Source organism: Microcebus murinus, chromosome 4, assembly GCF_040939455.1.
Source record: "Microcebus murinus isolate Inina chromosome 4, M.murinus_Inina_mat1.0, whole genome shotgun sequence".
Taxonomy (NCBI): domain Eukaryota; kingdom Metazoa; phylum Chordata; class Mammalia; order Primates; family Cheirogaleidae; genus Microcebus; species Microcebus murinus.
This window is the reverse complement of record NC_134107.1, coordinates 63,576,676-63,862,572: the sequence shown is the minus strand read 5'-3', so window position 1 is coordinate 63,862,572 and position 285,897 is coordinate 63,576,676. Positions and strand designations below refer to the sequence as shown.

The window sequence follows — 285,897 nt, the reverse complement described above, 5'->3', positions numbered from 1 at the left end:
TTTTATATCGTGTACAAAGCCCTTTTTCATATGTTACCTCAGGCAAACTCTGGTGACTCTAGTTTAATTGCCACATTGGCTTTCTAGGAGGTAAGGCTTCTTCCTGACCTTGCAAAATAAACAGGTCATACTTTTGAATTAATGTAACCGAACGTCCTGGGAGAACCAGGGTCCTCTAATTAGTCACTCACGTGACACGATTATAGACCCTTTGCAGTTCCTTTTCCACTAATTTCCCCAAATACCATTGCATTAAAAGGTACAAAAATAACATTTTTCATGTATGTCTTGATTGGATCTAGTAATTCCTAGACCACCCCCTGAGGAAGGCACATTCGCTGTGTGTCCAGGTTTTTCCATCTGGAAACCAAGCCTGGTTTGTGTCCCCATGGACATGTTAGTGGCCTGCTCCATGGAGCCCTTGTGGACACCAGACCACATTTTAAAACACCTCCCGACACTTCGGGGTCCAGACCTTTGAAGAGGCACCTGGACGGAGGCCAAGGAGAGCTCGGGAGATCAGCATGACTGACATTTGCGCAGGCCTCTCCTTCCTGAAGCTGCGTCTCCTCCATCACCTCACTGGACCCACGGAGCAGTCAGTCCTGTGAGGTCGGGAGAGGGGAGGACCGTGAGCACTTTGCACGCTTGAGGAAAGGGGCTTGGCATATGTAGAGCTGCCCCTTGGGCTGCACTGCTTCAAACCAGTGTGGGACTTGTGCGTGGATGGCCAGTCCCACCTGGGGAGCCCACGGCCATCATGTAGGCTCAGTTTTCCAGTCACACACCTCATCTGGAGAAGCCTCATCATGGGCACCTGGGGCGGCACAGGCCTGACCCCAGCCCTGCCTCTAACCCTGCAAGAGCTCTGCCCTTTGGTTCTGCAGCTTTCTAGCCAGGCAGTGAGAGAGCTGGACGAAATCAGCATTTCCCAAACCTCCTTCACTTGCGTGTCACCGCCTAGTCTGTACCACAGCAGTGTGCCCACCTACACGGTTATTTATGTTCCTTTACACTGCTGCTGCCTTTTCCAAACTTTTTTTACTTAAGTGAATTTTTTTTTATTTCAAAAGGAAATTGTATATTACTGCTGCAATCTCTTGCCATATGGCAAGTGTATGACTTGCTATAAATAGAAGGTAACTGTAAAAATAAATACTATGAAAGCAGGTTATCCCATTCTGGTGGGAGAATGCCTGCTCAAGGACACCGAGCAGAGATTTGCTTCTCTTTGTTAAACAGGGACATTGGCAAGTGTTAGATGTTAAAAACGCACTAGTGCCAAACTGAGACTTCCTCCTCAACATCATCCAAAGGGCTGAAAGAGTATGGACGCTGTCCTGCATGTGACTCGATGTTATACAATGTCTGTTCTCACGGTATATCATCTAAAATCACGTCCATGGGGTACACAGCTCTGTGGCTTTTTCTAGTTAGTACTCTGTCTAGGATTTTAATGCTACCCCCTATAGCCCGCTTGCTTTGAGAATAAACATCTCTTGCTGCTCCCAGAACCCATCCTTCTTTCTTTTCCTGAGCGTGGTCTTCTCGGAGCCATCTGTTCCCCCTCCCCCTCTCGCAGCCTTCTGCCCTCTGCCCTGTCATCAGGTCTGAGCTGGGTGCTTTGAGCTCAGATGCACCCCCATTACTGGTTGGTGGCTCCCAATCTGGAGAAGGAAACCATGTGGCTTTCTCTTCTCCCTCCCCTCCTCCTTTCCCTCCTCCCTCTCCTTCTCAGCTGCCATTATTTATGTAGATGTTTGAGATTAAACAACTAAAGAAACATTGCCTCTGCTTTACAAGACCTAGAAGGACTGAGGCCAGAAGAAAAACAGAAGCAACACAGTGTGGAGCAATGGTAGAGGAAGAGAGGTTATGGAGGCTTATAGGTCCTTGCCGTGCTGGGTAGTCATGGGCAGTCTGCTTAACCTCTCTGGGCCTCAGTGTCCTCTTCTGTAAAATGAAGAAGCAGGAGCCTCAGACGTCCTTGCTGGTTTTAATAGTATAGTTAGCCCTTGGCATCCTTGGGATATTGGTTCCAGGATACTCCCACAGATACCAAAATCTGAGGATGCTCAAATCCCTGATATAAAATGACACAGAATTTGCATGTAACCTACGCACATCCTCTGTATAATTTAAATCATCTCTAGATGACTTATAATACCTGCCTTACAATACCAGCCATACAATGTCAATGCTATGTAAATAGCTGTTGTATTGGCTTTGTATTATTTTTTATGGTTGTATTGGTGTTTTTTTAATGAATATTTATCTGCCATTGGTTGAAACCACAGTGTGGAAGGCCTACTGTACTTCACAAATTTGTTGTGTAAATGAGAAAATGTGGACAAGGCTCCTAGCACAGTGGTTACTATGTAATAGGTGCCCAGTGAAAGTTAGTTTCCTTATTCCCCTTCTGGAACCCAAAAGTTTTTGGCCAGAAATCCCTGGAAGGAAGACTGATTGCTACACTCTTACCCCTCCTGGCTTGGAGGAGCCCCAGCAATTAACAGCTCTGCCTGGGAGACCTGAGCTTTAGTCCCTCCAGCTCCTGGGTGACTTCCAGAGATTTGGGGTGGGGGAGTCAGCCCAAGGCAGCAGCTAAACAAACATAGCCTGGGGGCTTCGAAAGAGAGCCTCAGATGTCCTCCTTTGCTGGGGCCCCTGAGCTGCCACTCCCTGCAGTTCCAGCAACAGAGCGTTGATGTTTGGTGCTCTGATGTTTTTTCCTTCTGGTCAGCTGGCCTGGAGTTGAAAGGAAAGGAGAAGGACTGGTAATTCATTTATGTTCCACTCCCACTCTCCTGGTGGATTATATTTCTATAAATAACTCTGGGAACCAGCTAACAATAATAGTACATATATTTGTACTTCCAGAAACCTCTCTTGAACTGCCCCTTTGGAGCCTCTGGGGGAATACACACCTGATGTGAACCGAGTTCCCCTCCCCACTACCTGGGTGACCTTGCCTCTCTCACCCAGTTGCCTGTCTGTAAAATGGGAGTAAGAATAGCAGGCTGGGGGAGTTGGGCACAGTGGCTTACACCTGTCATCCCAGCAGCCCAGGAGGCTGATACAGGAGGATTGTTTGAGGCCAGGAGTTCAAGACCAGCCTTGGCAGCATAGTGAGACCCTGTCTTTAAAAAAATAAAAATAAAAATAAATTAGGCAAGTGTAGTGGTGCATACCTGTAGTCCCAGCTACTTAGGAGGCTGAGGCAGGAGGATATCTTGAGCCCAGCAGTTCAAGATTATAGTTAGCTATGATAATGCCACTGTACTCCAACTTGGGCAACAGAGCAAGCCCGTCTCTAAATTTAAAAAAAAAAAAATAGTAATTATACTAGCAATCTGGTGGGTATTTCAACAGGATAACATCTAAGACACTGAGATGAAAAAGGTGCTCAGTGTTCACTGGTCTTCCCTTGGCAAAGAATGGAGAACATTTTCAGGTAGTGAGGAGATTATTTGATCAAAACTGAAGTTGTAATCACCTGTCTGCTGTCATTCTGAGAAGGGAAAGACACGTGGAAGTTACGATGATCCCTTCCTATTGCTAATTTTGCAAAATGCTGCTTCCCTTAGCCGACACATTTCCCACTATGTCTTCTTTCCCCAGACCAGTCAGTAGCATCCTCTCTGGCCTCCCTGCCCCCATCTCTCCCTTTAATCTACCCCTTACGCTGTCCCAGGGTGATCCCTCTCACGGAGCTCCTGCGAGTACCCTCTCTGGGTCTCCTGCTGTTAGCAGCTCAGGTCCTAACTCCTTAGCAGGGCAGCCCAACCCTTCTTCACATGGGCCGTCCCCTCCCTCTAGCTGCTTGCTTTGGTACAGACTCAACACGGTGCCCAGGACAGGGCCTGTGATGAATGTTTGCTGATGTTTGGAGCAAAGTCTTCTGAAGACAACAAAACCTCGTTGATTTAGAGTGAGAACGGAGGAAGGTCTGATTTGCAGTGATATGGTGAAAACATGAGGTTTGTTTACCCTGCAGAACCAATTCAATGCAGCAAATTGCTATTGAGGACCTACTATGTGCCAGGGCCCATGGAGAATAAATAGCAACCAGCAGGCTCCCCCCTTGGCTGTTAGGGAGACACACACCTAAACAACTCTGCTCTAAAGCAGGCATCAGTAAAGGAAACAAGGTGGGGGAATATGCCAGGGTGTGTGGGGCTACAGAGCTTTAATGCAGACTGGGAGGTTCAGGGGACCTTCCTGGAGAAGGGGGCTAACTCCTAAACTTTATATATTCGGGCTCTGCCCAGAAGTGAGCTTCAGTTTTATGGTTCTGTAGGGCTGCTATGAACTGAATCGTGTCCCTCCACAAATTCAGATGTTAAAGCCCTAACCCTCCGTGTGACTGTATTGGAGATAGGGCCTTTAAGGGGGTGATTAATATTAAATGAAGGGTAGAGTCCTGATCTGATAGAACCGGTTGTTCTTATAAAAGAGGAAGAGACACCAGAAACTCTCTCTTTCCTCCAAGTGAGGACACAGCAAGAAAAGGTAGCCGTCTGCAAGCCAGGAAGAGAGCCCTCACCAGAAACCAAACCCTGTCGTAACCTTGACCTTGGACTTTTCAGCCTTCAGAAATGTGAGAAAATAAATTAGTATTATTGAAGCCACCCAGTCTATGGAGTTTTGCTATGGCAGCCTGAGCAAACTAAGACAAAGGCTCCGGTATCAGGATGGAGCCTAGATGTTTGTACCTGGCATATCAGTTTTTTGCATGCAACCAAATGCTCCCAGCCTTACTGTGGAGTCTGGAAATGTTTATTTCCTCCAACATTCATTCATTTGTCCATTCATCCATCCATTCATTTAGCATTCTCCTGGTGTGTGCTCGGTGCGGGGTCCTTTGCTGGAGAGTGAACTGTGGTCAGACCTCATCTGTGCCCTCCATGTGCAGCCATGTGCATAGGGCACGCGTGACGGGAGCACTGAGGTTCACTGCGGGGGTGGGGAGGCAAGGCTCCCTTCCTCTCTGCGAAGGAAGAGCTGGTGGCAGGGGCCCAGCTTCCCAGCCCATCCTCTGCCCCACCCCCTTCCCACTCTCAGGGAGCAGCCCTTTTGCAGTCTCCATTTTCCAGGGTTTGATGTGGGGAGAGCTCAAGCAATGTGGCCCGAGGGCAGGTGTGCTGCTCCATACTCCACTTGCTGCAGAGCTTACTGAGAGGAGGCTTGCTCACACCTGGGATGCTGAACAGAAGCGTGACGCCCCCTTACTGAGCACACGCAGGGCCCAGGTGCTGTGTGCGACACTGCACCTTTCCCACCCATTGCATCTGCACAGCCGGGAGGCTCTAGAGCAGAAGAGTTGAGAATGTGGCTTTGAATTCTGGCTCCATCATTGTTAGCAATTGATGTAACCTCTGAGTTTCAATTTCTTCCTCATGTATAAATGGGGATAATAATACATGCTTCATAGATGCTATTAAAATTCAGTGCGAAATAATGTAATTCAAGTACTTAGCAAAGTACCTGGTTATTGTAAAGTCTTGCTAAGTGGAAATTTCTATAATTATTCTCATTGTCGTTCTGCTTATCATTTTACTGAACTGCAAAGTATAGTAACTTTCCCGAGGCCACACAGATAGTAAGTGACGTTTGGCATCCCAGGTATGCCTGGTGCTTCGATACAGTCTCTTCTTATTCCACCAGGCTGCCTCATTATCAATAGCCATTATGCCCCTTTCTGGACAACCCTCAGGAAGCCTTAGGACCTAGGGAAACCTCCAAAGCAGATCAGAGATTTCTCTTCTCCCCACCCCGCCCTCCACAGAGGATGAGGCTGTGCATGCACATTTTGGTAGCAATCCCCGACCCCTGGCCAGAAGGCCCCTGAATGGAAACTGCTGAGCTGCGCTGTAGCCCTCAGCTCTTTTCAGATTCTCCTATTGGGCCCCGAGTGGGTGACAAGATGATGCATGAGGTCTGGCTAAGCAGCTTATTTGTCTGAGCTGGTGATGGCCTTTGTCCGGAGGTGGGTTAATGGTAAGGGGCAGTGGCCCTTTAAGGCCTGGACAATGGGCAGGCTTCTCAGGTCATCGAACCCTTCGGCAGAATGGCCCTAAACCCCTCAGAGCATGGGAGGCCTCTGCTAACTCAGCCCTTCATCCAGTGATGGGGTCCCCTCCCAGCAAGGAGGAACACTGAAATAATGGGAGAAAGAATCAAAGAGCTTTGGGATGACAAAGGACTTCAGAGGAGGAAACCGCCACAGAGAGAGGGCAGCAATAATTCCTGACTTCCCGCCTAGCCCCTGCACCCCATTCAGCACTGGGCTTTCCTGGCTTGGCTTGTTTCCTTCTCCAAATGCAGCAGGCCCACCCCTAACCAGACCAGCCTACACTTCCCAGCTGCTCCTTTCACGGTTGAAACCTAACGCTGCAGATTACAGCACCAACTCTCTGCCTGCGGTCATGGCCCACCAGAATGTACCCATTTCCCTCCTCCCGGAGCCCCTCCAATCCTTCCCCAAGCCCCCACACTAGTGAGGCACGTCGTTTGGCCTTTACTACCTATTCCAACAGCAGCAGCTCCCTTTTATCAGTTTTTTATGTTTGCTTCTGAATAAAGATCCCATTGAAAGAACACTCCTAACATTAGCATCTTTCAAAGTTTGCAAACCACTGATTTAGATGAACCCTTTCATATTATGTGAAGTGGCAGAGCTGGGATTCAAAGCCAGGCCTTTTGATTCCTAATCCTGACATCCTCTCAGTGTATGTGTTCATGTATTTATCCTGAGAAGATTTCTGGAGCACCTTCTATGTGCCAAATACTGAGCTGGTCTCTAGAGTACCGTCCTCAAGGAATGGCCTGAGCACTAACATTCAGTCCTGCTGAGGATTCAAGGATGCACACGTGAAAATGCCCATTGATTTTTGGCACCTACATGGCAGTTGGTGACCTCAGTAAGGACATTTTCAGGGTGTGCAGGCTAAAACCAGACGAGGGTGGATGGGAGGGGAGAGGGTGGAGGCAGTTTAAATAACTGATTCAAAGAGATTGGACTTTATGTCACAGATTCCTTACCAATTATACAGTGAAAAGAGTTCCTTTGCAGTGGAGAGATCAGGAATCACCACCTGAACCAAGGGACCAAACAGTGCTCCGTTAGTGAGCCATGCTAATATGATGCAATAAGAAGTACACCACATCACACAAGAGAGATGCTTGCCAAAAATGTCTAATCTGAGTCTAATCATTGAAAAAACAGACACATCCAGAATGTAATTGAACATTCTATGGAACAACTGCCTAGACTTTTGCAGAAAAGTTAATACCATAAAAAAAAAAAAGGAATGGGGTTGTTTGGTCGAGTGGGAGGCGCCTGTTGATTAAAAGAGACTAAAAAAAAAAATAACGGCAGCCAAATGCAACACATCTTGATTAGATCCTGAAGTATTAAGGATATAAAAAAAGACATTTGGGAAGAATAGGGGGAAATTTTGAAATATGGTGTGCATTTAGGTGATAAGGAACAATTGTTCATTTTCTTAATTGTGATATGATATTGTGGTTATATGGGAGAATGTCCTTATTCTTAGGAGATGCATGCTGATGTGAAGTGTTTCTGATGTTTGCAACTTTCTTTTCAATGGTTCAGAAAAAGGTTTTAGACATAAAGATAAAGTAATGGGGCAACATATTAACAACTGACAAATTTAGGTAAGGAACATATGGGTGTTTCTGTACTATTCTTTCTACTTTTCTGTATAGTTGAGATTTTTCAAAATAAAAACTGAGGGCAACCACTTGGATTGGAGAGAGATTGAACAATGGCAACTGGATTTGGGGGAAAGGTTTCTTGGGTCGGGTGAGATCAGCGCTGTTTGTGGTGAGAGCTCACCCTCAGGACCACCGCCTCCCCTTGGAACACAGAAACCCTCCGAACCCTCACGGAGAATTGATAGTTGTGATAAAACAGGCCCTTCCTGGGCGTGGAGGGAACGTCAACAAGGCACTGCAGCCGGTAATGGGAACCACATTGGCGGGAGCATGGGGAGCCCCACCCCAGAAATAGCCCTTCTGTGCTGCGGCAGGACAACTGGAACGAATTACGCGCATTCGTACTTGTTAAACTGCCTTGGCACCAGAAGCGGTCCCTGTAACCTGAGCTTTACGGCGGCAGGCACAGCCGTAGTTAAAGCCTGGTCAGCCTCGCCCCCACGCTCTCTCCCTCGGAGGTTTATAGCCAGAGCATAAAACAATTCAACATGAGCTGAAACGTGAAAAACTCCTTCAGATTGTAAAGGTAGACTTTTCAAAGTTTTTGAGGAGGCAGTGTTTGGGAATAAACTCTTGTCTGTCTCTGCTTTTCCAGGCCTTGGCCAGACCCCCAAACGCCGGGTCCCCACCCTCACTCCACTCCCTACCTCAAGCCCAGACCACAATCCAATCAAACACAGAAGCTGCGCATCCTGTGGTTGGAGGGTTTTATCGTGGCCAGGGAGTCCTGGTTTCTGAGACTGAGTCCTGAAGCTGTGTGGCCTTGGGCAAGTTGGGTCCCCTCTCTGGTCTTCAACCTCTGGGTTATTTATTGATGATATTTATTACAGGGCTATGCAGACCACACAGGTATGTGGTCACCGAGCATGTGGAACCTGTGCACAGAGTGGGCATGCTTTAAACATTGTCTTATTAATTACATCAGAGTGTGTCCAATACAGGCATACCTTGGAGACAGTGCAGGCTCAGTTCCATACCACCACAATAAGGGAAATATCACAATAAAGCGAGTCACACAAATGTTTTTGGTTTCCCGTTGCATATAAAAGTTATGTTTGCATTGTAGTCTGTTAAGTGTGCGATGAGAGTATGTCTAAAAAACAATGTACATACATATTGCTAAAAAATGCTAATAATCATCCGAGCCTTCGGCAAGTCAGGATCTTTTTGCCGGTGGAGGGTCTTCTAGCCTGGATGTCGATGGCTGCTGACTGATGAGGGCGGTGGTTGCTTTAGGTTGGGCTGGGGTGGCTGTCGCAAGTTCTTAAAATAAGACAACACTGAAGCTTGCCGCACCAACTGAGTCATCTTTTCACAAAAGATATCTCGGGAGCATGTGATGCTGGTTGGTAGCACTTTGCCCACAGTAAAACTTTTTTCCAAATTGGAGTCGATCCTCTCAAACCCTGCTGCTGCTTCATCAAATGAGTGTACGTAATATTCTAAATTCTTTGTTGTCATTTTAACAATATTCACAGCGTCTTCATCGGGAGTAGATTCCATCTCAAGAAACCACTTTCTTTGTGCTTCCGTAAGAAGCAACTCCTCATCCATTAAAGTTTTCTCATGGGATCGCAGCAATTCAGTCACATCTTCAGGCTCCGTTTCTAATTCTAGTTCTCTTGCTATTTCCAGCACATTTGCAGTTGCTTCTTCCACTGAAACTCTTTAGAGTCATCCATGAGGGTTGGAATCAACTTTTTCCAAACTCCTGGTAATGTTAATATTTTGACCTCCTCCGAATCACAAGTGTTCTTAACGGCATCTATAATGGTGAATCCTTTCAAGAAAATTTTCAACCTACTTTGCCTACATCCATCAGAGGGATTACTACCTAAGGCAGCTGTAGCCTTATGAAATGTATTTCTTAAATAATAAGACCTGAAATTCAAAATTACTCCTTATTCCATGAGCAGCAGAATGGATGTTGTATTAGCAGTATGAAAACAACATTAATCACCTTGTACCTCTCCATCAGAGCTCTCGGGTAGCCAGGTACATTGTCAGTTAGTAGTCGTATTTTGAAAGGAGTCTTTTCTTCTGAGCAGTAGTTCTCAACAGTGGGCTTTAAATATATTCAGTAAACCATGCTGTAAACAGATGTGCTGTCAGTCAGGCTTCGTTGTTCCATTTATAAAGCACAGGCAGTGTAGATTGAGTATAATTCTTAACGGCACTAGGATTTCTGGAATGCTAAATGAGCACTGGCTTCAACTTCAAGTCACCAGCTGCACTACCTCCTAGCAAGAGAGTCAGCCTGTCCCTTGAAGCTTTGAACCCAGGCATTGACTTCTCTCTAGCTATGAAAGTCCTAGATGACATCTTCTTCCAATAGAAGGCTGTTTCACCTACATTAAAAGTTTGTTGTCTGACGTAGCCTCCTTCAGTGATTTTGCAGCTTCTCCCTCAGCACTTGCTGCTTCTCCTTGCACTCTTATGTTCTGGAGGTGGCTCCTTGCCTTAAACCTCCTGAGCCAACCTCTGCTAGCTTCCACCTTTTCTTCTGCAGCTTCCTTGCCTCTCTCTGCCTTCACAGAATTGAAGAGTTAGGGCCTTGCTCTGGATCAGGGTTTAGTTTAAGGGAGTCTTGTGGCTCCCTTAAACTGGGTTGTGGCGGGGTTGGTCTTCTATCCAGGCCACTCAGACTTTTTCCATATCAGCAATAAGGCTGGTTTGCTTTCTTATCATTTGGGTGTTCACTGGAGTAGCACATTTACCTTCCTTCAAGAACTTTTCCTTGGCATTTGTAACTTGGCTAACTGGTGCAAGAGGCCTGGCTTTCAGCCTGTTTCTGTTTCCAACATGCCTTCCTTACTCGGCTTAATCATTTCTAGCTTTCGATTTAAAGTGAAAGATGTGCGACTCTTTCTTCCAATTGAACACTTAGAGGCCATTTTGGGGTTATTAATTGGCTCAATTTCAATATTGTTGTGTCTCAGGGAATGGGAAGGCCCGAGGAGAGGTTAAAAGGGGAATGGCTGGTCAGGGGAGCAGTCAGAACACATTTATCAATTATGTTTGGCATTTTGTAAGGGGTTTGTTGTGCCCCAAAACAATTACCGGAGTATCATCAAAGATCACTGATCAGATCACCATAACAGATACAATAATAATTAAAAAGTTTAGGCCGGGCGCTGTGGCTCACGCCTGTAATCCTAGCTCTTGGGAGGCCGAGGCGGGCGGATTGCTCAAGGTCAGGAGTTCAAAACCAGCCTGAGCAAGAGTGAGACCCCGTCTCTACTATAAATAGAAAGAAACTAATTGGCCAACTGATATATATATAAAAAATTAGCCGGGCATGGTGGCGCATGCCTGTAGTCCCAGCTACCGGGGAGGCTGAGGCAGAAGGATCACTCGAGCCCAGGAGTTTGAGGTTGCTGTGAGCTAGGCTGACGCCACGGCACTCACTCTAGCCTGGGCAACAAAGTGAGACTCTGTCTCAAAAAAATAAATAAATAAATAAAAATAAAAAGTTTGAAATGTTGCAAGAATTACTAAAACATGACACAGAGACATGAAGTGAGCACAGGCTGTTGGAGAAATGGCGCCAATAACACAGGGTTGCCATAAACCTTCAATCTGTTAAAAAATGCAGTATCTTTGAAATGCAGTACAGAAAGGTGTAATAAGATGAAGTATGCCCATATGAAGAGATCTACAGAGAATAGTTACCTTTGTTAATATTTAGTCCTTGTTTATTGAAGATATTAAATTCATTAATTGAAGATAGTATTTTCATTATACTTGAGCCAATTTAAAACGATTCCTCTACCAGAGATAAGTGAAGGGTTTTGACAAAGGAGAACCTTCAGTCTTTCTTAACTGGACTTCAGAGATGACAATTTAGAGTCACAAGAGAGAAAACCTACCAAGCGTTGTCTGTGTCTTACCCCAAAGAGGGAAATCATAGTGAATATGTTGAAAAGAAGGTTTAAAGCAAGTTGAGTCTTCAAAGATTAAAGTCGTTGGCCTCGCAGGAATGTGTGACAATTGCTACAGTGTTGCCAGTGGGAATATGGTGTGTTTCAGATGGTAGAAAGACTAAGAACCCCCCGCCCCCCTGCTCCAGAGCATTTTTTTCATTGCCATTAAAATGCGTTGCTCTGCCTGCTTATTAGTAAGGGTCGCTGAGCATTTGAGCATGTGTATCTCAGTAATATCAGTTATATCACCATTGTAGTTACAAGTTTAGTAAACTGAACTTTAGACATTTTTTCTATTTTTGTGGGACTAGGGGGGTCACAAACTAGTAAAACAATTCTGGAAACTCTATTCCATGACTAACTTCATTTGGTGAATACAGTGATCCCTTGGTATCTGTGAGGGGCTGGTTCCAGGACCCCATGCAGGTACCAAAATCTGGGGAGACTCAAATACCTTGTATAAAATGACACGGTGTTTGCACATAACCTATGCTCATCTTCTTGTGTTCTTTAGAACATCTCTAGATCATCTATAATAACTAATACAATGTGAATGCTATGTAAATAGTTGTTATACTGTCTTGTTTAGGAAATCATAACAAGAAAAAAAGTTTCTGCATTGTTGAGTTTAGATGCAGATTTTTTTTGCCGACTATATCCCATCTGTGGTAGGTTGAATCCATGAATGCAGAACCCGTGCATATCCATGACTGTATTAATTTAAAAGTGAGGATAGTTGGGGTTTTTTGATCATGATGAAAAGATCATCCAAAATTACTTTTGTTTTTATCTGAAAGGCAGCCAAAGTACCGTTCTTAATGGAAGAGAAAATACATGGAAAATCACAGGAAAATAATTTGATTTTATCCTTATATTATCCGTTTTTGGTAAAAGGAAAGGAGAGGCTTTGAAGTCAGATAAGCCGAGGTTCAAATCCCAGCTCTGCCACTTACTGGCAGAGTGACCCAAGCACATTAATAATCCACTCTGAGTCTGGGTGGCTTCCTCTGTATAATAGGGTGTAATAATACCAACCCAGCAGGGTGATGTGAGCAAGCACATACTTTATGAAAAGCTCTTAGCCCAGTACCTAGCAAATAGAAAGCAGTTAATGAACAGAGCTACAATTAGTACTGAATCTGCAAAGAACAGGAGCTCCTGATATCCAGACCTGTCTCTCAAGTATTGTTCTTTGGCACCAGGAATGACAGCCCAAGGGAAGCCAGCTGACATCAAAAACCCTGCCCTGCAGACCTTCAAATGGATGATGAAAATGCACTGTGATTTCTGCCCTTTTGAAGCTGTCTCTTAGCCTCGCCCTTCAAGCTACTAGGGGTTTGACGGGCTGGGGGGACATTGAGGATAAGAAAAAAACTTTAATTTGTTATTTCAAAGCAAGGAAGCTCCTTCAGATAGGGCAAGCTGATTTGTCCAGGGCCTAGGTTCCCAGACATGTGGTCAGGGGAGGGAAATCATCTCCACAGGCCTTTTTCTTTTGGCACACATGCTAGGGATGGGCAGGAAAGTGTGGGCCAGAATCCGGCTCCTTGTTTCTTGATTTTTTTGTTCTTTGGTTTTTGGGTTTTTTGCCTCAGTTAGGACTAAGAACCCCAAACGGCTTCTATACAGGTTAAGCATTTTAATTTGAGTCACCACAGTGTCACCCAGTTCATCCTAGGCAGGTTTCACTTTAAATCCCAGCTCTGCCCCTCACTCACCGATTGGCAGTGGAAAGTCAGTCTGTCTCCTTGGCCCTGCTTTCCTTATCTCTAAAGGAAAAAGAAGACCGGCTGCTCTGCAGGCCTCTCTAGCCTGTCATGTGGCTTCTGTGAGATAAGGCGGGTGAAAAGTATGAGTGCTCACAAAGGCAGGAATAGGAAGGCAGTCCCACCGGCATGCTCTGCAGTGAGGCAGTGGATTATATGCATACACACCTTTGCGCAAAAAGCTATGTGTAAACAGAGTGTGTTGTTACTAAAATACATGGCAAATAGAATATTTAATAAATAGAAGCATTTTAAGTACAGGATAACAGATAGAGCAAACTAATATTTACTTACCATCTGCTACCCTTAATTTATTCTGATTTTGGCATCTAGATTCTTGACTGTGTATCTTTGCACATTAAAGGAGCACACCTGGATTAGCAAGACTTTCAAACAGGTTGTCTATGATATCACTAAAGATCTAGATACATTTCCCAAGGAAAAAAATGGTTTTTAAATATGCCTTGAAAATTGCCATCCCTCTGGACAGATGAGAATTTATGACAGGCGATTAAGTGTGTATTTACTGAATGTGAATTTCTCCTGGTGAAGCAGAGACAGTAATATATAAAGAGAGGCAGATGAGGGTAGGAAGGGACTGGACTTGTTTCCTACTCCTTTGCAGTTTGGGTCAAACACTTCCAATCTCTGCATTCCTTGGGATAAGAGTCTGCTGCCCACACCCACTCCCAACCTCTCATCCCCACACCAGGGTGTTCTTTCTTTTTCTGTCTCACTTCTTCCAGTTGTCAAGATCCTTCTTGGAGCCTACCTCATGCTTCAGAACATACCTCCTCCAGGACTGGAAAATTGCCTAAAGTTGGGATTTGAAATCACCCCCTTCCTTCAGGGCCTCCTTCCCCAGCTTTGAGGGTTGCTGCCTACAGACAGCATTTGTGGTCTGAACAAACTCAATGTTCGTTGCCTGAAAGGTGCACGTTCATTGAGGACATTTAGCTAAGTCCCCTCCTTTGGGGCTAGCATTAGATGCAAATTTCTGGGCTGGGAAGAAAGAGTCTGTCCTAAAGACTGTCGCAGAACCAGGCACTCACTCTTGAGGGGAGAGTTTCATCAGATTTAAAAATCGAGCCCAAACCCCACTGTACTCAGAAGGCCGTGAGCCCTTCCAGCCTTGTAGGGATTCTCTTGGAGAGACACAGTATTGTGGAAGGGCACAGGCTTTGAAGTCAGCCAGAATTGGCTCCAGGTCACCACTTCTCCAATTTTTGGTCACATAGCACTGGACAATTTATCTCCCTCGCTGATGCTTATTTTTTTCTTTTGCAAAATAGGGATAATATTTACCTGGGGAGCTGGGAGGGGGGGTTATTGACAAGATGAATTAGGTAGTATTTGTGGAAAGATGAGCAGGAAGCCTGGCACACACAGAAGGCACATGAACAAGTCAGTCATTTGGCCCGCTGGCTCCTTGAGGACAGATTCCACCTTGTATCGCCCACAAAGCTTGCACTTTTGAACGACTAAAGGTTCAGAGAAGGGGGAGGCAGTCAGCTTTTGCACTAGAGGAATGCCAGCTGGTTAGCCCTGGTCCCCCACAACAGTAATTCAGGCTGTTGTCCAAGTGGCTAACACCATGGTTTGCACATGTTTAAAATACCTCATCTGCCGAGTCTCACTGCTGCCTAGGAGTAGGAATAACTACGACACAAGATTGTCACGGGGCTCCAGTGAGATCGCATGTACAAACGTGTCAGACACAATGCCTGGCACATAGTAGGTGCTCAGAAAATGTTGAATCTTACAAAAGAGGAATCCGGTTAAAAACAGGCCATGCATGCAGTCTGTGTTCTGTCAGAGTCAGCTCCCTGTCCATCTCAGGGACAGCTTTGTGAGGTGAGAGGGAGCCAGGGCAGCATCAGGCTGCAGGGAGAGCCTGCTCTGGATTGTACAACACATTGGGGTGGGCGCCGGGAGCCATGCAGTCTGTGTTCCCATGTCGGCCCTGCCCTGGCACCTGCTTCTAGTGGGATCCCAGCTGGCACCCTGCCAGGGTTGCCTTCCTGCCTCCCAGCCTAGAGGACAGGCTGTTTCTAAGTCACATCTGAATGCGTTGCCCAGACCCTAACAGAACAGCCCTTCCCCCACCCGACCTTGGCAGCCTGGCCAAGTGCTTTACGCAGGTCCCTAGGCCTCAGTGCGTAGACCCACCTGCCAGCCCCCAGTAGGCCACCTTCTGTTCCTCAAACACACCTGGCCCCTTTCACAGCTCTGCGGTTTCCCACAGGAGCACCTTTGCTAGGCACATATGGTGCTGAGTGCTGTCACGTGTCTAGTCTCCTTTCAACCCCACAGCAAGTCTGGGACACCAGCATTGTACCCTTTTCACAGGAGAGGAAACTGAGGCTCAGATCTCATGGCTTGCCTGAGGTCAGGCAGCTAGCAAGTGGCAAGCCCCCTGGGCCGGGTGTCAGAGCTCCCAGTCTCTGCACCACCACACTCGGGGCTCCCAGGAAGAGCTCCAGGGCTCCCGGCTTGGGGGAACAAGCCTGTCTGGGTACTCAAAATGCAGGATGGTTCTTCCCTCTCTCACTTGACAAAGTGAGGCAATTTGTCAGGTTCTTTGGTAACTATTTCAGGCAAAGGGGCTCAGGCGAAGACAGCTCTTAGCTTTAACAGAGAATGGCTTGAGGGTGCTATTTCTGGTAGGCCTAGGACGGAGGGGGGGGAGAGAAAGCAGCTGTAGAGACTGGGGTAAGTGCTTGGCTTGTCAGAAAGATAATCTCCCCACACCTGGGCCCTGGAAACACAATCCAGAGCTCTGAGATGCACTTTCATCTGTCACCATGGCGTCCCCAGGGTGACCTGCCCCAGCATATCCAAGCTGTGGGGCTCAGGTTACAAGGCCCACTCTCAGGGCCAGAGAGTCCCAACAATGCCTGTTTGTCCTTTGGAACTGCAATCTCCCGGGAGGAATGTTAATGGGATGGAGGAGGGAGGGGACATGGGACAGAGAAGAGACTGACTTCAGTGTGATCGCTGTCCTGCCAGCCTCCCGAGTGAGCTCATCCGTGCATATCTGCTAGTCCTTCCAAGAGACACCTAGACCATCCCCGAGGAGAGGAGTTTGTCCTCTGCTCCTCCTACACCAGGCTGTCATTCCTAGAGCCGGGTGAGGGCTCTCTGTTGAATCGGGGACTAAGTCTACCCCTTGGCAGAGCTTGCAATTAAACTCAAGAAATACTTTCAAAAGCAGAAAATCTGAGAATGACTTGGATGTCCAGTAATAGGAAGTTGGTAAAATAACATTACCTTCTTTCCATATGATGTTTTAAGGAATCATTAAAATTCTGTTTTCAGATAATATGTAAAGACATAAGAAAACTCTCATAATGTTAAGTCGAAATTGGATATAAACTATATATGCAATATAAGCCTAACTTGATAAGTATATGTATATGTAAGTATAAGAAAAGACTAGAAGGAAATATATATATATATACCAACGAGTATTAACAGTGGTTACTACTGTGTTTTGTGGCTGTGATTGGTTTTTCTGTTTGTTTTTTCCCTTTGTACTTTTTTTTCTTTATACATTTTCTAGTGAAATATGTTACATAAGAGTCAAAAGAAAATAAGTTTCTTAAAAATGAATTTATTTCACTGCTGCTATATAACTAACATTGTGCTAGGTGCTGGGGATAAGAGATTTAGAAGAATCTGGTCTCTGCCCTCCATGAGCTCATAGCCTACCTAGCATGGCATAAAAATACAGAAGCAGGTAACAAAAATATGTTGCTTTTAGCAGCAACAATGATTAAACTGGCACATTCAGTAAGTGCTATGGATTGTTCTAAATGCTTTATGTGTATTTACATTTAAACTTTACAGCTCCATGAGGCAGGTAGTTTTTAACCCTTTTTATTAATAGTTTGTACAGGCTGCTGTGGACACATAGAATATAGGGAGATTAATTCTCCCTCTGGGGTCAGGAAGGCTGCAGTGAAGAGTTGGTACTTGTGTTGATTCTTACAGGATAAATGTGAGTTCTTCAAACAGACAAAGCAAGAAAAAGTTTTCTGGTCCAGGGAATACCATGAACAATGATACCAAGGGATAAAAGAGCCAGACATTATGAAATTGCTAATTCCATGCTCCTTCCTCCCCAGTGAGCAGCTAGAAAGGCCTTCAGGGCCAGTTTAGGAAAGGCATAGAAGATCATGCTGTACAGTTTGAGCATGATTCCATTAGGCAGCAGTGAGCCATCAAGGAGCTCTGACGTGGTCAGCTCTACATTCAAGAAAGATCATTTTGGGCTTCTGAAACCCTGTGAAAAGCTCAGCCGTACGCGGAGAGAGAAGTATTCCTCCAGAGACTGACTGTTGCAGGAAAATTCATCTCCGTTCCAGCTGAAGTAGCAGAGAAGGAGAAAGGAAACAACCAGAGGCCACAGAAATGTGGGATTTCCGTTACCCTTATCTGCTTTCAGAAAGTCACTCCAGCCATGTGGAATCCAGCCTGGGGATGGGAGATGTCTGCGCACAGAAATGTGTTTACCACCCAGACCACGAGAAGGTGTTACCGGTGGAAGAGAGACTTGGGAATTCCAGATGGACTTTTGGTTTTGAATGCAATTTCTGTGCTTAATGAGTCAAAATCACTTCTGGTTTTGCCATAAGAACAAGGGAAAGTCTTGTGTGGCAATGAAACTTATATTCCAAGCTGGGTTGGAGCTGCGTTTATTACAGAAGTCCCCAAACCCTTCACCATAAACCTGACAAAGTGCTTGAAAGCTGGTGCAGCCCCTCTTGGTTTTGTTTGCTATGCCTTTAGCCTACTGGATGACAGTCTGCTGTGCTTGTCCACAGGGTCCTGCTTGCAACAAATGGGACAATCAGAAAGATGTAGGCAGTTGTTCATCAGCATTGTCTCTTATTCTAATATTGTCCTTTCCATAAACTCTCCCTTTTCCAATGAGGCAATGATGAGTAGAGGGCAAGTTTTCTTTTGTTATTTCATTTTTGACATTTTGGAACCAATGAGCCTATGCCTTATTCATCTGCACTTAGTGCTAAGTTCTGGGAGTGATATGAAGGTGAATGAGACATGAATGTGGCTCTTAAAGACAGGTGATCATGAGTGGTAATCTAAGGTAAGAAATGATGAATACCATCTAGAAAAGGCTGCATGGTATCATTGAGAGAAGCTGGGGGAAAGGTATACAGGAATTATTTATATTTTTTTTTTTTTGCAATTTTAGGTAAATCTAAAATTATTTGAAAATAAAAAGTTAAAAAGGTTGTCACCTAGGGTGAATGGTCAGGGTGCCAAAGGGTATATAGAAAGGAGTAGCCTGCGGTTTTCATTTAAAGCTGCATTAGGGAGAATCTTGACTATCAGGCTGGAGAGTTCATGCTTTATTCCGTAGATGATGTGGAGCCATAGAAAGTTTTTAATTAAGGGTAAAACATAGATTTCCTACTGGAAAGATCACTCAATAATCAGGTGAAGACTGATTATATAGAAGTGAACCTAGGGCCAAATTGAAATAACCCAGGTAGTAAAGCATAATCTTTAGAAGTATCCTTGTGTCAAAAGGCAAAACTACAACATATTTAAAGATTTTAATTGGCTTTTATTTGCGATTCTAGCATCAGGCAATACCTTATTCTATAAAATAGAATGAATGTTCTGATGAGCTGAACTGAGGAGGTTGGCCTTATGGACAGCAAAGGGCCGAGGAAAGCAGAGACAGAGAACAAAAAGTGGATCGGATTGGTTGTTTAGGTTAAAGCAGAGGGGACTTCCTGATCATGCCAGCTAAAACTGGCCGGTTTGGGGATTTGACTGTGACCTCCTTCTCTGCTGATTTCTTAGAAAGTCAGATAAACAACTCAGTTTTGGCTTGGTAGTGGAATTTTAGCGTGAGTGACTCTATCTTAGTATGGTCTGTTGGGAATAGTGCAGGAGCTTGGTCCAAGCCTTCTATAAATTTTGTTTATAGAAGAACCTAACAGAACCATTTCTGCAGGACGTCAACAGTAGCTACTTGAAATAGGAGTTCCATGGACAAATAATTTTGGGAAATGTTAAGGTTAGAGATTCCTTACTGCAGGAGTTCTCAGCAGCATTAACTTGTTATTAATAGATAATGTGCACTGTGATTCTCTAAGCAGGAGAGATGATATGCAGTGTTTCCCAAACATTTTTGACCATGGAACCCTCTTAGGAACTTCCCACAGGACTAGTGTTCAGAAAAACACCCTATGGAAAATACTAGCTGGCATTGAAATAGAGAGGTATTTGTGGCATAGTCCTTCCTTCTATATTCTGCAAAGAGGAAACCACGGCTTAAACATACATGGATCTCTTCACAGGTGCCCACCAGACCCCCTCCTTCCTTCCCCAGCTGTCTGAGCCCTCAAGATTACTGCTCTTCCCATGCACAGAAGGCTCCTGTGTGGGTTTGTTTACAGCAGGGGAACGACAACATCACAGACACCTGGGACACATTTCCAACCCAATTTTTAAAAATTGCAATTATGAGAAGTAATTCAATGTTTTTCTGGGAAGGGAAGCATTTTTGAAGGATTCTCCAAATGTCATTTTTCAATTAAGTTCCTAATTAACCTCTTTTTGCATTTCAATAAAAATGTATGGTAGTTTTTAATCCCCTTCCCCATTATAAATGACCTCCACCTTGATTTTGACCTGTGTGCTATAATTAGTTAAGGTAGCCTCACCACCTTCCCTACACACCTTCTCACTCTGGCACACTACCTTGGCTGTGTGGTTGACAATTGCCCAGAGTGATTATTGAAATGCTCAAGTTATTCAGCATTTTATTTTAGTTTGTTTAAACCCTTTGCTCTTTTCACGTCTACTGGCCTCTACAAATTGTTTGACCTACAGCAAGTTATTTAACCATTCTGAGCATTGCTTTTCTTATATTCAGTATGGGAAAGGCAATCCCTACCTACTCTCGCTAGTGCAGAAAAGTCCTAGGCACGTAGCATATTTAGATACTTGGTAAATATTCTTTCTGGAAGTCTTTTTTCCAATGACTAGTACTGTATTCTGCACTTAACAATTCCTCAAAAACACTTGTTGAGTGAACACACAGGTGCCATTAGTCTAATAAAGATATTAGTTAAAGAGCTAATTGTACCCTTTAAGATCTTTATTATTCTCTTTTGCCTTCCCTGCAGTAAAAACACTTAACTTGACAATAATAATAAGCCATAAACAACCCTGTAGGGTGGGTATTATTGTTCCCATTTTATAAACAAAAAAAAAAAAAAATGAGGGTCAGTGTGACCTATATTAAAATTCACATCTTTCTGATTCTTAAGTCCATGGTCTTTAGCATTGCACCAGGAATGATAAGATCCATTCCTTCTTTCACTCTTCCAGTCAACTCAACTATTATTGACATGTGCTGGGTGCCATAAGATGCATTCCAGCCCTCCAAGAACTCACCTTCGAGTTGAAGGAGATGAAACATGTGCATGAAACTTGCAAGGCAGCCCTGTAACACCTCATTTATCCCTCACTGGGGAACGAGCTGTTATATTAAGTGAATTTTACAGATGGAATCGCAAAACTTTAGCTCAGAGGGGCCTTGTAGATCTCATTGTACAACCCCATTATTTTAAGGGGAAGAAATGCAGTCTCAAGGACACCAGTGAGCTGCTCGAGGTGGCTCTAACTATTGTAGAATGAACACTGGAATCCAGCTCCTTTGCCTGCCTAGGATCTTAAAAATACATTAACCATTTTCCTAAATATCTCTTTGGAATTTGTGTCCAATGGATGGTTCCCATCTTGTGTTTTCCTGCATGTCTTGGTATCATCATTATGATCAGCGTAACAACACTGTGCTAGAACACGGCAATCCCTTTTAACCATCCTAAGCATGTATGGAATAGTTTGTTCCTTACCCTGTGGCCCAGGCAGCTTCCTGTTACCCAGGCTCAGTAAGTCATTTCTAACCTTCAAATCATTTTTCTGGTTTTCCTTTTATACACATACACACATAAAATTGAGTTCCCACAAATAGTAGGAACTATCGAGTTAACTCATTTGTTTGGCTAATTAGCTTTGGTCCAATTACTTTACTTCTCTGAGTCCCTTTCCTCACCTGTAAAATGGACAGAGTACAATAACCTATCTCATGGGTTACTGGCGTAATGTTATAGGAGTCCAAGGAATAAAAGGTGCCTGGAACTTAATAGGTGCTCAGCTTCCTTTTTTCCAAGTGTTTGAGAAACTCTTAAAAGTTGTACACTTCCTCGTTCACAAAATGCACAGAAATAATGAAGTAGAACGAAAATAAGTGTTGGCCATGAAACGCAAACCCCTCCTGCATAATAAATCAAAAGTTCCTGTACTCCAAAAACAAACCAACCCCCCCCCCAAAAAAAACCCTACATATAGTATGTCTATTTTCTTCCTCCCAGAAGGATAAAGAAGGCTTTAACACAAAGCATAATTCATATCATCTCCAGATCTTGGGCCATAGCACCTCATGAAAACTATTAACACATCTCCACCGCCTACTTTATGAACGCATATAAAAGCAGATCAGGTGAGCTCACTCGAGGCAATGGCTGAATCCCCCAAGTATGTGAAATTTGACCTCATGTGAAGCAGTTGTTTTAAATTCGCTCTGGGAAGAGAGGACGCCTTTCTGCGATGTTCATAGGCACTCCGAATAGCCCTGTGGATTTCACAGACTCGAGTGTCAGGATTTTAGCACTGGAAGGAAACATCCAAGTCCTCTAGTCTAAACCGAGGCCGAGAGAATGCCTAAGACTCACAGAGTCTGGGACAGATCCTAGTTGATACCTGTTTTCCTGAGAATTTTCTGCTCATTACATAGCAAAACAGTAACTGAGGTCTTTTTTGCAGATTTTGTTTGTGTCTTTGTTTTAGGGTTTGGTTTCCCCTTCTTGACATGAGCATGTCAGATTCGACTGCCCCTCTGATTCTGTAGGTTTGTGAGAGTAAATGAATATGTGGATGAGCAGAGCCTGGATCAAAGCGTCTGTTTCATGACGATAGTTCCAACCTGTCTTCTTATAGAATCTCTCTTTGCAGCATTTCCTCAGCATCCCCCTTCTTGGCCTTTATATTTGCAGCTGGACCTGTCCTGGGGAGCCACCCCATTCACCATGCTGGGGCTCCCATCCCTGGCAAGAATACTGTCCTGAGTACCTGCCTTAGTGATGGGTATGTTAAATTCCCAACCGTATCTCACACAGACAGAAGTGAGGTGTAATTCCCAGGGTGCCCTTGTACTAGAAGCCTGCTGAGCACATTACCCCTTTGTCCACTTTCCCCAAGAAGGTATTTTTAATCTGTGTCTGCTAGTGGTAGAAATAGCCAAATGTAAGGCCCTGAGCTCTTTACAAAGCACAGAAGGGGAGAGGAGAGCTCACATTTATTGAGCAGGAGGAATATATGTTCTCTCTTCTCCAGAGGCAGCTATTCTTACCTTCCTTCTGCAGAAACTGAGGTCCAAGTATGCTGGGTGAGACCTGGCTGTCTGCCCTCTACAACTACCGTGCCCTGCCTCCCTGGAGTGAACTTCCTTGGCCTCCTTAATGCTTCTGAGAGTTAAACCTAGCAAATCCACAGCAGTGGTCTCTTGGTGTAGATGTTGCAAAGTCTCATTGGCATTTAACCTGGCTGGGTGTTTGAGTGTATTTTTATGTCTTGCCTGGGGCCTGGGTAAAAGTCATAAGCAGCACTGAAGACCAGGAAAGAAAATGTGGGCAGCCAACCTTGTAACCTTAGCTAATCTTTAATTATGCCCTAATTGAGGGCCTATGAAGTAGATCGAGGGAGACTAATAATAATATGTTGAGTTTATGCAGCATTTTAATTTCCCAAACTTTTTCATGTGCATTATAATAATAATTGCTGCCATTTACTGAGCCCCAGCCGGGTGCCAGGTCCGCGTGGAGCTGTTTATATTCTCTTTTATTTCTCTCCTCAACCATTTAAGGCAAGGGTTACCCCCTTGTTCCAAATGAAGAAACCAAGTTCCACTCATCTAGAGAGGCACTGGGTGGCCTTTTGCCCCAGCTGCAGCCGGGAGGCCAGGTAGCAGGAGGAAGCCTATTCCCAGGCCAGCTCTAGCTCCTAATTTATAGATGGTGCTACCTGTGGAGCTTGGGGCCGGACAGCAGGGGCTGAGTTTTTGCCCTGCTCCTAGCCCTCTAAGGCACACCGTTCTTCCCTTCGGAATAGCTCAGTGGCAAAGGTGTTGAATCCCAGCCCAGCAACCCTGTAAAGTATCTCTTACCATCCTCGTTTGTACAGATGAGGGAATTGTGTGGCTGAGAATTTTTGACTTTAGCTTGGTCAAATTCCATTGTTAATACTAGCTTTACAACACTGGCCAGCCCCCCCATCAGCTAAATCCAGAGGGTATATTCTGAGGTCTTCTCAGAGCACTGCCAGGATCCTTCCGACCTTCCCCCATCCCCACCCCATGCTCCCAGAGCCATCTCCCACCAGAGGGCACATCTGCGGTGACAGCATCATCAAACTGAGTGGCCTGTGTCCGCCGTACGCTAGACTGATGTACAGGACTCCTGTCATGATGAATAGCCCATCGTCTCACAGGTCTGGAGCCCCCACAGCCTTGGGGGCAGGTTGGTGTTGCTTTGTTTTCTGGCTTGTTTATTTCATTTTGCAAAGATCTGGGACTTTGACAGATACAGGAAGTTAAGCTGGTGCCTACAGTGAGAGCTCCATCCAGCAAAGACATCTGGTTGGTCTGTACTTCACAGCAATGACAATGGCGGCTAACATTTATTATTTACTATGTGCCAGGCTGTCTACTAGCACTTTACAAGAATTATTCCACTAAATCATCCCATAACCCTGTGAATTATCATTGCCATTTTTAAATGAGGCAATGAAGCACAGCGGTTCTGTTAACCTGCTGAAGGTCCCCTAGCTAGTCAGGAATAGCTTCACATCCAGCCTGGGCTGGGCCCCTGATCCATCTGATTTTAGAACCCCTACTACTCTTTACTGTTCCACACCACGGCCTCACCCCTTAGCAGCTTAGCGACCCTAGGCCAGTCCCTTAACCAGGTGCTCTGTAATGGGAACACCTACTTCACCAGACGTTTTGTCAGGATTAAATGATAGTTTGCCAAAAGCCAGTGGATCCTGGTAAATGTTTCTTTTCTTTATGGGATCTGTGGCCAGTAAATATTTACTGATTTAGCTTTTAGATGCTTTGATGCAAATGTCATATCCACTACCTGTTTTCTACTGCACCTCTTTTTGTATTCAACAACCGAGAAAAACTGTGCTTTAGGCTGTGTGTTTTAGAGTCAGACAAGCCCCTGGCCCCACCTCCCTTTTTACTGTGCCTGTTTTCAAGGCTGTGTATGTCCTTTCTTTGTACTATATATTGGGATTGCTGTTAGGACTCAGAAGTAGCATATCTTTTAAAAATACTGGCTTTGCTGGGGGGCGGCTGGGAGCGATAGGGGGGAGTATGGAGAAAGAGAAACCTTGCAAGCCACATCCAGAAATCGTGGGCAGGGCGCTTCTTGACAACCCATTTTGTAATTTTCCTCATGACTAGTGGGCAGAGAGAATCCATGTAGAGCTGGCACCTTTTTGGCTGCTCAAAAGTGCCCTAATCTCCCTAAAAGCGAGAGTTAACAGGCTGGGGGAGAGTTGCTGGCGGCCATCAAAATGATGAAGTGAAATTTCAAATTACATTAGATGTTTGCTTAAGGAACACCAGATGAGGCCCTGTGGATTCTCAAATCCTCTTGGCAACACTGCAAAATGAAAGCATAACCATTTGGAGCCCTTCCCCCGGACCGTATGAAGTCTGGACCGAAAAGATGACCTTTTAACGATAGCTTCCTGCCTCTGAAGGGCTAGAGTGTGTCACATTTTTCTTTGCTAAACGCCTGGTTTTAATCATTGCTACAGTCAGAAGAAAGGGCTCTTCTCCATACCATTTGCTTTTTAAAATATCTAAGATGTTCTTCGAGTTTACAATCAAGATTTTTTGGATAAGGTTCCTTGTACTTTACCTGGTAATCTCCAGTGTGACCTTGTCACGCTCAAGGAGCTTTCACTGGGAACCGACTATGGCCCAGGCCGGTTCACATGGGTGGGTGAGTTTTATCTTTCCAAGGATCTTGACACTGAGGCTTTGCATTTCTCTCATGTATGGATGAGCAAACTTGAGGCTCGGAGAGGTTAAGTCACTGTCAAAATCACACAGCTAATGGAAGAGTGGTAATACTTAGCTTAGCCCTTTATGTTAGAAAGGAGGGGAAGTGTTTCAGGCTGAAGGACCTGCCTGTGTGTGCACAGACTAACTCCAAATCCATTGCCCTTTTTACTACACTCTTGCACCTCTACCTCTCTAATTAGGGGGAAACTTGACTGTATTCAGCGGGCTGTGGGGAGCCACAGAAGGTTTCTGAGTAGGATGATGGCAAAAACAGAGCTTTGGGAACATCAGTCAGTTAGCTTCTCTTTCTTCCTTCCTAAGTCATTCACATTCCATATTCTCAGTAGTATTCCATCATATTAAAATCATGTAAGGCACCGAGAGCAAGTGTGCACATTGTACTGATGTGCAAATTGAGACCTAGAAAAGTTATATAAGCTGCCCAAGGTCACAAGCAGAGCATTTAAACAGGACATTAAAGGCTCATTGAGAGTCCTAGCACTGTTTTCTCTGGGGACCGCCACCTCAGCAGGCACTTTCCTAGTCCTCAGAAGCCCATCTTCTCTCGTGGTAAATTTAAAATTACTCCAGGACAGAGACACAGAGCTACCCCACCTGGTGTAAATTGTTCAGTCCTTCATGTCCGGGCCCCACAATTGCAATAGGTTCTGTTCTGTTCAGAATCTAAATTTAATTAGTCTTCAGAGAAACCTTTGCTGCTAAAATAGGGCTCCCAGCAAAGAAGGCTTTGTTTTCGATGTTTGCTGGCTAAAAAAGGCACATTTCGCACCAAAATGACAGAGTCTGGGGGTGGTGAACTTTTGACACAAGGAGAATAAATCCTTGAAGAGAAAATCTACAGCCACCTGAAGCTTGGCTTGGCTGTATTTATGCAAATAGGCCGGGCCCCAGCAGGATTTCAGGAACCTTTAGAACCAGGTTCCCTCTTTACCACCTCCCCTAGGGGCTTAAAGTCTTACATTTCCATAATAAAGGCCACCGTCTCCCATTTCTTCACTTACTCCCCAAGAACCATTTAAAGACCTAGGCAGTCCCATTGTGGGAGGATTTCCCTGGATCCCCTTCCTTAGCCCTCTCTCTCTTGTCTCTTCTGAACCTGAGAGCTTTTCTGAGGGAGAGATTAAATCAGTTGCAAGGAGCTGTTTAATTAAACTTCCCCCCACCTCCCACCTCCGAAGTTGCTGGAGACTTCTTTTGACTTCTCCTTGGCGACGCCTAATCACTGTAATTTAGCAGATTCTGTGATTACCTGCCGTACACGGAAGGAGTTTGATTGCTGTTTCTTTGTCCTGCCTCTTTCAGCCTCGACTGACAGCTGTGTTCACCGTCCATGCATGTCTGGAATACCCTGGTGGGAGGCAGGGGGATGTGAATTGACAGGCGACCTTTGAGGGTCCAGATTTATAGGTGAATGGGGCCGAAGGCAGGGGTAGCGAGCATCTGAGAGAGAGGTGGGCTTCCCTTCTCTGTACGGTGGCCCGCCAGGATGCAGGTGCAGGCGGGCGCCTGCCAGAACAGGCAGAGTGGGCTTCGGGTGCCCTGGGCTCTGGCCGTCAGGTGTGCGGTTCACTCTGCTCTCTGTCATCCTGCCAGGACACTTGTTCATTCTGCAAGTCACAGGCACAAAAATGCGGGAAGTGCTTCCTACCACCTTTCCAGAAACTTCACATTCATAAAAGTAGCCATTATTTCCCTTTTACAGGTGAGGAAAGTGAGGCTTTCCAACTAGTAAGTGGACAGACCAGGTCTGTGTCGCTCCAGTCAGCGCTCAGTTGGTGGGCGCCTGTCCTTGTGCTAAGTTGCTTACATTTTATTAAGTCCTTACAATAATTTATTACAATGTTATAGACTAGGTATAATTATTTTCATTAATTGTGAGGAAAATGGGATTCACAAAGTGATGCAGGATGTACAGAGTCACACAGCCGGTGCATGGGAGAGTTTGGAATTTGAACTTATGTGTATCTGCTTCCAAAACCCGCACTCGTAACTTCCACGCTGTGCTCCCTCCCTTATTACACAGTGAGTTCTCATGTATTCCAAGGTAGATTTCAAGGCCATGGAACCCGTTCTGTCAAGCCCTTCCAGATTTTTTAACTATTTTCACATTGTTTTAATTGTTTTAGCTTTGTTATACATTTAAATACTGAAAATTGTTACATCAGGAATTAGTGGCAGGATAATACTTTTCCTCCCAGGCTTTTATTTATAACCTTTAGTGTTAAGACTATTTGTTGGGGAAAGGGAAATCTTTTTTGCTTTTTTTTTTTTTTTTTTTTTTGTTTGAGACAGAGTCTCATTCTGTTGCCCGGGCTAGAGTGCTGTTGTGTCAGCCTGGCTCACAGCAACCTCAAACTCCTGGGCTCAAGCGATCCTCCTGCCTCAGCCTCCCGAGTAGCTGGGACTACAGGAACGCGCCACCATGCCCAGCTAATTTTTGTATGTATTTTTAGTTGGCCAGTAATTTCTTTCTATTTTTAGTAGACACAGAGTCTCGCTCTTGCTGAGGCTAGTGTCAAACTCCTGACCTTGAGCGATCCTGCCACCTCGGCTTCCCAGAGTGCAAGGATTACAGGTGTGAGCCAATGCACCTGGCCTTTTTTTGCTTCTTAAAGTATAATGTTGCCCTTTAAATTCAGCCAGGTGGGTAGACAGCATTGGGCCTCCTAGTCTCCTTCCAGGAAATCACTGTAGGGCACACAACCTCTGGCTCTAGATAGAGCCAGAACCTCTAGTGGCTGCTCTGTTTAGGGGGCTGCAGAGTAGGCTTGCTGGGGCAATATGGGAGCGGGGGCACGAGTGGTGATCACGTGACAGCTTCAGAGACAGTGGTTACCCCACGAGGACTCTGCCTTTAGATGGCAGGGACCAGTAGGCAGGAGGGGTGTGGGTTTGGTGCTCTCAGGAGAGGCTGCAGGGATCTCAGCAAGACACAACACACCCCTATGGGGTGTCAGGAGGTTTGAAGTGGAAGCTCTGGATATCACTGAGGGTTGCTTCGAATTAAGAGTGATTAGGAGAGAACAGGATCTTTTCTTCATCTGGGAGGGACGGGAGAGAGCTGAGGCCGGTTGAGGGCCAACTCTCTGACAGGCTACGCTTGGACATGGTTCCTGAAGGGAAGGACATTGTTAAGGAAGTTGACAGAAAACTTCACACACATCTTCTAAGTCTTCAAAGTGAGGAGCCTTTGCCCTGGCACAGGAGTGCGAAGTGTCAGTCACATGTGTCTGGGTCTCCTGGCTTTGGGACGGAGCCAGCCTGACTCTGAGCAGAAGGGAGACACTGATATCTCCTGTATTGGGGGTAAAAGCTTCTGTAAGAAAACTTCTTGGAACCAAATTAGCCTCTTTTCAAATTAGCCTCCATTCCTTCCCCTAGATATTATTTTTATTATTTTTAATTTGTAACTTTCCCCCATTTACATCCCTTACCTGACCATGTTCTCATGTTTCTGACACCTGCTTAAATATCTTTAATGGAAGAATGAGAAGAGGGGTGATGTAGAGCCAGCTTCTTTCCTTACAAATTTTGTTTGTTCTTATCTAATACAAAAGTAATACATCATTGGTTCTTTTCTTTGAAAATAAACTAGAATGAATTGCCACGCAATCCATGTCGACAAAGCAAATATATCAGTAAAAAAATGGCACATGGCAGCTAGCAAACTACTTTAACATTAAATCAATTCCCATGCTAGTAGCCACAATGCACGCAAGCAAATAATTCATCAGAAACAAGCTTCAAGCACACAGCAAAATAATCCATGTGAAGGAATTCCAACAGCATGCTCACACATGAACTACAAGCAAATAGTTCACTGAATATTAGCGCACAGCAAGCAAACAGAAACATTTTAATGGTTTATACGAAAAACATATTTTGTTGAAGATCAATGCTTTATAACAAGCAGCAACAGTGTACAGTATCCCAAGGATTTCAATCTTTATCTCCCAAACCTACAAAATCATCATCTGCAAAGTCAGGCAAATAAGCATTTCCAAAGCCTTCAAAAGCCCATGCCACTGATGGATTCCAGATGATTCTCCTAATCACTGGTGTTTACCACATTAGAAAGCAAGTTATCTTGATCTATAAAATACCACCCTGCAGCTCTGTTTACTGTGTCCTTTTTCAAAGTGTCTGTAATATTAACATCAAACCTAATGTTAAAGCTATACCTCTATGGCTTTTCAAAAGAAAAAATTTATTTGTAGTTATTTTTAAATGAAAGTGCACAAAATTTTAAAAGTTCAATTTTAATAGAAGGTTTATAATAAAAAATAGCAGTTTCTGGTCCTAGCCTTCCTGACTCCCCAAGAGACAACAACTCTGATCTCTTTTAGCTGTTTCCCCTGCTATTTACCTCTATGTATCTAAATAATGTGTATATACACTAATGTGTATATGCTTCTTTTATTAACTTTATACATTATCTGTTGACTCCGTGCGATAGAAGACTTCCACACTACCTCCTCTCTTGCTGTCCCTTTCCCCACAACTGTAACTTAATTGTTATAATCATTTGTGTTGAATAAGTAGCCCAAGGGTCCTCAAACTTTTTAAACAGGGGGCCAGTTCACTGTCCCTCAGACCGTTGGAGGGCCGGACTATAGTTTTAAAAAATCTATGAATAAATTCCCATGCACACTACACATATCTTATTTTGAAGTAAAAAAACAAACGGGCAAAAACACCTGCATGTGGCCCAAGGGCCGTAGTTTGAGGACGCCTGAAGTGGTCATTGGTTATGTAATTATGATTATATAATATATGGATTTGGGGGAGGTTTTTTCTTTGGTTGGTTTTTGCTTCTGAGTCAAGTAGCGTACTATAACCATTCTTCCTTTTTTATGCATGCCTTCATTTTTCTTGGAGTTGTTAATCACTTTTTTTTTTTTTTTGCCTTATTTGAGAAATTATAAATGGTTGAGTGTGGCTAGGACAGGACACTTAATATAAAAGATGTGGTGACAGATGAGGCTTTAAAAGAGACCAAATCTTAATGGACTTTGAATGCCAGGGTAAGGAACTTGGACTTGAGGGTAGTAGGAAGGCATGGAAGGGCTTTAGGCAGGGAAGTGACCTTCTGGAATATTCCTCTGGTGACTGTGAGAGGTCCATATGGAAACAGTTTTCAAAGTGACACGGAGGAGTGTGTGAAAACGTCAAAATTTTCACGATCTTTCTAACACGTCTAGTGTCATCTTTAGGAAATTCCCACACTTGGATAGGTGTTTGTCAAGTTGCTAGTGGACTCCAGCTCCCTTGTATTTTCCTTTCCCCAAAATGTGGATATAATGTAAGAAGGGTAAAAATTGTCTCACTGGTGTACCCAATTGGAATTTTCCAAGATTCATTTGGAATTACCCAGTCATATACGTGTAAACATGCACGTACACTTTTTAAATAGTAAAAATGGCTAAAATGCTGATGGATAAAGTTTGTGCAACACCTACCACCACCAATGAACTCAAATTTATTCTACACCCCAAATGCAGCTCTTAAGCCTAAATCACACAAATCTCAGCTGATACTTTTTTGCTTTGTTTTGTTTTGTTTTGTTTTGTTGAGAGAAAAAGGAGGAAAGGCTAGAAATTTCCAGAGATCAAGCTTAGAATACAGAATAAGAATTAATATTTGGAAGGTAACTCAAATAAGAATAGAAAGTCTAGGGTGTGTATAAGGGGCAATGGGTATGAAATTACTTTTAATGTTACACAGTCACAGCTCTGCCATCTCAGCCTGTGTAGCAATTAGCAGTGTTGAAGATAAAAGCCCCACTGTGATGGGTGATCAGGGAATATCTAGATTTCTGAGAGGATAACTCACCAACCGTTTCTATAATGTGCAAAATGATTGAAGTTGCTTGTCAAGTTCTTTAAATTCTATTAGTGTAGCTATAAATTGATATTTATGCAAAGATAAGGTGGTTTTTTTTTTTTTTAAGATTTCTGCTTTTTCTTACAGTTGGGAGATTCAGCTCATAACCAACTCATTGCAAGGAAATGCAGTGGCAGAGAGCTGTTAGGTACAAACATTATCACCATAATACTCATTATTGATTGAGCCCTTGCTATGTGCCAGGCACTATCCAAGCATCCTCACTGGCATTACCTCCTTTGATCTTCTTCACTGTAGTCTTAAAAAATGTGATTACCTGCCTTCATTTTCTAGTGGAGGAGAGAAAATGGGATTTGCCTAAAGGCATACTGTTGGTAAGTGGCAGAATCAGGATTTCAAATAAAGTTGGTCTGGCTGTGTCCATTGAGATACTTTTGGCTGTAATTACCAGAAAACTTAACACCAAGTATTAGGACATATATTGTATCACATAAAAGAAAAGTCAAAGGTAGAATGGGCCTCAGGGTTGGCTGATCCAGGGACTAACAGCACCATCCAGGATAAAAGTTCTCTTCCTGGTTTTGCACTGCCATGCTCAGGCTGGTTTCTCCTTATATTGGGTTATTAAGTGTGGATTGTCTTATTTCCTCAAGTACTAAGTTTGACAGTGGATATCTCTGACATTTCACTTTGATACTTCTTGGGTTTGTTTTTTTTGTTTTTGTTTTTTTTTTGTTGTTGTTTTTTTATTGTGAAGGTACATCCTCATTCATTCAAATACACATTTTGACTTGTGATTATCTTTCAAAAAAAATTTTAGAGCAATTTTTGTGAAACCATGGATATGTCAAAAATTCATGTTATTTTTGAATATGAGTTCCATCATGGAACCAGTGCAGCTCAGATAGCTCAAAATGTCAACGAAGTGTTTGGGAAGGATGTGGCTAATGAAAGCACGGTACGTCAATGGTTTGAGAAGTTCCATTCTGGTGATTTTAATCTTGAAAATGAGCCATGTGGATGACCTGAGAGCAAGGTGGATAATGATGAGCTGAAAGCTGTAGTGGAATAGAACCCACGTCAACCTATGTGTAGCAGCAAGTTTTGATGTTACTATTTCAGCCATATTGGACCACTTGAAACAAATGGGCAAGGTAAAGAAGCTGGATAGATGGGTCCCACGTGAATTAAATGAGGGTCAGAAGAGAAATCGTCTCAAAGCTTGCCTTTTTTTGCTGTCTTGACATAAAGGCGAGCCATTTCTACACTGTATTGTTTTACCTGTGATGAAAAAATGGATTCTTTTTGATAATTGCAAGCATTTGGCACAATAGTTGGATAAAGACGAAGTGCTGAAACACAGTCCAAAACCAAATATTTCATCAAAAAAAAAAAAGATAATAATGTCTGTTTGGTGGTCCAGCATTGGTATTATCCACTACAGCTTCATGAAACCTGGTCAGTCAATTACAGTGGATGTCTCCTGCAACCACTTGGATGAAATGATGAGGATGCCTGCTACTAAACAGCAGAGATTGGTCAATAGAGACAGGCCAACCCTCTTGCAAGACAACGCTGGACCACATGTCACAAAAACAGTGCTGCTCAAACTACAAAAGCTGGTCTTGGAAACTCTCTGTCATCCACTGTGTTCACCAGACCTTGCATCAATTGACTACCACTTCTTACAGGCTTTGGACCATTTCTTGCAAGGAAAAATATTCAATTCTCAACAAGTTGTAGAAAATGCCTTTAATGATTTCATTGCCACTCACTCTCCAGGCTTCTTCGCTGCTGGCATAAGCAAGCTACCATTAAGATGGCAAAACTGTGTCAATAGTTTGGACGCTTACCTTGATTAATTGTACTGCTTCTTGTCTGAGATATAAACTGAACTTTTGATTTGAAATTGTACATTTCATATTTAATGACCTAGTAGTTGGTCATTAGGATGGCTGGTAGTAGTAGTTGGTCATTAGGATGGCTGGTAGTAGCAGTGTGGACTGTGTTGCATGCCCATTTAATGGTCAAGAGAGACTGGCTTCCATCACTCAGTATTAAAAACAAAGAAGAATTTTGTCCAGAAACTTCCAGAAAACCTCCCCTGGACAGATTTGAACAGGGGCCCTTGTTCAAAAAATTATAAGCATTCCAAGATAGTAACGGCACAGCAAACCAAGTATAGGGCCCTGTGAGTGTGGGGCCTTGGCTGACCGAAGACAGAGTTCACACACCCATGACCGCAAGCTACCTGCTGCATGTGGTTTTTAATTGTTTACTGCTCTGCCTTCCATTTGAGGGCAGGGACCATCCCTTCTTGTTTGCCATTGTGTCCTCTGTGCTTCATTCAATGCCCTGCATAGGACAGGTGCTCCAGGAAAAACATATTTGAGGAAGGAATGCTTGGCTGAGAGGTGACAGCTCCGATCCAAGGCAACAGGGATAAGGACGATGGTGATGCTGAGGAGTCTGCACATCATGCCTCTCACCGCCTCCCCTGCCCAATTCTGCCACCAATCCTGAGACTCTTCACCTCCGCGCCAAGCCTCCCTGGTGCTGCTGTTTGTGTTTTGTGCTCGAGAAACATTTTTGCTTAACTCACTTTCCTGCTATCTCACAGGTCTTAGTTTTGGGGCTGTGATAGCTGCTGAACTATAATCACACGTTTGACAACATTTGACCTGCATTTTCACACTGTTGCATTCATTCACTCCTAGGCTTTGTATCATCATGCAAAAAATTTTCCTTTTTAATGTTAAAAACTGCCTTTGGATAGGACATTCAGAAATGGCATTTGATTTTTGTATCAGTCCAATCAGTATTCTTTTCTCGTCTAGGAACATAGTCCTTATTTTGTCAGTAAATGGTTGAGTCAGTTTTTGTTGCAAGCTGAGCACTGTGTGGATTCTAGGGAGAACAGAGATTTTAAAAAGTGTTTAGACACATTGGCCTAGTTGGAGACACTGGGCAAAAACACAGGAAGAGCTAAGTAATAAGAACTGTCATCATAAAGACATCATGAGGCTTAATTAAATTAATTGCCTTTTGAATAGCACAGACCACGCTCCTTTGATTTTCCTCTTGCCTGCCTTTGTTCACACTATCCCTGCATATTTTATACATTGTCCCTATCATTTAATTCCTCCCATCCCTCAGGGCCTCCAGAGATCGCCTCTGAGATGTTGAATAGAAATGTTCTGTAGACTGCCTGCTTCATGTTGGGTCTGATAGGCATTTATTGCCTTCTCCTAGGCGCTCTCTCCCAGTTTTGCAAGAGAACAGCAGTCCCTTCTAGCCCCATCACACTCGGTATTCACCCTACATACCAATAGTTCCCATGCTGCGTCGGTTAGGGTTGGTTGTCTCTGAGCCTGTCTCCTTCAGGAGGCGTAATGCCTTGATGGCAGGAATGACATTCATGCTGCTCCCTCTTTCATTCCATGCCTATCACATGGCCTTGTACATAGTAGGTACCAGTAAAAGTTGGTTGACTTGACTCTGTTCTCCAAAGTCAGAGAAGGGAAAGAGTCTGTGGGCTGGAGGACCCCAAGAGAGTTCTCGTGATCCTTCGAAAAAGTCTGAGATCCCAAGTGAAATAGGCAATAGGCGATTTCAGTCTAGTGATGAGCCCAGGACAAGAATTGCCTTGAGCTGTCAATCAGACCACAGGCTCCCCAGGTTGACACCTTCCTCCTCGCCTTGGTCCTAGGTCTTTCATCTCCAGACCTTCCCCGTCAGTCCACTGGGAGAGCAGGATTCTCCGGGGAGCCTGCCTGCAACGCCTGAGTGCGTTGGTTACAGCCCTGCTATGCTGCACAGATGGGCTCAGACAAGGCAAATATGGAGGGTCAGGGAGGAAATGTCTGTAATTATAGCTCAGACCTCAAGTGTGCAAGAAGGAGGCAGGCAGACTGTATCTGCATGGAGGCTTTTGACATTTCGAAATATTCCTAAATGCCACGTTTGAGTTCTAGAGGGGGAGAAATAGAGATGTATTTCTGAAGTCCCTTTGGGCATGGTCCACTTGTCTTTGGACATGGCTGGTGTGCCATGGCATTCCCTGCCCAGGCCCCAGCTCTTGTGATATCCAGGAACACGACAGACGTGGGCATCTCCCCCCATGCCTCTCTAGGCCTCAGTAATGCCAGGCTGTAGGTGGCACCCAACACACTGTGAAAATGCCAGTCGCCCTAGGACTGGCTGTTCCCAGCTTTACCGAATGCCTGTAACATACGACGTCAGTGGGAGACAAAGGGGAGAAGTAGAAAGAGCCTGTCCCTACAGAGTCCAGCTAGTCTTGGGTCTGAATCCACCACCTACTGGACAACCTCAGGCTGCCCCATTCATGTCCCTGAGCCCCAGTTTCCTCATCTGTGAAACCAGGATGGTACTGTTAGAACCTCACCGTGCTGTGGCAGAGATCAGAGGACGCAGATTTAAAGTGCCCAGCACCGCGCCTGGCACACGGAGGCCCCACACATGCTTCTGCGGAAAGACTGGCCGGCACAAGCGTGTGCCCCCCATTGACCCAGCACAAGGAAGGGTCAGGAGAACAGGCACACCCTCAGACAGATTTTTTTTTCCCCATTTGGAATTATTCTCCCTGATTTGCACGGGCAATTAAGAGAATGGAGACATTAAAACTTTTTTTTTAATATCTTGTTTGATGTCTTCCTTTCTGGGATGATGCCTAACGTGTATCAGATGGCTGCTTTTGCCTAATGTCAGTCATTAGATTAAGGAGAGATGAGGTAGTTCATCCTTGGGGAGAAAAAAATCGATGTAAGTGTGATTAGTAACAGTGTCCGTGAGTAATGCAGCGGGAGAACGAGACCGTGAGCAAAGCCGCAGACTTGTGACTGCAGCGGCTCTTCCTAGCCCCGGGCTCAGCGGTACAGCTGCTCCCTTCCCGCACGGGCCATGCTCTGGCCACCTGGAAACGGACCTTCTCATTACAGGACACTTTTCTTATGAGGTAGAAATCGTCATGCTTTATAGTAGTGGAGCTTTTTTTTTCCTGAACCAGAGAAGATGTTTGCGATCATTTGCTTAAATGTCAGCGGTGCCTGAGAAAGTGATCCCTGTTCATTTATTCCCCAGCATTTGTACCTGCTATGTGGCAAGCACTGGACTGGGTGCAAGTGACATGGCAATGAATGAGTCACCTCAAGGGGCTCACAGATCAGTGGGGGACATATGCATGCACACGAGGTGGTGTACCAGCTGGGCAGGTGCAGCCACCTTGCGGTTTCAGGTCCACGGGGCGCAAAGGGGGGTGTCGTCAGGTCTACCTGAAGAGTGATGTGGTGTTTCAGTCTCTGAGTTGAGCTTTCACCTCCTGGATTGAGGAAGGGGCTAGGAAAGGCACTGTAGGCTGAGGAAGCAGGGGGGATGGGTTAGAGAGGACTCCCAGCTAAAAGGGATGGAAAAGAAATGGTAGTGGCTGCTGTAGCCAAACGTCCAGGGACTCATTTTCCCATCAGTGCAGCTAGATCCAGGCATTCAAATAACTTCTTCTTGAATCTGTCTCTGGACTCTGTTTCCCTTTGTTTTGGCCTCATTCTCATGCAGACATTCCCCATGTCATGACAAAGGGATCCCTCCAGGCTTATCCACTACCAGCTTTGTAACCCCAAGGAAAAGAGAGTACCTTTTCCCCATACCTCCAGCAAAATCCAGGGATGGACTCTGATGGGCCTGACCATGGTCACGTGTCTCTGCCTGAATCAGACACCCTAGCCAGAGGGAAAAGGGTGCTCTCATTGGTTACCCAGTTTCATCCCAATTCACAGGCTGAGAGTAGAGTACCCCAAAACAAGAAGATAATCTCTATTATTATAGGAAATAGCAGGCAAGCAAAAGACACATAGATACACTAGAGGGGCAGAGGCAGGGCGGGAGGAAATAGCTGTGTCAAGAGGAATCCTGCGTGTCTTCCAGAGAGGAGGCCAAATGGATATAGCACTTGCCTCATTTCCCTGTCCCTCTCCCGCTCCCCCGCACCCCCCAATAAGGTCTTTGTGGCACAGTCACCAGCAGAGCCAGGCTCTGACAGGACCTCATACTCAATCGCAAACTTTGATTCCTGGGCCTTTACAGATCATGTAAACATAGGGGTACTATAAACAATTGCCATTATTGCAAAATGCCCATCTAAAAAATGTGTTCATCGTCCTGTGACAAGGCTACACTGGCCAACCTTTAGGGCTTCCACTTAGTGAACATGACAGTTACCAAGCAATGCACTGGGCACTTTGCATGACATGCCAAGGCAGTAGAGAGTAAGGGTTAAGAGCACAGACTCTAAAGCCAGACCACTTTGGTTTGAATCCTATCTCCATCGTACAAATCTGTCCTTGGGCAAGTTACACAATACCCTCTTTGTACTTTAGTTTCCCCATCTGTAAAATGGGAATATTAGTAGTAACTACCTATAGGCTTATTATGCAGTTTGAGTTAATATGTGTAAAGCATTTAGAATAGTGCTTGCTATTTAGTATGTATGTGTTGGGTTTATATATGTGTTGGGTGCTATTATTTGTCTTATCATCATTATTATTATTATTCGACTTTAAACAATAATGCAAGATAGATCTTCATAGTTGGGCCTCAGAGAGTATAATTGACCTATACATGATCAAACAGCTTGTAAATGGTAGAGCTGGAATTTGGGTCCAGGTCATTTGGACTCCCTATTTTTCAATGAGCCACAGCATTTCTGCTTAGGATCAAGCATTCATCTATTCCTGTATTCATATACTCCTTCATTTAGTAAACCCAGGGCCTACTTTGTGTCAGCATCGGACCAGGTGCTAGGGCTCCATTCACTGAGCTCTCCTATCAGAAACTAATCGCCAGCTTTACAAGTGCCTGATTAAAAAATGGAAAACAACCAATGATTAGCTAATGGATATAGCTTATGTGAGAAACAAAATATTTTAAGACATAAATAATAGAGGTAGAAGGAGATGTTAATAGGATCCTAGGAGTGAAAAGTTTGCAAACAACTGACAGAAATATTTGCTGAGCAAATGAATCAAGCCCAACACTCTCCATTTACACAGGAAGGACCTGAGGCCCAGAGAGGTGGGTAACTGGACTCTTCCAGTAAAATCATGGCAGGGCAGGGACCAGAGCCTAGGCCTACCACCTGCCACCTTAGGACAGTGGGTAGGGCACAAGCAGCTGAATCAGACTCACCTGTGGGCCTAGGGGGCCACTCCCCCTGCCTCAAGTCATTCAGAGGAGTTAGATTTCTCAATTGATTTTCATCTAGATAGTATAGAAATCTAGAAGGCCGTAACAAGGATAGAAGTATCTCTGTCCAGTAACCAACACAGAGCAAGCCCATTGCACATGTTCAACTGATGTTGCTTGGAAATGAGGATTAAGCCCCTTTGAATAAGTACCCTGATTTCCGAGTTGTCCCTAGGAATTCCAGAATATAGAGTAAAAAGGGGAAAGAAAAGGGTAAATAACATTCCTCGAGAATCTGCTATCCGCTGTGCATGGAGTTTGTGGAAGGAGGGGGCAAGACATAGAAGTAGAGTGACAAGCCTGGGTTTGAATCCTGGCTCTGCCTCTGTGATCTTGGGACCTCCCCCATGGATCCCCCTCTTACTATGTTGTTTTGGACAAGCCTCCAGATTTCTCAGAGCCTCAGTGATTTCAAAGTTGGAAAGGGGATAGTAAAACATGATTTACAGGGTTGTTTTCAGAATAAAGTAAGTTAATGCATGTAAAGAATTTAGCACAATCCCTGGCACATAGTAATCACTCAGCAAACAATAGACATTAGGATTATAGGCATAGTCAGCAAACATTTATACTAGATTTACAATAAAGTAGGTCTTGTGCCAAGCATTGGGAATACAAAGCTCATGGTCTAGTAGGAAACTCACTGTTCTGTCATTTAATCTTTAATCTGTGAGTAGGTACAATCATCTGCATTTTATAGACGATGGTCGGAGAGGTTAGGTAACTTGTCTAGTTCACGCAGCTAGTGAGTGGCAGAGCCAGGATTCCAACCTGTGTCAGCCAGACAGACTCCAAAGCACTTGTCCTCTCTAAGACACTAAGGCAACTTGGCCTTTCTACCTTTCTCCCAGAAAACAAAGGGAGCAACCAGGTAAAAGTTCACTTCTCCCATTTTCTTATTTAAGAAAAAAAGAAAAAGAAAATGTAGTGTGACATTTGGTGGTGGAATTCCTAGGGAACGTGCCTCCAAATCCCAGTCTGCTTCAGATCCATCAGGATGCCAGGCCAGGGGAGCTACACCCCCCTTCAGCAGTGTCAGAGAACTGCTGCTTTGAATTCTTACTGTCAAGAGACATTTTCTTTAGGACACCCTGGGCTGTATAAATTAGGCAGAGCAGTGATCACTGTGGTTATGAATATAACTGATTAAGGTTCTATGCCGGCTGCATTATTTGTTTCAAAAACCTGAGCTGGGCTGATTGGATTTCTCTCTCTCTCTCTCTTCTTTAATATAAGTAGATTCTGAAATTGGAAAAATAAAATATTCTACAGCTGAGAGAAAAGAATTAACTTGGGGAATGAGCCCAGGTGGCGCCCACAGAGTGTATGCTTTTTGCATTGAAATAAAGTTACTGCCGCCAGTTCCCTTGCTGTGGGGCTTACCCTGTAAACAGCACATGATGCCATGGTAAGAGGAAGGGCAGGAGCTGGGAGCTAGTAGTCTTGGGAGGGCATTGACCAGCAGCGTAGCACTTAAGAGAGCATTCCCAGACATTCATACTACTACTACTAATGATAATAATAATACCATTTACAGAGCACCTACTACATGCCAGGTGAAGTATACAGCAAGGTAAAGGGTGGAAGATGTACCATTGCCATTAAGAGGATGGGAGTTGACACTAGACAGACTTGGATTACAATCTTGGCACTCAGTAGCTATGGAGCATGAGCAAATTTTCTCCCTTAGTCTCAGTTTCCCTCTTTGGAAAACAGAGTTGGCAATAGCTAATATTTACTGAGTATTTGCTGCGTGCCGTGCATGCTCTCAGCACTTTACATGAATCCTTCCAGCCTCCCTATGACTAATATCTCCATATTTCAAGCCAGGAAAATAAGCACAAGAAGAGCTTAAGTAGTTTCTGCAAGGCCACACAGCTAGGAAGTGACAGAGCCAGGATTCCAACCCAGGCCACACTGCTAACATGCTCCATTGTGTTCCTCTTACACCTGCCTCAGTAGACTCTTGGGATGATGAAATGGAAAAAAGTTTGTTACAGATGGTTCACAGAGTAACTAGCAGCCCAGTAAACCTTCAACACTTTGAGGCCATTATTGGTATTATTACATTTCTGTTACCTGGGGATTGAGCCAGGCCCTTTGCAGCAGATTTCAGGAGGACAAAATTTCTTTTATCTGTTTGTAGTATGACTTGGTTTATGGACATTGATGGATGGAATGCCTGCCCAAGATCTCCTGAGCTTGATAGAAAAAATACAAAACCATGTGGTCATGTCATAAATGATGAAAAGCATCTCTCTGATCTGTATAATTAGTTGGACATTTTTGCCTTTTCCCCCAAGTGAGGCCTTTTATAGGGCCTGAGGAAGCAGGTAAAGGTCATGTGAGCAGGGGGCCACCTTGCCGCTTAAAACTTGCTGGGGAGGGATGGGTGCTCTTCAGGTGAGGTAGGAGTTTTCATGCAGCTTCTCTAAAGGCGGAGAAAGACTTTGGCCTTTAGTATCTGTGTATGGCCTCTGCCACCTGGGCAAGCCACTTAGCCTTGCAAAGCCTGTTTCCTCATTCATAAAAGGAGGATCCTAACACCTACTTCTTAGGGTTGTTGTTCTGGTGGGTTATTAAAACTTTTTGAGATCCCCAAAACGGGTCATCCATATAACCATTGATGTGATTGTTGTTCAGTCACAACAAAAAATACATGAGAGGTGTTTGCATTTAATAGATTGCTCAATGCATATAGTTTAATTACTTCAGAATTAATTTTTTTCTTCTTCTGCCTCTAGAAGGCATCAAGAGTAAAAAAAGCAGTCTGAGACCTGTGTTGGGATCTTAGCTATTATAATTTCCTGGCAGTGTGACCATGGGCAGGTTTCTTGTTTGTTGTTGGTTGTTAAATCAAGATGTCACATAAAAAGTTGCCCGAGGCCGGGCGCTGTGGCTCACGCCTGTAATCCTAGCTCTTGGGAGGCCGAGGCGGGTGGATTGCTCAAGGTCAGGAGTTCAAAACCAGCCTGAGCAAGAGCGAGACCCCGTCTCTACTATAAATAGAAAGAAATTAATTGGCCAACTGATATATATATAAAAAAAATTAGCCGGGCATGGTGGCACATGCCTGTAGTCCCAGCTACCCGGGAGGCTGAGGCAGAAGGATCACTCGAGCCCAGGAGTTTGAGGTTGCTGTGAGCTAGGCTGACGCCACGGCACTCACTCTAGCCTGGGCAACAAAGCGAGACTCTGTCTCAAAAAAAAAAAAAAAAAAAAAAAAAAAGTTGCCCGAAATGCTAGGGCCTGAAATATCCCATTGTTGAAAAAAAAATTGAAAAGTTTCATAATCAAAGGTGTGAGCAGGTTTCTGAGGCTCAGTTTTCTCATGTGCAAAATGCAGAAATTAGACCTACCTCATAGTGTTGCCCTGAGATGAAAGCCTTCATAAGAGCCCCACTCATAGACCTGTGTCCATAAATATTCTTTCTCTTCCTCCCTGACTGCTCCAGACCTAAAGACTTTGCGTGCATAAAGGCTTAATTTAGTTTCATTCAACAAACATTTATAGACAGCTGAATAGCTAGCCTCTACAGGGAAGTCCGCTGAAGGCAGAGGGAAGGCCAAGCACCAGATAAAAGAAACAGATAAGATCTTTGCTCTTGGAGCCCCTTTAGCCTAAGGGGAAAGTAATTAGAAGTAATTTCAAGGAGCTGTGAGAGTGAATTAATAGTGAACCTCAATTGATCCTTTCTATTTGCCAGTCACTGTGCTATGGACTGACTAAATCCCCAAAACAACACTAAGACGTAGATGGCACTATTATCCCCATTTTACAGATGAAGACATCAAGACTTTCAGAGGTTTAGAAACTCACCCAAAGGCACAAAGCTGAGTGGAGCTTGGTTTCAAAACTTAGTTCCATCTGACCCAACACTCACCCTTCTGGCCTCTGTGCTGTTTGAATGGGGTTTATGCCATGAAACCAGGCTTCAGAAAAGGTGGCCATAGGTTCATAAGGTTCATAAGGTGGCCAGTGTATATACACAAGGGAGGTGAGATTTGAACCCAAGGCAGCTTGAGCCTGAGCCGTGGCACTTACCCACCATGAAATACTGCTCTGTGGGTTCGGGCAACCTTTTAGCCAACCTGTCACTTTCACCTAGGGATCTCACTGTCTTCCAAGAGAAGGCTGTTTCTTCAAAATTACTGATGGATATAATGGAGGGAGGCATGTGAGTGTGATAGATGAGAATTCATCTCGCCATGTGCTGGCATTTAGCTTCCTGCAGGGTCCATGCAGTGGGGGACAGAATTAGGAAAATGATCTGATAGACTGCCCTGACCTTCAATGCTGGCATCAGTTTCAACAAAGTAGACTATTCCCTGCAGGAGACTTGAGATTCATTGCCTTGATTTTCTTTTCATGGCATAGTCAACTGTTGATAAAAATATAAAGAGTTTATGCCCACTTGGATTGTCAGCTGTCTTCAGTGTGCAGCTTGTGTAACGTCAGGTCAAGTTTAATAAAGAGAAAGATCAGGGTGCCCAGAATGCCCAAGTCACCCCAGAACCCCCGAAATCAGTGGTAGTTCCTAAGTAAAAGAGTCCACAGACAGGAGCCCACCATATGCCCCAGAGAGAGGAGTCATCTACTTCTGGCTGCAGAGCTTACGATGTATTAAGATACCATCTCTGCCCTTGGAGCGTACAGTCTGTGGAAGAGACAGACCAGTAAACAAATGGTGATAACTCAGAGTGAGCATTGGGGGCTAGAAGAGCCTCTAACCCAAACCGGGGGTGAGAATGGCCAGAGAAGGCTTCCTGGAGGTAACTTCTAATCTGAGAATTAACCAGGTAGAAAAGTTAAAGAAAAACTTTCCATGCAGAAAATAAAACCAATGTATACAAAGTCACAGACATGAAACAGGCAGTGAGAAGTTTCATGAATGGCTTGTAATGAGCTTGTTAACTTCACCTTTCCTTTTAAAGAGGGAGGTGAGGAGCTGTGGGTGCTGCCCTGGAGTGGTGGGCTAGGGCCAGATGCTGAAGGGTCTTGTCCTGTAGACAGAGGAGGGCCACCTGAAGGCTTTAAGGCAGGGGGGCAGCATGATCCAGTTTCCTTTTAGGGCGCTGGCGCCAGCTGATGGATGGCCAGTGAATCGGAGGGGGTGAGCCTGCGGGCTAGGACACTGACATTGGCTGTGGCCCTGCCCTACCTGTCCTGTCCACTGAGGAGCACCTGTGCTAAGCGGGGTGGGTGGTGGGGAGAGAAGGAAGATGAAAGCTGGAGGGCTTGGTAATCATTGTCAAGTTGTTGAACCTGAAAAAGAGAAAAGAGACAATCATGATTCCCAGAGGTCTGGTTTGATTGACTGGGTGGGTGGTTCTGGCAGCTGCTGGTGGTGTTGAGATCAGGAGCGTTAGGAGGGGGTAGGGATTGGGGGTGGGGAGTACAGAGAGGCGTTAGGTTTCACTGCGTGCATATTGAGTTAGAGTGGTGGAGACTTGAAATTCAAGGAGGAGGTTGAGGCTAGTTATGTCAGCCTCTGCTTCATTGACGAGGAGCCCGCAACCTTGAGAGGCAGCCCGTTCTGTATGGCACAGCTGGCAGGAAGAGGGGTTTCCTTAGGTTGAATTGCTGTCTGCTCCAGGTAACGTGCCAGCCTTGGTCTTGAATCCTCTTCCTACTGCTCCCTCTTCCTCCCTCAGCTGTTTGAAAGCAGCAGTGGTGTTCTCACTGTTGCCCTCTTTCCAGGAAATTCCCTGAGAGGAACAAGGGAAGCCACCAGGAATCAGACTGTCAAAAGCTGGGAGGGACTCAAGAGATTATCTGTAATGTGAAGGCACCTCATTTTTCAGAGAGACAAAGTGAGGCCCAGAGAGAGGGACTCTCTTAAAGTCACAGAGCGAGTTAATGGCAAAGCTGGGAACAGTTCCTCTCTCTAGGATTCTAACACACCATTGCAGTTGGGTGCTTAATGTCCTAGCATATGAATTGTGTGGGCATAAGAGCCATGAGACTTGGAGAGCTAATCATGAGGTGCTTGGTGTGTTTCAACTGAGCTCCTAGACACACTTTCTTTAAGGCCTTCCCCTAACCTCTCTCCTCTCTAGGCTAACCTCATCCGTCCTCTGCCTACTCCCACAGCAACACAGTTCCTGAGCCCTTCGCCACCCAGGGAAGCCAGGGAAAGCATGAGCTAGCTCAGAGACCTCAGGGAAGGGTCACCCTCTCCAGCTCATCAGCACAGGATGCATGTCCCTCCCTCGTCCTTCGTGCTGCCACCCCTGTCAGCACGGCCTGCCCACGTTTCCAGGAGCTGCGTGTCCCTCACCCGCTCTATGGTGCTGCTGACTCCTGCTGAGGCTGAATTCCACCCCCACACGCACACACCCCCTCCCTCACCTATCAACTGTGGTTCCTTGTTGACTTGGGACTTGACCTAACTCTTCATGGATCAGATCCTTTTTGAAAAGGGTAAGAAGGTGACAGTGGAAGGAAGAGAAACGTACTTGACAGCCAGAAACCTTTCCCAGGACAAATTCTGCCTGGAGGTAGACACAGCTTTAAGTTGGGGGAGAGCATGTATCCAGAAAAGATCACCCCCAACCCCGGCTGCAGCTTGCCCTTCGCAGCAAGTCTGTTCAGATTTTATAGGCAGAAACTTTGTCTAATCCATCTCTGTCTCCAGTATCAAGTACAAGACCTGCAGAAAGTGATGTTTATAAAAGGGATGAAAGCAGAGACGCAGGAAAAGAGGGAGGGAGGAAAGGGCCACTGCATATTTCTCTTTCTTCCATTTCACCTCTTTTGCTTTGTTTCGTGCCCAATCACACAACACAATTTAGTATACAACTCACTGCACACATATTTTGCAAGCAGACAACCATTGATAAATAACACAGGCTCATCAGCCAAGAATGACACATTCTTAGATTTAATTAAAAATGTAGCCGGGCGCGGTGGCTCACGCCTGTAATCCTAGCTCTCTGGGAGGCTGAGGCGGGCGGATTGCTCGAGGTCGGGAGTTCGAAACCAGCCTGAGCAAGAGCGAGACCCCGTCTCTATTATAAATACAAAGAAATTAATTGGCCAACTAATATATATAGAAAAAATTAGCCGGGCATGGTGGCGCATGCCTGTAGTCCCAGCTACTTGGGGAGGCTGAGGCAGGAGGATCGCTTGAGCCCAGGAGTTTGAGGTTGCTGTGAGCGAGGCTGACGCCATGGCACTCACTCTAGCCTGGACAACAAAGCGAGACTCTGTCTCAAAAAAAAAAAAAAAAAAAAAAATGTAAACCTCTAACCATCTCCCACTACCTCCTTTTCTGTTTGTCAATTGGGGAAACTAGGGCTCAGATAGGTTAAGTCCCTTGCTCAAGGTCACACAGCAAATTAACTGCTGTTAGGGACAAGCACAAGAAGTGAAGTCTGGGTGAGTATATGTTGGGAGATAGTTAGATTTCTGGGTTCAGATGGTGACCAAGTCAAGTTATTTATGCACCACATTTAGAAAAGATAGGTTCTGATGCTCTTGGCTTAGTTTCTCTGTAAATTACCATGAACCTGGGAATAGAGATCAATGTTGATTACACCTCTCTATGACAGAGACTCTGAAACTCTGCTCTTCCTCAGTTGTCAAGTTAAAGGCGGCAGGGCACTCGCCCCCAGGCCCCCATCCTGGGGAGCATTTTTTTGCTCGATGAGGAACCCCGTGTACATTTTAACGAAGCCTGGGAGTTCTGGTTCACTCCTGTGACTGTTCTTGGCTTTACAAGACTAGAAGTTGGGGTGAGCCCTCTGAACACCCTTAGAACTGAAGGTGTGCTCCAGCCTTGTCTGTCTCTGCGGCCCTCGGCCCTCGCCAGGGCTTCATGCTGCCTCGCTGCCACGTGGGGCTGTGCCTTTCAGCCTGTGGGCCTTTGCTCACGCATGCCAGCCCCTTGCCTGGAACGCCCTCTCCCTCCCCTTTATCCAATTCCGCCCTGCCTCTACTTCAGTGCCAAGTTCATGTCCTCGCTCTTCCTAGAAGCTGCTCTAGACCTCTCCATCTGTAAACTGTCGCAGCCTTGAGGGATGTGGCCTGAGACCAGGAGCTGCAGCAGGTGGCAGTGGGGTGGGGAAGAGGAGTGTGCTGTCCGTTTTCTGTGGCTATAACAGAACACCACAGACTGGGTAATTTCTAAAGAAAATAAATGTATTTCTTACAGTTCCGGAGGCTGGGAAGGCCAGGGGCCACCTCTGATGAGGGCCTTCTTACTGTGTCACAGCATGGCAGAAGGCATCACACGGCGAGAGGGCAAGAGCCTGCCAGCCCAGGTCTCTCTGCCTATTCTTAGAAAGCCACCAGTCCCACAACGGGGACCCCCCCCATGACCTTATTTAATCCTAATGATCTCCCAAAGACCTCTACCTCCAAATGCCATCACCATATGAATTTGGCGGTTAAGTTTCTAACACATGAAATTTGGGGGACACATTCAAATCATAGTCAGGAGGTTACTCCACCCTCTCTCCCCTCCTACCTTTCAGTGTCTTGCTGTGCTCACAGTTGGCCAAACCTAGCTAACAAGCCAGGGGCCAAGGGAGCCCAGGTGATGCAGTCCTTGGGGCCATCCTCCTGTGGCAGAGAATGATCAGATCTGAGGATGGGGGTGGGAGGAGCACAGAGAGAATAAAGTGTTCTGGTGGCATTTACCCATCCTACTGCCACTGGACTGTGTACCCCTGTGACCACGGGGTCCCATTCCTTGAATGCGGCTGGCTTCCCTGCTCCCGCCCTGCCAAATGCCAGCTGTGCTTCCCAGCCATTGTGACAACCAGAAAACAGCCCCTTCCACGTGTCCAGACACCTCTATTTGAAAACCACTGCATGATACGAAGAGGCTTTTCCATATCTCTCATGGGTGGCTTTTCTAAAACGCAAAGCAATTTAACAGTCTGAGTGCTCACCCAAACTTCTGCTCTGACTAAACGAACCAGGAGGCAGAAACAGACATATTGTGACTTCGGGGTACTTTTTTTATTCCCCATCAATCAAATTGGAAGGGGAGCCTCAGGAAGCTCCACTGTGCCGTCCAGCCCGGGTGAGCCTCCCCCTCCATGAGTTCCAAGCCATGTACCATTTGGAACACCTGAGCAGGGGCCATGACACAGAAGGACTTCAGGGAAAATGAACTGAAAGCATCTTTTCCAGAGAGGGAATGAATGAATGGGCAGGGAAAACCTCACAAAAAAGTATGACCCCTAGCCTCATGCTCAGACCGGTAGTTATATTTTGGACTTCACTGTTTTTATCCATTCTGGCTTGATAATAATAACAGTAATCGTTATCTCTAACTCTTGCACAAGACTTTACAGTTTGCATTTGTATACATTTGACAGGTGAAGAAACTAAAACTCAGAGAGGTTCAATAAATGGCCTGAGATTACACAGCTTGAAGGAGGCAGAACTGAGACTGGAAGACAGGCCACCAGAGCCCGCCTGCCAACTGTGGTGACAGAGAGCTTTCTGGCCTCTCTAAATTGGTCGTGGAGGCCAAGGTTCATTAGCTGAGCTCTCAGCACTGCTACATCACCGTCCCATGTCAGTGGTAGTCGATGGCATTTTAATGGAAGCCAAATAACTCTTTCTGTTGGCATTCTCAGGCAGCTGGAGTTTTTGTGTTTTATGATAATTAAATACCATCATCTTTCATATCTGACAATCTTCAGGGCCCGATTAATGACTGCAGTGCACGCTGGGGTCGTCATTAGCTCCGTAGCAAGGAGACCTTCGGGCGCCTGTCTGCCGTTCGCAGGGCTGGATGTGGGCGCCCAGCCTGGCACCCTCGGAGCCGGTGCGGGCCTTGGATCGCAGGGCTGTTGACACGTTTGAGTTCTTTGCCTGAGCCGAAGCTTTGGAAGTTCATGCCTTGTTGTCATGAATGTGATCTTATAAAAGAAGAGGGACGTGCTCCACTGGAACCTTTCTCCCAGCAAGGCACGCTGCAGTGTCTGGACATGCTTGGAGCCTGCCCCCGCCCGGTTCATCCTCCACGAGGCAACCAGGAATTGTCCTCAACTTCTAATATGACCGTGGCATTTCCTCTCACCCTCCGGATAAAGGCCAAGTTCTTTAGCCCAATGCCTCCAGGCGATGACCCCCGGCCCCTCCCCCTCACGGCCATTCCTACACTGTTTATAAAAAGGGTCCCCAGCCGGCCTTGCACACTCAGCTTCTGAACCCTTGCACATGCATCCTCCTCTTCCTAGGATGCCCCTCAAACACAGGTCACGTGTCACTTGTCGGAAACTTCCCCGCGACCCCAACAGTCAGAGTCTGGCAGCAGCCCTCTGTGCCCCATAATCCTCCAGTGGGGCTGCGGGGTAAGCTATGGTCGTTGACGCTTGTAAAGTGCTCACTGTGTTGCAGGCAGTGATGTGAGCACTTCACCTGTATTCACTCCCTTTATGTACATGAGCAGAGTGCTCAACAGCATGCCTGAGTTCCAGTTCTCACTCCATCCCTTAATGGTTTTGTAATCTTGGGCAAATTACTCAGCCTTTCTGTGCCTTGGTTTCCTCTACAAAATGGAGAGTAATAATGGTACCCTCTTTACAGAGGTGTTACAAGGATTAAATGAGTAAAACATTTGCATGTAGTAAGTACTCAATAAATGTTAACTGATGTACATGATGATGTACAATCATGTGTAATTTCATCATAATTACAAATGTGTGTGGTATCTGTTTGCATGTTGTCATCTTTACTAGACCATGAGTATCTCAAAGTCGAGGACCATATTTGTTTATGTGAATCTCTGTGTTTTCAATGTATGGTAGCCCATCTTCCTTCTCTTCTTTTTATAGCTATTACTACTACATGTACGTTTTATAGATGAGTAACCAGAGACTCAGAAAGGTGAATGTAGCTTGTAAGACACAAAGCTAAGGCCTAGTTTGAGACTGAGCTCTACCTTTCTTTGCCACCTGTCACCCCAAACACTGGATACTTGTCAAGGAGGGGGCTTATCCTTGTCTTTTAACCCATCAAGTCCCTCCACACAATAAAGAGCTGTTTAATATTGCTGACTGACGAAATAATATCAGGGGCCTTCTCCTTAGTGCACCTTGAACCCAGGATAAAGAGAGATGGATTTGGGTGGCAGCCCTGCCTGGTTTTTCCCCGAGATGCTTATCTAGTGCAGAAAGGAGACTTCATCCTCGATACATGGAGACTCATGCGTGTGGTGTAGTTAGAGTGTCAGGGCTGCAGCCTCTTTAGCTTCTGAGCTGCATGTTGAGCTACGGGCACCCTCCTGTGACTGAAGCTCCTGGGAGCCAGGGGGTTGTCCAGAGGGAAATGCAGTCATTTATTACTAAAAGAATATCATACTTGTATTAGATATTTTCCTGCTCTTTCTCTCTCAAGGTTTTTGCTTTGGAACCCCTGTGGTAAATGCTAAAGTGGTCGCCATGGTGACGATTTAGTGGTTTATGATTTATTCATTCAGCATTTCTTTATCATAATTGTGGAATTAATAATTATCATTTTTTAGAATGATGGTATTTCAGGCACTGTGCTAAACACCATACATACATGATCTCATTTAATTTTCATAACAACCCTATAATGTGGGCATTATCTCCATTTACTGAAAAGAAAACTAAAGCTCCAGAGAAGTTAAGTGACTTGATCAAGGTCACACAGCTTATAAGTGACAGAGCCAAAACTTGAACTCAGGGCCGTATGACACCAGAGCCTAGCCTTTTTCTGTTACCTACTGTTCTGGCCAGCACTTGAAGGAGCCTCACTATGTTCAGGGAGATGCAGCCAGGAAACTTCAGTGTTCATGAGTTTCGTGCATATAAAATGCAAACTGTCTGAGATTTTAGAGAGCACCAGCAACTGCAAATATATATATGAGAACTTGAAGGGAACAAGAAAATCCTCCTGGAAAACCAGGCTTGCAAAACCTAGATAAGCAAGTGGCCTTTTCCAACAGTGGTGTGCACAAATAACAGTAAAATGACTCACATTTGGGCTTGATTCACAGATACACTTGGAGCTGTATCTGCAAGAAGAGGGTGTAAATTGGAATTTACAGCATAGCTTTGCAAAAGTACCAACGCTTACTCCCAGTAGCAGGAGAGAAGCAACTGCTTGTGCAGGCAAGAAGCCCAGCTACCTGATTTGCTGTTCTTTCCCGGACGTTCTGTAAATATTTACTGAGGGCCTTCCATGCACCAGGCCCAGCTCTGTGCTGCCACTGGGAGTATGGAAATGAATGACACATGGTCCTTCCCTCGGGGCTTAGCAGGAGTCCACATTATACTTGGCACTTGAGCAAAGGCCATGGCTCTTCATCACCCCAAAAGTGGTGAAGTAGGAATGTGTATATACCCTTTCACAGATTCGCTGACCAAGGACAGAGGAGGAGATGTGAGTTGCTGGAGGCTGCCCAAGTAAACAGAAACCAGAACATTCTCTCTTAGGCCACATCCATCTCATTCACTGTTTCATTCCCAACACCTGGTTTACAAGACTTGGCACAGAACAGGCACTCAATAAATGCTGAATGAGTGGATTGGTTTTGATATTCCCTCTGAAGAGGGAGTGTATATTGGGGAGGGATAAGAGAGGGCTCCTCCATAGCCTGTCACCTCCATCTCCCCTCCTGGCCAGAGGAGCAAAAGGGAGAGTCCATTCAGACCAGAGGGAACATCTGCTCCTTGGGAAGGTCACATTTCTTTCTGGGGGTTGTGAGTCAGGCTCCCAAATACAGAGCTTCTCCCTTGGGAACCTGGGAAGTATCAAGGTCCCCTTTCTTAGGCTTCTCAGGCTGGGAGGGGTGGGGGAAGGGAAACAAAGGGCTCAGCTGAAGCATCTGCAACCTGGTACCTGGCCAGTAAGTAAAGGCCTGCGTAGGCCTGTGGTCTTGGGTCCAGGGTGGTCTGCCATTATTTATTGCACACAGATATACCCCACACAGCCTCACTCGCCTGGACAGACTGCCAGGCCACTCACAGAAGCTGTTCACTCAGTGAGCTTGTGCTGAGCATCCGTTCATTTCTGGGACACGTGATCACCCAGCACAGAGGGGATAGGGACTTTCACACCTCCTAGAGGAGGCAAGGTGGGGACATAAGTGTGGATGTTCTGGGGAAGGAGATAAAGGTGAGAGGTCTGGGTTGCCTACTGTCAGCATTTAAGAGCAAAAGAGAACTTTGGGGAGGGTAGATCAAAGGAGCCTTTCTGGGTGGGAGGGGGTTAAGCTGAGCTTTCAAAAAATAGGACTAGACCAGAATTTTTCTTGATCTCATAGAAGAAGTTAGTTTTAGACATTAGTTTTTAGATGTGACTAGTGATCTTATACTTAAAATCTTATCATTTTGAGACTCTGGACAGCCCTTCCAAATAGTCATCAAGCCAGAGCCTGGTGTCAGTCCCCACTTAGTCACCAAGCAAATGTTTGCAGGCTTGCAGACCAGCCGGTCCTGGCCCAGACCTGGACACTACTCTCTTCACTAAGGGTCTATTTACTATCTTTGGCCATGAGCTGGGATAGTCCACTAGGTGTCTGTGTTTTATGAAAAGGCACCATGGTTTAGTAGACAGAATTTAGGCTTTGTGTTTATGAGGACCACTTACTATTAAGAGTTCTGTAAGCCTCAGCTTCCTCATCTGTAAAATGGGAATAATACTAATAGTGCTCTCTGGGAGTTGTCCTGAGCATTAGAAAAGTTAGGGATGTGAAAGCACACATAGTAGGTGCTAAAATACATGGCAGCAACTATTACTATCAATGAAGTAAAATGCCATGAGGAAGCTGACTCCTAGGACAGGGGCAGGAGCAAGGACTAGGTCACACCTCTCTGCTGGCCTCCTAACAACCACTGGACAGTAGTGGCTCAGTCGCTGCCTCTCCCTGCTCTGGTGAACCACAGCCAACAGCCTGAAAGGCCACGGGTAGGGAGGACATTCAGTCAGCCCAGGAGGCTGCTTCTGCTGCTGGCTTCTGTCTCAGGCTGTCTGTCTCCATGAACGTGCTGCCTGAGGACAGCTGGACGAAACAAATGACCAGGTGCTTCTCCCTGGTCCAAGGCTCTCTGTACTCTGAGTGGGACACTCTGCCTGGACAGGTCGTATTGGCTTCCAGGTTCTCTCCCCTCCCAGTAAGGGCGTTCCTGCTAGCTCCCTTCTGGTCCAGGGCCACAGCACTGCACATCTTCAGGAGGTGCCATTCACATTCTGTCACCTTCCTAGGGACCTCCTGTCAGAGTTGAGATTTTAGCTGCTTGAACTGCCTTGGCATATCTCCTGGCCTCTGGGGGAAGGGTGTAGCAGGAGGGAAGGCTACAGAGAAGGAATTGAGGAGAGATGAGGCTGGAAGACAGGAAGATAGTGCATCAGATTCCAGAGGGTTCTATAGGCCCAGTATGGGCTTTATGCTGAATGTAACAGCTTGTAATAGGGAAGTGGTCCCCTCAGCTGGGTTTCTTTCTCCCTTCTACCCCTAGCTCCCCTTCCCTAATCCCCCACCAAGTTTGCTTTATAATTCATTGGCATAAAAGATTGGGTTACCCAAAAAGCTGAAAGTGCTGCATCTCACACTAAAACTATCCATAACACTGATCGTGTCTCACACTTGATTGTGCTTGATGGTTTCCAAAAAGCTGTCTCCTGGTCCAAGGAAGAGCACAGCCTTGGGAATATCGCATCTGCCTTGGTGTGAAGCCTGTTCTCTCTGACTCTCAGGCTCCTCTATAAAATACAGATTCTCATGAGGAACAAATGAAACACAAAACTTTGTAAACCATGAACTTCAGAAATATTTCTTTCCCACTGATTGCCTCATTGATTTCACTATAGCTGTGTAATCCCCCAAATAAACTACTTTCCTCTCCATTTTATGGATGAGAAAACTGAGGCTTGTCCATGATAACATAGTTAATAAGTGGCAGAATCTAGACTAGAATCTAATTTCCTGACTTCTTTACCCCATAATATCATCAGCTTCGAAAGACTGGGATTTCTGTGAATGTAGCTTCGATGGATGGTAAAGATTTACCTCCAGGACTTGCCTCATTTGTGGCATCAGCAGAAATTGTATTTACTTTCTTTCTTTGTAAATTACATCCACTTAGCCACATACCCTTGGGCACTTAACTTACCTGCTCCAAGTCTAAGTTTTTTATCTTTAAATTGGCTATAATAATACCTGTTGCTTCAAGTAATTATAGGCAGTAAATAAAATATTTATTTCAATCTCTTTATCTGTAAAATGGGGATAAAAACAGTCCCTGCTCTGTGGTAGGTTGTGAGGATTAGTTGAATTAACACATGCAGAGGGCTCAAAACAGGGCTGTGGCACATACTGTGTGCTTAAAAAATGTCGGTGGCAGTTTTTCACCACCCAGACACCAGCATGGCTCCCTTTACTCAAAATTATCTTCTCCCTGAGGCCACCGTATCTGAAATTTCACCACTGCCCCTATGTGCACAGGCCACAGTCCTCTTCTGGCTTTTATCACCATTTCAGTAAACTATGTTTTACTTTTTGTAGCTTGCTTCATTTACTATGTGCCATTATATATGATCAGCGCTTCTTGAATTTTAGCGTACATCAGAGTTACCAGGAGGGTTTGTGAAATCAGATTGCTGGGCCCCACCGCAGGGTTCATGATTCAGTCAGTCTGGGGCAGGGCCCCACAGTTTTCATCTCTAACAAATTCCCAGATGATGTTGAAGGTCCCAGACCACACTTCAAACACCATGGTCCTAAAAGCATGAAAGCATTGTTGTGAAGTTGCTGACACTGCAAATAGTCGTTTTTTATGTTGTTTATCGTTTCTCTTCCCTACTACTAGACTTTAAGCCCAACGGGGATAGGAATTTTTGTCTGTTTTGTTCGTTGATGTACCCCCAGCACCTAGAATAGTAGCTGCTCAATAAACACCTGTTGCCTACTTATGTATTGAATGCTTTGCTGTTTGCCGGGGCCTGCCCCTGTGGTCTTGTGGCGCAGTGGCCGGCTGGCCGCCCGCTGACCGCGTGTTCCGTTTGCGCCCTAGATCACCCTGGCGGCCTGCAGAACCACCCACGGCTCCGGACGCCGCCACCGCCCCTGTCGCATGCCCACACCCCCAGCCAGCACCACGCCGCCTCCATTAACTCCCTGAACCGGGGCAACTTCACGCCGAGGAGCAACCCCAGCCCGGCGCCCACCGACCACTCGCTGTCCGGAGAGCCCCCCGCCGGCGGCGCCCCGGAGCCCGCGCACGCCCAGGACAACTGGCTGCTCAACAGCAACATCCCCCTGGAGACCAGGTGCGGCCGGGCGGAGGCTGGGGGCGGCGTGGCAGAGGGGGGCATTGGCCGGGGTGCGGGTTGGCGACGGACACAGCCTGGGCTTCGGAGCCCAGCAGACCCGAGGGCCGGCGCTAGCCAGCCTGCTGCTCGCTCCAGGTATGGCCTCAGTCAAGCCGCTGGACCTCTGTGCCTCACTGCCCTGTCTGCACGGCGGCCAGGGCGCGCGCTGGCCAGGCCCTGGGTAAAGGAGACGAGAGCTGATGTGTGAGGCCCTGGCGCAGGTGCGTGGCAGAGCCCGCTCTCAGTGCAGGTGTGATTCCCACACTCCCTCGGCCTTTCCCTACCTGATCTCATCACCCTGTGCCTAGCACCTGGCACGCCTGGCCTGGGTGGGCACTCCGGTCTTCCCCTCCTCTGCTCCTTTCCTGCTGTTCTATCACTTACACCCGAAGCCCTAATAATCCCTAACATTTATACATCAGCTGCTGGTTACAAGGATTTTCCTGTGTGTGGTATAATGAATGTAATCCTTACAATTTTATGAAGTGGCATTATTATGATGATCCCTATTCGGGAGTTTTGGAAGCTGAGAATCAGAGTGGGCCCATCACTAGCTCAGGAGCATGTAGGCAGTTGATGCACAGCTAAGATTTGAAGCCAGGTACCTGACTCCCTGTCCAGCGGTGATTCCCCTATACCACCACCACCTTCCCCAGGTCTCTACTAAGCGGATCCCTCGGCCCTCTCCCTTCTTCCTTCAGCTCAGGGACTTCAGCCAGCCTGAGTTCAGTAGCTGGTACCCTTCCCTCTGCCTGGCCACTATTTTTCCACAATGGAATGCTTTAAAATCATTATAAAACCATACTAGCTCACTGGAGAAAGTGCAGAAAGATATAAAGATGAAAATTAGATTTACCCATAATCTTACCACTCTGAGATAAGCACTGGTGACTCTGGGGGCACACACAGCCTTTCACTACTTTCTCTACACTGAAAATGAAGCGTCCCGGGCTGGCAAAAGTGGAACCTCTTAATCTTCTACCCTATGTCTTAAAGTAGTAGGAAACATGATTTTATTTTCCCATACTCTTGAGCTTTATCTGTGAAGAAAACCAAGTCATACCAGATTTAAGGATGTAAAATTAATCCATACATAGGGAGGTATAGCCACATGACTTCCAAGTACACAACTATAGTATTGTCACATTGAGTCTGTGGAGTCCAAAGAGAGAAAATCAACATCCTTTTGTACCATTTTATTCCTGTGGAATCATTTCTCCAAAAGCAGATTTCTTAGAGATGCGGCCCAACCGGCTCCTCTCCAGCCCCCAGTCTCTTAGTTAAATATTGTTTCTGTTGGCATGCTTTAAAATCGTGTGACTTTTCCCTTCGTGCCTCTTTTGCTCTCATCAGTAACAGAGTCGCATAATCGTCCATCATCCCACCAGGGTAGCTCAACCAGATCTCCATTGTTTCCAGTGTGCTTATTGAATGACTAAACATGGCTGAAAGAAGCCAGCAACTAATGGGTGGTTCTGATTCTCCGCACGGACCACCGTCACCACTCCCTTTGCTCAGATGTTCATTTCTCTCACTTAGGATCAAATTAGGACTTCCGACTTTGAGTCTCCAGGTTTTTCAAGGGAAAGGAAGATAGAGGACCAGCAGTAGGGAGGTTTTTGCTAATGGTCAATTTGCAATGTGAAGGTGGTCCCATCTCACCCCTCCTGCCCCATCAGCCAGTGCTCACCTGCCTTTCTGACCCTCTATTCTCCCACATCCATTGTGCAAGCCACACGGAACCTTTTCTTTTTCCTTATACTTCATTACTCAAGTAAGCAATGTTCATTGTAGAACAGTTAAAAAATGAAATAAGCACAAAGAAAAGAAAATCACCTATATATATATCACTAAAAGGTAACAACCATTGTTAACACATAGGTATATACTCACATACACCACTTTATATATTCATGCACATATATAACAAATTATATATGATATATTGTACATATATTTAACATTCAGTATATATCTGTGCATGTATAATACATACATGTGTATTTATAAACATTTTCCCAGATGCCAAGCCCTTTCATGCCTCTGTGCCTTTGCACATACTCTTGCACAACTCTGCTGGAGTTGCCCACCTTCTCACTTCTTGGTCTAACCAAGCCCTACTTATTCTTGAAGCCCTAGCCAAAATGTGTCAGGAAGGCTTCCTCTGTGCATCTGAGGACAGCCTAAAACTGAGAGAGGTGCCTAATACACTAGATAGCACAATCAGCATTCTGGATCTCAATACTGACCTTAACTGGTTGATGGCACAGAACTAACAAGGTACAATTTAAGAGGGATCAATGTCAAGTCTGACAGATAGAATCACAAGGTGATCAGGTGGAAAGGATATGGGCTTTAAAGTCCAATGGACCTTCATTCCTACCTTGGCTTTAACATTACTGGCTGGGCAAGTTCCTTAACATCCCTGATCCTTGATTCCCCCATCCATATATTGGGATAAGAATTCATGCATCTCAAAGAGGTAGGGAGGAAATAAATGAGATATGTAAGAAATACACAGCATAGTGCCTGGCAGTTAAAAGCCACACTATAAAAGCTATTGTCCCTTTTTTGTATACATTTGCTTCCTTTATCAATCCTGCCAAGAGAAAAATTACTCAAAAAATATTTATTGAGCTCCCACTCACCGGACGAGTTAAAAAGAACTAGTAGGTTCTACCTTTTCTTTTCTTTGGAAAAGTAAATTTGGTCCTGATATTCTGCAGGTATAAGTGATGGTCCATTCACCATAGCAGATTGTTCAAAGCACAGGTTTTAGGGTCAAACAGACCCTGCACTCAAACCCCTACCCTAGTCTTCACTAGCTGTAGACCTAGACTTTAAATTTCATCTCTAAAATGGAGAAAATAATAGTGCCTTTCTGTTCTGATTATCTATTGCTATATAACAAACAAACCACTCTTAAACTTAGTAGCTTAAATAGCATCCAGTTGATTATATTTCACAATGTGAGTCAAGAGTTCAGGAAGTGCTCAGTTGAGCTATTCTTCTGCTCCACATGGTGTTAACAGGAGTCAGTTGGTGGTACCCAGCTGGCAACTAGACTAGTCTTAAGGCTCCAAGATGGCTTCACTCACATGCCTTGGAGAGGTTATCTGGAAATCTGGGCTCAGTGGTACCTTACTGTAATGTAGTCTCTGGGCCTCTCCAGATGGTCTTCCCAGCAGAGTAGTTGTACTTCATACTTAGTGGCTTAGGGCTCTAAGGCACTGAGACAGAGCCGTTGACCCTTTTAAAGGCTTGCACTGGAAATGGCACAGTGTTACTTCTGCCATATGGTGTTGGCCAAAACAATCATGGGCTGGCCAGCTTCAAGGAGAAGGGAAACAGACCCCATCTCTCATTGAGAGAAGTGTCAAAAAAATTTGTGGCTATCTTTAATCCATTGTGTTACCTCCTAAGGCTATTGCAGCAATTACATTAAGATAATGTCTGAAAATGTCTTAGCATACAGTAAGTGCTCATCTACTTTTCATGTAGTACTTGTTATCCAATAAATAGTCACTGAATGTGCCTAACAGGGCAGACACTCAAGAGAACAGACTCTCTTACAGTAGGATAAGCACTATGACAGAGGTAAGCACAGAGAATGGGCTGCATTTTAATTGGCTTGGGATCCCCAACACTTAACCCAGGGCTTGCCACAACATGGTGGCTGCTTGCTAAATAGTCACACACGGGTAAAATGAATGAATGATGGAACGAATAAATGAATAAACATACTTAACTGAGACTTGAGTGGGGAAAAGGGAGGGCTTCCTAGTAGACCTGGTACAGTGTGACTGAGAGGTGAAGAGCAAGCAGGTGTACCCCAGGTATGTGAGGGGAGGAAGGGAGAGCCTTGGAGAGGCACAGTCTGAGCAAAGGCCTAATAGACCAAGAAAGAAGGGCCTATTTGAGATAGTTGTCCTAAACAGCTTTTGGTAGGTCCCACTAGGAGGGGAGCTTCTCGATGCCAGAGAAACAGTCACTGACCCTTCCCTAATTGTCAGACTGAGTCTATGTTGGAGTCTAAAATAAATAGCTGAGCAAATACTGTAACAGCTGGTAGAATGACCAGGAGGGATTTAGGTTTCATGCTGGCAGGAAAAGAAAGACTAGCAGAAGGACGAAGGAGAGAGAGGGCTTCAGTAAGCCTGCTCCTTTCTCTGTTCTTGCTGTACCTCTGGCAATCTCCAGGGTTGACTGAGCCCCCCAGCAAGCAACGTGAGCCTACCTGTGCTCCCTAGAGCTGGGGTAAGATGGTGCTTTAAACTCCTCACGTGTACCTGTGATCCATTCTGGTGGGAGCCATATATAAGGGTCCCCCAAACCCTGATCCACTTCTTTTGCACTCTGCAGCAGATGCTTAATTGATTTCACAGGGACTATCTGATGAATAACCCGCCAGGCTCCTGTCAGTTGAGGAGAAGCCAGAGCAGGCAGCTGCCAAACCTCAACTCTAGCTCATCTGATCGCAGCCTGGTTTGGGAGCCTAGGGGCCATGTTGTGGTCATACTGAATTTGGGGAACAGCCCTGCTCACCCTCAGGGATGGGAACCACGCTGGCAGTCTCCAGCCCAGCCCTGGTGTGGTTCCCAGAATGGCGCAGTACCTTCCTGTGGGCCAGGCCAACCCCTGAGCATTGCAGAGAGCTGGGTTGGACAGTCTCCCTGTCTTTGTGATTCAGTCGAAGACACGCATAAGACACAGCCCGCTGCCGTGTAAGAAGTGCATGATCCTTTGGGGGAAACAGACCACACCCATAAATGGATGAAGACAGGCACCGCAAATAATGCTCTGATAGAGGGAATACTGTAAGCAGAGAGGAGGGTGTGGCTCCCCCTCCTTTGGCACATTAAATAATAACCATAATAAATATTCAAAAAGCCCTTACTGGGAACAGCCAGGTGCTGTTCTAAGTATTAGCTCTTTATGCCTCACAACTCTTCCATCAGGTAGTATGTTGACCAACCCCAGGTTTAACAATTTGCTAGTAGGACTCACAGGACTCAACATACAGTCATCATATTCATGGCTTATTGCAGTGAAAAGATACAAAGCAAAATCAGCAAAGGGAAAAGGTGCATGGGCTGGAGTCTGGGCAAAACCAGGCATGAGGTTCTGGAGTCCTCTCTCAAAGGAGTCACACAAGATGTGCTTAATTCCCCCAGCAACAAGGTTGTGACAACACATGTGAAATGTTGCTAATCAGGGAAGCTCATTAGAGCCTCAGTACCCAGGCTTTTTACTTGAGGCTTCTCACAGAGGCACCTCTTGCCTAGCAAGTACCCCAGTTCCACACTCCCAGAAGGAAAGCAGGTGTTCAGTATAAATCATTGTGTTCACACACATAGCTTAGGCACAGTGAGTTGGCCACTCTCATCAGTTCATGGTGGGAACCTTCCTGAAACCTAAGCTTCTAGAACCAGTCAAGGACCAACCTTTATAAGCAGGTCTTTGAAAGCACGGCAGTCAGGACTACTGTCGTAACTCTTCTGCAACATGGGTAGTCTTATTATCATCCCCATTTTAGAGGTGAAGACTCTGAAGTACAGAGAAGGAACTTGCCCAAGGTCCAGCAGCCAGTAGTAGCAGGGCCGGGGTCCCTTCTCCAGGCGGGCTCCGGAGCCTATACAACTGAACACTACCTGGTGCCAGCCTCCTGGATGTTACAGCCAGGACTCCATTGAGAGGAGTCTGCAGGGAGAAAGGAATGCGGAGCCCAGGGACTGCTGGGTGTGGGCATAGGGCCAGGAGAGAGCTTGGCCTTTTGGAGAGATGGCAAACAGCTGGGTGAGGTGGGAGCACAGGGAGTCTCCTGAAGATGGGAGCAAATGGAAATCAGCAGAGGAGGGTCTTGAGTTACGTGAAAAGGAGGCTGCACTCTTCCTTGTAGACGTGGAAGCTGGGGGTAGTAGCAGTGGGGGTGAGTAGCTAGCAGCATTTATTAAGTCAGAGGGTGGATTATGGGGTTCGCCTTGTAGAAGTATCACTGTGGCCTGGAAGACCTGGTACCTGGTTCATTTTTTTTCCCATTCATTTCTTCAAATGCCTGCCCGCTCCATAACTAACTCTGTGTGGTCCCGGCTGAGTCACTGACCCACTGCACACCTTGGGGGCTCAGCCGCAGGTGGTGGGGTTTGATCCCTGCCTGTCCTGCCCCTCTAGGTAGTTGTGGGAATCAGATGCAGCAGTGGCTCTCCTAGAGCTTTGTGGGGAGAAATGTGGTCCAGGACAGTGGGCTCACTGGGAGAAGGTGGGCTGTTAAACAGGACAGTCCTGAAGAACTGCTGGCCCCTGCAGCTTCCTGGCCACTTTCTTCCTGAAAGCCATTTGTTCTGCCCTCTCGAGGTGAGCTCAGCCTGCCCTGGTCAGACAGATGGGCCCGGAAGCCCCTACTGCAGGCAGCTCAAGGGCTAGTCCAATCACCCGTCACCCCACCCCATGCTGAAAGGGGAGCCAGTCCCTCCCTGCTCTGAGAATAGCTTTGAGAACAGCTCTCCACTTGGCTGCAGCTACCACCTCAAGTACTACTGACCTTCTTCCTAGGAGGCAGCTTGGGGCTGGGAGGTCAGAGAGATCTGGTGTGGGTCCCATCTCTGCCTTTTCCTTGCTTTATGATCCTGGGCAGTCACTTAACCTGTCTGGACCTTAGTTCCCATACCTGTCAAATGAGGTAATAACACCCACCCGTGTGTGGGTCAAGTGAATCGGGGCCATACCTGAGCTCCCAGCAGCAGTGAGAGGAGACCATGCAGGGCTGCCACCCAAGGTGGGCCCAGCAGCTTAGGGTCCCCCTCAAGAAATCCTTGCAGCTTCTGTTTCTCAGAAGAAGTGGACACTCTGTGTGTTGGCAGGGATGGCAAATTTAAAGGGGAGCCTTGAACTGGGAGACAGGACACCTGGGATGTACTTTCAGCTGTGCCCCCTACTTGCTGTGGGTTTGGGAGCAGGGCACATGTCTCTCTGGGCCTCAGTTTTCTCATCAATCGAATGATGACAAATAATTTGACCTACGACTAAGTTTTAAAAGTACAAAGTAAGGCTTTTCAAGGCAGCGGTAGCATTTTGAATAGCCAGCATTTTCAGCAAGTGCTCACGTCCCCCCAAATTCCCGAGTGATCTAAATGATTAATATCCGAGTTAGCGTGAATGTGGAAGCTCTTTTCAGGAGACCTGGCGCCCTGTTGCTCTAGAAGGCCTTTATTCTGTTGCCTTGCCTCTCCCCTTGTCCTAACAGATCTGTACTTTTAGGAGATAATTATCTGTTCTCTCCCTTTTTAGACATAACTGTTTCCTTTTCAATTATAAAAATCAAAATGAAAACTACTCTTGATCCAGTCACTTGAAAATCCCCACTGTTAACATTTTTATCTTTATCCTTTGTCCTTTTTGTCTGATTTTATTTCTTGGTGTATTTCTGGTGATTTTAAGCTATAGATTTGTCTCTGAGAGCACAGTCCCAGGCTGGTGGTGCCAGCCAGCTCCCAGGCCTTCTAGGGAGTGTGCCATGCTGCCAGCTGCAGGTCCCCAGGAGGCAACAGGAGCTCTTCCCTGGGCCCTCTGGGGAGGGGCCCTTGGTACCTACTCACACTGTAGAGAGAGCAGACAATTCCCTCCTGAAATGCAAGGGATGGAGGAAGTAATGATAAAACACCCCCTGCAGCTGCCTTCAGTTAAGCACCAACTGTGTGCCTGCTATATGCCAGGCATGCTTCCCTTTGTATCCCTGAATTCAGCAGTATTCAGCATATGTTTATAAGGGCCTACTGCTAAATACCAGCCATTCTTCTAGACTCTGGGCAGATAGCAGTGAACAAGATGGATAAGACTCCTGCCTCGTGGAACTTAAATTGCATTAAGAAAAAATACAATAAGCAGGCAAACATATACACACATATACATGTGTGTAAACATATAGATATACATTTATCTCTTCCTAGTCATGCCCTGCCTGGCCCCTTGCACTGGCACAGCTTTATTTTTTCCTTATACGTGGGTAGTGCTGAGTCCTGTGAGGAGTAATCGGTACAAGGGGCAAGGGTGTGATTGAGAAGAGTGGGGTGGGGGCTATAAGGGTGACAAGGTAATAGTTAAGAAGGGAGTTTATATTTCATGCAGATATTTGGGGGAGGAATTTGATCCATAGAGGTATTTGGGGGAGACAGATGAAAGCAAAAGGTTGGCTTATTGGAAAAACAGCAAGGAAGCTCGTGAAGCTGTAGCACAGAAAATGAGCTTGGAGAAGTAGTAGGGGCTGGATCTTCCAAGATTTTGTGGGCCCTGGTAAGGACTATGGTTTTATTCTAAAAGGCTTGTAAAGTCATTGGAGAGTTGAGAGCAGAGAAGTGATAGCCAAATTACACTTTGGTTCTATAAGTGAACATCATCCCCTTCCATGGATGCTCAGATGGGCTCACCTGCCGAGGGCCAGTAAATGATGGGTCTGGGACTCAGGTCCTGTGTGCCTCCCGCTGGGCCACCAGGCCTCCCATCAGCAGAGCCACCTGCCTGGAGGTGGAAATGAAGCCACTCTGAGGGACTTCCATACCCCCGAAGTTCCTCCCAGGCACAGTGGGAGGCCTCAGGGGCCCTGAACACCAGCAGAACAGCCTACCGTCCAGGCTGCTGGGCCCAGACAGCCCTTTATGACTCACTGAACCAGAGGACCCCACCGCCCCTGCAGTACTCAGTGGCCCGGCCACAAAGCAGTGTTGCCTTGGTCTCTCACTGTCCCCCCAGGGATGTTAATGACATGGAACTTTGAAACAGTACTTATAGCCCGTCCTCCTTGTTTTGGTTTTTGAGGCTGGCCAGGGGGCAGTAGTCATGATGCTGTGCGGAGTAAAACAGGGTTATGAAGCAGAGAGGGCCTGAGCTCTGGGGTCTGACAAACCCAGGTTCCAGTTCCAGCCGTGTCACTTGTTTACTGTATGATACGAACTTAGAAGTTGCTTCTGTGAGCCTTGCTTTGCCAGTCTGCAAAAGAGCAATGACAATACTGGCTTTGCAGGGTTGTTTTGAGGAATAAGACTTAAATTAGTTGCAGAGCTCCTAGCAACTATGTGATATGTGGTGTAGGTACAGAGTAGATAGCAGCTATTATATTTGGCTTTAGTCCTCTGTAATATTTGTATGGTCCTTAAAACTTCTCCCAACATTATCTCAGTTGATCCTTATAGCCACCTTGTGAACTTAGTATTATAATCCCTTTTTACATGAAGGAAGTAAAATTAAGAGAGGTTAAGGGTTTACCCAAAGTCACACAGCATACAGAAAGTAGCATAAAAGGGATTTCAATTTGGGTATACTGGTTCTCAAGACCTGGCCAAGGTCAGAAGGAAGGTTCTTGGTAGGGGTGGGCCCAAAAGTTAGCTTTCTGCAGTTAGTCCTTCCTTCAGGCACATGGAATAGGCTGAAGGCACCACTAGTGTGTTAGCAATGACTCACTATCGGGTCTGAGAGTGAGCTGGCAGCAACCCTGAAAAGATCAGAAAACAGGCCCCAGGGCACTCAGGTGTGAATGATGTCACGTAACAAGCCTGGTTGAGACCAAAAAGGGCAAGTGTGTCTATTCATTCCAGGTGAGAAGTAGGCAAAGTCACAAAGTGGTGGCTGCCCTCAGTGCACCTGGGGGACAGAATATTCCCTCTGTTTTCTGTGTGGTGTCATCCTGGCTAACCAATCATCACCCACGTCCCTGCACAGCTAAAGGACCATGAGACTCCAACCATGGGCAGCATCACCCTGGGGACCTAAGAGAAATACAGAGTCTCAGGCCCCACGCACCCGCTGACCCTGACTCTCTAGCGGTGGGCCTCAGTGATGCACTACAGATGGTTTGAGGCTTTCTAAAGTTTGAGAACGATTGCTGTAGAAAATAATAGCCCAAAATGCTTGACTTTCTTTTTTCTTTGGACTAGCAAAATGAGTGTCTCCAGTACTCTTTAAGCAGCTATAGGCAGCATCAAGTAGAAGAGAAAGAATAGGCTTTGGAATCAGACAAACTTGAGCTCAGATTTCTACTTTGGACCTTGCTGGCTGGTGACCTTGGCAAGTCCTGTTACCTCTGCACATCTTAGTTTCCTCGTTTGTAGAATGGGGATAGTGCGCCTTCCTCTCTTAAACTATTTTGAAGACTTGAGAAAATGGTGGTAACATGCGTAGCTCAGTGCTGGACACGTGTCAGGCCTCCTTAGCGAGAGCTGTGATTTGATGCACAAATGGCCAGATGTCTGGGTTTGTATAGAGAATGTTCCCTCTGGATGCTCTGTGCCAGGTGGACCCCTTGCACATGTGGCTTGCACACTGACCCATCGCCTGGAAACCGCGTCCCGCTGGTCTCACGCACAGCTGCACCAAACAGCCACTTTATGTGTTTCTCTACTATCCCCCTCATCGATGCATGACTCATTGCTTCATTCATGTCTCCATGTGTGCGTAGAAACCTAGGCAAGCAGCCATTCCTAGGGACATTGCAGGACAACCTCATTGAGATGGACATTCTCGGCGCCTCCCGCCACGATGGGGCTTACAGTGACGGGTAGGTGACATCCCCATGCTCTTCTGTGTGTGTGCTCTCCCCGTGGCTTGCATGCAGACCTGAGACCTTTCCCTGGGATCTCCTGGGGGAGGTGACCCATGTTGCATGCCCATCCCCAAGTCCATGTGCAACTTGCAACAGTGTATCCTTGGAATACCCTGTCCCCCAGCATATTAACAGTCTTGTTAATATGTAGCTTTCAGCATCTCACTGGCTGCCTTTGCCATTCTGAAAACCATCTCATGTAGCAGTTTTTATGCAGCACAGGCCCTGTATTGTATGTATTCTGAGTGTGTATTCTGTGGCCTGAGGAATCTTGAACCCCAACAGAGGTGGGTTTACCCTAAGACTTGCAGGGGTGTACAGTGCAACTAATGCACCCCACTTCCCCAGCTGTATGCAAGTCCTCCTATGGCCATGGTTAAAGCCAAGCTGTGGAGGATTCCCTGACACCTAGTTTGGCCACAACCATGTGCTTTGACTATGCCCTGCTGCCTTCAAGACTGTAGCTAGGCTGTGGGGTGCAGCTGCCCGTCTGCCTCTCACACAGCTTTTCCCTGGGGATTGGAAGGCAGCAGTCTGGCTTCTGAGCAGAGTGCTTTGCAGGCATTTGCTGCCATTGGCTGTGTAATGGCCACTAGGGGACTCTTGGCCATGGCAGAAGTTAGTGGTGGTTTCTTGGCTTCAACACCAACAAGACCCCCTTTAATAAAAAAGGATACTCTAATCCTCAACCAAGATGCACTGGCAATGTACATACTGGAAGGAGAAGAAAAATTTCAGGCCCTGTTGTCTCCAGGGGATAGAACAGGATTTTAGACACTTTCCAAGCTACTGTAATGATTTTAGAGGACAGGTAGTTTATTCCCCAAGAAACAGAAACTCACTCCCATCCATTCCCAGGAAAAGGATCTCATCGCCAGCCTTCTGTTGAGTTGGTAACACCTGCCTTGCCTTGGGTGGGTTTCCCACGGGCAGGGCTCTCCCATCCGTGTTCCGTAGAAGCGTGTCTTCATGTGCCCTGTTTTGTGGTCTGGTCCGTGTTCTCCTTTTCCCGTCCCTCCCATCGTCTCTGGGTGACTCTCTCTCTCTCCAGGCTCCTCTGCATGCCTCTTCTACTGCTGCCTCTGTCCTGCAGGTTTGCTGGGCGCCCAGGCCGCCAGCAGACCCTGATGCCCCCTGCTCCTCTCCGTCCACAGGCACTTCCTCTTCAAGCCTGGAGGCACCTCCCCGCTCTTCTGCACCACCTCACCAGGGTACCCGCTGACGTCCAGCACGGTGTACTCCCCTCCGCCCCGGCCCCTGCCCCGCAGCACCTTTGCCCGGCCGGCCTTCAACCTCAAGAAGCCCTCCAAGTACTGTAACTGGAAGTGCGCAGCCCTGAGCGCCATCATCATCTCGGCCACGCTGGTCATCCTGCTGGCGTACTTTGTGGGTAAGCGCACCCTCCCCCGCTTCCCTTGGCTCCCCTTTGGCCCAGAGGGCAGTGACCAAGACACCTGTGGGCACTGAAGGCTCCTTACCAGCCTGGCAGTCAAAGCATGCCGTGTGTGCCAAGCAGCAGGACAGCCCGCACCCCCAAACTGTCAGGGTCAGCTCTTCGGGGCCCTCCTCCCCGCTCTGCACTTACAGCAGGAAGGAAGCCGAGCACGTGTCCTTTCAGATGTTGGGCACCTAGCACTCAGTAGGACTAGCCTTTGCGGCGGGGACCTATGGTAATTGAGTGTCATAGACTGGAGTCACTACAGGTGAAATGACAAGTTGGAGAGGCTGGGCAGCAGGCAGCCTCTCCCGTGGGTGCCTCACGGCTGCAGTGAGGTGTGTTGTCCTGGAGCTGGAGGGAAACTGCCAGGAAAGCACGTCTGAAGGCAAAGGGGTGGCAAAGTAGTCAGAGGGCATCATGGTCCAGAGCTAAACCACGGCCAGGACCCAGGGAGGTTCCGACTGAGGAGCAGCACGTCCCCGTGAGCGGACAGAGCTGGCGGAGGGACGCCTGGAGTGTGGAGCCACGCTCACCTGACCCCCAGCATGACGGGCCTGAGGAGCTCCGCTGGCTGCAGCAGGACGGCTGTCCCTCCGCAGACCTCTGAGGTGTTTCTGACAGTCGGTTTCCTACATCTGACCCTGTTCTGTGGTCTTCTCCTGGGAAAGATGTTAACCTGGAAAGATGCGGGCATTGTGTGGTCTGCTGCCTCTGTGTAGGTCAGCCTCTCGGCAAGGCATCGGAGGCAAGGCTGGCTTCCCTGTCCTTCAGATTCTGTAATTCTCAGATTTAAGGTAGGCCAGGCCGGCTTGAGAAGACTTTGAACCTGTGCTTGAGAATGCTGAGATGATTCTCTAAGCAAACAGGACTTTTTCAGCACAAGCCCCACAAATAGAAATAGAACTAATCAGCAGAGGCCAAAAGAAGACAGAGTGCTGCCCAGTGTGACAAAGAACTTTGTAACACGAAAAGCCAGTGTAGCTGGGAAGGGGCTGTCTTGAGAGGCAGTAAGTGCTGCCACTAGGAGCCATTAATAGAGCAGGGGCCACCGCTGTTCAAGGGGTGGAGAAGGGGTTCAGGCATGGATGGAAGTTTAGGTGATGCAAGTTGTGTGCTAGCTTTTCTCTCAAGATGCATGAATTGTATAAAAGCGAGTAATCAGGAGACGACAGTCCTGAAAACAAGGAGGTCTCCTAAGGTATCTTGAGCTACAATAACCCTCCTCTGGTATGTCAGGTCTTTTCCCCTTGTCAGTATTGGCTTTGAGAATTTCATGGCTCCAAGGCCATGATGGCATGCCTGTTTCATCTCTCCTTCTGTCTGATTGATTAGTTCTTGCTGCCTAGATAGCTGTGTTGAGAAGGATTCTGAGGCTATATTTAGACTCAACGTAAAAGAGTCTCTGTGATTGATTAGTGATGTCTGTCATGATGACAGGAATGGAAAATATTGATGACTATCAGTCATTTGCCATCCTTGCTGTTGGTCCTTGGCTAAAAGGAACAGCCAAACTGGGAGAGGTCAGGGCCTACCCAGGCTCTGTGCGAGGTGTGTCATTGATACAGATTGCATTACAGGTGAGGGGTGTGGGGTTCTGTGCACCATTACTTCATATGAAAGTTTCTTCTGGCACCACCAATACTGTGTCTCCACCAGCCATGGCACAGCTCCTGCTTTTGACTTACATCACTGTATTTCCTAAGCAAGTATATTTTTGGACAGACAGTGTCACTGTTCAAAAGGCAAGTAGTTTGCTGCATACAGACATCAATTTGTTTTGCATTGAAGTCTTAAAGTTTCTACCATGTAGTCTAGTTCAATGAGGAAAAGTAAATCTTCACATGATTAATCAAACTCTCTCCTATTTTCTATCCCATGGGTTTCTTCCTCTCCCATTTAATAAGAATATATGGTCAATCTTTAGCTATCTCAAGATAGGGGCTACTGTTAGAAGTAGTGAGCTCCCTGTCAGAAAGGGCACAAATAGAGTTCAGTGACCACTTAGCAAGAAGAAGATTTAAGCACTGACTGAGGGTTTTCATTGGACCACCTTTAATTTTCCTTCCAACATTGAGAGTCTTAGTAGAATCTACTATTTTATGAATTTTATTTTTCATTCAGCAAACCATACAGAGTATCTGCTTTGAGCCAGGCATGATGCTAAGTGCTAGGGTTAATGATACAGTCCCTACCCTTGAGGCATTCATAGCTTTAAAGAGGAGATCGCTATGTTAGCAGGCAAATTTAAAGCAGTGATTGATTCACACAGCAGCTCAGGGGCTGTGGGAATACCCATCCCCAGCAGAGGGGACTAGAGAAGGCTGCCTGGGAAAGGTGATGTTTGAGCTGAATTTTAACGTAGGCATTAGCCAGAAGTAGACATGCAGGAAGGGTATTTCAAAGCAAGGGAACTTACAAAGACTTGAAAAAAGGATGATGTGGTGGCAAATAAATTTTCTGTATGTGAAGTGTTTGAGCTGTGCGGGGTGCGCCATTGGAGCTAATGCAGGAGCGTTTCATCAGATTACGAAGATCAGCTGGGAGGGCAAGTTGAGGGCCTTATTGGATGGGCAGTTGGGAAGCCATTGAACGGTTGTAAGCAGTGGTAGGACATAGTCAGATTTTTATTTTAGAAAGATGAGGGTAGAGGAAGGAAAGAGTAGAAGGCAGACCTGGTGGGAAACTATTGCAGTGAACTAGTCAGGAAAAGCTGATGGCTTCATGAACTGAGGCAGTGCCAGTGTGGGTGGAGAGGAGGGGGTGGATCTAAGGTCACTTCAGGAGGATTTGTGTCTCAAGTCATTGATAGCATGTCCTTGCCAAGCATAAACACATCCTTCTGCTAAAATTCTATCTGTGTGGAAACATTAAGACTGGACTCTAGAGTTCATATCCAAGGGTCAGGAGAGAGACGCCAGCCTGGGGCATTCCTCTTGTCACCTGGAGATTCAGCCCAGTGAAAGCCCACACTGCAGCTGGGCAATTGCTTCTCTTTCTGAGTTCTGATTTCCAGTTCTAGAAAATAGGCACAGCCCACTAGCTCAGAAGGATGTTTGCGAGGTGGAGCAGGCTCGTGCAGGTGAATGCATTGCAGGTGTGAGGAACGTCCCAACCTTGCTTCAAGGCCTGGGGGTAGCAACCTTATTGCTTGGTCTCCTTCGGCTGCTGAGGGCAAAGGATGAACATCTTGTGGCTTGGCCATAATTACAGGCTGTGATGACTAACTTGTAAGGAGCTATCAATTATTAAAAACCAAATTAATTGTCTCAGCCAAGCACAAATATCCTTAACAAAGACTCTCTTCCAACAGACCAAGTGATCTAATCAACAGGCAAAAGCACAGATATTTAATTAGATTTTTGATGAAAAATTGTGTTTAATTTCAAGTATAATCAATTATTAATTACTGTAATGAGTGAGTCTGACTGGATTTACTAATTAACTCATTTAAAAATTATGAATAACCTTTTCATTTCTAATTATTTTCTACATGCTATCAAGTTCCAGATAAGAATTGCATCACCTCACCAGCAGAGGGGGAGGCCGAAACCAAGGGCAGAAAGGATTTTTCTTTTGCTCGTGTCCTCCCAGGGCTGCCATGCCTGGATGGTGATCCCGACAGATCTGTTCCACGTTTGGTTTCTTCGTTGGAAAGTTTCTTGAGAAACTTGTGCAACCAGTGACCTTTCCACCATAGATACATTTGTAGGCATTTTGGTGGGAAAATAGAGAAATCACAGTCAGCACTTACCACCCACAAAGCCTGTAGAGCCTAGGGCCTTGCCCCTGGGTCCTGTCCCCTTCTGTGGGGAGGGTCCCTTGGCTGCTCTGGCCTGGGCCAGAAAAGTTGTCTGTTGTCTCCAAAGAGGCCAATTCAGCAAGGCAGCCTTGGAGGATGAGTTTGCATTTTTCCGTTCACCCATTCTCCCTAGCAAGGGGTCCGGTCCTTGTGGGTCCCCATTTGAATACCCTGCCTTTTCTTTTCTGAAGAAATTTGTTTGCAGAACAAAAGGTGAAGGGAGTGATATGAGGAGAAGGCTAGTTTTATTTAGGTCAAATCATGTAGCTTACACGGCCATGGCAATAATGCCTGATTTTATAGCATTTAATTGTTTTTTAAACCTTTTCACCAAAGGAGGTGTGGTGTGGAGTAGTAACTAACACTGGCTGCTGTTCATCATTAGCAGTAAGAGCAGTTAGCTCTGACCGTGTGCTGTCCACATGCTCCTTTCTGCTCTAAGGGCATTGCTTGTGTTTTCTCATTGAAATCTCCTAACAACCCACAATTTACAGGTGAGGACACTGAGCCCCAGTGAGCTCGAGTGACCGGCCCATTGTCACGTGGCAAATGTTTGCACTGTGATCCACCTGACCACAGGCACTCTAGCTCTCGAACTAGTGCTTTTTAAAATTTTTTCTTTTATGAGCTCACACTCTTAACCCTCATACCGTCACTTTCCCATCCTGGTATTTGGTCCTTTGAATTTTGACTATGTGCCTAGCATTAGACCAAGCCCATGACATATGCCATCTCTCTGGACCCTCACAACCCTTCCGTGGGATGAGTATCATTGTCTGCATTTTCTAGATGAGGAAACTAAAGCTCAAAGAAGTTTGCAACTTGCCGGAGTCCCATAACCCGTAAATGATAGCCGGGGTTCAACCCTGACGTGGGATTCCAAAGGCCACGCTTCTGGTCACCTGCTGCGTAGGTCCTGGGCACACAACGTGGAGTCAAAAGGCCCCAGCTCAGACCCAGGCTCTAGCATTTGCTGACTGTGTAAACTTGGGCAAGTTGCTTAACCTCGATGAACCTCAGTTTCCACTTTGCTCAGGGCTTTTATAACAGTTGGGGTTGGGATGATTAGCACATTTTATAGGAGACGAAACCAAGGGCAGCATCACGGTTGAGAGCATGGGTTCTGAAATGAGGCTGCCTGCTTTCAGCCCTCCACTCTGCTGCTTACAAGCCTGGTGAATCGCTCTCGGCCTCAAAATGAGGGTAATGATAGTGGTTACTTCACATCGTTGTTGCAAAATTCCAGTAAGATAATTTGCACCAAGTACCTAGCCCACTGCCTGGCATAGAGTTAGATACTATTATTATTAATAGTATTATTAGTACCATTAGCATCACAGGTAAAAGAGTATTGGTGACCCCTGAGTGGCACTAAACCCCTGGGTGGACCAGGCCTGTCTCACAGCAGTGACTGCAGGCTTCCCAGCCTGTGTTTGTCACAAGGGTGGCTGACAAAACAAGCAGGGGGACCTGTCAGAAAACATTTATAGGGAAGTCTTGGCATCCCAGGGAAGCAGCCACAAAGCCATGAAGAGTCATCACCTAAAAGGTACCTCACGTCATTTGTGTAACTAGGACAAAAGTTGAATTTCGCTTCACCAACAGTTGCCTCTATCCAGATAAAACTGACAGCTTCCCTTGCATTCTGAATCTCTACGTAAAAAGTAGACACAGAGTGACGCAGAAGAGCCGTGGATTAATATCTTGAGGACTCTGTAAGCACCCATCTTGCCAGATAGACCTCTGTAAATGGAAACGAAAAAGGCTTGTTGTTAATAGCATGAAAACCAGGCCCAGCTTCACGTTTCACTGAGGACCTCAGTGTCCCCTGGCTGCAGTTTGTCCATCCTCAGGCCCAGGTCCACCTTGTAGGGCATCGGCAGCATTTGCCATGGTTTGTCCAAGGCAGCATGGTGTTCTCATCAGGAGAAAAGACAGGATTTGGAGCCTAACCAACTCGGTGGAAATCTCAGCTCTACCACTCTCCAGCTGTGTAACCTTTGGAGCCTTGGTTTTCTCATCTGCAAAGTGGGAAGAATAATAGCACTGCCTTATAAGGCTGCTGTGCAGGTTAAATGAGATGATGTGATACAGGAGATGTCCCTTGCTGGTGGCCTTGGGAGATTGTTGTTACCCCTCCTTGGCCCTCACCCAGACTGCAGTGGGACTAGAGGGTCCAGTAAAGTGCTCCTGGTGTCTAGTTCTCTGCCTGTAGGAAATTTCACCGGAACTTAAAGGGGGGAGGCACCAGTGTTTGCCTCCAGGTAACTATAGTGGAACGTTCCAACATGCACAGTAGCAGTGAGGGATCCTTTTTTAAAATTAGGTCACATTTTTCACCTCTACCAGAAGCTGATTGTAGATTACATAAAAAAAAAAAAAAAAAAATCAGAACTCTTACTTGAAGTGGTGATAGTTTAATTTATAAGTGAGAATGTTGCTAAGCTTAATCTTTAATTGCTGCACTTCAAAAATGCTCTTAGCTTTGCTTGGTGGGATATTATTGCAGTTCTTGGTCTGGAAGAGCCTGGGTTGTCCTATTCTCAAGGCTGTCTGGGAAATGTTGATAGAAGTGAACTTGGTCATTAAGTGTGATTTGCATAGAATTGTGATGCTCTCTCAAGATCTCTGACATTTCACTGTGCAAACTGGACTTCAGCATGGCAGCAATCCAGTTAGAAGAGATATTAGACTTCCCTTCCCGTTAGGGTACTGTTCTCAGTCCTCCATCTCCTAATGCCTTACTCTCTGCTACATACTCAATCCCTAGCACAAAGCCTGGAACAAGGTAGCTGTGCTCAGTAAGACTTGTTTGAATAAAAGACCTTGCAAGATGGTTAAGTCTGCCAAGGGTAGTGTAGGCAGAAAAACAGGATGGGCAAAAGCGTGGTGGCAGAACTGTGCATTTTATGCCCTGGGACTCAGGTATAGGTGAAATGATCATAAGATGAGTAGAAAAAAAAATTACAAATAGAACAACACCCCCAACCCCTGCCAAATTATTTCCATTTGGTTCAGCTCATGCACTATCAGGATCTCAGATGCTATTGGCTTCATAAGCACGGGCCCGTTGCACTTTGGGCCCGGCTGTCATTTGTGCGCAATAAGCCTCATTTTCTCTCCTTTCTCTGTGACTCTACATCGGGCCTTTTGGACAGAAGCCATAGATTTAGCTTTATAGCCCAAAGAATGGGAAATGGAGATGATTGAACATGGTCTTTTAGGAGGAGGAAAAAGTGATAAAGATGCAGGATCCTGCATTAACACCTTTCTCTCCAAGATTGATTCCTTCATGCTGCTCTGTGGGAATTGCTAATAGCAAGATATATATAGATTGTTCTCTTTATAACAGAACCCAGACAGATATCTTCCAGCTCCCCAAAAGGAGGATGTAGGAGACTAGCATGGCTCTCTGCAGTTGTCTGAAATGCTGCTGTAGGGGGAGGGGGCTGCAGAGGGCAGAGCCAGCCCGGGGCTGAAATGATGGGAAGGCCACCGTGGGCTCCGTGGGAGAAGGTTCTTCTAACAGGAGAGCTGCTTGATGGAGCGGGCTGTGCTTGGGGAGCCGTGTCTGAAATGAGAGGAGCAGAAGAAGGTAAAGTCCTCAGACTATAGGCCAGTGGTGTCATCTGCTCCATCCTTCTGTCAGTACCAGGCTGGCCACCTGGGCAAGAACTTATTCTCCTGAAGCTGTAGTTTCCTCATTTGTACAATAGGAATCAAAACAAACAAATGAAACACTGGCTAAAGTCACTCAACATGTTTCAGCTCAACATGAAAGAACGTTTTCCAGTTTGCAGACCTGCCCCATGATAGAACTGTTTGGTAGTGATCTTCCTGACAAAGAAAGTATTCGGGCAATGGGTTGGGGGGTTTGTTTGTTTGATTGTTCATTTGGTTTTAATTTGAAGAGAGTTTAATAAAAAGGGTGATTACAAAAGGGAGGGCAGAGTGTCAAGGAATGTGCCACCCCAGGCTAATGACACCAGGACACTTACTGTTAATGTCCCAGGCACGAAGGGGCAGGGGAGGGAGGTTACCAGGACCAGGGGAGGCAGCCACAGGAGAGGACTGCCCGGCAGGATTTGTGGTCTTCAGTAGAGGAATGGGGGTGAGGGACCCAGGGAATGGACATCTCAACCTCACTCTCTTCCCGCCCTACGCTCTCCTCCCACTGGTGGAACCCAGCCAACTGGAAGCCAGAGCCCACGGGAACCACTGGTCCAGGCCGTGTGGCTCAGCCTCCAGGGCACAGAGAAGGGTGGGGAGTGAGTGTGGAGGGCGAAGGGATGGCATCGGTCGTCCCGCCTGTTGTCATCCCTTTCCTTAGCAACGTGCAGGGCTTTGACTGTACTTCTTAGGGGCCTAACACTAAGATTGAGACCCAGACACTGCTCACGCAAGGCTCCCTTACTTACCTTTGACCCCTTCTGCCACCAGGCCCAGGCCACTTCCTTTAAATCAGATTTATTGAGATATAATTTACATACAGAGAATTAACATGTTTTAGGTGTATCATTTTATGACTTCTGACAGACCAGTAGAGTTATGTGACCACCACCCTAATCGAAACACAGAACATTTCTGTCACCCCAGAAAATTCCCTCATGCCCCCTGGCAGTCAGTCCCCTCTCCTCACTCTTCACCTCTGGCAACCACTCTTCTGTCCTCTGTCTCTGTAGTTTTAGGCATTGTTTTTGAGAAGTGTAGTATACTAAAGAAGTGATTTGTTTACTGGATTCAAAATCGGGCATTATTCAAAATAATTTTCAAACTCTAAGATATGTAGGTGTTGTTGAGAAATTTTTAAGATATAATTGAGAATTTAAGCTATTAGGGCCAGGGACAGAAACATTCTGGGTTTTCTTCGTGTTATACTTGACCTCCTTAAAAGGCAGCAGCCAACACCTTTGCGTGGTCGGTCTGAACACACATGTTCTTCCGCCTTCTTCACAGGCCATTGTTTCATGCAAACAGTTTCAAGGACTGACATAATTCTCACTCTTGTCAAATTTAATAGCTCTATTATATTTGTGCCATTACTATGTCATTGTTTCTGCTGTTTCCAGTTGTTTATTATATTTTCATCATGTTTTTTTTTTTTCTTTCCCTTATTACACTCCTGGTCTTTATTTTAAGTAGCACTTCTGTGAACATCTTGTGCCTCTGCTCTGTTTTCTTCTTTGGATTACCTTAGGAAGGGTGTATTCCTCAGAGTCGGATTCCTGGGGCACAGGTGTGAGCAGTTCAAAGCTCTTGAGGAGAGTTTAATAGAGGATCATGGCTGCATCCTCTTCAGAAGGATGGGACTGAACCCCAGGGCCTCCAGCCAGCTGTCTGATTTCCCCCGCAGTCCCGCCAGCGTGGCACTTTGTGTCTGATCTTGGGTCAGCCAGTTTAATTGGTGGGAGATGGGGGGTCGGGTCACAAGTGGCTCTGCCGCCCAAAGAGGCTGAAGGATCCCTGGAGTGGAGCCACCTGCCACCTCCTACATTCCCTCCCCCTCCCCACAGTCAGTTCTTATTCAAGAGCTTAGCTTGCATCAAATGTCACTTATTCAAGCAAGCCCCTCTGAGCCCCTCACACTAAGCCAGGAGCCCAGTTGTCTGCTTTTATAGCGCCCATGGTGCTCACACAGTTGCCGCTGAATGACATTGATTGTTTAGTGTCTGTCTCTACCTCTAGATTGTGAGCTCCTTGCGGGCAGAAACAATTTCTGTCCTGCTCAGTGTCGTAGCCACTGCTTCTTGTGCCAGGGTCTGGCATGATGTGACATGTGTTCAGCAAAATTTTGCTGAAGGAGAGAGAGGAGGGGAGGATGTCAGGACCAGAACCTAACAGATGCTGCCAGGCATGGAGTGGAGGGAAAGAACGAGTAGAGGCTCCAAGTTCTAGCAGAGATCAAAGGTGGACAGTCTAGATACCATGAGAGAGAAAATGGCTCCTGGGAACTAAAGGGAGGGAAAATTAGAAGAGAGAAAACCAGAGGTAGCTGCTGAAGAGTAGTCAGCACGGGGCACAGACCTGGCTTTGGACCTCATCGTTCCTAACTACCGCACGACTCTAGGCAAGGACTTCACTCTCACGGTGCCTCCGTCTCCCACCCTGCGAACATAGGTACTAGGCTGTTGTGGGGGTGACAGGACTGCCGGGCACCGAGTTCTTACCAGCGAGAGCCACTAGTCAATGAAATCTGTCTTCCCCTTCCCCCTGGCAAATGAGATGTGTTAGGTTTGAGGGCCAAGCAGCTCCTGAGTTTGGAAATGTCTCAAAAAAGAAAGGACCCAAGTTTACCAGAATATTCATTTTATTCATTTTCCTCTGTGCAGTCAGTTTCAAATCCCTTGGGGAGGCAGCACAGCCCTGTCTGTCAGGAGGGCGCCCCAGCTGGGTCTGGGGGTGCTCCTCTGCAACTTCTCCCAGGGAGTGTGGACAAGAATCAATTTTACAGATTATCAGCATCCTTGGAAAGGGTTTTTCCCTAAGTCTTATTTTTATTCCAGACTAATTACTGTGAAAGAACATAATTTAATTGCACTTAAGTGCAGAGAGAAATAGGAAAACATCTCCCTGATGGCTATTCTTTCACTTTGTTAATTCCTGGTCTTGTGCAGGGGAATTTAGGTCCACCAGGGCCTGGGGGAGCGGCAGGAGAGAGTCCAGCTCAGCCTCTGTTCTGGGCAGGGAGGAAGGCAGGGGAGAGGGGGAAGGGGGCAGTGAGAGGAGAGGTGGCTGTAGAAAACAGGATGTTTCTCCTTCAACTCAGTGCCTCCTCCTAGGAGTAAAACAGCACATCCAGAGCAAAACAGCTTCGTCCTTCTGCAGGCAGTAATACGGTCTAGTGGCAAAGGCACAGACTTGGGGCTAGGTAAGACCTGCATTCCAGCCCCAGCTCAGACAAGTTTTATAATCTGAGTCTTGGTTTCCTCATTGGTAAAATGTCAAGCAGGAGAACGTCTGCAAAGGGTCCAGTCCAGTGGGTGGCCCGTAGTGGGTGTTGAGTAAATGCAATTCTCGCCCTTCCCAGTGGCCGGATCACCTAGAGATTTTTGAGCCCTCTCAGGTTTAGCAGCCAGGGGCCATGCTGGGATGCAGGGATTTCAGGTAATCTGGGATTAAGTAGAGGGAGCTTCCCCACGTTCAGGTTAAATGGTGGCGAGCACTCACGGAGCCCGTCTGCCGGGTTGCGTGCCGGGTTGCAAGGAGCAGACAGAGCCCGGTAAGCTGGTGTCACTGCCTTTCAGCCACGCACAGCCTCCTGTAAAGCCACATGTGTAAAGAGCTGGTGTCAATACTAGGCAGATGATAAAAGTATGTCGCTGGAGTTTGAACCTTATCCCCGTGGGATCCCAAAGGAGAAAGCAATTCATTCGAACTGGGAAGATCGAGTGAAATTTCCCCAAGGCACTGAGCTTGTAAATCAAGTAAAATATTGAAAGAGAAAGTGGGAATGGCTCTCTGGAAGATGGAACAGCCTAAACAAAAGCAGAGGACAGCAGATAGAAATGTGGGCTATTTTTGGCATCATTGTCAGAAGACTGCACATTAAAACATCTGTTTGTGTGCCTTACCTATCTACGGGCCTCCGTTTGTGCTTTTATTCTATTGTACTGCAGACTTTGAATGTGGAGCTATAGAAATCACAATGAGTGCTGGTGAACACTGGCCGCCTTCCCTCTAAATGGGAGGTTCTACTAGGCAAATACATAATAAATACCTTGCCCTTGGTGAGAACTTTGAAATCTGTTGATCTTCTCCAGCACTTCATGCACTGTATAGAATTATTAACTGCATTTCCTTGTCCTGCAAGCAAGCCCCAGATGTGGAAACTGAGGCCTGCTGCAGTTAAATAGCTTGTTCAGCTGCAATGGCTGGTAAGTAATAGGGCTAGGCCTAGAAACTAGATTTTCTGACTCTAAATCCTGTATAGACCACGCTGCCTCTAAGAGCCCTCCTCTAATGTCATGGGCCCCACACCCAAGGCTCAGAGAAAACAAGGAGCACTTTGCTGCCCTCTCTGAGGCTTTCCCTGCTCCCCCGCCACCCCCAGCAAGGCCTAAGCTGATGTGCCAGGGACGGCAGCTCACAGGCACTGAGGGCTTACCACGTGCCAGGCGGGCACTGTTCTGAGTGTCAAGTGCATCTCCTCATTCAGTCTTCTCAAAAGTCTTACTTATCCAGTGAATACTTGTCACGTGCTATTGTGACATGTCCTAGGCACCGGGCTATTTTTATTTCCATTTTTAAGGATGAGAAACTGAGGCCCAAGTAGATTCAGGCGTTTGCCCAAAGCTACATCAGCAGGGAGGGAGAGAGCCGGGATTGTCCCCAGAGCCTGCCCTCTTCTCCCTGTGCTCTGTCTTCCCACAGCTGTGGGGTGGGTGGCGCTCACCCCATCTGAACTGCTCCCTGCTAAAGAAAGAAACAAACTTATCTTTTTATGGAAGAAAAATTAATGTCCGCCTGCCCTGTGCCGTGTACTGTGCCAGCATTGCCACGTGCCTGTGCATGGAATGGGGCTGTGGTTTGCACCCACAGTGCTTCAGGGTTGGAGCACATGGGAGGCCTGGGTTATGGACATTAGGAGACCTCGAGACCCATCACTTACTGAGCAACAGCACTCATCATACCTGATTCTGCTCTTCTCCAGGCTTCCTCCAGCATGAGTAGATTGTCATGGGTGCAACATTTCACTTTGGAGAAAGCCCTTCCCGCTGGTGTGTGGCAGGCAGCTAGATTTATCATGCCCTTCAGCCTGGAGTTAGATTTTGCTCACAGCCTCCAGTGAGGAAAGAGAAAAAAAACGCCAGTATCATTAATTGTGCTGTAGGCTCCATTTCATCACATTGTCCCAAATTGGCCACTCAGGCCATCTGTAGAATTCTACAGGAAGACGTATGCCTCGGGCTCCTGTGTGTGTCTCGGTGTATGCGTGTCTCTGTGTATGTGAGCAGACATTTGGATCTATCCAACTCTGTATGCAAAAGGGGAATCTGAGAGGAGACGGGGTAGGAGGGTAGCAAAGCTTTAAATGAAAATATTTTGATGAGTAGCATGTTTCTTTACCTGAAAACTAGAAACTCTTCCAACTCACTGTTTATGCCTCCTAACTTTTCTGTAACACTTTAAGTCTACTAAATAGTAGTGTACATACACTTAATCGCACAGGCCCGAGACTGTGCTGGTAGTTTCACATATAAATCTTTGCGTCAGTCTGTATATTAGGCAGAGACTGTATTAAATTAGAATACATGAGTGTTCCTTCATTCGTTAACTATTAAGCAACATAATAATAATGCTTACACTTTATAACCTATATAGAGCCTTCACTAAATGTAATCCTCATAAGAACCTAGGAGACGGGTTTACTTTATTTCCATGTCCACATGGATGAAAAACCTGAGGGTCACAGTAGGTAAGTGACATACCTGTTGATGCGCAGCTGGTAAGGACCAGAGCTCGCTCTCTGCAGATCTGCTCCCCTAGGTACTCAGCCTGCTGGGGGGACCAGCAAGGACAGGAAGCACAGGTACATACCCCAGGGGGCAGTGCTTGTGGGAGAAGTACAGAAATAATAGTGAGAGCCCAGGGCTGAGGGTAGAGGTCACTTTGGGCTGGGAGTGATGGAGGAAATCCTCACAGAAGAGGCAATATTTGAAGGAGGCCTTGAAAGGCGGGGTAATTTTTTTTTTTTTTGATGGAGAAGGTGGTAGCCTTTCCAGGCAAAGGGCACTGTATCAGCAAAAGTGTGGAGGCTGGAGCTCAAGGGCCAGAGAAGTCCACACGGAGTGAGACTCCTGGGTAGCGAGAAGCAGGGTGGCCCATCAGATGTTGTGTTCCACAAGCATCTAAGATGCTCTGTTAAAGTCATTTCTGTTCTGAAGAGATGGTACCTCAAGTGTCTGTTCTCAGGGAAATATTGCCAAGAAAATTTGAGCAGAATAAGGCAGGTCCATATAACAATGAAATTGGCAATATTTTTTTTCATTTTTGTCATTTACATAGTTTTATACTGAATCAGAAAAGCGATGTAGTATAGTGGTTAAGGACAGGCTCAGTCTAGATTTAAGCCAGATCTGAGTTTATCCTCTACCTCTAATTAAATGGTAGCATTGGACAAGTTGTTGCACTTGTTTGAGCCTCAGTTTCCTCATCTTGCAAATGAGGGTAATAATAAGACTTGCTTCATAGGCCTTTGTGAGGATTAAGCGAGACTGTTGATAAAGCACTTGGCACTGTGCTTGGCACGGTATAGCTTCCAATTAACAAGAGTGGCTGCTGTTCACATTGCCGTCATTGTTATTTTCATTATTGTGATAATTATCACGGTGCCTAGAGTTCCATACTGCCTTAAACATTGTAGTGGAAGGGCTGAACCAAACCAGGAGTCTGTGCATAATCAAAGAGGAAAAACAGGGAACTCACATTTATCGAGCGCCTTGTTCTGTGCACAAAGACAGACAGGAAGAAAATGTGATATGGTCCCAAAGGGCTAGAAAGTGCCCGTGGGGGCAGGAGACTGGGAAGCTGTAGGGAGTCAGGGAGGGACATCAAACACTCTGTTCTGTGAGATTTTAAAGTGCTCTTTCAAAATGCTTCTCATTATAAAGAAATATTATCCCAAGTTACAAATCCGGGTGGCAGGCTCCACGTTAAGCTGTCTGCCCTCATTCCTCTCACTGAAGTGAATGTTCCAGAGGGAAAAGGCCTAGCCTAATAATATATACACAAATTAAAACTCCATTTGAGGTACAGTTGGGACCACCTCCTAATTGACTTTGATCGTGAAAAAAAATCAGTTTCATGGTTGGTTGGTATGCCAAAGGAAATCAGGAAACGAAGGGTCGCTCCACAGAGCCAAGGAACAGTATGTTTTCTAGTAGCTATGGAAATGGAACATAGCAACTGGCATCTTCTCCTTTGGCTAGTTCCCAAGCACTAACCAAGCCCACATTTTTCTTCTGCCTCATTTGATCGTTAGTGCAGGTGAACGAGGGGACGATGTGTCATAATAGTGAGAGGTGGGTCCTTTGTCAGGTCAGGACACCTTTATATAGAGATGCTTTAGGTAGCTTGTGAGTAGCATTTCCACTTGGATACAGCCCTGCAAAGAAAGGAATCTAAGCATGGCAGAACTTTGCGCCAGTACTTCCCCCTCTGGGGAAATGACGGGTACTCTCCCAGACCTGGCGCTGTCTTGTCGTGCTGACCACCTGAACCAGCACAGCAGTTTGAACAGGCAGGCAGTCTTTGGGTTCCTTTGATCCTTGGATCATTAGTGAGGCCTGGAGTGTGAAGGGCAGACAGTGGGCCTTTTAGTAGTTGTAAGCAATTCTTCTATGTGGAGTCACTTCCTTGAATGTTTGCGTTGTTGGCAGCAATTTGATCAGAAACTACACTTTCATTCTGATCGGGACTAAATGGAAGCCTGCCCTGTGCTTCCTTGAGGACAATGTGACAAGAGCTTGGGATTTGGAGTCACCAGCACCGGGTTTGGGATCTTGACACTGCTATGATGAATGGTGCAATTGTAGACAATTCTGGAGCCTTGGTTTTTGAGAGATATAAAATTAAATGAATAACAACTACTTTGTAGCTCTGTTTTGAGTAAGCTAATCTGTAAAACGGGGTTACTGATGGCATCTACCTTAAAGAGTTGTGAGTTTAAGTGACATAATAACCATGAATCTTCCAGCATAATATCATGCACAGTATAAAATTTTAGTAAGCAAGAGCTGTTTTTGTTTTAATAACAATCTTCACTATGTCTGTCTCCTCCTTTTCCTCCCTTTCTTTTTCACTCCTCTGGAGTAGATGCTAAGGGGCAGAAATGGGAGGAACAATCCCTGCCCTGGGGAGGGCCGTGTGATGGCCTGACATGGCCTGTTCTCTGGGTGCGTTCTCCTGATGTCAGACCCCAGGAGATGCCCCCCTCACCCGGGAAGCAGTGCCTGGTGGGAGAACAAGCGACGAGGATCGTGCTCGTGACAGGATTCTCTGCTGTGCCTTAATAACAGGGCCATAGTGGAAAGAGCTCTGAACCAGGGGTCTGAAGACCTGGCCTCAGCTCAGTCCCAGGCCCTGCCACAAATGCACTAGTCGAGCCTGAGCCTCTTCATCTGTGCAGATGTGTGCGCAGAGCCCTGGGACCTGGAAGGTCAGTTGTAGCAACATCCCTCAACACTAGAGCCAAAACTCAGGCTTCTCGACCCCCCGAGTCCTGGTTATGTCCTTACTTCATGTCATCAATGAAAATCTTGGTGCACAATAGGGGTGATGGCCGTGATACCAGCAAAGAAGGCATCTGGTGGTGTACTTCAGCAACTGCCAGGCTCTGTCGTAAGGTCACGAAACACATCACTTCTTTCCATCTCTGCAACTTTTAGAGCTAGGTGATATTATCACCATGTTACAGGGGAGGAAACAGGCTCATGAGAGGTGTCGTAGGCCCGTAGCTGTAAACAGCAGAACTAGAGAAGGAACGCAGGTCTGTCCAGCTGCAGAGGCTGTGCTCATAACCGCTGTGCCATTTCCGTGACTCCGGAACCAGCACAGTGTCAGGAGTCTGCCAGGGGGAGGTCAGATAACTGGGCTGAGGTTGGTCCAAAGGCTGGTGGGACGTGGCCAACTCCTAACTTAGTTACGTACAGAAGAGGTCTTAGTAGGGCCTGGGGGTGAAAGGTGTCCGGGAGAAACAGCTTTCTAATTCTGTTATTGCAATAATAGCAGTTTATTCTGTACAAATTAGGTTTTGGTCCCAGTTCCCTTGCAACCTGCCTTGTCACCAGTTTTCGGTGCCCTCTGGTTAAACTGATACCGTCCTCTGTATTGATGGTAGGCACACCTGTGTCCTGCTTCCATGGCTGACTGCACCCCATCCTCTGGCTCTGCGCCAACTCTCCCTTGATTTGCAGAAACATTGAGCAACTGCTCGTGATTCCTTGCTGAAAGCCGTCCTTCCCCACGACATCGTGTGATACAGAAAAATGATTAACTGTGCCTGAGTCCATTCTCCAGAAAACACTTAATTTGGGAGTGAGAGACAGTAGCCTTGATTGTTGCAGTGAAGTTTATCCAGAGACAGGAGGAAAAGCAATATATTTACTTGATTTAAAATTAGCCCCACGTAGTCACCAGTGGGATCCTGTCAGGCTGTTTTATAGTGATTCTGCTTTTAAAAGCTGTTTCGTCCGTTGGGCAAATATCTCTATTCCCGTGCCCAGAGTCTGTCAGCTAATGGGAGCAGGAGAGGACACTTGGTTTAAAAGCATTTGCAGTTGACGTGGAAAGGAAATTTTGGGGAAAACATAAAAAGAAGAAAAAAGTCTTGCGCCAGAGCTGGTTTAAACAGAGTTTTTTGGGTGGCTGTAGAAAGTAGGGAAGTCAGCATAGCAAAATGACAGTGATGATACTGCTGCCAGTCACTGAGCTCCTGCCATGAGCCAGGCTTAGTTCTAAGCAAATTATGTGCATCATCTCATTTAATCCTTTGAGGTGGTTATTATCACCTTCGTCTTACAGAGGAGGAAACTGATTCAGAGAGGTTGAGTACTTTGCCCAAAGCCACAGAACCAGCAAATGAACAAGCTCTGAGTGTTTTGGATAGACTCAAACTGGCAGACTCTGCCCACAGACAAGCTCCTTACTTGCTCTTACAGGGCTTTGTGGGGATCAGCCATGGGCCAGGCAGTCAGAGGGGAAAGGGTGGGAGCCCCCTCCATGTGCTTTATCCCTGAGAAGAAGAAAGCCCTTAACGACCTTCTCAGAAGAACCAATCCAGGCTATGCTGCCAGCAAAGGCTTTGCCTTAATTTTTTTTTTTTAATTTTAATGTAATTTGAGGCATTATAACTCATCAGCAGCGAGGAAAGCCTGGACTTTGGAACCAGTCAGATCTAGATTCAAATGTGCCTTTATCACTTTCTATCTGTGTGTCTTTGAGCAAGTCTTAGAGCCTCTCTGAGGCTCCAGTTTCTTCATTTGCAAAACCAGTTTCTCAGGTTTATGTAAGGATTGAATGAAGGAGGGTCTGCAGTCCCCTTGTCTAGTGTCTGGCATGAGAGAAAGCACTAAGTTAGGATCCCTCCCCCCATCATCTTTCTCTTCTACCTATGGCTCCTGACACTAAGTTGTAGGGCTTCCTGTTTAATGCTGTTGCACTAAAGTGAGTTTGGAAACTAAAAAGAAATCTTACTGCTGTAATTCAAAGCCTGATGTCAATTTTATTCTTTACAGATTTTTTTTCCAACATGCATACTTGGTTTTACAGAGATGCAGTCAGGAAAAACACGCAATTTTATGTCCTGTTTTTTTTTTTTTTTCCTCCTTAACATTGTATCTTAAGCATTTTTCCCTCATTGCTGGTTGTTATAGTTCTTTTTTATGATGATTGCCTTGTATTCCATCCACTACCTATACTGTAAATTAGCTAAGTTGTTCTCCTATTTTTAGACATCTAGGTTGCTTCTAATGTTTTTCTGGTTACACTGCCATGTACATTGCTGTGTACATAGATAGCTTCTTGGTTTGGAACTTTTCAATATCGTGACTTTGTTATAAAACCAGGAATAGAACCTTAGGAATGAAAGCCTGTCATTTTGTTGTTGTTGTTGTCTTTTTGGTTATTGTTTTCCCCATTAGAGAACCAATAAGTCAAAGAACTCCAGTGACTTCAATTTTATAGAAATGACTCTGTTAAAAACCAAAAAGCTGAGCACTAATATAGAACAGAAAAGTGTGTAGCTGTGTGGCTGGGTTGGTTCCTATGCCTTTTGAAACCAAAAATATCACTTGAATCCACAGCTCCTTGTGGTATAACTGTCTCTAGTCACTCCCTGGAGCTGCTGATGTACAGATGCAAGTGGGTTCCTGTGTTGGATGTTGGGAAGGGAAGTGGGCATCTTGACAGCAGACACCCTCCTGTACTTGTGTTGGTGACTCCTGCATAATGACATTGTTAATTGCCTCCTGCTGGCCGGGCGCTGGGGGGAGCCTTCAATGTCTGAACATCTGTGAAGCATTTCTTAAAAATGTCAAGACAGAGCCTGCACTTTCTGAGCCATCTCTCATGTCTCACTGGGCAGGAAAAGGCGACGGGAAAATGTCAGCCCTGGGATCAGATTGACCAGAGCCAAGGGAATCAGGATGTCCCCCACCCTGGCTCTTGGCTTTTAGAAATCATTAACATTTCAATGTGGGTGATCTCATGAACTCCCTACCTTTCCACAGCCTTTTTCTGAACTCCTTAGCATCTTTTCACCTTTTCATTGAATTACAAACTAGTCTAACAGAAAAGCAGTGCCAAGTTTCTTATCCCGGCCACCTTCAGTGTACTTGAGGAGGGTTTTGCACAATAGTGATAAAAACACAGTGCAGGGTGTGATATAGATGATCATGTCATGTACATTGGTGGTAGGTGTTTACCATTAGTTCTTCAGGGGACGGGGAATATAGTGATGATAATTTATTGTTTTTCGGTGGTCTGATTCATTCTTAGCAGGCTTAGGGAGAACCATTTGTATTTGTTAGTTTTTTATTTTTTATTTTTTGATCCTTAATTATTACTTCTAAATCATTTGGACAACATGCACTTACTACTATACACACCTTTAAATAAGGGTTGCTGTGAGCCAAGAAATGTTTATTTATTATCATTATGAGACTCTCCAACAGTTATTTTAAACTTTATTTGTTGGTGGCTTCATGTTGCCCATTAAAAAAATAAATCAAGTAAATGATGTAAAAGAGGAAGCTTGGTTTGGGAACACAGCCTCCTGAGTTTGAAACTTGCCTCAAACTTCTACTGGCTGTACAGCCTTGCATAACTTACTTTGCCTCTCTGAGTAAATAAAAGTATATCGCTAGAGCTCAATTTCTATTCCAATTCCATTATATACATTCTCCAATGTTTTCCAACCTAACCTTTATATAAGGATGAAATTGAATAATGTTTTAAAAAAGCATTTGGCATGTAGTATGCATTCAGATGAAACCTATTTTGTGTTTTTATTATGATGATGATTATCATAAAGGATAAAGAAGAGTGGTCACTTGATCTTATGTATTTCTCGGGCAGACCCTTGCTGAGCACGTGTTGTGTCCTGTAGAAAGAAGGTAGTAGAGCAAACTCTCTTCCCCTTTCCCATAACTTAGAATTGTAAAAATTAACCACCAGCCAAACAATACAGTCAAAGATTTGAGGGGCCACTAGCATGACTTATATTTAAGACCCTGGATCACAGATTAAACGTCTCCTTTATTTTGGCTTTAAGACGACGTTGCTGGTTGAACTCCACGTGTCGGAATCTGTGCCTCATCCTACTCCTGTGTTTAAATCTTAACGGCCAGCTAGCCATTTCTCATTCCAATCTTGGCGACCCTGGGTTTACTTCCCTACCCACCAGCCTCCAAAGTTACTTCTGGATGGCTACATCTCCTAAGAGAATCAGTCTGGGTCGGAGTCGGACACAGAGTTTTGCTTTCCCAGGTGGTTTTCAGGAGTGCATCTTCTACTGGTCTCAGAAGTGACTGGCCAGCCTCACAGTGGTGTGGCCTCTGTGATTGGAAGGGGTGACAGCCACCTCTACGTGCCACACCCTCACCAGCTGTGGCTGTCTTGCCCTGACTACCCTCCCCTGGGCCCCCAGACCTGTTGATCGTTTTCACCTGCAACACCTTTTTCCCCTGGCTTATTTCTCCCCTCATCATTTTTTTTTTTTTTAAAGCAAGGCCTTGCTTTTGCATCTTGTTAAAAATAAGTGAAAGCTTTGACAATGAAAATGTTTCTCTTCACAAAGCTGTGAGAGCTCTATTCATTCTGGGATTAGTTAATTCTCGTGACCTTTTAACTAGACAGCACTTTTGCACACTTAGATGAGATAATTGATTCTAATGGGGAAAGAAGCACTGCTCATTTAACTGCACACATTGGAGTTGTCTGCAGCTCAATTTCTCCATTACCTTTGGAGTTGCCAATACACACATTAAAACAGTAAGGAGGTAAGCAGAAATGTGAGCTAACTCAGCCTCAGAAGTAGCAGAGTATTCATTCCTTCCAGGCTAGCTAACTGTTCTGTTGTGATTGTCAACTACACAGAGGTAGCAGAGAGCAATGCAGAGAACCTCAGAGAGTATCTGGTGCCTAAAAAGGTACTTAATAAACAGCAGCAGCTATTGTCGTTATCATTATCATCAATGGTACAAATACATAGCATACCATTGACTGTATTATAAAATAACAAAATATATTAAAATAATTATAAAATATGGTCATCACACATATGTAAAAATAAGTGAAAGCTTTGACAATGAAAATGTTTATTTGGCTTTACAAATAAAGTAAAGCAGTAGTAAAATATTAGAAACCAGTTCATCAACAAGGGGCAAGATAATTGACAGCCACACAACAAAACAGTATGCTACAGTTTTGCTACAGTTTACAAAGCATTTTACCACATCTTTCCTTGTTTGATACAACAGTCTTTGGAAATTGCTGAAATTTCTATACCCATTTCTCAGATGAGAGGACTGCAGTTAGGAAGTAGCAGTTAGGATTCAAAACCAGTTTTCTTACTTCTGGTCTCATGCACATTTTCCTGCATCACAGTAACCAAAGAAAAAGCAACCGATCAGATCTCATTGCTATGACCAGAGCGTGGCCCTTGGGCTAAAGCAGACCTGCGTGTCTTCCTGGATGGCTCCTGTGTGGACTAGAAGTCACAAGGGCACCCAGTGCTCCAGTCTCCTCGGCAGTGTGTCGTGTTTTGAAGGCAGTGGCACAGCCCCTCAAAACCGCCATCCCTGACACCTCCCGTAAACTGGGCCAGGCAACACAGCTTCCTCTCCACCTCACAGGACCTGTGTTGCCACCTAAAAGAGACTTAAAAGCACCGGGGACTATTTGATGTCTAAAGGGGATGTCGTTATAGCACCCACCTTGCTGGATACAGCCAGTGAGAGGTGGCCTAGCAAAGCGGGTGGAGCCCCGGTCTTCACACCAGGAAGACTGACCACTGATGGCTTGTGTTTTCAGGGTTTGAACAGTTTGGCATTCGAGTCTAGACGCTGCCACTTGTTAGCAGTTTGACCTTGCATATGTTAATTAATCTTGTTGTGCTTTAGTTTCTTCGTCTGTAAAATGAAGTTATTGTCTTTTAAGACTTGTGAGAGTTGAAGGAAACGTTGCTTTTAATACTCTTAGCACAATGCATGGCACATAGTAAGCATTCAGTAAATGATAGCCTTATAATTATCATAATTTTAATCAACCTTCTGAGCCTTAATGTGCACCTCTGTAAATTGGGTTTGGTGAGGTTGCCGTGAGCATTACATGTAATATATACAAGTCACCCAGCACACTGCCTGTCATACAGTAGGTCCTTAGTAAATACAAGTACTTATGGCCTTCATATCTCTGTAGATCCTTCTCTGTCTTCCAAGCCCTCCTAATGTATCAGTTACCCCCCTAGGCTTTCTAGTTCTTCTGAGTAGACTTTGTTATTTGTCCAGCTTTCCTACTTGACTGTGAGCTTACTGAAGCAGGGATTGTCTGATTCAATGCTGGCTCTCTAGAATCTGTCATAGAGTGGGCTTTCAGAAAACATCCATCAATGGAACAATACAGTGAGTGCTACATGCCACACACCAGATGCTGTGGGAGTCCAGGGGCTCCAGTGCTTGACTCCTTACATGGGGATTTTGGGGTAGGCATCCTGGAAGAGGTCCATCGGGACCATAGACAAGGCCCAAGTCTTGAATGCTAAGATGGGATGTAAGCAGACCTTTTGAACTAGATCACAAAGCTTTTTGGAACAGGCTTCCTAGCCTTATCAGGCATTGTGCGTCTCAAGGGATAACGTTCATTCTTTGGCATCCTCTGGTCTCTTCTAGATTGTTGTACATGACTATTTAGCAGTTGCTGTCTTGGAAAAAAGTTTTTAAAACAGAAATGCATGCACATGGTACAAAATGAAAATATGCAAAAGATGTATAGTGAAAAGCAAGTCTTCCTTCCACCCTTAATGCATACTGTCTCTTTCTTTCATAGGACAAACCCACTGTTACCAGTGTCTTTCTTATATTTCCAGAAATATTGTGTACATATACAGGAATTTTTTTAACACAAAGGTGTAGTATATCAAAAATATTTCTGCATATTGTAGTTTTCCTTCCAGAAAAATACATAAAGAACATCCTCACTTTTTTATGGTGGCATACTGTTTTGTTGTGTGGCTGTCAATTATCTTGCCCCTTGTTGATGAACTGGTTTCTAATATTTTACTACTGCAAACTATGCTGTGGTGAATAACTTTGTACATCATTTAGTACATGTATGAGTATATCTGGAGGATAAATTTCTGGGATGGGGACATTTAAGTCCCAGATAAAGTGTGTGTTTTAAATGTGCTAGCTTTTATCAAATTGCCCTCTGTAGGTTTTGTCCCAGCTTATTCTCACACCAGCAAAGTATGAGAATGCTTGTTTCCCATCCTCTGCCAATATAGTGTATTTTCAACCCTTTTTATCTTTGCCAAGCCATATGTGAAAAATAGTATTTCAGAGTGTGAGTTACATTTCTTTTACTATGAGTGATGCCAAGAGTCTTTTCTTATGATTAAGAGCCATTTGTATTTCTTATTCTGTAAACTGTCTGTTCACATCCTGTGCCTATTTTCCTACCGAGTTGTTGGACTTTGCTTATCATTTGTAAGAGCTATTTTTATGCTAAGAAAATTAACTCTTTGTGATACAACTTGCAATTTTCTGCTTAGATTGTTATTTATCTTTTGAAGCCAAAAGCTAAGAGCTCCTGAAACTCCCCCTTCTCTGTTCCCCTCCCAGCTCTACCAGACTGTGAGCCCCTCGGGGGCAGGGTCCACACCTCAACACCCCCCCCCCCCCCCCCCCCGTGCACCCACTCCCCTTTGCAGGCTGGCACTGCAGGAGCTCTCTCTGGGGCTGTTTGTTGAACTGAGCAGAATGCCTGTCTTCCCCACCCCGCCCACCCTTCCCTGTGGCTTGGGAGTTCCGTTTCCACCTCCGGCAGAAAAAGATGACTTTTCTCATTGCTCACCACAGCCATGCACCTGTTTGGCCTAAACTGGCACCTGCAGCCGATGGAGGGGCAGATGTATGAGATCACGGAGGACACAGCCAGCAGTTGGCCTGTGCCAACGGACGTCTCCCTGTACCCCTCAGGGGGCACTGGCTTAGAGACCCCTGACAGGAAAGGCAAAGGAGCCACAGAAGGTAGGGTTGCTGCGTTGTCCGTGTCGTGAGTCCTCTGTGTCTGCCTTCGCGCCGAGGAGACCTCCGTCATGCGCGCCATGTGCCTGGCTCACAGCTCCATGCTCTCGTGCTTCCTCCATCCCTGCACACTCCACGCCGGCTGCCGGTCCACCTTTGTCTCCATCGCAGTTCCTTGTCACAGAGCTCATGCGGGGCTTGGGCAGGGCTCCTGGTGCTCAGCGATGTCCCATCCCATGTCTCGAGGGGGCGTCACACGGCTGGGGTGGCCATCTGTGTGGGGTCTGACCAGCCCTTCCGGGCAAACGTCACAGGACAGACGAACGGACATCCGTGGGAGTGGGGTATGGTGTGTGGGTAGACGGTGTGTTGTGATGGAAAGATTCTCGGACTCTTGTGGCTTCGTGGAAACACCGCTGCAAGTGGTCTAGCATTTACCAACCATGTGACGCTGAGCGAGACACTTAATTATCCTGAGTTCCACTTTCCACATCTGCAGTGATAATAATCATTAGCATTTGTGCAGCTTGTTTGTTTGAAAGCTTTTTGTCAAGCGATTGAGTTTTACATTTAATCCTCACAGAGATCCTGTGAGGTAACTCACAGGAATTATTTATACCCTTCTAGATGCAAAAACTAAGGGTCACATTAATAAGTGGCTTGGCTGGAGTCACAGTGAGTAGTGGAGTCTGGACTGTGAGCCCAGGCCTGTGACTCCGGGGCTCTTGCTGTCTCCATGAGCTTCCCCACGTGACTCAGCCCAAGGCTTGCAGGATCCTGAAGGAGATGTGGACTTGAAATTCTGTTGTACAGTGAGACACAGATATTCTCTCTCAGTGATGGAAATGGTGGCGTTTGGCTTTGGCACTCTTGAATGGGACATCCATAGACCCATGTTCTGAATGTCTGAGAAGTCTCTCCAACATGGCATGGACACAAATCCTTTCACTGTCAGCCCAAAGAGTGGCACAGACTCACGAAAATTGGTACCAGGAAAGATGTCAGAGCTAACAAGCCAGCCCGGCTGTCATTCTGGGCAGTGTGGCCGTTCCTTCTCCTGCCTCTGCTGTGACCTCCCTTATCTCTCTGGTATCCTGTCAGTCAGCAAAGTGGCCCTAGCTTCCTCTAACCCTCACTGCTTCTTTCTTCTTTCCTCTCAGCTCAGTTAACTTTGGGGTCATGGCTTTTGAGCTTCTCTGTCCTTACAAGAACTTGCCTTTCAGCAGTCGGTTTGGTTAGCAGGGTGGCATATGTTTGGGCATAGTGGCTACTCATGACCTCTAAAATGATGATCCAGAAGGCCAAAATCAACTCTTGGCCTGTGGTCATCTTTAAGGGAGGTGAGGACTGGGAGCATTTCCACAGAGCCAAGCCCAGTATTTTCTGGGGCAAAACCAGTCCTCCCCTTTGCAGATACTTTCAGACTTAAAACATGGAATAACTTATACTTTATTTGCCCCTTAGTGGGATATGGAGGGAAGTATCATGAATGGGGCCGTGGGAGGAGCTCTGGGTTAGGAGTCAGAGTCCCTAGGTATACATCTAACTGCTGCCACTGACCTGTGGGGTGGCCTTAAGCAAACCCCTTGAACAGACTTCCTGGGCATCATTTTTCTCCTCTTCAAAAGGAGGATATCGAGCTAGATTCTCTCCAAGGTACCTTCTCATTTGTAAGTTGTGTGTATGGAATTAGTCACAGAAGCATCATATAACAACTGGACAGCGCTTCCAAATTTTTTTTCAAGTTGGCCCTGTCCATGGTCCTGCTTGTTGGCGTGTGGTGCCCATGTCAGCCTATAGTGTCAGATGCCAAGCTGATACCATAAAGTGAGGACTGCCTTAGACCAGCATGTACGAATGTAGATTTAAAGTATACCCAACCCTCAGGGAACTGGTGAAGGATCTCATTTAGCAAAATGTATTTTCCTCCCTCCGTGATCTCTATCAAACCTTCTTTAAACAGGAGTTGGATCTATCTGAAATCTCCCACTCTAATGAAATTAGTTTGTGGGTTGTTTAGGTTTTGTTTTGTTTTTCCCAAGGAGCAGGAGGTACAGATAAGAGACAAAATAAAATTGGAGCAGTTTATTGGTTTATTTTAATTGGAGTATTTTTGCTTAAAGGGATTATCTGTCATTACTGATGCAAATGGAAATCCTGTTTACAAACCCCTTCAATGCAGTGCAGTGCTGGGAAGTGGTCAGCATCAAAAGCAATTACTGTGACGAAAAATACATCAGTCTGGAAAATCAGAGGACAAAGGTTCCTATAGTTTCTGTGAGACCACATGGTTCTCAATTTCTTTTGCCCTGTCCATAGCAATGTCTACTCAGTTTATGTTTGTAATTGTGATGTTAAAAATGTAGTTCCTTAAACATATCTCAGTAGAGAAAGTCTTTAACCCTGATGGGAGTATGTATTTCTTATCCCATCTAAGGGTATTTGAGAAGAGAGCTGATTCCAGAATTAAGATTAGAGTCTCTGCTCCACAATGATGGGGGGAAGCAGTATAGTATGACAGAAAGAAGAAAACTCAGTCTTAGAGCCAGACAGTTTTTGGACCTGACCACACCTTATATTGTCTGTGTTAACTCATGCCTGTTACTGCACCTCCTTTGACCTCCTAATCTGTAGAACCGGGATGATAATACCTATCCTTTCAAAGCCTAGGGCAAAGAAGCCCTCAAAAAATATTAGTTCCCTCCTTGTCCACTCAAATCCCAAGCTATCCCTCATAAGTTATTAAATTTCCCCAAATCTAGATTAATTAACATTTCCTCCAGAGATCCTGCAAAGGTTTAGGGTATTTTTGAATGTTTTAAAGGATATAGATTTGTTTAATTATATAATACAAATTAAATATATGATAATCCCAGTATTGTCAATGTTCACCATGTCTTTGAGAATAACAACAAACTGCAGTTCGTACTATATTTTCAAAATGGCTGTAACCGTTTCAGAGCTGTCAAGGGACAGAAACCAAATACAGCAGCCTTTCAAAGTAAAGCCACAAGAACTTGTGTTATGCATTAATGGGGAAGGCGGGGGAATCACTGAATAAACAGGCATTTCTGATAGTTGAATTGGTAGGCTAGGGATAGCATTTTCTTCTTTCTTCAATGAAATCAGAATTGCCCATCAGTTTGAACCATGCAAATTGCCGTGCGCAGGCTCAGCTGGGCTCTCCAAAATGGAACATCTTATTTTGATAACCAAATAAATTTCAAACAGTTGCTAAGGAAACTAAAGGATTCTTTGTGCAAGTTCTTGCACTGCAAAGAACCAAAAAGGTGGAGGGAGGGGGAGAATGTTAGTTGCTTAGGAGTTTAGAACCTAAATAGATAGGTCTCAGTTCAGGAAAGTAAAGACCGTGATTGGGAAGTGCGTGGAATTCCAGTGCTTCCAAATCTTGCTTATTTGACTGAGCTATCCAATCATTTCAGCAATTTGTTGAGAAATTGCTTTTATGGACATGATTGCATATTTGCACAGCATTGCTGTAGGAAGCCTGAATCTGTCTAGCTTTACAAAGCAAAGGACTGTCTCCAGTGGAATCTGCCCTGTGAAACCTATTCATGCTCTTGGGGGGCCCTAATGCTGAACTGAGCTCTTCATACTGTTTGTTAAGCCTCTGGGGGTACCCAGTGATGGTATGGTATCCTTCTCCTGAATGTTTTGAGACCCTGACTGTTGCTCTTTAACTTTGGGACCTGTTTTCAAGTTCCAATTCATAAAAATGATGACCCTCTTGTACCCTAGCGTAACAGGAAATTCTTAAATGGGCCTTGGATCTAGCTTGTCTAGCTTTGATATTTAGCCTGGCACTGGACTCCTGCTCTTTAGAAGGGTCAGTGCACCCTAACACCACTGAGAATGTCTTTATAGAGTTTTAATTAGTCATTCCATTTAGAGCTCTCAGAAGCCATATTCTAATAAATAAAGAAGGAACCCAAGTGGTTTCATCTCAAAAAGGTTTCTTTTTATTATTATTATTATTATTTTGTAGAAATGGGATCTCACTATGTTGCCCAGGCCAGTCTCGAACTCATGACCTCAAGTGATTCTCCCACCTTGGCCTCCCAAAGTGCTGGGATTATAGGCATGAGCAACTGTACCCAGCATCTAAATGGCTTTTTTTAAGCATTCTGAGCCTCAGTATGTAGAATTTAATCTTGTGAGAATTAACTGAATTGATACATGTGACGGTGCTGCCAGCGTGGTTGGAGCTCATTAAATGGTAGCTAATACTACAGCTGATACTACCTCTACCTTTATCGTTATTTCTACCACTAATGTATATTGTTATTATTTTTATTGTTATTATTTTCCAGAATGTAGGTAGGGATAAGAAGAACTTTATGCACAGGGCTTCCCTCCTCCAATTGCCTCTACCCTCTGCCCTCCCTCATTACTCCACCATGGGTAGGTTTTATTTCGTGGTGGGGTATTTTATATCCTAGTGCTCACAGCTTGGTACTTAGAACTAAGGACAAAGACTCTCATGTTAATAGGATCTAGAAGGTAGAAAACAATAAGGGTTTTCAAAAGGCAAGAAAGGAGGAAGGCATTTCACTCTGCCAATCCTCGGCACAGCCCTCTTCGCCATCGGGTAAAGGTGAGCAGCGGGCTGCCGGCTCTTTCCCCTCCACAGCCCCAAGCCAGCCCTGTGGCTGGAGTGTGGAGACTACCAGCAACCAGAGGCTCTTGAGTTCCTGGCAGAGGATATGTGCTAGACCAGAAGTTACTACTTTTATTTCATTGTATACACACCCAAGACAATCCTTTACCTCCCATCCAGCCCACCTAGCTGAAATACTAGAGTGCTGGGGGGAAAAAAAGTCCCCTTCTATCACCTCCTGTGGGGTAAGAGCCAACTTATTTATGCCTCTGAGGGCCTGCAGACCTCTGGGCGTGGCCGCTACCTATAAGGCTGTAGGACCTACCTGAAACGGTAGCTGGCTCCTAAAAATACGCTCACTGGGGGAGAAACCGAGCTATGCAGGGTTCTCCAGCAGCATGCTAAAATGGGAAGCAGTTTTCCATTATTTATTTTCAGAACATAAGAATTATTTGAATGCAGACAGTTCTCAAATCGCATCAGCTCTGACTCCCACCTGCTCACAAAGGAAATGAGTCCCAGGAATTAGCAGTGTGGCACTTATTTCTTTGCAGTATTTAGGAGTAAGAAGCTCAGAACTCATCTGCTTTTGTTTCATACTCCCTCTTAATTCTACCTCCCTGGTAGAATTAAAAGCTGCGGGTATACTATTTCCTACCTGGGATTTAGAAGGGTTGTGATATTTGGTAAGCCAAAAATCAGATAAGAAGGAATGTGAATAATTCTCTCCCATCATAATGCTTTGTGAATTTGGCTTCTGTCTTTGAACTTTGTGAATCACAGTGTGGTGGTTTGTGTGTCTGTATTTTGAAGGTAAAAGTCTGGGGCACATTCCTTCCATAAAGGAATTACATGCAAACTCTTTCCCATGCTAATGACAGAATACTAGTGGTCCTTTTATTGATAGTGTGAATTTCAAATTCTTTTTGTTGGCATATTTTTAATTAAAATAACATTTAATGGTTTGAAGCTAAAAACCTGATGTTTCTGTGCAGGCATTTATACAGGAATGATAACATATGGAGAAGTTTAACATTTAAATTGAATTTTATTATTTAAAACAGTAAAATATTTTATGACTATAACAATGCCCTGCCAGGCTCCATTGCAGCATCAAATGTGCTTTGTAAGGAGTCTTACAAAGCTAGAGGAAAAAAGACATTTTAATTTCTTATTCCCCAAATGCTTTTCATAAAAAGTTCCACAATGTGTTTTCTTTACGAATGAATTCTTGTTCTCTAAAGTGTCTCTTCGAACATCTCTAACAGCACACAAGCCTTGGAACTAAGATACCCCGGGGGTCCTTTGTAATGACAAATACAATATAATGTGTTGACTTGACTTTGGATTTTCAGTGTCCTAAGGGTGGTCTCCTGACATCCCTGGAGTTTCCCCCCAGCTCCCTCCCAACTCTTCAGAAGGCCGATGTCTGGCAGGAAGTTAGGGTTTCAGTTTTTCACATGTGAGCATTTAATTACTAAATAGAGGAAGTTCGATAAGCAGCCCTCCTTCCTGGCACTTGTGTCGCCCCCACAAAGCTGTCACTCTCCTGACTCGTGACAGAAATGGCCAAGAGACCTTACTCCTGATCCCCCGCATGGATACTGAGCACAGGGTTGGGAACCTGGGTTGAATTGCTAAGTATGGCATAGACTTTGTGTACGAACTTGAGAAATTCCCTCAACTTTACTTACTTTAACACAAAAATAATATTCACCCTCATCCAAAGATAAGTGTTTTGCAGAAATTGTTCCTTCCTTCAAAGCGCCCTCTTCCTTATCTTCCCCAACCCATAACTCTGCCCTAAACACAAACCCCCATCCACATATCTCGGCCTCAGAATTTGGCTTCCAGTCTATACACAAGCTAGTAAACTTTTAAAATACCCCACTCCACTCAAGTCACACTTCCCACTGCCTGGGGAATCAACCTGAGTTGGAAACTTAACAACACCACCTCGTCCCCCTGTCCTTTCTATTTTACCATGTTCCCCTTGACACACACACAAAAGCACAGAATTAATCTCATGTGACTGCAAATGATTATTTTTAGGATCAAAATATATCTTAACAAGCTACGGAGTTATGCAGTAAACAGATGGCCCTTGGGGAGGACCCATACTGCTTTGGAAGAATGCATATTTCTCGCAGAACAATTTGAGCATCACTGGAGAAAAAAAAGTTCTGGACTTTCTTACTCCTCCATGGGGGTCGGGGGATGTTGGCAGCAGAACATCGTAGAGAGGAGTTCGAGGCTGAGGGGAGTCCCAGGTGTTGAGACGCGCTGATTCCTTGCTTCACGTGTGGCTAACTGGGATGCTTTTGTCTCCCCTCCCCTGTGTCTTGGTAGGAAAGCCCAGTAGTTTCTTTCCAGAGGACAGTTTTATAGACTCTGGTGAAATCGATGTGGGAAGACGAGCGTCACAGAAGATTCCTCCTGGCACTTTCTGGAGATCTCAGGTGTTCATAGACCATCCTGTGCATCTGAAATTCAATGTGTCGCTGGGAAAGGCAGCTCTGGTTGGCATTTATGGCAGAAAAGGCCTTCCTCCTTCACATACACAGGTAACCGGAACCCCCAGGTACCCTGTTGATCTTCATGGGCTCTCACCTCAAATACTAACCCAGAGTCAGGAAGCCCAACCTGGATCCTTGAGCCTGAAGGGAAGTGCATATATTTTATAGCCCATTCATCCATTTACCCCCTCTCAGACTCTACCTTTCAGACGAGTAAGATATCCCTGGGGCTTTATAAGAGGAAGGAATTCTAGGAAATCTCTTAATGGCCTTTCTGCTATTACCTAATCTCGTAAGTTAAATTGTCCTGGAAATGTGATCTAGAGAAGAAAGCATGCACTTTGCAGTCAGACAGACCTGAGTTTGAATCCTCTTGTTATCAGCTGTGTACATACCCCTGGCTTCATCACTTCTGTCAAAGCAAGTTTCCTGATCTATAAGATGCCGGTAACAATACCCATGATGCAGGGCTGTTGTGAAGAATAGAGAGTAGCACAAGGCAGCCGGTGCAGCCCAGGCTGGGAGGAAATGTCACTTCCCTGGCCGAGTGTGTCCTTCTCTCTCCTTCGGGGTCGCACATTTGCTCAGACTCGTGCACACCAGAAGCACTCGAAAAACCTCATCCAGAGTGATTGTTCTTTGCCAGTTATGTATGACTGGTCCAGTGCATCAGAGGCTTGTCCAAGGTCCTCCAAGCTCTAGAATTGGAGGAATATAAATCATCAGCATCCATCTGGCTTTCCCAGGCCAAATGCAGTCTTCCCAGCCCTGGTAGTTATTAACACTTAAAATTTTAGTTAAAAGCTAGATGGATACATTGGCTCTGAAGGAAGTCACAGAAAAATAGAGGGGCCTGTGGCCCTGTTGACTCAGAACTGCCGTGTCCTGGAATTCATAGCTCAAGTTTTATGTGAGATAGAATAAGTAGCTCTCTTGTTGGTTTGCTTTTTAAAAGATAGATAGATAACTACTCAATTTGCTTCTTCTAGGCCAGTAGGACTTAACCATCTACCTGTTGTTAGCACCGTGTGACTGGCTTCTGGAGTGTCACACAAGCAGTCTCCAATCAATTGGCAACTGTATTTGACGCAGCATTTAAGTGTTGATAGAGTTTTGAGCTGATCCAGTTTAGGCCCCTAAATTTGTTCCCTGAAACTGGAGTGCTTAGCAAGGACCATTGACAAAAGAAATGTAGATATGAATCAAATTTTCATTTGCACATGACTGGCATTTCAGGCCTGTCCAGGGCTCCAATTCCAGTCCTAGCTCCTGAGATTCCTATTGTTACTTGCACAGAGTTCAACTGATCAAGAGGTGGCTGGGTTTTTAATCATGTGCCCACCACTAACTAAAAAGCATGGTTATCCTGGTACAAACTCATCCACCCATACAGCAAAAATTAAAATGCAACTAAAAAATAATCCACTGCTGATGCCACACTCACAAGAGCATTAGGGGAATATTACCATGAAAACATGGGGCCTGGGAGAAGTTTGATCAGCCTTCCTGCGGCTGCAGCCTGTCACATCTCTCTCAATTCGCATTTCCCCATGTCCTTCCCGGGAGAAGCAAGGAGCAGGAACCTGGCGTGTGGTGGAGCAGACCCACTGCTAACTGTGCTTTCTTTGTCCTTTAGTTTGATTTTGTGGAGCTTCTGGATGGAAGGAGGCTCCTGGCCCAGGAGGCGCGGAGCCTGGAGGGACCCCAGCGCCAGTCTCGGGGAGTGGTCCCCCCCTCCAGCCATGAGACCGGCTTCATCCAGTATTTGGATTCGGGAATCTGGCACTTGGCTTTTTACAATGACGGGAAGGAGTCCGAAGTGGTTTCCTTTCTCACTACTGCCATCGGTAAGGAAGTGGGGTGTTGTCTGTTCGGGTGGGGATTCTGGGGGCTGACACCAACACGGGAATGTCAGAGCCGCGGGTGCTCCCTGGACCTGGCACGAGACCTCCTGACTGGGCCTGCAGCAGAGGAATCAGCCGGAAATGCAGGTTGGGAGCCACAGGAGGGGCAGGGAGGCCACTCTGGGCTGGCTCCTGAGCCCAGGCTGCTGCCCACCGTCCTCCTGTGCTGGCTGCGGCCTGGTGCGTGGCACAGCAGCTGGGTGTGTGGCACCTCTGGAGACTAGGGGCAGAACTGACAGTGAGGCAGGAATCCTGCGTGACAAGCCACACACAGGCAATGTCTTCTTGCCACTTCCATCCCACCTATTCGCCTTGAGACTCTCACTTGGTTCAACACACGGATTGGTTGCTTGAGTTTTGGTTTGGTTTGGTTTGTTTTGTTTGGGAGCCAATAACCCCTGGCAGATGAGAAAAGAAGACAGAGGCTTGAAGAGAAAGTGAGGATAGCAGTGCAGAGAGCTGGAGGAATAATGCAATCAGTCAGGCTGGGGTTTAGCTGAGAACAGAGATAGCCTAATCGCTGACACAGAGTGAGCCCTGCTGTGCGAAACCAGTGCTGGCACCTTCCGTGTCCCTCACCATGGAATGGGGCCTCAGCTCTCTGGTCAGAGTGAGCCCCTCGGCCACCTCAGAAGCTTGTGGGGGTCTGGGTAGTCTGGCCCCCTATTTAAAGAATTTTTCTACTTTATCAACACATTACATAGGATTTCTCTTCTCCTTAGATTGCCACGGTATGTTTTAGGACATGTCAGTCTAGGTGACTCAGGACAGAAAACATTTTTTTCTGAGTTTATATTGGAAGCACCGTGACTCAGCCTGGAGGTAAAATACCCTACAGGAAAATAAAACTTACAGAAAAACATAACTCCATTCATTGGAACACCTGGGAATGGGGTTTCTGCTTAATGAAAAGTTCTGTGTTGCTTAGAGTTCACCTGAAAACTCTCTGACTCACTCATTGGCTGGGAGTCCCTATGACATGGAAAAATGGAGTTTAATAAAAATCTCTGAATCTGGTTTCTAGGTTTCCAAAACTCTTACAAGACCCTGGTTCTTACTTCTAAACAGTAGGAGTCAATTTCAAGCCAGTTAACCTCTTATTTGAAATTTTGCCCTTAATATTGAGGCAGAGAGTATGTTCCCATTAAATGCAGGGCATGAGTAATAAGCTTCTGCTGTAAATGTGGCCTCAACATTCTACCCTCTTGGACAGGGGTCCTCAAACTTTTTAAACAGGGGGCCAGTTCACTGTCCCTCAGACTGTTGGAGGGACGGACTATAGTTTTAAAAAAACTATGAACAAATTCCTATGCACACTGCACATATCTTATTTTTTTTTTCTACATATATAAACACAAGTGTAACATATCTTATTTTGAAGTAAAAAAAACAAATGGACAAAAACACCCACATGTGGCCTGTGGACCACAGTTTGAGGATGCCTGCTCTTGGCAAAATGAAGGGGGTAGGGGCATCAGGCAGCCAGGTGTGACTCAGGAACCAGCCTCTGTGCTGCCCTTGATTTGGAGGTGTCTGTCCTAGCCACCGGACTCAGTGCCTGGAGGGCAGGGACTTTGGCATGGTCTTCTCCACCTGCCAGCACTCAGGGCAGTGCCCGGGGCGTGGTGTCTCGCAGTGAGGAAGGCAGTGAGCTCCCCTCGGCGAGACTGTCAGTGGCCGCAGTCTGGGGTTTCTCCCCGAATGCCTTCTTGGGTGGAAGTGGGACATAGTGTGCTCAGTTCTGAGTCTCTGCCACTAAGTTGTGTTTCCACCTTGCACAAGTCACTTAGGTTTCCCAGCTCTTGGTTTGTCAGGATTCTAGAATGTGAGGCTGCAGCCAGCTCGGTGGTTACTGGTGATATCAAGGCTGACAGGTTTGACCCTCACCCTCAATTTGGCTGTCACTCGGCAGGGCTTGCAAGGCTGCAGTTCCTTTTTTTTTTTTTTTTTTCTCTTTCTGGACACAGTGGCTTCAGTGGAAGGACATGATTATCAAGTCACGGTGCTGCCTGAGTTACAGCTTCTTGGTCTCACAGCCTGATTTCTCTCAAGCATGGTTCACAAAGAAGCATGAAGTACGGCACTTGCATAGAACTAAGAGCTTTTGCAATCAGCCTTATTTATTTTTAATAACTGAGCATAAATATGAACGGATATTAATACAAACCCCCAAAGAAAGCTACTTTTAATTAGGATACGCATCTTAGAGAAATAAAATGTAGGTACAGCAAGGTACCTTGGCCAATTCCTGGCTTGTCAGAGCTTGCTAGCCTGTTTTATCATGATTAGGGAGATGGTTTTGCTTTTCCCTGTGGTTTCTCCATTCTCACCTAAATGATGAAACCTGTCTTCACTTTCCCTTAACCCTATAATGTCTTTCAGAGCCAGAGGGTTGGGGAACCTGTGGCCTCAGGGCCACATGTAGCTTTCTGGATTCTTGAGTGTGGCCTTTTGACTAAATCCAAATTTTATGGAAAAAAAATCCTTTTACTAAAGGGATTTGTTCTATGAAGTTTGGATCGATTGATTGATCGAGGGGTCACGCTCGGGGATCCGGAAGGCCACATGTGGCCTTGAGGATGCAGGTTGTGGATCATTCTTAAACACGGTTGAATAAAGGAATCACCTGGGAAATTAGGTAAAAATTCAGATCCCTGGGCCTCTTCTCCAGAATTCACGACTGAGTGGGCCTGCGGTAGAGCCCAGGGGATCCTGATGCTGGTTGTCTTCCAAGGGAGCTTTGAAAACAGACACCTGAGGAGAGCTACTTCCCAGTGCCTCCTGCCCTCACCGCCCTGTGTTAGCTGTGCAGCCAGGGACAGTCATGTCACCTCTCTGAACCTCACTCTTCTTGCCTGGAATAATAATAGTACTTTGCAGTCCCTGTTGTGAAGATTAGAGAAATATAAAGTGCCTAGCACAGGCTTTGGGTTACCATAAGCACTCGATAAATGGAGGCTGTTAATATTCTCTCCCATCCTGTTTCTCCTTCCGCCTTTCTCTTACTGCCTTTCTGACCTGTCTGTCTCCCTTCGAGCTACACTGATTGTTTAATGAATACTGGGGTTTTTTTCTTTAATACAAAAACAGACTGATTCTGATGTTGCTATTAATCCCTCTTTCCCCAAGAGTCCCTGGCATTGAGTCTCAGCTGTCTGTGATCATTACCTGTGAGCTATGTGCTGTAATTTGTCTTGGCAGGTTAATTAAAAGTTTAGGTCTTGTTTTAGTGAAGTCATTATGGTCCCAATATACAATTGTAACTCTCAGGTTTGCTTAACACACAAATTGGAATATGACCCTTCCTTCATTACATGGCGAAATACAGATCTAGAATTTAAGAAGATCTAAGTTGTCAGAATCCAGAGTATTTACGCCTGTTTGTAATTAAGTAACAGGAGAAATAATTATGTTTAATTTAACAAATGGCTATATTGTGTATGTTTTTGCTTTTCCCTCCATTTAATGCAATCCAGCTGATGATTTTAAATTAAATGAGTTTATCTTTTGCCTTAAAAAAAAATCTAAAAGCACTTTACAAACTGTATACACAAATATATACACACAGAGACCTGATGTTGACAGATCTCCCACTAAACTAGATACATTTACACGCACCCACACACATACACGCGCACGAGCATGTACACACACCCCACTGAAACCAGCAAGTTTTAGAATAAAACCTGGAAGCTCCTTTCAGAAACAGTGGTTGTTCGCCCATGTGCACAGATACAGAATTTGAGGGTACCATTTCGGGTCCTGGCTCGGCTGGGGGTGGGCAGCCTTGCTGACCCCAGGTGTTGAATGCCGTAGGGGGATGTGTGCCACGCTGAACTACACTCCACCCATTGCAGGTTACCAAGGCTGCTCACACACATCCTTTAAGGCTTGCAGTAACTCCATGAGTGATTGTTCTTATTTTTATTCTCACCCCTGCCGCCTTACAAATGAGGAAAGAGGTTCAGGGATATTAAAAGAAAAGTTAGGACATGAATTTGCATCTTTTTGACTCCAAAACATATAAGCTTCCTTCTTCAAAAATTTGCTTTCTTCCCAAGATCAAACCTCCATTTTGGGTGTTACACTTATTTCTGTTTTCCCTGTGCTCATTCATTAACAGACATTTAAAGAGCGCCTACTATGTGTTGGGAAGCCATGCTTAGCCCTCTTGTGTACACTTAATCCTCACAAGAACTTTAGACAATAGGTACTTTGATCTTAACTTTACAGATGAACAAATTGAGGTTCAGAGAGTTAGTCCAAAGTTAAAGGCAAAGCTAGGATGGAAACTTGGTCTCCACATCTCACACTGTCCCCACTGTGCCACTGTGTCTCATTATTTGTCATGGTTACCATTAAATATTTTATTTCTATTTGTGCTGTATGGAATATGGTTTCCCCCTTCTTAACTTGCCTCCAATTATAAGCAACCATCTTACGTCAACCCTGGAAGTTTTCTTGAGAAATTGTTAAGACCATGAAGAAAATATCACAGCATCTAAAACTTTAAAAATAAAAATGCCTTTGTATGCATTGCTTGCAGCCCAAAGTCCTAACAATTTAGCATGGCAGTATTTTGGGTCTCTAGATAGCATCTTATCTTTTCATTTTGGTTGACGCTGGAGCGTAAAAGGACAGATCAACCTGACATTGTGGGAATGTGAGCCAAGCTGGAAAATAACAGAGGTACCCTGCAGTGGACTTAGAAATTCAAGAAAAGAAATGAGAAACACTGTTAGAAAATACAGAGACTAGGAGTTTTTATGAGAAACATATTGTGGTCTTTCTGGTTATTGAAATTGAAAAGAAGAGTTCTTTTGTATGGCCAGACAGCCACTGTAAATCAGTCTGTTCTATGTCCAGGGACTAGAAGCATATTTAGTTCTTTCCTTCCCTCCTTCTATCCCTCCCTCCTTCTTTCATCTTTGCTTTCTGTTATCAACAAATATTGCATCCGTGCTCTTTCCTAAACTAGGGATACAGAGAAGGTATGACATGGTTTCTGGCAAAAGTAGTTCATGGTTTAGATTAAGGAAGATGAAAGATTTATACAGTAAGTGCTTCTAAGCCAAGGGAAAGAGCAAGAAAGGTCATTCCTGGAGTCACTGGTCAAAGTGGCATGAGTGTTGGAGGAAGGTGAGGGCTTGTCCACCTGTGTGGAAAAGAGAGATCCATGAAGGACAGAAAGAAAGACTTGTCTAGTGGCACTAGTGGTATTTTTCATTTTCTTCCCCTTTAGTCCATTCCTCTTTCCCCTGGTTATGCCTAGATACTTTCACCTAAGTTTCTGTCTTCCAAGGGTCATCAAAATTGGGCTCTTCATCCTTCGCCAAAGACCACTGAGCTGGTCCATGCCTTTATTTCCCTTGCTTTGATTGGGCATTAGCTTCTGAGTGCATTTGCAAGGATCTGGAGAGAAAAATCTCTGACATTACATACTGTAATTTGTGTAAAACCCTGCACTACCTCAAATAAGAAACCAAGAAAAGTGATTGGGGAATGATTTTCAGTTTTTAATAAACTCCTTCCCCATGACTCCCCATATCCCCTTCCTCTAAATTATACTATAAGATGTAAATACGGCAATGAAGAATCAAGGCCTCTTGGTAATAAATTAACCTTCTTGTAAATGACATTGGCAGCACTCTGTGAAATTTCTAATGGAAACACCTCTTTGGAAAAGTGCCCCATGAACTCACCTCTCCCTGATGCAGTGATTTATTCGAAGCAATCTGGTATAAGTGAAATAAAATTGTAGGCCGAGGGAGAGCTCAAGTCAGCACATTGGAGGCGGACTGTGGCCAGAAATATGTTCAGAGGAAGGGAGCTAGGAATATCAGAGTGCTACATCTGCAGACTTGGAGACCGGCCCTGCGGCAGCTGCTCTACCCACCCCAGGGCAGGGCTTCCCACTGCCCCCACCCCTTCCTCCTCCGCTACCCTGGGCGTCTTGTCTTGGACCGCTGAATATTCTGAATTCTCTACCTGGAATCACAAGGGCAGAAAAGAAGAAAAAGTAGCCCAAGGACACCACAGGTGCCAAGCAATGAAAGCTTGTCTCTCTGTGGGAGATGCTTAGAAATGTGTTTAGTACGCGAAGATGAAAACCCCTCCTAGAGTGGCATTTAAGTGGAGTTTTGATGCCCTCTTGCACACACTTAGTCTAGGACGTATCCATCCAGGGCCAGGGCAGCAGTTCAGTAGTGGCATCAGGGACCAGACTCGTCCACCTGTGCTCTGCCATTGTCACTCTGGGCTGCTGTTTTTGTGCTTGCCACCTCGTGGCCATAAGGTGGCTGCTGCAGCTCCCAGACTCAGGTCTGCATCTAAGGCAGGGAAAAGAAGAAAAGGCAAAGAGGCAGGAGAGCAGAATTTTTCCTAGTACATTCAGCTTCCATTTCTTTGGCAGAGCTGTGTCACTTGGACACTCAGAGCTGTAAGAAGTCTAAAGAAGTGGATGTTTTTAGCTTGCCACATTGGCACCCTAAATAAAATTAGGGTTCTCTCAGGAGGAAGGGAAATGAATGTGGGGTGGGCAACCAGCAGTGTCTGCACAGGCTCCCTCACATCAGTTTGGTCAACAAATACCAGCGGAGAGCCTGCTTACTGTGTGCCAGACCCTGGCCTGGGCCCGGGGTACAGCCAAGAGGCAGACATGGTGCTTGACCCTGAGGTCCTCATGGGCTAGTAAGTTAGGGTGAGTGGAGCTGAGAAAAAGGAGAAGCTGCCCATCTCACTGAGAAGAAGGGAAAATGGCCTGGTTCAGTCTTTGACACCATCCAAAGCACCAAGGCCTTTTTCATTAAGCCTCAAAGCCCCTTGCCTGACGCCTTAAGGACGGACAGGACGAGCAGTCCAGAGTGGTAGACACCAGGTGGCAGACAGACCTAGACACTATCTGCTGATTTGCTCTTTTATTCAACCTGTGTATACTGCCTTTTTGTATGCCATGTCCTGAGCAGACATTTGGTGTCAGTAGTGTGTAAAAGGCTTTCTGCCTTCATGCTCATAGACATGTTTGAGATGGTTTCAGATAGATTCTCAAGTTTAAGTACAGTCGTTATGTAATGATACATAATAGTAAGTGGTAAATCTGCATTGTGGTAAAGAAAGTAGGTGCTCTAGAGAAACAAATGGGAGGCATAATTTGGATTGCTGGGGCAGGAGTATGAGTAGGAGTTGCTTAGATGAATGTTTGGAGGAAGAATAGTCCAAGCAGAGGAAAGAGCATATACAAAGACCCTGGGGTAGGAAAGAGCTGGGTTGTTCAAACTTTAAGCTGGTCACATCGTGGAGTAGGGCCGAAATATATCAGGTAAGGTTGGAGAGGTGGCCAGGAGCCAAACTGTACGGGGCCTTAACATGGCACGTGAAGAGTTTTGCTTTTTAAATTTATCCTAAGGGATAAGCCATTGCAGGACTTTGGATCACTTCATCTGATGAACATATTTAAAAGTTTGCTCCAGTTGTAGGAGTTAGGAAACCAGCTAGGAGTGTAGGCAGGGGCTGGCGCTGGCCTGGGCCGGGATGGAGGCCTTGTAAATGTAGATGAATGAGCAGATTTGAGCTATACAGTGACCCATGAAGATTATTGGCAAACCCCAGGGATTAATGGGAGTTTTCCTAAGAGAAGAGACTAAAGCAGGAAGAGAAAAGGTGTGAGGAATGGTCCATTTTAGGGGTGAGTGAAGACATGCAACTGGCAAAAGAGATTGTGAGGGTCAGAGAGCTGGGCGGGGGCTGGCAGAACGTGCTGGTGGAAGGTTCCATAGCAAGAATCTAGACACTCTGAGACTCCTTCACCTCAGCATCTCAGCCATCTTCTCCACCGGAGCCACCGTGAGCCTCTGTTTCATGGTGGTTTATGTTTTTGCCATTCGAGATACATAATGCAAGGAGCCCTCACGAACCTTCTATTTATTTAATTCTCACACTTTTAAAGATGAGAAAACTGAGGATTAGAAAAGTCCCACCCACAACTTGTCCAGGGTCATATAGCCACCAAGTGGCAGACCCAGGATCACACGTACGGCAGTCTGTCAGCTGAGCACTGATCCTATGCCAGGTACTGTCTAGAGCACGTTATCAGCTCCCAAACAACCGGGGAGTTGGATTATATGTATTTCTGTGTTATCAATAAAGAAATTGGGGCTCAGAGATCTCGTGCTCCTTGCCAAGATCTCATACACAGGAAGTAACAAAGCTAGGTTAGCAGTCCAATGCACAAGCTCTTTCTCTTACATCTCAGTGACCAGGACTAAATCCAGGTGTCTAGAGTGGTGACATCCATGTGTTTCCTTATACACTCTCACTGTATAGATCAGATGTCCTCAAAGTATGGCCCGCGGGCCACATGTGGCCGGCCAAGGACATTTATCCGGCCCTCCGGGTGATTTTGCCCCCATTGCCTGTCCTGCTTAGCAGCTGATTCGTCCCGGCCCACAGTGCGCATGTGTGGAATGTGCTCCCCACTCTCCAACGGCCCTCCAGCTGTCTGAGGGACAGTGAACTGGCCCCCTGTTTAAAAAGTCTGAGGACCCCTGGTATAGATGGACGGGGTCTGAGAGGTTATGGCATCCACACCTCCCAGGCCCACGTGCACTGGCAGTGAGCCCACCGCCAGCTCATCTTCCTTGCTGAGAACAACGTGTCTGACCTCGTGCTCACTGCTGCGGAAGGAAACCCTACTCCCACCCTCCATCCAGATGGAGTTTCTGATAGAAGATAATGTATCAGTAATAGTTTCATTTTTTACAACGGATGATTAAATTATAGCCCTTTTTTTCTGTCCGTTGCTAAAGGCAGTGGCTCATGCCCATCTTGCCAGCTGGCTTTTCTACTGTCAGAACAGCAGCTCTGAGAGGGTTCGCACATGGTGTTATCTTGTTTCTTTCCCTTTCTAGTACTGCTGATATGTGGGACATAATTAAATGTGTGGCCTCCTGTTCGGTGACACCCTCGTGGGCATAACCTCGCTGCAGGTGACATGTGCTTCTCTGCTGGAGTTGGCTTCGGTGGTGGCTAGTTGAGGCTGTCGGAGGCAGAAGTACAGTTGGAGGCAGAGTTGTGACCAGAGAGGTGGTGTGGTCTGGAGAAAGGGCAAAGGCTCTGGAGTCAGCCAGACCCGGGTTTGAATTCAGGCTGCTGTATTTATGAGATGCGGGATTTTAGATAAGTCTTAGCTTCACCTAACTCCCCTGTGATTAGGAATCAAACGTGCTGTAGAGAGTCTAACAATAACATGAAAGCATCTGACTCATGGTACGTACTCAGTGTGTTTTTAAATATCTCTTAATGATTCAACATTTACTGACCATCTTTGCTAAGTGCCAGAGATTTAGCAGTGAATAAAACAGAAGCTTTGCCCTCAGAGAGCCTACAATCAACTGGGAGAACTGACTCTTTCCTACACGATTCCAGTGTGATGTGGTCTGTGCCAACAGACAGGTCTGCGTGAGCTTCCATGGGGGCAGACAGGAGGGCTTCTACCTCTGCCGGGGATATAGGAGAAGACAGAAAGGACTTACTGTGGGAAATGTGCTCAGTGAGCTGGAAAGCCACGTACAAATACTATTAGCAACTTGGGACCAGAGCAGAAGTGGGAACCCAGAAAGAAAAGATAAGGAAAGATTGCCCCAAAAAAGAAGAAGAAGAAAAAGCAGTGTATTAGTCTGCTAGGGTTGCCATAACAAAATACCGCAGACTGAGTGGCTTGAAACAGAAATCTGTTTCTCGCAGTTCTGTGGGACCGGGCATCTAAGATTCAGGTGTCGGCAGGATCAGCTTCCGGTGAGGCCTCTCTGCCTGGCTTGCAGATGGCCACCTTCTTGCTTTGTCCTCAGGTGGCCTCTTCCGTGTGCGTGTTCTAATAGGGACACCAGTCCTATCGGATTAAGGCCCCAACTTCTGACCTCACTCAACCTTATTATCTCCTTGTAGGGCCTCTGTACAAATACAGCCACACTGGGGGTCAGGGCTTCAACATAGGAATTTGTGGGGGAGACACAATTCAGTCCAAAACTTGGAGGAACTGAGAAGGTGATAAGATGAGTCACAGTCTATGAACAGTGACTCACACAAGGACACAAAGCCAGGTCTTCTGAATCCAATCCAGTAACTTCTTTTGGAGCCCAGTTGCCTGACAAGGTCCGAACATGGCAGACCTTCCTCAGAGGGTCAGTGAACCACAAGTGAGAGGGTCAAAGGTCACTGATGGTGCCTGTAGCATAGAAGCGTCTGCCTTGGGCATGAACCTCTTATGGTCAGCTTCGAAGGAGAGAAGGCACAACTGCCAATCCAGGACATAGCAGACACCTGGCTGAGAAACTTTCTTTCAGCCCTGGGAGGTTTATGTGTGCCAAGGCTGCTAAATTCAGGGGCAGAGCAACTCACACTGGTTCAAGTCCTGTGATCTATCTTTGCAAATGCTGCTGCAGCTCTAAAATGGAAATGTGGGTTCTAGAACATTCCAAGGCACTAAGCTATTATTCCACTGGGAACTTATCAACTGTCCCATGCTAGCCCTAAAAGTTTTAGGGCTTTTCAATTTTTATAAACTTCTCCCTGCCTCTCTGGAACTACTTGGCAAAATTAATATTATTAATAGCTACAGTTTATTCAATGCATACCGTATCTAAATATTATCCTAGATGTTTTAGATAAACTAGTTGAAACCCTTACACCAGGCATACAGAGTAGATATTTTTCCACTAGAGAAAAATGAAGATGAGAGTATTAAATGACCAGGCAGAAGTTAAATACCCAGTCGGCAAAGGAGCTGGAACTTGAATCTAGGCCTGTCTGGCTCTAATACATCTTTTGCCCCATGTTCTCTCCCACTTCTGCCTTTGTGCGAGAGTATCGAGTGTGTCCAGGAGACTGGGAGTGGGAGGAAAATATGAAGGGATGGTGGCTGGAGGAGAGCCTGGAAAATTTGGTCAGGCCAGCCTAATATGGGCTTTGTAGGCCATCTTGGAAGTCTGGTTTTGAAGGCAGTAGGGAGCACAGGAGGGTTTTTAAGCAAAGAGATAGAATGAGTTGGGTCTTAGACAGATCCCTTTGGCAATGGGATATACAAATGGGTTGGATTCTCAGACTGAGACAGGGAGACTGATTGGAATACTGTTTCTGTAGCCAGCAGGGTTAGATGAAAGAAGGAGGCCAGAATTGGGGCAAATGCCACCACCTTTGTAAAAAAAGAGCAAATGCATTTTAGGACATTATAGGCTGGTTTTCTTGATCACTTATATTTTAGCTGTAAGGGAGAGGCAGGAAGTTTACGAGTTTACGCAGAGAATGGATGGATGGTGATATCGTTAAATAAGTTAGGAAATGAGGGGAAGTGGGAGGAGGAAGGAAAGAGATGGTAAATTCACATGAGGTTTGAGCTGCTAATAGAGTTTCCAAATGGATGTTGGCTCTTGGCAGTTACCAGTGGGCAGGCTGGGGATGGCTTAGACCCGGAGACAGGCACAGCGCCGTCACTGTGGGTGTGACAGGGAGCAGGTGTGAGCAGGGCACCTGAGGAGATGTGTGTGCTGAGAAGCAGGAAGTCGAGGAGGGGGCCCACCATTCAGGGGCGGGCAGGGGAAGACGTGTAGAGACTGACTTTATAGAAAAGTTAGGGAGAGGACTACAAAGAAGCTGCTGGAATTGGTCATTAGCAGGTCATTGGCACCCTTGGTGGGAACAGTTTCTGCCCCCTGGTGCAGTGAAGCCAGGTCACTGCGAGTACAGGGCTGAGCGAGCAAGTGTGGCCTGGAGTGGAAACCATTCCTTCTGGACAGAGCAGAGAAGGAGACAGATGGGAGGAACCGGAGGAGGAGGAGGCAGGTTTGAGGAAAGGTTTACCTAAGGTGGGGGAGCCTTGAATGTGTTGTCAGCCATGGGAGAGGAGCCAGGGGAGAAGACTGGAGGCGCAGAAGAGAGAGAGGTGATTAATGGGAGACTGGAGGCATGGAATGGGGGGCAAAGGCAGAAGGGGCCTGGAAAGGGGCAGGGATGCTTCTCCCTGGGGTGGGACAGAGGGCAGTGAAGACAGAAAGGTCAAGCTTGAAGGTGGCGGTGAGTGGGATAAGGGTAGAGGTCACGCTGATCTCAGGGCCAGCGGTGCTTTCTAGAAAGGGATTGCCTCACAAGGTAAGCCACACAGGGCCTGAATGGCTCGTGTTTCCCTTCTGTGTAAAGACAACCCAGAGGCAACACTGAATATTGCACAACGTGACAGTGAAGAGAAAGGCAGTGTGGTGTGGTGGTTAGGGAATGGATTTGAAGCCAGATGGCCTGGCTGGAATGCAGTCTCTGCCACTTACGAGCACTGCGACCTTGACCAAGACAGATAACCCATCAGTGCCTCGGTTTCCTTATCTGAAAAATGGCAGTAATATGAGTGCTCACCTCATGAAGGTAATCATGAAGCTAAAATGCATTAATATTTGTAAAATACCAGGAACAGTGCCTGGTACATAATAGGTGCTATATGAGTGTTTGCTGCTATTATTGACAGTAATAGTCACTAACATTTTTGAGTTCTCACAGGGCCCCAGGAGTGTGCTAAGTGTTATACAGGCATTACCTAACCTATAGTTGAAACAAACTTCCCGGGGGAAGCAAGAACAACTATTATTTCCTTTATATAGATGAAGAAACAAGGTTCGGAGACATTAACAAACTTGTCCACAGTCACACATGAGTAAGAGCAGAGCCAGGAGTTGTTGAATCTAGGCCAGTTTGACTGAAAAATCCATGCTCTGTCTACATTGGTTTCTTTCTTTTCTTTTCTTTTTTTTTTTTTTTTTTTTTTTTTTTTGAGATAGAGTCTCCCTCTGTCACCCTGGGTAGAGTACAGTGGGCTCATCACAGCTCTAGCTCGTTGCATCCTCAAACTCCTGGGTTCAAGGGATCCCCCCCCCCTCCGGTCCCCCACCCCACCCCACCCCGCCCAGGCTCCCAGAGTGCTAGGATTACAAGTGTGAGCTACCACGCCCAGCCCCTACACTGACTTTCATTCCTGGGCCCCTCCCAAGTCAGTACCCCCTTTCCTAGTACCCCTAAGTTTCCTGTCCTACTACAGTAGAAAGACGTTTCAGGCTGTGCTCCAGCGACTCTGCAGGGTGTGTACATTGTCACTCCCTGGCACTTCTCTGGCTGAAGAGTGTGTACCAAGGATCTCTACTTGGGGAAAGGGTTCCTTTACAATCAAGCAAAGGTTTAATGATGGCAAATGTGACCGAGGTCCGGGCTGGTTTCTTGCCACTTAAACAGAGCAGAGGACCTTCTGTTAAAATGACAGGACAATGAGTGCTATATGAAGGGTTATAAAACATTGTAAGCCAGAAACCTCTGAACATCTGGTTTCAGTTTGCGTAGATGCCTTTATCTGAGCAATGCTCATGTTCTGGCCTAAAAAAAGTCCAGTTTGTTTCATTCCTGGTTCATATTACATGTCAGCCTGATATTTTATTTTCATTCGTGTCATAGGCTAAAACAGTCCATGCAAGGTGCAAGGGATGGACTGTATAATTTTGGGAAAGCGAGGAAAAGCCCTATGTGCTAAAGCAGAAGACTAAGGTGGTATTTTTCACAAATTGAATTTTCTCAAGCCTATAAATTCAAGGTATTCCATGGAAAGTTTGCATTTGGGATATTGTATCACAATTATCTCTTTCGTTTAAGTGGTGGAGGAAGAAAGTGAAATCTTTTGAGCTTTGCCTGGGTGCCAAGTCCTACACTAAGCACAATGCATTTACATTAACTCCTTTTAATTCTCATAACCAACTCATGCAGGCAGAATTATTACTTCCATTTTCCAGATTAGGCAGGGAGTTGTGCTCAAGTCACACAGAGGCAGAGGTAGGATCCCAACAGGTATGTCTGGTTCACACTTATTTTGCAAGCATCCAATACTTTTTGAATGCACTGTGCTCAGATCTGTCTTTTGTGTTCAATAACTGATGAAAATGACTCTGTGGATAATAGTAAGTCATAAAAATATTGAAAGCGAAAGACAAGAAAGAAACTTGGCATAATAGAGAACATCGATTTCTGGTCAAAAGACAATATTATGTTTCCTGTTTAAATATTAGAAGAATTCTCTTTAAAACTGCTAATAATATACGGTGTATGTATAGTTAGCACTGTTTTAGAAGATTTGGCCAATATAGGGCATGGCATAGAAACAAGAGGCTGAGACAAAGTTATTATTATTTGTGAAGGATGTGTTTATATTCCTGGCACACACAAAAACATTAATTAAAAAACTATTTTACTTATAAGAATTCAGAACTTGTAACTGGGGTATAAGATAGCTTTTCAAAAGTCAATAGATTTCTCATATATCTGCATTAACCACTTATGAAATATGATGAAAATGTCCTAGTCAAAAAAAATCAATAAAAATTAAAATATCATTTTAATGAGAACTATATGTGACCTATGTAGCAATACTGCAAAATTTTATTAAGAGCTATAAAGCAGGACATGAATAATTAGGGAATATAACATGCTCCTAGATGGGAAGGTGAAATACTCTAAATATGTCAATTTGTAGGTTTAATGGAATGCCAAGTGGAATCCTAAAGGGAATTGAAGAAATTTGATTGATTGTTTTAGGACTTCATCTGGGATAATAAACAGATAAAAGTATAGAAGAAATTCCAAAGAGAAGAATAATGAAAGGGGAGTTGTCTTTAAAGTTCTTAAGCTATCATAAATCTATAATAAAAGAGAATAGGAGTCAAGCAGATTAATGAAGTAAAATTGCCTAGAAATACTACCAGTTATATGTAAAAGTTTATTATTTGAAGCAGGAGGAATCACAAATCAATGGAGAAGGGAAGGATATACGTACATAATGAGTGAGATGTGCACCGTCTAGTGGATGGTCACACTTGAAGCTCAGACTTATGGGGGGAGGGGAGGCAAGGGCATTATTTGAAACCTTAAAATCTATACCCACATAATATGCTGAAATAAAAAATTTTTTTTAAAAAGTTGTTGGAATAACTTGAAAAAGCATTAGCTTAAACCAGAGGAGGCAAAGTGGCATTCAATGGGATGGATGTGGTCGATGAACAGAGAAGGTTTTTTAGCCTGCACTGTTGGCCCACTATTTTAAAATTGGACGATTTCACATAGCACTACAGGTTTATGGCTTCCCTCAAAAAATTAGAAGACTAAAATTCCTGCAGGAATGAGCCCCTGCCGCCTTTGAATGGAGCTCATGTGCTGTCACTCACCAGTCTCCACCTCATCCCTTTGTAGCGCAAGCCAGCCTTACTCCTATCCCTGGCTGCCTGGCCCCTAGAGGAATTTTAGTTTTCAACCTCTGATTCAGACTTCATCTCATACCATATGCTAAAATAAATTCCAGATGGATTAAAGAGGTAAATATTTAAAAGTCAAACTAAAAGAGGGTAAAACCCAATATTCACATGTCTCTGGGTTGGAGAAGGACTTGGAATCTTAAAAGTCATTGAAGAAATTACAAAGAAAAAGACTGACAAATGTTTATATAAATATGTAACATTTCCATGTGTCTTATAAAATATATCAAAACAAAGAGAAAAATAGTAGATTAAAAAAATACTTGCAGTAAATGTGAGAGGGCAAGGGTTAATATGTGTGTTATAGTAAAACCCATAAACTGGACGGGGGGAGTAGCATTATTATCCTATAAATAATAGCTAAAGCTTATATGTAGAAAAACTTCCAAAAATGTATAGTATGCTATAAACATACATGAAATATGTTTAACCACTCTAGTGAATGAAGAAGTACAAATTAAAATAATGGTGTAATTTTTTTTTTACCTAATAAGTTACAATACCCCAAGTTAATATCAAGTCCCACTGAGGCTGCAGTGGAACTGCATCCATATATATATATATATATATATATCACTAGTTGCGTTGTAAATCAGTACAACCTTTGAGAAAGCAATTTGGCATTTTATGTTAAACCATAAAAATGCTCAACTTCTGAGAGTCTCTTTTAAAGAAATAAACCAATACCTAGCAAAAGCTGATTATCACAGCATTGTTTACAATTGTGAAAATTTGGAAACAATCCATGTCTAATTATTGTCTAATTAGAAGAAAGCATATAATAAAATATGGGCTATCCACTTAATATTGTACAGCCATTAAAAATTATTATGAAAACATTATTATGAAACATGGGGAAATATTTATAATTTTCAGTCCCAGAAGACACAGAAGTTATATTTATGATATAAACACATCCCTTAATAACAATGTGGTTTGCCTATTCTGTGTAGTTTAGAGGTAGAGTTTGAACTTGAACTCAAATTTTTCAATTCTGAGAGCACTGTTTTTTCCACCTGCCCAATCCCTTCCTGCCGTGGAAGTCAAGCCATGGCTTTACAGGTGTGGATTTGTCAGGCTGACCATGGAAGTCCGGTGCCCTTCCAAGCCGAGCCTAATGCAGTGCTTCAAAGATTCTAACTGACAGGGGTTGTGAAAGACGAGACTTTTGTCAATACATCGACACTATAACCTCAAAGAGCCGAGATCTTCTAAAAATTTCCTCCTCTCCCATTTGGCACAAGTGATGAAATGGACAAATCCAGAGGACCAGAAAAGGATCTGAGTAGCCAGTATAACTTAAGTCCTGCAGACGATGTGGGCACATGTGTGTTTCTTCAGCTCTCTGTTGCACATCTCCATGTGCATACATATTTTAAATATTTTCATTGTTTTTGAAATAATTTCATTAAGTTAAAACCATTAACCATGAAGGCACACTATGCTTTCTAAACCAGCTTTGCTTGAGGTGAAAGAAAAGATCCCAGATGGTCTCTAGGTCTTGAATGCCTAGCATTAGAGGATACAGAGAAGGCTTAGTGGGGATTCACTTTAAGAAAGGAAGAATATGTTAAAGAATCCTGAGATTTGAAAACTTGAGCCTACTATTCTGTTTCCTGCATCTCCATGCCCAAAATGGATGAGAATTTTCTGTGCAGCAGAGTTTACCATGACAGCAATAATCCCTTACCTTGTATGAGACTTTTAGCTTACTGAACACAGTGACATACAGTTTTTTCTTTTCTTTTTCTTTCTTTTTTTTTTTTTTTTTTTTTTTGATCCTCACAACCCAGTGACTAGGATGGTGCTAGCAATCCTACTAGCAGCAGCTAGTAGGGTTAGTTGGGACAATATTAAATTGTCCCAATTTAATATAAGCAGCTGATGTTCAGAAAAGATAAGGTGCTTTTCTGAAAGGCTTTTTCACCGGTCTAAGATCACACAGCAAGTACATGGAAAGCCTGGATTTAAATGCTGTTCTCTTGTTTGTTTCATTCATTCTTTCATTCATAATATTCTTGCCAGCATGCATTCATTCAATATGTTTCTTCTGTACCTTCTTTCTGCCTTGTACCCTGCTCAGGCTGTAGTTACCATCACAAACAAAGCAGACAGGGATTCTGCCCTGGTGGATTTCAACATCTATCCAAAGAGAAAGACAAAAGAGTTGAGAGTAGCATTCAGGTATGTGGTGGTGGCAGAGGACTGACTGCTATTTTTTATTGTAAGCTTTATAGCTTTGACTTCTTAAACTGTGTACATATATTACTTTGGTTTAGGAGGAAAAACATTTAATGCTACAGAGGTCAAGGAAGAAAGGATATTGAATGTGTCCATTGGAGGTAGTAATAGGAACTTGTACATCTCCTCACTTAGCCCAGTTCACTCGGGTGGCTTATTCTAGGGAAAGTTCCACATCCCGCATTTACTGCACACTTATTTGGGTGGAAGGCTGGATGACTCCATGAGAGTCTGTGCTTTCTAAGCTTTCATTATCCAGAATAACCCAAGTTAAGGACACTGTGGTGATTGGAGCATGTAGACAGGCTAGCAACCTTTCGTACACCATTGTAATGGTTTGGAGGATAAGTTCTGGAGGCTGAGTACCCAGGTTCCAATTCCTATACCACGTCTTGTTAGTAATGGCTACTTCGCCTTGGGCAGACGTAGCCAAGGCAGTAGGCCCAGATCTTATCATGAGGATTATATGACTTAATACATGCAGAGCATTCAGAGCAGGCTCCCCAGTAAGTGTGCAATAGATGTCAATATGATTGTTATTCCAAATTCCTCTGTCATATTTGTTTTTCACACAATAATGAAAGTCACACAATTGTCCAAATTTAGAGTTTACCCAAATTTAGATTTTAAGCCCAACTCTACTAATTCAGACAGAAAGCTAATCAAGTTAAAAACATACATGTGGGTTATGTGCGTGTGTGTGTGTGCGTGTGTATGTGTGTGTGTGTGTGTATGCAAAGCACTGCACTGCTCCTGGGGGACACTAAGGCTGTGCACGTCTGGGGCCCTTGTCCGCTAAGAGCTCCTCACAGCCTGAGGAAACGTAACACTGAAGACAACAAATGGGGGTACCACGCGGCTCAAGGTGACTTGTCAAGGGAATTTTGAGAAGGCCAACGATGACCATCACTATAGGCTAGGGGGCTCCAAAAAGGCGTCTGGATAGGAAGAAAGGAAGGGAAGAGGCACAGAACAAAAATCCAGGATGAGAAGCTGCTTGGAACGCAGGGGATGGCTGCTGAGACTGGCCGGGAGTGAGAGCGGGGTCTCCCCTCCCAGTTCTGCAGCCACCCAGCTGTGAGATGTTGAGAAAGTGAGTTAATTACCCTTCCTGCGCCTGGGAAGGATTGGAGACGATGCAATGCACCGGCACTCTGCCTGACACACAGTAGGCTCTCGTATTATTTTCTTTAATTTGTACTTCTAGTGTACATCCCAAAGCAGACACATATTGACTAGCTGAGCACCCAATGAAGACGTTTTCTGCCGGGGAGTCACCGAGCCTAAGCCCAGACCTGGGGTTCAGCAGCCTGGTCATTGTCAGTCTCAAAAGACTATTCAAAGAGGAGAAATATTTATAATGCTGGGGACTTTGATTTGCCTAAATAAAGCTCTTTTGTGCCTCCAGCTGCAACTATGGGAAGTGTCTGTTGTCCCTCATTGTTGGCATCTGTCAGCTGACTGTCCTTCCCAGCCTCAAGGCTGTTGGCCATCCTGTGTCCCAGCCCTGCTGCGTTACCTGCAATTCTGAGAACACCTGCTTCTGAAAGTGTTGTTCTTTCTTCCTAAATATTTCTTGTGCCCTTCTCTGCCTGGAGAATATCTTCCTACCCTCCGAGGTTGAGCTGCAGGACCTTCCTAGACTTCCTTGAGATGCTGCTTCCTCCTCTGGGCTTTATGCATTTATTCACCGCAGGCACTGACTGCACTGGGACCCCTATCAGACCGTGAGGGCAGACGGCAGAGGCTGTGTCTTCGCTACATCACAACAGACTGTTGACCAAGTATTTGCTCTTGGCCTGGCCATGAGCTGGGGCCTGGGGCTGCAGAAGGACTGAGAGCCCACCGTGGCCCTCCAAGTGCATATGCAGTGAGGAGGCACAGTGTAGAGAACTGACTGCAGTGCAGTTTCAGCTGAGCTGTCATGAAACTTGGGCTACATGCTAGGGGAGTCAGAGAAGGGGGCAATTAAATCTGTTAGTGACCTGTACATAGTAGATTTTCAGTAACTAGCTATTTGGGAGGCCTAACCGTTTTGGGCTCTGCAATCACAGGTGAGCCATTTCACTTCTCTAGGCCTCCATTTTCCATCTGAAAAATGGGGATAATGATACTGCTCATCTGGGATGAGCATTAAATGAAACAGTGTATGAGATTAGTGTGCTTATCACAGTGCCTAGCACATAGTAGGATATGCGGTGGTGGTGATGGCTTTTGCTTTTATTGTTACTTCATTTGATGTCTAAATTTATTTATTATTAAAAACTTGGATCTGTGCTAAAAATCGAAGAAGTTTAGAAGGGAAGAATGAGAGGCCCGATATTCCAGCACTCCTTTGACTTTCACAGGATATTTTTGAAAGTGAGCCTGCCTGGAGCCTTTCTCTTAATTTACTGTCCTGGCGGCTGAGTGTGAAGGTTGGGATCTCCCAGGGTCTGAGAGGAAAGAGAGGCTGCACTCAGCTGCTCTCCCCAAACCTTAGAAAGTCAGAGCCTGGCAAGGCATCAGAGGACCAGGGCAGCGGCCACCTCAGGCCCAGCTGCTCTAACCGGATGTGCACCTGCGTCCTCCCTAGTGCTGGCCAGCCACCAGGAATGGAAGGCTCACTGCGGGAGTGTCTGTCCCCTGGTAGGGCGCTGATCTGTTTCTCCCGCTTTCTGTTGCATCCTTTAGAAGCCCCAAGACCCAGCAAGCCTCACATCAGCCCCCCATGGCCTCAGTTGAACAGTGAGCAGTGAGCAGGCTGCAGCTCCCGCGACTTCTCCATTATGTGCACCCTGCCTTCGGCCGCTGGGTCCAGACCCTGGCTGTCCTGATGGATCAGGCCAGTCATCAGAGCCCCCTCCCTCATCACGGGCAGCACACGGCGTTCAGGCTGAGCAGTAACAGAGGAAAGAAGCCAGGTGTTGGCCAGTGTGAAGGGAATTTATGGGAAATGCCCCCAGAGGGTTTCTAAGAGTGTGCTGGACTCTTAAAGCTCATTTTTCACAGCAAGCGGGAGTCGTGTCTATGAACTGTTGTCCGTGTCTTGGAAATAGGAGCTGAAAGGAGAAGGGAATTCAGCAGCCCCAATACCTCCATGTGGACACATCCCAGTGTGTTATGATGTGTCCTGCAGGCAGGAGAAACATAATCTCACGTGGACTCATTGTGTCTTAATGACATAAGCCAGTACTGTGTGGAGATGGTATTGGAGCATTAATCGCTGCTCTCCCAGGCTGAGAGCTGAGCTCCCTCTAATCCTGTTGTCAGAAACGACACATGCACCTGCTTGCACAGCATGCTGGAAGCCCCTAGTGAAGGTGTGAGGTAAGGTCAGCCAGGGGACAGCCACCAAAACTAACCCACATGGAAGGGTCCACAGCTCTTATCCACAATTTTTTAGCTGCTGACACTATAATACCTACTGTGTATCGGGACTTTATAATCATTCCCGTTTTACAGACAAGAAAACTCAGGCACAGAGAGGTGAAATGACTTGCTTAAGGTCACACAGGAGGTGGCAGAGTAGGATTAGAACTCCCAGGGTCTCACTCTGAAGCCTGTAAGCCTGTGCCCTTTCCATTATACAGCACAGCCTCTGACTCGCACGCTCAGTTTTGCTGTGTTTGGTTTGTTCTGACTGGGTTTCATTTTACCTACCACGGATGAGACTTTACTGCAGGCCCCACTGAGTGCTTTACACACGTTATTTCATTTGGCCCTCCAGACCCGCCATGATACAGGTAAGGCAGGAAATCAGAGTTCAGAAACACTAAATGGTTTGCCCAAGGTTGCACAGCTCGTTAGAGTCAGAGTTGGAAGTCAAACCCAGGTCTGCCTGATGGCATAGATATGCTCAGCTGTGGAAGAGGGAGTTCCGCCATGGAAAGTCAAATCATGCCAGAGACACAATCCAGCCCTGAGGAAGTAAGGGGTGGGCTGGAGACTAGGCAAAAGGAGACAAGGCCCCAGCTGGCCATGCCTGGGTCAGCGCTCATATACCAGCCCATTCGACAAGGGGAGGGAACCAGGGACCTGGGAGGAAGGCTGGCTAGCCACAGGGGCTGAGCTCTAGTGCTCAGGGGGCCTCTCAGGCTCTCTTCACCCACGCATGCAGAGAGCTGAGTGCAGGAGCGACAGACCACTTCCAAGCCTCTCACTGCACAGAAAGCAGGCAGCCCTGGCACATGGACAGGCCACCATTCATTGGTCAGGGAACCAGGGAGACTTCCCTTTTAGGCCAGGCCCAGGCAGGGGCTAACATTTGTATTATAACCCAGTACAATGGTGGCTGAAAGTCTTGCTTGCTACCAGGCAGTCAGAAGTAGCCAGAAGGTTCTATAAACTTTTCACAGCAGCAACTATTTCTCAGTTCCTTGCAAGATATGTAGCTATGGCTTTTGCCACTGGGCAGTTTCTGCCTAGAAACTGAGGGAGTGATCTGTCTGGGTGGCTAGAGCAACTATAAAAAATTTAACTCGAACATATAATTACATTACCATGATCTCTAATAGGATTTGGTGTCAAGCAGAAGTCCAACTTGGCCTCTGGCCCAAAGTTATAGACCCAAGTTATTATGTTGAGTGTTACCTAGTAGATAAATAAGAAAGAAAGATTGTTCAAATCATTGTGCAGCTGACCAACACGCATTATAATTATTGTAAAGAAAAATCCACCAGAGCCAGAGAATGTATCCATCTTGCTAATCAATTTATTGTGTTATATCCTGATAGAAGTAATTCAGGTACATAATTCAAAGAAGCCATCTTGGCAGCTCTTGCTAGAGAAAAGAATCAGAGCTCTGCAAAATTTTATTACTGCATGCTCCCCAAACACATGGTTAGTGTTGTTTTGAGAGAAGAGAGCCCAGTACAGTGTCTAGCTGAATGTATAATAACAGGCAGAGGAAGAGAGATGACAGTGAAGCCTCAGGTCTGGAAAGAATTTATAAAAAGGAAACTTGAAAAAAAGAAATCAGCAAGGATATAAGCAGTCCAGGCTCCACAGAAAGAGCCCAGCCTTAGGATTTGAGGCTGACCACACCAAAAGACATGAAATCAATCGCAAGTTGCCCTTTGTCATTTGATATTTAACAAGTGTTGACTGAGGACTGAGCAGCTCCTCCAGACAAAGCAGTGTACCAGTCACCGGGGTGGCACAGATAAGGGGGAGAATCAGAAATGGATCCCTTCCTCTGAAGGAATTTACAGTCTACTATGGGAAAACAGCCATACTCACAAATAACCGGACCACAAAGTAGAAAGCAGTAGATAATAAGTGAAAGATGGAAGGAAACTGCCATTAGGATTCAGGTGAGAGCTCTGTTTTGCTAGGAAGAATCTGGTGAAGCTTCATGAAAGGGGTAATATTTAGGCCGGGCATGGTGGCTCACAGCTGTAATCCTAGCACCCTGGGAGGTTGAGGCAGTAGGATCACTTGAGGTCAGGAGTTCGAGACCAGCCTGAGCAACAGTGAGACCCACATCTCTACTAAAAGTAGAAAAAATTGGCGGGGCATGGTGGTGCATGCCTGTAGTCCCAGCTACTCGGGAGCCTGAGGCAGGAGGATCGCTGGACCCCAGGAATTTGAGGTTGCTGTGAGCTAGGCTGATGCCATGGCACTCTAGCCTGGGCGACAGAGCAGGACTCCATCTCAAAAAATAAATAAAATTAAATTGGACTTGAAGAACTGGTAGGACTTGGACAAGTGAATAAGGGAAAAAGGGATTTTCATGTATAGTTATCAGCATAGGCTGAGTCAGGGAGGCTGAAGAAGGGATGTGGGTTCAGGTGGGGGATGAGGAGAATTTGGCAGCAGCACAAAGAGGACAGGAGGGAGACCTTTGAAAAGGGAAGTTGAAGCTTTAATCTGGCTAAAAAATGTGGGCTTTCTCCTCTCCAGTGTTTCCTAAAGCATAATTTTCAAGATTATTTTAGATTATACATAGACTGTGTCTCCAGAATTATGAATTTTAGTAAACTGAAAAAAATAGAATTAGGTTCATCAAATCATTATTTCATAGTGATATCAAATTTCTATTTTAAATACATTTTTTAAGAAAGTAAATGAATCAAAAAATGCTAAGTAGCCGAAATAAAAAAAAAATGCTAAGTGAATAATAGGACAGATGGTATGTGAATATGGCAGCAGCATAAAGGCAGTACCCAAATAAGTGACTCTTGGAAAACACTGCCCTAGGCCAGGTGGTATATTCGGATGCCTCAGGGCCAGGCAGGTGGCATCAGTGCAGGAAGCTGCAGAGGGCCTGAGGCTGACCACGGGGCCTGGGCCTCCCATAAATGAGAGAAGATTGTTGTCATGGTGGGTCTTTCAATTTGTTAATATTTTTTTGATATTTAACAAATGCTAAACATCAAAGTATCTTAAAGCCAACATTAAGATTTTTTTCCTTTGAAATCTCCTGTTTTCAAAATTCTGGCAACTAATTTGAATTTTTTAAAACAATGTGCAAACAAAAGTGCCCATAGGGTTCCTGTTTGCAGATGACAAGGAACGGTGGACTGATCAGTGGCCTGAAGAGACTTAATTCCAAAATATAGCTCTGGCCTGCAGGTACAGGACATACTGAAAGGGACAGGGCTGGAGACAGAAGTCCACTTAGAATGCTGATGCAGTGGCCCAGGCCAGAGGTAACATGGCCTGGATATTTCCATTTTACAAGCAAAGTCTAAGCCTATGTGGGGGTTTTTTAACCTGCAAGTATCTGTATCACCTTTACATAGCTTTGTGCATTTTCAGACCTGGACATGCTGACTTAAAAGGGAGGAGAGGCGGACTAGGTTTTCCATGTGGTTTGTAAGCAGTAGAGAGCTTGGTGACAAGCCTGGATAAATGATTGGAGAATAATTAGCAGCTCCCCACCCCACCTCCTTCGAGCCTGTTTCTGTTCCTACATTGTCTGTCATCACAGAATAATTCAACACAAAGTGATGCTCATTAGATGGAACTCTCTAGCCCACAGCTGAGTTGAGCTTTTAAAAAAAACTTATTTCTTAAGTAATTTGTCCCAAAGACAGACTCGACGTGAAGTTGGCATGATGATCAGCAGGTCACTGCGTGGGAGCAGCAAAAATGATTATTCTGGATCTGGCTCTTACTTGACCCCCATCATGCCCAGAACTGCTTTGCATTTCAAAAGGCTGCCTATTCTTTAAGAGCTATTCAAATACTACCTCCTGGAGGACCCCAGCCCCCCTCTTTGGAACTGGTCCACAAGCTCTTTTGCATTCTTGCATAGTTTAGGTCTTTCAGCCCTCTCTGGCTTATTTTTACAGACCTGTGTGTAAAGTCTGTCTTTCTTCCAGACCAGTGGTTCCCAAAGTAGTACCCAGACCAAAGATACCAGCATCACCTGGGACCCAACCCCAGACCTATTAAATCTGAAACTCTGGTGGGTAGGGCCCAGCAATGCACGTATTAACAAGCTTTCAGGTAACTGAGACAGGCTAAAGTTTGAAAATCACTGTGATTGTACAGGAGTAAACCAATATTTCCTGAGCAAGTTTTATGTACCAGGTGCATGTATAATATATGGTGGTTTTATTTAATTTTCACAAGCGGGCAAAGCAAATGGTTTTCTCATTTTACTGAGGAGTAAACTAAGACTCAGATATAGTGACTCTCTCTGTCTCACCCTGAGAAGTAACAGAGTTGGAATTCAGACCTAGATCTGCCTGACTCCAAAGCCTAACTCCTTTCCACCACTCCTTGAAAATAAGGACTATGCTTTGGGTCCTCCCGGCAGTATCAGTACAATGGAGTCAATAGAGTTTGAATGAATAAATGATCAATGAATAAATGAATTAATATTATTGTCTAAGTATGATACAGTTGTGGGTGCCAGAGCTGCATTTTAGTTTTTGAATACCTGTAAGTGTGCTTTAAAACCAGAATTTTAATTAACAAAACCAAAATAGACACTAGTTGGAATCTGCTGGCCCTGGCAACATCCTATGTGTAGTCCTGACTCTATAACTGACTAGAGACTAGAGGCAAAAGGAGTGGGGTCATCATGTTATTTTTTCACTGGATTGGCAATTGTGGTATAGTGGAAGAACCCCTAGATTAGGTAAAAGCAGAAATCCAAGTTTTAATAATAGCCCTGTCACTTATTAGCTGCATGAACTTGAGCAAGTTCTCAGTGCCTTCTCATTCTCATCTCCAAAAGGGGGAGGGGGGTAGGAACACCTCCCCTTCCTCCACTCAGAGCTACCCTACAGATCAAAAAAAGCTGTATGTGGAAATGCTTTAAAAAAAAACATTAAGTTCCGCACTCTACAGGTATCTTCAAAGCCTGCAAGCTGTCAGGTAGATCCTGATGGGATACCAAGGTGAATGGATGTGCTAGGGTTCTTTCAGTTGCAAGGAGCAAAACACACTCAAGTAACCTCAGAGAAAAGCCGGTGTGGCAGTGAAGTTGGTTCAAAAAGATTCCTGTGTCTTGGGACGAAAACAGGCGCTGAAAAGCCTCTGAGACTCCAGGGCCCTTCCTTCTCTTCTCCGGTGGCCCGTGCTGGCCTCTTGCTGTGGTGTCCCTGCCGCTCTCCAGGCTTCAGCTCCAGTCACCACTCTCAGGTGACAGGCCAGCTGCCTCACCTCATCAAGACTGCTTCCTCTTAACTCCAGCCCCTCACTTTCCATCACTCCCCTTGGCCCGCTCCCCATCCCGAATGCCTGCATTCCCTGGGTATTTTTTAGTTTAAATACTGGAGAGGGACTCTGATTGGCCCAGAACCTCTGTGTAAAATGATGTCACAGAGCGCCTCGCAGCCTATGCGCGGGCTCTGCTTGGGTCAGGTGCTCATCCTGGTCCAATCGGCTGTGGGCAGTGGGAGGGGGCGGCACCCAGCCCGCCGGGTAGCCGCTCGGGCTGGCTGTGGCAGAGCGCTGTGCCTCAGGAGCGGCCCAGGGAGAAGGTGTGCGGCCGGCGGGCTCCAAACACTGACCGCTCACCTCAGCTTCGAAGGCCCCTCTTGAGCGGCACAGTACTCATCAGTGTCCTCACCACTTGGAGCGTGTCAGTGGGCTTCCTGGCATGTGCTCACATACAAGCCCGTTCCGGGAAGGCGACGGAGCCGAGCCGACAGTGGCACTCCTGCGACTGGGGACGCCGCCACAGGCACGGGACAGCCAGCCAGCGCCCCTCGCCACCCCTGTCCCGGTGCAGGTGGCCTCAGTCTCCGTGACTCGCCTGAGGTTCCTTTCTCGGGATGGATGAGAATGTGATGCCAATTATCTGCGGACAGAGCAAGGAGACTTGAAAAGTTAAAGTCAGCTCTGAAACAGCAAACTTTCCCCCACCCCGAAGCCCCATAAACATGATCCGTTTATCAGCTCTTTCATCTGTTTGTATAGCTTTTTAAGTACCAGCAATTTGGTTTGAATCATTAGTTCACAGGGTGTCAGACCTGATAGATCACTGGAGCCATCCACTTCACTGGAAAACTTCCTGCACCTGGATCGATGCTCAGTAAATGTTTGCTGAATAAGTTTAATAAATGTTGTAGATGAAAGGCCGTGAGAGAGGAAGGGACTTGGCCAGGTCACCGAATAAGTTGGTGGCAGGAGTAGGGCTAGAACTCAAGTATTTTGGCACAGTCCAAGTATGTTCCTATATACCATGACTCACAGAGTCATAGGATTTCAGGCTTGGAAAAGGTTGTACACTTTATCTTTCATCACTCCCATAGCATCCCCACCAGTCACTAATTTTCCCTCCCCTTGAATACATCCAGTGACTGAAAATGTAGGACCTTGCAGATCATGTGGTCCCATTCATTTTAGTTGTTCAGCTAATAAACATTTATTAAACACCTGCTTTGAGTCCAGAATGATATTTACTGAAGGGTCAGAGATACATAACACATTTCCTACCTTCAAGAAGTTTATAATATGTTGGGCAGATACATACACATAAACAGAATGTAACCCAGTGTAGTGAGCAGTATTCAGCTCTAACTCCTAAAAAGTTCATTCTTCTTTTGAACCAAGTCTCTTTTTTTTTTTTTTTTTTTTTTTTTTTGAGACAGAGTCTCACTTTGTTGTCCAGGCTAGAGTGAGTGCCGTGGCGTCAGCCTAGCTCACAGCAACCTCAAACTCCTGGGCTTGAGTGATCCTTCTGCCTCAGCCTCCCGAGTAGCTGGGACTACAGGCATGCGCCACCATGCCCAGCTAATTTTTTATATATATATATCAGTTGGCCAATTAATTTCTTTCTATTTATAGTAGAGACGGGGTCTCGCTCTTGCTCAGGCTGGTTTTGAACTCCTGACCTTGAGCAATCCGCCCGCCTCGGCCTCCCAAGAGCTAGGATTACAGGCGTGAGCCACAGCGCCCGGCCTTGAACCAAGTCTCTTTAACAAGGATTATAGTTCTTATTCGCTGGACCTCTGTCAATCTATTAGGGCCACAACATCTAATCCTTATTTCATATAATAGCCTTTCAGATATTTTAAAACAAATGTTATTTAGCTTAACCCCCCTTAGTAAGCAAAATTCCTATTTCCTTCAAAAAATCTTTATTTGAAATGTCATTTCAAGTTCTCTTGGCTTTCTGGTTGGTCTGAAATGAATGTGTTCTAGTTTATCTTGTTAGTCTCTTAAATGTGGCTTCCACATGTGAACTGCTGAACTCTCAATACGGTCTGAGAGTGCAGTGCAAAGTTGAGTCTCCTATCACTCTGTTTATTCTAAGCATCAAACATCTGAAAGTATAGGACAAGGAAGCAATAGCTGTTGGCTGCCAAACTCTTCTCTTGAATCTGATTGATGTGCTGTGCCCACTTTTCTGACCCCTTTACTCTATTTCCCCCTTAGATTCCTACTTAGTTTATCAATCCAAAAAATATTGAGGACTTGGTTTGTCTTTAGCACTCACCAGACTCTTTGGAAAACTAGACTGGATGACTGTCTTCAAGTAGCTCACAGTCTTATTGGTGTAATTTGATTTTCCCCCAGAGAAATAATTAACAAAGAACCAAGATTGGATATAATTGAGGAAACAATCTTTTCCCTAGACCTCTACTTAGAGCTGCTCTTAATAGTGGTTGGTAGACTTCTGAGTATGACTGAAAACAGATCTCCCAGTTCAAATGCCAATATGGAACTGGCTTTAAGCCCAGGCTGTCAGGGGCTTTGTCAAATTTTTGTCATTGCATTGACCTAGACTGTTGCAGAATGAAGGCCTTTGAATTCCATCATCTGCAGAAAAAGCTGGGACACCTACAGGGACTGATACCTCACAGGCCATGGAACAGCTTTCCAGCACCTGGCACCTGCCCAGTGCCAATCTAGAGTGCACAGGGAGAAAAGTTCTTTCAGATGTTGGCATGAGTCTGCCTGTGTTTGTGCTTCTGGGAGACAACAGGTTTAATTTGCTTTGACAGTGCTTTCCCCCAGGAGAAAATTTGCCCAAATACCCTGCCTTCTTCACATTTAGAAGCATTGCTTGTTTGCCTTCCTGTTTTTACCATGGGGAGTTTCTATGTGTTTTGTATGTGGGGGGGTGTATATTTACCCTCAGAAACCCATATTTCCTTGTTTGGATTCATTAGACCAAGTCAGAATGTTGTTTTAGCTCACAAATGGAAGGCATGTGTATGGCCCTTCCTTAAAACCAAAATACCAACTCTGCCAGGTCCAGGGTCAACCTTTTTGCCCATAGCATTACTCTATTTGGTTTTCAAAATAACTCTTGGAGGTGGGTGTTATTATTAATCCCATTTCACAGATGAGGAAAAGTGATGTATAGAGATGACTTACCCAAAGGCATCTAGTTAGCCTGGCTCCAAAGCCCATACTTTGGTCTAGGCTATATGCCACAAACTTTGGCTACATATAGAACATACACAAGATTCACCCTTCTCAGCTATATGACCTTGAGAAAGTGACTTCATTTCCCAGTCTCCATCTGAAACTACAAAATGGTAACAAAGGTACCTATTTATCATAATTATTATAAAGACTAAATTGGCATATATGATATGCCTTTCACAGTTCCATTTGAGGGAATGAGAGGGTCTCTTTTGAACTATTCCTTCGCCGTTGAGTTGCTGTAGAATTAAACCCCAGCTATGCTATCTAGTTTTCAGCTCTTCTTTTGGTTACTAATAATAAGCCCAATCCTTCTATTTCAAGAACAAAGAAGATGTAATAGATGTAACCTAAAGTATAAATTTCACTAGCTGCAGTCAAGATGATATATCCAGTCATGCAATTGGCTGTCCTGGAATCGAAGTTTCTTCTTGCCTGTAGCATCATCATCTGTCCTACGAGCAGCCAGGAAGCGGCCTCAGAAGATTATTGGGTGATAGGTAGACCTTGGTACTTCACCCAGGTGCTCCAAAGAGTTCCTGACATCCACTTTTACAATTTAAGGAGAGACAACAGAAATACAGGAAGGAGGTGTCAGAAGTAAATGCAGGCTTCTATTAGCTTAGACACATCACAGGGGAACAAGACATAGAGGAGGTCTGGCAGGGAGGGATAAATGCAAGATGAGCAGAAAGGAGAGACTGAGATTGGTGAGTGGGCCCTGACCTCACCCACACAGCTGGTTTCCTCTGTCTTTGCTGCTGGGGTCCAACATCAAGCTCCCCCGACCACAGAGGTTTGCCTGCTCAGACCAGGGCAAGAGGCAGGTATGCCCATGCCACAGTGAGCTGATGGAGGAGAAGCTACCCTCTCTTTTCCAGGATCACTGCTCCCATAAAACAAGAGTTCAGTAGGCAACTGGGCTTCCCACACAGTCCCCTCCACACAGGATTTTATTCCATGACCTTATCTCCTACAAAATGATGCTTTGGGATTTCAAAAAAGAAAACCAGAGGTGGCAAATGACAGCAGGCTTTCCCAGACATCAACACCAGACTCAGGAGGACTTGTTTATCAACTGTGATCATCTTTCACCTTGTCCCAACAATACTAATAATTTGTTTTTGAAAAACAGTAGTTAGCAGGCAAAATGAGCACTGCATTGGGTTCCCTGGTTGCCTGACTCCTGCGTCTCCTCTGAGAAGAATGGCTGTTGTCTTTTCTTCCTTCTGCAGTTGCCCCTTTGTATTCTGACCAATATTTTGTTCAACATCCAGAGAACACGCCCATTCACAACACATGTTCAGAGAATGAGCTGAGGAAACATTTAAACTCTGCATTCTAACACTGATGGAAGGAAAAACATGTTCCTAGAAATAGAATTTCCTACTAGGGCCCACTGCTGAGATAGAAAAACAAAAGCTAGAGGAAAGGCCCCTGTTTTCCAATATCCCATATACCCAATTATGAAAATCAGTTATTCATAGACAGCTGAATTTTTAATTTGAATCCAAGCAGATCTAAAGGTACTCCTTTGCTAAATGAAGGCAGCTGCAGTATGAACATGAGTTCAGGAGAGAGACAGTTGGGGAAAAAATTCACCAAACGCCAGTTGGGAACATACAATGTATTTATGCAGTAAAGTTCACACTTTTTCCAAGCCAATGAATGTCACTTCTGCCCTAGAGCTTAGCATAGAGATAGCTGGTCAGTGAAGACTCATTATTTGTGAGATCTCACGTGGACCTCCAAATTGTTGAAATCCCTCCAAGTGGAAGAAAAAAACTATACACATAAACATTCTATCAAAATAAAATATTCTCCATATGTCTCCCTTCCATTACCTTGTTGCCATCTTAAAATTATTTCATGTCTCTTAAAATTTCTGCCTTCTCTGACACCAACAGCCTGTGGCAAGTTTTGTAGCAAACAGGCTTCTATTCTGTCAGATTTAGCAACCAACACTGGGCTCAGTCACAAAAATATGCTGTCCTCACTTTCTCACTATGGAGGCTTTTTGGCAGATGATAAACAGGTTTGCATCTTGCAGACTTCATCAATCAGAATCTAAAAAGTATATAACACTTATCTGCAGTTTATTAAAAATGTAACTGGTAATTATAGTAATTTTATTAGGAGACATATGTTTTATACCATTGGGTTTGAGTAGGACTGAACCACAGAATTTTAGATCTGGGAGGGATCTCTGAGATCATCTAGTTGAATTCTTTGAATGATAGCAACAAATATTTCTTGAGACCCTGCTCTGGATTGAATACCAGGGCAAATACATAAATGAATAAACTCAGTTTCTGCCCTCAAGGAGTTGACAGTCAACAAAGTAGACTATGTGATTCTTTAATAGAGATGAGCATCCTGGGACTAACTTAGCCTGTTTAAAATGTCCAGAAGGCTTTTCCAAAGAGGTGGCATTTGAACTGGATTTGAAAGAAGGACTAGGAGTTACCAAGCAGGGATGTGTGGGATGAGCAAATGCAAGGATGAGGCAACAGGTACAGAAAGATGGAGTAGCACAGCCCAGGATCCACCACCGTCCCGTAGCAGAACAAAACGTAGAAGCTGCGCCATCTGCCTTTCTGTCCCGCACTCCTGCAACACTGTGGGTGGAACTATCCCTCTGATTGTACAGTTAGCCAGTAGCTTAAAGTGGAAATTATCTTGCCTTAAACTTTACTCAAAATTCTTATTTTTTAAAAGAATATTCAAAAAAACTTCCTAAATGATTCTTTATAAAAACAATGTTTTGGAAGACACTGCTGATTTAAAGGCCTTAGGAATATGGATTCTTCCAGGCAAAGCCCATGGAGAGCAGAGATGCTCAGGGCCCTGGCCTGTGAGCCTTGCTCTGCTGGGAATCCAACCACTTTGCCCTGGAATGAGACCATGTGCTGGATTAGACCCTATTCTTAATTCTGTGTTAGGGTAAAACACTACTTGTATCAGCAGGGACCACATCGAGTGAGTGGAATTTCCCACTCAGAAAAGGAACCATACATTTGGACCATTTTCCCAAACATTTAAAATAGTTCCCAAGTTGATACTGGAAGACTTTGGGGAAACACCTCTCTTGGAAGTGCACCATGCTATAAATGCCAGATCCTCCACCCATCCTTCATCAAACCATTCTTCAAGCCCATCTCCTCCAAGAATCCTTCCTTCTGCTGATTTCGCCCCCATCCCAGCTGCCATTGTAGTACTCTTAAGTGCTTTGCTCTGTTGAAGTCTTGGTGCCCTTGTCTAGATGCCTTTTCTTCATAGTTGATCTCTGAATTAATTATAGACTCACAGAACTTTAGAACAGGAAGCCCTCCCAGGGAATCATCTCTGCCACTTACCTTCATTTTACATATCAGGAAGGTGAGTCCCAGAGAGGGGAAGGAAGTTGCTTTAGGTCACAGAGCCTGGTACTAAAATAATGGACCCCGAAACTAAGCTTCCTTACCTCTGGGAAGAGCTTTTTCAGCCCCATGTTGGTGCCCAGGTGACTGTTCGTTCACTTATTATTTTATTCTCCCAATTAAGCTGCAAACTTCTTACAGGCAAGGCTCATGTCTTACATGGTAACATTTCATTTAATAGAGGCCTTAATCTTGGCTTCATGACTTATAGTTGTGAGCTAAGACAACAGATTGAATCCTTAACTCTGCCTGCCTAACTAACCTTTTCCTCTACTTCTAAATCTGACTCCAGTGACTCACTGAGACCTTGGACAAGTCACTGCTTTTTCTTTGGGTCTCAGTTTCCTTCTCTATCAATGGAGAGCATTGGACTGGATGTCTCTAGGATCCTTCAAGCTCTGAAAGTTATAGAATTCTCTGCCCTACAACTGGATCCTTTGCTGCCTTCAGCATTGGCCTCAATGTCCCACTATTTTGTCCAGTGAACCCACAGCCAGAGTTGCCCCCAAAGCAGCTATGTGGGAGTTCCAAAGGTGTGCTCCAAACCATCCCAAAAAGGGGTCAGCTGAGATTCAAAAGAAAGTCCCACTAAATGCCAAGATGATCAGTCTAACACATTTATTCGGGGGACTTACTTACAGAGTGCTGCAGCAACCCTTGGGCAGACAGCAAGAGAAAGGGATGTTCTACCTAGGTGTGTCTGCAGCGAGGGGTACAGAGGTATAGAGTTTATAGGAGGGTTTAAGGAATTTGGCTCAGGGCTGGGACTAGATTCTTTCAGTGTTTTGGGCAACAGCCTAAACACTTTTATCGTGCCTGGGAATGTTCAAGGCCCCTGCTTAGGCTGAAGCCTGCAGGAGAAATGCAGATGGCTGGGTCACAGAGTGGTCAAGGCACTCTGTGTTTCTCAGTCAGTACACAGAAAGAAAGTTGAGGGAACGGAGTAGCCCTGTCCCCACAGATCTGGAATTAGTTCCTTTAAGGCCCAGATAGCATAGTGTCATGGAAGAAAAGCAGGCGTGGAGTCCAAACATCTGGGTTCCAGTCCTGCTTCCATGGTTCAGTACCTGTGGCCTTCAGCACATCACTTCATTTATCTCAGCTGTCTCTTTTTTTTTATTTTGTAAAATAGGAATAACAATACATGCTTGTCAGATATGCTGACAATGAAATGAGATAAATTTTCTGCAAACACGTGGCACAAAGAAGGCATTCAGTATACAGTTGCTTCTTTGCTCTATTCCACGTCTGGCATCATTGAGAAATGAGCTGTTCCAAATGCATACATTTCCTAGATAGCAGGTTTACTAACTGGAGCTACAAAATACTGCCTAATTTTTGATTAAAATCCTTCTGAAATTGCCTGATTCTATAGTTCCTTGCCACTGTCACACAAAGTATACACCAAAGGTACCAGGAGGACTTAGAGAAGGTGACATCCCTGCAACAAGGGGGCATGGTAGCAGATTCTGGGGGTACAGAGAGTGTAAGAGGGAACAGGAAAGGAAACTTCTGTGCCTTTTGAAAGAGCGTGGATTTTTTTCAACTCAGCAAATGAGGAGCCACGGAAGGGTTTTCAGTGGGAAAGTGACAGATCAGATTTGTTTCCAAGATTGCTCAGGTTGCCAGGCTGCCAGGCGGCGGATGCGTCAGGATGGGGCAAGGGCAAAGCCGGGAGGCTGCTGTAGGAGCCCCCGTGAGGGGTGGAGGGGCCTGGACAGATACGTGAAAAAACAGAGGAGGGAAGAGACAGATTCGCAAAGGCCCAGTAGCTTTATGAAAAAACAAATTAATGGACTATCAGCCCACTATGAGGACAACGTAAAATACAGAAAAGCATAAAGGAGACCACACAAATCTCTCGGTAACCTGCCAGCCACAGATAACCGCTGCCAACAGGGTGAACGGTTTTCTCTCAGTGTTTTTAGCTGAAGAATTTTTAATGCATTTATAGATACAAATTTGATTTATAAAAATTTGTTTAAAGCATTTTTCCAGAACACATCCCTAATGTCAGTTGAGATGCACCTCAGTAAGAGTAAAAATAACATAGAATTATAACTCTGTTGATTCCTTTCAGTGACTGGGCCAGAATAGCTCAAATATGTGGGCCTTGTTTACTCTAAGGTTGATTCCTGGGCTCTCTGTTTGAGTAAAGAAATTCCTATTTTCAGCTCTCTTTCTCTTTTCTCCTCCCAGAATCGGTGGATAACTGCCCCAGCAACTGCTATGGCAACGGTGACTGCATCTCTGGGACCTGCCACTGCTTCCTGGGTTTCCTGGGCCCTGACTGCGGCAGAGGTGAGACATCTACACGAGGGCTCTGGAGTTTTGCTCCCCATCCTTGGGCAGCTCAGGCTCCATTTCTCAGAGCAAGAACTCCAGCCACCTCCTGCTGCCCAGAGAAGGGCTCCCAAGGGCCATTCTCCAGAAGCCCTTCGGGAGGTGTGCAGGCAGAGCTGTGGCCCTGTCAGCCTTTGTTACCCACGTGCGGATGAACTGGGAGGTCAGGAAGAGAGGGTTTTTACATGGGCAGCCACAGTGAATTTAGTGTCCATTGCTGGGCAGGCAGAGTGGCATCAGGGTCCTTTTAAAAACTTGATTTCCCCTTAGAGGAGCGATCAGCCCTGGCTGAGCATCATTGACAGCTGGTGTGATTTCTCTCTGGCCCGTGTACAGGAGCCCCAGGAGCTGCTCTGCTGCTGCCCGCAAACACAGGCAGAACCGTGGCTGAGACCACCCGGGGGGAGGGACTGGCGAGGCTGGGCTGCTCTGCCCCACTCAGGACCCCAGCAGTGCCTCACATTTGGCACATCCAGGGCTGACGATAACCACTATGGAGATGGTTTAAAAGGCTGCCCACAGTCTGCCCTGAGCTTTTAGCCTTCGTTTCTGTCCTGGAATAATTAATGCAGAAAATGCCAAAGGACATGTGTAGTCTGGAGGATTTGGCACTCCCCTGGGAAACTGAAATGCCTCTTTCTTTTGTTTTTCCCACCTCTTCTCTCATTCAGCAGTCATTCACCTCATGCCCACTTAGGGTCCTGTGCTAGGTAGGACCTGAGAGCTCCAATCCTGGGAGCTTTCAGTACAGTCTCGGGGACAGGTAAGTGAATAAAAGACTGCAGCATAGTACTATAAGTGGAGCACACTCTACCAAGCCTAAATGCAGGGAGCTTCTGTCAGAGCAGAAGGGAGGAGCCCTCTTAGCGTGGAAGACACGAAGACAGGGAAAGACTTCCCACATGGGGTCCACACTGGACCTGAGTTCTGAGCTTGAGAAGTTGGTCATGAGTGGAAGGCAGAGATGGTTTTCCAGGCCAAAGGAGCACTGCCCTGCAAACACTATGCCGTGACACTGCTTTGGAGGTTCTGCTTATTCTTCCAAACAGGAAGTAGACTCAGTTTGAGGCAACAAAGCTGGCAGCCCCTGAGAAGTGCAGTGATTACCTGCTGAGTGCTTTAAAAAGGAAAGAAGCCAGGTGGGGGGCAAGGAAAAGTAGTGCAGGGAGAGGAGATGAGTTATCCCTTCTAACGCGAATTAACTTTCTCATCCCATATGCACTTAAAGTTAACAGTCATGTGTAAAACAGCCTTATTGTATCTTGATAAGACCGGTAAGTACTTACAGCACAATGCAATGTAATTTATTTTTATATAGTGTCCTTCGTAGAGATGATCACAAAACCCTTTACACTAAGAGGCAGAATGAAGAGATAATACTTTAAAGAGCCAAGTTGGTCTCAGCTCTTCTCTCAAGGGGGCAGTGGTGTATGGGGCTGAAGTGGAGGCCTGAAAGGCAAGGAAGGCTGAGATTTGCTGGTTAAAGAGGACAACAAGTGGTGCTACAGATGGGGTGTGGGAAGTGAAAGTGGAGTGATATTAGGAGAGTGCTGGAGGGGGGGTTGGGGCAGGCACCAGGAGGCCCAGCCACTGTCTTTTCCAGTGAGACCAAGGAACAGACTGTAGCTTCCTGTCCAAGGTTGCTGGCTGCATGGTATCCCATCAGCAATACGAAGGGGCTGGGGGAAGTGGGCACCAGCTCTGCCAGGCCCTGCCTTGCACACCTGCACCTACAATTCCAGATGTGTTTCAACTGGAATGAAATCAAGCAAGAGAAGCGGACAGATGGACACACATGGGTGTTTGTGGCTATTGGCCAAGCCAGACAGGCCAAGGAAAGAAAAGGACAAAGACAGTTGCATTTTACTGGGTGTTGCGTCATGCCAGCCTTCTGGTGTTGTCTCCCCAGCCTCCTGCCCCGTGCTCTGTAGCGGGAATGGCCAGTACATGAAGGGCCGGTGCCTGTGCCACAGCGGCTGGAAGGGCACCGAGTGTGATGTGCCCACCAACCAGTGCATCGACGTGGCCTGCAGCAACCACGGCACCTGCATCATGGGCACCTGCATCTGCAACCCTGGCTACAAGGGCGAGAGCTGCGAGGAAGGTAAGACGTGAGGGTGGCAACTCCAGCACTTTCCTATGAGATAGAGGCCAGCACACAGTGCCAGGGAGCAGAGGAAGCCACCTGAGCCTCCCCGTGACCCCCACTCCCCCAGCCAGCAACAGTGTTTAATCTAAAAGAAGAGGACAGGCACATTAGTGTCCTGGTCAGTGAAGGGGAAAAGAGCTGTCCTTCATTGAGCACTTACCATATACAAGGCTTTGTGTTAGAAGTCTCCTATTATTTAATTTCAAACCCATTAGGGAGGCATAATCATCTCCACTTTACAGCTGGGGAAACTGAACTCAGAGAGTTGAATGACTTGCCCAGGGTCACATGGCTAGTAGACGGCAGAGCTGGGTTTGAGCCCCATTTTTCTGGCTCCATAGCCCAAGTTCTTTCCACTCCCTTCTAAGCTGTCTACTCCTTTTATATCTTCGTTTCTGAAGTCTTATCCTGTTATAGATCTCCAAACTCTGCCTTCCTATATCAAACTCCTGTGTGTACGTGCATGTGTGTGTGTATATTCATGTGTGTGGCTCTTCAGTGCCCATGAGCGTATCTCTCTTCTTCATAAAGTAAATAGGTGGCTGTGCAGATCAAGGCAAGGAAGTGACTTGATTTACAGCAACATCAATTCTTTCCTGGAAAAATCTAATTGGGTTAGATAAATGGATATTTCAGTTTCACAAATGAAGAAACTGAGGCCCAGGGAAGGGCAGTGACGTTCCCATGGTCATAGAACTGACTGATGGCGGAGCTAATGGGATTCAAACCAGGTCTTCTCACTTCAGATCTAGTCCTCTTTCTTCCTGACTGCACGGGGTTTCCAGCTGAGAGCCAGAGCCTCGCTCACAAGCAATGGGAAGTAGCTTTATGAGTGCATACTCGAGAATCAGATGCAGATTAGAGTCCTGGCCCTGCCACTGCCTAGCCTCAGTTCCCTTGTCTATAAAATGGGAATACCTTCCTCAGAGGGCCATTGTGAGGATTGAATTAAATGACCCATGTAAAGCCCTTAGCTCAGTGTCTGACACACAGTAAATGCTCCATAAATGTGAGCTCTTATAATATTAGTATTATTCTGGGGACAATTGAAGCACGTTTCCTATTTCACCCCACTCACTCCATCCAAGGGTTTCTGAAATGGATGCGCTGGACCATTTGAAACTGCCGGATGCTGCGCTTGCTATTATCTCCCATCCTCTGCAGTCCAGCACCCTGCCACCTTCTCCAGTAGGTGGCACAGGCGCTGGTCTTCTAAACCCATTTGGTATTTAACAAAAAGTCCCATCTCAAGGCATCGCTTTCTCTGAAAACAGAGAGTGTTAACAGGCCTACCTTCGATGAGTGGGGAATGAGCAGGGATTGATGTCTGAAAAGCATCGCCTCTCTGAGACAGGTTGTGTGTAAACCCCAGGTGTGGCTAGAGCCCTGACTCAGGCCCGTTGACTTTGATGGGGACGACATTAGGCTGCCCAAGAGGGGAGGGCCAAGTCCTGGAACTCCACGTCCCTATCCCAGCAGTGGTGACCTTCGTCTGCCTTCCGTTTTCACTGTAGTCACTTGAGGGGAAGACCCTGAGAAGGACAGAGGAACAAAGAGGAGATTCCCCTTGGAACTGTGGCCGCCCCCCAACCCCGCCCGTGTCGTGTGGGCCAGAGCGGGGGAGCTGCCCTCTCCCGATGAGCCCGTGCTAGATGGTCCCCCAGAGCCAGGGGTTACTTACAAAGAGATAAAAACTGTTCAGAGCTGTGATATACGTTATCTATCTGAAAAGAAATGTTTTTACTCCTGCTTTCTTTTCTGAGGAGGGCCATCTGGTACTGATTCCTTTTATTATTTCTGCTTCTCTGGTGAAGCGTCACTGCACGGTGCTTGTGTGTAAAATGGGGTTTTCTTGGGGCCTGCATCCTCCTCCCCCAGCTCTGTGCTAACGGGTTTCACTGTGTTTATAAAACATCAGCTAACAAGCTGACTTTTTTCTCTCTCTTCCTTCTTATGAAGTTTATTGCCCCGTATTTTTTAAAGCTTGAACGGAGCCAGTAGGACACTGGGAGGGAGCCGGGGGAGGAACAGAAAAGAACAAACCTAGACATTTTGCAGTGAAAAGTGAGACACCGTGTTTTTGGAACTGGAGAGTGTCTAATAGCTTGTGCAGTCACTGAAGCGTGGAACGTTTTGGGGAAAGGGTTGTGTTTGCAGCCTGGCCATGCAGGCCTCCTCATTTTGTTAATGGGCTATGCTTCTGCCAAAAATTTTGGCTTGAATGGCAAGCTCTGCAAAGGGAAACATGTAACTGTTTGGCAGGTTTTCTGGGAAGAAACTAAGTTAGACTGGCTCTGCAACGAAGTTCGGCCCACCGCCCTGACCCCTTCATCCCAGTGCTCCGCCACCCAGGCCAGCCAGCCCTTCCCACGTTAGGCACAGCTCCCTGGGAAAGCTGTCCTGGTGGGATGGAGAGAAGACAACTTTAATCCCATCTTAGGGGGCATACCCAGAGGCCCCAGAAAGTGAGGGCAGATCCAGAGTCTGCCTGCCACCTCTTTGGCAGAGCATCGCTGAGGCATAGATACCGGCCCTAGGTTTAGGATCAGCAGGGGCAGCATCCTCCCTGCGGAAATCTCAGCCAGTTCAGCCTAGGATTCGTGGAGCTGCCTTCCCTCCTGGGATGCAGTCATCTTTAAAACTTCCCTCCTGCTCCAACTCACTTTGCCCAGTCGACCTTCAGAAGCAAAGATTAATTGCCTGGAGGTAGCCTCTCATCGGGTTCTTCTGATCTTTGTTCTCTGCCTGGACCATCTGCCGAGAGCATGGGCTTCACTTTGCTGGTTCCTGGGTCCCTATTAGACTCATTACATCTGAGGAAGAACAGGGCTGTGACGCCAAGGGCCTCTTGCTGAACTTGGCACCCTCTCGGCCTGCTCACTAACGGTGGAGATTTATAGGTTCAACCTCAAGGGTACCTTGGGATTCTCAGAGACAGTTTCAACCCAAAGCTGGGGGCCAGGTACTCACAGAACGGGAAATACCTTTATAGGCCTTGGGATAGGAATTGCTGAGTTGTTTCCTGTCAAATTGGAAAGCTCTCTGGATCTAGGGAATTGTCGTAGTAGCTTAATGGGCCAGGATAAGCCTTCTGAGGTTCTGAGATCTGAGGCAAGTCATGAGAATTTATCACTATTATTATTTTTATTATTTTTAATTACCAGCAACTCTAACAGGTCATGCTCTAACCATTTTTAAACAGTATCCAGAGACTGCAGAAGGAGATTCTTTGCCTTCATTTGGCTTTATTGATTTTCCACATTGCCCTATTTCTTTTCTTATTTTGTTTCAGTTTCTATTTTCAAACCACTTTATGTGTTTATGTAAGTATATACACATTCATGTATTTTTGAACAAGTAAGATTATAAGAAGAAATAGCAAAAGGCCTATACCAGGAAAGAGTGGTTCAAATTTAAATTGCTCTATTTACTGCTGTGTGATCTTGGGCAAGTTATTTAGCCTCTCTGTGCTTTAGTTTCTGCATCTGTAAAATAAGGATAATAATAGTAGCTATCTCATATTTACTTGTTAGGCTTAAATGAGATAATGTGTATAAAAGAGGGACTAAATTAATGCTACTTGATATTATGATCATTACTATGTTTCTTAGTAAATGGTCACTTCTGAACCCTGATCTTATTTGTCATTTAGATTAAGTCGAACTCCTTTAAAAACCTGAATAACAAAAGAGCTTTCTAAATAAGCTGGTTCTCGGTATAAGTGTTCCCAGAATGTTGCCATTTGTAAAGTTTTTGTACTTTGTGTCTGTGACTCTTATATACCCAGGCTGGGTTTCCCAGTCTTTTATGCAAAAGCCAATTATACTAGGTTATAAAATATAATTAATAAATGAATTTAAAGGATATCTGAATTATAAATGAGCTCTGACCACAGTTGGCCCAAGTCAAGCTACCGAATGTCCTGATAGGATGGAAGAATAACTTCTTTGCAACAATACGTTAAGAGGTAGATATTCTTACCATTCCTGCTTTATAGATGGGAAGCTCAGAGCAGACATGTAATTTGACCATGGTCATAGAACCAGTACATTTTGTCCCCTGACCCTTGAACCTGGGTCCTCAGAGGCCAAATGCTAAGCTCTTTCCTCTGCAGCACAGGGCTTCCTCACATGCTCCTGTGAGGAGGAAGTGGAATAAGCTCATTGCAGTGCCACAACACCCTTACTCCAGTAGCTACATGTTGGGCCCCCACCAGGACACCACTGTCCCCTCACAGTTACAAAATGAGTGGAAGCCTTACCTCCCTAAAGAGAAAGACAGACCTAACAACTTTTTGGTAGAGAACATGGACCAACCTTCTTCGCCAATTTTTTCTTCTCTCTGCTACCTTTTGCATTTTTCATATGAACTGGAGCCACTTAAGTTAATTCTCAGTACTCTTCTACATTTTCCATGCAATGCTTTGTGGACAGTTAGAGGTCTCTGTTAATTTTGTGTAGTCCCATAATTAAAGCTTAGATTTGGAGAAGTTGGCCACTAATGGAAATATCACATCAGACCTGCCTTCAGATTCCTCTGTGGATGTGGAATAATTGGAACCTTTGTGCACTGCTGGTGGGGATGTAAAATTGTAGAACTGCTGTGGAAAACAGTATGGCAGTTCCTCAAAAAAAAAATAAAATAAAATAAAAATAGAATTATAGTATCATCCAGCAATTCCCTTTCTAGGAATCTATTCAAATTAATTGAAAGCAGGGCCTCAGAGAGATATTTGAACACCCATGTTCATAGCAGGGTTATTCACAATAGCCAAAAGGTGAAAGCAACATGAGTACTCATCAATGGATGAATGGAGAAACAAAATGTGATACATACATATAATGGAATATTATTCAGCCTTAACCACTTTGGTACATGCGTCGACTATAGTCGACAGCCACAGATGAACGCGCACAGCAACTTTAGCTGACAGCCGTGATATGACTTTTCTAATTTTTCATTTATCAAAATAAAATTGTGAACATTTAAAAATAATGTAATGAAAGCATATATGTATATGTTACCTATTCTGATATTTACATTACAAGTAAAGCTGCCTGTAAAGTAAAACAAGCTTTCAGTGCTTTAAAGCTTTCCTCATCACACAAGAGCAAAACGGATTGGTTGTCAATGCACAGCACACACTATCGTGCGGACTGTGAGTGCCGGCTATGGGCGAGGTTTCGCGGCTGGTGAGCGCCGTACCCAAGTGGTTTTAAAAGGAAGGAAATTCTGGCACACGCCACAGCATGGGTGAACCTGGAGGAGGTTATGCTAAGTGAAATAAGGCATTACAAAAGATAAATACTGTATGATTCCACTTACAAGGTACCTAGAGTGGTCAAATTCATGGAGACAGAAAGTAATGATAGAGTGGTGGTTGCCAGGGGCTGGAAGAAAGGGGAAATACAGAATTGTTTAATGGGCGCAGAGTTTCTGTCTTACAAGATAAAAAGAGTTCTGGAGATGAGCAGTGGTATTGGTTGCACAACAATATCAGTATCCTTAATATCACTGAAGTATACCCTTAACAATGGTTAAGATGATAAATTTTATGTGTATTTTACCACAATAAAAAGATCAAGAAAAACAATTCCTCTTTGGCAGGGGTTAGCTGTGTGATCTGGTGTAAGTTATTCAATCTGTCTGAGCCTCAATTTCCTCATCTGTATCTCACTGGGTTATTAAGAGAAGAGTATTAGGAAATCAATTAATACAGTGCAAGCACAGAGCAAGTAACCCACAATGTCATCTCCCTTCCTTCGTTCTGAGCTGATCACTCAAGACCTCTTTGACCTTGGGTCTTAGAAGCCCCACAGGGTCTGCTTGGCCGTTAGCCACAGCTATACAGCTCAGCCACGACCTAAGGAGAAACTGTGCAAAGTCAGCACATGTAATTTTGAATAGTTGCTGAAATGTTTGTCCTCAGGAAAGTGAAGTGTGAAAGTTCATATCAATCATGAGATTTGGGGGAATATAATAAAATCTAATGGAATTTAATGCAAAATAAATTTTCATGTAAGTTAAGGAATCTCTTTTAGTCTCATGCTCACATAAGTAAACATGCATTGTGAATTGATAATAGAAGTTTGTTCTACTAGGATTTATTCAGCACCTCCTATCTGCCAGGGCCTCTTCTAGGAGGAGGTGGAGATACAGACGTGGACAAAACAAAGGCCTGTCCTCTATTATGCTGGGCATTGGTGCTATGCTGATGCTCCTGCGACATTTCTGTCCAACCACAAACCAAGAGGGAGGAATTTGTATCCCATGTGTTACTGGGGAGGAAACTGAGCCTCAGGGCAGTAAACAAACAGTCACTCGGTGGAGTTGGGAAACCAGGCCTGCCATTTGCTAAAATACTGCTCTTTGCCATATCGGGTGGCCTCTGTGTCCTCTGCCAGAATGTGTGAAGCCCCTTGACTACAAAGTTTAGTAATTTGCTTAAAGAAGCCTCACCTTTGCTGGTCAGGTGCTTACCTGTGTTCTCCTTCCTCCGTGTCACAGTGGACTGCATGGACCCCACATGTTCGAGCCGGGGTGTCTGTGTGAGAGGCGAGTGCCACTGCTCCGTGGGGTGGGGAGGCACCAACTGCGAGACCCCCAGGGCCACATGCTTAGACCAATGTTCAGGCCATGGAACCTTCCTCCCAGACACCGGCCTCTGCAGCTGTGACCCAAGCTGGACTGGACATGACTGTTCTATTGGTAAATGTGGGGAGAGAAAGGGTGGATGGAGGGAGTGGGGAAGGAACTGGGGGGAGGGCAGGGAGAAAAACATGGGTGGGGGAGGGGGTTTCCACTGTAACATGTTAACCATTCAGCCCTCACCAGGGACCTGGCCCTGTTCTCAGTCACATAGCAGTGCATTCCCCGTGTCTCTGAATGCTCTTCCTCTTTCCCCGAACTCTAGCTGCAACACCTCTACTCTTAGATGGAGAGAGGACTCAAAACTCACATCCTCACATGATCCCTTCTGTAGTGGTAGCCTTGAGATTCAAAACAGTGTCCCTTAACAATGTTACTTATCTTTGTAGGTGGGTGTCACTGAAATCTCATCTCTCATGTTAAAATGGTTATCCCTGGAGGCCGGGCCGTAGGGAAAGTGTTCCTGGGCGAGCTCTGCAGCGTGGGGCTTTACAGGATGTAGGCCCCAACTAGCTAACCCTTCTGTTTCACCCACTCCTCACCCTGCCTTCCTTTCTGGCGAAATGCTCTGCTAGGCAGTAAGCTCCGTGAGGGTAGCCAGCATCTCACTCATGTCTGCAGCCCCAGGACTCAGCATGGGCCTGAGCTACAGCAGCTGCTCGATAAACAGTGATGAATGAATGAAGGAACACATGAGTGAAGTTGTTGTCGACTGTAGTATTTGGTTCACCGCAGGGTTTAAGTGCAAAGGGTAGTTATGTTGGCACCTTTCTGTTGGAAAACACTTGATTTTTGGTCCCTCCCAAAGTAAGGATTGAATTGGAACATGTGAAAACCAGGCACAGCACTGGTATATGGTAGGTTATGTTCACACCTAATATTTCATTTAATTCACACAAAAACCCTTTGAGAAAGGTGTCAATCATCTCTGTTTTGCCAAGTTACATATAGTCAATGAATACTTACTGAGCTCCTACAGTACCAGGCCCTCTTCTAGTCAAGGGGAGAAGAGACTAGGAAATCCCTCCCTTTATAGAGCTTGCATCCTAGCAGGGGGAGGGGAGACAACAAACAAATCAAGGTACGTAAACTGAGCTAAGGCTCAGAGAAACTTTTAAGTAATCCTGCCTAGGGACAGACAGCTAAAGAGTGATAGCATCTTCAACTAGATTTTTTTACTCTAAATCATTTTCCTCACCACTCTCCATTGCTTAAACAAAGTGAAGCTCAGATTAGCTCATTACGTTGTATATTAACCGTTCTGGTTGTGATCAGGAAAGATGGTGGAGACCTTTGGCAAAAATGAGATCCATGCAGCATTCAGGTCTTTGGAATACTTTGAATTACCTTTCCCTGTTGAATACATAATTGACATCCAATGTGTAGTCTAAATTGGACTTTTATCCTTGTTTGCAAAGCTCATGTAAAGACATGATTGTGAGCACAGATGTGCAGGGTCTCAGGAATCATTCTTTTTATATAGCTCTGTTTATAGCGGTATAATAAATGGTCCTCTTAAAGCTACGCTGCCTTGCATTGTTCATTATGAGGCCACAAAGCTAATTTATGATAGGTATATAACCGTGTCTTGCACTGTTAATCCCTGATGACACTCCATAGCATCTGAGGAGGCAGGTATAACTTTGAGTGAGATTAATAAGTATTCTTTAGTTGGCCCTGTGAAAGGAGACAACAGAACCATCAGAAGGGACCTTGAGTAGAATTGTGAGACCTCATCTTCCTCTGTCCTGGGCACACCACTCCCCATAACTGGTATGAAACATGTATGTGAGAAGGCTAAGCGGATCCATGTGGTGAGAAAAGCCCCTGAGTCAGACAGGCCTTGGTTCAAATCCTGGCCCCGCTACTGACTTCTTATAGGACAAGTTATAGGACTTGCTTGGGGCAAGTTATATCACTTTTTGCAGCTATAAAATGAAGATAATGATAGTACTTACTTTCTGGGGTTATTGCGAGATTATTTAAGATAATGCAAAAGAGAGTTTCGCATGCTTCTTGGCCCATGATACGGGCTCAATACATGTTAGCTATTGTTTTGATTATGATTGAAACACGCATTGGTGAGAGCACTGGGATATTAACAGAGACATTTGATATGAAGAGGCAAGATGAAATGTGCCCTTTCAGAAATTGGATTATAGTTTTTAAATCTCTAGCCTGTAACTGACTAAAATGGTGTCATGATTGCCACGAGGCCAGGAGTTTAAAAGACAGCAAAGTTATTGTCACCCCTTATGATAGTAGTAACCGCCTGTGTGTGTTAAGTGCTTCGTAGCATACTAACATGTTTCACACAGAAACACACACCCTGCACAGCAGCACCCTGTGGGCAGGGGGGGCAGGGATGGTATTACCCTGTTGTGAAGAGGCCAGGGGGTTCCCGTGCCTTGCCTGAGGCCTGCTGGTGAGGGGGACGCCCAGCCTGGGGCTGCAGCCTGGCCTGCACCCTGGCGCTCTCTGCTGCCCCCCACAGGCCACTGTCTCTCCTCTGCTGTCTCCTCCCCTATGTCTGGAGCCCGTTTCCTCTAACCCTTGCTAGGTAAAAGGCAAAGTTATAAAATCTAACCAAAATGTTAAAAAACAAAAACAAAAACAAAACATTTATCGGGTGTCGGGCAGGTGGGAGGGGCGGAAGGGATGGGCATAATACATTATAAATGTGCAATGTGCATTGTCAGGGGGATGGACACACTTGAAGCTCTGACTCGAGGGGGGAGGGAAGGCAAGAGCAATGTATGTAACCTTAACATTTGTACCCCCATATTATGCTGCAATAAAAAAAAAAAAAAGAGAATGAAAGCACTTTAACTGTTCGGTCCCCTCAGCCCCTGCTGTGTAGACTTTGCCTGCCTGGGTTCAGTCCTGGTTCTGCCGCATGCTAACTGTGTGATCTTGGCAAGAAACTTAGCTTTTCTTGACTTCAGTTTCCTTATCTGAAAAATGGAGATACTAATAGTACCTCAGCGGGTTATGTGATCATTAAATTATATCATTTTGGATGCACGTAGAACAGTGCCTGTCACAGAATAAGCACTTTATGTCTTTCCACCACCTCCCTTCCAAGGGCACTTTCACGGAGTGGAAGCTGTTTTAAAGCTATTGAGTTTTTGCAGTGAAGCTAAGCAGGAGATGCCTCATGGCCTGGATCCGCTACCGCCAGGAGACTGTCTTTATGTTTTGGAGGTGGCTACAGGGCAGTGGGAAAGGCACCAGGCTTTTGGGGGGAGACTTGCTTCCTACTAGTTGAATGGCTTCAACAAGGGGCTTAACCTCTCTCACTCTTAGTTTCCTCTTAGGTAAAATTACCTTATGGAATTATTATGAGGATTGGGTGAGAAGATATAGGCAAAATGGGTCTCAAAGTATCTGGCACAGCTCACACCCGAGACAAGCAACAGGTCTAGTCATGTCATTTATGCTTCTTGCTGTCTGGGATGGCAGGGCTGGCACAAACACTGCCCGGACCTTCTGTGGGGGGCTACAGGCCAGCAGACGCAGCCTAAGTGAGCCTTGCTCCATCCGTGTTGATTATGGGTTCTTGGGTTGGCAGAGATGGGCCCCCCTGCCTCCCACCTCCTAGGAAGGTAGGACTGTGTAGTCCCTGAGATGAGTGTCTTGCTGTCTGGCACCAAGAGCAGGATTTAGTGAAAGCAGCTTAAATCAACATGCCCTGCACTCAGCAACCAGCCCTGTAATGAAATGTGAGCCGACAAGTTCCCAGCACTTTGGGTAGGTTTGTGGAAACAGTGAAGTCAGATTTTATACAAGTGTTTACTCAGTTCCCTGGCTTCCCAGCAATTTGGCTTCCAGTCTCGTCTCAGAAATTCCTCCTCCAATCCAGCCTCATTCATGTGGTCCCCCTTGCTGATAAACCACACAAGATAGCTGTTGGAACAGAAGAACACAGGTCATATGCCCCACCCCCAAGCCCCAACCCACTTCTGTCCTCAGCTCTGGGCCCAGTGAGACCTCACTTCCCGAATCATTTGGGCTGGTGACAATGACAATGTGGCGGTAGTGATGGGGGGAGGTGATGACTGCTGCTGTTGTTTTACAAATAGAAAAGAGCTAGAGAGGGGAAATGACTAGTCCAAAGTAATTCAGCTTTTAAATTAAATCCCCCTTTCCATCCAAAGCAGTTTCCTTGTCAGCAGTCTTTCTTCCTGACAAGCCACAGGATGGAGCGTTAAAGAGCCACCCGTCTCTTAGTGCTTACCTTACCGGGTACCAGGCAGTGATCTAAGTGCTTTACACCTGTTATCATACGGACCCTTAACTAAGAAGGGAGGGTTAAAAAGAAAGTATTACTATTACCATTTTGCAGATGAGGAAACTGAAGCTCAGAAAGATTAAATTACACGCCAGCATCCTCCTCCTTCCCCCACCCCCACCCACTTAGTAAGTGGCAGAATCCAGATCCAAAGCAGATCTGGCTCCAGGGTCTCTGCTAAGCACTGCGGTATACTGAGCACTGTATTGTAGTCACATCTTTCCCTAACAAGCTGTGAATTCCATGAGGTTGGTGTCTATCCTAGCACAGGGCCAGGCGTGCATTAGGTTCTCAGGGATTCTTGCACGAATGACTTAACCAGTGAATGGTCAAAGAGAGAAAGAGAGAGCCCACTGGGAACACAGCAGAGAGCTCAGCACACTGCCAGACAGACGGCCTGATCCCTTCTCTCAGGACTGCCCTCCCTCTGCCTACCCATAAACCCCTTCCCTCCCACCCTGCACACACTCCACAGGGCTAGAACCAGATCTCTGGGCTCCTTCTCTGTTACTTTCCAGCCCTAGCTCATGTTAGTTTCATGTGCATTGCCAGCCAGACCCCTCCTGGACAAGAGCCCTCTCAGTTCACCTCCCTTAAGCCCCCCTCCCCAGGGAGCAGCCCTCCTGGGCTCAATGCCTTGTCAGCTTTTGCACCAAGTGGCAGTGCTGCTGAGCAGAGCAACTCCTCCCACCCCCACCCCTCACCCCCATAGTTTTGGTTGACTTTTCATCCTCTTGGCTCAGAGCTGCCCCAGACAAAGGAAGGAATTTAACCTCTTTGAGATGATCCTTGGAATCAGGAAAGCCTACCTTTCTTTCAGAGCCTAATGACTTCTGAAGAAGATTTCAGGCTCTGTGGCATTTTCCAGGGCACCCTTTCAAGGGTCACCCATTAGACGCATCATTTGCCCTCCATTGGTTCTCCTTCGGGTCTTCCTTCCCCACCCTCACCCCATAGGATCTGTCCTCAGCTTCATAAATTTATCCCTCATTTCCATTGCTCTGTGAGTTCACTCCAGCCTTGTCTGGCATAAATGAGTTTTATTTGAGAGGGCCTCTCACTGTATTGTATTCCTTAGGGTTGCAGGCTCACAGAAGCAGTACCTGGCAGAGCTTCTGCCTGTAAAATGCTCATGCTGCTGGTTTATGATTCTTATCATTTCATTGCAATTGAGTTTCATGGAATAACAGGTGGAGATGTTTTAGAGATTCGGTAACATGGATTTGGAAGTAGCATGTGCAGTCAGTAAGAATTGCTTGGGATTTGAAGTAGATTTTCAAGGCTCAGCTTATGCATAGAATATGGCTAATATTCCTGCCTTGAAGGGTTGTTTTCCAAATTAGCTTTAATATATATGCATAAAATGCCTAGCATGGTGGCTGGGCATTCAGTAAGCACTTAATAAATGAAGTATTAGTGTTTATTTTTGGAATGCATGATTAGATCTAAATTGCCCAAACAGTCCTTTGGCTCTAATTAGGTCTGAGGACAATTTATATAGTGAAGGTTTGGTGCCAGAAGACCTGGAGCTGAGTCTATGCAACCTTAAACAACTTGCTTTCTTTCTCAGAGACTCAGTTTCCTTGGAATCGCTGAGTCTCTCTACCATATTCTACCTCCAGCCCCCAACACTGGTCATCAATTCTAGATGACCAGTCATTAATGAGCTGACACATTTATACCCGAACAACTAGGTCAGTGGCCCATAGCACAAGGGCGTTAGCATCAGCCTCCCCTCAGGAGAATGAGCTTCCTGACTTCCATTCCAGAGAGGAGCTCACCCTCCACAGAGAGAACACCCCACAACAGCTCCAGACCTGTACCCGTGCCGACAGGCACACGCATTCCTTTCACTCATTCACTGAGCCTTTCTGGTCTCTCCTGTGTGCTGGGCACCGTTCTAGGCATGAAGGAGCAGAGTCCCTCAGTCTATTCAGGAAGTGAAACATTGAATTATGCAGCATGATAAGGGCTCTGATTGATGTGTACACAGTATGGTTTGGAAGCACGAGGGCAGGTGCAGTGCACTTGGCCAGTAGAGGGCTGGGAGAGGAACCAGGTCCTCACCAAGGAAACCTGTGAGCCAGACGGTGAACTGGGACTGAAGGGAGGCCCCTGGTGGCCAAGGAGGAGAGCGCAGTGCAGGCAAAGGGAACTGCGTGTGCACAAGTAGAGTGTGTGATCTGTTGGAAAGTCGCACCTCAGTCTGATGGGAGAGTAGGAGCCGCAGGGGTAGGTGGTAGGAAGTAAGGCCAGAAGGTAGGCAGGGTCCAGGTCGTGGAGCCCACTTAATTACCTTACCAAAAATCTGGGCTTAAAATTTCTTTCAGTCAACATTGAAGGTTTCTCTTTCAGACTCCATGTCAGGGCTCACTCTTTAGCTCTCTCAACTCAGCCTGGCCTAGATTCTACCATAATTTAGGGGGACCCTCTAGAATTCAAACTCAGACCCTCTGAGCTTCCAGTTTCCTCTCTGTTACTCCCCTCCCCTACCCAAAAGGAAAGAAAGTCACAACGCATGAATAATAACAGTAATGACAGTGGATATGGAGCTGAAAAGCTCTTTTATCAAATTAAGTCACAATTGACAGCAAAATAAACCCAACGTTTTAAAAGAAAAAAAGCTAAAAGTAGCAACAGGGTTAAAAAAAAATTAAAGCTCTAAACATAGCAGTTGCATTAGTGCTAAATTCAATTTTATTTACAAGGCAAAATATAATTACATTTAAATTTGAGGGAACAAAATTTAATTCTTATTAATGACAGAAAGACTGAGTGAGATGCTTTAATGCCAGAGAAATTGTCTTATGTTCATGGATGGGAGAGAAAATTAGATTCAGCATTGAGCATTCTCCCCTGTTACAAGTCTCATTTGTGTAGCCGGAATTGTTCTCTCTCTGAGAAGCATTAGCTTCTCAGCCCAGAAAGCGCAGCACCGACATCCAATTAAACATCAAAAGGAAACGATCAGGCTGGGCTATTTCTGTATAGGTATGTTACAACAGGGGAAACTCAAGGTTAGAATTTCACCCAAGGAATAATATCCATTGAGACTTGACATTTCCCGTACCCCTCCCCAACAGCAAGTGACAGCCTAAAATCAAACTTTAGAATAATAAATATCTGAGAGATTGACGCTGGCGCAGAGAAGGAAGGGGAGGGCCAAAGGGAGGCAGGGAAGAGCCCAGCAGCCATCTGGGATGTAGTGTGGAGGTTTAGACACAATGAGACGGTCAGTACCTAACATTTAATCAAAGACTGGAAAATTGGGCCCAGATAGGCATGCTGCTAAATACCGCCAGAGTTAAAGGTTGATAAACCAGGAGCTGGCAGATTTGTAATTTAGTAGAATTTCCCCTGACAGCCCTGGAACATTTCCTATCAGAATCGGAACTCTTCATTATGCAAATATGAGCCTTCCTGAAATTGGGCTTCAGAATCAGATTTCTATTTGGATGCCCAAGCTGATATCGCTCGCACGAAATCTCTAGTTGTCTTCCTGAATCAAACTGCTGCTATGATAACTTGTAATTTTTAAAAATACCTCTTCTTTGAATGGAAATTTTACATTTTACAGAGCTCCTTCATGTATGTGCTTCGTGATTTATTCAACCAACAAATACATAAGCCTCTGATACTGTAGACGGTATTATTCCCCGGAGACCAGGGTCCAGAGAACTGGAGTGACTTACCCAAAGACACTGTGGGGAAACAAATCCAGGCTCTTCTGGCCTCAGAGCCCATGTTTATCCCCTGCTCAACTCTGCCATTGGCTATTACCAAGGTTTGTGCTAAAACTGCCAGTGAATCAGGTGTCAGGTTTATAAGGTACCACTTCATTTAGTAACACTGCTAGGAACCACATAAATTGCATCGTGAACTTGGTGCATTTGGCATTAGTACAAGGCTTCAAGAAAAGGAGCAATCACTTTTCAACTAGTGATCAGAGTGGGACGTACGTGGGTGACAGAGGTCAGATGTGAGCAGGCAGAGACAGAAGGAGGCAGCAAGCACCTGGCAGCTGTAGAAGTCAAAGACTTGCAACATGTACCAAAATGGGAGATCAGGGCATTTTCTGGGAAAGCCCAGTAGTTTGGAGTGATTTAGCTTAGGGTCTTCATGGCAGTAGTGAGGCAGGGAAAGGGTGAAGGAAGCCAGCAGGAGTCAGGTCGTGAATGGCCTTGAATGAGTTTAGGTTTTAACTGTCATTGGGGGCCACTGAGAAGTTTTAAACAGAAGTGTGACACAGTCACATTTGGTTTTAGAAAGCTACTCCAGTATCAGCATGCAGTTGGAAGTGCCTGAGGAGACATCGGGTGCTGGTGTCCAGGAAAGAGACAGGTGAGCTTATGACTAAGTGGAGAAATGGGCCTTCTGCAAAAGGTTGTCAGGGTCAGAGATCTTTGGGATTTAGCATCAGCTCTCCCTTCATGTCACCCAGTGGGGCCCTTTTAGTGGGGTTCTGGTTAGGTTCCAACCCTGGCCAAAAATATATATCCCAGTCATGTTCTTTGGCTTCTTTGCTCACCAGCCCTTTCCTGGCTATTTCCTTCAGCAAAGCCAGCCCCCCGTTTGGAGGCCTCTCCAAGCAAGGTTTGAACTCCTCTAATCAGGAGACCAGATACTCTCCAATTAAGATGAATGGCAGTGGCTTACTGCTTTCTGTGATAGGTGTTTTGTAAAGGCTTGAAATTCTAGTCCTGGGGGAATAGATGTGGAGACCTGCTCTGCACCAACGTACTGGAATCCACTTTTCTGCTTGATTTGAAAGCTCTCCAAGCTCCTTGAATGAGGTGAAAGGCCGTGTGGTTTCCAAGGCTCATTAGCTTTCTGCCATCTCCATCTGTGGAACAGAGCCCTGGCTTGAAGCAGCTCTGACTCTCGGGTGATAGGGAGGGAAGTTGAAAAGCACAAGAGAATAGCTTGGGTTTGGCCTCCATGTCTAAAGGAGGCTAATTACTGTAAGGAAGTCAGAGGCTCCTTTCCTGCATCTCCGTCCCCTTCTGGCTTCTTCCTAAAACCTTCACTGAGACTAAAAACCATCTGCCCGAATTAGTGAGGGCGGAAGGGAGAGAGAGTAGGTGCCACACTTGGAGAATGCTAATTTGTTCAAACTATAAAGCAATCTGGCCTGTGGGAGGGAAAGTTAACTTATAATTAGCCTACTGTGTGCTGCTAGGTATGGTGGCCAGCTTTGTGCTCATTTACATGCACAGGAGACTTGAGTTCCTTATGGGTAGGAATCATTTTATATCATCTCCATATCCCTAGCCTCTAGGGATATCTGGCACTTAGTAGGTACTCAGTGTATTTTTAAATCAATTTTAAAATTCTGGTAGATAGGTATCATTATCACCATTTTATACGTGACAAAGATAAGGCTCTCAAAGGTGTGCGATATTTGGTGCACATAGCTAGGAAGGAGCAGAGCAGGCTCTTGAACCCAGCTTCCCTGATTACAAGCCTCTGCTCTGTGTGAAATCACAGAACCTTGAATAGTTCTGTGGAGCATTCTGCCCTGTACTAGAATTTGGCGATAGGGATGCAGTCAGAGAATATGTTCCCTGTGTGAGACTTGCTCGGGAAGGCAGAGATGAATCTGGTGACGGCAGGGTCCTCCAGCAACACAGATAGACTAACAGCCCCGAGAAGGAAAGAACCACGTAAAAGGGCTCTGGGAAGGCAGAAGGGGAGCTCTTCCAGCGGGGACACTGGGAGGGGCTTCAAGGAGGAGGTGGCGTTGGAGCCAGATCTGAAAGCCCATTTGGACTTGAACATGTGAGGATCAGGGTGCAGGAGCCTGGCTTATGGACACTGCACACGCGGAAGCACAGAGGAGGGACCCACGGGTGCAGCAACGGCCCTCCTGTAGCTGTTTATCTAGCTGGCCCCTCACATGGCCGACTCCTAAGGCGGCCAGCAAGTTCTTGCTAAAGTTCTGAGCACACGTGCCACTGCATGGCATAGGGTGAGGCACTTCCTCCCTCTGGGCCCTTGTGTTTCCATTTAGAGAATCTCTGAAGTACTTCCTCATGCTCCTCTAGTTTTCCTCCTTGTTTTCTCCCTTGGCCCTAATCCACTGAAATGAGATCTCCTGGCCAGAACCCAGCCACTTTCTCCAGCGTCAGCTCTCTCCTGGCTTGCCCTTCTTCTTCATTTTCCGTTGTTCCCGTGGCCCTTCACCTCGGCCACCTGCCTGCATCGTTCACAGCTCCCGTGTCTCTGCAGCTTCCTTCCACTCCCACCTGGCAAAACCCAGCGTTGTTCCAAGTAGTCACCATTTCTGATCTTACAGCTGGTGTCGGAGTGCCACTGAGCCAAATCACACCATGCCCAGTCTTTACCCTCTGCGGGGCCCTCCCAGCTGCCCTTCTTGTACTCTGTGTGCTCTCTCGTCCCCCACGGGGGTGCTTTCAAATGCCACATCCGTTCACCAGCAGAGGTCCCTGCCTCCTTCCTCGCTGAGGAGACTGAGGCCAATGGTTAAGCACTTCCCCAGTGTCGGCCCTGCTCCCTGCGCAGCCTGTGCCCCATGTCTCTCACCTGTATCCCTCTCCCCGGGGCATGAGGTGACCGCTAAACCTGTCCCTCGGGTTGTGCTTCATATCTGTCCTCTCCACCTGGTGAGAGGTGCCTCAGTTGAACGGCATCCCCGTGTCTTCAAGCCCTCCCTTCCCCTGGCTCTTTCCAGCACGTACACATGGTAGAGCTGCCATACAGTGAGTGTTCGCCCTGTAAAAAATGTGCACGACACTAGGTGCATTACTTAGTATTCATTTAATCAGCACATATGCAGATGTGGGTGTCTATACCCTATTTTGCAGATGAGAATGTTGATATACAGAGGGATGAGGGAACTTGCCCAGGTCACACAGTTGGACAGATGGGTAGATTGGCAGTTAGGTGGCCTGGTGATAGATAGCTGATTAGGATGGACTGATAGACGGTTGGTGGCTGAGCAGACAGATAAACACACAAGCAAAAGGAAGTAGGTACTAGGTTGGGATGAGGAGGGAGAGTCGGACTCTGATTCCAGAGATCTTGTCGTGTAGCTGGGCAGAGATCTGACACATAATCAACAATCAGGGGACACTGGCAGATTACGTCTGAGTCATGGCCCAACCTGATTCCACAATTCACAGGCCTTTCATTCTAGCTGAGTTCCTTTCAGCAAGCCTCCCCAAGCTGTCTGCTTAACTATGATACAGGAGGGAAAGTATCATTGCCGGACTATTGTAAGCATTCAGTGAGGCCATATTTGTGTTATACCAATAACTATTCTAGAACATTGGAGAACGTTCCAAGGAGAATATTCCATTTTTCCCTTATTTTTGCCTCAAATGCTGATGAGTTTGGCTTGGACTTTAAGTACACCAGGATTTCAGAGAAACTCCCCTGGTTGTGCAGTAACTCAAATGATCTAGTGATGAAATGGAAAATCCTGGCAGGAATCACTTTAAATTATTTAACCCACTATTATAATTTCTTCAGGTCATCCTCAGAACCGCAGGTCCTATGCAAAATAGAGCAATTGTACTTATTATCCCTCTTTGTGCTAAAGGCATATTTAAGAAAGGACACCCCAGGAGGTCTAACATGGCCAAGACTATTTCCACATCCCAGCTTCATCTGCCTCTGTTCCTTGCTCAGCAGGAAAGTATGCAGATCTTTGGGAGGGGTCTATTCTGTACCTTACTTATATCAATTTTGAGCACCTTTGTAAGTAGAAGAAATTTTATGGGAAAATTATGCATAAGTCTCCCCCTTTAGGAGAAAGGCACAGCTTCCCCTACCAGCCACTTTAATGAATAGGATTATAAAGTAAGTCCAGACAAATTAAAACATAGCTGTGATAGGTCCTAGGCTTCATCTGGGCTTGTGTGGAGATTAACATTTAGTGAGAAGAGCCTGGGGCAGCTTTTCCTGTATGTATACATTTTTTGGCATAATTAACCATTAGCCAAACCTTCTATCATATCCCCTCCCTTCCACCCCTTCCCCATGTGTCCCCCTCCTTCCATTTCATAGAAGAACAGGTGTGACATGGGCATTGGTGTGAAGGAATATGTGTATCTGAGAGTAAGAACTAAGACACTTTTTAAAATTACAGAGTTCACAATCAGACATTGGGGAAGATGAGTTGCTAAGAGGCTTAGGCACAAAGGAAACTGAGTCTGTATGTGAATATATTTAACAAAAACTTACACACTGTATGGCCCTGAGATAGAGTCTAGCCAACTGACATACACCTCTTCCATGGAACTTTTCATTTTCATTCATCTGTTCTTTCAACAAACATTTGTTGAAATCCATGTTGTGCCACAAGTGGTGCTAGTGCCAGGGAAGCAAGAAGGATAGAAGTTAGACTCTTCTAGCAGGTGGGCTTCCAGCCTAGAGCGAAGACAGATATGTACACAGGTAAGACAGGGGAGAGGTGGGGTGGGGAAGGGGTAGTGCTGTGGGTTTGACTTTCTACAGAAGAGCTAATGTGTTCTTGGGCCTGGCCAGGTTCATCTCCAAGGACCTGTACAGTTCAGGCAAGAACTTTATAAGCTGGGAATGAGAATTTTAGGACAGTTGAGGACTTCCCCCTGATTTTGAGAGGAAGCCCAGGCTACAAATACAAATGACTTCTACCTAGGTTTTGATACCCTTGGGGCCATGCTAGGTGACCAATGGAGAGCTTCATACCCAAGGTTTGAGTCTGCTACTAGAAAAGCAAATATTTCACTCTTCAGGAGGCTGCTCCTCTGCTCGGTGACTTGGAGTTGTGCTGAGACAGTACGTCTTGGGGCCTCAGCAACCAGCCGTGTGCACCACGTACTTACATAGAGCTTTTCATACACAGTCTCCTTCGATTATCACCACCCACTCAGTGGGGCGACCATGATTACTCTCCCCATTTTAGGGGTGAAGAATATGGCTCAGACCCACAGCTGAGTAATTTCCCCAAAGACCCACAGCTAGGACATTGGAGAGTCAGAATTTGAACTCATGTCTACTCTATAGCTTGTATACTCCACAGTACTTCAGAAGATTCCTCCCAGACTCCAGCCCACCACCATTCAGTCAAAAACCTCTGATTTTGTTCATGTGAAAGTTCCCTAGCATTTATCAAATGCTCCCTTTTATTGAGTATATTGTAAAAGTCAAAATTTACATATGATCTTCTGACTTCAGTCTTGTGCACTTGCTACTACATCTCATTTCCTTTCTTATAAAAATGTGTATTTATTTATTGTATCCTGACTATGCACCTGGCACTGTGCTAGACGCTCCACTTTCATTCATGCTAACTTATTTAAGTGATTGAGATTATATCTGTCTGCTATGCTAGAATGTAAACTCCTTGGGGTCAAGAAAAACCTGTGACTGTCATAATTACCATGGGATCCCCAGTGCCCACTGCAGGACTTACACATAGTGAGCACCCAAGAAATCAACAGAGAGTAATGCCTACAGCTGCCCTCCAAAGTACAGTCGTTGATGTCATCTCCAGCTTACATAAGGAAACCTGTGACTTAGAGAGGAGCTGTGACTCAAATTTCAAAAAGGACCACTTACATTATGTAAAAGGCATATGAGCTGTCAAAGCACATTCTTTAGCATCATCCTGCTTTGTTTTCACTAGCCACGCTGGGACTTATATCTGCCTTAATGTCAGAGCAGAATCTGAGAAGGAAATGTAAAGCAGTTCCTTTTATTTCAAGGGAAAAAAAAGAAAGAAAGAGAGGGGGGGCAGGGGAGGGGAGGGGAGGGGAGGGGAGGAAGAAACAATAGGGACTTGAGGCCAAACGATAAAATAAAGTGGCATCTCAGGTTTCTGCTCCCATGGTGAGGCGGTGGGTCTCTCCGCGAAGTCCCATCTGCAGAGGAGAACCTGAGCGCTCACAGCCTGTGTCATCATCAGTTAGCACCCCGTAAACATCAAGGTCGCCCTGCGCAGGCCCCTCGCATTAAAACGTGTAAGAGCTCACAGCCTGGCTCGTAAAGGGCTGGTGGAGGGGTGCCCAGCCGCCAGGCAACTTCAGCTTCGTGCCAGGAGAGCATGTCTAGAGGAAACTGGCAAGGAAATGGGGTGTTGGATGGGCAGCTGCAGAGAGTGAGACCAAGTGTCTGGGAAACTCTGTGTAGAGGATCTCATTTCATTTCACACATATCCAGGGTCTGGCTGGGATGTAACAAAGGATAAGCAGCAGGGTCAGAAATGGGCAGGGGGATCTGCCAGGAAAGCCGGGAGTTTCCCTCCAAGAAAAGCCTGCCCGTGGCATGTGAGTGTCCTCACCCATTCTGAGGCTCGGTTTCCCTATCTGTAAAATGCCTATCTTGGTGCATTATTATGAGGATTATCAAACAAGAACAAAGCACTACACAGCCACATGACCTTGTAGAATGACTTTATACTATCTGGGTCTCAGTATCCACACCTCTCCGAGGATTAATAGCCAGGTGTTCTCACAACATTGTTATGATGGTTAAACGAGAATTGTAGGTGAAAAGTGCTTTGTAAACTGTAAAACCCGATATAAGCATTACTTAAGCCAAAACTAATGTGGCTTTCCCACACATTGCCTCATTTGATCCAACCCCAACTATGTGAAGTTGGTGAAGTGAGAATTACTTATCCCCATATTACAGAAATGGAAAGGAAGGCTCCATGCATTGCATAACTTGCAGATTACCTGGACAGTAAATGGCTAAGCCACGAGTAGATCACAGATCTGTCTGATTCTGAGCTTTGTGGTTCTTTTAATCCATTGTACATAAGCAGACATGAGCAACAGCTGTAGGGGACTTGGCTATTCTTTGGAATGCCAATATTAGTTTGTGCTTTATTAGGGATATGATCTCCTGGGGGAGAGAGATTATATCTTATTGACCTCTGTATTTCTAGCACTGGGTACAATTTGGGGCATTTAGTGGGCATGTGTGGATATTATTAGAAGAATAAATAAATCCATATAAATGCATTAATATCTACTATATATCAGACTCTAAGGACCTTCAGAAGTACGTGCCATTATAATCCCCATTTTATGGAGGAAAAAAAGGAAACTCAGAGCTATTGAGTAGATTACTTAGCTGGCAGTACTTAGATTTGGAATCATGTCTGATTCCAAGTCTTCTCTCTTCCATCCACCCTTCCTCTAGGTTAATGAATAACGCAGTGTAGTCCCTGTCAGCCAAGAGCTGAAGTCTGGAGGTCAGTTGTGGGGAAGCCTGAGTCTTCTGCTCTTGGCGCCCATGATCTCTATGTGCCCTGCTGCCTGGAAACACCCTGGCTTTGACCCTGCAGCCTGTCCGTCTCCTGGCTCACACCTCAGTGAATAGAAGTGCTGTTTGCTGTTTACTTTCACACCATGAACTGCCACCTGGAAAAAGTGCTGAATAAACCCAAACAAATCCTAACTTGGTCCTCTCTCTCAAGGGTCTCAGGAGAAAGTACTAGCTCTCAGCCCAGGTCCAGCCTCCAGTGTCACCAGGAGGTCACTGCCCTTACAGTGTTGGGCAGAAGAAACAGGAATTTCAGGAAAGCCTGAGGCCTGATGATTGTCATTCTCTATCTTAAGGAAAGCCCAAGAGGACGCCTTGTGAGCGAGAAGGGAAGGGAGCTTGAATAACATCCTGGGGGACTGCTTGATGTAGTGACACTCAGCTCCACAGACTCACCCTCACATGGCATGTTTTCATACGGGCAGAGAGAAACACACAGGCGTGGATGGATTTGCAACCAGGCCGAGGGTGGTGCGCATGAATGTTTTCCATTCTCAGGCACCTATAACCATAGGAGCACCCTGATTCATCCATTATGCAAGGAACCTTAACCACTTCGGTACAGCGCTTACCAGCCACAGAACCTTGCCCACAGCCGGCACTCATAGTCTGCACGATAATTTGTGCTGTGCATTGACAATGAATCCATTTTGCTCTTGTGTGATGAGGAAAGCTTTAAAGCGCTGAAAGCTTGTTTTATTTTATAGGCAGTTTTACTTGTAATGTAAATCCGAATAGGTAACATATACATATATGTTTTTATTATGTTATTTTTAAATGTTCACAATTTTACTTTGATAAATGAAAAATTAGAAAAGTCATATCACGGCTGTAGGCTAAAGTCGACGCTCAGCTGTGAGCGTTCATCTGTGGCTACCGACTATAGTCGACACACTACCGAAGTGGTTAATAAAGGGTCTATTCTGTGCCATGATCTGTGGGGCGCCAGGGATAGGGGTGATTAGAGGAATTAGACCCAGCTCAGGTTGTTACTAGTCTGACGGTAAGACAGACGCAAAAACAGAAAATCACCCCCCCCCCATGTAAAAGTGTAAGGAAAGGAATGAGAGACTAACCACGGGCAAATCACAGGAGACTTCTCAGAGGAGGGTGACAGTTGAGCCAAGTCTTGGGGTGTAGTATACCATGGAAGGTGCTGTGTCATAGAATCCCACAGTCTTAGAGCGTTGAGAGACCTTAGACACCATCAGGTTCCCCCTGCAGATGAGGAAACTGACACCCAGAAGAGAGGAAGTGACCTTCCCAAGGTCACGCACCAGGTTAGTGGCTGAGCAGGCATGGACCTCACAAACCTCCCTAGACTCCCAGTCTGAAGCTCACCATCCTGCCCTCCGCTTCAGGAAACCTTCTTGAGTTACTGGATCTTTCCCATGCCCTTTTGTCATCCGCTTCCCTGGGTGTTCGCTCCAGCCCGGTGAGGTCAGCAGAGGGCGACTCCAAGGCAGCCTCACACCGGGCATGCTCCCCAGCCCAGGACCTGCAGCTCAGCGGAGTCCAGGGACCTGCCCAACATCACACAGCTCAGGCGCTCCACAGCCTGGTGTAGAACCCAGGTCCCAGACGCCAAGTCAGAGATATCTCTAACCCATCTTACAGCTGAGAAACCCGATGTGTTACTGTATGTGTAAGTACCTCCCTTTTGAGGTAATGCGCTTGCCAGGGTGTCTAACATAGGAATACACCATAAATGTTAACTCTTACTATTTATTTTTTAATCCTGAAACATTTTGTCCATTGTCTTTCAGATTGGCAGGAGGGTCTGAGCCTCTGAGACCTAATTTTGTTTTGTTTTCTTGTTCAAAAGTAGCTAGAATATTAGTAGCTTCTAAACCAGGCGTGCAGCTTGGAAAGGAGTAATGGGCAAATGCAACTTGATAGAGGTGCCAGCTAATTTAGTTTGAAAGAAATGAAAAGTGTTGGGATTTTCACATGAATTTGAAGAATGTTGGGCCATGAGGCGTAAGAATGAAGTCAGGGTCTCCACGAGAGCCCTTGGCAGGAAGCTTCGGTGGACACAGTTGCTCAACCTGTTTCCTAAAGAGCACTTGCATTTTGGAAGCCTTCACCACCTCTGCCTGCAATAAGCAGGAAGCCGTGGCTGGCCTGGAGCCCGAGGGGCTTGTGAATCGGGGCCTGTGTGTTTCGCACCCTCTCACAGATGAGCCTTTGTGAAGGGTGGGCAACTCCACTCTGGCTGTGAAGTGGCCCCCCCAGCTGTTTGCTTTGGATCTAAAAGCCCATTTAGATGCTGCTTGCCGTTAGGGTGAGTAAGCAGGGAGCTGGAGCACAGAATAAACCCAGCAAAAGCGCAGAACAAACTGTGGGTTTTGAACAACAACCCAGCATGTACCCGTGGGACAGGGGCCCTGCCTCCTTTGCCCCCCGCCCCCCACCCCCATTGGCGGAAAGCCCGGGCTGAAGCGCAGGCCCCGGAACTCCTCACGTGCCTGGCCAGACCCACAAGCACTTCATTTGGCAACGGGGACTCATCCTCACTTTGTTTTCACACATAACCGGTTTTTAATTAAATTTGACTTTTCCTCACATCTGTTCTGAAGGCCGGTCCCCTTTGGAAGTGGCAAGCACAAAAGCAGGGACAGGCTGGCAGTGGGGAAGAGCAAATTGAGCAGAGCCTTTCAATCCCTTCTATTTTGGTGGGGAAGCGTGCGCCGGGCAGGCTTCTTCTGCCCAGAGAATTGTTCTCGTCCGAGGGTCATTGTCCACGGAGATTAGTCCCCCAAGCCCTGGGAATCCTGATCTCTCACAGAAGCCTGGGTAGGTAGCCAAGTGTGACCCTCGCGCCCAACAATAGCTTTCTCAATGCTTGTTTTGTTTCTGTCTCTCCTCCCTCCCCTACCCCTCTGGCCCCTTCCTCCTCTCCTGGGCCTGTGTCCTCCCTCCTCCTCCTCCCCACAGAGATCTGCGCTGCTGACTGTGGAGGCCATGGCGTCTGTGTGGGGGGCACCTGCCGCTGCGAGGACGGCTGGATGGGGGCAGCCTGCGACCAGCGGGCCTGCCACCCGCGCTGTGCCGAGCACGGGACCTGCCGCGACGGCAAGTGCGAGTGCAGCCCCGGCTGGAACGGCGAGCACTGCACCATCGGTATGGCGGGCCCAGGCCCAGGGAACTTCCTCTGGTCTGCTCAACACCTTTCTCAGTCAGGGCCCCCATTGCATGTGGGAACAGGGGGCACAAAGTCCTTTCCTCTGACAGCATTATGACTGTCCTTTCCTAGGGCATCATTTGGATTTAGACTCAGTTGACTTTCAACTTGGCATTTTTCAACCTGATTCCTCCCAGCTTCCATTTCCCAGGTCCCAGTTAGCTGGTTAGGGTGCCTTGCCAGTTAGCTTCTCCTAGGCTACATGCAGTATAGCTTTGTGTCCAGGAGCTCAATGTTCAGGAATGAGGCAGATGACTGCCACTTAGCAGCTGTCAGTAAGTCCTGTCCCCTCTCTGAGCCTCAGTTTTCTCACCTAGAAGACAGACAAACATAATACATGTAAAGAATGTGGCACAGGCTGGCACACAGTGGGAAGCCTAATACACGTAGCGGTTGTTATTAATACAAAATTTATTATCTGGCTGGGATGGCTCATGCTTAGCTCTGAGCCCTCCATGGCCACTGGCTCCTGGGCCAGAGCTCCCGCAGAGGCCAGGAATCCTGGGGAAAGCTCCCCGCAGGCCCCAAGGCCACATCTGCAGTCCATTAGGCCTGGGATCCCCCTTCCCTGTGCTCAGCTTCCATCCTGCTTGCAATTGTCTCCTCTCCCCTCTCTTGGGGTCTCCTTGGCACCAGCCTCTGCTGAAGCAGCACTGTTGGCAGCTTTAAAAACAAGCTGATCACTTCGTTCCCTTCTTTCTGCCTTTCCTGCTGGTCTTGTTGATTTTAAACTCAGCCAGACGTTTTGCTTTGTTTATTATCCTGGAATGAACACTCACCAAAAGCTCTTTATTGAATCAACTAGTTTATGTATGTGTGTTTTAACTTCTTCCCGTCTTTTTTTTTTTTTTTTTTTTTAATGAAGGGTCTGTGATCAGATGGTGAGCACATGGCTTTAGAAGGCAGGATTCCATGTGCCTTTCCAGCTCGGAAAGTGACCTCTTGGGTCTTAGAGAAACTGGAAGACACGCCCCAAAGCTTTGGAAAGACAAAGGAATTTTGAGCAAACAGAGCTACCTCTTATCTCTTGTGGGTTTTTAAAGTCTTCATTCTTTTTGTTTTGCAGCCTGACATTAGTTTATATCCTTGATCCCCATCCTAGCAACATCACTGGCTACTACAGACTGTCTTACACTTATTAATAACAATAATGGCTTCTAATTTTTAAGTATTTACAACGTGCTGAGCGCTGTGCTGAGAACTTGTACTGTGTTATTTTATTCTCTTAACAATCACCCTGTGAAGCAGTATGTATTATTTCCTCTTTTCCAGCCTGAGGCTCAACCTCATGTAACTTAAAGAGGTAGAACAGGAATTTGAAGCTTGATTTCCTCCCCACCAGCTGCCAGCTCTAGGGTCCTTGCAGGACAAAGCCCTGGGGCATCAGCTCCTTCCCAGAGGCTATGTGCTCAGAGCTCCTCACCTACCTGGCCCTAGCCCCCATTCCAACAGAGCCACTCCATGCTGACAGCAGCCCTTCCTGCTTTTCTGCAGCAGATTGTGCCATGTCATCTTACTGTACACTACTTGGTGGCTTCGTTATGTCAGTGCCACCCTACCTCGTGATTGTCCTGGTAGCCCCTTAATGAGGGGGTGGCCCTAGCCATCTGAGGTGACCTATTCTATAAACTCTGCTTTCCCCTCAACTCCAGCTAAGGACGGACTGATCTTTCAGCCTCCCAGCCCAGCAAAAGGCTCCTCCCTATTTAAAAATAAAATAAGACAAAAAAAGCAGAGCTCAGAGAGAGCACATTCTGTTTTCTATCACTTGCTTACAGAGTCCTCAGCTCACCTTACCAAAATTCCAAAAAGTTTATAAAAGATAAAAGTGTCTCATCTGAGTCAAATGATTAGGGACTTAGGGAAATTATCCCTTAATCCAATCACAGATGATTCATGCCAGGGCCTGTGGGCAGGCCTTGCTACATGCAGTGTCTTGGGGATATGCATCAGCCTGGCTTTAAGAAAGTCTCTTTTATTTTGATGCCAAGAAGTCAAACCATTTACTCCTCCCCTCCCTAGCACACCCTGTTATCACTCTTTAAGAACAGATTCCTCCTTGGGGTTGCAGATGCTTTTTCCCCTCCAGATAAGAAATACATCAAGGTAAATGTGCACAATAGGAGAGGAAGGTTGACAGTCCTAAATACCAGCAAAATGTCATAGGACATTGAAGAACTAATGGACTAGTCATAGTTGCTCAGGTGAAAGGACTTTGGCTCAGAATTCTATTACCTTTCATTGTGTGGTGAGCATTTTCTTTGTCCTTGTCTAATTTTCCTGCATGGCAACCTTCTGTCCGTGGGTCTCTGCCTGTGGCCAGCTGCATCCCCAAGAGAAAGCCGACACCCTCATGCAGAAGGAGCAGTCAGTAACCTTGTAGGATGTCAGGGAAGGGAGGGGATGCAAATGACAGGAACAATGGTAGGTGCCTTCCTTTTCTTGTTGCGATAGAAATGAGAAGGAGAAATCCTTCTTTAATCTTTGATGGGAACAAGAAGCATTTTCTTATGTTTCCAGGGAACTTCACTCCCTGCGAGGGTAATTTAGGAAAAGAAAAAAGCTGCTGATGTGAAAAGTTAGAAATTCAAAGTGTTAAATTTTCTCTTGTTATCAGATTTCATTATTATACAGTAGTAGGCCATTATCATGCAGCTAGGTCCAACACTGCACTATATCTTTTCCCACATCGGAGAAAGAACTGGTATCCAAGACACTGATTCAGAGACCTCCATGCAGTGGAAGCAAAAGAGGGGAGGGCCTGTTTATTTACACACGGCTGCCCTCCATAAACAGGAAAGAAGGATCTGATTACTTTACAGCAGGAATAAAGAATTTAAAGAATAAGGCAAATCTGGGCTCTTTATGGCCAAGTCCCCAGCGTAAGGAACTTTTTACCCCAATGACATTTCCCAGAGCAGATTATTACAGTAGGAATTAAATGTCTTCTTTTGGAGGCTTTGGCCCACCTTATCTTTTATGGAAGCTACTTGATTTTTCTCAAGAGAGGTTGGTTGTCAGAATAAAAGGGAATTTAACAGTGGCATCCTCTCTAATGACAGCGTTTTTGTCTAACAGCAAGAATACTTCACATTCAATCCTAATGCTTTATGTTGGGAATTACCTGTCTCTTTGCATCTTAAAGATAGATCTTTGGTGAAAGCACATGGGCAGACCACATGGTTGCTTGGGGCTTCAGTTTCTCAGTCTGTGGGTCACAGAATGGGGTGGCTGGAGATAGTCCCCAGGGTGACAGAATTCCGGCCCCTTCCCCTGCTACCCCCAGAACCACACAACCAACAGCCCAAAACTGAGTCACCTGCTCCTAAAACATTCCACAAAGAAAAAGGGATTTTTCAATTTTGCTCTCGATGCTAATACTCACAATTGCACATACAAAGCTCAGTTTTCCTAGCCCAGAAGTTAAGGTAAGATGGATTGATTTGTATTTGTTTCTCAAGTGTATGTTCAGCATCGAGTCATCAAATGCATATTTTTGGATGTCTTTTCAAGGAATTTTGTAGGTCCCTTAAGCCTGGGGCTTGACCTCTGATTTCCTCTGAGAAAGCTGAAAACCACAGTTAAATTTAAGAAGGTGTTTAATTTTTTCCTATTTCTTTGAAAACACTACTAACATTTTGGATCAATTCTTTAATGGTTATTTTATTCACCTCAGTGCCCTTTGTCTATAAAGTCTCAAAACACCTGTAGGAAATACCAGCTTCTGATTACATTTGTAAAATTCCAACCTTGCCCCCAAAGCTGTGATTGTTCAAGATGCCAAATATACAGAATTCTTTACTAGACTTCAGGAGATCTGTCCAATCATATAAATCCTGATTCTTAAACAAAAGCCTCCTCTGGGAGTACAGATCAAAATACTACTCTGATGATGCAATTACTTGAGTGAGCAAAACCAGACTTCACGATGAGGAGGAATTAGAAAGAAAGGCCACAGAATCTTACGGAGCGCTTTGTCCACTTTTGCATGGTAGCTCTCAGGTTTCTTTTCTGTAATCAGACCATCCTTAACCAAGAGCTCACAAATCACTCAATGAGGTATCGGCACCTGTGGTATAACCCTGTGGTTTTCCCTCCTCAAAAGCAGTCACTCACAACAGGACCCGTGATCCGACAGGACAGACGCTGACAAGGAGAAAGAGAAAATGTAACAGGATCTACTTCATGTTATCAGAGAAAGAGTTTGGTGTGCTGATGGTTCTGGGAGATTTCAGCCCACACGTGGTAGGGGTGGGAACCTGGAGGAAAGTTACTGGGCTTTGTGAGTTTCTCTCAGGGTGGGTGCCACTGACCACTTATTCACTGATAATTCATCCAAAGAGAGAAGAGAGTTAATGTATCTAAGATGTTAAAAAGAACATCTCTTTTGGCGGTTTGTCATCCGTGTGAAAGAAGTTCAGACGATGGATAACCACCACGCAGGTCACCTGCTGCAGTGATCCTTGTTTAATCTGGCCTGACGTGTACCAGCGGTGCAACTGTAAGAGCTGACCTGAGGCTCCTGGAGAATAAGAATGGAAATCCTCTCGACATGTTCTCCGTAACCTTTGATAGGAGGCCCAGGAAGCTTCTTGAGATTATCCTAAGAGAAACTTTTGGAAACTTCTGTTGGTACAGGCAAGTCAAGGAAAGAAGTTTTCATGTTGATGGTCGTAGAAATGCCGAAGAGACCTAAGACCTCACAGAACAACCTCGTGCCGAAGGCTGGGAGTCTATGGCATTGTGACAGCTACAGCTTCTAGCATAGTGACAGGAATGTAGCAGGAGCATAAGAAACATTTGTGTAATGTCAAAAAATAAATACGTGTGGCCCAAGAGGAAAGAAGTCCTGAGGAAAAAGATGCCAGGATTTTATGAAGTCTTGAATCCACCTTCCATATGCAAACTTATAGACTTTGCCTCATCTCTTCTAAAAGTTGGTATTTTAAAATCATGAATTTTAAAATAATTGCACTCATGAGCATATGTGCCAAGATTTTCAAACAATAAAAGCAACACTAGTACGGACTTCTACACAAGCCTTTTATAAATAAATGGCATTGGAGTTCAGGGACCCAGTTGTCACTTCCATTTTCAACAGCCAGAAGCAGAAAGCTCTATTCCCTTCCCAGAGTACTCTTGGACTTGGTATTAACTGTTGTTATCAGCTTTGGGATTCAGCGCAGCTTGAGGTCTCTTTGTAGCAAAGGAATGTGTTTTAATTTGTGGAGTCAAAATTTGACGTTTTGAATGTCTACTCTTGTCTCCTGAAAACTCACAATGTTGATAGTAACCTGAGCCTGCCTGCATTACTTCCACTGGCTTCTCTTCCTACCTGTGGTCTGGAGACATTAGTAAGAATTTTTTAAAGGTATTAAATATATTTGCATGTAATAGAAATCTTCATTACTATATGGTTCTTAAGAATGAAATGGCATTAGAAGAGAGAGAAGTGTCTGAAGTCAGCCCATGGCCCTGGGGAGAGGATTCTATAGAGAGAGTGGATGTAATCAACACCAGAGCCACGATACCACCGTTTAGTTTGGAGACGGTCAAGAAAGCTTTTCTCATCACAGAACTCCCTCAAAGTGGATGCTGCAGGGTGGTATGACCATTTGGATCTCATTGATGGTGTCTCCGCCAGCCTGGCCATCCCTGGAAGAGAAACCTAGGCTCAACCCACCTCTTCTGTAACTGGATTCACAGTCATTATAAGGACTTGTGGTTAGGACTCTCCAAAACACTCTGCAGATCTGAAAGCTAAGAAAACCACCTGAACCAGGAGATCCTATTTGTTCTTGCTCTTTGATAGTATATCCTGGGAGATGGTATCTAAGAAATTTTAGACCACTTTGCAAAATTAGATGAATTAGCATGACTAAGACTAAAGTGACAGATGAACCAAGAATCAAGAAATCCTTCCCTTTAGCCAGAGATGTTTCCTAGACTGTTTTTTTCATGTGGGCTGTCCCTATTTTTCATTGTTCGGCATTGCACAGCTTTGTTTATTCACTCCCACTTAGTAAGCCACTCTCCTTCATGTTCTCCTCTTATATCCTCCTGTCTCATGGAGCATCTATAAGAATGAAAAGAAGCATGCAGGCCAAGTTAAAATCTCGTCTTCCCAATTTTCCACTTGGCTGTGCAGCCTCCAGGAGCATATATCATCTTGAAACAGAGACCACATGGATACCTGAACTAAGAGCATCCACCAGTCTTTTGAGGCTAATATATATTGATGAACAGCAACAATGTCTGTTTTATCCAGAGGATTGAAAAAAAAATTTATATTTTTTTACAAAGAGAGTAAGAATGTTCTTACAGTTTATAGAACCCTAGGGATTCCAGATAAGGCCACACCATTGCAGTCCAGTCCTGTTTGATGGGCTTTCGATTGATGTGTAAAACGGAGCTGAGGATGGCGTGCAGCCTGGCTGAATGCATCAGCTCCTTCAGGACACTGCTTCTGTCTGCCTTTGTGGGAACATACTAGGGGGATGTGTAGGGAGACAGGGAAAGGGGAGCCCCCCAAATGGCCATGACTGAAGCCTAGATGGGAAAGGTGGAATGGTTTCACTGATTTGTGCTGGGAATGAAGAGGGCTGCCCTGGTCTACACACACAGCTGGGCACCCACATGCATGCACAGTGGGCTTTATTTCAGAGCAACCTTTGACACCCATCCTCACAAGTAAGCAAGACCTTAGATGGCCAAATAATTCAAGGCTTGGATACAACCCCTCTGTTGGAAGACAAAGCACACATCATTCTATCTTTTGAGTTAATAAGCGCTGAGAAGTAGTCAGATTTTCTTTTCTTTTTGCTGTTTTTTTTCACAGCGACATCCATTGCCCTGTACCTCCCCTTCTGTGTCAGATGCACAAAGGAGGGAGGCATCTTACGTAGAACACCAAGCATTCTGCATTCAAGCATATGTGGGCACATGTGTAAGTGGAAAATTCAAGAATGGCAAACAGATAATCTAGCAGTGTGTTTGACCAAAGACTCAACCGAATTCCTTAGTGCATATCAGAGATTATTCAAATTTTGCATATTTCTAAATTTCCAGCCTCTTGGGAACACTTCTGCCCAGATGGGGTGTACTTGTTCTTGGTGTAGCTGCTCCCCCTGGAGGGAGGTCGGATGCTGCTCTGCATAGACAAAGGGGCAAGTTCTGGTTTTCCATAAAGCTGAGCAAACCTGACAGAACAGGGATGTGGCCACTTATGCAGCTTACCATCCTCCTTTCTCCTATTTCCCTATCCATATGTCTTCTTGTTTATACGAACACCCGGACGCCTGGATCACAGAATGAGTTGAAGTTCCTTTTGGCCCTTCTGGAGAATTGCCTGCTCTCCCTCCTTCTCTCTCGTGTTGTCCTGTCTTTGGTTTCATTTTCCCCACTGTGACAGAGGCCTGTCCCAAAAGTGAGACACAGCACCCTTTGTTTCCCTAGCACCTGGCATGGTTATGTGGCAGGAAGTATTGCAATTACTCAAGCCTACCTTAAATGTCCTGTCTTTTATCTCCCAAGCTCACTATCTGGATAGGGTAGTTAAAGGTATGGTCTTCCTTCCTCTATTTTCCTGTTGTCTTTGTGTGTGTGTTTGTGTATGAGCATAAAAGAAGAAATGTGTATATAAAAATGTATATACACCCCATAAGCATGATGTCTAGATGCTGCTGTATCCCCAATTTTGTCACAGCATCCACTGCCCAAAGGAGATGCCCTTGGTCACAAGGTAGTTGATGTACCTGGAGTGTCGTTCTCCCCCCAGGTGGCTCAGATCAGTTTGTGACATTACCATTGTGCTGCTGTCCTCCCCTCTCCCCACAAACATACACCCCTCACCCTTTCCACCCCATCTCATGTGACCCTGCCCATTCCTTATGACCCCTGGCTCATCAGAACTAAGATCCCGGGAACCATGATGGGTGGCCTGAGAGAGGGAGAGACCCAAGAGCAAGTTCAGAAATCTCAAGGCCTATATTCTGTTGCTACTATGTTCATTCATCCAGCAACCATATGTGCAGCCCCTGCTCTATACTGGGCACATGGGCCAGGCTCTGCAGACAAGAGGAAAAGCAGACCCCTGATCTCAAGGAGTGGATGGTTGCTTGCTCAGTTAGTTTGTTTTCCTTTTCAGAGAAGGCCTGACTTTGGTAAGTTTTATCTTTGAAGAGTGTTCCCTAAAGGCAAAGTAATTCCTTCCAATTTAAACATTTACATTAATTAGATGGTGCCTAATTTTCCAAATAGGCCTCATTGCTCTAAGAATAAGTCTCAGAATGATCAGATATGTGTGCTCTTAAGAGACACCATGCTCCTTGAGGAGAAATACCACGTCATATTTGTCTTTTTATCCTCAGGCCCTAACACAGCCACTGGTAAGAAATATGTGCTCAGTAGTTAGGGACACATACTCTGGAGTCGTACTGCCTGGGTCTAAATCCCAACTCCAGCACTTGATGAGCTAGGTGACCTTGGGCAGATTATTTAGCCTCTCTTCACTTCAGAGTCTGTATGTATACAACAAGGATGCTAGCAGGACTCACCCCACAGGGTTAGGATGGGGATTAGGTAAAATAATGAATATAAAGTGCTTAGTATATGGGTAGGAGCTCAATAAATGTGAGTTATGCTATTTTATCATATTTTTACTCTTATTTACACTCCTGATTTGGACTTCATTAGCCAGGTTAATTTTGCAACTGTAAAGGAAAAGGCTAAGTTGACTTTGTATAAGAGAGAGCAACTGCTGTTTGAAAACTTATAGAAAGGGTTTCAGGGAAACATAACTGACTAAATGTTTTTCAGCTAGAACAACATTGCCCAATACAACAAATGTGTTGCTAGGACCCATCAGGGGTGTGGAAACGGGGCCTATCCCATTTCATGTGCTGGTCCTCAGCTGAGAATAAAATCATTCCAGCGAGAAAAAGTGTAGTACCTCTGAGCCTCTTTAAAACAGGTTATCAGAGAAATCTTCAGGATGGACTGAATTTAATTATGTAACTATCTATTTGATAGAAATTTTTCCTACTGTGTGAAGTTTTTTCACATCTGTGATTTTTTTTTAAAGGGAATAGACATAATTATACCGATTTGATTAAAAAAGGAACTGAAGTTGAGGGAGTTGAGTGGCTCATCCTAGGTCAGACTTCCAGTAAGTGGCAGAGCCAGGACTTCGGATTAACTGGCCTGTCCATGTTTCCAACATTCCACTTTCTATCACTGTAAGTCACCTAGAGTGTCCCATAATTTCCAATATTGTTTCCTCCAAACCGTATCTTCCAAACTGGCACCATCACTGGGAAGTGGCCCCTATTCTGTCTCAAACTACATGTTCTGATCTTTAGTTAGAAAATATCATCACCAGACCTTTAGTTGGATTCGGTCAATGAATCACAAACTGCTTTAAAAGATGAATGTTTCTTGGCACAATCTAGGTCTGAACCAAGCCCTCATCTGGCTGACGTTCTGGTATAATGGATACTAATTCTAAAAAAAAGAATTCAGAGACCTGTACCATGTAAGCTCAGGACTTGTCAGAGTGGAGTATTTTGCAGTTCACAGACAAACAAGCTTTTTTTTTTTTTTTTTTTTTTGAAACGGAGTCTCTCTTTGTTGCCCAGGCTAGAGTGAATACCATGGCGTCAGCCTAGCTCACAGCAACCTCAAACTCCTGGGCTCAAGCGATCCTCCTGCCTCAGCCTCCTGAGTAGCTGGGACTACTGGCATGCGCCACCATGCCCGGCTAATTTTTTTTTATATATATTAGTTGGCCAATTAATTCCTTTCTATTTATAGTAGAGACGGGGTCTCGCTCTTGCTCAGGCTGGTTTTGAACTCCTGACCTCGAGCAATCCACCTGCCTCGGCCTCCCAGAGTGCTAGAATTACAGGCGTGAGCCACTGCGCCAGGCCCAAAGACAAACAAGCTTTTGTTCATTGCTTTCCTGTTCTATTGGTAGAGACTAAAGAAACAACATTCACTCAACAAATACGTTGAACTCCTTAAATGCCAGGAAGTGTGGAAACTGCACAATAGATATGGTCCCTGATCTTGGTGTCCTTGCAGAGGACACCAAAACAAGTAATTCCAACAAAGTGTGATGAGGGTTAAGAAAAAGCCAAGAACCACTTAGCAAGAGACCTCCCTCTCTCAATTTGGTTAGGGGCCTTGTATAATAGATTGTGGAATTACAAGGGTATGAGAGAGCCACTGAAGGTTTTTAGAAGTAGGATAATGATTTGATCACATTTGGATTTGGAAGAATCAATGTGGCCATATTGTGAAAGAAGAATTGAGGGGGGAATATTGAGGACGAGAAGACCAGTGAGCAGACTATGGCTGCCAACTAGGTAAGAGATGATGATGGCCCTGTCTAGGGAAGTGAATGTGGAAATAAAGCAGTATAAGAGGACCAGAAGCAAAACATAAAGAAACAGGGCATTTTTTATATGATAGGCATATTATGTAGCCCCTTGCCACTTCACTAAAAGATAAATACCTTCGAAGATTCTGAAAGTCTTCTAGTCACACCTGATGCTAGCTGCAAGGGGGAATGCTTCCTAGGCTTAAGCAAAAGGTTGATGATAAAGCAGTCCCCTGTCATTTAAAGGGCATGGTTTCTTTTGAAAAGCTCAGCCCTTCTCTAAACCTTAAAATTACATTATTTTGGCTCTAGCAAATACCTGGTAGGATCCTTCCAGAAGGGATTGTTAATGTCACTTGGGCTCTCTGAATTATTGATGAGTTTGGGGGTCTGTGGAATTAATCAGCCTCAGCAGTGGGTAAGGATGGGCATATTGCTCTAAGAAAGTCAGCAAGTCACCCTAGAGGCGGCTTCCTCATGCTGGCTAATGGGACTGTGATTATCCCAGAAGCAATTTGCTGGATGAGAGCAAACCTCATTCCACCCACAGGTACTTAAAGTCCCTCTGAAACTGATAGGACTGTGCAGATACTCAGGGTATAGCTTGGTCCATTTGAAGAAACTGACTGTGGGTAGTGCCCCTGTGATTCCACATCTAGAGCTGACCCTCCCTGAGAACACCTGCTCCTTCAGGTAGCTTCAGAGCATCATGGAATGTGTGCAGGGCTTCCTGAAGGGGGTTTCATGGAATGGAATATTACAGGGTTGTTGGGAGGAAAAGAGTTCTAAGGTCAAATTGGAAAATGCTCTAGTAATCAAGTAAGGTTTCTTATGATAAAACTTTTCAGAGCCTTTAATATATTGATATTCAGTGTGACTTTCTAGGATAAGAATACAGGGTGCCATGTTTTCCAAACGCATTTGGCTACAGAAGCTTGTTTTTGAGGACCTTATAGAAACTAGTATTTCACACAGTTCACTTTGAGAAGTATTGTTTGAGATTAAAGACCCATTTTAAATTCTTCTTGGAACAAAGTATGGTACAGAAAAATAAAATATAAAATTATTGAGGGCAGGGGGTATATCTCATCTCTGTATATCCCAGAATTAACACAAGGTCTGGCATGTAGTAGCTGCTGAGTATGGTCTGTTGAATTTAAGAACAGAACCATCCAATTTGAAATTGTTTTGACCTTCTCTATTGGGTCAGTTATGCTGGGAGGACCTAATGGATCATCTCATCCAAACCCTTATTTCATAATTGAGAAAATTGAGGCCAAAGAGGGAAAGTGGCTTTCCCAACTTACCTACAAGAGAGTCAGGAGGTACTAGAACCTAGGTCTCCTATCTCATTCATTGATTCATTTCAACAAATATATATTGAGTGCCTGCTATGTGCAGGCACTGGTTTAGCCCCAAGGTTGCCTTTATGGAGTGTACATTCTAATGGAGGGAGTAAGACAATTAAACTGATGGCAAAATTGATCATTTAAGTATACTTGGGACAATTGCTATTGAGAGAAGGGCCGTATGCTAGGAAAGCATGAGATGGTGGCATGCACAGGGACGCATGGCCCTGAACCCATCATGCCACCTCCCACCATACTACATATGGACCCCGTAACCCCAGGAGACAAATACTGGGCTTGTCTCCACTGTCTTTGGTAAGGTTATATTTATGAGGACCACAGCTTTTAACCCAAACATCGATATAATTTGGACAGGCAGGCAAAGGGTTTTCTTGTTTGTGAATTTCTTAGTGAAGTTATACAAAGTTAAAACAAATAAATCCAACAATAACAATAATAAAAATAGCTACCATTTATTGAATGCCAACTTATGTTACCCACTATGAGAAATAATTTGTCTACATTATCTCAATTAATCCTCTCCACAACTCTTTGAATTAGGTATTGTCTCCATTTTACAGATGAGAAAACTGAAGCCTAGAGTTACATAATTTGCCAGTCATCACATGGGGTTATAAGTAAAATGCTGGAATTTGAACTGAGATTTGTCCAACTCCAAAGTCCTTGCTGTGTTATGACACATGGTTTTTATTAAAAACTTTAGAATTAAGTGGTGTAAGATTGGAACTACCCTAGAAAATTAGGATCTAAAAATTTTAAGAAGTTACCTATTTTAGAAATAATCTATGTAAAGTGCCTAACGGAGTAGCCAGCCATAGTAGACATTCAGTATATGGAAATTGTCATTGTCATCACTGTCTTGAAGCATCTAAACCAGAGTTTGGCAGTTTTAGCCCACAGACCAAATCTGGCCCATCACCTAGTTTTGTAAATCAAGTTTATTGGAACATAGCCATGTGCGTTCACTTACAAATTGCATGTGGCTGCTTGCAAGCTACATGGCAGAGTTGAGTAGTTGCAACAGAGACCATGTGGCTCACAAGCCTAAACCCTCCGGACCTTTACAGAGCAATTTTGCTGACTCTGATCTAGATAACTGCCTCCATGTCCTATTTTGCCTTTCTGTGAGCCCTACCTGAGGTTACAGGTACAACTTACGATATTATATGCCTTCTACCCCAGATAGAAGGTAAAGGTGAGTGGAAGATTCAGATATCGTGTTTGAGCTATATGCCAGGCTTTGTGTATTATACATACATTATCTTATTTAATCCCTCTAATACCCTCATTTTGTAAGTAAAAAGGCTGAGTCTCAAATAAATTAAATAATGAGCCTGAGTCACACAGCCGCTGACTGGCACAGCCAGCCTTTGGTATGGCTCTCAAGCCTGCACTCTTAGCAAGAGATATTCTTTGCATCTTATAAAAGGCTATGTCTTAGAGCAAAAGAAAGCGGTTTATTACCATTCTTAAAGATTGGAACCTACTCCCTCCAAGAATAATTCCAACTACAAATGAGGCTTAATTAAAAATAAGTCCCAGCCTTTGGACAAAAATCAAATTTTTTGTGTGTGTGTATGTAGAGACAGGGGTCTCCCTGTGTTGCCCAGGGGGCGGATTTCAAACCCTGGCCTCAATTGATCCTCCTGCCTCAGCCTCCCAAAGTACTGAGATTATAGGCGTGGGCCACTGTGCCCAGCCATGTGGACAAAAATTGAAATGAGGCTAATTGGAGGAGGCTATGATTGCTTAGATCGCTAGGGATGGCTGATGTTGCACTTAGTTAGAATGCCTGGATAGTCACCTGCACGTCACAGCACTGTTCCTGGAGCCCACTTCTTTCTCAGTCACTTTTGAGGATGGACATGCTGGTGGCTTCCCATCTTTCCCAACAGGCTTCTGCTGTGCAGAGACCACATAGTCTACATATGCTTCCAAACTCCTTGAGGAATCCCTTCTAGAGTTGGAGTACACACTTGATAAATGTTTCTTCCTTTGAATGGAAAACACAATGGCCAGATTGATTGACTGTGTGCTGTGCTGAACATCTCAAGTGTAAATAAACATGTTCTTTTCTTTCACTTTGGAATGACAGTCAATGATCAAAAGTCCTTGAACCAGTAAAGTTTTAGATTTGGATGGATCAACCATTTAGTAAGTGCCTACCTCGAGCCAGGTCTTGTACTAGACAGCCTCTTTCACATTTGTTGCCCCACTTAAGAATAATGGGTCGATTTCCCATTATTTTATGGTAGAAGATTCAGTTTGTCGCCATATTTGGAGCAATTTGCTGCTCATAATAATAAAACAAATTAAGCTGTATAGCTAATAGAGAGATTTCACATCCATACCTTTCCCTGAGACTGAGCAGGGGCAAAGAGGAGATGGAAGGCATGACAGTGACAGGTGATCTTCGATAGCCCCTCCGAGAAGGAAGTTGGCAGATTTATTAAAGTAAGGATTTGAATGAAAACCAAGTGACAAAATAGAGGCTAAAATGCACCATGTATGTAACTTAACATATTCTCAGACGTAGATTTCTGAACCACAAATTCAGAGGGGCTTCAAAGGATGGTAATCAAAAACCTTGTATCTACTTTAAAAGCAATAAAAACTCCCCACCTTATCATATGGTCAAAGCATAACCAACATAGAGACCAGGCTATTGCCTGATCCTTCTTGATTAGATATCCACAGCTCTCTTGGATGGCCACACCTGTGTTAAGTTCCCACCATATTTTGTACATTTCCTTTAGGGCACCTAGCAGCGAAATGTTTCACTTGTACAGATTTGTCTCCTTTGATAGGCTGCATGCTCCTCAAGAATAAGAATAGGTCTTATTCATTTCTGTACCTCCAGTGCTAACTCAGAGAACGTGCTTAACAAGTGACAGACAGGCAGATAGGTGTGCAGATGAAAGTAATGGGAGCAGAGCAGCCTGCACGTACCTGGATCGCACGGGCAGACAGCCCTAGTTAGTCTCTTTTGGGACAGTCACTGGGGCTCCTCTGGGTACAGAGCCCTCTCCTAAGTGTAGCTCCAGACAAGATGGTGAGAAAAAGACCCAAGCCCTCTTTCTCAAAGCAAAGACAGTTGTTTAGGAGAAAATAAGACAAAATAAACGTAATGCCTAAGGTCCAATAAAATTGACCTGGTAACAAGAGTTGGAAAAAGTGTAGCCTTTTTAGAATGACACCCAGAAGTGCGGAGGGACATGAGGAGTAAACAGAGAGGTGTTTCCTTTGTTCCAAACAGCTGCTAGAGACAGGAGAAACACACGAGAACGAATAATGAGCAAGGATCAGGCAAACAGCCCTATTGGTCAGATTCTGCCAGGCCCACGTCCACTGACTCCAGCTCTAGAATCCTGGTTGGAGGGGGATGGGGGTTAGATGCAGGAGGTGTGGGTTCCCGGCCTATCCCTGCCACTTCTGACTGCAGTTTTGGTAAGTCCTTTTACCAGTCTGAGCCTCAGTTGCCTTCTCTGCAAAGCGGCAATCCCTAATGACACTGCCTCCCTGGGCTGCTGTGGCATCAATGTGCTGATGGATGTGAAAGCATTTTGAAAGTCGGCAGGTAGCGTGTGCATAACGGCTGTTGGCTCTGGGAGACCAGACCTCGACTCTGTGTACTTTGTCTTGCAGAAGGTTGCCCTGGGTTGTGCAATGGTAATGGCAGATGTACCTTGGACCTGAATGGGTGGCACTGCGTCTGCCAGCTGGGCTGGAGAGGAGCAGGCTGTGACACTTCCATGGAAACCGCCTGTGGTGACAGCAAAGACAACGATGGAGGTAGGACCCTGGGACCCATGGGCCCTGGCACTCCAGGGGGCAGGGGGCACAAGGTGGAATGTGGGCATCACTGAGTTAGCAGGCCACCAGCACACCAGTTGTCCAGTCGTGGGGGGGCCCAGGACAAGCAGAAACTACACATGTGGCCTAAGGAATGAGTGCATATCACTAGTTGTTCCAATGAATTAATTAAAATGAACTACTGTAAATGAAATAAATTGCCATGCAGCAGCCAGCATAGAAGAGAAGGCATATGGAAGAAAGAATTTTCACACAATGCAACAGTGGAATGAGTTGCCTGGCCAGTTATGTTTTCTCCCTGGCTCCTCCCAATCGAGGCAGCTGCAGAGGAATGCGTACCTTTGGTCAAGGTCTCGTCTCCTCTGACTCTGGTGGTATTCATCACTAAGCATACCAGGGGACACCTCTGTAATAGAATTTGCCCTTGCTTTAGATATTTTTCAAGTATTAGACAGTCAAAGCCCAAGGAAGAAGGAGCTAGTCTTGTGGAACATTCATTGGCTGAGAAGGAAGAGCCTGGGTTCTAATCCAACTCACTTTGACTCCCTGTGTATCCTTAGGCAAGCTGCTTGGTGTCTCTGGGCCTATAAGGCCATCGGACCATAGGGACCATTTCAGTCCTTATATTAGTCATAGTCACCCTTCACTTTTCTGTTGTATAAACTTGGATAAATATAACCATAATGTGCTTTACTTTCCCCCAGGAAGATAGATTGATCCCTCCTGGTTCTACCAGAGGAGGTTATGAGGAGAATAAAAAGATAGAGATGTGAAAAAAAATCAGAACAGTTAACCCTTTCTTTCTAATGGTGGCCTAAGAGTGGCCTCGTCCAAACGTATTTATGTGGCGCTTTTCTGCTTTAACAAAGGACTTTCTAGTATACAGCACATAGTAGGAAATCAACAGGGCAGAAACATAGCATCACAACCTTTGGTAATTTTCTGCTTCAAGGGATTCTAAAATCTCCAAGCACCATAAGAATTAAAAGGCCAAGTGTGTGTTATTGTGATTACTGTGATTCATTTGCCTTGAGCTGGCTCCAGTAGCCTAGAAATGGCTATTTTGGACCTTTGAGCCACTTTTAGTCCTTCTGCCTGCTGCCTAGACCCAGGAGGTGAGTGGGCCTGATGCACCAGGCCTGGCCCAGGGGAGTGACTGTCGACCAGGAGCTGGGAGGGCTTGGCCACAGGAGCTAGGCGGAGACGGTAGATCCATGTTCTTTGCCCCAGATCTTGCAGGGTTGAAATTTCCCTTAGTATGGAGTTCCTTAATTTTCATTCTCCATAAATATCCAGAGTTCTTATTTTGGAATCAGGCGCTATCCAGACTTAGAGATGAGTAAGTCCTGTCCCTGTACTCCAGGAACTCAAATGAGGGAGAAAGATCCCAAGTTCAGTGCTAATGGACTGTGATAAGTCCTGTTGTAGAGTGATATGTGGGTTGTTGTGGGAATAGGAAAACATTAATCAAGAAGGTGACACTTGCAAAGATAGGAGTTTCCTGGAAAGGAAAGGGCTTTCCATTCAGAGACGGCATCGTGGGCAAAGGTGGGCAAGGCAGGGAAGGGTATCGGGCATCCCTGTCTTCAGGCAAGATAAAGTGTGTTTGTGTTTGCTCTTCATAGGAAAGAGAAGCCGGCCCAGGTTGCCTGCATGATTTCCTCAGCATTCCCCTTTGCCTTGCCCGCGTAGGTGCAATTGCAATGACTAACAGTAACGCCCATGTAGCAGAAGAGAAGGGGAGGAGCCACACCATGAAGTCTTTCCCTTCTCTAGAGTCCAGGGTCCTGAGCACAGCCTTTAAACAGCTGTTGAACATCTGAGCAGCAAAAGAACTGAATGTCTTTGAGAAATGTCGGGAGAGGGTACCTCTCCCCTGCCCCAACAGACATGCAAGAATAGGTAACAGGACAAGGCTCCTTTATTCTCCCACATGGAAGCATCATACAAGTGTGCCCTCTGGTTACCGTACTTCAGAGACAGCCTCCTAGCACCTGGACTCACCGGTGTTTGCACGAGGCCCAAAGCCCCACAGCTTGGTGGGAGAAAGAGCTTCTTGTCACAGGAAATGGGGCTGATCCAGACCCCAAGGGAATGGGGTCTCCACCTGCTCTGACAGATGAGCCAGCAGGAAATAGAAAAGAACAACCAGAAAATCCCAAGTTGCAGGGGAATATACCTCTTGCATTTTTGGAGCATGCTGTGGACTGAAATGAGTTTGTACGTAGTTCATTCACTCACTTTACAAACATTGAGTGTCTACACTGCATCGGGCCCTGTCCTGGGGCTTCAGAGATAAATAAGACACAGTCCCTACCCTTGTAAATTCACAATGTAGAGAGAGAGAGAAACAGCAGGTAATTGCAATGCAGTGGGATTGCTGTGATAAAGGAGCATCCTTTCATTCAACCGATAGTATGTCTGGATGCCCTGCCAGGAACTGGGATACGGGTCCTGTCGTGTGGGGCTTCCAGTCCAGCCGGGAGGACATCTCATGGGTCATGATGATTGGAAATACAACCAGCTGGGGAGGCCAGAGTGTTCGGGGTCTTTGTCCTTGGTTCTTAACTGTGAAATGAGGAAACATCTCATCTCATAACCCCCTCAGTTCCGTGGGCTGTCCACCTATAGGGAGAGCCAAGGGTAAGGTTCAGAGGACCCTGTTTTGCCATAGGGGGTGGACTGTCCCCAAGTGCCAGAGGGGACAAGACTTATCCTCACTGGCCTGTATCCCTGCTCTGGGCCTTGGCCAAACAGGGACAGTTGTAGTGGAAGGAGAAACAGAGCAGCCTGTGCAGGGCGTGCAGGAGTGAGCCATCCTGAGCACTGAGCTGTTTTCCGTTCAGGCAAGCACACATTCATTGGGCTCCTGCTGTCTACAAGGCACCACAGACCCCTTTCTGAGGGACATAAAGACCAGTGAGCATGTCCCAGTCTTTCTCCCTCAGGAAGTTCACAGTCATTTGCAAAAAAAGAATGTCATCCAGACATCTACATCGAATGGGGGCAGAATTAAATAAGCGCCTCTGTTTTAGCCATGAGAGGGGACGCAGCATAATCCCAGAAAAAATAGTTCAGGCTGGAGGGAAACAGTGTGAGAGTCTCGCTGAGTGGTGGTTCTTGGCTGATGGGACTCAGGAGCTTGGAGATGGTATCAGCAGAGCTTGGTATCAAGAAACGTGACTGAGAGGGACGTCAGAGAACACCAGCTCCCTCGCATGCATGTTTACAGACAGCAGAACTGGAGCCCAGGGACGGGGGATGTCATGAGATGTGGCATAGCCGTGCAGAAAGTCTTTACACGGCCTGGACTAGGACCCCAGGCTCTTGATCCAGTCCACACTGCCCTGTGAACCTGAGCACTTTGCCTTCTCCTAGTGACTTCTCCTCCCCCTAGAAATTAGTGCGAGCACTTACTCAGATCCACACCGGCTGCCGCAGTCCCACAAAGCCAACCAGAGTATGGTGATAACTCGGATGTCATTTTATAGTTTGCAAAATACTTGTGCATCCACCCAACCACACATGAGGCATGTGGTATCATTATCCCCTTAGTATTCCCTTAGGATGAGGAAAGGGAGATTGAGCAAGTATTTCGCCCAGGTCACACGGCTGGCCGGTGGCAGAAACCGCCAGCATCTGCGAGGTCCGGCCGCGTTAGAGCTTTCCACCGTGCCCAGACCTCAGACACGTGGCGCCATCCTAGAACACTGTGGCCCTCCACGTTATCTGAGAACCCCGGGTTTCTCTTCTTTCCCAATTTGCTAGGCTTAAAGCAACCCTTTTTAAGCTACACTTGAATTTCAGGGTTCATTAAGAATGCTGCGGCAGTGTTTTTAAACTGTGAGACCGAAAAAAAAGAAAGCTACACAGTATGACTGAGTTGGGAGTAGCTTTATTGCTTTATTGGTTTGTTTTTGTTTTCATGTATGATTGCTGCCTAGATTGGAAAGCAGAAAGCAGATCCCGAAGGTGACTCGGTGACTGCCAGCCTCCTGATACTGTCGGGGCTGCCCTATCCACCCACCATGCCCCAGATTTCACCCCGGGCCCTGCGTGGGGAGAGGGCCCAGCAGGTGGCAGGTGCTGGGGCCCTGACCCACCACTCAGCGTGAAGCCCTCCGTGTGCCCCATCCCTGTTGCACGCCTTGCGAAGCCCTTGATGAAGTGTAGTCACGTGCATCTTCTTTTTATTCTCACTGATCTTCTCATGGGGATGTTCATTTCATGTCCATTTCAAAGATAGTGAAGCTGTATCCCAAAGACACTAAATGACGATAAAATGAGAATAATAATGCTACCTTGTAGGGTTGCTATGAGGATTACAGTTTTATTTAAAATGCTAGAGAGGCAAGATAGCACAGCGAGATAGACTCTGTGCTCATATTGTCTGAATTCCACTCCTGGCTCCCCCATTTGCTGACAGTGTGACCTTAAGTGAGTTACTCAAGTTCTGTAAGACATTTCCTTACCTGCAAATGTCGGTTGTCTGTCCTGCTCCTTTCCACCTGCAACCACATAAGCAAGATGCTTATTATAAATGATATATTCATATGTAATTATTTTTAAAATTTGGAATGATGCCCTTTATAAAATTTTATATCCTACTTTTTTCACTTAAGGTTATGAGGTGATGATATATTTCACCATCTAGGAATGTGCTTTTACTTTTTCATTTTCTTTATTAAAATCTGTATTCCAGACTGTCACATGCTCAATGCTCAAATGAAAAGAATTCAAATGTTTATAAAGGAAAACAAAAGCCATCGTTTGATTCTCCCTAAGCGCCAGGCACTGTGCCAGACACTCTGTGTCCATGATCTCTAGCTTGCACAACAAACTTGCAAGGCAGACATTTACATGCCGGGAAACTAAGTCTCAGTGAGCTGAAACGATTTGCCCAGAGTCACACAGGTGTCAGTGGGAGAGCTAGGATTAGATTGGAACCCGTGTTTAAAAAGAAACCAGAATAAAAACTCCACTGGAATTTAAACAGCCAGACTTCTTGTGATAAAGGATCTTTAAGCAGCTTCAAGGTATGATAATCTCTTTCAGTGCTCTTGGCCCCGTAAAAAACAATCATGGGTTGCAATAGATAATGGAGACGCAACCTAGAAGGAGAAATCTCAGGAAAACTGAGAACAAAGCTCTCTGTCCTCCCTGTCTCCTATTGCTGGAATGGAGATTTCACATAAAGCGGTAGAATTTGGTCACCCTTCAGATGATCTCTAAACCGTATTTCTCATGATAAGAGACAGGAGAGAAATTGACCTTTAAAAATCTTGTGTTCTAAGGGGCAGATAAAGATTTTGCAAGCCTTTTGAAAGAATGCACAGAATTTATTATAGCAAATGACAAAATCTTCTCCCCATGTGTATAGAAGGGGGGGAGGTAGGCACATTCCACCTCCACCCCCAAGGCCTCCCCAGGTGTTGCTCACAGCCTGTTGTAAAACAGTTCTGTGGCTAGACTGCAGACAAGAATGAGATGAGGTTTGCTGCTGGGTCGTCAAGCCAGAGGGAGAGTTAAGCCTGCAGAGAGACTGCTGTCCACGGGGCTGTCTGTTTAAGGAACCATGCAGACAACTGCAGCACCGGGAGTTTATTAGTCCATAGACTCCCCAAACCTGCCCCAGCCCACATCCCTGTTCTCTTTCTGCCACATCCTTGTCTATCCTTCTGCTCGGTTTAAGTATTCTCTCTGCTAGGAATGATCCTGGCCCCCAGCCCACCCTTGGGCTCCCACAGCCCCCTCTCCTGCTTTCCCCCTCAGCACTCTCTTGCCTCTGCCTGACCCACTCCACTGCACCGTTTGGAGGCACGACTCTGTTCCTGTACATCCAGTGCCTAGCACAGGGCCTGCCAGCCTCACGACAAGCGTTAGACACACGTTAACAGGCTCATTCCCTGTGCCTCCTAAGGAGAGAGATGTGCTCTTCCTGCGGAGAGTGGCTTCCATCACACCCTGCCAAACTTACTGAGCTGTTTGGCTTGGGATCCTCACACAATAATTCCAGCAGTTGTTCATTCGTTCAACAAATACGATGGTTACTGTGTGCAAGGCACTGTGCTATGCATTTTGGATCCAGAAATAAACAAGCAATTCCTGTCCCCTGTAGAGAGGGGACAGGGCCAGGGGAGCCAGAATACCCAAAGCATTGCTGTAAAGAGCTGTGCTGTGGAATAGTGCCTAACAGTTAGTTGGATGTGAAGAAAGACTAGGGACCAGATTCCCAGCTCTGCCCCTACACTAGCAGTATGAGGTCAGGTAAGTCACCTAACCTGAGCCCCAACACCCTTGTTTATAAAGATGAGGAAGTTAGCACTGAGCCCATTTAATAGAATTCTTCAGCATGTCTTCCACTTCCCGTGAAAGTCCCTGCAGGCCAGCTGTCCTGGGAGAAGGTCTGTGGCATGCAAAGGCCAGGAGGTGGCTGTCAGGAAGCCAGCAGCCTAGCTTGCCCCACCTACCTTCCACCCGCAATGAGGCCACAAGGAGAGAGGCATTGAGTCACCCGCAGTCCCACCACTGCCTGGCAACTGTTAGGATCTCAGAACAAACGAAAAGCTGCTTCCAGTCAGGATTGTTCTCTCAGAGGAGGGCCAGGCAGCCAGCAGAGCACATTTCTGTGGCATGGCACCTGTCTGCACAGCGGGCTCCAGGGAACAGCCACCAGCATGGGACGGACACTACAAGTTCTTTCGTTGACTTACTCATTTACTCTTTACAACCCAGGAACCTTTCGGTGATCTCGAAAGGTCTGCAGGGCTTATCATCTTGGTTTTACCTGAGTAGATTTTGTCTCAGGCTTATGAAAGATGTGCCCAAGGCCTCATGGCTAGAGAGTGGCAGCTCCAGAGGAGGAGCTGGGTCTTCAGGCGTCTAGCTTGGATTTCTTGCTCCCACACACGCTTTCCCTAGTTCTCCAGGTCAGCTGACACCCCACAAGGTAGGCGCTGAGGCAGGACTCGAGAGGAAAGGGCCTGGCCCTCACGCCCGTTGGAGCACAGAGACGGCAATGTCTGAACGCCAGGGGGCTTCAAGTGCGAGGGTCGGGACTGTGTGAACACTTCGGAATGTGTCATTTAGTGCCCTAAGACTGCCCCCCCTTTCCTCCCTTTTCTTTGTCCCCCACTCCCCATCGGGCACTCTTGTGTGTGGCATTGCTGTGCCCCCACCCCAGCCTCCAGAGCCTGTGTGGCCTTTTTGACATTTTCTTCTGCCCCTTTTCACTTTGACCATGTAAAGGGTGGGGGGAGGTGAGTCTTCAGAACTTTGAGGAAAAAGAAAATTTCTAGGTAAAAATGTTCTTTCCCAAAAGTTGGAGTTTAGGGTTTTGGGGTGTGGGGCGGTTACTGAAAATTTGATGGAAATAGAGCCCAACCCTCCCTATTTTCCTGATTTTCTTCCTGCTGCAATAATAAGGGCATCTCAATGGGATTAGCAAATATACGAAACATGGACAATTTATAAGTCAACCAACTTATGTGCAATATACAATTGAGATTTGAAGTGTTTAGAAAATGTAAATGTTTCCAAGCCAACCAAAACCGGAGAATTCCAAAAACTATATATTGATGTGTTCCTAGTCTACACCCTAATTTACTTTTCAGTCCCCAAAGCATACTTTTTTCTTTTAATATGAACCTTCTAAAATTTGTCATCTATGCCTAACAAAATTAAATTGTGAAAGGTTCTCCCTCACTGTGGAGCAGCCATATGTACTGTTTGAGGCTGCCATATGCTACCTCCGAAAATACGAAGAGGGTTTTACACAAAAGCCGGTCTTGTAAACTGCAGGCTTTGAAAACAATTTTGTGAGCTCTACTCATTTTAAAAATATGTATTTCATTTATGTATGATTGCCTATATCAGTGGAAGTTTCGCCACTTTTACTACTCAGCAAATATTTGTTAAAGGAATGATTAGGAAGCGTCAACATAAACAAACAGAATTTTTGGCCGGGCATTAATCACTCTAACCTGCAAAACAATTCCACAGTCTCTCGTAAGAACACAGTGTGTGGGGCATCTCCACTTCAGAGGACCCTAATCTGCAAACCCTGAGGTCTCTACTACAGTAGTTTACAGGGCACTGTGTCCAGAAAGGCCTGCCCAGTGATGCATGCATGGGAGGGTCCAGGGTAGGGCCAAAGGGCAGGTCTGTTACCTGGATCCTGGTTCAAGGGAGGCATCTGGCCAGAAGCTAATAATAACTGTTATCTACCAAGTACTTACTGAGGTGCTAGTTATCATGTTAAGTGCTTCACATCCATGATCTCGCCTAATGCCCACAGCATCTCTGTGAAGTAGGTTTGATTCATTTTACAGATGGAAGAACTGAAACTCAGAGCTCTTGCTGGGACTTTTATTTCAAGAATAATGGTCACCTAGGGCATCACAAGGTACAACAATTTGTCTTTAAAATTCAGCATAAAGAAAAGCAAGATCAGGGAAACCCCAGATTCCAGAAACAACATGAAGCCAAAAGCCAGAGCAGGAGGCACAGGAGCTGAAGCTGCGGCAGCCCTGGTGGAGATGGGGGATTATCAGATCCAGTAAGACAGACTCTTAGCATGTAATACATTCATAGAGTCAGGAGACAAGGCACACTCAAAGTGGGGGATTGGAACTGAGGCACTACGAAAAGCCAGGACCCTCAAAGACTACAAGTCATATGAGAGTAGGACCAAAATATTGTTGAGAGACCAAGCCTACACCTCAAAAGATCTTGAAATCCAAACTTATATACCAGAGTGGTCCTAGAACTCTAAGATATCAACCTGAAAAGTGGTACCTCTGGGGTAGCAAGCAGAAGTAATCAGGAAACCATTCAGGAGGGTGGTTCAACCACTTCAGCCACACAAGATCCCATAGAAAAGGCACCACCCTAGAACTAGCAGTCAAAATCATAGAACACGCCAGAAATGATTGACCATAAGCTGGAGTGAACAGCTACACCATACAAGAGGAGTACCATGCTCAAGAAGTTAACAATCTGGAAGAGACTATAAAGTGAATGTTTTTAAATGACTAAAGTGATAATATAAGAAACTGTGGAGAAAAAAAATACTATCAAGAAAGAAACAGGTTGGCCAGGCACGGTGGCTCACGCCTGTAATCCTCGCACTCTGGGAGGCCGGGAGGATCGCTCAAGGTCAGGAGTTCAAAACCAGCCTGAGCAAGAGCAAGACCCCATCTCTACTAAAAATATAAAGAAATTAATTGTCCAACTAAAAATATATAGAAAAAATTAGCCAGGCATGGTAGCACATGCCTGTAGTCCCAGCTACTCAGGAGGCTGAGGCAGAAGGATTGCTTGAGCCCAGGAATTTGAGGTTGCTGTGAGCTAGGCTGATGCCACTGCACTCTAGCCGGGGCAACACAGTGAGACTTTGTCTCAAAAAAAAAGAAAGAGGCACATTTTGAAGAGTTCCAATTAGACTATCCAGAAATTTTAAAGTATGATAATTTAAATTAATGACCCAAAGGACAAATTAAACAGCAGACCAATCACAAATGAAGGGAAATAAGTGAAGGAGAATATAGATCTGAAGAACTACATCGGAATGGAACACAGACAAAAAGATGGAAATTAAGAAAGAGGTTGAGAGACATGGAAGATGCAAGAAGACCCCTTAAACATTTAGCAGTATTCCTGAAGAAAAGACGAGAGAGAAAGGGAGAGAGGAATATTCAAAGAGCTTAGAACCAAACTTTCTGGAACTAACAAAAGACATGAATCTCAATTAAAGGGTCCGTGGTGTGGCATACTGTTTCAGTAAGATTCATAAGTTCATGTCTTCCACTTAGGAGTTCCTGAAAGTCTCTCCAGAGCTCAAAGAACATTTCATACCTCAGAAAGAACCAAGTTTAAATTCTGAGTCAGCTTCACTTCTGCCCATGTGACCTTCATCAAGAGACTTTACCACTCTGCGCCTCTGCCCCCTCCTCTCTAAAATGAGGGTGATGACAGTGGCTACTTCATAGGGCTGGGAGGACTCAATGCCATGTGGCTCATAAGATAGCACAATGCCTGGCACTCAATAAATGCTGCAGTGAATCATCATCAGTTTAATATAGATATTAATAATAACAAGTGTCATTCCTGGCTAACCTTCTCCCAGGCCAGAGAGCAGACATCCCTCCTCAGCGGGAAGCAGTTCTTTCCAGGTGCCACAGAGCAGAGCGTTTATAAAGAGGTAAAAGACTGGCTTCCAGGGACTGCTTCAGTGGTAAACAAGAACAGGCAAGAGCTAATAAAATTTCAAATTAGCCATGACTTTTCACGGCCCTTCAATTGTGCTAGCTGATTTAATGGTCAACGTCCCTGCTCGCTGGGATTGAATAATGGAGCATTTTTGCAGAGTTATGGATGCGGCAGCTGAATCTGTCATGCTAACATCAATAGCGGAATGCAAATAACCCTCAGCTTGCGCTGTAATTATGTGTTTAAGCAATGTCTGGCAGGGGCAGCACGGGAATGTGTGATGGAGCCTGCCGACTGCAGGAGAAGACAGGTGCTTTGCTAGGCAGTTGTGTCTGGGAGCTGGGACGGGAGCCACAAGTTAGGACTCAGAACAATGCCGGGGTAAAGGAAGGCCTTCCCCCAACATCTCAGAGTGAATCTGGCAGGTGAGCAAAGGATGCATGGCCTTTCATTTTGGTGAACCATCTGCTAGGTTCAGGATCGGGAAGGGAAACTATCCCTTATTAGGCAGTAAATGCCAGATACCACGTGTCAGATACTGCGCTAGGTTTGGGGACATAATGCTGTACTCTGTATAACAAATATTTATATTTGTTACGTAGACAACATACTTGTGTTACCCCCCTTTAAGTGACGTGGGAAATTCAGGCTAGAGAGTTAAGTAACTTGCCCAAGCTCACACAGTAGTAGGTTTCAGAACCAGGATTTGAGCCCAGACATTCTCTCTCTGGAATCCATACTCCTTATCACTGTGCTGCCTTCGAGGAGACTATGAGCTGTTGGGAACCATGCAGAACTGGGAGAGAAAGATGAAGGCTTTTTCTCACTGATTTATTAAGGAAAAAATTGGGTTTCAGGGCAGTCAAGTACCTTACCTGAGGCCACCCAGCTATTAGGAAGGATCAGGGCCACCGAGTCTAGCCGAGGCACATGCAGCACTCTGGTGGCTAACAGCTATGTTGTAAACCCCATGGGGACAGCGAGAGGTGAGTATATCAGTGTCACACCCCCGTCACCGATGAGACCAGGGCTCAGAGAGATTGCGTCCAGGAGTGTGTCCGGGGCCACTCTTGGGGGCAGTGCTGGGTCTTGACCTTCAGCCTCTGAGCCCCGGGAGCTCCCCACCGTGCCACACTGCTGCAGTGGGACGAAGATACCGTTTTCTGGCTTTTGCAGACCTGCATTTGATCTCATCCCCTGCTTCATTTGTTATCTAATTCATTCAATTTCCATTTATTTATTTATTTAACAGTAATGTTTTAAACACCTCTACTAACTGCCGAGGATACAACAAAGGTGACCAGAACAGATTTGTGCTTCCAGGATGGAGGGAAAGTCTGCATAAAGTCACACCGCTAACAAGCAGTAGAGCCAGAATCAAATGCAGGCAGAAATACACATCTTAGACTGTTCCATGCCTACGAAGCACATGGACCGTAACCCCAGGCTTTTCCTGTCCCCTACTTTGGGCTCTGTCTGCTGGTCTGTGGGTTTGTTATCCATTTTAAGCTATTCTACTAGGTGCCTATAAAAGTACTTTGGGATAATGAGACCTAACATCTGTGATGTGGTGGAATTTCCTTCTTTGCACTTTGGGAAGAGGGTAGAGCTTTAATACAATTTTCTTCAGTCCTGAAGAAATCCAGTCACGTGGTAGAAAGAAGTCCCTGCTAATGGGAACTTCATCAGAGATCTGAAACCATGGGCAAACTCAGAACGCACCAACACCCCTATGGTCCCTATCACCAAAGGCAGAGAAGGCCTCCAAAGAGCCAAGGACGGTGCCTCAGGCCACTCGACTCCACCGCAGCACCCACGCCGCCCCTCCCCCACCCCGAAGCCAGGCAGTCACCAGGCCTTGTAGTGTTACCTCCTAAATGCCTCTCAAAGCCATCTCCTCCTCTCAATCTCTGCTGTTACTACTGTAGTCTAATCAACTTTTAATTTTCACTTGTGCAACCTCAGGGACACCCCGCCTCCTGTCTGGCCCCCAGATTCCACTTTGGACCCCCTTCAGTTTCAACAGCGCACACCAGATGAAGTCACCTCCTGCTTAAAATCAGTGGTTCCCATTGTCCCGAGGGTGAAGTTCAAAACTCCCTCACCTGGCCCGTAAGGCCCAGCGTGGTGAGCTCCTGCCAAGCTCAGCAGCAGCATTCTGTGCTCTGCCACTCGCCTCTGAGCACCAGCATTGAATTAGCAACTCAGATGTTCATGTGTTGTCTCACCTCTGGGCCTTCCTACATGCAATTCCTTCTATCTTTTTGGAAGGAAAAAAAAATGCAGTACAGGCACTATACACTCAATTCTCTGTCTCCCCTACTAGACTAGTGGGCTGGGACCAGATTTTAGTCACCTGGATCTCTTTGGTGCCCAGCAAAGGCCTTGGCTTATATCCACATTTAATAAAGTTTTTCAGTGAGTGGAAAATAGAGAAGAAATAAGTGAAGGCATTCTGGATAAACATGGCTGATTGGACATAACAATGAAAACCACATGCTCTGTCACCCCTGCAGATGGCTTGGTGGACTGCATGGACCCTGACTGCTGCCTCCAGCCCCTCTGTCATGTCAACCCGCTGTGCCTGGGCTCCCCCGACCCTCTGGACATCATCCAGGAGACACAGGTCCCTGTGTCCCAGCAGAACCTACACTCCTTCTATGACCGAATCAAGTTCCTCGTGGGCAGGGACAGCACGCACATCATCCCCGGGGAGAACCCCTTTGATGGAGGGTGAGTCCAAGGGCCCCAGCTCCAGCCAGGGCTCTTCAGGGCCACATTTGGGTGGGTGGGCGTGGGAGGAGGCCAAGAAGGTAAGCATCAAAGGTTTCCGATGGATTATCAGGGGAGGCAGAGAAGCAGCCTCAGGTACTCATATTTATAAAACTGCTGTCCAAAGCATTTGGAATTTTTATGAGCAAAGTTTTGTTGCTCCCTCTGGATGACAGATGGAGAGAGTGAGAGACCCAAGGTCCAAAGGGAATCTTGGATCAATACCTGTTTTGCAGTCAGTTCTTAACTGATCCTGCAGTTCCAAGACGAGCTGAAAGGCTTTGATGCTGTTGACCATCAAAACTGACATCCAGAAGACTTTGCTAGGGGACTAGGGGTTCATCTGCTGGTGTCCCAGGCCATGTGCCAACACATTCTTTCTTTTTTCATTGAGTCATCCATTGGACAGTTTTTAGCTGTCCTCTGTGCCAGGTCCTGTGCTAGGATCACAGAGATGAGTAGAGCACAGTTCCTACCTACTGGTCACTTACAGTCCACTGGGGTGACAAAAAAAGGGACAGTTACAGTAATAGGGCAGAAACGTGCCCCCAGGGTACTTTGGAACACAGAGGGAGGTACTCTTGGGTAGGGGGAAGGCCAAGGCTTAGTCTAAAAGATGAGAAATAGTTAAGTAGGCAAGGCAGGGAGAAGGTGCTCCAGGGAGAGGGAAGATCTGGTGCAAAGACCCAGAGGCACGAAAGGGCACAGGAGCCAGCAAAAGGTAACTCTCTGCTTTCTGCACCCCACATTAGGGAGTGAACCAGGACAAGCTATCTAAGAGGAGGGCTCTATAATAATTTTTTGGAATGTCTTCCAATGTAGTGATGTCTCGTATGGGCAGAATTTTCTCTAAAAGTCAACACTGTAAATTCAGCAGTTGCAGACTGTGTGACTTTCTATGTTCATGACTTCTGTGCCAGAGAGCCCCTGCCTATGGGGAGAGCAAGGAGGTGCTGAGGAGTGGGAAGGGAGGGCATTTTCAAGTTCTATTTGGGAGGAAATCAGCAAGACTTGGTAACAGATTGAGTCTAAGGGATGCTAGAGAGAGGAGTCTGCCGCCTGAATGCCTGGATAACAGCGGTACTTTCACCAGGATGAGGACCTGAGAGCAGAGCAGGGCTGGAAACAAGGTGGTGACCTCCACTCTGAGCATGGGAAGGGGGAGGAAGGGACACACCTCTGTAGGACACCTAAGAGGAAATGTCTGTTTGCAGTTAAGAAGGATTTCTGGAGCTCATGCAGAGGTTAGGGCCTAGAGTTCTTGATTTGGGAGCCACCAACAAGCAAGCAGTAGTTGAAACCATGAGCACACAAAAGCTTTCCCAAGAAGAACACATGGGGGAAGAGCAGGGGTGAAGGAGGCACGAGGAGTCTCCATAGGAGGCAGCCACTCTCGTCTCCACAGTGGACCGAGGAGGCCGAGGCGAGGCCTCACGGGCATGTGTGACAGAGTGGGGTGCACACGTGCAGGCCTTTCAGACCCCAGAGCCCATCCTTGCAAGGAGCAGTGACAAGGTGGGACGGTGAGATGGAAGAAGCCCGGTGAGATGGAAGAAGCCCGGCAAGAGGGGCCTCACCAGTGTGTGGCAGCATTCAAACGTGCATCTTTTTGCAGATGAAGGTACTTCATAGTCCAGACCCTTCGACTGACACCAAGAATACTGAGAAGCTGAGAGGTTATTAAGAGATTCTCCCAAATTCACAAGGCTAGTCAAGAGGCAGAACCAGGAGCAGAAATAGAGTGAGGAAAGCCCTATTCATTTATCTTGGCCAGAAACACTGCTTTTGTCTCTGGGTAGGAAGCTGCCTGCTAGTTTCTTCAATTGTACGATTTTATGTGTGCGTGCTTGTGGGCCTTCCCGTGGCATGAGTTCTTTTAACCAACTGGAGACATAAATAATATCCCTACCAAGGCAAATGTTACTAGCTCAGCCTTTCTTTACTGGGCCCATTATGGGATCGATTAGGGCTATAGCTTATTAGCTGCCCTGTGACTGTTCTACTTACCAGGTGCTCTTACCATGCCAGACTCATCAGTGCCAGGAGGGATATGGCCCCTATATGTCCTCCTGGACACTTACTGAGCCTACTGCTTAAGCAGCATGAGTCACCGTGGAACCTGCACAGGGATCTCAGTATTGTTGCTCTGTAGGTCTGAGTTGCCTCAAGGCACCCATCAAGTGCGGAATTTGAAAAGCCAGTGCTGGAGGAATACCCCACCCCAACCCCCGTCCCCAGCAGTCAGGGAGATACAGACCTCAGAGACAGGCTAACTTGGGCTTCAGATCCTGGCTCTGCCACTCCTGGATACATAGCTCTGGACAAGTGGCTTCATATAGTGAGTCATGTAAATGTCTGTCAACCCCTCTGAGCTGAGTCCTCCTGGGAAGCACTGCATGTTCCTCATTTTAGCACTTAGTAGTTGCTCAAGACATATATGTACATGAATTTCTTGAAGCATGAAGAAACTAAAGGAGGGAGGAAAGGAAGGAAGATGAACACGTTATCTATTTTACTTCATTTTATACTGAGGATTTAGAGTCCAGAGAAGTTAAATTACCTGCTAAAAATCACACTGCAGATTAGTAGCAGAAGCAGAAGTCAGCTTGCTGATCACTGTTTATGTATCTGTCACCTACAGTTAATCACATACACTTTGAAAGCAGGGCCATTCATTTCTCCAAACCTACAATACTTTGGACAGGGCCAGGAACATAGTATTTATTCTACAAATGAATAGATGATGGAAGCTTCCAAAATGTTACTCTAAAAATTCCTTTTACCTCAAATTTGTTCAAATCATTATGTCCCTGCTCCCTCCTGAGCTAGATTCAGAAGAAACAGCTGTCTATGAGGAAGGATCCCCAGACAGATTTTTATGTAAAATAAGCCCAAGTGACCAGAAACCTGGAAACATGAGGCAGCAGATGCTTTTCTCACTAGACTACCTACTTGGTATTCCATTAGCTTGATCTGGGCTGGTAGTGCGGTGTTTACTTGACACTTGGGATAGACTGACATCAGCTATGAAGTTTGAGTTGCTGCCTTCCTTCCTGCCTCGCATAGGAGGGAGCGTGGTATCATAGAAAGTATCCTGAGTTTCAATCCTGACTTTACCTCTCTCTAGCGGTATGTGACCTCAGGGAAATGATTTAACCTTTGCGCAGGTGCCTCCAGTTATAAATTGGCAATAATGGTAACTGTTTCATGAAAACTGTTGAAAGGATTAACTAAAATAAAGCGCCTAGCCCAGGGCTTGGTACATATTAGGTGATCAGTAAATGGTGACTTTTATAGTGGCAGCATATCATAGTGACAATAACACAAGCCTTGGAACCAGACAGACTTGTGCTGAAAGGCTATTGCATCCACTTTCTAGGTATGTGACCTTGAGAAAATTCCTAAATTCCTTATCTGAGCTCCAATTTCCTCATCTGTAGGATTAGGGTGATAATGTCTGTGTCTCAGGGTTGCCATGAGAATTGAATGGGAAATAAGTACATAAAGTCACAAACTAGTACCTGCCCCACAAAAACATGCTTGCTAATTACATGGTGGTGGTGGTGATGTTAAAAAGAGCCCCCCAAATCCATTCCTTTAACTGGATGTGAACCTTGAGAGGAACCTGCCCTCCAGGTTCAGCAACCCCCCAGAGAGGAGCCCGGTTTAGATGATTGAATCATTATTTGAGGAAGGGAAAGGGCAGCATTCTGCCAGCCAGCTGTCAGCTGGGTCCTTGTTAGAGAGGGACCCAGTGGTATTTCTCCAGAGCATAGAATTTCCGATGGGGAGGCAGACCTGACTTGGTACCTGTGTGTAACTATAAGGTCAATGCCTATCTGACAAACCCCATATTCTCCTGCACCCCATATGCTATGCTACAGTTTTTATAGCTTGTCTGGGATTTCATTTAACAGCCTCCAAGAAGCAGGCTGTCACCCAGAGACCCAACAGCAATTTTGAGACCAGCAGAGAAAGGCAGGTCTCAGAAGTGTAGCTCCTTCACTCTGCCAGGTCCCAGCTGTGTGCCAGGTGCAGGGAGCCTCAAATATGAGGCAAGCTGAGACCTCAGGTGCTGAGACCATGGGAGGGAGGGGACTTCAAGGCCAGAGCTTGGAACTGAATGGACCACCTTTCAGTGGTGGAAGCAAACAAGCCAGTCATTGGCTCCCAGGGCTCGCCCCAGAACTCATTTCCTCAGAAGCCTGGCCCCATGCTTAGGGGGTGAGGAAGACCTCCCTCAGGGGCCATGTCTGGTTCATCTGTGTCCACAGAGCCCAGCACAGTGCCTGGTCCAGAGCAGGTGTTTAATACAGGTTTGATGAATACAACAGCTCCATCTGACATCCTGCCACTGCAGTCCTCAACTCCACAGAAAGTCAGAGAGGTGTGACGTGTGACGTGAAGCAGGAGGGGAGAGAGCAGGCCTGGGAACCACTCTCACCAGATTAGGTGGCTTGAATACCACCTTTCTCTCCTGGCCTGGATACCTGGGCCCCATCTGCCTAGTAGAACACCTGTCCTTCGCCTGGAGTCACGTGGAGAATACGATGAAGGACGCCCTCCATTGAGACTCGAGTGGGAGAGGAGGAGCCACTGGGTCCATGGGTGGAAGGCTCTCCAACTGGGTTTTCCGTACAAAAAGGCCAGGACGCAGACTGAGGAGCTCGGGATAAGATAGCTGGGAATGGGAGGGCAACAGGACACATCTCCCGGGAGAACACTCAAGCCAGAGCTGTTTCCCACTGTTGGTTGTATCTGTCCTCCGGGAAAGGACTCATCAGATTGAAAAGGCTAAGCTGAGTGTGGTGCCTCACGCCTGTAATCCCAGCAACTCAGGAGGCTGAGTGGGAGGATTGATTGAGCCCAGGAGTTCCAGACCAACCTGGGCAACATAGTGAGACCTTGTCTCTAAAAAATATATAAATAAAAAATAAATAAGCCTGGCATGGTGGCATATGTCTATAGTCCCAGCTACTCAGGAGGCTGAGGCAGGAGGATTGCTTGAGCCCAGGAGTTCGAAGCTACAGTAAGCTATGATTATGCTACTGCATTCCAGCCTGGGTAACAGAGCAAGACCCAGTCTCTACAAAACAACAACAAAAAAAAGAAAAGAAAGGCTAGATGAGAGGCAGATATCACCTCAGTGAATAGTTGCAAATTACCAATCCTGGGCAGGTTAGCAGATTATAGGAAGAGGTCCTGACAGAAGAACCACCCTCAAGGTATTAGAATATAGGTTCAGAATGTGTTTGCGGACACTGTATTGGTCTGAGAAATATGTGATGATGTCAAGTCTCGCTCAGCCCCTCCAGTTCTAACAGGTTGTCAGCTCACTCAGGCAAGCAGATGGGTGTGGACAGGGAGTTACAGGACTCAGCTGACAGGAGGCACTGGGCCCAAAAACAATGGACCCAAGGAGTCAGGGGAACGTTAGGAAAAGGAAGGCTGGATGACCAGAGCATTCGTCCCAAAGGAGGCAGAGTCATATCCCACAGAGAGGGTCAGATCCTGTGAGGAAGAGGGACTGGGCAGGCTTGGAGAGGGACAGCTGCCCCCAAGCACGCTGGATTTGGTAAATACTGACCAGCATCTACTGTGTACCAGACATGGCAAAATATATGCATCCCACCCTGTTACTCTGGGGACTCCTTGTGGGTCCCATACCTTGTTTGTCACTGCACCCAGAGTCAACCACAGTGAATGATAGAACCAATCAGTGAATCAGGCAATCCCTGCTGGGAGCATAAAGAGAAAGAGAGACAAAGTGCTCTGAGAGTTCAAAGGCAAGACCATCACTCCACTGTGAGCCCAGCTCCCTGAGCCCACACCGCGAGAGCTGCCTCTGACCCGGCTCTGCTTCTCCAGCACGCAGCAAAGAGCGGGCTCGGGTTGGGCAATAGTAGATGTCTGTCGTTGAATGAACAAACAAATGAATGGAGACTTCCTGTAGGAGATGGCCTTTGGCCTGAGACAAAGATTTCAGTCATGGGGGTTAGCCATTAGAACATCATTTATCAAACTGCAGGTCACAACAACCCATTAGTCCATCATGAAATTAATTTAGTGGGTCAAAATTATTCTTTTTTTTAAAAAAAAAAAAAAGTAAATTTAAATGGAATGGGATAGAATGGAATGGAAAATATCAGTGTAACAGTGTAAAAGTAATAAGTATTTCATGAAATTTTTTCAGTTGTGTGTGCATGTGTGTTGTGTGTGTGTGTGTGTGTGTGTGTGTGTGTGTGTGTACACTACAGGATAAGCTGTGTTGCTTACTGTGGGTTTCAGTCAAACAAGATTTACAAGTACATTCTAGACTGAGGAACCAGTGTGAGCAACAGCATGACTTTCCAGGATAATCAGAGAATGGAGAGAATTTTAATGTGGTTGAAAGGTAATTAGGGTGATATTATTTTCCACATCAAAAGTCAGGAGACATGCTCTGACATTTGCAATCAAGACGGGCTTAGGAAATCTGAGGTATGTGTTCACAGTAGGCAAAGGGGGCAGGAAGGAGAAGAAAGAACAATAAGGCCAGAAAGGTGGTTTAGGGGCAGGAGCTGAGAAAGATTCGACCCTCACCTGTTCACAAACCAGGTTGGAGCATTTCATCTCAGTCAGTACTTAAAACTGGCTATCAACAGAAGTGAAATCACCTTTGTGCCACGTGAGTCTTCAGAATTCTTTTCACACCTTTTATAAAGGCACAAAGCTGCCAAGAATCTTGAAACCAAGAGTTTTCAAGAAGAAAAAACAATGGAAAGGAGGGAGAAACCATCACATATGCAATATCATGCTTTATTGGCCCACTGTGGGTGTGAAGCCATATATAAGCGCCGGTGGCCCAGCAGTTGCAGAAGAGCATTTGCTCCCCACGCCCCTCTGCCCCGGGCCCTCCACAGCCCTCGAGGGCCCTCTGAGAGACCAAGCATAGAGAGCATCTAATGGACTTCAAATAAACGCCGACTTCCTGACAGCTGGCCTCTGAGAGAATGTATTATTGAATTATGCTCCTGTGTTTTCAGAACAAGCTGAGCTGACAAGTACCCCATCAGTTTAAAAAAAAAAAAAAAAGAGGAAAGAAGGACAATGATGAATTACCTGATGGAAGAAGGTAAAGATCCTGCTTCCTCCAAAATGTCAGCCGTTATATATTATTCATGTTGGTTTTTAAAAAATCCCTCCCCACGTTGCAGTGAGTGTTGATGATGATGAAGCAACTAGGTGAATTCCATTCAGGATGCAGGCAGCAACTTCGCTCGCCGTCCTGATGAGCAGCTAACAGCAACTCCTCTGCCACTTGATCATCCCTTTATTGATTTCAGAAATGAATGATGGTGTCTGTTTGCTGTGTAGCTTAAGCCTGTTCCTAGTTGTCCATCACAGGAAGCATTAGCAGAGGATGCTGTGACGAAGCAGGGTTTAGGAGAGAGGTCCTGGATTCAAGTCCCTGGGCAAGCGAGGCTCAGCTTCCTCCTCTGCACTATGGAGTTACTAATTCCAACCCTGCCAGGTTGTTCCGAACACTAAATGAGATAAAAGACCCAGAAATCCAACGACTGGTACCTCGCACACACTTAGTAATGACCCCTAACATTTACCAAGGACGATCTATGTGTCATTGTTGGAAATGTTTTATGTTTTATAAGTATATTAACACCTTTAAACCTCCCCCAGACCACACGACATAGGGCCTTTGTCATCCTTGTTTTACAGGTATGAAAACTGAGGCACCGACAAGTTGAGTAAACTAGCTAAGGTCACAAGGCTTGTGAGTAGCAGAGCTGGCATTGGAAGCCAAGCCCTACAGGCCCTGGAGCCCACATCCTGAGCCTCTGTTCTTCTCTGCCGTGTCCTTTATGTTCCTAGCTCAGCATCTTCCGTTCGGAAATATACACAGTGTGGTGCTGCTGCAACCCTCCAAGCCCACCTTGCCCTGACTTTCTCTCTAATGCAGTACAGCATAATAAAAATGCCAATGTTCAATAAGGCTTAGTGCTGAGGAGGGTTGACCTGAGAGCTTTGAATCCCAGTCCCAGTGTTTGCTAGCTGTGTGACCTCAGACAAGTCTCTCAATCTCCCTGTGCCTCACTTCCCTCCTCTGTCATAGGAGGATAATCATCCATACCTCATGGGGATGTTGTGAGGATTAAACAAGAAGTAAAACACTGAGATGTCAGGACAGCAAGCGTTTCATGAGTGTTAGTGGCCATTATCACTAATTGCAATAGTGTTAGTATTAGCATTAGCAGTGGCATTAGTATACATATAGGTTCTAGTGTCACTATGAGAACTGGGAGAACAATGAAAATCTTAACCTGAAGCATCAGTGTAGTTATGTAATTGATGCAGATGTCCTAGCACCACAGGACAGCAGAGGTTGTATCTCTCCACAGCAGGCCTCTCATTGTGGGGTTCACTTGGAGCCACCCCTTGAAGCTTCTGGGATCAGAGTAGAGGGCCAGTTAGACTCGCTGCAGATTGTTAAGTCCTGATCTTATATTCTTCATTGGGGGCAATATTAGTAATGTGAAGTAAGTCTCTCCAAATATTTTAATTTCTAGCAGAAGAGAGACCCAGCCCTGCCTGCCCTCTGCCCCACCTCTGCCTCCTTCTCCCACCACAGTGGGGGCCGTGTGCGTCCACTCTGTGACTTTCAGCCTGCAGGCCTCTAGGACCAACCCTAGTCTGAGCAAAAGGGCTTAGAGCAGGCGGCCTCAAACTACGGCCCGCGGGCCACATGCGAATATTTTTGCCTGTTGTTTTTTTACTTCAAAATAAGATATGTGCAGTGTGCATAGGAATTTGTTCATAGTTTTTTTTTAAACTATAGTCCAGCCCTCCAACAGTCTGAGGGACAGTGAACTGGCCCCCTGTTTAAAAAGTTTGAGGACCCCTGGCTTAGAGCAACCCCGGCTGCTCTGCCTCACGTCCTTCCTACTGTTTCTGCCTTGTCCCTGAGTCCTGGCCTCATTATCTACACCTGAGTTCCTGATACAAGCAGCCTGGTGCCCCTGCACCAAAGGACTCAAGCCTTGTCCTCTTTTGCCAGGTCCCCACCCCTGCCATGTCTGGGTCTGGAGCTCCATCCCTACTCTCCCCAGCGACCTGGGCCTTATGGCCTGGTGGCACATGGTACGTCCACATCCACATGCCTCTGGGAGCCCCTTCACCATGCCTTCTCCTTATCAGGGCCTCCTCCCTTGTCCTTTAAATTATTATTTCCCTTAAAGGCTGCCTGTTTAGTGCTGTCCACCTCAGATCCAGCTTGCTGGGCTGGACTTTGTACAGGCTGCCCTCTCTGGTCTCTGCCCAGTAAAATGCCTACCCCAGGACGCGGGTCTAATCATAGTCCATACCAGTCTCCCCTTTCCTGGTAAAGCAGGACCTGCCCTGCGCCCTGACAGAAAGACAGGACACATAGTCATAGAATGAACTTGTCCACCGAGACTGTGGCTGGGTCACATTTTAGCAGCTGCCTGGTGCTTTTCTAACAGTACAAACCATGTCCTGAGTTTTGTTAGAAACAGATGCCTGGCCACATAGCACAGAAACCAACATCTGTAGGCATGCACCACACATCTCCTGTCCCCAGACACAATGATGGTGTTTCCAGCCATGTCCCCAGATGTTACCAACCCAGTTACCCAGGGGTGGGGGCCTTGCTCTCTGGTGCCAGCCTCTCTCAGTCCTGCTTCTCTTTCACTGCACCAGTGGACTCACTTCCCTGGACACATAGTGTGGTGGACTGTCAAGGTCTCTGTTCTTGTGTGCAACTTTGTCAGGCAGCAGAAAATATTCCAGAAGATTTCTATGGGAGAGGACTCAGCCTGAAGCCTCAGCATTCAGCAGCCAGGCTGCCAAAGACTTGGGAGATCGAAGCTGCAGCCTGAGAGCTGCAACCCCTCGATGTCTGAAGAAGCTCAGCAGCTACATCAGCCAGGAGGCCACGGAACAGTGGCTTCTGGGCTCTGCAGGAGACACGGCCTAAGGTCCCTGAAGACACTGGTAGTTGCTGAGCCTTGCTGTCGTTGGATGGTGGCGGTGTCAGGGCACCATGGCAGAGCTGGTGGTGCCCAGGCTCAGTGGGTGATGGAAGGGAAGCTCCACACCATCTCCAGAGATGACTTAACCGCCCCTGTAAATGAGAAGCCTGGCCTCAGTCACTCAGAAGGCCCCGCTAGCTTGCAAGTTAAACTCCTCCCATCAGTCTGAAGGAGTCTGGATTTCCTCCTGCTCTCCTGAAATGTATACAAAATGATCTGAGGAATAAAGCTTTTTTTTTTTTTTTTTTGTAAGGAGCAGAAATACTCCCCTCAGGTGATGTTTTTCATGTACCCAACAAGTAATATGGGAGCTTCTGGTAAAGTGTAAACTGAGCCCAATTCCAAATGGAAAAACAGAAGACACCTGGGCAGAGTCTGGTACTTTATCCCAACTGTGGGAATGTCTTTGTTACAGTCATACTGGAATGGACTTGGCAGGCAGCTCCCATTTTTATTAGTTTTAATTCCAGATCCAAGAATTTTATAAAAGCCAAAGAATGTTCTAGATTGTGAGTTCTTCAGAGGTAGGAACTATATCTAATTTTTTTGTTATTAAACAAATATTTATTGAGTACCTGCTAAGAATACAGTGGAAATAAAATAGATTATGGGGCACTGTCCTCCTGTAATTTCCCTAAGTAAGAAAAGAAAATGGATGAATAAATACCTTCCCCACCACCCCGTGCTATGTCTAGCACATAGTAAGTGCTCCATTAAAGTTCTATAACTGAACCCCATCCTCATTTACCTCTTTGCCTAAGCTTCTCTTCTCTTAATCTATATATCTTTTTTTTTCTTTTACTTTGGGCTATCTGAAATAACTATATTCATATTTTTCTCCCATCATCTTCTTTCAGTGCTTTATATTATATTCATTTATTTCTTTACTCAACAATTATTGAATGCACACTCATGACCAACTCCTATGCTAAGCGCTGAAGTTACATAGATGAAAAGGACATAGTTGCTACCCTCAGAGAACTCACAGTCTTGAACAGGAGGCATGTGAACGAATGCATGCAATTTAGTGGATAAGTACCTTGTGCTTGATTTTTCAAAAGAGGGAATAACTTCTTTGTATTGGGGGAATCAGGAAGAACTTCACTAGGAGGCATGCCTTGAGGGAAAGATATTTGGGGCAGCTGGAACTACATGGACAAAGGCAGAGAGGTATGGAGATGCAAGCCAAGGCAAGGATATGAGAAGAAATCCAACATGACTGGAGCACAGGGTGTGAGAACAGAAAACCAGGGGTGATCCTGTAAAGACAGGCAGGGGCAGGTCCTGAAGGGCCTTCTATGGAGGCAGTGGGTACTACAGAAAACAACCTGTATGGCCTAGAGTTACTGATGACATGGTTAAAAAAATTAAGTAAAAAATGAAGGTTGGAAAATGGGGTATCTTAGACTGCAAGATGCCTCAGGGAGGGCCTGGTCCAACTCCTTATTCCTCTAATAAGTTGGGGACATTAAAAGTTAAGTGATTAGATCAGGTTTTATTGGTTTGGGCCTGAGGCCATTGGAAGACATGCATGGTAAACATAGGAAGAACTTAAAAATAATTTATAAAGGATGAATCACAAAAGAAATTGGCTTTTGAGTATAGTAATATACTGTATTAAAGGTTTTGTGGGTTTTTTTTGAGACAGAGTCTTGCTCTGTTGCCTGGGCTAGAGTGCCATGGTGTCAGCCTCGCTCACAGCAACCTCAAACTCTTGGCCTTAAGCAATGCTCTGCCTCACCCTCCCAAGTAGCTGGGACTAAAGGCATGTACCACCATGCCCGGCTACATTTTTCTATATATTTTTAGTTGTCCAGCTAATTTCTTTCTATTTTTAGTAGAGACAGGGTCTCACTCTTGCTCAGGCTGGTCTTGAACTCCTGACCTTGAGTGATCCTCCCGCCTCAGCCTCCCAGAGTACTAGGATTACAGGCATGAGCCACCACGCCTGGCCTGGAGTTTATTTTTCATACAAATCACCATCTACACACCATCATAACTCTACTGCAGTGGTCCCAAGGTAGGTACTCACAGTGGGCCTTGAGTATTAGAAAAAAATATGAGGGACTTCTATCTGTATGTTGTTTACTTTTATCTTAAAAAATAAGAAAGCAAGACTGCTTTGTTCCTGTGGAATGTTGGATTTTCATTGATTTGTTCTTTTGGTCCCTATGTGGCTTGATTGCATGTCTAAACCAGCACATGAGGCATTCTGATCGAGATCAGGATCCACTCCTTAGAAAGAGGGATGGGGCATCCACACTGGTTTATTGTAGTGTATTACAACATAATTGTGTCCGTCTGTCTGTCTTTCTGTATGCCTGTGTAAAAATGTAGTCTTTCTATTCTTAACCAGACTTACTCATAAAATGGAAAAGTGGCTTAGAAAGTTTCCTGCAAACTACAAATGGAAGACAATATTAACAGTGCCATATAAGCAAATAAAAATTAACAAAGCTTATAGTTCTCCTATTCCCAGTGCAGTCTTCTTCCACCTCACTATGAGGTTAAAAACAGGAATGATTAGTCTCATCAGATCTAACAAAAAGTTAACAGAGATTCAAAATTACCAAAAATCTGGGCTGGCAAACAACTAAAAATAGAAAAAGTTAGCTGGGCATGGTGGTCCCAGCTACCCAGGAGGCTGAGGCAGGAGGACTGCTTGAGCCCAGGAGTTGGAGGTTGCTGTGAGCTAGGCTGATGCCACGGCACTCTAAGCCAGGCAACAGAGTGAGACTCTGTCTCAAAAAAAATAAATAAATAAATAAATAAATAAATAAACTGAGGTTGACAAGGAGAAACAGGAGTTCTCATAGGCTGTGGGAATGTAAACTGGTATGAATATTTTGGAAGGCACTTTGGCAATATCTACCAAAATTTTAAATGCATGTACCCTTTGACCCATTGGGTCTACATTTAGGAATTTGTGCTATAGATTTCACCAGAGAAGCGTGCAAAGATATAGGGAAATACATCAACGATAGCAATTTTTTGCAGTAGTAAGCTGGGATTCCCTCAAATGACCATTATTATAAGACCAGTTATTTAAACGATGTATATCCATGCAATCATGGGAAATTATGCACATGTGAAAGCGAACGCTATGCTATGAAAACACTAAGTATATAATTGAACAAAACTTTTTAAAATATACCTGCACATTAGTATTTAGATTATGATCATATTTTGTTGTTTTTAAGGGATGTATATATATATGTAATACCTCAATAAAACTGTGATATGTCAAAAAAAAAAAAAAAAACAAAAAGTACAAAAAAAAATCTGGGCTGGGTGTGGTGGCTCACACCTGTAATCCTAGCGCTTTGGGAGGCCGAGGTGGGATGATTGCTTGAGGCCAAAAGTTTGATACCAGCCTGAGCAAGAGTGAGATTTCATCTCTACAAAAAATAGAAAAATTAGCTGGGCGTGATAGTACATGCCTATAGTCCCAGCTACTTGAGAGGCTGAGGCAGGAGGATCCTTTGAGCTCAGGAGTTGTAGATTGCAGTGAGCCATGATGATGCCACTGCTCTCTAGCCCATGCAACAGAGCAAGACCCTGTCTCAGAAAAAAAAAAAAAAAAGAACCAACAGAGTTAACTAAAACAGCAGTCCCCAACCTTTTTGGCACCAGGGATTGTTTCCATGGAAGACAATTTTTGCACAGATGGGCACGGGCAGGGATGAGGGATGGCTTCAGGATGATTTAAGCACATTACATTTATTGTGCATTTTATTTCTATTATTACATTGTAATATATAATGAAAAAATTATACAACTCACCATAATGCAGAATCTAATGCCACAGCTGATCTGACAGAGGCTGACCTCAGGAGGTGATGTGAGCAATGGGGAGAAGCTGTAAATACAGATGAAGCTTTGCTCACCAGCCACTCACCTCCTGCTGTGCAGCCCGGTTCCTAGCAGGCCATGGACTGGTTCTGGTCCGAGGCCCAAGGGTTGGGGACCACAGAACTAAAACACACAAAATTGTCAAGAAGGCTGTTTCAAATAGGAATTTGTATTCATTAAATGCCAGATGTATATTATGCTTTCCAGTGTTCCCTAATGATGGTAGGACATGTACAATTTATCAATGAATAGAAATACACTGAAGAAGCCTGCTCAGAAATGTTTACAGAAAGGATATGCAATCAAAAGTTTCAAGAGCCCTGCTGTAATGATGTTAGCTCTGATTCTGGGAGCAAGTAAGACGAATTGGGATTCTCAGGTACATATCCATGTCAGACAGTAGGTAACTGGCGAGGTGAAGTGAAGTGACTTTCCCAAGTTCTCATGGATCATAATTGCCCTGGTGACTCCTGCATTTGAATCCTGGCTCCTCTGCAACTCTTTCTAAGAATGGGCAAGTCCCTTCCCTGTCTGGACTTTATCTCCTCACCTGTCCCATGAAAAAGTTTGAAAGAGATACTCAGTAAGATCTCTTCTGACTCCAACACTTCATGATTAGGGGTTTCCCAAGATTGTATATAAGGGTACAAGATGTCAGGCTGGAAAGGCTAGTTAAGGAAACTGAGGCAGAGCATCAGATGGGCAACCAGGAAGAGAGAGCTACAGGTCAGCCTGTCTGGCCAGGCTGCAAAGATGGTTTTAGAAGCTGCAGAGTGGACAGTGTCAGGCTCGGACTGGAAACCACTTCAAAGGTGGTAACGTGGCAGGCTGTGAGCATGGGGCTTCTCATCTGGTCCCAGATAATGTTCTTACAAGACTTTGGATAAATTGTACGCGATGCTGGAAGGGTCCCCATACATTCAGCAGAAGTTAACAGAAAACACAGTTTAAGGGTTTGCACAAATCAGGCATATAATCTGTTTGAAGTATATAATGCAAAGGAGTGATTTACATAACCAATAATGTCATAGAGTAGCAAATACTGTAAAGCAGACGAAGGCTAGAGTTGCTGTTGGCCACCTGGATCCCAAATGATTATTCCAGTCTCCTGAATACCAGATTAGCTGCTTTCATTTAATAACAAAAAAAATTAAAGCTACAATTTTCCCCCCTTTGCCTTCATCTGCTAGTATAATATACATTGAATAATAAATCTAACTTAATTTCTAGCATTCTTTTTTAAAGTTTTTCAAACAACAGGTGGTACATATGAGGATATAGGCTCAAGGGGGTAGAGCTGCAAGCTAAGGCCAAGGGAGTCCTCCAGGGGAAGGGACCCGAGCCTTGAGAGACAATGTGGGCTGGCCCAGCCCTTCCAGCCCTCGGTCCTCTAACCATATCCCAGTCAAGGTCAAGGAACTCAGAATTCTCTGACATCGCCCTGCCCTTAAGTAACAGAAGCACATAAGCTCTTTATTCATTTAATATTAATGAATAATTATCAAGAGCTTACTCTGTGCCCTGCTTTCAAATTCCAGGACAAACACCTGCTTTGGAGGAGGTTTTCTTTTGCCCAACCAGAAGTGACCATCAACGGTGCTCAATGCTGGGAATATAGCAGTGAAGGAGGTGTGGCTGGTTCCTGTCTTCAAGGAGCTCATGGGCTACTGGGGGGCAAAGCTCGTCCTGGTAGTGAGGCAGCCCTCAGACTTTATGCAGAGCTCGCCCAGAGGGGCGGAAGCGGTAGATACTGCTTGGTGAATGCTGTAACTGGTCCTGAGGGGGACCAGGCAGTTTTCAGGTGAACAGGATAGAGGTAGATGGAAGGTTCTAGACACAGGGAACAATTCAGGATAAGTATAAGCACTAGGTGAGCTCCATTAAGAATCTGAAACCACGTTTAATAAAGCTACTTGAGCCTGATTGGGTAGCACCAGAGTAAAACAATTAAAAAATTTTAAACACATGTCGGATTCTGTTTTATACCAGGTTGGGAAGACCTGCAGCCTGCATTTGACAGATGAGAGAAGGGAAGTCCAGAAAGGTCAGATGACTCTCCAAGGCCATACAGTTTGAATTACCAGAGTCAGAACTAGGAACTGTGCTCCCTGCCCAGTGCTCTCGCTGCCACTCCCCTACCACTTTTCCCTGAGTGACAGTTGAGGTTGGCTTTTTACTTGCTTGATTCTGTTTTGGGGTGGTTTTTTTCTCTCCGCAGTTTCCTCTTGGTCCCAAACCTTGCCACTGTGCTCAGGAAGCAGTCAGGCAGCTCTTCCCCTCCTTGACATCAGCAAGGCCACCTCAGTCAGGCCCTGAGTGTGTAGCTGGACTAATGCCAGTATGTTTGACACCCCCCTTGGCCTGGCATGAGCACTCCCTCCTGGCAGAGTTCACCCTGCCTAATTGCTTGTTTTGTATCCCAGCTGCCTGACATATGCCAAACCCATGTGTCAGAGACAACTACACTCAGGCATTTCAAATTGGCTTTTGTGAGCTCTAGCAAGTAACTGGGGACTGTAATCCATGCATTTCTATAACCCCAGCACCTAATGCAGTGCCTGGCTTACAGTAGGTGCCCAGTGTTTTATTAAAGTGAATTTTAGTGACTACAGGTATATAAATAACACAATAGTAAAAGTAAAGACTTGAGATAAGAAGTCCTAGCTTTGAGTGTCAGCTCAGCCAACTGAGTTCCTTTCTGGATGACCTTGAGCAAGTCTTTTCTCTCTGAATTTCAGTTACTTGATCATTTTTCACTTAACAACCACTCAGAGAGTGACATCCCTTGCTTCCCATAGCCACTGGAGATGTGGTCCTAGCCTTCCTCTGGCTTACACATGAGCTTGTGAGATAGCTATGTAAATAACAATGACATAAACATGTGATGACATAAACACAGTGTTGGGGAGATACTTGTAAGGTTTATAGGAGCCCAGAGGAGGGGGTGATTAATTGTGCCAGGAGTTGATGACAGCTTTACTTAGGTAATGACAGCTTAAATGGGACTGTAAGGATGAGTAGCAAATAACACCCCAAAAGTCTGTTGTGCCAAGACAATGACCAAGGGATAGCAAAACACATCAAATATAGGACTGGCAGTAAGAGGATCATAGGAGCTAGCTGGGAAGCCAAGTTGGTGACAGTGAGTTGCTCCCATGTTAATAGTTTTTCGCCAAGGCAATCTTCCATTGGAATTTTATATTCAAAGCAGCAACTATTTCTTAGCCACATCCCAGCACTGAGCAAGTGCCTGACTCTTAATGTGGGGTTAGCCGGGCGCGGTGGCTCACGCCTGTAATCCTAGCTCTTGGGAGGCCGAGGCGGGCGGATTGCTCAAGGTCAGGAGTTCAAAACCAGCCTGAGCAAGAGCGAGACCCCGTCTCTACTATAAATAGAAAGAAATTAATTGGCCAACTGATATATATATATATATAAAAAAATTAGCCGGGCATGGTGGCGCATGCCTGTAGTCCCAGCTACTCGGGAGGCTGAGGCAGAAGGATCGCTCGAGCCCAGGAGTTTGAGGTTGCTGTGAGCTAGGCTGACGCCACGGCACTCACTCTAGCCTGGACAACAAAGCGAGACTCTGTCTCAAAAAAAAAAAAAAAAAAATGTGGGGTCAGTGTTCCAGTGGTGTGCAGAAGCCAGGTCGGACCAGCTCACAAGAACTAATTATTGGCTGGGCACCATGGCTTACGCCTGTAATCACAGTACTCCGAGAGGCCAAAGTGGGAGGATCGCTTGAGGTCAGGAGTTCAAGGCCAGGCTGAGCAAGAGCAAGACCCCATTTCTCCTAAAAACAGAAAAATCAGCCGGGTTTTGTGGTGCACACCTGTAGTCCCAGCTACTCAGGAGGCTGAGGCAGGAGGATTGCTTGAGCCCAGGAGTTTGAGGTTGCAATGAGCTAGGATGATGCCACTTCACTCTAGCCTCTAGCTGGAATGACAAAGAGAGACTCTCTCTCTCAAAAAAAAAAAAAAACTGATTATTAAATGTTTAGGAATTCTGCAAGCTGGTTGTTAAGCACAGCCACTATTAAAAATTAGATTATATAAAATTAAATATATTAAAAACAATGTTTGGGGGATGGTCACACTTGAAGCTCTGACTCAAGGGGGGTGGGGGGGCATGGGCAATATATGTAGCCCTAACATTTGTACCCCCATAATATGCTGAAATAAAAAAAAAATGTCAAAAAAAAAAAAAACCCAAGGTAACAAATACTCAAACTTACTACTTGCTAATGATTTTACTGTATTTTACTATTATCTTTGCTCCTAAGGTGATTTAGGACTGTGCATCTCTATGGTGGAAGTACTAGATAATGGTGTCCTGTGCATTGCTTCCCAGCTCTGTGTTTAGTGGCATCTCGTTGGGAGCTTGATATTCACCATGATGAGAGTCTTCACACCACAGAAATGGGCAAATACAATTAAAGCTATTTTTCTTTTCTTTTTTCTTTTTTTTGAAAGTCAGCTGATAAACATTTACCAGTGCACCCCTGGCGGTATCCATTAACTAAATGGAAGAGGAAAGGAAGCACTGGGAAGCCCAGCACTCACATCTTTTCATTCCTGGACAAAAGCATGTGGCCCGAGACACATTTCAGAGGCCTCCGCAGCGCCGACTTCTCCGCCTCCTTTGTTCCAGCGAAGGCTTTATGTGAAACTAGGCTTTCTTGACAACTGAAAATCATGAAAACAGAAGGGGGATGGAAGTGTTTTTCTGCAGGACTTAATTCCTGAGCCAAATGCCTGTTTTGGCAAGAGGCCGCTCTGTGGCCTATCGGCGTACAAGGAGTCAGCTTAATCTTCTCCAGAATCCAAAGGCAATCCACAGGAGCCTGGGCTAAAATTACATCGGCTCTGGCTTGCCGAACTGGAGGCTACATGATGGCCAAATGGTGCTGATTTAGTGTTTCCCAATTATCGGGAAATCCCCAAAGAGAGAGCAATCAGCAGAGGCGGCCTGCGTGTGTATGGGGGACAGCGGCTGGGGCAGCCCCAAAAAGGAAACTGTTCCCAGAGGGCTGGTTCCTGTCCAGGCAGAATCCAAGGGCACACGTGGCAGGAGAAGGTTGGATGGTAGCCAGCATGAGATGAGATCTGTTAGTAATTCTGCAGAAGGACAAAGTTCCAGTAATAAGAAATCCAATTGTCCTCCATTACAGAAAGCATCTCTCAGTACCAGCTGAATACAACTAATGGAATAAATCATACCCATTTGCAGAGAGATAATTTCACATAAATATATTGGGAGACCTTCAGAGCAGGACTGAAAAAGTCTTTGCTGAGCTTCACCTGCTTAACTCGTTTGCTGTGTAATTGCATTTAGACCAAGGGCCTGCAAAGCAAACTGCAGACCGAATTAACATTAACCAGATTGTGTGTGGTGAGGCTGGGGGTGGGGTGTGGGGGGACTTTGGTGCATTGTGGGTAGTTGTTCTTGCCTTCAGAAAGGACAAGCTGACACTAGTGAGACCAGCTGCTTACAAGCCTGGTGTTAATTGCTTTTCTCATCAAACAGAGAAAAGTTTATCACTCTAGGAAGGTAGAGGTGTGGGTACCTAACAAAACAGGGACTGAATTTGAGATCTTTTTTTATGAATGTCCACAGGCCTCATCCCTAGGCCAGAAAAAAAGCCTTCTGAACTGAGGAGAATGGAGAAAGCTATGTGCACAACAGTGCCTGCATTTTTGTCTCAGATTTGTCTCATCGGAGAGGACTGTCCTCCCACTGCCCTGATTCCCTAGGATGTTGACACCCCCGGCCAGCGCCTTCATTTCCTCCCATTGCCAGTGGCAAACATGCTGGTCCAGAGCTGGAGTCAGAGTCATGAGGCCCAGGTTCAAGACCTGGCCCTGCCACCACCTGCCAGTGTGGCTTTGAGCAAATCATGTGACCTCTCTGGAACCCAGTTTCCTCTTTGATAAAATGAAAGGTTTCCACTAATCTAGTGATTTTCCGACTGACTCTTCCAGACTGACACCCCAGAGCTGCCTTCAGAACCTCCCCCAAGGGGAGAGGAGCCCCCACCGCTGCTTCATCCAGAGATGATCTTCGTATTTGTTTTCCACTTTGAAGTCCTTATAGAATGTCATCTACCAAGTTTCTGTTTCTGAACTATTTGAGAAACCATCATTCCACAAATCTCTAATTCTTCTACTTATTTGTGCAGCCACCATTTTTTTAAGTGACCTAATACTTGTTAGACATGGTCCAGGTACTTGCAGAGAGAAAAAAAAAAAGAATCCTTGACCTCAAAGAGCTTGTGATCTAGTGGAGAGGAGGAACATGTATGTTTTAGCAGGGTATCAAGGTGTTTGTGTCAGATTTGCAGGGAAAGAGGGACTAGTTCTGCTTAGGGGCATCAAAAAAGACTTCAGGGAAGATGTATCATTTGAAGCTGGTCTTTAATGGTGAGAATGTTGGGAAAGGGTTGCAGGAATGACATTTTGGGTGGATGGAATAATATTGTAGACACAGAGGTTCTAAGCAATGTTCGCCAGGGAAGTTTGGGAGAAGCAGATGTTTTGATGTCTATGATATAGAGAAGGGGAACATTGGGCAAGATGACAGGTTCCATAACCCACTCCAAGGGTTTGCTAGCATCTGTCCTTCCATCTCTACTGCCAGATGAAAGGAAGTACCCTCCGTTCTACTCACTTTCTTGTATGTTCACTTCCAATGAGACAGTTAGTGACAACAATAGCTATTACCATTTAGGGAGCTTACTCTGTACCAGGATGAAAAAACAGAGGCTCAAAGGACAGTCACATACCTGCACAAGTTCAGAGAGCTAGGAAATGACAGAGTTGGGATTTGAACCCAGATCACCTAACTCCAAATCCGCACACATAGCTACACTGTATTGCCCTCTGGGATCAGTTTTATCTCCTTATAGCAATATAGTATCCTTAGAAAATAACCTCTTACTGGACTGACTGCAAAGCACAGACTCCAGGATCTAAAAAAAAATAAAAAATAAAAAAAAAAAAAGAAAATAACCTCTGAGTGAGATACTTGAAAATACCTCCCAATAGCATTCTCTCAAGGATACTTTGATGCCTTAAATTGAGGTGGTATTTTTAAAAGATTATTGTTTATCTTGAGTGAATACCATGAGTTCCTAGGTGCAAAATGTGTCTGAGTGATTGGCCGCTGTCTTCTGACCTCAGGGGGTTCCCTGAGGACCAGGGCTCTGACCATGACAAGTACATCACGTTATTCTCTCTTTTCTTCCCACAGGCATGCATGCGTTATTCGTGGTCAGGTGATGACATCAGATGGGACCCCCCTGGTTGGTGTGAACATCAGTTTCGTCAATAACCCTCTCTTTGGGTATACAATCAGCAGGCAAGATGGCAGGTAGGAGATGGTTTATGGGCCAGGAAGAGTGAAGGCCCTGCTCTTGTGCTCTTGCCATATCTTTGCTACTGGATGGACAATGGGGAAAGACGATGGGACTTGGGTTCAGAGGGCCTGAATTCAGATGCCAAGCTCTGCAGCTCACTAGCTGTGTGACCTTGTACCTGAGTCTGGCCTATGTCCCTGTGACTATGGATGAAGCAGTTTCTTCTTACTTGGTTCTCAGAGTAAGCATAGGGTACCTTATACATACTATCCTCCTCCATGATTTATGATATGAAATACTACATGTGGACCACTTTCTACAGACCAGACAGCTCTAGAAATCTCAGCCATTCCTGTTGTGTGGTTTCCATCCTGCAACTGCATAGGTCTGTGGAAGCCATTTGGGTGATAACAGAATTCAGACCTTTGAATTCCTCCAGGAACCGTCAGTAGAATGAGGCAGCGCTTCCTTAACAGTCCTAGCTCTCCCACCTGTTAGCTGCTTGTCCTTGGACAAATCTCCTAATCTCTCCAAGCCTCAATTTCTTCATCTGTTAAATGGTCCTGATGCCATCTATCTCACAAATTGGTTGTGAGAGCAGATTATAAGTGGCTGAGGAAGCAGCTGGCACACAGCAGGTGTTTAATAAATCTCAGTTCCCTGCCCCCCTTTAATGTGTTGCTGTATTTCCAGTGTCTGGCACATAATAAGTATATAGTAAATATTAGCTATGTATTAAGATTTCAAATTATTGAATGGTGAGAAGGTGATGGTAACAGGACAGGCAATGAGAAGATTTTGGAGGAAAGGGAAGGAGGAGGAGGAAAGTGGAATATTTAGGCTGTCAGTGGAGACAAGTCCTCTGTTTTTAATAAAACCAGGTGGTGTTAGTCCATCTGGCTAAGTGTGGGCCCATAAGGTTGATTTTCACTCTGTGTTGGAAATTATGCTCCAGCTTGATTGATTTTAGCACCTCTTTAATCCAATATCAGATGTGAGCGCGTCCCGGCCGAGGTGATAATGAAGTGGAGGCTCATCTGTTTGCAGACATGTGCGCCTCTTAGATGGGCTTGGCAAGCGTGGTGCAGGGCACCCCTTCCCCTCCTCCCACTCCATGTGAATGGGACGCGCCCCGCTGGAAGAGGCTAGTGGCCAGTCCTAGGGGTAAACTGGCCAGGCCAGGTCGCTGCCCCCTGCCCTGTACACCATCCAACCCAGGACAGGAAGCGCCGCAGTGGAGATGCCCACTATGGCATGCAGGAATCTTCTTCCTTATGCTCCGTCTCTACTGCCTTCCGGTTCAGGGCTGCCGGCTGTATAACAACGGCAGATGTGAGCATCCTGAGCAACAGGTATTCTGATGACGTCATTCCCTGCTGTGAAACAGTCATCAAAAAGGAGCCTTTGAGGACTGCTCTCTTTTTGCCATGAAACTTGCCAGTCACTTAAGTGAGGTGACAAATCATCAGTCCTTATGCCCTGCTCTGGTTGGGTAGGGTGGGTCCACACAACACACCAGAGTCTGGCATGAGGTTGGTGGCCCTTGGGAAAAGCTTCCTCTCTAGCACCTCCAGGCTCTGATTCCTCCTTTTCATGCTACCCCTGCAATCTCTACTGCCCCTTGAGAGCGTGGAGGTCCTGGGAGTTAAATATCAGCTGTGTTTCCTGCATCAGCCTCCTGTGGTACATCACAGGAGCCAGCAGTGCTGCCACAGAGCTGGAGTTTCAGATCAAGTCTTACCAATGCATTACGGGGCTTAAATATTCTTCCCAACACTGCATAATGTACAGGAGAGTTATCACTTTCTCTCTGAGTGTCTGAAAAATCCCTGTTAGTTATATAGAAACAGGCAGCATTTCCCTCCCAGTCTTCCTTGACTCACCTTCTGTCTTACCTCTCATACCCTAGGAGAAACTACAGGACTAGAGCTGTAGTCTGGAGATAACAGTATATGCAAGTGACCTGGGAGGTCAGGGAGTGTGTCTCACTTTGTGTCCCTCACTTTCCAGGCAGGCACCTTGTCACTCGCGCTCAGCCAGCTCCCTCACCCTACACACACACACACACACACACACACAAGATTCACAAACAGAAAACAGTAGCCAAAGTTAGCCAAAGAGATCATTAAAAAATTGCAAAATAGAAGTCATGAAGAAAAACTAAGAGAAGCAGCTGAAACTCAATGAATTGAAAAACGGGGTGATACGGAGCACGGTGCCCAGGGAATGTGTGGGGCCTGAGCCTTTCCCACCTATTATCCCATCTGTGTAATTGATAATTGGTTTCTAACCCTGCCCAGTGATTGTGATCATCAGCTCCATTTTACAGATAAGGAAACCGAGGCTTGGAAAGGTGACGTGACTCACCTGTGGAGTAAGTAGCCTTGCTCAGACTGGCCCTAAACTGTCTGGGCTTCATCTGAGGACCAGCCCTCCCTTCGGGGTCAGACCCACGTTCCCATCCACAGTGGGGCTTCCCCTCCAGGTGAGCAGGCCCGGCCCACTCCACCCAGCTCCCGCAGCCTTGGGAGGATGTCCTTTCCTATTTATCTCCCCTCCCTCCCCACACTCAGCCTTTCATGAAGGGAGCCCGTGAGTCTGGCCAGAATCGTTTGACAGTTAAATGCTCTGTCCAAACACAGATGCTCTTCCGTCCTGTGACAGAAAAGTCGTTTTCTGGGTATTTCCCCCAACCCGTGGATATTCTCCTGGAGAGCAAAAACCTCAATTCTTGGTTCAAAATAAACACCTTCCCTTGTGTTACTCTGCCATTACTTATTGATCAGCGGTACTGCCTGGCTTCCTCCACCCACCTGTGGGCCAAGAAAGGGCTGAGTGAGGAGCAAACTGGTGTTAAGTTCTTGCAAAGGACAGAAGAGTCAGGCTTTGGAGCTTGGAGGACTGAACTTGGGAATGCCATCTACCAAGAGCAGGATTTGGCACTAGGACAGGACAGTTCAATGCCGAAACCTTGCGGTTTCTAGAGGAGGGAAGAGCAAGCCAGAGCAATGGGCCCAATCCCACAAGATGGATTTATCAGGGTAAAGCTGAGATCCTGCACTGGGGTCTCTCACACCACCCGCACAGGTGGACGTTAGGTTGAATTGTAATAACAGCCAAAGAAAGAAGGGACTTAGTGGACTGTCAATACAGAAGTTGTTAACAGTGTCACTCATGAATTCATTCTGTAAACTTTTAATCATCAAGCACTGGGCTAGTTTCTGTAAAGACAGAGAAATCGATGTCCCTGGCCGGAAAGCTAAATGAGCAATTACAATGTGATGCAATGCAGCGCGTGCACAAAGTGCAATGGAACCCAGAGAGGGAGCGGGAATTCCGACTGGGGAAGGCCGTGTGGAGGAGGTGAAATTTGAGCCATCCAGTTTGATAGTTAGGAGGAGCTCTCCATCCCAAAAAAGCAAATTGAGCCAGGCCTTGAAAATGCACCCTAAAAGTAAGAGCTAACAGGACTCTGTCCAAAAAGAGACTATAGCCAGGGGATGGCAGGTGGACAGGATCACTGTTTCCAAGTCCTGAAGGACTGGCAGAGGCAGAAGGAACAGTCTAGTTTGAAGTCACCCAGCAGGCAGATCCAGGCCCAGTGAATAAAGAGCTAGAATGAGAAGGTTCCAGGCTCAAAAACGTCCTAACAGTCAGAACTAACCCAGGATGGGACAGTCCTCCTATGCATATAGCATTCTCCTCATCACTGGAAATGTGCAGGTAGGAACTGAATGGGCCCTTGATGGTAATTGTGCAGCAGGGACTAACGCATCAGATTGGGAAGAGGGACTAGGTCAGATGACCATTAAGTTCCCTTCCAGTGGTTCAGCTGTTACTTGATTTCTGTTTTAGGAGGAGGAAGGACACAACATTCTAGTCTGAGATCTTGTAGCTCAATGAACATAGGACCTTAAGCCACAGCCAAGCCCTCTATTTGCCTAAGCAGACCCAGCCTGTGGGATTAGTGACGTGCCTGGGTTCACACCCGAGCTTCCTTTCCTGTTGTCTGTAACCCAAGCTCATCTGGATTCTGAGCTTGTGGCTACAGAACCCTCAGATCAGTCTCTGTGGGACTGGGAAGTGTCAGAAAATATTGAGATGTTTAAATGGGGACTCTTTTTCATTGGATATTCAAAAATTAAACATTGACACCAAGGCTTGGATGGGCAAGTGCCTGGCTAGGTTTGTCCACAGGTGATGGGAATTAAGATGCCATAACCAAACAGAGCTGCTGTTTCTGGTGGGGTCCTGTTTGCATACAAGATATTTTGGGGTGATGCAAGTAAGACTCTACCTGTACAATCCCCATGAGTGTGTGAAACAAGAGAGGCCTAGCAGGGGTCAACTAGGATGGGAAGGGCCTGGAGACCATCCTAGAGCAGACCTATTTGGTGTCGTTTTGGAGCCAGAACTAGGACTAGGAAGGCAGGTTCCTGCTCAGACCTTCCCACCATCCTCAGAGGATAAAGAACAAAAGCTCTCAGGACACTGTCACAGTGATCTTCTCTCAAGTAGGAGGTTGGTATTCAGTATTCTGGTTGCTCTGTCACTTTTTTCAGAGACAGGGTCTTGCTCTGTCACCCAGGCTAGAATGCAGTGGCTTGATCATAGCTCACTATAACCTTGAACTCCTAGGTTCAAGCAATCCTTCCACCTTTCAAGGAGATGGTACTACAGGCAGGGACCACCACACCTGGCTAATTTTTTAAATTTTTCTGTAGAGATGGGGTCTTGCTACATTGCCTGGGCTGGTTTCAAACTCATGGCTTCAGGTGATCCTCCTGCCTCAGCCTCTCAAAGTGTTATGATTACAGGCATGAGCCACCATACCCAGCCAGATATTGTGATTCTAAGTGTGCCATCTCTGAACTGCTTAGCTGTTTTGTAATTGCAAAGGTTTTTGTTGAGTGATCTATCACAGAGCTAAAATTGCTGTAGATATATAGAATCTAAATGGCTTAAGAATAATCTATTTGAGGCTTTACATTTTACAGGTGAAAAAATTGAGGATCAGAGAGGCCAAGTGACTTACCCAAGATCACACAATAGTTCAAGGCAGAGCCAGGACTAGGCTTAGGGTTCCTAACACCCAGGTCAGGGCTTGTTCTGCTTTGTTCTGCTGACTTTTCACTATGGGACTTTAGCTCCAACACAGTTGAAAGGCCATGAGTACCAGGAACACTGCAGCAGGGGACCCATCGGCTGTCCCGTATCCTGTGGCAAATGGCTCTCTGTAGCAGTGGTTAATCTCAACAAATTCTCTACAGTGAATCATTTTACAAAAAAAAAAAAAAAAAGAAAGAAAAAATAATGCTTTTGCTTAGACCCTTTGGTGTAATTTTCTCTCCTTTCTTGGTCTCTCTTTCTCCTGCTTCTCCTCATCCTGGTTCCTGCTCTCCCTGCTCCCCCCTACCCTCCCTTCAACCCTCCCCTCCCAAACAGCTTTGACTTGGTCACAAATGGCGGCATCTCCATCATCCTGCGGTTCGAGCGGGCCCCTTTCATCACGCAGGAGCACACCCTCTGGCTGCCGTGGGATCGCTTCTTCGTCATGGAAACCATCATCATGCGGCATGAGGAGAACGAGATTCCCAGCTGCGACCTGAGCACCTTCGCCCGCCCCAACCCCGTGGTCTCTCCATCCCCCCTGACATCCTTTGCCAGCTCCTGTGCAGAGAAAGGCCCCATCGTGCCAGAAATCCAGGTACCCAGCCTTCCTACCTGCATCTCGCCATGCTTGTATCTCACCTGGGGGTGGAGGAGGGTCTCCGAGACAGTGGAGAGGGAAAACACCTCTGTGGGACCTGGGTCAGACCCCAGCAGCCCACCGCATGGAATCCAGCCACCAAACTGTATGGCACGCGTGACGTCAGGATGCAAAGATGTTACACACGGAAACACAGGAGCACCTGGAAACTGCCTGGCACACTCCCTCTCCCTTTCCACTCTGCCATCCAGGTCCCTTCCACTTCCTTTTCCCCACCCTCCAGTGTCCCCTCTCATTATTTCTGCTAAAAATATTGAAAATCATAGGTTCTACCAAGAGGAATAGGTCAGAGAATCCCAAATAGTGAGCATTATAATAAAGATTAAATGAGAAAAATGTGTATGAGGTGCTTAGCACGTCTAGCATCTAGTAAGTGCTCAATAAATTTTAGCTATTATTAAGATTATTTAACACACACTGCCTTCATGCCAATTAAGGATTCCTTTGGCTCCAATCTATACATGCAAGTGCTTTATTTAATTATCATTAAAGGGAAGTAATTGGGAAAGATACATTTTTATGTGACAGAAATTAAGATAGATTTCTTTTTTTTTTTTTTTTTTTTTGGTCTAACAAAGCTCTGCCAGTTAAATTTCCTCCACTGTCCCCAGCCCAATTTCTAATGGCAAAAATGAAGGCCTAGGAAGAAGAGAGATGTCAGTGCAGAAGCCCAGGAGAAGCTCTGGCCGTCTGGCCTGCCTAATGAGAGCCAGGGCAGCGTGCATGTTAATGGATTGCGGGCGCTGGCAGAGCAGGGAGTTTATGCATCTGTGTGTGTATATTTCATGCCTGGCTGAGCAAACACATCTCTCCACGTGTACCCTGTTGAGTGGCTTCCAACGCCAGCCCACGGGAAGGAAATACAACCATTTTGAAATTCTTGCACTCACAGGTTGAAACCTCTCTGCTTGTCGGAGATTCCGCGCCTATCTCCTGTCTCAACCACCAGGCTGACCTTTCTTATGAAATGGTTGTCAGCGGAGACAGAGCTTGCTGGAGAAAAGTAATTTGTTACTCGATCCTGGCTCAGCCCCAGCTAGACATTTTTCCCAGGAGCAGGGACTTTGGAACAAATGAGGTTAAAGGTTGCACCCTCTTTACAGGGCTTCCTGAGCTGGGGCCCTGCACACTCAGTTGGGGCACAAACCGGTTCATTATCGGATTCACAAAAAACACAACAGCAAACTCTGGGGTTGTCCCAATCCTATTGTTGGTTAGCCTTTGTAAATGCTGGAAGAGGTAAATTTTAAAGGGTACATTAAAGAAGGTAAATATTTATGAGAGCACCAAGATGGCACTGACATCAGGAACCGCCCTGTGGGTCATCAGGGTGTAGAGCCTGCTTTGCCTGGAACTTGTGAGCTGTAATTTAGGAAGATTGCCTTGGTTTAGGCCCAATCCCTGAAATTTCCCATGTTTAGGAGAGCGGGGTGGGAGTGGGGTCCACACCCTTCTATGAAGACCCAGCTACTCTGTGAACACAAGGGTAGAATAATCATTGTCCCCTGAATAGATACGTTACCTTCAAATGATTAAATGTCCCTTTCTTGAAACAGAGCCCAGAGCACGAAGCTGATAGAGTTCTCTGCTTTTGCCACGTGCCTGAGCACCCTGGCATTCATTTAAACTTCCCTTCCTGGAACCAAGCCCATTGCACCCAGTAGATAAAGTGCTGCCTGCCCACCACTCTGTTCCTCTGACACGGCCCCGGAGCTCCGTGCGCAGGTCAGCCTCTCTCCGTGGGTGAGCCGGGGCTCCGCCACAGGTCCTTGCCATGCTGTGTTCTCAGCTCTGCGTAATGATTTGTTTGGTCAACAGCTCGTAGGCTCTGTTTACCTCCTCCAAAGGAAAGGTGCTTGAAACAGATCTTACTTTAGGAAAGTTTTGAGAGAGGCCCCCTCTTTCTTGCTTAGGCAGCTGTCCACATTCATCTGAGAAGAAGGTCTTTCTTCCTGGTCACCTGCTGCCAGCATCACCAACACTAGCAGTGCCGTTGTCTTACCTGGTAACATTTATACACTAGGCACTTTCCGTGTGTGACCTTACTCAACCCTCATGCTAATCCAGGGAGGAAACTGAGATTCAGAGGTTCCCTGAGTTTTCTAGGATGACGCAGCTAGTGAATCAGAGGCAACACGAGGCTAAGTATTTTATATGCATTATCTCATGTGTCCTTCTCAAAAATGAAGTGCAGTGAGCATTATCAACCCTGTTACAGAGGAGGAGCCTGAGGCTCATTGAGGTGAGGGGACTTACACAGGGTCCTACCACATAACAGTTGGTCTTCCGACTTGTTTCCCTCCTCCCTGATCCTTCCTCCCATCTCTCTCATGTCCTCCTCCTCCTCCTGTTCCTCCTCCCCCTCTGCCTTCTTCTGTCTCCTCTTTTTCTTTCTCCTCCTCTCCCTCTCTCCTCCTCTCCTCTGCTCCCTCCTCTACATCCTGAACACCCAGGGTCTGTGGGGCCATGGCCAGCCTCCCTCCACCGGGGCGTCAGTGCCCATCACTTGCTGTGCTCTGTCTCTGTCCCCAGGCTTTGCAGGAGGAGATCACCATCTCTGGCTGCAAGATGAAGCTGAGCTACCTGAGCAGCCGGACCCCTGGCTACAAGTCTGTGTTGAGGATCAGCCTCACGCACCCCACCATCCCCTTCAACCTCATGAAGGTCCACCTCATGGTGGCGGTGGAGGGCCGCCTCTTCCGGAAGTGGTTTGCTGCAGCCCCAGACCTGTCCTATTACTTCATCTGGGACAAGACAGACGTCTACAACCAAAAGGTGTTCGGGCTCTCAGAAGCCTTCGGTAAGCCCCCAGCCACGGGACTCAGAGAGAACAGCACTTGGAGGGAGGACTCTTTTTCCACCTCCCTGGTTTCTTCTTCCTCCCTTCCTCTTCTTAGATCAAAAATAGCCAAGGCTTCATTGGCCTTTAAGACCATCCCTGACCTAAAAGAATGTACTGAAAGACCTGAATATGGAAAACTTGACCATTAAAACGAGGTTTCAAAACCAAAGTGGCCCTTGAAAAGCACTTTGGTGGCACATGGTGGCTAAAAAAGGCTGTGTGCCACAAAGGCAGGGCCACGTGGACATTGCCAGGCCACCCACAGCCATATCCTGCTGGAACTTATCCATGGAAATAGGGGAGCTGAAAAACTGTTCCTTCAAATTTTTTTGAGGTGCAGGAGCTAAGATTCTCCCTTCACCTGAAATGCTTATTTCCTATCAGAGAGGTGATCTCTCTATTGCTCTTAGCGCTGTGTTTTTGTAAGATGAAACAGAATGTGACTCTAGCCTCACCTACAGTCCCAGTCTCACTTGGACCTGGGGCTTCCAAGGGCTGGCTAGACTCATGTCTGCTTCTGAAGTAGAGCAAGGTCCCCGGAAAGGCCCCGAGCGGGACAGGTAGCAGTCCTAACCTCTGCAGGGCTGATCCACCAAGCACTCAAGGGTAGCAGCCCAGCAAATCTCTTCTTGAACCCTACTGCAATATTATTCCCTTTATAGATTCAGCAAAGGTAGAATGAGGATGCAGAGAAGAATGCTGTGTTTAGAAAAGAAGGAGGGAGGGAAGAAAGAAGGGGGGGGAGGAAGCAAGAAAGGGAAGGATGTGGGGAAGAAGAGAAGGAGGGATGTGGGAAGGAAATAAAAAAAATCTCCAGTGAGCACCTGCTCTGGGCAATGTGCTCCCCTGTGTATTAGCATCTCAGTTAATCCTTATATCTCCGAGTCAGAAATTATTATCCCCAAATTCTGCATGGGGAAGCTGAGGCCCAGAGGCCTCCCAAGGATGCACAGCTAGGAAGAAACAGAGCTGGCTTTATCCCAGATCTTTCCATAGGTGTGCGTTCCCACCCTACCCCACAAGGGCACATTCAGAGCAAAGATGCCATCTCTCACTGTTCACGATCCCTTCTGTAGTTCAAGCCACTTCTATCATCTCTTTTAAAAAATGAGGCCTTATAACCTCTTTGGATAAAATGAGCACATTCAACATCCACCAGTCAGTTAAAAAGGGAAGTGTCTGGCCTGGGGTCACTGTCCTGAGATCACAGGTGACCAGTAGTAGGCATAATGGCTGGTAAAGCCACTCAAGGTCATGGGAAGGAGGTCACAGGGACATCTCCTGGCCTGTTCCCCTGTTGCCATAGATGGTCAGCCATCTTTTATGGCACCTACAAGAAACTTAAAGGGGCTGCCCATTGTTAATTCCTGTCTTGAACACGTGGTGGGATATTGCCCGCTGGAAAATAGTGCCTGCATGCAAAGAAGCTTGGAAAAAATAGCATTCCTGTCTCTGCTGGTTCCTTTTCATAAATCAGTTACAGGACTTTTCATAAACCCAGGCTCAAGGAGCCTGCCACGTTTAGCCTTCATCCCAGTGACCTTCTAAGGGAGCCTGGAGTTGTGAAACAAAAGTGAAACCAGGGGATTTTCAAGCTTTGAAAGCTCAAAGCAACTTCCAGCTTTAAAAATACTCCAACTGAGCACCTTTTCTGTGTATTCATTATAAGTGATTTTAGATTCTTTGCTTTATAAAAGAAAAACACCATGGTCATTAATAAAAATTTGAGAAATGGACAAAAATAGAAAAAAGCCCTATGTGATCCTATAAAAAATACAACTACTCATTAACATTTCAATTTATTTTCTCATTTCATATGTAGTTTTTAAAAATGCAGATTATTGTATATAATCAGTATTTTCAACTGAGCATTATTCCATAAGCATTTTGCATGTCACCACATGGTCTTTATAACTGTAATTTCCAATGGCTCTGTGACATTCCTGGAGTGGACACACCTGCCCCTCTTGAACCTTTAGTTTACTTCCAGTTTTCTGCTATTTTAAATAATGCTGCATTGAAGACTTTTGTGTATATAAAGTATTTTCCATACTAAAGATTATTTCCCTGGAATTGATTCACCTGGGTCCTTTCAAAGCAATTGAAAGTATTTGCTTAACTTTTCCCAATAATGTACAATTGCTCTTCAAAAAAAAAGAAAAGGTTATTGAGGCTCAGCAGATCTTCATGTTAGTATTTCACATAGTTCTGGTTCCAACTTAGAAATATGCTCCTTTTTCCCTCTTCTACAAAAGAGAAGCCAGAGGCTTTGGCTGCGGGTCTAAAGGCCGAAGAGTTCTTTGCTCACTGATGCATTTTGCTCCCCTTGTGACCTGCAGTTTCCGTGGGTTATGAGTATGAATCCTGCCCAGATCTGATCCTATGGGAAAAAAGAACAGCAGTGCTGCAGGGCTATGAAATCGATGCGTCCAAGCTTGGAGGCTGGAGCCTAGACAAACATCATGCCCTCAACATCCAAAGTGGTGAGTGAATTAATAGAATTCCTTAAGCCAGGTGGGGTGTGCAGGGGGGAGGGGACCCCTGTCTTATATCCTTTGTGCCCTGCCAAAGAAAAAAATGCATACTCTGAGTCCCACAGGCTCCTATGTGATCTGTCATTCAGCAGGCTCAGTCACCAAATATTGCTTGGGTGCCTGCTCGGAACCTGTCACTGTGCCAGGCACTGGGGACACAGAAATGAAAGGCCTCAAGACTTTACACTGGTCAGACACAAATACAAATGCCGTGCCATGGCCATGGCATCTCGGAGGGAGGTGCAGGACACTATGGAGGCACAGAAGAGCAGCACCTGCCTCAGCTTCTTGGTGTCCACCAAGGCATCCCTTTGGCAAGAACACCTGAGCTGGGGCTCACAGGGTATAGAATCAGCCCCGTGTCAAGTAGAGAGAACAGTCTGGGCAGAGGGCACAGTGTGTGCCCAAGCACTGAAGCCTGAAGGAAGAGTCACTGGAGAGAAGGTTCCTTGTGATTGGGGCAGCAGGTGAGTTGAAGGGAACAGCAGAAGCCAAAGCTGGGGGCACGAGCAGCTGGAGCCCAGGGTAAGAAGATTAGGACTTTCAACTTCACCGGAGGCAACTATCCAGCCTCTGAAGGGTTTAAAGCCCGTGCGTGGCATGATCAGATCTGGATTTTCAATAACTCACTCTGACCATGATCCAGGGTGGGACAACCAAATACAGTAACAATGTCAGATATCTCCTGCCTAATCCGAAAGGGCGATGAATGCGTGTCAAAGCCACAGCATGTTTGGGAGGAAATTCATAAACTAATTTTAAAATTTATGACAGAGTGAAGATTTGTAAATAGCTGAAGCAGTCTTTAAAATAAGAACAAAGAAAAAAGGACTCACTAGATACTAAGCTATCTTAGAAAAACCATACTATCTAAAACTGTGGGGTGCTGGCACAGAAACAGATAAATAGATCCCAGAGGGAAGAACATGGAGTTCACAAGTTGACCTCTGAGCCGTAATTAAAACCAGGTTTGGCCCTGAGTGTTAGAAAAGACAAAACAACAGAATTGCAAACAAGTTTGCTTCTCACTCACCTACAAGACTGGAGGTGGCTCATCCCAGGCTGCAGGCCGGAAGCCAGGCTGCCCCTCTCTTCTTGCTTCTACTCGGGCCTCCATGCCCAAGGTCATGGTCCACGGTGACCACTTCAGCCAGCAAGACAGAGAAAAAGGATGAAGAGTAAGTCCCTTCCATCGTGAGGATGCCTCCCAGCAGCTTCCCACACTACTTCTACTTACACGCCACCGTCCAGAACTTAGTCACGGACATAGCTGCCCACAGGGCTGGGGATTGTAGTTATGTGCTCAGCTAAATATCAGAGGTTCTCTAACTGCAGCAAAAGGAAAGCAGGGATGGGATGGATATCAGTGGGTAAATAGGAGTATCCGCTACACACCATGTGTACATAGGAACTTGGTACATAGAGGTAGCATCACGTATCAGTGCAGAGTGGCTGTGTGTTTTAGAAATTGGTACTGGGAAAATTGGCTCAATATGTGGAGACAAATTAAATTAAGTCCCCACTTCACACTGTATACAAAACAAATTGAGTTGTTTTCTTAAACATCTAAGTGTGAAACATAACACCTTAAAATTGATGGAAGAAAATAAAGAAGACTATCTTTTAAAAATCTCAGGAAAGGATTTCCTGAAACCTAAAAAAACTCAGACTTTAAAGTGGAAAAATAATTGATTAGACTACATAAAAATTAAAGATATCCATTCACTAAAGGACTGCTTTGACAAAGCTAAGAGATCACAGCTGGGGGGAAGATTCTGTAACCTATTAAAGCCAGAGCCCATGCAGGCTTCTGCATGAGAACAGGGAGGCAGGAGACAGAGGATGCAGTGGCAATATGCAGCCGGGAGGATGAGCTGGACTGAAAGCAAGTGGTGTAGACGTGGGAGGAAGCTTACAAGTCATGGAGGTCAATCCCTTATCCTGTTGGTGGGAAATCTGAGCCCCAAGGAGAGTTAAAGCAATGAAGAAACTTATACCAGATCTGGGACCAGCCGTTAGTAGCAACACCAGATAAAAACCCATCTCTGGACTCTAGCTTGACAAGAAGAAACTGTGAGTTGCGCACGTTCATTTCTGTGAACATTTATTGGTATCTGTTGTGTCAGGCTCTGTTGAAGAGGATGAAGGATGAAGACACAGTCTCCACACTTGAAATGGTGGTGACTGAAAAAGAGAAACAAGTAGCGCAGTAAAGAAGTTATGCTGTCGTAGAGCTGTGGACTGGGTGCCGAGACACGGGCAGCCTGTCGAAGGGACAGTGTAGCTGAGTTCCACTCGTAGCCTCTGTGGCCTTGGGAAGCTGCCTCGCCTGGCCCCCTGTTACAGTGCAGATGGTGGCAGCGCCTGTCTTACGTAGAATTTACTGATTGAATCAGGAAGTCAGTATGGCCTGTTTAGGACACCCTGGGTGTCACCGGGGAACAAGGAGCAGCCTTGGGGTACTCCTAAGGTGCTGCAGAACCAGCGGAGTCAGCCTCCCCCATCCTGATCATGAGGGATGGGGCACAGCTGCATTTATGGCTCAGGGAAGAACCTGGTGTGTTGGATTTTTCTCTGGAAAGGGTTGGCAGAGACCTCGCATGCCTTGCAAAGCCAGGGTCACTCTGCGACCCACCACAGGAGAGGAGACACATTTCTGCTCCGCAGGTGATTCTGTTCTGTCCTTGTCCCAGGCATCCTGCACAAAGGGAACGGGGAGAACCAGTTTGTGTCTCAGCAGCCCCCCGTCATCGGGAGCGTCATGGGCAACGGGCGCCGGAGAAGCATCTCTTGCCCCAGCTGCAATGGCCTTGCTGACGGCAACAAGCTCCTGGCCCCGGTGGCCCTCACCTGTGGCTCCGACGGGAGCCTCTACGTGGGTGATTTCAACTATATCCGAAGGATCTTCCCCTCCGGGAACGTCACCAACATCCTGGAGTTGAGGTGTGTACCGTGATGGCCACTTTGCGGTTTCCGACAGGTCCCTCTGCTGTCCTGTGGGCCCCACTGTGTCACCCACTGAGCCCCCCTGTCAGACGGGACTTTCCCCTTCCCAGGTCAAGCAGGCGCTGCTTCCCGGGCACACCGCACTGAAGACAAGCCACCATCGGGACAGTGAGATGTCCCTGGCATCCAGATGACACAGAAGGGTGCTAGCAGCCGAAAGTTAGACTCCTTGGAAACTTCTTTGTGTTTCCTAGCCTAGACTGATGACAATTAATCACATGAGTCTTTTTTAAGAACAAGGCAGAGCCTAATGGACAAGGCCCCCATGGCAGTATTCTCGGGTTGGCCCTATTACCCACCACTCATCAGTTAGGAGCCTTCGACTGCCCAGTACTGAGATGAGGGCCACAGGCTGAAACCGGGCACACGTCTCTGCTCCTAAGGTGCCGCAGGACGGCTGGACTCAGCCTTTCCCCCATCCTGGCCATGGGTGATGGGGCACAGCTACGCTTGGAGCTCAGGGAAGGACCTGGGGTGTTGGATTTTTCTCTAGACCTCCCTAAACCAGATCATTTTAGAGCCAGAGCACTGTCCTAGGGTGGGCTCTGGGTCACGGAGAAGCTCTGCTTTATAGATGGGGCGGCCCCACCCTCCCTTTCAGGAGACGTTGCACTGAGCTCCATCACAGTTGTGTTAGGGAGTGGGATCCGCCAGCCTCCTGGGCTCGGCTCCAGGTGAGCAGGACAGGCCCTTGCGCTGGAAAGCCTTTCTCAGGGTGGGCACGGGAAAGGACACTCACTTTTGTTGGGCTCCTGCTATTTGCCAAGCGTGACAGTTCCGTGAGGTGTTTATTTAATCTCCCTTTGACAAATGAGAAGATGGAGGCTCAGGAAATTAAAGAACCTGCCCAAGGTCCAATTTCTAGAATGGTGGACTCAAATGTAGAAGGCCATTACACAGCTCTGCCTGGCCAAAAAATTGTCACCTGGCCTAATGAGGGCCACTGCAACTTAATATCTTGCTGAGTTATTCCCTGGAGGTAAGTCCCTACTGAAGGAATCTCATTCTACAACATACATGTGAAAGGGGAGTAAGGCTCACTGCCCTAAACAGAAGTGTTAGTATCAGCCCAGACCCACGGGGACATGCGGTGGGCTCACAGGAATCAGATGTCAGGCTGAATGAGAAGTGGGCAACCAATGGAATATTCTCCGCTTTTCTTCTCTGTTATGGGCTTGACTGGCATAGACATCTGTCGAGAAAGGGGGAACCAGTGAGTGTATTTGCTTCAGTCAGCTGCATATATGGACTACAATGAAAAAGCCTTGGACTAGAGAGTCAGATCACTTTGGCAGAGAAGCTGTACACCTTTGGACAAATCACTTAACCTCTCTGGGCCTCCATTTTCACATCTTTCAAATAAGAAATCCCATTTTACCTGCCTCCCTCCCACAAATGTGGGGGAGCTCATGTGAGATAGTGAGCAGGGAAGGGAGAAGTGAAATTTGGGAAGAAAAATCTACTGTGTAAGTAGATCTAGCAGTAAATTATCATTTTGACATATTTTCTTCCAGTCTTTTTTTCCTAGGCCTGTGGCTCTGAGTCATACCCTCCTAATAATAGCACTCCTCCAATTCTGCATACGGTTATAAGGAGGCTCTTGGGAGGTCACCCAGGTTTGGGTAACTCTTTGTAAGGAGGCGTGTGTCCAGACAGAGACACAGAGCGGTCGGCATATGTATCTCTGGGTATGTCTCTGTACAGGGAAGAGAATCGACTATTCCAATCTCTGTCTTAGCCCTTGTTAAAGCAGCAGAACGTGTCAACCTAGTCTCCCCCCCCCCCAAGTCAGTGGTAGTGGTGCAGGTGAAATCATGCCTCTTCTGTGATATGTAGCTGCTTGTAAGTGAACTCACTGACAAGTAATATCCAATAGAAAATACATCAGTGTCATAGCTGCTAAGTCTTTATTTATTATAGTATTGTGCAGTACCACTGCTGTCAAGTTTTCAGGCTGCTAATAATGCTTCTAACCCTGCTGCTAACACCTCATTCTTTCTTCTATTCCCTGCTCTCCTGTCTTCTGTCAGAAATAAAGATTTCAGACATAGGTAAGACAACCAGTGGAGAATGTCCTGTCTCTCCCCTGCCTTGTTGCATGCTGTATGGTAAGCTACACGTGTCAATTTCAGATGGCTCCATGGCAAAAGAATTCTGTGTGATGGGAACTGATCGGGGGTAATCAGTTGCAACGAGAGGAAGTCATCAGTAATGACTGGGGGTGGGTGGCAAGAGACTGAACTCCTTGAGTCTGGAGAAAAATGAGGCAGTTACTTTGGTAGTCTGTGGACATGACAGACCGAAGTAATAGGGGAAAGAATTTAAATCTCGAAATAGTAATTTGAATGCCACAGTCTGCTTATCCTTAGAATAAATGAGGATGTCATCCCACCTGTGTTGAGAGACTTTGATGGTCATGATGGGAAGTCATGATGGGAAGTCCTGAGAATGTCTTGATCAGGTGAAGAATCTGGAGGGAGATAGATTTCACATGTGTCCTTCTAGGGGCATTCCAGGTGGCTCAGCTTTGGGATGCCGGGTGACCCTACCAAAAGGCTTGCCAGCAAGGACAGAACAGACCACAGGGACCACCTGCAGAGAGCAGTGAACCAAAGTAGATGGGAAAAAGAATCACTTTCTGCCCCCCAGTTAAAGGCAATCAGGAGACACTAGGAAGCCTGGGTTCCAGCTCTGACTTTAACTGGCACCTGAATATTGGCAAACCCCTTCCTCTCTCTGGGCCTCAGTGTCCCCATCAGTCAATGTCAGAGGTGGATTAAAGAAATTCTAGAATTTTGTCCTCTTCATTCATTAATTGTCTCAGCTGCTCCCAGTAACAGCATCTGGCCCCACGGCTGGTGACATAATATCATCCTGTGCTGTGATCCCCCAGGGCGGGCTCCTCTCTGCCTTTGCCTTCTCAGCCTCAGTCCAGCCTGCCACGCTGGGTGTGCTCTGTACAGAGACCCCAGATCCACCAGGCATCCTCCCCTGAGGCCCCCTCAGAAAACAAGCATCCTCGCCTCTTCCCAGATCTCTTCCCTAGTCGTGGAGGGCTGTTCAAAGCCTTTCCTTCAGAAGCACATTTTAACTCAAGCCTCCATCAAACCCAGCTACACGTATTATATTAACTCAAGAGCCTTTAACTGCCCCAGGAAATAGGTTGGACAGGACAATATTAAGTATGACATACTTAGCTTTTCCATCATGCACAAAATATTCTGGAGGTTTCTCAAGGTGACAAGCTTTGCTTAAAAGCTGCCATTTATTGAGCATTTTATTTTTTAAAGGAACGGGCACTATGCTCACAGATTAACATTCTTCATGAAATTTTGTCCTTAAGGTAACCCTTTGAAGTAGGTGTGATTATCTCCATTTATCGGATGAAAAAACTGAGGCTCAGAGTAATAAAGTGATTTTCCCAAGATCACTTAACCAAGTGAGTGGTAGAACTGGTATTTGAAGCCTTGTCTATGTGGCTCCCACACTCAAGCTCTTCCTACTGGTTCTGAAAACCAGCAAATCAGACTCTGCCAGGCTGCCACCCAATATGGTTGAAGGACACTCCTTTGTAGGAGGCATACCTTACTGGAGACAAAAGGAGAATTTTCACTGAGACCACCTCTTGTCCCAAGAGACTTCTGGGCCCCCGGCTCCTTCTGGAAAACGCCCCCTACAATGTCTAGATAGAGGTAGAGCGAGGCTTGGCTGCAGCCCATAAACCTCATGAATGGTACTCTGAAGTCCTCTAGATTTTATGTCACTTCCAAAAGGACCAAGGTTATGTTTGAGGAACTAGAAAAGAATATGAGTCCTCAGAGATTTCCATGGAAAACTCTAGAAATAGAGCTGCGATCCTACTGTGTGCCCAGCCCTGCTCAGGATACTGGAGATCAGAAATGGATCAGGCATGGTCCCTGTCCTGGAAATGTTCCCTGTGCACACAGCCGGGCCTCAGGTCTCAGGTGTAGGCTGTCTTCCATCTCATGCCCTGAAAGCATTTATTATTTGCAGAGTTAGGCCTTGCCACCCAGAGTACAGACAGGCAACATGGACACTCTCTGAGAACTTACCAGAAATGTAGACTCTCAAGTTCCGTACCCTAGAACTACTGAACTGAAGTCTGCATTTTAGCAAAGTCTCTAGGTGGTTCATATGCACATTAAAGTTTGAAAAGCACTGCTTTAAGGCTGTGGTTCCCCAATCTGACTGTGTCTCTGAGTTACCTGGAGAGATCTCAAAGGTACAGGTGCCCAGTCCCTTCAGTACTTATGGTTAAGGCCTCTTTTTTTAAAAGCTCTCCAGGTGATTCTGATGTGTAACCATGTTTGAGAACCATCACTCTAAGATTGATAGCAGTGAGCGTATACCCTGTATATACCCCAGCCAGAGAGGCTGTTATACATTCATCCAAACATTGAGCAGAACTTTCTGGAGCACTAATTCTGTATCAGCCCAGTATGAAGCACCAGGGACTCGAATTCAGTCCCTGCCCTTGAAGAGTTCAAGATTTCATTGAGAAGACAGACCACTTAACAGAAAAGTGTCTTAAAGTGCTACAGATACTAAAAATAGAAACTGCTTAGGCTCTAGTGGAGACCCAACAAAGGAAGTCCAAGTTCTGCTAGTGGGGAAGAAGTAGAGTCCAGGAATGATATTTCGGGGGAGGTGATGCTCCAGCTGAGTCTCAGGGGTGAGCAGTGTCCTGAGCAGCAGTGTGGGCAAGTAGACAGAACACAGACTTTAGAGTGAAGCAGAACTGGGTTGGACTCTGCCCTACCATTTAGTCAAGTCACTTCACCTCTCTCAGTCTCAGTTTTCTGAGCTATAAGGAAAAAAGGTATTGACCTTGTATGGTAGTTGTGAGGAAAATGAGGCCATGTGTGCCAAGCGCTAGCACAGTGTCCAGGACAGAATCAACTCCGTGGGTGGTGACAGATGCATTCATATCTGTGGCAGTTGTCTCTGCAGCTCTGTTCTGTGGACTGATGGCACTGCAGCCTGGTGGAGGTCCAGGTAGACACCATGGAAACTGGGGCAGCTCCCAGCACCAGGTGGCATGAGGAAGAAATGAGCTGAAGAATGTCCAAATTGCTCCACAAACTGGAAAGGGAGGGTGAGGTGTATAATTTCATTTGATCCTAATGATAAACCTATGAGCAGAACAAAGCAGGGACTTCAGATTTGACAGCTGAGGGACCTACAACTTGTACTATTGACTCATCTAAACTGGAACACAAACCCTCTACATTCAAAGCTAGCTGTTCCTTCCCTTATACTTAACTGACCACCAGACCTCAGATTTGTCCTGGGGCACAAAAGATGTGGCCACAGCTCTTATAGACTCTGGGACAATCCTGCCAATGCCACCCTCTCCTGGAATTTACTGATCTGAGAAACTCCACGAGTGACACTTCTCTGAAGCAGTGCAGGGAGACATGAGCTGGTAGAAGCTCAGGGGGCTAATCTAAGTGGACAGGGCCCCCTCGCCATCTCCCTTCAGGGACCATTTTCTGCCAAGGTAGATAGGACCAGCTTATCATGAGTGATGCGCAAAGAAATGAAATAAACACCCCACCTCTCAGCTGTCACCAGGAAAGCAGAAATATCAAGGATGCCCCCATACTACACAGCAGGATCTAAGGTCACTGCATTTTATTCAGCCAGAATCAGTGTCATCTGGGAAGATTAAATCTGTGCTACATTATAGGGTAAGTCACAGGGGACATTTCAAGATGAACAAGATATGTCCTGTTACCGCCACCCCCAAAAGAGAAGTAAAAGAAAAGCTAAGTAATTTGAATGAAAACACTACCTAAATAATCTAAAGATGGTGATGCCATCTATTTAAAACAAATGGCAGCTATGGGCTAGATGGCATGAAGCCGAACATTGGAAAAACAAAAATGAATGAAATCCTTTCTCTTCCCTTCAAGTATTGACAGGCAGGTTTGGGAGGCACACACGTAAACAAACAGCCACAGCCTATGTCAAGTGTCCTATAATCCACATATGAACAGATACGAATCTCTGTGCACAGAGAAGAAAGGTTGGGGAAGGTTTGCCAGAAGAGGGACCACTGGGCTGACAGGCGAAGAGTGAGTAGGAGAGGGAAGGGGCAGGGCGTTCTGCAGAGCAGGAGTAGGAGGTGCAAGCAGGCATAAGGCATGTTGGGGGGACAGGAGGTCAGTGTGGCCGGAATGGCATTCTGTGAGGGAAGGGCTTCAGAGAGGCTGGGAGGATGGAGCAGCACAGCAGGGAGGGGCTTATGTGCTGCTCAGCTGGGGGGGGGGGTCTCAGAAGGGACAGCATTGACATGGCAGGTTGGTATTTGGGTTAGATCTGGAAGGATGGCTTGAAGAGGACCCACTACAGACAGACTTAACCTTGGTTTGAGAAGGAAGTGACAGGGCAGTAGTTTTAGGGCTAGAGAAAGGGAGGACACTTGGCGAAGACCGTGTCAGGTTAGCTGAGTTCGGGGAGAGCCTTAGATCTGGACGCCTGGCCCTGTTAGAAGCGGCCAGTCCCCAAATACACTGTCCAAAGCAAAGGATGTTTATAATGACAAACAGGGCCAGATTAAGACCTTTAGTGACCTACACACTGACAAGATTATGGTGCTCCAACCTTCACATGGAATTCAGAAAACACCAGTGTGTAAAATAAAATTTTGTTTTTCAATAGAACCCCAAATTTACATGCCTGATAAATGCAAAATAGCTTCTTTCTAGACTATTCTGATTCTCTTGCTTGTGTCTTAAAAGGGTCTGCAGTGCCCTGGTCTTGCTGGTGCTCTCATCACAGCTTAGGCTGTCCCTGAGTCCCCTAGCACAGTCTGTACCCTACCATGCAGTGAGAATGGCCAGTGCCAGGCAACCCAGTCTGAACAGAGAGAGAGAGAGAGACTCCTTTGAATGAAAACACTTTCCAGAGACTTGAAAGGGGCTGCCCAAATTGAGATGCAGTTTGAGGGACTGGTAGGTGATCAAACCAAGCACAGGAACTCAAAATTAGCTTCCCAAGAGCAATGAATCCAACTTCAATGTGCCCTAGACTTGAAAGAAATTTTATATCAGTACCATGGAATAGCAAAATTCAGGCTAAGGGATACCTATTCTGTAGTTATATCCAAATGCAAGAACAGATGCAATCACTGATAATTAAAATAACAGTTATTATTTTTGAGCACCTACTATGGGCCATGCACTGTGCTAAATACTTTGCATTTATGATTTTACATAATTTTCCTAATACACCAGCAAGGTAGCTGTTAATACCTCCATTTTGCAGATGAAGAAAAGTTGAGACTCAGAAGGTCAGGTAACTTGCCCAAGTTTCTAGAACCCCGAGCTAGACTTGAAACCCAGACTGACCTAATTCCAAATCCTGTGTAGTTTTCCCACCCTGTGGCTAGAGGTGGTACCTTGTCTCCTTAATGCCTCTATATAGTCTCACTTCTCTGTCCTCTGTTAGCATAGCCTTGTCTTTGTAATTGCCTTCCAGAAACAGAACTATTATCCCCACGGCTCTTCCATGTTGTTTATTTTCCTTGGGTCTGCTGCAAATCACAAACTAATCCTGCAATTCATTTATATCTGACTGCAGGAGGGAGATCCCTGGGCTCCTGATAAGTATAACATGAGTATCAACAGAAGATAGTGCTGACACTGACTAGAAGTCAAATCTAGCCAGGGTCTTATCCGTCAATCCTGAGATAGGGGTGGAGGGTTGCTGTAAAAATCCTACGGAAAAGGGCTTGTGTGTTTGAACTCTTGAAGTGTTTTTTAAAGTCAAGCACCTCCATGTTTCTAGCTTGAATTAACAGGCCACCTATGTAGGCTTCACTGATAATCTTTGTAAGAAGACATGTATCTAGCACCTGCATGATACATGTAGGCACTGGGCTGGTTTTTGCATTAATTATGTCTTTGCATTGATAATGGTTGGGAGGGATAGTTAGGCCAATCACTAAGGTCAGAAAAATTGGGGAACTAGTACCCCAGATAGGGACATCATCCCTGTAAGACACTTGCTTGGATTCTAACGAGCCAGAGATTCAAGTTGTACATCTCTAGCTACCTCATAGATAACAAGAAGGTGCTCACAAATTGGCCATGTCTTTGTTTTCCAGTCACAGCCCAGCGCATAAGTACTACCTGACCACAGACCCCATGAGCGGGGCTGTCTTCCTTTCTGACACCAACAGCCGGCGGGTCTTTAAGATCAAGTCCACCGTGGTGGTGAAGGACCTCGTCAAGAACTCTGAGGTGGTTGCAGGGACAGGTGACCAGTGCCTCCCTTTTGATGATACTCGCTGCGGGGATGGTGGGAAGGCCACGGAAGCCACACTCACCAACCCCAGGGGTAAGGTCTTGCTTTATAAAACTATCAAGAACATTTATTAGGAGTATTTTCCATTTCCAAAATAAATGTTTAATATTACAAAAATGTTTAGAAAATACCAAGAAATATGTGGAGGAAAGTTAAAATTGTGATAATTCCACCATCAAAAAAATATTCCCAGTTAACATTTCCTGTCTTTCTTCCTAGTCTTTTTGCTAAGTGTTTGTGTGTGTGTGTGTGTGTGTGTGTAATGTTTGCTACAATAAAAACAAAATGAGATCTCATTAAACAAACTGCTTTAGTAACCTGCTTTTTTCCCCTAAATGATGTATCATGAACATTTCTACATATCATTCAATAGTTGCTATGCATTCATTTTATTGTATTTTATTTTTGAGACAGGGTCTCACTCTGTTGCCCCAAGTAGAGTACAGTGGCGTCGTCATAGCTCACTGCAACCTCCAACTCCTGGGCTTAAGCCATCCTCCCACCTCAGCCTCCCAGAATGCTAGGATGACAGGGATGAACCACCACACCTGGCCTGTGCATTCATTTTAAATGGCTATGTAGTATTCCAACAACTGGATGTCTCATAGTTTGTCAATACCCTACAATTGGACATTCATGCTATCTCTTATTTATTGTTGTACAGAAACATTATGGTATATCATCTTTGCTTACATTCATGTGTTATAGGGTGGTTTAACTACAGGTTTCAGTTTTGAGCCCTGCAAAAAGTTGAATCTCTAAATGCCTACAATCAGAATTTTTCATTCACTTATTCATTAAGTGTGTATTGAGTACACAGAGCACTGTGGTTGCATGCGTAAGTTCATTGTAGCAGAGTAAGATTGGATGTGAATCACTCTGATATGGGAGAAAGGGAGAAGGGCTCCCCAGGGTACAAGAAGAGGGAGCTGTGCATGGGGGTTTAGAGCTGAGAGAGACCCCTGTGCCTTATAGACCGGAAAGCAGGGGTCCTCAAACTTTTAAAACAGGGGGCCAGTTCACTGTCCTCAGACCGCTGGAGGGCCATTGGAGAGTGCAGCGCACATTCCACACATGCGCACTGTGGGCCCGGGACGAGTTGGCTGCTAAGCAGGACAGGCAGCTGCGGCAAAAACACCCGGCGGGCCAGGCCGGATAAATGTCCTCAGCGGGCCGCATGTGGCCCATGGGCCGTAGTTTGAGGCCACCAGCCGGAAAGGCTTTTTGGAGAAGCCATTGTGATTAACAGACATCCTTCAGTGGGGTGTTGTATTGCAAACCCAACAGCCAGTGGCCTACGGTGTCTAAGCCTCAGGTCCTCATTGATAGAATGGGGCATACTGTCTATGTCCATCTCCCAGGATTATTCTGATAGTCAAAACATATTTCATATGATATCTGATAAAATTGTAATAAGTGATGATATTATTAAATAGTGCCAGATTTCAGGGTCTAGATTCAAATCAAAGCAGTGGACTCTAGTGAAATCAGGCATTCAAATTCAGATTTTGTCATTTAGTAGCTGTGCAATTTTAGGGGAGCTGCTTAACCTCTCTGAGCCTCATTTTCCTTATCTATGTAACAGGGATACTCTGTTCAGTTGTAGTACAGATTAAATATTCTTAGGAATATAAATGCTTTGTACAGTAGTACCACACACAAGGTAAACATCCCATAAATGGTGATTCCTATTGTTTTTGTTATATTGTATTATATAATATATCGTATCATATATCATATGATCATATATTATGTCTACCACATAACTGGTGAGGATAGCTCTGTTGTGTGAGTATTGTGTCAACAAAGGTTAATGCCCTCCTATTTATGATTTCCTAATTTCCAACTGAGATAGCAGTTGGAAGTGGAAAGAACACCAGGCTTGCACTTAGGTACCCTGCATTATGATTTTTCTCTGCCATTGGCTGGCTCTAGGACCTGCTCACCTGGGCCTCAGTTTCCCCATTGGTAAATGAGCAAGTTGGACTAAATGATCCCCAAGACCTCTTTTAGCCACAACATTCTTACTCTCTTAGATTTAAAATAGTTTTTTTCTGAGACTCTTTATTCTCTCCAGGCCTTTTCCGGTTGCTCTACATGCATGTGTATGCTCTCCCCATCCCCCCACCCCCCACACTCACACAGATGTAGTGGCAGTGCATTTGCCCAAAAGCCTGCAATTAACCCAGATAGAAATGACAAGGGTGTCACAATATGCAGACACTTTGCAGCAGGGAGGAGAAAAGATGTCCATCTATTTAGCACAACAAAAGGAGGGAAAATGAAGTAATTAATCAGAGGACAGATCACTTCTATTAGCCTGTGCAGCCAACTCTGTAAACAAGAAACCCGATTATTCATGGAGCACTCATCAGTTCTAGCAGATGGAAGAGAAAGACTGGGCAGACAAGAAAACTCCTGTCTTGGTACTTAAAGAATGAAATTCATTTCCATTCTAGGCAGGGCCACAAGAAAGGCTTCCCAGCCTTGAGGCTGCCTAGTCCTCTGTGTCAAATCTCTCTCCAGACTGAGCCGCCTGAGGAGGGGTGGAAGGAACAGCTGGTGCTCCCGAGGCCCTGGGTGTCTCAGACCACCCTGCTGTCCAGCCAGAGATGCCTGGGCCCTGGGAGCAAGGCCTTGAGACCCACCAAGTGCTGGCCACGTTCTCATAATTAGAGTAGTCCTTAATAATTATTGAGGGCTATTACAAGCCCCCATGTTATCAGTGAGGAGACTGAGACTTAGAAGTGGTGTCCCCAAGGTAATACAACTAGGAAGCTTTATAATCCAGAGTCTCCACCTCGCTGAAGCCTTTCTGACCCCTTCCTCCCATGACTTCCCCAGAGAAAAAGGAACAGAACAAAAGTCACCAGAATCCCCTTTATTTCACCACGACCCTCTCGGGGGTCTGTCATTTCCTGTGGAGCATCACATGGTCCTGATTTGCTCCTGTGCCTTCCCAACTAGAGCGGCTGCTCCTGGGGGCACGGCTCAGCTGTACCCCTGAACAGTTCATGGTTCAATAGGGGCGTGTCTGACGCATGTGATTCAAAACCTGGGGTGGAAATTAACGTCACCCACCCAGGAACATTTCTAAAACATGCCCTGGTCCCAATCCCAGCCACCTCCCGAGTTAGTATTTCCAGGAGTGAGGTCCAGCAGGTGTATATTAAAAAAAGATCTTCAGGTGATTCTGATGCGTGTCACTGGCTAAGAAATAATAATGGAGTGGGGTGGTTCTCAGGCTTTGGTCTGTTCATTGTCACCCAAGGTGCTTGTCAAAAATGCAGATAGATGCTCAGGCTCCACTTGAGAGAACTGAAGCAGCTACCTGGGGGTGCACTTTAGCAAAGCTCCTCAGGTGATTCTCACACACATCCTAGAGTGAGAAATACAGATTTAGAACAATCCTGTTGTTAGGCAGCTGAGAAAACAAATGCAGAGATGCCCAGGGACTTGCCCACGGTCGCCCAAGCTGGGCCAGGGAGAAAGTGAATGGGGTGAGATGATCTGGTGAACACAGCAGATGATGTTGAGTGAGAATTCTGACTCCTCTCTTCAGGAGAACTTCTTTAGAAATTAAATTCAATAATATTCTCTACACAAATCCATAGGATCCATTTTACAGTCTATACTTTTGTAATGACCAATGAAACTAAAATAATAAGCATAGAAAAACATGAAGGACAATTATCTTGAAAGAAAAGGATTATTATGAAAAAGGAGATTCAGTTATTATAATTACAGGGCTTCAGAAGTAGGTTATTTTAAATAATTCACAGTGTTGATATTGAAAAAGATTCTCCTTGCCACTAGCTCTAGAGCTCACAAAACCCCAGACGTTATGAGTCCGGTTTTAGTGGGTGGCTAAGGAGGTAGATAATCTCCGGAGGCAGCAAGGTGGGAGGACCAGAGCCCTGGAAGATCTGAAAACCCGTGTTTCCATCCCTGCTCTGAGCAAGTCACTCAAAGCCTCTGAGCCTCAGTGTCCTCACCTTTAAAAGGGATGAAGGTTGTGGGAGGGTCAGATCAGTCATGTATGAAGGTGCTTTGTCAGCTAGCAAGGCTCCTGAAAGTGCCGGGCCTTATCATCAATTAACACTGAATTCCCTGCTTTGGCCTCTCCGTCCCCAGGCATTACGGTGGACAAGTTCGGGCTGATCTACTTCGTGGATGGCACCATGATCAGACGCATTGATCAGAATGGGATCATCTCCACCCTGCTGGGCTCCAATGATCTGACGTCGGCCCGGCCCCTCAGCTGTGATTCTGTCATGGATATTTCTCAGGTAAGGAGGAGGCTTCGTCTGCCAGAGCCCTGGGCCGGTCCTCTCCTCTGCTGCCCGGACAGCCCACTGGCAGTTCATCGTTGCATGGAACCAGCCTGTGAGGACACTCCCTTGGTGCTGGGCCCGTGATGGGCACGACACAGCCATGCCCTGGGAGTTCACCATCGGGGTAACAATGTGTGGCCATAGTGGAGGCTCAGGGGCCTGAACTTCCTCTTTGGTAACACCAACACGTACTTGTACATTGTTCTCTTTCTAGACTGGGAGCTACATGAGGACAGAAATTCTGTCAGTATTTTCCTCTGCTGTAACCAGGGTGACTGGCAACAGTAGGAGCTCAGCCCATATTTGTTGATTGATTAATTGATTAATCAATTGATTGAATCCTAGCTTTGTCACTCACTAGCTCAGTAACTTTAGTCAAGTTTCTGAAGTCTTTTGAGCCTCATTTTTCCTATCTGTAAAATGGAAATAATTCACGTCATCCTGGGAGGATGGCCTTGAGAATACATGAAACGATGAGTACAAGGCTCCTAGCACGGCTTGGCTATTCAGAGGTGATGTAGAAACAAACGTTCTAGTGCCCATGTTCACAAAGGAGGTGACATTTGTGCCAGGTTTTAAAGGTAGTACAGGGGTTTTCTGAATGGCAAAAGAGAAAAGGAGACATTTCACACAAAGGAGATGGCATATGCAAAGGCACAAAGATGTTAATGAACCTGTACATTCAAAGAACATGGAAAATCGAATAGCAGAGCATAGGGTACTTGAAAGAAAGTGGCAGGAGCTGCAACAGGAAGCATGGGTTGGGGCCAGTTTGGGAAAGACCTTGCCATTCCACTCCAAAGAGCTTGGACCTCAGCGGGCAGACACCAGTACAGGTCAGAGACACGAGAGACTGGCTGTGAGTACATTCTGTGATGACTTGGCAAGGGACGTGTCCTCTATTGCTAGATCCCTTGGCAGATCCTGGCCTGTGCTGAATCTTGCCAACATTACCAAAACCTGGGAAATCAGGAGCATTGAATTATATCAAATTATAAATTGATTTCAGCTCCAGCAGCACTTAGCTTTTTAAACCCCCTCACATTTAGGGGGGCCTGCACATGCATGCCCTTTTCCGCTGGCTGTGGCACCTGCCCTAGTCTCGCTGGCCATGCCTGCTTCTGTTACTGACATGTGTCACTGAGCCTTTCCGCAGGGCCCCATGGCTGCTGCTGGCAGTCCCAGCACATGTCACATCTCTGTCGCATGCTGGGGTGGTTTCCCTCTGCGCCAACTAATGTGATTGTTACACTCCAGAATGGAATCTGTTCTCTGCCACTCGTCTTTGCAATTTGGCAGGCTTCCCCTTGCTGGCTCGAGACTTTCCCTCTCTGGTCTGTGAGCAAGCTTGAATTACCCATCAGCAAGCTGCTATGGCCTAAGGATGTGCATGCAAGTATTTTCAGTTCTCAACCAGCCAGCATAGGGTGCCGAAAATTTTCAGTGCACACATTGGAAAATTGTTTAACTTCAGATAGAGGTGCTGCCAAGCAGCCAGATCAAAGGCTTGGAAGACAACTGGCATAGAGTGGAGGGGGTGAAAAACCCACACTTAGATTCAGAAATCCTGGACTGAAATCGCTATACTCCCGGCCCTCACTCCCTTTGTCTGAATCATGGCATGGGAGATTTTTTTTTTAATTATCAAACGCTCCAACAGCAGGCATATATTTTTACATATACACATGGGCAGAGGGTACTGGCTTTCATTCTCAGAGCTTCCTCTGTCACCAATACTCAGATACTTTGCTGCCTCATGGGAGCAGGGGCGTAAGCCAGAGAGAGAAGAGCACAGCTCAGAGGCAAGAGTGCAAAGGGGAGAACCGAGGAAGCTTGGTCTCCTTCCAGAGACCAGGCACAGAAAGAAACCAGAGGGAGGCAAGAGTAGAGAAGGAACAGAAGGTACTGCAGCCTGTTAAGAACAGGAGATCAGTTCTCAGCTCAGCAGGGTATGGCCACCACAGAGAGAGTATAACTCTGTACCTAGGGTCCCAAATAAGAACGTACTAGGCCAGGCTCTCTGTTAGAAATGGGGATTTAGAGATAAGTACCACTTCTCTTTTCTTATTGTGTGGTCACAATAATCCCATAGGGTAGATATTATGTACCCCATTTTATAGATAAGAAAACAGAGGCTTGGCAAAAGAAAATGCATTTATAAATATAGAGCCCTGTACCAGGTTCCATCACGGATGTAGAAAAGAATTTTTTTTAATGAAATCATGTACACAAATTGCCTAGCACAGTGCCCACCTACTAGTAAGGAATAGGATGGAAACATGCCCCTTTATAATCTATTAATACAAAGAACCTCCTTGTATATTGTCTCATTTTATCCTCACAACTACCCTATGTAATATGTATTATCCCCTTTTATACAGGGGGAAAGAAGTTCAGTGTTTAAGAAACTTGAATAATTTGCCATGTGGTAATTATGGAAGTGGCATAGAAAATGAGGTGTCCTGGTCCCAATTTGTCATTCTCTCTATGCCATTCCCTGTTTATTCATTCATTCATTCATCCGACAATCCGTTCTGTGCTAGGACCATAAAACGTGGGAGGTGGAGGACCTCTGATGTTGTAATGTCTAGCCCCTCCATTCTGGTGAAGGAAGTTAAGCCTTGGCACAATCATTACCAACAGGCAGCGTGACAGACCGACACCTGGAGCAGTGCCCCTGCGCCCTCCCCAGGCTCCTCTGTGCACTTGGCATAAGGGGAGAGTGTAGGAAAGCACTTGTTCTTCATTCCTTCCTCTCCCCTCGCCCTCCACTGACTCTGTCTCCCCCACCCCATCCATCAGGAGCCATCTCTTCACCATAATGACAGATAGAGAGGTCTCTTCAAGCAGTTCCCCAAGGTGCCACAGGACCAGAGGGCATAAAATATTTAGCAGCCAGCGTTGACAAGAAATGGGTTTTAGGAAATTGAAAATCCCCCTGTCACTTTAGAGCAAACTGTGTTCTTAATGCAGCCTGAAAGCTGCCCAGACGCTGTGCTGCAGAGAGCAGGGGAGTGTGAAGCAGCAGCCCTGGCGGCCACCCTGCCGCAGCTCCCTGGCTCCGTGACTCAGGGACCCCGACTGGGAGTGAGGGAGCAAGGAGGTGTTAGGAGGCAGGACTTGAGGACAGAGCTCTGAAGAACTGAGAATGGCCTACCCCGGCCTGAGTGGCCCTGAGCTGAGAGGGGCAAGAGGAGGTGGCCTCATCTCATGTGTATATGATTTATTGGGGTTTCTTTTTACATTGGAAAATACCACCTTTACATTGTAAGAAATATAAGTTAGAAATCACAAAGAAGAAAATTAAAATTACCTTTAATTCCAGGATGGTTAACATTTTGGTATATATCCCTTAAGCTTTTAATCCTCTTTTTGTCCATAATCTATTCTAAACTTTTTGTGTTTTTTCTCCACTTGGTATCACATTGTGCTTATAACCTGTCCTCTTCACTTAATACATAGCAAACATTTTCCCATGTCATTAAATACCCATCTATAGCATCACATTTAACAACTACACACAGCATTCTAACTTACAGTTGAACTAAATGTACTATTATTTAGCTAATTCTTGGTTGTTGGGCATTTGCGTGGGTTCCAGTTTTTTTACCATTATCAAAAATGGCTGTGATAAAAAGCACTCTTGCAGACAATGGTGTACAAGAGCAAATTCCTGGAAGAGAAACTTCTTTTCTCTTGCTTAAGTATACACTTGCTCAAGTAAGCCCCAAGGTGGACCAAATATCGAGGCTTTGTAGGGGTGATGAGTCATTAGGTGGGGTAGAAAAACCAGCACAAGGATGCACCTGTTGGCACTCCTGGCTCACACGCAGCATGGCTGGACCTCTGAGGGACACAATCAGCAAAGGGCTCCCCTTAGTGCCAGCACCTCCCAGTGTGACATATCCAACAACCCAGCCTCTACAGCACTGAACGCGGCTTTCCTCACTCAGACCCTGCCAGCTGCAATCCCCGGGAGCCGCTTGAAGGCTCACCGCGATCCCTGCCCATTTCCCTGCCTGGCTCACAGGAGGCTACCTTAGCACCCAGGAACTCTGAACTGCTGGTGCACGCAGACAGCTGCCATCATCTCTTCCAGGAGGACCTCTTCTTTGAGATACAGAAACCATTATCTAGAGCAGGGCTGCACTAGTGTCAGTGTGCACAGAAATCATCTGGGGATTTTGCTTAAATGCTAGGCTTCCAGAGAACCCTGCCATTCTGCTCTCTGACCAGTGCCTGCATTGCCAACACTGCTCTGTCTGATCATCACACCATAAAGATGAGGATCCAGCCGTGATTCCCAACCCCACATTAGAATCACCAGGAAGATTTCCAAAGTAATGCCAGTGCCCGAGCCCCACACCCACGGATTTGACTTAACTGATGAAGGGTGGGATTTGTGCACCAATATTTTCTAAAATCTCCACAAATAAGTTGAATGTGAAGCCAGATTTGAGAATCACTGGTCTACAACTATGGTCCAGCAGTGGCTATGGTTATTTTGTCTTTATATTGCTGGCACCTGGCCAGTTCATTAACCCATGAATTCGAACTGAGAGATCATCTTCCATACATGTACCATACCCACCATTCACAAAGAGTCTTCCCTAAGCCTCTGAACAACTCCTACTTCTGCCTCCAGACTCCCTCTGCCCTGCCCTCCCACCTCTAGAACATCGGCTGCCCTTGTTTGAGAGCTTACAGTGGGTCAGGCACTCTGTATTGCTGTCACCCCTATTTTCCAGATGTGAATGTAGAGGCTCAGAGTGGCCAAGTAACTTGCCCATGGTCATAAGTGGTGGACTAGGAGCTGAACCCAGGCCTATCTAACTCCAAAGTCTGTCCACTTGCCTGCTGTCTTGTTGTTGTTGTCATTATCCCTTCTTCATGCTTTGTCCGTCTAACGGAGACCCTCAGATGTCTCAGTGGCAGCTGTGTCATGGTTTCACTCTGACCGGGGGCTGACACTTCAGTGTTGATAACAGGCTGCATGAGGATCAAGCAAGACTGTATGAAGGCAGTGTGTTACAAGCTGTATGGGATGTGGGATGATTAGTGGTGGGCATCTTGCCAGTCGTTTGAGTGTTGGTGTCTTCATTGGCAGGTTCGCCTGGAGTGGCCCACAGACTTAGCCATCAACCCAATGGACAACTCACTTTATGTCCTTGACAACAACGTGGTCCTGCAAATCTCTGAAAACCACCAGGTACGCATTGTCGCCGGGAGGCCCATGCACTGCCAGGTCCCCGGCATTGACCACTTTTTGCTGAGCAAGGTGGCCATCCACGCGACCCTGGAGTCAGCCACCGCTCTGGCTGTTTCACACAATGGGGTGCTGTATATTGCCGAGACTGATGAGAAAAAGATCAACCGCATCAGGCAGGTCACCACTAGTGGAGAGATCTCACTCGTCGCTGGGGCCCCCAGTGGCTGTGATTGTAAAAACGATGCCAACTGTGATTGTTTCTCTGGAGACGATGGTTATGCCAAGGATGCAAAGCTGAATACCCCCTCTTCCTTGGCCGTGTGTGCGGATGGGGAGCTCTATGTGGCTGACCTTGGGAATATCCGAATTCGGTTTATCCGAAAGAACAGGCCTTTCCTCAACACCCAGAACATGTATGAGCTGTCCTCACCAATCGACCAGGAGCTCTACCTGTTTGATACCAGTGGCAAGCACCTGTACACCCAGAGTCTTCCCACAGGAGACTACCTGTACAACTTCACCTACACCGGGGATGGTGACGTCACACTCATCACAGACAACAACGGCAACATGGTTAACGTCCGCCGAGACTCTACCGGGATGCCCCTCTGGCTGGTGGTCCCAGATGGCCAGGTATACTGGGTGACCATGGGCACCAACAGTGCGCTCAAGAGTGTGACCACACAAGGACACGAGTTGGCCATGATGACATACCATGGCAACTCCGGCCTTCTGGCAACCAAAAGCAATGAAAACGGATGGACTACATTTTACGAGTAAGTATCCAGACAAGACCATCTGATGGTTTTGTTTCATTAAGTGCATTGTAGGATCAGAGGTAAACTGATGGGGTGTTAATTAGGGGGTGTATTTCATTTCGATTCATGATTTGGGATACAAACCATTACATGTGATAAATTCTGTATGTTCTTATTCCAGATTATTTCTCCTAGGAAGGAAATGGTGTAGTAGAAGGGCATGAGCTTTGGAGTCAGAGGAGTTGGACTTCAATCCAGCTCTACCATGGACTTAATCTCTCTAGTCCTCAGTTTCCACATCTATAAAATGGGCACAGTGGATACCTGCCCAGCATACCACAGGGAGATGATGTAGATGAAAAGTACTTGATGAAGTGCTAGCATTTTCATATGACCACTGTCTACAAGTATGGCAAGGGGAGAAGGAATGGTCCCATGTGGGTGAATTTTCCATATAATTGAAGCTCATGTCTTTAAGTTCCAAAAAAAATTTCCACTTTAACCATTTTGGGTGGAATTCCTTATGAAGTGTGTTACATGCTTCCCTTCTCAAACATATTACACTGACATAATGAAACCTTTCTTTTCATGAGTTAGTCATTGATAAGGAACAACAATAATTGCCTATTATGCTGCAGTATGAAGACAGCTTCCAGGAAGTGGGGAAATGAGGATACAGACCCCTTCGCCCCTGCCTGCAGTGATTTAAACTATTCTTTTCTTAGCTCCTGATCTCAAGGGCACAGTTTCCTCCCTCAGGGTGGCGCTCATGTCACCATCTGTCCCAGACGTAGTGCTTACCTCACTAGCTCCCTCCCCTGCTTTTGATCCTAGAGAGCTTCTTACAGGGTATGGCCAGAGAACCAGAAGTCCAGCTTATTATGACTCTAGCCCAAATCAAATATATGTCTAAGGTGTTTCTCTATAAGATATTTTAACGAATGGACTAACATCTCTTTTTCTGTGTAAATTTTTAAGCGTCTCTTTGAGATCTTAGCCACGTTCCAGACAACTAAGACTGCTGAATATGTCAGCATTAGATAAGAATGCGAGAGATGGGGCAGGAACTAGCCTTGTTGAGCATCAGCTGTGAGCTAGGAACTGTATCATTGCATTTAATCCTCACAACAGCTCTGGTAGATGGGCGATATTATCTGTTTTATTGAGAAACTGGGGCCCAGAGAGGCTTCTTTGCCCACCATTTGATAGTGAGAACATGGCAGAACTAGGGTTACACACAAGTCTGTCTGATGCCAGAGCTCATGCTTTTTCAGCTCTGCCCTGCTGCCCTTCCCCGCCCCAGTTGAGTTTCTTAATTCCCAATGAACTTGACTCCTTGAACCCTAAGTTTTTCTCAAGCTTGATCAAGCATCAGTTTCTCACAGTCCTAGTAGAATCCAAAGGAAAAGAATCTGTAATCGATTTTTAAATATAATTTGCACAAAAAATGTCACAGGAATTTGTACAAAGTTCACTGGCTAAATTCCTTTCTTCAAATAAGGACCTTGTTAATTACAAAGAAAAGACAAAGATCCAGGGAAACAACAATTATCTTGATTAACTCATTGAAATGGAAATACGCTAAATAATTCAATTTTCCCCCTTGCTCGATGGAAATCTCTTATACGTTATTTAGCCAGTACAGGGGTTTCTTTGTCAGAGCAAGTCTGTGCACTCAATTAATTCCCGAGGTCACTCCCTCAGATCCCAAAATAAACACTTACACATCACTGCAACCGCTACTCTCTTCCACCCCTGAAATCTAAGACCGTTTCCTACACTTCTATCAGAGAGGATCTCTCTCTCTCTTTACTTGATGAAATACACAGCCATAGTTGAGGTTTTATGAAGAAGGAACGTTACTACAATTGCTCTTTATAAAATGCCATTTGGAATCCCAAAGAATCAACTTCACAGTACCCAGGAGGAGCACTGATCCTTGCTGACACAAACCAGAAATGGAAGAGAAAAACCTTAAATTAGAAAGGAAAACTAGGTTTTTTTTTTAGATCCTACTATGTGCCAGGCTCTTTCCCATTTAGTCTTCACGGCAACCTTAGATGATAGGGATTGTCATGCACATTTTTTACATATGAACAAACTGAAGCACAGAAAGATTCGGTAACAAGTGTAAAATCACACAGTGAATATATAGCAGAGCCAGAACACAGGTCTGCATTCTTTCACCTGCACAGCGAGGTTCACCTATGTTCTTGCTGACTTGTCTGTATGATAAGGATTAAAAATAGTATCTATTTCATAGGGATAGTCTGAGGTTCAAAATTTCGATGAGCTAAAACATGGAAAGCTCAATGTCTGACCCATCCTAAGCACTCATGTGACAGCTGCTGCTGCTATTAGTTCAAGTAATATTAGTGGCAGTACCGGTCATTGCAGAAGTGTTATCTGGGTGTGAAAGGTATTCTCCAGAAGCAGATGCAAGTAAACTAATGAAAGGAGCAGACACAAGCTTTAATCAGGGTAGGTAGGAATCAGAGGTCAGGCAAGAAGAGCAGAATCAAGTGTCAAGTAGGAGAGATCAAGATATGAACCAGGAAAGAAGTCAGATCCCTGAGAATATCCAAAACGGGCTGGGAAATGGCATTTAGAGTGGCCTGAGGCAAAATGGTTCAGCCCAGACTGGGAACAAGCGATAGTACCAGATACTGTTTTCACAGGATGTTAGCTGTGTGACTCAGGGTCAGGCCAGCTGGCTTCCAGACCCAGGTGTCAACCAGACAGAAATAATCCCATTTCTGGGCCATCATGAGGATCAAAAAACTAAATAAATACCAAAAATAAAAATACTTTGAAAACTAGAAGCTCCGTAGAAGTAAGGGTGTGGTGTATATACCATTATGGTGTGTCTTACTTAATGAAGATTTGGACAGATTTTGCCAATGAACCATTGCTCCAGTGAATTTTCTACCTGTAGCTCCATTAGGTAGCTCAGTGCTGCAGTCCCCAACCTGCCAGCCATGCATCACCTCCTGAGCTCCACACTTCTCTACCTGCCCCCCAGCCCCATCCCAGTCAGTGGAAAAAGTGTCTTCCATGAAATCAGTCCCTGGTGCCAAAAAGGTTGGGGACCACTGGCTTAGTGGATTCCAACCCAAATATTCTATTAATGAAATTTTTTACAAAACAGCCCAGGCTTGCCTATGACATGGGCTATTATTGAAACAAGTTGTAGTTGGCTTTATCGATCCTCTTAAGAGATTAAATAATACATCTTACATAACATCATACACTTCAGAGCAATTTGACTTGAAGAGTTCACAGTTCTAGAGAATCAAGGTTACTTTCCTCCCCTCAGCCCACAGGTCTGCTGGTAGAAAACCTCAAAGGAGTCAGAAATGCCATCCTCATCTCCAGCGTGTGGCATCATTATTCTCAGACCGTGGCTCCTGGTCAGATGGCATTTGGTGGCTCAGTAAATGGACTGATGAGCACAAGCCGGTTTCCAGAATTGACTTGCTGGGTGGGCGTGAGCAATGGCTTCCCCAGGTTTCACAGGGGAAGTGGCTCTGGCCTCCCACAGTGCTTTGTGACAGCTTGTGTTATAATTACGCTCACATTAACTGCTGTGAGACCCTTACTAGTCTGTCTCTATAGCAAGCCAGCTAGTAGGGCTGACAGACGGTAAAGATTTTATAAATGAAATGTAAATTCCGGAGGAAAGAGAGAGCAAGACAGAAGAAAAATATATGTTGTGGGGAGAAGAATGTCAAATCTCAGCTCCAGCACCATTGGTGCTCCCAAGAGGACATAGGATTCACTCAGATGGGTCAAATGAAGAGACTTGGCTTCCAGGTTTCGCTTAAGGATACAAGAGCTGGAAAGTACATCATTCCCAACCTTATCATGAAAATGAGTCAGACAAAAGGTAAATTCTTGAGTCTTCCTTGAACTCCTTCTCTGAGGTCACAGGGCAACCAACCGGCCCAAATCCAAGGAGAGACAGACTCCTGCAGAAAGAGACAAGATGTGAGCGCTAGCTTACCTGGGGTAGATGCAGTCAGACACAGGTAAGAAGAGTTCAGCTAGGGTGGTCGGCGAATTTGTGGGGGCTCCGTGTGTACTGGTAAGAGAGTATGAAGCCCTCAGAGGCTGCAGAAATTGGGGGAGTCCACATCCTCTCCAGGATTTTCTCCACAAATCCCACCAGGAGTTTTCCCACAGGAAAGAACAGAGAAGAATTTAAGGACCATCCCTTGTGGCCAACCTGGGGTAGGGGGCGTACAGCGGCTGCTGAGGGGCACAAACACCTGCTCCACCCAGGCCCTCTGACCTCATCTCCCATCAGGAGCAAAAGCCTCCATCTGTGAAAAGAAGAGCAGGTAATGCTGCCCTACTTTGTCACTAGACTGGGGAAATCCTTTCAGCTGAGTGAGGGGAGAAAAGAAAGAAAAAAAGCAGCTGGGAGAGGAGGAGGAGTACGTAGGGAGCCCGGAACTGCAGCCTGAGCAGAGGCAGAGCCACCAGAGAGGCCCCACTGCGAGGCTGAGGCTTAGTCAAAATAGGAGAGGACACTGCGCCAGCACCACGGCCAGCCGAAGGGCTACCAGGAGCAGTGAGGAGCAGAACGCTTCTGGGAGACGGGGCGAGGAGGGGCGAGAGCTTGGAAAGTGGAAAGAGACCCTCCCTGAGGTGCGGCCAAAGGGAGGACCCAAGGCAAAGGGTGGAGCAGACTCGGAGAACAGAACCCTTTGGCAAACCAGTTTCGCATCCTAAACACAAGGAAGTACTAGAGGCATTTAAAGCCTATGATGCACTAAGGTTCGCCATAGCAACAAACCACAAAGACAGCCCAAACCCTAACTAAATTAACTTGAACCCCCTTACAAGAGTCCCAGTGGAAGGAGACTCACACCCATTTCCAGGCAATTGCCCAGCCTGTACCGTGCTACACAAGAGGTCACACGTTCAGCTGAACATACCGAAGGGCCTGGAAAAAGCAGCACGTTCCCAGCAGATAAGAAGTCACCAGAGCCACGTTCAGACATGACACATGTTGAAACTATCTTTCAGGGAATTGAAAATAACTATAATTATATTAAAGGCTCTAATGGGAAAGGTGAACAATGTGTAAGATCAGATGGATCGTTTTGGCAGAGAGACATGGAACTATAAGAAAGAATCAAATAGAAATGCTAGAAATGAAAACCATAGTTATAGAGACGAGGAAAGCCTTTGATGGGCTTCTCCCTCTTGATAACACAGCTTGACAAAGCAGAGGAAAGAAGGCAGGTCAATAGAAATTACCCAACTAAAACACACAGAGAAAAAAAGAATGGGAAAAATAATACAGAACAGGGCATCCAAGAGCTGTGGGACAATATCGCATGGTCTGACATACCTATAATTGGAATCCTAGGAGAAGAGGGGGAAAAACAGGGCAGAAGACATGTTTGAGGAAATAATGGCCAAGAATTATCCATAATTAATAGTGGACCCCAAACCACAGATCCAAAAAGCTCAGACAGCACCCAGCAGAATAAACACATACACACACACACACACACACACATACATACGTTTCTAGGCATAGCATATTCAAATAGGCTGAATACAAAAGAAAAAGAGAAAAACTTGAAAGCAGCTAGAAAAAAAAGGAATTTTATAAAAGGAAGAAAGGTAAGAATTATAGCAGACTTCTCATTAGAAACCATGCAAGCTAGAAGACAGCAGTGCTGAAAGCAAAAAATAAAACCAAAAACCTGTCCACCCAGATATTATACCCGGCAAAAATACCTTTCAAATGAAGACATGTTATGGAGCTGTAGGCAGGGATAAGGGACTCAGGAAACGGTGCTGAGGCACTAAGAACAGTTAACAGCCGTTACCAACCTCTAGGCTGCAGCACAAGGTGGGGTAGTTGCTGCAGGATCTTGTGACTGAAGCCTGGTGGGGGGTGTGATCGTAAAGGAGAAGCCGCCTAGTTGAAGCGTAATCATGGATAGGTGCCGAGTGTGCTAGAGATTCGGCCATGGAGGAGAGAAGGGGTGAGGAGAAACTTCTCCTGACCTCCACTGTCTCACCAGTGCCTATCACTGACCTGTCCCAACGAGAAGTGAGCCAGCAAGGTGCCCCAGGCATGCAGCCTGCAGGGCTCGGCTGCTCTGGGCACAGAGAAGAGCAGAAAATGGATTGGGGGGGCGGAGGATGGGGAGTGGACACAGAAAATAACCAGCACAAGAACCAAGCAGCTGCGAGACGTGTTAGACACGAGTGGCTGAGCCAGGGTTCAGTGCCAGGCCTGCCCGAATCCTAAGCACTGTCCCCCAGAGGCACTGCCTCAGGTACAGCATGGCAGGGTGGACGAGATCTGGAGGGCCCTGAAGCCTGGCCTTCCTCACTCTTGTGAAATGGGAAGCAAGCGCACGTTTTTACTCCAGAAGCCACAAAGTGCCCTGGCTGTGAACCCGCTTTGGAGTAGCTAATGGTGTAGTGATGCCGTCTGTGACAGCGGCCCAAGCCAGGGCACTGTCTGTGTGCATGGGCTGGGCACTCTAATTATTCACAGACTGTGCGGTGTCCAGTTCCCCTTGTTGATTACAGTGTTGTTTGGAACAATCCCAGCTCAAAGGCATAGAAATCAAATCTTTATGTTTTGACCAAAAAGTTAAGATCAGCAAGAGTTGAGTATCATAGAGGCAATTTGGCATTTTCCTTGCCAGCTGTGCATAGTAAGTGGCTTGAGCTGAAGTATTGAGTGTGAAGAAGAAAGCCTAGCGGTGTGTGTGAAGATTCCCTTTAGCCATCCTATTCTGAGAGCCAAGTTCACAGCAGCCGTATGAATCTTTTATATGTTTCTTTCGCTGTGCTCCAAAGATGCTTTAGACAAGTGGAGTAAAGTCAGTGGAAGGAAGTAAAGAAAAGCGGTCATCTGGCCATCTCTATCGTACCCCCAGATGGGGACTTGGTCTCGCTGCAAAGTCCACTGCAGTGACCGCAAAGCAAAGCCCCCCGAAGGGAAAACTGTCAGACTTTTTGACCCACTTGAGGCTTCCGGGCACTAGGTTTTCTTTAACGCGGTGATGAACACAAAGGTTTTGACTTTTGAAACAGTATCATTTTTATGGGAAGCTTGATAAAATAATACGTTCTTTGAGATCAGACTGACCTGACTTTCAATCTATATTCCTCTATTGGCTGTGTGATCTTAGGCAAGTTACTGATCCTCTCTGAGCCTCTCCTTCACCATTTGTGAAAAGACAACACTAATGCCTACTACTCAAAAGATGGTTATGAGCATGGAGCCTGGTACCTAAAAGGCACTGTGGGAGTATTAGTGAGCTTTCCCCTCCTCATATGGAGGGCAGAGGTAAAACGGATGAAGTTCTTAGTTGCTCTCAGTGAATATCTTGAAAAATCAGCAATAATATCTACCACTTATCTATTTATTCATTCATTAATTAAATATGTACGGGATACCTTCTACGTGCTGAGTCCTCCTCTGGGCACCAAGAACACAGACAAGGCCCCTGTGCCCCTGGAGCTTATATTCTAGTAGAAGGAGACAGACAACAAACAAGTAAACAAGATAATAAGCATAGTAAAGACAATGAAGTAGGACAATGTGGTGCAGAGGGGAGACCTATCTATTTTAGAAGTGGTGGTCAGAGAAGATCTCACTGAAGTGGTAACACTTGAACTGAAACGTGAATGATGAAAGGAACGAGCCACACCAACTTTGGAGCAAAGGGCGTTCCTGCAAAGGGAGTAGTAAGTGTTGAGCGCCCCCAGCATGAATTGAGTTTGGCACGTTTGGGGACCAGAGGCAGATGCAGGGAAATGCAGAACATAAGGTGAAGTGAAATCAGATTCAAGTGAAATCAGGTTCAAGGTGAAATCAGAAAGCGAGGCAGGAAAGAGCCAGGCCATTTGGCCAGCATTCATTCATTCACATTATTAAGCAACTCCTATATGCCAGACACTCTAAGTTATGGGGATACAGCAGAGACCCAGTGAAGTTCCTGACCTCAGGGGGTTGACATTCCAGTGAGGACAGTCCCTTGGGGTCCTGAAGGCCCTGGTAAGAAGTTGGCACTTCATTTTAAATACTTACCTCTTTTGGTCTTTGCGGTGTGTCTATGAGATAGGTATCTACTATCCTTATTTATAGAGGGGGAAATAGACTTAACAAGGTTGTTATATAACAACGGCTACAAAGATATCATTTGTGGTGGGGACTTGAAGGTGAGGAGGAACACAATATCATCTGGCTCCAGAGACCTCTCCATACCAATTGTTCCTTCTATTCCTCTTGGTTAGAAAGAAAGAAAACTTGCCATGACAAATGTAACTAATCCATTGTCCAGAAGCCACACAATCACAGGACTGGGGTGTGAAGCAGCCACTTAGAGCCCCTTCCAGGTCCCTGCATCTTGTTGGGCAGCTCTTAGCAGCCCTTTTAGTGGAGCAGAAAGGGTTCTGCAGAGGTGGCCCATGGGGCAAATGTGTGCATGGTCCAGAGGATGGGCAGGTCCAGTTCTTCCCATGCAGACTCAGAAGAGACAGGGTTCTGATGGGATAATCACAGGTATTGATCAAGCAGCAGAGAGATCCAGTGGCATTTCTCAAGCTCTGGTAGATACTGAAATGAATGAATAGGAGACAGGAAAATTTTCTAAATTGGTTGTTCTATTTGATGTTCATTTAATTAAGACATTCAGTCTTTCTAATGGAAAATGTGAGTGGTGGAAATTACTGTTTTTTTTGACCATCTCATATAAAATGAAAACCAGATCTTGATGGCATGGGGCCTTTTCATTGTCTCTTCTTCAGGCTCAATTTAATTATGCATCACAGGCTACCTTCAATAATAATTACAATTGTCTGCCTTTATATAAAGCCTCTTTCTGTCTTCAAGACTAAAATTCTGGGGAGATTGCTAAAGCATCATTTAGTGAGCACTGTTTCCATATTTGTGCATTCAGCAGATGTTTATCATGTACCTACTGTATGTCCAGCTTCTGCCAAGTCCTGCAAGAGCTAGTGTATGAATGAATCATGGTCTCTCCTCTCCCCCGGAGCAGGAAAGAGGCCTTGCACATCCAGTCCTGCGTTTATTTATTTGTTCAGCCAACATTCCCTGTGGTCTTCGCTATGCCAGTCCCAGTGCTGGGGAAGCAGATACAAATGGAGAGCCAGTCCTCCCAGGTCATGCTGCTGGCAGGTGGCAGAACCCAGGCAGGGTGAACCCAGGCTCCCAGCCTGGAGATCCGACTCCACAGACCTGTTCTGACCTCACGCACTCACAGTCTGAAGAGGCAGACAACTTGTACGTCAGCACTGCAATGCAGGGGAGGCATTCTAGGATAGATCTGTGTGCATAGGGTATCAGTGGGAGAGACCAGGGAGGGCATTATGAGGTGGCATTTGAACAAGGCTTTGTTAGAAGTGGTATTGAGGTGACATATGACCCCTAGTTAATAATCTCTCTACCAGTTTTTATTTGTAAGACTCTAATGCTACTTTTTAAGCGTCTTGCATGGCATAATAAAATGATTTTTTTGTTTCGTTTTATTTTTGAGACAGTTTCATTCTGTTGCCTGGGCTAAAGTACAGTGGCATCATCATGGCTCACTACAACCTCAAACTCCTGGGCGCAAGCAATCCTCCTGCCTCAGCCTCCTGACTAGCTGGGACTATAGGCATGTGCCATCATGGCCTGAAACAGGATCTCACTATGTTGCTCAGCCTGGTCTCCTACTCCTGGGCTCACCCGATCCTACCACCTTAGCCTCCCACAGTGCTAGAATTACAGGTGCGCGCTACCATGTGCAGCCATAAAAATCTTTTTTTATGTGGTTAGGTCAGGAGATTAGATAGTCTGAGTGAATAGTCTCATTTTAATAAAGAGTATATACAGGGGTAACAGGTGCTCAAAGAATCAGACTAGAACACCATCCCCATCCCATGAAACTGTTGGACTGGAGTCGATCTTCCTGCTGATTTAAAAATTGTCTCAGGATCTGATAGGACTCAGTGTAATCATGAACCACAGATATAGTTAAGATGACCAGGGAAAGACCAGTTCCTGGAGTCTTGCTTTTTAGCTCAGAAACTTGGGTGCCCTAGCAATATTTTGCTGAAAAGGCCTAAAAATTGCTATTAGCAGCTTGTCTTATAAGTGAGACTCTCTTAGGAATTCCAGTAATTTATTTATTTATTTATTTTTATTGGGATAAAGGATAGAGCAGTTATTGTTGCAAATGATAACAGGAGGCAATTTGTGTTTTTTCTTCTCTGCTAGACTGGCTTTATCAGACTCCTCAGACTGTGCTCTGGCAGATGTGGAGGAGAGCTACATGCCCCTTTCTGTCTGCTCAGTACTGTTCCAGTTCTGTAAAACAGCCTTGTGAAAAAAACAATTTAAGCCAAAGGTGGTTAAGCAAACAAAGGGGCAATTGTGTGTTGTGATTTTTCTCCCATTTTTTCTCTGTTAGATAGTTTATCAGCAGTGCCGTCCTTTCACTCACCCAGCTCTGAGGAACACTCCACCTATGACCACCTAGTCCAGGCTTCAGCCTACCTAGGCCAGACTGACCTTCTGGAAGAACCTGGCTCAGTACTAAAGAAGAGAGAGGAGAAGTCATGACAGGAAAAAGGATTTCAAAGCCCCCTAACTGCCTGTCATAGAGCCCCAGTACAGTTCCACAGCCTTGCCCTGCCTAGGTAGTGTAAGAGAGAGCACCGCATTGCCTGCCATCCTGGAAAGGGCTTCATTCCCCTTCCTCACCTCCACAATGGAGATTCAACTTTCCCAAAAGCCCTCGGCCCTTCCCCAAGAATTGGTCTTAGGCCAAGGACTGAGGAGACACATTCAAAAGACCTTTGCCAGCACCTACTCTGGGCAGAGTGTGCTAGGGACTGTTACATTCGGTGTGAAGAGTGCTGTGATCTGTGCCGGGCACAGGTACAGAAAGAGCTGGCAAATGGCAGGCTCTGGAGTGCAGCACCCAAGTGTCTGGTCCTGGGCAGCAAGTTGCCCAGCAAAGGCCTGCCTAGTCTCACCCACTGAGTCTCACCTGAAACCATACACGCTGCAGAGCCAGGAGACCCAGCAAGAAGCGAGGCCCAGCAGGAAGGAATCACAGGAAGAGCCAAGATAGAGCTGACCTATCTGGCCTTTCATTTCCCCATTGTTAAAACCCTCACAGGAACCCAGAGGCCAACTGTACTCTGGAAGTAAAACCAAAACAGTAAAAAAGAAAAAAAATGGGGGAGACATGTCCAGCTGACCCCACACTGCAGCCTTGCACAGGAGCAGAAGTCAGAAATATTGACATGTAGATGAAGAACGTTCCCCCATTCACACACATTTAAGCCTGTCTTTTTACACTTCAGCCTCCCCTAATTAAAACCAATAATTAAAATGTTAATGGCCCACTCCTGCCTTCTTCCAACCACATCTGCAGCAGGGAGGAGCACAAGCAATGGACACTTGCAAATGGATGGTGTGGAAATGTTCATTGGAGACAGAGAGGCAGGTGGTGGCTTGGAAGCAAGTAGATTTTAAATTGAATTTTGATTCTGTCATACTTATTAACTCTGTGACCTTGAGCAGATGACTTCACTTTCCTGAGCTTCAATTTCTGATCCTCCAAAAAGGAGATAATACATACCTTTTAGACTGGATTAAATGAGGATTAAAAGAAAAATGTATTAAATGAGGATTAAATAAAAATGTGTGAAAAGCAACTACCGCCATGCCTAGTACATTAGAGGTGCTCAATCATGGTAGATATTTCTTTTATTATTATCAGGAGAATGGTAAAGAGAATTAAGATTCAATTATGATTCTTTAGAAAGACCATACCAGCCCAAAGCTGTGGGTTCTGAGAGTTGCAGATACATAGACGCTTAGTGCCAGATGTGAAATCTATATGGGGAGGGTTGCAAGTCTTAGCGACCTGAGTCCTGGTTTGAATTCTGAGTCCCCTTTTCCCAGGATCTGTATCTTCTGGGAATCCCCTGGGTAATGGTTCCCATCTCTAGTGTTTTTCAGGAAAAACCTGTAAAACTGGTTCTTCAGAATTTTGCAGACCATACTGGAGTTTGACTATATATCAATTCTGGGGAGTCCCCCAGTTCTAAGATACTGGGTCAGCTGTCTCCTCATGGCCAGGATCATCCCAGCTCTTCCAAGTGAATGCTAATTTGCAGCTACCAGGCACTTTCCCACATCCTCCATGGTAGTCCTGGACAGGGGGCAGGGCAGCGGTACCATCTCCACTGTTTGGATTAGGAAAGGAAGACTCAGAGAGGTCAGTCATCTTTCTGCAGTTGGATTTCAGCAGATGGAGTCATATCCCGAAATCTATGGTCCTGTGGAAGGAGATGGAGAATACATGAGAATGTATCTGACCAGAAAGAAAAGCAGAACACACAAAACTGTGGCATGAGGTAGAACATGCCAAGTTCAAGCCATAGCATCATTATAATTCTGTTACTCAGTGCCCCCCTTTGGTTTCCAGGTATGACAGCTTTGGCCGCCTGACAAATGTGACCTTCCCTACTGGCCAGGTGAGCAGTTTCCGAAGTGACACAGACAGTTCAGTGCATGTCCAGGTAGAAACCTCAAGCAAGGATGATGTCACCATAACCACCAACCTGTCCGCCTCAGGTGCCTTCTACACACTGCTGCAAGGTAAGCCAGGTGGGGGCCTGGGGACACTGAGGCAGAGGGGTGGGAGACCCCTTTGGAGACGGATGATACAGGAAACAAGCTACTGCCAGAGCTGCCCAAGAACAGGAAAGCATCACAACTGGTTTCTGTCTGTGTCGCCACCTAATTTCCAAAACATACCAGCCTGAATCCAGTAAATTCTCTCCCGGAAGCTCAGAACAGTATTTCATTGTCCCATCCTATTATCATCAGAACAAAGGGCAGAGAATCCATTAGCTGCTAATCCAGGTGACCTTGCTATTCTGCCATGCTAATGGCTCCCAGATTAAAAGACGTATGCTCCCACTGGTGCAGGTGAGGACAAAGGACAAGAATAATTACAACTAATTATGAAAGGGGTTTGGGCATGGAGAAATCCTTCCTGAAGCCCAGGTGAGAAGGTTTGTGCCTCTGCTAGGACTCCATAGACAAGAGACCCTTCTCTGCATTGTCAAGTCATCCTGGTGTGGGTTGGTCTTCTAGCTTCAGGTAAATCACAATGATGAAATCTTGCTGTCTGCCTCAGTAGTTCTCATGGGATGTGGTGTGTGTGTGTGGGGGGGTACAGCTTTGTTGGATTTAGTAAGCTTGTAAAGGAAGAAGCCATCTCCAGGGAAAGCCTGGCCTGATTTTTTGCCCCGCCCCCTAGATAGCTCTCTACCCTCCCAAAGGTTTCAACACAAAGTTGTAAAACAAGCCTCTCACGGACACTCAGGGGCCCAAGTTCCAGTCCACCTCACCCACTGTGGCCCTCGGTTTTCTCCTCCAGGAAAAGAACGACCATTGAAGCTGTATTGAGCTGTGTGGGCAATGGCAAGAGCAGGGGTTCTGGGGTGGAAAGACCAGGGCCAACTCCTACCTGTGTGAACTGAGTGAAGTCATTCTTCTCTGAGCCTCAGTTTCTGGGTCTGAGAAATGGGGCTGACTTATAATACCTACCCCAAAGGGTTACTCAGGTGATCTCTTGAGACAACATCTGTAAAGTGACTAGTATGGGCCAGGCACATAGTATTGCTCAGTTAAGTACTTGTATTAATTAACTAAGTAATTAATTAGCAAGCAGCTTAACTTACAGTAAGAAAACAAACGTCTGTATATTCTTACAAGCACTTTTATTCGCAAATGTAGTCTTTTGCTTTTCAAAGAGCCCAAAGAACAACTAAGGTTCCCAGTCAAAGAAAAAGAAACCAAACCCTGGAATTTCTCCCCCTCCCCACCCAACCTCCTTCAGCGGTGGGTTGGGACACACCCCAGGTACTTATGCTCTGACTGGGTTATTTCCAAGAGAAGGTGCCACTGCTGGGCCAGGCAGGATTCTCCTGACCAAGGACTGCAGGGCTGCCAGGGACTCAGACATCTAGGCCTTCAGGTCTGTTTTCTTCCCTGTGATTAAGAATTATCTCATCCATCCATTCCATACTGCTAAACTGACTGGACTATTTTTGTCAAAGGTTCGTGCAGGCTTTCTTATATTTGGGCAACTTTTTAAAATTCAAAAGTGCCACATTCCTCAGTTTTAAAATGCACCATCTGGCCGGACGCGGTGGCTCACGCCTGTAATCCTAGCACTCTGGGAGACTGAGGCAGGAAGATTGCTCAAGGCCAGGAGTTTGAAACCAGCCTTAGCAAGAGCGAGACCCCATCTCTACTAAAAATAAAAAGAAATTAATTGGCCAACTAAAAATATATAGAAAAAAAATTAGCCAGGCATGGTGGTGCATGCCTGTAGTCCCAGCTATTCGGGAGGCTGAGGCAGGAGGATTGCTTGAGCCTAGGAGTTTGAGGTTGCTGTGAGCTAGGCTGATGCCACGGCACTCTAGCCTGGGCAACAGAGTGAGACTCTGAATCAGTCAATCAATCAATCAATAAAAATACAATACACTGTCAATTTGATAACTTTTCAGGCAGATGGAAAAGTCACAGTGCTCAAAAGATATACATGGACACATTCCAATTCACAAACATTAAAATGTGAAAAGCAAAGCACGTCTTGGAATCCGTGGAACAAGGTGCCTGTTTGTCCTCTTTGGTGCCTCTGCCGAGCGCCCTTCCCTTCTCGAGTGCCAGGCTCAGATGCTCAGTTCTGCAGTCTCGGTCAAGTCTTTGCGAAAAGCTCTTTCGGTTTCATCTTCTGTCTAAACTATGGGAGGTAATAAGGAGTAGCTACTAATGAGCAGCGGTCTTGGGAAATCACAGTCCACATTAAGTGGGGGTCATCTGAGGTGGGCCTCCACGGAGGCCGCTCCCTCCCAAGTCCTCGTTAATGGACATGGGTGAATTCAGCAAGGACCTGCTGTCAAAGATAAATTGACACAGGCTTCTTCACTGTTCAAAGGAAAAAATGCATAGCGAGTTGGAGGTAGATTTTAGAATTTTGTGTTCATGAGAGAGAAAAGGAGAAAGATGGGGTGCGGAGGGAGGGAAAGAAAGAGGGGCCAACTTGATGTCACCCTAGCAGGGATGATTCAGTGAGAGTTTCCTATGAAAACTACTTCTTTATTGCTGGACATAGCCTGAAACATTTCTAGTTCAATCCAGCAAATATTTACTGATTTACTGAGCACATATAATCGTAATGATGTAATATTTTTTGAACACTTATTAACTACAAAGTATGATTTTTGGCATTTTACATTCATGGTCTTATTAAGCAGTATCTCATGTTATACCTCATAAGCCTGTGACGTAGGTATTATTAATATCTCCATTTTCCAAATGAAGGCAGTGAAAGGCTCTCAGAGGCTAATTAGCTTGCCCAAATCACACACCAGACAGGGTATTTGGACCCCAACAAACAGGCTTTAGAACGCACTCTGCTGATCTAAAGGCCATGGGGAGCTACTGGAGGACCATGATCAGGACTAGAAAAGTACACTGTGATGTGATGTGTGTGTGTGTGTGTGCGTGTGTGAGAGAGAGAGAGAGAGAGAGAGAGAGAGAGAGAGAGAAATGGAGTGGTGGAGGTAGAGGAGAGACAATAGGAGACACATGTGACACGACTAGCACATAAAACACTAACCTTTGCATAACACTATATGCTAGCACTGCTCTCAGCTCTTCAGGTTCCTTATCTCACTTGATGCTCAGAGCATCTTGTGAGGCAAGCGTGTAGCTTTTGTTCCCAGTACACTGATGAAGCAACAGAGGCATGACAGGTTAAGAACTTGGCCAAGGTCTTACAGCATGGCAAGAGCAGAGCTGGAACTTGAACCCAGGTAGCCTGGCTGCAGGATGCAGGCTCTTCATCTCTGTGCAACAAGGCCTCTCACCGCAAGCACTTAGATGTGTGAGTGTGTGAATTAACAGAGAGGTGAACCCTGCACCCCTCAGCTGCAAGACCATGAGGAGGCCCATCAGAGGCTGAGAAGTACACAGAAAAGGAAGCATTCATCTGGCCACAGGAACAGGGGGGAGCTTCTGGGAAGAGAGGACATCTGAGCAGAGCCTTGAAGGAAAGACTGAAGCTAGCACTTACTGAAGAGAGGGGCAGTGCAGACAGACAGAGGGAACAGCTGAGGAAGGGCAGGAGTCAGGAGAATGCAGCACAAACCCAGAGATAATTGTTTCCATTTTTAGAAAAGAACTCAGTGTGCATTTTACAGCTGAAATTTACTTTTCTCCCCTCCAGAAGTTTCTTTTAGCTAAAGATCTGAATTAAAATGTTTTAATCAAATTTAAAATTTCAAATCAGACCTCTTTCTAAATCATTGTCATATATGTATACATGGCATATACACACATATGACAATATATGTATCACATATATATGTATGACAATGATTTAAAATATATTAATATACATATTTGTCATTCCCTCAGTGATTTAAGTGTCAGAATTATTTTTAACCTTGTTATAAAGAACATTGTTACCCTCATGTATATCGAGAGCCTTAAAAATGTTTAACCTTATGCTGTAGTAGTCCTACTTTTGGGAATCTATTTTGATTAAAAAAATCTAAAATGAAAACATTGATTTATCCAAAAAATATGTTTTTAAATTGAGATATAATTGACATACCATAAAATTTACTCTTTTAAAGTGTACAATTCAATGGCTTTTAGTATATTTACAGAGTTGTACAGTCATGGCCACTGTCTAATTCTAGAACATTTTTATCACCCTCAAAAGAAATCCCAAATCAGAATTGTTAGGGGGAGGGGGGGAAAGGGCATTTATTGAAACCTTAAAATCTGTACCCCCATAATATGCCGAAATAAAAAAAAAAAGAAAGAAATTCCACACCCATTAGCAGTCACTCCACATTCTCCCCTGTCCCTAAGCCTCTGGTAACCACCGATTTATTGTCCGTCGCTATGGATTTGCCTATTCTGGACTTTTCATATAAATGGACTCATAATATGTGGCCTTTTGCATATGATTTCTTTCACTTAACATAATGCTTAAACTATATTTGCAGTATGACTTATAATTGTAAAAAATTAGAAGCTAACTGTGAATATCTATTTGAGGCTTGGTTAAATAAATTATAGTATTTCCATGCAGTGGATTACTGTACAGTCGTTAAGAAAAATGTTTATGAAAAATATTCAATAACATTATGTAATATAATGATCAGTGCAAAACTCTATAAGCTACTATTTTAACCTGTATGTGCATTTGGAAATAGCCTAAAATCTACAAATATACAAAGCATTTACAATGGTTTTCTTTGGGTATTGAGGTTGGAGATGACCTCTGTATATTTTCCTAGTTTTCTTTAATAATAATGTACTGCTTATATAGTTAGAAAATGAAAACCCTTTCACCTCCTGGCCACCGCCTCTGCTCTCCACACACCCCCTCTGTCCTCACTCCCTCTGAGTAGTCTGTGCCTCTCCTCCCCGCAGACCAAGTCCGGAACAGCTACTATATCGGGGCTGACGGCTCCCTGCGGCTGCTGCTGGCCAATGGCATGGAGGTGGCACTCCAGACCGAGCCCCACCTGCTGGCTGGCACCGTCAACCCCACCGTGGGCAAGAGGAACGTCACCCTGCCCATCGACAACGGCCTCAACCTGGTGGAGTGGCGGCAGCGCAAGGAGCAGGCTCGGGGCCAGGTCACCGTCTTTGGGCGCCGGCTGCGGGTGAGCAAGGCCTCAGGAGGCAGCTGTGTCGGGCCATGGGGAAAGGAGGTCGGGAATCTGGGGAACTGGGCTCTGGTCTGGAAACAGAGTCCTCAGTTTTCTCATCTGCGAAAGTGGGGGAACTAAAGCAGGGAACCACGTGCCATAAGAGGCTCCTGTATATCTTTCCAGCTTTTACTTGCAGAAAGATCGCTGGCTTTGGTGCTAGTCAGGTCTGAGTTGAATTTCCAGCGTATGTTATTTCCTGAGTGAACTTCAGCAAGTCAAGACTCTTAGAGCCTCAATTTCATTATCCACAAAATGGGAAAGAGAAAACCAATTTTACAAATGGCTATAAGGACTAGAAGTAATATATAAAGCATCTTATACAGAGTCTGGCACATAATATAACGTGCTCAATAATAGCTACTTGTGTTGTTTTGCTATAATTATTACAATTTTTATTTCAAAATATTTAGGGCATACAAGTGTTTTTGGTTACATTACTTTTATAATGCTTGAGTTGGGGCTATAAGCGTGCCCATCACCCAAATAGTGTTCGCTGTACCCATTAGGTAGGTTCCCCCCATTGTTACAATTATTGTTATTATTATTGCTAACATGACCCAAATTTCAGTTTAGCTATTCAGAACCTAAGCCACCCTCTCCACTCTTTCCAGGCAGAGTTACCCTCCCTAAGTGAGCAAAATGGCCTCACCCTAGCTGTCACTGCCAGGGTGCTAGCATCATGGTCTGGCATCCCGAGTGCTTTTTAGCATGTGGATGCCCTGAGCCAGCTCCTTCTCTGCCTTGTGTCCTGTTTCTGTAGAGTGTGGCATCCACCCTGGGCCTGACTGCCCAGCTTCTTCTCCCTCCAGCTTGAGAAGGGAAGGTGACAGGCAGAGGGAAAGCTAATGAACTAGCCCTGGCTTTCAGCACAGCACCTCACAGTCCACGGGTGCTCAGGAGGTATTTGCTGAGCTAAAGCGAACCACAGAACTGAGCTAAATGTCCCTAACATTGTGAAGAAGCACAGAAGCATCCTCAGACCAACACAGCTCAGGCTTTCCTAAGTCCCCTGCCCTTTTGCAAAGAAAGTTCATTTAATCCCCTGTTTTACACATGGGGCAACCAAGATCCAAAGAGGGTAATTGATTTTTCCAGAGTCCTATAGCTGAGATGCTCGTAAAGACTAGAAAATAGGCCTACAACACATACAGACATATTACAGTGACTTGTCCAACATCACACAACTAGAACCCAGAAAACCAGGCTTCCTTTGTGCCCTCAACGGCCAAGAACTCAGCTAAGAACACTAGCAACTATCTAATGTGGAAAACAGCTTCCCACTAGTTCCCTAAGGGAGGCCTAGCTGTCTTTATTCTCTGTGGCCTTAGTCCCCCTTCTCAATTCTCAAAGAGCCCTTCCTGCACGTCTAAGGCAGTGTACCTGCTGGAAAGTTTGACCTGCGTTTGATTCCTGTGTGGGCTGCGTGTGTATCCTTGAGCAATTCCACTGAGCCTTCCGGTTCTTCTGCAGAAACTAGATAACACATTCTGAGCACCTAGCCCAGCGCAGTACACCCCAGGTGCACAATAAACGGCAGTGATTAGTACTAATAGGATTTCCTCTCTGCTGTGTGAACTGGACCAAAAGTTTCCCAGGCTCTAATTGGTCCCTCTCCCAGCCTGAGATTGATGGTGCTCTTGTCGGGTGGCCACATCTACGTGTCCTCCCAAAATAAATGGCCACCCACAGCGGCGGCATGTGGAATTGGAATGTTAGCCGGGTGTGCCTCCCCATAATGGAGCTCATTTTTTATGCAACTGGGAACTTTCCTAATAAAGAAAGATGTGAAATAATCTCATTGTCGTCACTGCCGAGCACAGGAAGCATTAGACGGTTCCCCGGTGAGCTGTTTAATTTAATTTTATTAATTTTGCCACAAAGGTGCAGCTCCCCTTCACTAGAGGTCCTCCAGGGGACAAGGGGGCCAGCGGGCTGGGTGGCACCACCCTGGGAGGAGTCGTAGGGGGACCTTCCAAAAGGCCCTCGTTCTTGTTGGCAGTACAGCCCCTGTATCTTCCTTTGCCCTCTCCACAAAGAACACAGCTTCAGCCTTCAACGTCTCTGATTTTTCATGGGAATTGTCTGCCACACTGTTTTTGCTTCTGCAATTGTGTTTGATTACCCCAGGGAAGGCAACCTGATTATAACCAGGCCATTCACAGCCAAAGTCGTCTCAGCATTATCATTATAAATCTTTATTTTCAAGGCCTTAGCAGTTGTGTAGGGAGAAGGGGGAGACACACATGTCTCTCTTGCTTCGGAGAATGACCATGATTGTTGGCTGTCATTTAATGGAAATAATTCTGCCATTAATTCAGTACCTCTATGTACCCAGCATTGCACAAAGTCATATACTTAAGTTTCTCCAATCCTCCAAACAGCTCTGTTGTGATACAGAGGAAGAAACTGAGACTCAGGAAGGGGGAGGCCCTTGCCCAAGGTCACACAAAACAGTTGATTACAACGTTGAGGCTGGAATCCTTGCCTCCATTCCTAGACTTAGGCCCCTTTTATAACCACACAGGGCCACAGAAGGCCTTTCATTACCTCAGTCCACACGTGCCACTTTGCATCACGTGACCTAATTATCTGCTGCCTCTGGGGTCTTCCTCGCTACTTGACAGACTCAGCCAGTGACTAGTGGGAGACACAGAGAATGTGCCCACATGCCCTGTAAGGCCAGGCCCAGTTAGCGGGAACCAGCATTCTAGCTTCAGAGCCTGGCAGCGTTTCACGTGTGGTCAGTGCCTAGGGGGTGGATCCACGTACAAAAACAGGCCCCCGGAGGCTATTTCTTTATCAAAATATGAAAACCCTGACTTACTGCTACCTCTGTGGGAGCCGTAGCTTTCTGACTGTGAAAGGAAATTGGACTGTGCACTGACTCAGCAGCCCAGGTGGAGATTATACCAGGGCTCCCGGGCCTGGAGGCAGGAACGAAGTGCTGCAGAGCCAGGACCGTGTCCCCAGCCAGCCCACAGCCACAGCAGCCACCCACACTCACAACACCCACCGCCTCCAAGCGCCTCCAGGAAGAAGATGTTTTGGGCACTGACCGAGGTGATCAAGAAGCCCCAATTGTGCTGCAGTGGCAGGACAGACCTGGAGGGGACAGGAAGTCCAGAGCCCCCAGAAAGCTAGGACTTACTCGGAGGACCGTGGGGTGTCTGTCGGCACGTTGCAGTCGTGAGGGTCAAGCCCAGACTTAGTCACTCACCAGCCACGTGATCCAGAGCAAATCTCTTCACTTCCTCAGCTTGGTCCCCTCAGTGTCTCGCATCAGCACAGTGTCTGGCATGGACTAGACGGGTCAGGAGTTTGTGTGCTGGGCTCACTTGGCAGCTCCCTTTCAAGGAAGGAGCCAAGAAGGATCTGCCTTTTTTTATATGTCCTCATTAGCAGAACCACATTAGAAAATCACAGGGGTCCTCTTCAGTCACAACTGTTATTTGCTCAACGTCTGCATTGTCTTTATCCTCACAGCAGCCCTGTGCGATTGGCATTATTATTATTCCCATTTTATAGATAAGGAAACATTACAGAACTGCCAAGTAGCATAGCCGGGACTCATGTCTGTTGATACCCAGGACCTGGGCTGCCTCCTCCACTCAGGTGCTTCTCAGCACAGCTGAGAGCCACATTGGCCATCAGACCAAAGTTCTTAATGTTCTTTCCTTCCTACCCCTTCTCCAGGTTCACAACCGAAACCTTCTGTCTCTGGACTTTGACCGAGTGACTCGCACAGAGAAGATTTATGATGACCACCGCAAGTTCACCCTTCGGATCCTGTATGACCAGGCGGGGCGGCCCAGCCTCTGGTCACCCAGCAGCAGGCTGAACGGTGTCAACGTGACATACTCCCCTGGTGGCCACATTGCCGGCATCCAGAGGGGCATCATGTCCGAGAGGATGGAATACGACCAGGCAGGGCGCGTCACGTCCAGGATCTTCGCTGATGGGAAGACGTGGAGCTACACATACTTAGAGAAGGCAGGTGTCCGCTCCCTCCATCCCTGGCCTTGCTGTATAGAAGGCCAGTCATTGTAGCTCAATGCATGGCCAGGCCCAGCCTGCTGACCTTGGGGGGCATATATCTGACCCATGTGGTCTCTAAAACCAGAAATGTTCGGGAAAAATCTGCCACAGAGGCCAGGGGGTCCCAAGAGGCATCTGGAGGATCCTGGTGATGGTGCGGCAGGTGGGGACCCTAGGACAGGAGAATATGAAAAGCTTGGCCCATGGAGCAGAGCTGGGAACAGCACAGACCCAGCTGGACTTACAGAGCAGGACTCAGGGTTCAGACCCACGGCAGGGGCCTGCTCCCAGGTCTAGGGCACACCATGCCATCCAGTCATGGACAGCCAGACAAAAGCCTGGGATCAGCAGTAGGGAGCAGGTGCTTAATCCTAAGCTTCTAGTGCTGGGCGTGGTCTTCGTAAATCCGTTGTGCTTCAGATCAGGATTCATTTCATCCCAGGGGCTAAGAATTAGAAATTACCTAAAATCAAAAGTTGGTTCCAAATAGGTGAAAACTGTAGCGTTGATGCCTAGAAGCCTGTTACCTGCTGGCTTTCTCCTGGGAAAGCATGCCCTTCACACCCAGGTCTAGTCCCCAGGTCCCTGCTTTGTTCCCTGCTCCTGGTCCCCTGTGCAGGGCCCAGGCTCTGCTTGCTCTGCGGTGAGCCTCCCCCAGCCAGCCGGTGCAGGGTGAGTGTCTCCAAGAGTGACATTCTGTGCTAGTGCTCAGAGAGCGACCTGGAGGTCATCCAGCCTCAGAAGAGCCAAACTCAGAGAGGGGAAGAACTTTCCCAGGGCCACACAATGAGTCCGTTGTTAGAAACCAGGTTCTCCCGTTCCTGTCACAGCCTGCCCCAGCCCAGGGTGGGCATATGGCCTGTTACTACATAAATGATCATGCAAAGCCTTAAATGCCCTTCTCAAACATGGTCTTAATGCCCTAAGACACAGGGAGTCAACAGAAGCTGTTTAGCAGGCAAAAGACATTGCCACACTGTGTTTTGGGGAACTTGTTCTTGCTCAAGTAGGAAGATTGATTTGCAAAGTCTGGAGCAAGGAAGCCAGCAGAGAGCTGTTGCAGATACTTCGGGCCTGTGCTTCCCGACCTTTCCCTCACCCCGTTACACACAAGGGAGGTCAGGTCTGTGCTGCACAAGAGGGAAGACAGGCAAGGCTGGTCAGCACAGGAAAGTAAGTGGCCCAAGTGTCTGGGCCCTGGGCCCTGCCAGCCCCATTGGGCTGAGAGGAAGCCTTAGCTTATTAGCACATCTGTAACCTATGCACAGTATCCCGTGGCACTCAGTTGGAAAACCCTGGCCAGGCACAACTCAGGAGAACCACCAGTCTCCTTGGCCTCTATTCCTTTCCTTTAAGTCTTAGATACTCTTCCTCCTCACCACCCTCCTCTCTCTCCCTGCAGTCCATGGTGCTTCTGCTCCACAGCCAGAGGCAGTATATCTTTGAGTTCGACAAGAACGACCGCCTCTCTTCCGTGACCATGCCCAACGTGGCCCGGCAGACGCTGGAGACCATGCGCTCTGTGGGCTACTACAGGAACATCTACCAGCCACCCGAGGGCAATGCCTCGGTCATCCAGGACTTCACTGAGGACGGGCACCTCCTCCACACCTTCTACCTGGGCACCGGCCGCAGGGTGATATACAAGTACGGCAAGCTGTCGAAGCTGGCCGAGACGCTGTACGACACCACCAAGGTGAGCTTCACCTATGACGAGACGGCGGGCATGCTGAAGACCATCAACCTGCAGAACGAGGGCTTCACCTGCACCATCCGCTACCGTCAGATCGGGCCCCTGATCGACCGGCAGATCTTCCGCTTTACCGAGGAGGGCATGGTCAACGCCCGTTTTGACTACAACTACGACAACAGCTTCCGGGTGACCAGCATGCAGGCTGTGATCAACGAGACCCCACTGCCCATTGATCTTTATCGCTACGATGACGTGTCAGGCAAGACAGAGCAGTTTGGGAAGTTCGGTGTCATCTACTATGACATTAACCAGATCATCACCACGGCAGTCATGACCCATACCAAGCACTTTGACGCGTACGGCAGGATGAAGGAAGTGCAGTACGAGATTTTCCGCTCGCTCATGTACTGGATGACTGTCCAGTATGACAACATGGGGCGCGTGGTGAAGAAGGAGCTGAAGGTGGGACCCTATGCCAACACCACCCGCTACTCTTACGAGTACGATGCTGACGGCCAGCTGCAGACTGTCTCCATCAATGACAAGCCACTCTGGCGCTACAGCTATGATCTCAATGGGAACCTCCACCTACTGAGCCCTGGGAACAGTGCACGGCTCACGCCACTGCGGTATGACCTCCGTGACCGCATCACTAGGCTGGGTGACGTGCAATACAAGATGGATGAGGATGGCTTCCTAAGGCAGCGGGGTGGTGACGTCTTTGAGTATAATTCAGCTGGCCTGCTCATCAAGGCCTATAACCGGGCTGGTGGCTGGAGTGTCAGGTACCGCTATGATGGCCTGGGGCGGCGGGTGTCCAGCAAGAGCACCCATAGCCACCACCTGCAGTTCTTCTATGCAGACCTAACCAACCCCACCAAGGTCACCCACCTCTACAACCACTCCAGCTCTGAGATCACATCCCTCTACTACGACCTGCAGGGACACCTCTTTGCCATGGAGCTAAGCAGCGGTGACGAGTTTTACATAGCTTGTGACAATATTGGGACCCCTCTTGCTGTCTTTAGTGGAACAGGCTTGATGATCAAGCAGATCCTGTACACAGCCTACGGGGAGATCTACATGGATACCAACCCCAACTTCCAGATCATCATCGGTTACCATGGAGGTCTCTACGATCCACTCACCAAGCTCGTCCACATGGGCCGCCGGGATTATGACGTGCTGGCTGGGCGGTGGACCAGCCCGGACCATGAGCTGTGGAAGCACCTGAGTAGCAACAACATCATGCCTTTCAACCTCTACATGTTTAAGAACAACAATCCCATCAGCAACTCTCAGGACATCAAGTGCTTCATGACAGGTGAGGATCGGGGCTCATTCGGGGGCTGGGACCCACTGCATTGCTCTGGTCGCTTGATAAGGCTTAATCTTCCTTGAGAAAGCTGGTACGGGGTGACAGGAAACATTGCCTTCCTCTTAGAGCAGCATGTTCCAAAGTATATTTGAAGAAATACTAGTTCAGAGTATGCTCTGGAACAAATGGTTCTGGCATCAAATAAATTTTATGGGCCACCACCATTAGTACATCTTTATAATTCATTTTAGTTTATACAAAGCCCTGATAAGTCCTGCAGTAGAGAACTGTTTAATATATTTACCCACTATTTCTCAGACTTATTTGACCATGAAAGCACTTTTCATCATGAAATGCATCCTTTGGATTGCACTTTGGAAGCTTCTGACACAGAGATCAAGCCGTTTATGAGTCCCTAATAAGTTGATTAAGGTATGGCTAAAGAATAATAATAATAAGTTCTAAATTTGGGATGATATGATGGAAAATTCAGACTTTGGAGACAAAACTGAGTGAAGGATCCACCGTGTTACAAAAATTACTTTATCCTAAGTTCCAGTTTCCTGGTGTATAAACTGAAGTTAGAATACCTACCTCGACTGCAATAAGTTAAATATGCCCATTATAAACCCGAGAGCAACCACTAAAAAGATAAAAACTAAAACAGAGGCATAGCAGATAGGTCAATGTGGAGATAAAATTAAAGACTAAGAAAATGCTTAATCCAAGGAGGCCAAGAAAAGAGGGAAGGGGAGCAAAGAACACATGGAACAAATAGAAACAAGCACCTGCCTGGCCGGATGGGGGACAGTGTACAATGGGATGCATCCCATAACAGACCCAGCACAGCGCCTGGCTCACCTCAGTTTCCTTTCCTCCACCCTCTGAGCTAAAAAGTGAGCCCCACCTTCCACTATGGTGAAAACTACCTGAGTGTGCAGGGTGTGCGGCCCACACTTTTGACATAATAGAATTTGTGGGTGGCAAAATTTTGGCACACCCCAGCTCACAAACCCGGGAGTCTCTCCCCCTCTTCTGTCTGTGACCCAGTCCTCTGGCCCCCCCTCTTTTATGGCAGTTTCCGCCATCCCACAAGTGTGTCCTCTGTACAGCCACAGCTTTAGGCACTGGGAATAAAGATGGTTGTTACGCTCCAGGAATTCTCACTGTAAGAGGAGAGACCATTGCTGTCCAAGGAGGTGGGGGACCATGGCAAAGGTTTGCAGAGATGGCCACTGAAGCAAAGAGGAGGAGTGCCTGGCTCTGCCCGAACGGTTGTGGGAAGGCTCCACAGAGCAGCTGACGTTTGAGCACAGCTTCTGGGTGGGTAATCATTAGGGAATGGGGACACAGACATTCCAGGCTAGGGGGACAGCATGTACGGAAGTATAGAGAGGGCAACATGTTAGCTCACTTGAGTGCCCCTTACAGACATGGTTCCCCAGCCTCTAAATTTGGTGGCCCAGCCTGGACTCTGTTTCTGCTGACAGAACAATAGGAGGATTCTTTTTTCAGGGAAGAATTCCACGTTGTCATGTTGAGAGCAGGAGTCCTAAGCACAGGAAAGAAGGAAGAACAAGGTGGTGGACAGGTGTAATGAAAACATACTTGGGGCCCACGGATAAACATGAATATCCTAACAATGTTTCACAGCCTTCACCACACTCAACTCGGCTGCTAGCCCTAGAGAAGCTTGACAGATTGAGATGACATTTCCATTACATCTGTCTGCATTAAGCACACCCCCTGCCTCACCCTCCAGTGAGTTTCCTGTGAGATGTCTTGGCAGGTTGCTGTAGCTGGAAAAAAAAATACTGCAATAGGAAATGTACTTTTCTATGAAAAAAAATTGCTACAGCTTGCCAAAATATTACTCTCTCCCTCCCTTTTTCTTTGTACACCACCGTATACATATGGTCTCCTTCCAGAATAGCACTAACATGACTAACTACTCGCTAGGCACTTGGCAGATATGATCTCCTTTAAACTTTGCAACAGCTCTGTGAGATCATTGTCATTGTCTCAGTTCTACAGATGAGACTTTTGAGGTTCCAAATGATGATGGGTTTGCTCGGATTCACACAAATGTCCCCCATGAAGCTAGCACTCTAATCCAGGGCTCTCTGACTCCAGAACACCTTCCACTACAATAATGCTGGTCTCCAAATCAAGTTTTTAACAAAGCAATCAACCACCCAAGGGGCACCTAATATTTTCAGTTCGAGTTCTATTTTCTAGTCAGTTAAATCAGCAAATATTGTATTACTTACACCCACTCTGTACCAGACCTGTATTAAGGGTCCCGAGGGCAGTCAGGCATAGTGCCTGCCTTCATAGATGACATGATCCAAGACAGCTCTTCTCAGATTTTTTTGACTGTGAACCTGCCATAAGAAAAAGATTTTATATTGTAGTAAAACACTAAAACAACAGGTTTGTAAAAGCATATGTAAAAATATTATACACTCTTATATTTTCTAGTCTCATCTATTCCATTTCAATAAAATTCTGATCATGACCCACAAAACTGATTTCACTACATAGTGGGTTATATCCCACAGTTTGAAAAACCATGGTGTGCACAAGAGAGATTTCATGTAAACAGTCAAATTTTTAGCAGATTGAAAAAAAATTTTAATCACTAATAAGAAACAAGATTCTACTAATTCTCACTAAACCTTACCTTTTAGCTTTCACGTGGGCTACGTGCATATTTGTTCACATCCAGCAATAATAACCAAAAAAAGAGCATCTTGTTTTCTAAAAATTTCTTGAAGCGTCCTGAAATATATTCCAGTCTGATAGGATTAGATCACACGATAATCCCTGAAGCAGTCACCATGGCCAGAGAGAGAGAATGCAGTGATTGGCTTTGCCTGGGCACATGATCCATTACCAACCCCTTAGGTGGTGTCAGCTTCCCTAAAACTGCATGAACACTCCAAAAACAAAAGAGAAGGCAGAATGGGATGCTGAGAAGGGATCTGAAAACTGCCCACCACAGGTACATTTTGTACATCATTGCATTTAATCTGGTGCCTGGAGGTGGGGATCACTGACCCCATTTACAGAGGAGGAAAGTGAGGTTCAGAGAGGTGAAATAACTGGCCCACCCAGGCGTGGCAAGCTTGGATTAGAACTCTGCTCTGACTCCGAAAACCCCCATTCTAGGACCCAAATACACTTTGTGAAGAGCAAAGCTGTGCACACGTGAGAGGGATTAATTATTGTTGCTCACATCACATCACTCCCCAGTGGCAACACTGGAGCTGGGACGGTGCTAAAGTCTCCCTCTGATGTCCTAAGGAGGGAGAGTCCAATTCCCAAGCCTTTAGAAAAGCACTGTAGAAAAACCTATGAATAAATTCATTTTCAGCATCTTTCCTAAAGGCATAATAGGAAAGTTTCCCACCTTCCGTCACTTGTAATTAAGGCACAGCCCTCTTCTTAGCCCCTGGTTTCCTGGGAGTTTGCAGTATTCCTGATAGAAGCTTTCCTTTGCAAATACAAATACAGATGTGCGTTCTCAGCCTCGGGCAAAATGGCTTTGTAGGGCGTTTTCCCCCCTGTTCTGTTTGTTTTAATTTCCCAAAGAACCATCTGCCAAGATGCATAGAATCAAAGACTCTTAAAAACTCAGTGAGGAAAGGAACTTTGGAGAAAAGTTGGTCCACGCCCCTTCTGTTACAAATGAGAAAATGGAGATCTCAGGGTATGCAAGTGCGGGTTAGGGGCATAGAGAAAACACCCTGTGAGCCAGCACTGAGCTGGATTCTTCAAAGTACATTAAATCCAATAATTTGTGTACATGCTCAGAACAGTTCAGGCCATAACAGCCCCCACATGGTAACGCTATTAGTATTCTCCATAGATGAATGGATAAAACCATTGTTATTATCAATATGCAGGTAAGGAAACTAAGCCTCATAAAAGTTGTGTAACCTGTCCAAGTTCACACAGTCTGGAAGCTGGGAGCCATAATTTGGACCTGGGTGTGTCTTGCCTCAGCTACCTGTTCTTCCCCTTCCATGATCTTTCCTAGGAAGACTGAAGAAGTAGAGCCTGGGCTTCTAAGCTTCCCTCTCTGCCATGAGGTCGAATACCAGGAGAGGGTCCCTAGAACAACAGAAACAAAGCAAGATGAGGTCAAAGGCAAGCATGAGGTTATTGAATGGGAGAGCAACATGGGACCAAATGGTGACAGGGACACAGGTCCCTCCTACCTCTGGGATGAAGTCAGTGTGTGATAGGGGAAGATAATTCCACCTGTGCCTAGAACCCACACAGGACCTCCCTAACTAGGGCTCTATCTCCATTGCAAAGAAGCCAACACTGAGCCTGGCTCTGAAGCTCAACTCAAAATCCTGCCTCCCCCAGACTTTGGATTGAATCTCTGGTCAACAACTGCTTTGGCATCTTCAGCTGTCCCTTTGCAAGGAAGGCTGAGCTGTAAGGGGACACAACCTGTCTGTCTGTCTGTCTATCTGTCTGTCTCTTTCCCTCTCTTTCTCCAAATAACCTCCTACCCACCATCCCAGGCTCTTCCTGTTCCAACCACAATTTTCCCTTCTGATTCTTTCTCAACCTTGCTGAGCTGTTCTCTCTGGTTACCTGAACACTCTGCACTCACCCCTCTTCTCCAGGGCTTGCTTTGTACAGTCACCTTTGTCTGAAGTGCCCCCCTCATCTCCGTCAATGTCTGACAAAATTTACACAGCTTTCAGTGTCTGGCTTAAGAGCCACCTTTTGCATGTGGACTTGTCAGCTTGTCCAAGTGAAAGTCTTCTACCCTCCTCTAATATTTTTCCTTTTGCCACAGTTATCCATGCCCCCGTCAGGGTCCTGAGTGTGCAAGGCGAGGGTCTGTATGACACTGCTGGGCACATAGAAGGTGTTCGGCAGCAGCCCGCCATGTAGCTAGTGGCACACCCTCAGCCCCCCTTTGTTTCCTTGTGTCTTGGCTTCCTGATTTCATTTTTCAGTGAGCTAAGTGCTCATGGCAAAATCATGTCTATCCTTACACATAATATTTTCTAATTAGTAACCCCAAGGAATGTTATAAAACCAATTAGTCCCATGCCTGCGGGACTAGATCCCCAAGCCCGGTACAGATACTGGAAAAGGAAAGCACAAGGAGGCCAGGTGACCTCCTTGGGCCATTAGAGTACATGAAAGGCAGGAGCAGGAGGAAAACTCTGATCTCAGGTACAGGACATCTCCATGCCCAGTGCAGTCTAATCGCTGCAAAGAGGGTTGGGAGAGGAGGGAGGTTTGTTTCTTAAGTGAATCTTCTCTTTGCAAGTCAGTCATTAAAATCTTCCCCGTGGGTCTGGCTGTCCTTTGCAAGTGTTTCCTATTGATGTTGGGGTGTAAGTGGGGGCTTTTCATCCATCCACAGCTGGAGGTACTGGGAGATGAAGTTAGAGTAGAAAGGGAAGTCTGGAAACCTAGGTTCTATTTAAGTTTCATCCCTCTTGGGTATGTACCTGGGAGGGGAATCACTGGGCCCAGGAGTACCTTTGGCTTTCATGCTATGGAATCTTCCAAAGTGTGTAGCGGTGACTCTCCACCACCAGCAGCCGTCCACACCCTCTGCCCCCGCAGCCTAACTGTAGGCCGCGAGATGGGGATGGGTCGCATCTGAAGTCTGCTTACTCACTGGGGTGTTTCTGCTTCTCTCCTGGCCAGATGTCAACAGCTGGCTGCTTACCTTTGGATTCCAGCTGCACAACGTGATCCCCGGCTATCCCAAACCCGACATGGATGCCATGGAACCATCCTATGAGCTCGTCCACACCCACATGAAAACTCAGGAGTGGGACAACAGCAAGGTAACTCCCACACGTGGCTGCCCCAGACCATTCAGACAGTGCAGGAGGGAGTCCCCAGCTTTTCAGAAAACCTTGGGCCAGTGATAGAAACCAATGAGGTGCCTCCCCAGTGCCTGCCAGTGACCATTCAGCAACTACTTAGTGACTCTACCCCTAGGCAAGCCTTGGGGACCCAGCTATAACAGCACGCAGACACTCATGGGCTACCTTACAGAGCTTTGTATGCTACACTGAGTTTGGAGTTCCACAAAAATAAGACACCTTTGTCACTATCCAGAACAAAAGTGCCAGGAGACAAGGTGTGTTCTAAATGCAAATGTGAAATTTTTGAGCACCGCAGTTCACCTGGCCTTGTATGAGATGTTCTACCTAAATTAACTCACAAAGATCCCACAGCAGTGCCTCCCAGCAAGGAACGGACGGGGCTGGCATTCAAGCCCAGATTTTATCTGCTCTGTGTTGTCTTTCTGCGTGCAGTGCCTGGCACACTGTGGGTGCTCAAAAAGCATTACTTTCTCTTGTCTTCCTTTTGTGACCCAATGTCAAAGACTCAGAATTATTACATAGCTAGAAAGGTTCTTAACAACGGTCTCATCCCACCTGCTCACTTCACGCACTCATTTGTTCCTTTCTCCCCTCCTCTCTGACCCCATTCGCAAATTCTCTACTAAGAGCCCACTCTGTGCCGAGCCCCATGCTGTGCCCGGTGGACTCGGGTGAGTCAGGCAGAGACCAAGCCTTCCAGGGGGTCCCTGCCCAGGGAGAACAGGCTGAGGACGAAGCAGGGTTGCCAGATGGCGTGTTGCTGGTGGTTGGAAGCTCTCACATCCATGCACCCTAATCCAGACTGATTCCTTTAGGCCTCGGTTTAGCTGCCTCCTTCCACCAGCCTCTGGAGAATGAGATTTTGCACCTTTGTGCTCTGTGGCGCCCTCTGTTTTCCTCTTGCAAAGCACTCCCACACTACATTTTAACGCCTGTTTCCCTTCTTGTCTGTCCACTGGACTCTGAGCCCCAAGAAGGTAAGTGCTGGGTCTCGTTTGGTACCCAGCATATGGGCTAGCAAGCAGTATTCAACTTTTGTCAAATAAATAAATGGTTGAAAGAAGTTAACGGCCCATGCATTAGTTATCTTTCCCCATTTTATAGATGAGGAGACCAGGGTTCAGAGAGAAACTTGCCCACAGCCACTCAGCTGGAAAGTGGCAAAAGGCCACGGAGAAGCCAAGTCTGCCTGACCACAGGGCCCCTCCTCTGTCTGCCCCTCTGTGCTGCCCCAGCCCCTTCCCGTCCCCGCCACCCCAGGCCCTGCCCCGGTGTCCTGTCACCTGCTGTTCCCAGGGCTGAGAGCAGCAGCCCAGCTCTCCCGCCTCTTGCCCCCCGCCGCAGAGCCCAGCCTCCACCTGCCTGTCTGCCAACCTCGCCTGTCAATGAATTATTGATTTCTGCCCTTGGCAAGCATTGGAGATCTTTGTTGTTGAGCACTCCAGCTTTCGTGAAACTCTAGGAAATAATTGTTCACAGACAGGGTTCTATTAATTATAAAGAGGACTTAATTTCAGGGAGAAGCCAATGGGCCTGTTTCTAAAGCCATTTCCCTGAGTTGCTGATAAGGCCTGGAGCCTGAACACGACTTCCTGAGCTCCCCGAGCCCTGGGAGGGATGGGTAGGTGGCACGCCACCCTGGCAGGGCCCAGCCTGTCCCCCAGAGCTGCCAAGAGCCAGGCCACCTGAGGAGCCCCAGGGAAGCGCTGCAGGGCAGAAGCCCTCCTTGAAAATTGCGTGTAAACATGGAGAGCAAAAAGCAGGGCAAGAGGGTTAATGTAAATCACTGCTTCTCACCTTATTATGCCTTCTGGCCAAAACTGCATTTTTTGTCATTCCTCCATCTGCCAGCACCCCCTCACCCTTCAAGTCCCAACTCAAACATGATCCTGTCCTCGAACCCTGCCTGTTCCACCTCCCTCCTCCACCTTCAGGCTGAGCCTCTTCCAAGCTCTGTCTGCACCCCTACTCCCTGCAGCCCTTGAACTGCGCCTCCAGAGGCAGACAGACCTGGGCAGCACGTTGCCTTGTTATTCATTGTCTGACTGCGGGCCAGTTACAACCTCTTTGAGCCTCAGTTTCCTTACACATAGAATCGGAATTATTGACACTACCCACTACATAAAGTTATTGTGAAGATCAAATGAGACAATGAATGGTAATCGTTTGGCTCAAAGAAATATCAAGAAATATCAGCTATAACTATTACTGTGACCTCTCTTAGGCCACCAGTTATCACATTTGATTGCAATTATTGTTGTCTTATCTGTCTTTCCCCATCAAACTATGAGTTCTTAAAGGGAAAGGATAATGTCTGATTCGTTTTTGTGTCTCCAGTGCCCAGGAAAGGGCCTGGCACAGATTAGAGGCTCCCTAGTTTTGGAATAGAAGGGTGGGTGAGCTGATGGTGAAGGAAGGCTGGATGTTCTGGTGGTCAGCAGTAGAGCTAGATGCTGTAGGTTAATAAATATGTGTGGATTTGATGTCATTATTTGAGCTGATTCTCCAGGCTCTTGGGTTTTTCCCCTCTGTCTTATTCTCTCTCTCACTCTCCTCCCCCGCCAGTCCATCCTTGGGGTACAGTGTGAAGTACAGAAGCAGCTCAAGGCCTTCGTCACCTTAGAACGCTTTGACCAGCTCTATGGCTCCACAGTCACCAGCTGCCAGCAGGCCCCAGAGACGAAGAAGTTTGCATCCAGTGGCTCAGTCTTTGGCAAAGGGGTCAAGTTTGCCTTGAAGGATGGCCGAGTGACCACAGACATCATCAGCGTGGCCAACGAGGACGGGCGGAGGGTTGCTGCCATCTTGAACAATGCCCATTACCTAGAGAACCTGCACTTCACCATTGATGGGGTGGACACCCACTACTTTGTGAAGCCAGGGCCCTCAGAAGGCGACCTGGCCATCCTGGGCCTCAGTGGGGGGCGGCGAACCCTGGAGAATGGGGTCAACGTCACGGTGTCCCAGATCAACACTATGCTCAATGGCAGGACTAGACGCTACACGGACATCCAGCTCCAGTACGGGGCACTGTGCTTGAATACCCGCTACGGGACGACGCTGGATGAGGAGAAGGTGCGGGTGCTGGAGCTGGCGCGGCAGAGAGCCGTGCGCCAGGCATGGGCCCGCGAGCAGCAGAGACTGCGGGAGGGGGAGGAGGGCCTGCGGGCCTGGACAGAGGGGGAGAAGCAGCAGGTGCTGAGCACGGGGCGGGTGCAAGGCTACGACGGCTTCTTCGTGATCTCCGTCGAGCAGTACCCGGAACTGTCGGACAGCGCCAGCAACATCCACTTCATGAGACAGAGCGAGATGGGCCGAAGGTGACAGAGAGGGCCGAGGCCTGGACTTCTTGCCAAAGACAGCTACTCTTTTGTGGCCGCATACCTTGACTGTGTTGTACTTTTAAAAAAAAATCCTTTTTTTAACAAGTGCAGAAAACAAAAAGATAACTGGTTGCATTGTAATTCATGCAACATCCTTTTTTTTAAGAAAAGAAAAACACAAATTTGGCCTTCACACATTTTTTGCAAAGAACAGAAGGTATTTTTTTTTTCTGTAGTGTGATCACAACGAAAACTTTATTGTCTTTTGTTCCCTTTTTCCTAGAGGATTTTTCCTTGTTGTTTGGGGTACGTTTCTCCTCTCTGAGACATATCTCCTGGGTGTGTCCCCGTCCGTCCCTAGGTACCCAGTGTGATGTGAGACACGAGTGTCTGTGCTAACTTGTCTCATGTGCAACCCTTTCTTCTTCGATTGGGGTCGGGCAGGAGTGAGGGGTGCAGATGCTGATGGGCCAGTACAACACCCCCTCCAAGGGGGCCCGGGGGAGGGTCGGTAGACCTGAGGCTCTCTGGCTAAACTCCCGAAGATAAGTGGTGGGTTTTACTCCCTGCGTTCTGTGCCTCCGGAGGACCACAAATGGCATCATCTTGCTCCGGGGAATTTCATGATGTCGTTAAGCACCTTTTCCAGCTGCCCCAAACTCCTGTCCAAGCTTTATATTTGATGCTAAATGAAGCCCCCTCCCCCTTTTGCAAATCCTGTGTAGTTGTCGGTGCCACCTCCATGCTGGGATAGAGAAAGTGTCTCCCAGGTCCTTTCCCCCAGTGTGGTGACATAACATCCTGGGGCCAAGAGCCCCATCCTCCCCAGGAGGGGGACGCTCCCAGGATGTCCGTGCTTAGTTGCTCTTCCATGAAGTTCCTTTTCATCTCCTCCTCTGTCCCAAAGCCAGATGTGAGAACCAGCACTGCACGGTAAGCCCTCCACGTGGGCACCATGTCCAGGGACGGGAAGGCCGCCCATGCAAAGGGATGGCAGTGGTGGCAAGGGTACAACCTGCCTTCCGAGGGGAATCCCTCTCCCCGTGACTTTGGTATCTTCCCTCCACTGCTCAGTTGCCACCACTGATAAACAGGAGTGTGGCAGGAGGTTCTTGGTGGCCTTTGATTCTGGAAAGATGCTTAAGAAAAAAAAAGTCAGCCAAAGAGAGGAAGGCGTGAGCCAAGCATCCTTCTAACTAGCTCCTGATGTCCCCTCTGCCTCTTGTGTACTGGCTAATAGCAGAGCTGGGATGCAGCAGGATGAGCTTGCAGGAAATTCCTGAAGTTCTAGAACAGCTTCACCTCTAGAGAAGCCCAGCCAGGGTTTTTTAGAGGATAAGGAGAAGGGAGGGAGAGCTGATCTGGTGTGGCCTGCCCATGTCATGCCAGCCTGCCAGGCTCAGGGGCAGTTCCCAAGGCGCGTGCTCATGGATCTGGGAGGCCAGGCTGGCATGATTCTGGTGAAGACTTGTGCCTGTGTCATCAGGAAGAGGCCTGAGCCCCCTCAGGAGTGAGGACAGTGCCCACCTGAGGGCAGGGAACAGCATGAGTGAGGGCTCCTTGTTCAAGGATTCCATTCCTGGTTCATCTGCCTGATTGCCATTGTCATTACTACTCACAGGAGGCTCTGGGAGACAGGAGGAGAAGCCAAATGCTTCCTTTTAAGCTGGGCTTCTTAGAAAATGGGACTTTTATGGGTTACATTTACATTAAGTGTGGAAAATGAATTCTGAGTCTGAGCTATTCCCCGTGGAAACCTTGTTGGACTGATAAGCTCATGGCACCTTTATAGCCTTACTCACAGAGTCTCCAGAATATTACACAAGTTAATGAAACCAAGAAGGTCTCCTACTGCATGAGAATTGGAGCAACGTGTGGTCTGAGTTCTGCTGGCAGAGGGAGGCACCCAGAGCTGCTCGGGGAGCGGAGATTTCGCCTTACATCCTCCCACTGGGATTAAGGATGTGTTTCGCTAAGTGCTCTTCCTGTTTCCAAAAAAAATCACACTGCCGCAACAGTGTGCCTCGGCCTGTCTGTCACTGGTTGCCCGTTGCCTCTGCTCCAGAGCTCCGCTGAGTCAGATACGGCCCCTCAGGGCCGCCGTGCGTGGCATGAGCTGGGATGGGGGCTCCCATCTGGCAGGATCGTTTTTGGATGGGACGGAAAACAATTTGGCCTGAAGAACACAGTTTTTTTTTTTAATTGGAAACAGACTTATGCCTCTCAAAATGTACTCTTGATATAAAGGGCCTTTGGGCAAAGCTCTCCTGCCCAGTTGATCAGCCCCGTCCTGGCTGCCTGACATCAGTGAAGATCCGCTGGGGACGTGTACCGGGAAGTCAGGGAAAGCAAGTGGTCCAGGGGAACCAGCTTGTTACATTCTCCACCCCTCTGTCCCTCCTCCACTGCCCCTCCCCAAAGGAATAGTGCAGACTTTTAAGGGTCAAACACAGAATTATTGGACATTCCTTTTTCTTAAAGGAAGGATCTTGTATTTTTCCTGGGTTACCGCAGAGGCCCAGCTTCCATAGGGGAAAGGTTGAAGGATCCCCAAGTTCAGAGAAAGGATCTCAGTGGTGGAACAGGCAGCATTATGCACCTCACTTTCACCTGGATTCTGTTGTGCTGGAAATGGCACTTCTGGCCCTGGCCCTTCTGAGCTGGTTCCCATTTGGGCTGGCAGGTAGCTCAGTGCCTCCCCTCTTACTCTGCCCTCCTGCTGAGACCAGCAGTGTCAATCCCATGGTGAGGGGGAGTTCCAAGGCTAAAAGCAGAGTTCCCTGTGTGTACCTAGCAGGCTGCAAGCATCAACCCCATCCTGATGCCACCTGCCCTTTGGGCACTAACCAACCAAAGCCTGTCCCTTTGTGGGTGTGAGCAGCCCTCCCTCTCTGGCCTGGGTTCATGACCATGCAGGATGGTGGCCTCTGACCCTAGCAGCAGGTCCGCTTTAGAATAGTTCCTGCCTTCTCCCCTGCCCTGCACAGCTGCCAGTCGGCCCCTCATCCTCAGTCCCTCTGCTGCTCCCTTGGAAAGGACTTTACTGGTTCCCCAACTCCCTTTTTCATTGGGGATTTCCTCCTTCCCACCCTCCAAACAGACATCACAGGTGGGCAGAGCTGGGACCACAGGAAGAAAGGGAAGGAACTCCATGGTAAATTGCACCTTTGTCAGCCTATGACCCTTGTCTCTCAGCATTGTTGGCTGAGTATTAACCCAAGGACCACACCAGTGCCGAATTTCCCCTTAGGGATGGAGGACTTGAAACGATCTCTAAGAAACTGAGTGGAAGGTGGGAGCGGCCAGGAGGTGTGCTTTTGGATCATCAGGACGGACACTGGCATAAGGTGACGGCAGGGCAGGGAGGTGAGTCAAACTGGGCCGTGTTTTGTCAATACAGAACAAGGAATAAGAATTTTTAAAAAGAAGCAGAAAGGACCCTTTCCGCTGTGACTTTTAAGTGTCAGCTTTATAGGTGGCAGGGGTTTCCATTATGCAAAGAGAAGGCTTTCCATGTGAAATCTTAGAATGCAGTTTTACCATTTGCAGCCTTATTTTTGCAGTGGCCACGTAGTGAGGGCGGTGACGCTGAGTTTTGTGCCCAGGAGAAAAGAGCTTGAGAGCACGCGGCAGGGTCCTGGGCTTTGGGATTTGGTCACCAGATGCTCAAGGTCCAGTCCATTCTCCACTCTGCAGAGCAGCCACTAAGCCCAGGAACTGGTCCTGGTCAGGGGACCTGCCTCCTGAGGGGTCCCAGAAAGAACCCAGGTTCTCCTTTCCCTGTGATCTTCACTAGGACAAAAAGCCCTCCATTCTAGGCACACAATTCCCAGCTAGGTTTCTACACTTGTCTCTATTTTATGGGAGGGGAGGGGACTAGAAAAAGAACTCTGCAGTTCAAGGCCCTTTCATTTAACCTTCCAAAAACAGCAAACTCATTTTAAAGACTCATTGCTCAGGTGATAGAGAGAAACTTTATCCTCTCCAACCTTTACATTCTCAAAAACCAGCCTTGTGTACTTGACTGCCCCAGAGAGTGGTGAGCTCTTAGGTTTCATTATGAATGTGCAAGATCAGAGTGGGGGAGGCCTGGGCGGGGCCAGTGTTGTGTTTCTTACCCCCTCTGGAATGCCAAAGGCATGATATTGGGTGACCTCTTGGTCTCCCAGAAAATGTGATTTATTCTGAGGGCAAACCGCCAAGGGAGGACTAACCATTGGGCGGGCTCAGCTATCCTGGCAGAAGCTGAGTCACAGGTGTCTGGCGGTGCCCCGGCAGCCCTGGATTCACCCGACACCAGAATCCCACTTTTCTAAATCTGCCTGTTGTTCTGAGGACTTCTGAACCCGCAGCTTCGGCAAGAGGACTTTGTACCAAGCTGCCTCTGGACGACCAACACTGGAGACTCTGGCCTTACCATGTGGAAATAGTTTTCCTGAAGTCTGGAACTAATTTTGAGAAGTTTTTTTCTCAACACTTTTGTGTTTCTAACACTGTATCTTGACTGTGTAAATACCAACAAGGCTGTAAATAAATGCAGATGTAGATACCTTCTAGAAAAAGAGAAAAAAAAAACCATAAAAACAAAACCAGAAGTGATCCTGTGTAGCCTTCGTTGACAAATAAAAGACTATTTTGTGTTTAAAGGTGTTTGGTGGCCTTTGTTTGGAGGTAGTGGCTTCTTCTCACCAGTCCCAGCCCAGAACCTGTCCTCTGGCTTGTTGAGGACCTGTTAACAGGAGGACCTGAGTCACGGACACCAAAGTCCCTCGTAAGCCCTCCAGGTCACAGCTGTCCTGAAGAGGGATTTCCAGAGGGTCACAGAAACCCTGAGGCTTAACCTTGCAGCTGGATGAGATGAATGTCACAGCACCTCTGATGTGACTAGTGCTGCGTAGCTCCCAGGTCACAGCCTGTCCCTGCTGTCCTCGGTGGACACAGACTCCAAGGGGCCAGAGAACCGACCCCGCCCTAAGAGAGGGCCTGCGCCCCACCACCAGACACACAGGTTGTCCACTATGCCAGCACCTTCCATGGGGGGGGGGGACTGGTTGCACCATTAAAATAAATGAATGTATATTCACCATGCAGATAATTATAATCACATAACACAACGTAGGTAGAAATCTTTTAGCATTGGGTTTTCCCTGCTCTCTTTCATGTTTTGTTGTTTTTATTTAAAGTGCTGTAATCACAGCATACAGGTAACTTTTCCACCATGCTTTCCACTTAACCTCACGTTTAACCTGTCTTCTGTAGGAGTCAGGGACAACAGCTGGTTGCTTGGAGAAGTACATTTGCTGAGCCCAGCTCCCCAGTGTGAATGGCAAACCTTATGAAAATTCAAATGATTGTCCTTTGAGGACAGGAATAAGAGCAGAAGTCTTCATCTCTCTCTCATGAGCCTCAGGACTGACCCACCAACACCAGGCCCTCGGGGAGGGAGCTTCAAGCTTTGAGCCCCTTCCTTACACCTGGGCCACCGTGGGTTCTCCAGGCACATTGTCCAGACCACTGCTCTTCTGTGGTGCCAGGAGGCACCAGCAGTGGTGGGAAAAAAAAACCTGCTTTTGTAACCAGGCCAAACTGGGTACAGAACTTGGCTCTACCACTTTCTGTGTGATCTTCAGCAATCATTTAACCTCTCCAAGCCTTGGGTCTTCCATCTGTAACGAGGGCCTGGTGATACAGACCCCTCCTGGTTACCGCTTGATCACTTAAAGGAAGGGGCATGTAAGGTAGCGCGTTCCTCAGAACACGATAGACTGTCATGCAGTGTACCTTGTCCCCCTCACGCCTCCCTCCCTCCCCAGCCCACCCCATCCACCTTCCTTCCAAAGTCTAGTATCGTTTCCACTACACCAGTGGTTCTCAAACTTTGGCCTGCAGCTGAATCACCCAGAAGGCTTATTAAAACTTATTACAATCCTGGGCTCCACCCCCAGAATTTCTGAATCAGTAGGTCTAGGATGTGGCCTTATAATTTCCAGTTGTCTCAATTTCCCAGGTGATGCTGATACCCCCATCAGGCTTTGAGAACCATTGATAACTCCCCTACCATTGATACTGTGTGCAGAATAATCTGCTTTTTCTGGCACTCCAGATACCCTTCCTTCCAACGGATGGAGAAGCGGTGCTGGCTCCTCTGCCCCACCCCCTTCCTTCCACTGCAGCCACTGCGTGGGGACACGCACCAGCCCCAGGTGCACCCACAGACGCTCACACCTGTGTGGCCTTTGCACAAGCCCAGCAGAAAAACTCCGGAAGCCCTCCCCCTGTGTGTCCCCTCCCACTCACGGAGCGTCTGCCACGTGCCAGGCACGCTCAAGACTGGACTACCCTTGGGTGTGAGCTCCTCAAGGCTGACCGAGACAGTGTGTGATCTTCTGTGTGTCCCCAGTGCCCAGCGGGTCACCCCAAGTTAAGCTTTTCCTTCACC

At 46.0% G+C, this 285,897-nt stretch overlaps 1 protein-coding gene across 1 annotated transcript; it reads left to right on the top strand.

Moving 5' to 3' along the window:
• Positions 1 to 55,038: 55,038 nt before the first annotated feature.
• On the top strand, positions 55,039 to 284,104 carry TENM4 (teneurin transmembrane protein 4). Its single transcript, XM_012744510.3, has 27 exons — positions 55,039 to 65,575; positions 66,775 to 67,010; positions 90,933 to 91,103; positions 98,068 to 98,282; positions 99,871 to 100,081; positions 135,138 to 135,239; positions 137,191 to 137,385; positions 143,938 to 144,138; positions 162,581 to 162,766; positions 170,361 to 170,387; positions 178,221 to 178,367; positions 191,114 to 191,330; positions 212,516 to 212,635; positions 218,067 to 218,328; positions 220,924 to 221,191; positions 223,573 to 223,716; positions 226,461 to 226,710; positions 228,804 to 228,824; positions 234,905 to 235,137; positions 239,239 to 239,393; positions 244,546 to 245,423; positions 257,891 to 258,063; positions 262,930 to 263,165; positions 266,907 to 267,203; positions 268,651 to 270,265; positions 275,948 to 276,090; positions 278,701 to 284,104. The coding sequence occupies exons 1-27, from the start codon at positions 65,457 to 65,459 to the stop codon at positions 279,457 to 279,459; spliced, it is 7,581 nt and encodes a 2,526-aa protein (XP_012599964.2). The 5' UTR covers positions 55,039 to 65,456; the 3' UTR covers positions 279,460 to 284,104.
• The last annotated feature ends 1,793 nt before the right edge of the window (positions 284,105 to 285,897 follow it).

Coding starts and splice junctions, on each gene's coding strand:
- TENM4 (XM_012744510.3), top strand. CDS start 65,457: ATGTCTCCATGTGTGCGTAGAAACCTAGGCAAGCAGCCATTCCTAGGG. Junction 144,139..162,580: donor TGGACATGACTGTTCTATTG/GTAAATGTGGGG, acceptor TCCTCCCCACAG/AGATCTGCGCTGCTGACTGT. Junction 263,166..266,906: donor TCTTTGGGCGCCGGCTGCGG/GTGAGCAAGGCC, acceptor CCCCTTCTCCAG/GTTCACAACCGAAACCTTCT.